Raw genomic sequence first — 288,358 nt, 5'->3', positions numbered from 1 at the left:
GGTAGAGCTTTAGGTTTGCTGGTTCCTAATTTGTGTGTTCTTTTTTGTCAGTTTCTATGATCCTTTTGAAGGACCCATCATCCGTCTTGTGCTTTCAAATCCATGTCTGTAAATTATTGTTTTTCATTAAAAGGGTAGTATTTAATTCATACTTGCTTATGGTGAAGCAAGGTTAACAGAAGCCTAACTCAACCTGTACCAATAAGAAAAAAACTTTCTGATAGATGAGACTTAAATTTGAAAACCACACAAGCAGATGGGTAAGTTCTATGAACAAGGCTTATAGAAACAAAGATTACAAGGCCTACTTTTTAACTCTGACTAGAACAAAGAAAAAACTCTATAACCTAAACTGACTCAAACAAGCATAAGATTTTCCCAAACCTATAACCAAGCACCTACTAAGTTGACACTAAACACCCCTAATATTACAATCACCATACTACTCCTAACTAGAGATTTCAGGTTTCTCCATGTTCAAGGAGATGAGAACTCAGCAGGTTCAACAATATGCCTTGTATTCCTCAATTATGTGGCACCTTGTGCGGAAGCATCAATCATTAGTGGCATGTGAGCATTCGGAATTTCTTGATTGCCATCCCCATCATTCATGCTGTTTGTCATGTGGGAAGCCAAATTCTTGCAGTGATAAGACATTCTTTTTTGTGATGAACTTTTACTAGAAGCATATCATCATGTATTAATTACTAATTCATTTCTAATCTTGCATGCTTGGGCTTGTTTTGACCGGGCTCGGATATGGATCTCATCAGGGAGTAAGTCAAACTTTATGTTTTTGCATTTAATATTAGTTTGTATACTCTTTTTCAGCTTTCCTATGTATAATTGATTTGATATTTCTCATTAGTTTGAATGCTGTATTTCCAGCCTTTTTTTCATGATGGAATAAAAGAGTGGAGTTGTTGCAAGAAAAGGAGTCATGATTTCAGCTTATTTCTAGCAATTCCAGGGTATGTTATGTTCATATTTTATTTTGAAACTACAATTATTCCTTTTAAGCCTGTTAAAAATCTCAGTAATAATATATATGTCTCAGCAGCCTATGTTTGTATAATCAGCTGCTCAATCTGTGAAGCCTATCAAGAATTTAGATGAGTCTGCTCATATTTTTCTGGGTGATGATTAAAAAGTGTTATATGATTTTGGTAAATAATGTCAATTTTAGCCTATGAAATGTTGATTTTTGTAAAATTAGATTTACTTCATGTATTTTGGTGATCATAGTGGCTTAGACACGACAATTTTGTTCATATGCCATGTACAAAATAGACTGTATGAAAGGTGTCAATGCCCCCTTGTCATTGAAATAAGTAGTTATAAGAGATGATGTGAGACCACATACACTCCCAAAATGTTAAGCTAACCCAGGTACAGGTTGCCCCACATATAACACCCAATCAACATTACTGGTCAGCTGATGTGGGACATTGGACTTCTGCCCATCCTATTTCAAACACCCCCACTCGATTGCCAATGCCCACATCAGTGAGTACAGGGTGGGCTAGGCCAAACCTCATTTTGATGCCAAATGATGTTGGACTATGTACACTTCCAAAAGCCTAAGCTAATGGGGGGTAGAGGTAACCCCACATATAAGGTCCAACCAATGTTAGTAATCAGCCAATGTGGGATATTGGATTTCCATCTGTCCTACTTCAAGAGAACTCCCTCTTTGAAGTCCACAAAATCTAGCTAAACTTTGCATCGATCAGACTTTGGTGTATTGTGCAAGAATGAGTTTAAACATTTCAAATGTCTATTTTCCACTTCATATGTGGTTTTATGATTTCTCTGTAGTACACTAATAAGGATTAGGATCAGTTAATTATGAAATTAGGGTATTTATGATGTGTTCTGTTACATGACCACTTAAGTTAGCTTGGGGCATCACTTTCAATTCAATGTGAAATGGATGCAATTAAAAGATACTTGTCTGACAAGGGTACATTGTGACACTTACCTAACTAAAATTCTTTGAGCGCTTCAACATTTAAGCTATAAAAGAAATAGCGGAAGAGCATGCAACCCTTCGCCCATTTTTCGGGCATGACAATACTTCATCCATATCCCTCTAAGGTTTTGGGATTTGATGAACATACATGAATATAAGTGAGCACCTAACATATCAACAGTTCCTCAGTTTGTGGCTGTATGGTTTCCACTAATTTACGACTTCTCTGCCCTTGCAGTACAAAAATTGTTTTTAGGTTCTATTGAAAATAAGCAACTACATAAAATGGTTAACGGTACTTGGTTTTCTGGTTGCCCAACATTTTTTCCATTGTTTTCTTCTGGTCAAAACAAAAACTTTTGAGTCTGCTGCATGGTATCTAGTGATTTGAAGGATGATTTGCCTTTTATTTTCTCTGGATCTGGGCACTCTAAAATATTAAAAAATATTTCTGTGGCATTTGATCAAACTGAGGCTTGATTTTTAATTACTTGAAATGACTTAATCTGAATTTTGCTAAATTTATTGACTTAGAACTTATTATGGATTTCTTTTTTTAACCATTAAAGACTCTTTGGTAAGATTAACTTAATTTTTTAAAACTATTAAATTGAATTATTTACCCTTATTAATATTAAGTAATGCATTTATGAGAGATAAACATGGCAAGTAAGGGTTGATCAGAAGAATAGAGTTTTAGGCAACAAAAGTACAATACTACTTTAGATTAAAAAGAAGGTGATATCTTTTGAGTTATAGTATTATTAAGTTATTTTATGAAAAATGTTTGGCATGCTTAGTGATTTAAATCAAGTTGTTAATTCGGTTGATCTAATGCTCTCTTAACCTAAGTAGCCATCTTCCTCTCCTCTATTATAGTCTCCCTGCATGTTAGGCTGAAATTAGGAGATGAGAAGTGCAGTTTTTACATCCCAACTGCAAAAGATTTTCCGAATCAGTTCAAATGGCTAATATCATGTACTGATAATTGAACTTTTTTTTTTCTTTTGCATGATTAAACGCTTTTGGGCCGTGAAAATCTCTTAAAAATCATATTTGTTTTAAGCTTCTGTCATGTTAGTTGCTCAAGGTTTTCTTTTATTAATGAAGATGTAAGACAGGTAAGCACACAACTGAGAAACCAGTACTAGCAAAGCCAGCTCCTCCAAAGAATCAAGTTCCTGCTCCAGCTTCTGCACCTGATGCATCATCAAAACAAACTTGCTCTAGGTGTCAGCAGGGATTTTTTTGCTCAGAACATGGTACTGTAGTTGTGTGCCTGCTCTTTATTCTCTTTATGGTTCACATGGGGGGTTTCTTAGGTGCCCCATTGAAATCAAATCAGTTCATTTGGTTCTCTGTAACATTTGAAGTAACCTACTGAGCCATTAAACCTTTACAAGAAAAAATTATTTGAACTTTATGAAATAAAATTTGAGTTGTTCCAATTAAATCGAAGTTGTTGACATGAGTTATTTTGAAAAGATGAAGATGTATTTGTTGCTTGAAATTCAAAAAATGAAAATAAAAATTCTTTTCATTAAAATTGCTATAATTTATTAAGAATATTAATTCATTCCAGGTGCTAAAGAAATATAGTAAAAACAATTGATTTTCACAATCTCAGTGCTTCAACCTGCCTTATGGTTGCAGGGAAAAGGGAGGATGGAAGAAGAAAACATTTTTAATCTGTGTCTTAAATTCTGGTTTGTGGAGAATGTGGTGCTCAATTCAGCTAATTCTAGTGATCATAGTGTCATAGTATGCCCAGTGTTTATCTATAACTTTTTCCATCCCAAAAGAAGTCTCTCTTCCATTTCTTTTACAACCCCTTACTACTGATTTTTCCCCTATTGAATATGTAGGAATTAATTGTGTTTTATGTGTTAAACCATGCTTTCCTTTTTAGGTTCACAAGCCAGAGAAAAGAGTTTGCAAACAGATTTGCCAGCCCAAAACAACACAGGTGTTCAGGAGGGCTTGGCTGCTCCTGCAAAGAAGATTGTTGATATAAACCAGCCACAAACCTGTGGAAACAAGGGATGTGGTATGACTTTCAAAGAAAAGGATAATCATGATACTGCTTGCAGTTATCATCCTGGGCCTGCAGTTTTCCATGACCGGCTAAGAGGGGTGGGATATGTGTTTTATGACATTGCATCTTAAATTCAGTTGCATTTATTGTTACTTTCTATTTTGATTGGTTCCTGACTTCTGAATACAATGCTATGATGTGTAACTTTTGTAGTGGAAATGCTGTGACATTCATGTGAAGGAGTTCGATGAATTCATGAGTATACCACCTTGCACCAAGGGATGGCACAATGCTGACCCAGCATCATAAGCAGCAGACACGGGCTTTCATACAAGGTGTTTCTTTTCTTACCCAGTTTTCCCAAATTATAATTTATGGATTAATGGTACTGACTATGTTCTCATTGAGATAGAATCTTCTATGGTTATAAACTTGATTCATGAGGGTGAGAACTAAACTATAAAGGCTGTCTTTTCTTCTTCTTGTGTGTTAAATATGCGCCAATAGACTGCTTATTATAACTGTATGATATATCATTTATTTAATGGAAGCGACTCTTTTTCTCTTTAGGGTTAAGCTTGGATTAGAAAACATAAACCCAACCATGGAGCACCTAGTTGTAGGCAGCTGTGTCATGTAACAGTTCAAACCGAGTGAAGTGCATAGCCTGACCCATTCAAGTCTACACCTGGGTTCAGAATGAGGCTGAATATACAGTAGTTTGGTTGTTGGGGTGGAGAGAGGGGGTGCTTAGAGGTTTTTTTTTTTTTTTTTTTTTTTGATAAATTAAAAGAGATAAGATTGTATTGAAAAGAGATGCCAAAACAGTGGCTCAAAATATGCAAAATAGCTACACCCCACCCCCACCCCCAGCTGGAACAAAAAACAGTTGTAAAGAACGGAGGTGCAAAAAAAAACCCCACCCTCAGTGAGATCCCACCCAATCAATGAAATCAACTAAAGTCGAAGGACTATCTTTTATGAACAATTTTATCTCTGACCAAAGAAAATAAACAAAAGAATTCTTAAGTCTTTGGATGAACAACATATCATCTTCAAACGCAATTCTGTTCCTTGCCCTCCAAACCATCCAAAAAATATATAAGGGGTCTGCTCTCCAAACTTCCCTTCTCTTTTTTCCCACAAAGGACTTGTCCCAACCCAAAAGCGTCACCTTAATTGAATCAAGCAGCACCCATTGCACCCCAGAGAGCGTGAAAAACAACGCCCATAGAGTCCTTGTCTTGGCGCAATGGAGGAGTATGTGATCAATCGATTCTCAATCATTGAAAGGTCTAGAGAAATGCGGGCTCCAACTCTTCCATCCCTTAGTGAAACTCCATACATCTTTCACCCAAGCGTCATTGGAAACAGTTAGAGCAAATAAAGTAGGAAAAAAATCACAAAAAGGTGAAGCCCCACACCATCTATCCTTCCAAAATTTCACCCTCTATCCATTACCCACCACAAAAGAGAGTCTACTACTTACAACATGCTACTTCCTCCTAATTGCTTTCCACAACCCCACACCATACCCATCCCTCACTTCCTTAGAACACCAACCCCTTTGCTCCTCCCCATACTTTTCTCTTATCATTTGATTCCAAAATACCCCTCTCATTTTCAAACCTCCAACTCCATTTGCACAAAAGCGCCTTATTAAGAGTAGAAGAGAGTGAGGCTTAGAAAAGGAGTACCTGGAAGCTTCCTCTAACAGGGATTCATCCATTACAGACACCCCTATCACCTTAGTAGTCGACACAACATCGAGGATCACTTCTTCAAGGCTCTGCTCCATAACAAAAACCTTAACTCTTGGAGCCCTAGGCTCTTTTAAACCTCCAATAACAACCACCTAGGTAAGTCCCCCTTGACGTAACACTGGAGAACTAAGTTGACCCTTTTTCCACCAGATTTTGGCCCACCTTAAGTCCCTTATGGGCCATGGGCCCCAAGCCTGTCTGAGTACCACAACTTAGGCTCTTAGGCTCCAAAAGCTAGTCCATGCCTCTCCTTGCCAAGCTCAGCCCAGTAAACTTTGGGCCCACTCCCGTCCCCACTTAACCTCTCTCCATTAACTGAAAAAGAACACCTTTCCTCAACAACTGCCTTCCCCCTCCCATCTTTTCTTGCAATTGCCTTTGCACCCCTGGCCATACCCAAAACGCGCTAGTCAAAGTCAACACCCACCTCCCTTGCTTTGACTTCACCACTAGAGCACACTGCTCCATCCCTTGGAGTTTGCGCTTTCGCCTGCGAAGGTCCCACACTCCTTCCTGCGCATGTATCCACCTCTCCTTTATCTGTAACCTTCGGCCACTCCTCATGCATCGGCACCACCACCAACACCCATGGTGGCACTTCTCACCACAATTGGATTGCAAAACAAGAAGATCCCACCACCAACTATAACATCCTAGGTAGGTCTTTTCCCCCCGACCTCACTAAAAGCCTGGCCCACTGAAGCTGCACGAAGTTAGTTATGTCGTCGTACACAGCAACAAACCCTCAACAGCTATCCCACAACTTCCTAAACACCTCTCGGTTCCAAAAGTGTAACGGCAAACCCATCGCCCTCACCCAACAATGATTAGATCGAACTTCAGCTCAAAAACATCCTACCTCAGGTCCCCACTTCTCCAAATGAAGCACCTTGTCCTCAAAGCACTGAACCCCCCTTCTCAACACCCTCTCTACTTTCTCTGCAGCCTCAAATTTTGCCAGAAAGAACCCACTGCCCAAATTCGAAAAGCTTACTCCCCCTTTCAGATTCCAATGACGCACCCCCCATCTCCTTAATAAAGCCAAATCCGGGACCGAAGCTATTGCTTCTCCCCACCATCCCACAAAACAGCACCCCAATTGCTCCTCCTGACTCCTCAAGTCTTTGCCCCCAAGTTGAAGCCAAACTACGTCTCCTGATCTTCCAACCTTCGCGTTTGCAACCTCAACAAAAGTCCTTCTCTCATCCTCTACCTCAACCTGGTCTTCACCCCTCTTGCCTGCTCTATCACCAAATAGGGCCCGAGTCCACCTTGGCTTCATCAGGGGTAACTACACTAAGAGAATGCAGCTTCTCAGCCAGCTTAACCCAACCCCCCAAGATCCCTCTTACCTCCGAAAATACTAAACAGAACCTTTTCGCTTCCAAATCATGAACAAAGTAGAGGATGAACCTTCTCCAGAAGTATCCACATGGCGCACACTGTTAACTAAAATGGCTCCCTTTATACCATTTTGAGCTTCTTTCCTCATTATCTTTTTGTTCCATTTTTGCCTTCCATCATCATCCTCTCATCCACCTATCCAGGCCTCATTGATTTCACCAACCTTCATGTATGTCAACTTCATCCACTTTTCATCTTTGGTGGTCTGACCAAGTGGGTTGGGTTGACAACTAATCCAAGCTTAACACATGAAACTCATTTGCTAAGTCCAGCCAAATTCTAGATTCAACCCAAGTTGATTAACCCAAATATATTTTTGGATTGATGGATTGATCAAGTATCATATGAACTAAATATGTTCATTTCCCTAAATTTTTTATTGATCAACCTATATTTATTAAATAAAAAACTATTAGTAACATTCTTTGGCCTTTACAAATTTATGTTAATATTTAAATTTTTAATGATTTCAAATTAATTCAAACCTATTTAAATTTTGAGGGAAAAAACAAATATCACCCAAGACTTTTTGCCTATTTCTTTCATCTTCCATCTATTTCACTTGTTCATCTTGGTTGTCAATTTTACTTTGCTTTTGAATTTAAGAATAGCAGATTTTTTTTGATAAGCAAACCCTATTGGGGTTGATGAGATTAACTACAAAAGGTTAATTTGATGGATCAATTGATTGGTTTCATGGCAAATGGGGAAAAGTGCAAAGTTTGGAAGCTCCAGTGATCCATTTATGGCTTGAAAATCATTTAGGCGAACAATATATTCTATTTCACAAATAATCAATGATGGTCAAAGAAGACCATTACATGTATGTTAAATGATCCACAAATAAATTCCTCTTCCTATCTTTGTTTGTTGATGACAACTCATTGGCTAAAAATGGCAAGGAGATGATTCTTGCTACTAAGGGGTGACTATCCTCCACTTTTGAGATGGACATAGGTAAAGCAAACTATATGCTTGGAGTTAAGATCTGAGGGATTGTTCAAGGAAACTTCTCAATTTATCTCAACAGAATTATATAAAGAAGATTCTTAAATGGTTCCAAAAGCAAAATTGCAAACCTATTGACATTTATGGTGAGAAAGGGAAGGCCTTAGGCCTAAAAATGTATCCTAAGATTCCAAATGAAAAGGACAAGTTGATCCATGTTCCTTATGTTCGCATCATCGGTAACTTGATGTACATCATGATGTGTACACGTCTTGATATCTGTTACATTATTGGGTTAGTTATCAAGTTCTAGTTAGATCCTGACCTTACTTATTTGAAAGCAATAAAACTGACACTTCGATATCTTAAAGGCACAATAAACTACATTCTTTGCTATTAGGGATCAAATTTGTATTTGATTGGTTACAATGACGCTAATAGAAGAAGCAACTTGGGTGAGGGCAGATTGACTGGGAATGTTTTTTTGCTCAGTGATGTTGTCATATCTTAGAGCAATAAAAAACAATTATATATAGCATTTTTATTATAGAGTTAAGATTACATTGCTTGTTCACCTATTGTTTATAAGGGTGTTTATAGTTGAGGAGGTTCTTTCATGATCTTAGTATCGTTGCATGCATGCGCTTCTTAGGTAGTTACTATCTATTGTGATAGCATGATAGCCCTAGCATACGCAAAGACCCTAAATATCATGGTTGAACCAAACACATTGATATCAAATGTCATTTTATTTGAAATATGGTTGCATGGGAGGAAGTGGTCTTGGAACACATTTCTACGAGTCGCATGGTAGTGGATCCTCTTACTAAGATGATACCTAGAGATGTTTATCAAGCTCAAGTTAGAAGTATGAGAATTGTTAATTAAGGCTTGCTTTGATATACTTTCTGTTTTGTGTTTTTAAAAATAAAAATTTTTATATAAAAAGTAAAAACTCTTATGCAAAAAATATAGAGTTGACTTAAATCCTTAAAAGTTACTTTAAAAAAATTTTAAATTTGAGGTAGTAACTAAATTATTTATAACTAATTATTATATCTCAAGGTAGAGTTTATTTGATTTCCTCATCCTTTTATCTTATTGGCTCTATAAAATGAAACCAAGCCTCTCTTCTCGGATCATCAATTTCATGGATGTAGTGGTTGAGTACTATTGTGATACTAGAAGAGACTGTAGTGAGACTCCCTCTCTTCCCAACATCTCTCAGTGTTTTGAGGGCCCTTAAGACTCTGGAAAAGAAGTGATAGCTCTTGTAGAATCACTGTATTTGCATCACAAGGAAGGAGTAATATCAGTGAAGATCCAACTACTTTTGCACCAGATCATGTATTCTTAAAATACTTAGTATATCACATAGTAAAATGCGAACAATCAATACCTAAATCTAATTTGGTAACTGTTTTCAAGTTTTTTGTTTTGTTAAGAAAAAAAAAACATATTTGACAATCAAAAAATAAAGAATAATTTTTTGTTCCTAGAAACAAAAAATAAGTTGTTTTCAAAGAATATATTTTCATTGTTTTTACTTATTTTTTAATTTAAAAAATAATTATAAAATAAAGCAGTATATGTAAAAAATATTTTTAAAACATATTTAAAAACATAAATATGTTAAAAACAATTTAGGTTTTAAATCAAATTTTTATCCTAAAAAGCACTGGAGAAAATATTTTTAAAAACTATTTTTTTGGAATTATTTTAAAAAACACTTTCCACTTGAAGTCCTAGTTTCTATTTCTGCAATTATCAGCATTGCATTTACAATTCAAAAAAAAAAAGAAAAAGGAAAAAAAAGGGTGGTAGTTATGCTTACAAGATGGGATTATATTGTTCCATCTGGATCTAGAAAACTCCTTTGGCCATTTTCCTCTTCCTTCCCAATTTCCTAACAATTACATTTGTAAGGATGATTATCTTCTTAGGGAAGGATGGAGCTTTACCTATCATTTCTGGCTTTATGTCCTGTCTCATTTGGAACTTAGGAAGTACTTCCAAAATTAGGCTTTTGTCAAATTTTTATATTTTTATAAAACCACTTAATGTGATTTTTAGTTTTACTTACTAATAAGGATTTCTTTTAAAAATGATTTTTTTTATATAATATATTATAAAAAGTAGCATTAAATATATTTGTTTGGTTAAAAGGGATGAGATAATTCTCAAATTATGAATTTAAAATATTTCCATGTTTTTATTTGAAAAATAATCTTTTTTTCTTTTTTTACATAAATTTCTTTTACCGTTAGGTTTTTAAAGAAGATGTTATTTTTATAAGAAAATAATAAGGGTATTTTTGTCAAAATGAGAAAAAACAGTGATAAAAGATTAAATTTCAAATTTTGGGTTTTCAAGTAATTTTTTAATCAAAATTACCCTAATGATTATGAATAAAAATGTTGCATATGCTGTTACATATATATATATATATATATATATAGATTTGTATTTTTTACATAATATATGATAAAAAAATATCATTAAAAATATTTATTTATCCATATTCAAACATTTGTTAATTCTTATTAAAAGCGTTTCATCATGGTCATTATTGATAAAAATGTTACAAATAACGTTATTAAAAGAATTAATTTGTTAAAAATGAAGAAATAATTTTCAAATAGATGAATCTAATTATTTTTATATTTTTATTTGAAAAATAACTTATTTTTAATAATTGATTTGAAAAGAAAAGAGCTATTTTTATAGGAAATATATTTTTGTCAAAATGAGAAGAAAAAAACAAAAGATGGGAGAGTAAATTTACAATGAACATTTTTTATGAAATAACCCTTACTACAAATACTCTAAACATACACCCTACAACATGTTGGGTGTAAATGCATCTGCAACAGGGGGAAAAGAATAATGATGATGCCCAAAAAGAATCATAAATATTTGGGAAAAAAGGGAAATTGTGGGGTTGAGAAATTATGAGGAGATTGATTGAAACCATCATGGGACTCGTGATGTATCATTAAACACTGCACAAGTAATCTTTTTCTACTCCTCCCATCATTTTTATAATATAAGCTCTAAAACTTTATACTTAGATCACACTCTCTGTCTTACGCGCTTCTTGCCTTGTTTGCTTTTTTGGAATAGGGTCAGTTTCAATATCCTAGAGAGAGGGGTTTTTTTTTTTTTTTTTTTTTGTATTTACGTATAAAAAGAAAGAAAAAATATTTATTAGAAATGATTATTTTCAAACTATTCCAAAAAAAAAAAAAAAGTTAATTTTTCAACCCTATCGATTTCCAACGTGGCAATCATGCATGGCAAAAAAGACAACTCTGAATCTGACTTAATCATTACAGATCAGCTTTAGTATTTTGGAAATAGAAAAAAACAAGAAAGAAAGCATGTTTTAAGAATCTGAAAATAACAGATTAATTTCGGCTAGGGTGTCCCAAATCACATCAAAAGAGACCCAATATTAAATGCCCAGTGTGGGTCCCACCTCTTAGGACACAAGCCTCACGCGTATGCTCTTATAGGGCTGCATTTGGGTGTACAGTGAGGTACAACTGACGGCGCACGTTACCGGCGGATGTACCGCCGCCTGTGGTGCTTTTAGGGCTGGCTGCCTCAACAACTGTTGTCAGATGGTCACGCCTCCTATTGTGGCTTAGCTGCTCTCTAGTTTTGCATCTCTCATGAAGCAATAAAGCAAAGGGCAGTCGTCCACTCCTCTTTCCTAATCCAAATACCCACACACAACTTCCATTATAAGATTAGTATCAATAATTGTAATTCCTGCCTATTGATCATCATTTGTTGCCTTCATACTTTTGATCTAGTTTATAGTGATGTATGAGATCTTGCTTCTATTACATTACTTAATATTAAGTGATAAATTTAGCACCATCATTCGAAACTCGATGTGGGATCTTGTTCCTCATAGCCGTACATCGAGTTTCGAATGAAGAAAATTAATTTGAAACTATTCTCCAATGAGGTTTGTTGATTGTTAGACCATTTAGTACTAACTGATTAGTGATTGGAAAATTCAAAACATGTTCAAAAATCACAAAAGCTAGTGGAAAGAGTGACTTGTACGGTTGTACCACCTTTCTACCCATAGAATGCGCTTAGCACTTTAGGTGGTAAGTACCACTTGATGGTGCCTTTGCTAGGATGAATACTAGGGTAAATGCATTATCACATAGTGCTTCAAGTACTTATCTTTCTTTGGAGTTTTGGCATGAAGAAATTTTTTTTTTTAAATCCCAATAGAGTGGGGTGAGAAAAGGTGGTCTCTTTTAATAATTCTTGGAAAATACTTAAATATTGAAACTATCTTTAATTAAAATTTTTAATATTGATACGATGTGTTAATACTAATAAAGTATAAATAAATATTTTTAGAATTATTATTTTTATAATGAAATATACGTATGACATAAATGTATTATACTTACAATATAAATACACTATCGTTATAATATATTACAATATAATTTAATTTATTTTTGTTTAATTCTTTCACGTGCTATATTATCCAATGAATACTTATGAGTTATTTCATTTACTAGGTATGTGTTAGTCAAATTGATGAGTATTTGTAAAAAATAATTATTCTTTTATTATGGTAATAAAGTTTTTAATTGTATGTTCCATATATAAAACGATATAATAATATTAGGATATGGTTTTTATTTATGGGATATTGAATTTTTTTTTTTTACAAGATTCTTTAAAAAATCTCAATTTTAAAAAGAAAAAATAGCAAATTTTAAACGGTCACTTGATTGTTTAAAAGTGAATAGCAATTTTTTCGGGCCTAGAAATGTATAATTGATTAGATGTACTTATCATCATATATGGCCTCACATTATTGATAATCTTAAATATATTTATAAATAATATAGAAAATATATTTAAGGGTAAAATTATTTTTTAACAATCCTTGAAATGAGTAAGTCTCTCTAATAATTATTCTTTCCTACCCATCCTCCTAGACAATTCTCCCAAAAAAAAATTATCAATATAATTTTGAATTAAAAAAAAAAAAAATCTATCTCATGTGCCTTGGCCACAAGGACAATCTCATGGGTTGAGGCTAATTGAGAGCTATGTGTATTCACTTTTTTGTCTTGTTTACCCTTCTCTCTTCCCTTCATTCTTTCCCTCTCTATTTTCAACTTTACCGATTTACAACCCTAGCCCCTAATCTCTCTCATCATCCACCAATGACATATTTACTAACAAGTGACAATGGTGAAGATGACAAGATGATGATGATGACCACAACAATGAGGCACCTATCTCTTCCTATGTAACAATAGGTTGTGCTGATTTACATTGATTTGATGTGTATTTATTTATGAGAACAATCCAATGAGACATTAATGAAATAATAGTTGTTTGATCCCAGAACTTGGGTTAAGGAAATAAGTAACGCATTGCTTATTCTTCTTCTTCCCATTTGTTTTGTTACAATGATGGAAATGTCATTACTCTAAATAGTATTGATCAACGATAATGTTATATTTGATTAGTGAAAAATGTTAAAAAAAGAAAAAGAAAAAAAAATGCTAAGAAAAATTATTTTTGCATATTTGGGTTTAATGTGAAAAATAGAAAATAAAAACAATTAAAAGTTAGTTAGAAATTTATATATTTTAAAATTATTTGACCTTAACAAAAAAAGAAAAATGAGTAAAATGAGTTTGAAGCAATATATAAAATAATATATTGATTTTAAATTTATTTTTTATTTTCTTTCATTTTTTCTTTTATTATATTTTTCTTCTTTATTTTCTTTTCCTCGCATTTTCCCTCGTATTATGTTAGGAATTAAATATAGCCCAAGAGTTTTATAAGATCTTTAATCCTCATATTTTGAACTAAAAACAAAAAGAGAAAATGATTTTAACCGACTATTGTGAATCACACAACTATGGTCCTGATCCCAATCAAGCCGAGTTTTGCATGCTCATTTCGTCTTTTATATATATATATTAATAATTTATTTTATTGTATTAGAATTTTAGTGTACTAAAACACAACTTTAAAACCGAACTTCCCACGCTATCAAAGTTTTTGTAAAATTTGTCAATTGTATGTGTGTAAAATCACACTTTTAGACTCAAAGTCTCGAAAAATTCACATCACCCTATATTATTATCTATTGTATCCATATATTTAATATCGAGATCAAACACCCAAAATTAGGAAGAAATTAGGAAGGAGAGATAAATGAGTAGTGCTGAAGCATAGTAAATATGCCAAATTCAATAGTTTCAAAAGAATCTTATATTAATTTATCCAACAAGCTTGTTTTAAGTCTCAAGTGATAGTTTTTGTGAACCACTTTCCTTCACTTGTATAGAGTATAAAGGGTGATATTACTACATAAGTAGTTTGTCTTTCAAGGAAATTTTTTTTGTAGACCAAGGGTTTCCTTTTCCTGTTAAGGCCACCATTGTATATGCATAAATGTTGGATTAATTTAGATGATCAAATAAAATTAAGACATATTTATATTTATTAAAAAAATCTTAAATATAATTAATACGCATGCTTTATATGCATTTCAAAATTAAAAAATAATAATTAATAAGTTCATTTCGTATTTTAAAATATTTTATATTTTAAGTTCAATATTATTTTAAGATGTGTCATACTCAAAATTGTACTTTTAATTTTGATTTTTTTAACCATATGATTAAGATACAATTTCATTCTATTAGAATTATTTTTCAATTGTGAAAATGTGACATTTTATTTTGGCAAGGCTATAATGGCACCTATGAATGTGCCTATTGGGACTAAATCTGAATAGTTGTTGAATATTATATACTCCATGGCTAGCATTAGTAGAAAACATTTCCAATTTGTCATTTATTGTTGGTATCTTATGAAAAGCGAAAATATATTTCAACTTTGTGCAAAATTATGATAAATTTAGGATGAATGAAATTGAATTATATGTTGCAAATGTATTGGTTGAGCCTCTAAGGAACCTATCATTTGGTAACTTCACATATTTGTTACTTCGAGGGATGTCAAGAAATCAAATTATGATTGTGCGCCTAATAGTGTCCCTACATCAATTTAGGGTATAAGGAAGATAATGTTGATGAAAAGATGAAGATAGAGAAGATGATTGTCCAAGTGGGGAAGGTGAGGATGTTCAATATGGTGGATGATTTTCTAATGATGAAGGCGATCATGCTAATGTTAGTTTGTCATTTGTGGCCATACACGAGATAGTAGATATTGAATAAAGGAGGTATGTGGTTGTGGACTAGGAAAGTTGTAATATATCAAACAACTTGTGAGGATAGAGTACTTAAAAGTATGATATGATATAACAGAATATAATTTCATTAATAAATTTATTTATTTATATTTTAATTTCTTTTGCTACCTTATTTGCATTAATTGTTATCTAAGCATTCACGTCTCTATCATTTACATTGTACATGACTTAGTTGTATTTAAGAGTTATACAGAAGATTCAAGTCATGAGTTTCTTATAGGATGATAAGTAATTCATAGTTAGTTCATAAAATTGGGCAATCAATCAAAGACTGTAATATACTACCACCTTAGTGCACTACCTCCACTATGATAAGTGTGCTAGTGTACATGGTTACATATTAAACAACATTTATGGTGAATCGTGCCATCAACCATAAAGTAGTCATGGTTCACCATGCTACTATGTTGCATGGACTCTCAACCTTGAGAGAATATTGAGTTAGTGTCAAGGTCACCAGTAGCTTTGACATATGAGTGAGACTTTAAAGTGGTTATATATTCCTTATGAATTAAGTCACTATTGATTAAGGCAAGTAACAATAGTATTCTTAATATAGGCATCATGATGTCTCATGACTTTGAGATAAAGTGTCCCCTTAGGTGATCCTAAAGGACATGTGATAAAAAAAAATGGTCATAGTAATTCCTTAATTGCAATTTGATATATGTCATTTTATGAGATAAAGTATGTTAGTTAATCACATAATAGGAAGATTTATAATTCAAGGACTGAAGAGGTGATCTTAAGAGGTTGATAGCATCTACTTTGTTAGATTGCAGACAATAGTTCATAAAGAGTCTGTATGTAGTGGATTATTGGTTATAGATCCAAATTATTTCTCGTTATAATATCATAGGGTACTATAGTGCAGTTAACTCTTTATAATAGGATGTTGAGTCAATTTCAGAATTTAATTATAAAGAAGTCAATATTTTCCTATAAGTTTTAATGATCCCCACTCAAGCTCCTAATTCATGGTGGCATAATTTTTGAGAGAATTTTTAGTTCTTAATTCATATGTGTGTATAAAGGCTTTTTGGTAAAAACGTTAGGATCTTATGAATGATCTTTTTAGACTAGAGTAATTAATTAACTAGAACCCATTAATTAAGACCTAAGTGGGTTAGATTAAGTGACCCAAGCCCAAGTTGAGCTTAAGTCACTTAAGTCAACAAGAAAGCTTATAAACCCCCTTAGGGGGTTAGGGCTTCATTCTACGCTCTTAATTTTCAAACTCTTGATAAAAACCCTAATCTCCCTCTCGAGAGAAAACCATGTTTCTTTATTGTCTAGATCTGTGAAAAAATAGTGATCATGTGGAAGACTATTCTGTTTATAAGATCTAAGACACCTATAGAGCCTCTTTATTAAATTGGAATTGATTTGGGAATATCCATATTTAAAGTAAACACCTCTAATCTCTATATCTATGTTTTTAAATGTCATGTTTTCCATTATGCATAAATCTTGTGGATCCTTTCACCAAGACATTAAAGGCAAGAGGTTTTTTTTTTTTTTTTTTTTTTTTTTTTTTTTTTTTTTATGGTTATAGGGATGACATAGGTGTCAAATGATTATCTAGTATGCTAGCATTATGCTTTGAAGACTAGTGAGAGATTATTAGAATAAATACCTTAAAAGCATGACATAATGTAACAAATTTGGAATTTATTATTTATTTAATGATATTTCAATTTCACTTCCATTAATCCTTATTCCATGTATTATACTTTATAAACATTCTCGTCTAAGATCTTTTGCATTGTATATGACTTAGGTGCATTGAGAGTTGCATGGAAGATTCAAATCATGGGTTCTTTCCAAGTAAAGAAATTACTCACAATTGGTTTATGGACTTAAGCAATCCATTTAAGGTTGTAGTACACTACTTTTTAATTGGAGGGATAACTGGTCTTAACTATCAGGATGGGTTTCCATAGTGAGTGCACTAATGTGTACAGTTACACGTTGGATAGGACTTACAGTGAGTTATGACATAAGATTATTGAGTAGTCATGACTTCACTAAACTATTATACTATATCATCTCTCAACCTTGAAAAAATATTGAGTTTGTGTTAAAGTTAGGAATGGCTTTAACAGTAAGATCCTAAAGTGATCATATATCCTTATGGATTTGATCACTACTGATGAAAGCCGGTAGTAATAAGTATTTTCAATAAAGGCACCATGATATCTCATCGACTTTGATACAATGTGCCCCCTTAAGTGATATTAAGGATGTGTGATCATGAAATCTGAGACATCGTGGTAATTTCTTTAGTAGAATTTTACATATGCTCTTCTTGAGTTAGAGTATGTCATTTGATCACACAATAAAAGAATTTGTAACTCAAGAATGGTAGAGGTAATCTTAAGATACTGATAGTTTTCACCTTGTTAGATTACAAATAACAATTCATGGGAAGACTTCATAAAATGGATAACAGGTCATAGATTCAAGCACTTAGTGTATCGTTGTAATATACATAAGGTATTGGAGTACAATTGACTCTCTATAATGGGATATTGAGTCAACTTCAAAGTTGGATTTTGAGGGAGTTAGTATTATCCTATGTGTCTCAATGGTCCCCACTCGAGCGCATAAACCTTGATAGTATGATTTGTGAGGGTTACATTAGCTATTGGTTCACTTATGTGCATAAGGGCATTCTAGTAAAAATACAAAGTTGCACAAAAGTTAGTGAATGGTATATCTAGATTGGGCTAATTGATTCATCGAAGTCTTAAGTAATCAATTAGCAACCATTTTGGGCTAGATTAACTGACTTAAGCCCAAAGTTGGCTCAAGTTACTTAAGCTTAATTTAAAGCTTATAAATACCCCTTAGGGGTTAGGACTTCAAACTTTTGATACTCTTTCCCTTTAATCTAGAGAGAGAACCCTTGCATCTACTTCAACGATTTCCACCATCTCAATGCCTATACTCAAGAAGTCATCAGGTGGACGATTGTTATGTTTATAGGATTCTTTATAAATTTGACACTTTCTACACCTACAATAATGGATTTGGGAACATCTGGATCACAAATATGTAACTATATCTCTAGATCTAGGTTTTATTATTGGTTTTAAATGTCACGTTTCTACTATGCTTAGATCTAAAGAGTCTTAAGAGTAGTTTGCATACACCCTAATAATTCAAAGCTTAGGAACAAAGTAATTCGAGGTTCCTTACAAAGATATTTAACACTAAGAGTTCTACATCGTGCTAAATTTATATTCTTGCTTTATGATGAAAGCTAAATAATTAATGCATGTTAATTTTATTTTTATTTTTACAACAATCATGTTGTATAATCCAATCACTCTAGTCCTCAAGTGTGAAATGGGAAGAGACTGATAAGGGATCACAAAGGGGCACACTTAGCCCTTGATGGGATGGGTTTGGGATAAAGATAAACAAGTTTGGGACGAGTTTGAGAAATTTTAAAAAAAAACCGAGATGGGTTCAATTATGACTTTGGCTCACCCCATCCCAATTATATATAATGTTAAATAAAAAATTATTTTAGTTAATTTTTTTCACTTTTCAACTTTTTAAACATATATAAAATATTCTTTTTCATAAAAATAAATTATAAACATTCATATATTTTTTTTATTTATAAATTATATTTTATTTTAATAAAATTTAAATTTTAAAAATAAAAAATTGAAAAATTTTGAAATAAAAAATAAAAAAATTAAACAGGGTAGGATGGGGTGGGTATGAGAATTTCTTATAACAGCCTATTGAAAAAATAAAGGGAGAGATCTAGACTATTAACCTACCAAAGTTAAAAGACTCGTCCACAAGAATAACAACCATTCAACAATAATAATCACCTCTCAAGAATAATAACAATTTAACAAGAATCAAGAATCAAGAATGGCTATCAAGAACATTCAACAACAAAAGAGGACACCAAATATAACGTGGAAAAACCCTCTAAATAGATGTAAAAAACCACAGAGAAAATTTATTCCACGTTAATAAATGGGAATACAATAATTAAGTCCTCACTTGAGGTGAGAATCCATCACCCTAGGAAACATGAACAAAAAGAAATCAAAGAGAAAACATACCACAAGAATTCTTTAAAAGCTTAATGAAATAAACATGTAACTTCACCCTTGAGCCCTAGAACAATGTCTAGAAAAACAACCCTGATCTTATTTCGTTTTCTCAATCAAATGCCTTTCTCTCTCATAATACCAAAGCCCTAATGTTATTTATATATCCATATTTGGGCTTAGGGAATACCCAAATATAAAATAGCCTAATATATGGGCTCATGGGTTGGACAAACATAACCCAACAATCTCCCCCTCCAAAACATGAGGAAGGAATGTCAATCTATAACTCCATCACATGGAGTTTAAACCTATTGTCCCAATACACAATCGAAGTTTCTATTTGGGAACAACCTTTGTCAACATGTTTGAGGCATTCTTGTTTATGTGAATCTTCTTCAACTTAGCTACATTTTCTTCAACCATATCTCTCAACCACTTGAACATCCATTTGTTTTTCAATGATTTTCCTCATTTAGGAAGTTGTACCAACTCATAGTTTTTCTTTTTCTACAAGGAATCCATCTTATCTTGCATAACTTCCTAAAAACTCTATGGCTCCCCTTCATCAATTACTAACACGTACTCTGAAGAGAAATATCTAGTAGAGTGACGATGCTCTTTAGTAGACCTCCTAGCTTAGGGTATCAAATCCTCTTACCCCCCTACTCCTCATGCTCAACTAGCTCTTGTGCAGGTATGTCACTTGCACTATCATCTCTTAGTAGCTCATCAATTTCCTCATCTTCATTTATGGACTGCTCTAATGATAGAGGAATAGGTGTCAACTCAATGAAGTCATCACTTGTACTTTTAAATTGATTAGCTCTATCAAAATCTCCTAAGGTTTGATCCTCTTAGAAGACCACATCTCTACTTCTCACCAATTTCATCTTAGTTGGATCCTTCAATCTGAATCCAAACTCTTTATCACCATACCCAACAAAGACATGTGGAATTGTCTTATCATCAAGTTTGGATCTCTATTCTTTGGGAATATGCACAAAAGTTTTACATCCAAAAACCCTCAAGTGAGAATAAGAAACGTATTTTCCTGTCCATGCCTTCTCTAGAACCTCAAAGTTTAATGGCCCTAATGGAGATCTATTTATCAAATAGCAAGTAGTTTGAGCAGTTTCACCCCAAAACACCTTAGGCAACTTAATTGTCTTTAGCATACACCTAACCTTTTCAATGATGGTGTGATTCATCATTTCAGCCACACCATTATGCTGTGGAGTGCTAGGAACTATTTTCTCATGTCTTATACCATTCTTAGTGTAGTAAGTTTCAAACTCCCTTGAGGTGTACTCACCTCCATTATCAGACCTGAAACATTTCAATTTCCTTCCAGTCTCTCTCTCAACCATGGCATGAAACTATAGAAAATATTGAAAGACTTGATCATTTGATCTGAGCAAATAAATCCATACCTTCCTGGTAGCATCATCAATGAAAGTGACAAAATACTTGTTTCCTCCAAGAGTTTCCACATCCATGGGGCCACAAACATTAGAGTATACCAACTCCAACTTCTCCAACTTCTTCTTATATATGCTACTAAAGGAAACCCTATGTTGTTTTCTAACCAAACAATGATCACAATAAGACAAGGATTCATTTTTGGCCAAAGGAATTAAAAACTTCCTAGCCAAAACTTGCAATCCTTTCTCACTCATATGCCCTAATCTTTTATGCCATAACTCCAAGAGAGTACCCTCTATAGCATGCAATTCATCATTACAAACTTTCCTTTGGGTCTTGTACAAAGTGTAACATGTTTTTCCTTTTGCAACAACCAATGATCCCTTAGTGAGCTTCCATTTGCCTTTGCCAAAGTGGTTTTCATAACCTTGCTTATCCAAGACAAAACCTGACATTAGATTAAGGTGTAAATCTGAAACATGCCTTACATATTTCAATGTCAACTTGCATCTCATATTGGTTTCAAAGCAAACATCACTCATTCCTACAATCTTAGAGTGACTAGAGTTTCCCATCTTGACTGTGCCAAAGTCTCCAACTCTATAATCAATAGAAGGAATTGTTTGATCTTGCTTGTAAGAGATATTTTATCCTTGAGGGAAAGAAAAAAAAAAAAGAAAAAGAAAATTAGTCATACCTATTATTCCAAAGGTTCTCTTAATCAAGCTTTGATGATTACAAAATAAAGTTAAGTTTACTAATGATTTAACTCAAGTGAAACTTTTAGGTTGAATTGTGAAAATCTAAAGAAAACTCAAACAATATGGAAGAGTTATAGAACTCTTGAAGACTTGAAGTAACCTTAGAACAATTTATAAGATGGTATTTGTTGGTGCATTTAGGTTTAATTATTTTTTTTAAGTATTTAAAAGTTTATTTTCGTCGTTTATTATGCTTAAAATAGTCTTTTTATTAAGAAAATAGATGATTTTTTATTTTAATTCAAAACATTGAGTTAAAACACTTTCTAACATTATCTAAAAAGTTATAAGAAGGTGTAGACAAGTTACTAGAAGTTTCATATCTCAAAATTTTAGTGCAATCAATTGAGAAAGTCAAGAACCAGTTGAATTGATTGGGAACATATTGAATCAATTGGGAATTGACACAACCGGTTGGACTTGACTAGTCAAGGGTTAGTCAATGGTGCTCTTAAATTTTTCTCTCTTCTAATAGTTAGGGTATAGTAGGTTAAGGCATAGTCTTGACTAGTCAAGCGCTAGTCAAGGATTGGTCGCACCTTTGGTTGAGTTTAGAAATCCCAATAGTCCCAATGACTGGTGAACTAATTGAATCAATGCTCAACCGATCGAGGGTCTCTTTATGGCTTTTTGGGTTCCCGAGTTAAAACTCTATAAATTGAAGAGTTTTAGAGTATTGATTGATAAATAAATAAATAAATAAAACTGCATTCAATTTAAAAAATATTATTTCTCTTATTTAGAGCTCTTATTCTAGGTACAATGATTTTCCACTTACAAATTCATTTAGTACTTGAAGAGATTGTAAGTGTCCATTGGAATTGATTAATCCAAGTGTAAAATTTAAATGCTTCTATTAGAAGTCTTGATAATGGAAACATCATCATTCCTCATATCTCTTATCTCAATCTCTTTAATTTATTACTATCTTACTTCTCATTTTTCTTATTGTTTTTGTCATTGGTTGATTATTTGGAAAAAGTTTTAAATATCCCATTCAAACCCCTCTCTTTTTCAATGATTTACTTAATTAAATTATTCGTTTTCACAATAGCATTTTGAATGAATTTTTTAGGGAGAATTGTATTTTAGACCTACTTGGGCTTCATAATTAATAAAGGTCCTTCAAACACCCATAATCAATTACAAGGATATAAAGTTGAAGTAGACAAAAATACCCCATTTGACTTACACCCATCATTTTTGTTTTTATACCACCACTCTTTATATGCCCCTTTCATCAAATTCTCCTTTATTTAATCAATTTTTTATTTTTCATTATTTTTTAAACTCTTTAAAAATAATTGAAAATTCAACATTATTTTACATTTTTAAATTATAAATAAACAAAAATTATATTAATGATTCAAAAATTATTTTGGAAAATATTGTCGAAAAAAATATTAATTTAAATGAATAATTTTATTTTTTTTTTACATTTTAGAAGTAAATAATTTAATGATTAAAATACTATTTAAAATAAATATATTTACTATTTTTTTTCTTTTATACTAAAAAGTATTTTAAAGTTTACTTTTTTTACTATTATAAAATAAAAAGTTTAAAGTTTTTTTTAATCTTTTTCCTTCCATATTTTAATATTTTTTTGAAACTTTTGGTAATAAGTTATATGAATGTTCCAAATTTGTTTATCAAGGAATTTTTTAAATGATTTGAATTAATTGAAAATTTATTGAAATAAGAAAAAAGAAAAAGAGAGAAAGAGGATAGATGAAGAGTTTTTATTTTAAATATCCAACTAAAATATTTTCATATTTAGAAATGTATTATATCAATACATAGTACAGTAGAGATTGAATTTTTCTCATATAAAATGGTTAAATGATATATTTACTCATTTTAAATGAAAACAAGTAGTTAAAAATTACATAGATTATGTTTGAGTTTGGTTTTAAAATATTTTTTTTTATAGTTTTTATTTTTTTATTTTTAAAAATAATTTTTATTATTTATATTGTCTCTTTTTGAAAATACATTTAATTAAAAAAAATGAAAACTATTTTTAAAAATGAATTTTTTTTTTGATAGATTATTTTTAAAAATGAAAATTGAAGACCTTGTTTAATACTAATTTTTTTATATGAAGATAATAAAAAAAAAATTAAATTTCATTTATTGATTATTCTTTTTTATTTTTAAAATATAGTATGTTCACAATTAAATAAAGGAATTGGTCAATTGTATATTTTTTTCACAAAAATGTAATATGTTTATAAAAAAATTGGATTTAAGTTTTCCGTCATTTTTTTAATCAAACTACTAGAATCATATTTAATACACATATAAGCATACATGCACTACGAGGATATGAAATTTGTGTCACTGTACAAGGGTATTTACTAACTGTACAAGGGAAATGTACCAAGTATACAAGCAATATATAAAATTACCATTTATAAAAGATTTCAATTTATTTTGAACCACTCCTTTATTTTCATTGTCACCCACAAATTGCATACTCATGTCATGCACTTTATTTAACTCACACATATAAATTCTAATACTTTCCTAGTAATGATGTTTGGGGAAAAAAAAATTAACCCTAATTCATCCACCATTTTCTCAGTTAAACCATTAAAAATATGGTTAACACACTTACGTGGACACATTACTTAGAAGAGATATATTGCACCATTGTACAATGGTACTACGCTAATTATACAAGGGAAATGTACTAAGTGTACAAGGGTGTATAAGGCTATCATTTGTGAAATATTTTAGTCAATTTTGAATCATTTCTTTATTTTCTTTGTCACCCACAAATTGTATATGAAATTTACAGTATTGTATAAGGATGTTACACTAACTATATAAGGGTGTTACATTCATTGTACAAGACAAATGTACTAACTGTATGAGACAAATGTACTAATTATACAAGGGTGTACAAGGCAACCCTTTATGCAAGATTTCAATCAATTCTGAACTCTTTTTTTTCTTGTCACCTAAGGATTGAACACTTTTCCCCCACATATTCCTTCACCTAAAAATTGTTTTAATTTTAAATTTTAAATTTCATCATCCAAATTTTGTAATTGCATATTTCGTTTAAGTAGTTTTAACAATATTTTTTCTTACTACATTTACATCCTATATAAAGGAAAATTAACCATAATATTTATGTATTACATTTTTTTGTGAAATCAAATTAATATAAATGGATAACATTAGTGTCATTGTTTCAAATGACTTAAAGACAATATAAACAACATATAATAACTATTGAGGAAAAATTATCAATATTTTTTACCAAACTATGGCATTTAGATCTTCCCTACCAAAATTAAAACATAGGAAATAAAATTAAAATTAATCACATTTAAAGTGTTTATTACAAGTAAATCGAATGAGATATATATTTTTACTATTTTACCTTTATAAACATAATATCAACAGAGATTAAAAAAATTGTATTTAAATAGAATTAAAAAGGATAAAAAAATGATCTTTGTAACATTTGTAATTTTTTTAAAAAAAATATTAATGTAAATTATCAAGTTAGTTTAATTTTTTTTTGTTGTAATTATAGTTTTGAAGATTCTTCGACTTTTATATTATTACTTTTAATTATTTATTTTTTCTTGCATTTACATGTTTTCTATTATATCCCTATTTAAGGTGATTTTCATCTAATTTGTGGTCCATTATATTCTCTTTTCGATTATAATGTGTTGTTATACCTCTTTATATAACAAAATATTTTGTTATTTTTCATTTACAAAACTTTATATAAAAGATATCATGTACGAGGAAAAAAATAAAAAATAAAAAGAGAAAATTATGATATAATTACATACACATCTCTTAATATGATACATTTACTTGACTTAATGGCATCGTGTTTTAATAATTTAAACCATATCAAGTCAACATCTATTTTAGATTTAAAAGGGTATTTGAATATTTTTCAAATTATTAAGTTATAATACATTATTCAATTAAAAATTAATTATCAGTATTAGTTAAAAGATGATCATGTTACAAAATAATATATTAAGACAATATCTATGTATTGTCCATAAAATAGAGAAAATATTCAAATAATTGTCTATAACCTTAAAGATATATATATATATATATATATATATATATATATATATATATATATATATATATATGTTGGATAAAAAAGAATAATAATATTTTTTAAGGTATTTAAAAAATATTTATTATATATTTTGTAAGTTTAAAAAAAAAAATGAGTTGTTTAAAAAATATTTACTTTAAAAATGTAGTAATAATAATTTTTAACCATTGATTTCTAATATTCAATTTATTAGACATGGTTTTTTGGAAGAAACATAATTGATGGAAATAGTAACACCTCCCTAGTAAGGAATTAATTTACTTGTCCTAGCAATTAATATGTGAGAGAAAGGTAAGGTGAATGACGAGAGAGAGAGGGAAAAAGAGAATGATAGAGAGTGGGAAGTTAGTTTTTTTTTTTCTTTTTGATAGCTAAGAGCATTTCAGGAAATTTGAAAAGTAACGTCCTTCAACTTAATTTTCACTCATCCACTAGGTTTTAGGCTTAAATACAAAGGATATGAGGGCGGGCCAATTTTCAAGCCTAAGTGGGTGTAAAACTCAATTCTCCCAATTTTTTTATTGACATAAAGGCCTTCAATTAGCAAACAAGTGACAACGTGGTATTTCATAATACATTTCTTATTTTTTGTTTTTAAAATTAAAAAATAGTAGTAACTTTTATATAAGATGCATGACTTCTCATATCCTTAGATTGGAAAAATAATTATTTTAATTTTTTTTTAAATTGAGGTATTAAAAAAAATTAAAAATTCCTAAAAATAATTTTTAAAGATATAAAATAAATTTATAAATTTTATACATGATGTTTAAAAAGTATGTTTGGATGTCATGGAAAAGTGAGAGGAAAAGGAAAAAAACAACTAAAACTATGTTTGGTTTTCAAAATGTTTGCAAAAAATAAATAGAGATAAAAATATAAGGAAAATAAGTAAGAAATAAATTATAAAACATTTATCTTGTTTAATTATCTATTAAAATTTTGAGGGAAAGACAATTAAATTATTTACTCTTTGTTTGGATATATTTCCCTTAAAATATAAATTTTTATATAAAAATAAAAATGTTTTTATAAAAAAAAGTATAAATTTACCTTATATACTTAAAAATTATTTTTAAAAAAATTTAAATTTAAGATGGAAATTTCAAAAATTTTATTAATTTTTCAAGATCTTCTCTTTGTTGATTTTTTTTTTAATATTTACTCTTTGTTGATTTTTTTTTTTAATTTTCAACCTTTTCAATTTTTTATTTTTAAAATTTATTAAAAATAAATATATTTTATAAATACAAATATGAAACATAATATTTTATTTATGTTTAAAAAATAAAAAAATCAACTAAAATAATTGTTTATTTAAAATTATATATAATCAGGTAATACAAATTATAGTCAAACTTGTGTCAAACCCATTTATTTTTATTCCAAACTTTCTTCTTCAAAGTTCCCATGATACCCAAAAAGAACTCATCCTATTTGAAACCATATAAGTTTTATAGTCCTAAAAAAGTATATAAAATGTCAAATTACATCACTTCACTAGAACCCAAATATCAATCCATTTTCAGTCCAAATGATTCTTGGAATATTTTCTTAATTCAAATACAATTTTTTTTAATAAATATATTATATTTATTTAAAATAAACACAAATAAATTATTTTATGGAGAACACTAATACGAGTCACTCATTTGATAAAAAATTAAACAAGCTAATAATTATGATAATTTATCATGATTAGGACTTGTTCAATTAGTCCAAAATTTTAATTTGCATAAATGATAATTTTTAAATAATTTATTAAAATATAATAAATAGAAGTCATAATTGCCGTAACATGGTACTGGGATTAAATGAAGATGCAATAAATTTGTCCTGTCAAAACAGGTTGCGGTTTGGACCCGGAGATTTCAAATAAAATACAATCTAATTAATGAGATAAAGGGGGCAATATATATCACTTATATTTTTCTTATTTTCTTTTTATTTTAAATTTAAAAATAAGTGTCTATTTATATTTTATATACATATTTTGTTTCATGTTTAATAATAATAAAAAAGTAATGGTAATTCTTATACAAAATAAGTTTACACTGAGTAAAAAATTGAAATATTTTTTACATACTTGTTTTAAGAATCATAATTTAGTTAACCTATCTGTAGACTTAAGAACGATATTTTATGACCCCATGATCGAACCCATGACCCTTGGTTCTAATACTAATTCACTAATTTTGAAATTCATGACCCCTGGCTTTGATACCAATTTTTTGATTGAGTTTTGATTATCCTATCTAAAAAACAATTGATATTTAGTGATGATAGACCAAACATTTATGACGATACGATGACCTCCCTTCGAAAACGGTAGTTTTGCACTCCAAGTATTATCAAATAGGTTTAATGAATCAGAATACCACCTACTTTTAATAAATGTAAATCCAACTCATAAGTTGGATTTGATTTCTGCAGGAATAATTTTTTATTTCATTTCCGCCTTCTTAATATTTATCCAAACATAGGAATAAGGAAGAAAAGGAATGAGATGTCTATTCCCACACCCTATTCCCGTGTACCAAACACCCCCTTAGTTCTAATACTAATTCTAGAACCATCATTTTTGACTCTTATGTCAATATTTGAATCAGGTTTTAATCGTGTTATTTAGAAAATAACTAATGTTTAATAATAATATAATAAATTTTTATGACATTTTATTCTTCGTGTAACTTATATTTTGAAAATTAAGAGGTAAAAAAAAAATGAAAAAAAAAATAATAATAATAAATAAATAAATAAATAGGGGAAAAAGAAAAGAAGAAAGGGGAAGACAAATCGAGGTAACCGAATGACAATTAGAGTTTGGTTGGGAACCAACGGAAGGATGATCCGACGGCTGGGGATACGCGTTGGGCATTGAACCAAAAGCATATAGGGTTAAAAATTGGGTCCCAATCCCAATATAATATTATATTATGATTATTAAGAATGAAATAATAATACAAATATTATTATTATTATTTTTAAATTATGAGCAGCTTTATACGTAGCCACCCTGCTGTGATCGCTGCATTTTCTCCTTTTCTTTGTTTTTTCTAAATACATCAACCTCTTCCTACGCGCTGTCCTCACGCGCCGCTAACCAAGTCAAACCATATTTTAATAATTAAAATACTATAATAATAATAATAATAATATTATTATTATTATAATGATTATTGTCCTTTTCTGACAATTCCGCCGGTATCTTTCTGAATTAATGTTTTATTTTAATTTTTTATTATTATTATTATATTTTAATGGTAAATGTTTAAATTTTCTGACGGAATAATAAAGAGCATTAAATAAATAATTAGTAGTGATTGGTCACTCGAATGCTTTTAATCCGAAGGAATGTTCTGGAGATATTTTTCTTTCTTCTTTTTTAGAATAAAAATTATGAAAATATTTTTTACTATAAATATAAGTTTTAATTATTTTTTACCTATTTTTTAAATTTGTTTTAAAAAATAAATATTTACATGTAAAAAATGATTAAAAGTAAAATATTATTGAAAAAAATTATTTTTTAAACACAAAAATAGATTGAAAAATATTTTATATTTTTAAACATTCTTTTATTATAGAAACATCATAGAACTGTTTATCAAAATTATTTTTAAAAAATTATTTCTGAAGGAAGTATTCCTATACAGATTGTTTGAAAATGTTTTCTAAAAACGTCACGCAATAGAACGGGGCGCGTGGGGGAAGAAGTAGAAAAGATGAAAGGACATGGGGAACGGGGGTGGTACGGGTGACGGCCGCTGTCACTTGACCCCTATCGCTACTGTTTAACGTCCCTTCACCGCCGTTTGCATTCTCTCTCTCTCTCTCTCTCTCTCTCTCTCTCTCTCTCGCTCTCTTTTCTCTCTCATTTGGTTTTGGTTTGTTTGTTCGTTCATTCATCATTTATCACTCATAAACCACTTCCTTACTCTTCACGCCAAACGCCTGCACTCTCTCTCCTTCACCCATTTGCTCTACTCCTCTCTACTCTACTCTCTCTCTCTCTCTCACCAACACTTCCAGCTAACCTTCTGCCTTTTTCACTCCAGTTTTCTCCCCCACCATTGTTGCTTCTTGTTTTCTTCCATCTTCTTCTTTTCCTACTTTCTCTCTCTTCTTCCTTCCTCTACCTTGTTTGTTTTGTTTTGTTTTGTTTTTTTTTTTTTTTTTTTAACTCCATGATGGGTGAGAAACTGTTGTTAGAGGTGAAGAAGAGGGTTGTTGTGTGTTTGTTCATCTGGGTTTTCCTCTTTCTCTCCTCTCTTGCTTTCCAGCTCAATGATGAAGGTAATTTTGTTCGTATTTTTTTTTCCCTTTACGATTAGTTTTTCTTTTGCCCTGTCTTGGTTGAGCTTGCTCTTTTGGTGACTGTGACTCTAAGCTTTTGCTATGTTTGGGGCTGTCTTGCTTTTGGTTTTTGGGAAAGTTCAAACTTGTTTTGTAGCTCAAACCACTGTATTGGATATGACCTACTGTTTGATTGCAGAGAAATTATGCGAAAACCAAAGAAAATGGAATTCTGTATTGCTTGTTTGTTTGTTTCCAATAGGAATGACAAAGAAACACCCATTTTGACCTAACTCAGTTAAAAGTAGTTCATTAGATTTAGTTTCTAGGGTTGAGCCCGAATGCTGAAGATGCCATGTTCAGAATGGCACCCCTTTTCTTTCTTTACATTTTCTCAGCAGCCAAACGGGTTAAATTAGTTGAGTGGTGTTTAATGAGAAGATGGTGGTGTAGGAAAAGCCTTGATGTCCATAAAGGCGTCGTTTAGCAACGTGGCTAACGCACTCCTCGACTGGGACGATGTCCATAATGCTGATTTCTGCTCGTGGAGAGGAGTTTTCTGTGACAATGTCAGCTTGTCAGTTGTTTCTCTGTAAGTTTCTGTCTCCTCCTTTTTCTTTCACCTTTACCCCATGCCAATGGATGCTTCATAGTTTCTTCACTTTTTGTATCTTGATGCATGATCTAAATGGGTCTCCTTTGATGCATTTTGCTTGTCTCTTGAAGGAACTTGTCAAATTTGAACTTGGGTGGGGAAATTTCATCAGCAGTTGGTGATTTGAAGAATCTGCAGTCCATGTATTTCTTTCACTTGATTGCTTTCAAGCTTTTTGCCAACCCATGTTCTCACGACACATGGTTAAGCCTGCTGTTTTTTGTTTGAATTTGGCAGAGACCTGCAGGGGAATAGATTAACTGGTCAACTCCCAGATGAGATTGGCAACTGTGTTTCTCTTTCAACTTTGTATGGTCCTCTCACCCTCATTTGTTTTTTGTCTCTTTTTTATTTTCATTTTTTAATTAATCTTTTTTCGGTTGTTTCTGTTTGCACTAGAGTTGCTTGTTTTGTGGTTTACGAAGGGTTTGCATGTGTAATGCAGGGATTTGTCTGATAATCTGCTGTATGGGGACATACCGTTTTCAATATCCAAGCTTAAGAAACTTGAGCTGTTGTAAGTAATGCTCATAAAGTGTGATTCATGATATATTTCATTTGAGAAAGATTTGGGGTTCTGTTGGACAGGCAATTGAGTAAATTGTTTTAATGTAGGAATTTGAAGAACAATCAATTGACTGGGCCTATTCCATCAACATTGACTCAGATTCCCAACCTAAAAACTATGTGAGCTCCTTTCAATGCATGTTCTGTAATATTTACATGCATTTCTGCCCATGTAAATATGACTTTTGTAAGAGTGTGGTCAAGCTTTTGAAACTGTGGCTACTGATTCTTTGTTTTTTAAATTTGATATTTTCCAGCCTGGGTTTCATGATGATGAAATGTTACTCAGTAAAAAAATTAGCATGTAGATGTTGTAAAAGTGAATTCCTAATCAATGCCCTTGGATTGTTTATTATTGTGTTCTTGACCACAAATAATTTGGTGACTGTCTTTATAGTGACCTGGCTCGAAACCAGCTTACGGGTGAGATACCAAGGCTAATCTACTGGAATGAAGTATTGCAATACCTGTAAGTAATAGCCAAATCCAAATATAGTCAGAATTAAGAACCTTGATTCTATAATTCCACCAGTAATGGAGTTTAGGTTATGGTAGGAGCCTTTGATATATTTCAGTGTTTCTCATATTGAATATACAACTGTGCTGCTTTATCCATTTGTTTTGTTGAACTTCACAGTGGGTTGCGGGGGAATTCATTGACTGGAACCTTGTCTCCTGACATGTGCCAATTAACAGGCCTGTGGTATTTGTGAGTGATATTACTTCCTTGTTATGCTATCTTTGCATTGGTTTTTCAAATGGATGTTTGTTTATTGTGAAACTGCATTTATTTGTTTACATTGTTTTCAGTGATGTAAGAGGCAATAATCTGACTGGAACAATCCCCGATAGCATCGGTAACTGTACAAGCTTTGAAATCCTGTATGTTTCCTTTGGATGACTGTCTTTTGAGTATTTATATTTCCATATCTAGTAAACTTTTGATTAAATGTTTATTGATTGGGAATTTCAGGGACATATCATATAACCAGATAACCGGGGAGATTCCATACAATATTGGGTTCCTACAAGTGGCTACACTGTAAGCTTTCTAGTTTTGATCATTCTTTTGGAAACTGGACAAATGAAAGTTATTTACTTGGGGAAGAGCATTGATCAATGTTGTGAAATGATTGGTGACATGATTTAAGATAGTACTATTGGTTCTTTAATCAGGTCACTCCAAGGAAATAAGCTAACAGGAAAGATTCCAGAGGTGATTGGTCTAATGCAAGCCCTTGCTGTTTTGTAAGTAGTCTTGCTGCTGACTGATTTTCTAGTGGAATGGGCTTAGCCATATTTTATGCACATAAATTACTGAACTTTTTTATCCCCTTTTTCCTATTCTTTACAGGGATTTAAGTGAGAATAACCTTATTGGGCCCATACCGCCAATACTTGGCAATTTAAGTTATACAGGAAAACTGTGAGTTTTGAAATTTTAGTGATACATGCTACTGTTTCTTTCTTATCTTGTGCCTTGATGCATTGGATTGTTAATTTAGGTACCTCCATGGCAACAAGCTTACTGGACCAATTCCACCAGAACTTGGCAATATGTCAAAGCTTAGCTATTTGTAAGAACTGTCAATCACTTTTGACTCTATTATTTTGTTTTTCTGTGCATGTATTTCATGGGAATGTAATTTTTTTTTTCAGGCAATTGAATGACAATCAATTGATTGGCAGTATTCCTGCTGAGCTTGGGAAGCTGGAGCAGTTGTTTGAACTGTATGCTTTTATTTCTACATGCAATCCTCTTGTGCAGTACTAGTACTATGGGTTACTTGATTATAAGGGATGGAATAATCCTAAATTTGCAAATCTAACCCTCCACATGTTTTCCCTAATAATAATAATCCATTTTTGACAAAAACACCCTTCATACTTCTTTGTGGTAACTTTCTCCTCCAAAACTTACATAAAAATAATCCAAATGTTGTAGGGCATTTATTCCAAGAAACGGAATACTTCTTCTCAAGTTCAAACATGAAAGAGATTATTTCTACAAATTTGGGATTATTTTATCTCTTTTAATCAATCAATTCTAGTATTAATCAGTTTGTCATGCTTGGTTTGCAGGAATCTTGCTAACAATGATCTAGAAGGACCAATTCCACATAACATCAGTTCTTGCACAGCATTGAATCAATTGTAGGCTATCAAATTTTTGAGTAGCAAACTCATCAATTTTTTATATTCTTCCCTCCACTTTTTAATGTTTTTAACTGTGCTTTTTTATTTATGTTTTTGTTTTTCTCAAAGCAATGTGCACGGTAATCATCTAAGTGGATCTATTCCTCCAGGCTTCCAGAATCTAGAGAGCTTGACCTATCTGTAAGTTTTGTGCTGTGAGTTTTTAAGTTCTTGTTACTTCATTTTAAACTTTCATGCCCAATGTCACAGATACAACTGCCCTATTTGTTCTGAAAGAACTTATTTTTGTTGGACTGCCAGAAATCTTTCATCAAACAATTTCAAAGGCAGGATACCCCTTGAGCTGGGACGAATTGTCAATCTTGATACCTTGTAAGTTCTGTCAGATTGTGTGTTACATGTGGTAGGTTCGATCTATAACAAGGAGCTCTTTGGATTGTCATGTTCAGGGATCTATCTAGCAATGGTTTCTTGGGAACTGTGCCTGCTTCTGTCGGTGATCTAGAGCATCTTCTCACACTGTAAGTGAAGCATTGTGAATACCCAATTATTATGTTGGTGGTGAGATGCCTGATTTGGGAAAAGCCTTTAAATGTAGGAATTTGAGTAGAAATAATCTTGATGGCCCAGTGCCAGCAGAATTTGGGAATCTCAGGAGCATACAGACAATGTGAGTTACAATCAAGATTCATGATTAGTTTAGCTTATGATATCCAAGTAAGCTGATTCTGATCTGCCAATATTTATTCTGGCCTTTGTAGTGATATGTCATTCAACAAGCTCTCTGGTGGTATCCCTAGGGAGTTAGGTCAGTTGCAGAATATTGTGTCATTGTAAGTATGTTTGACTATTTTAACGCTTTCCTTGACTTTGAGAAATTCTGTCACATGTGCTTTATAGAGTTGTGATGATCATTCTGGGTCTTATTGAAAATACTTTAATAGGATACTGAACAACAACAATTTGGATGGAGAAATCCCTGATCAGTTGACCAATTGTTTCAGCCTCACCATTTTGTAAGGCTTCTGCTTATCCATCTATCTGCCTGCGTTCTGAAGCCTTTTTATTTTCTTTCTTTCTGTTGCATATTTATTCTTGTATATTTCAGGAACGTTTCCTACAACAATTTCTCAGGGGTTGTACCTCCAATTCGGAACTTCTCACGATTTTCACCTGACAGGTACACCATCAAACCTTTCTGGCTTTACCAAATTTTTTTGTACTAATATATTTGTGTGTGCAGCTTCATTGGAAACCCATTATTATGTGGCAACTGGTTGGGATCAATCTGTGGCCCATATGTTCCCAAATCCAGAGGTACTCCACTAAAACTTCAGTTTTTTTTAGTTCTGATGGATATAATTTTTTCTTTTTTTTCTTTTTTGCGTGGTGATCAAGATTTTGGTGCTAATGTTTACCATCTCTTTATAATCTTTGCACCAGCAATTTTTTCGAGAACTGCAGTTGCATGTATAGCTTTGGGCTTCTTCACTTTATTATTGATGGTTGTTGTTGCAATTTACAAATCCAACCAACCAAAGCAACAGATAAATGGTTCTAACATTGTGCAAGGTATTTACATTCCTTGATGCTTCATTTACAATTTATTCTAATTCACTTTGAGTCCTCACTTTGTTTTCTTTCCAGGTCCTACCAAGCTTGTAATTCTGCACATGGATATGGCTATTCACACCTATGAGGATATCATGAGAATCACTGAAAATTTAAGCGAGAAGTACATTATAGGATATGGTGCTTCTAGCACAGTGTACAAGTGTGTATTGAAGAACTCCCGACCTATTGCAATTAAGCGAATCTATTCCCAATATGCACACAACTTACGAGAGTTTGAGACTGAACTTGAAACCATTGGCAGCATCAAACACAGAAACCTTGTTAGCTTGCATGGTTACTCACTATCTCCCAAAGGAAACCTGCTCTTCTATGATTACATGGATAATGGTTCTCTTTGGGATCTTCTTCACGGTTAGTTAATCATTTTCCTTGGAAATGCATATGATAAATTATCTGATCTAAAGTTGATCCAATTATTTTGAGTTGATACCTGTTCAAATATTTTGAAAGTTATGTTTATAAAGATGCGCTTATGTAGTATCTACTAAAGAATCTGGAGTATGTTAAACTATTTTTAAGGACTTGTCTAGGTATAGCATTTTGGGAGCAGGCATTATGTATTTTTTTTAAATAAATTCTAAGTTCGGATGAAAGTTTGGATTATATAATACAAACATGTTTTGATGTCTATCACGTCAGCTAAATATTATGCATTAATGGTAACTCCAGAACAATGTTTTTTGAACTTACATATTTATAATAATGAATGTGATAACACAAGTATTAGCCTCAACCTCCCGAAGGGATTTCAACATATACTTTTGACATTACTAATGCTTTTCAGTTTGGTATATGTGGCAGGACCATCAAAGAAGGTGAAACTTGATTGGGAAACCCGCCTGAAAATAGCAGTTGGAGCTGCTCAAGGACTTGCTTATCTTCATCATGATTGCAATCCTAGAATCATTCACAGGGATGTTAAGTCCTCAAATATCCTCCTGGATGAAAATTTTGATGCTCATCTCTCTGACTTTGGGATTGCAAAATGCATTCCTACTGCAAAAACTCATGCATCAACTTATGTTCTTGGTACAATTGGCTACATTGATCCTGAGTATGCCCGTACCTCGCGGCTCAATGAAAAATCTGATGTTTATAGTTTTGGCATTGTCCTTCTGGAGCTGCTGACAGGGAAGAAAGCTGTAGACAATGAATCAAATTTGCATCAACTGGTATGTTACTCTAACCCCAATGTTTGTGCTATATGTTTTGTTCAAAACCTTGATTTTTTTATGTCAGGCAAACTGGCTTTTATTTTGAAGGGCAAGTGCCATGCAAGAAAATCTAGTCTCTTCCATTGAGTCAGATGAATGGAGCAATTATGCTTTTATTTATTACTTGTTTGGCTTATGCTTTAATAACCTTTAAAGGCGGAATGGCAAGGTAGGATTTTTGCAGTTGATCCAAACTATAGTTGTGATTTGCTTTGTAGAAATTAGTTGTCATCAACTTCAAATGGTGGGGGTTTGATTGAGTGAAGTGGTTGCTTCTCTCTACATATTACTTTGGTGACATTCATATATGTACCAAGGTGCCATGGTTCAGTGCTAAGCCTCACTTGCAATAGATTGCTGTAAACTTTATTAAATAATTTAGATTTTCAAACATCCCTTGGGTTATGTTACTTAATAACCTTTAAAGGCGGAATGGCAAGGTAGGATTTTTGCAGTTGATCCAAACTATAGTTGTGATTTGCTTTGTAGAAATTAGTTGTCATCAGCTTCAAATGGTGGGGGTTTGATTGAGTCAAGTGGTTGCTTCTCTCTACATATTTTACTTTGGTGACATTCATATATGTACCAAGGTGCCATGGTTCAGTGCTAAGCCTCACTTGCAATAGATTGCTGTAAACTTTATTAAATAATTTAGATTTTCAAACATCCCTTGGGTTATGTTACGCAAATGGTTAAGTAATTGATTTTTTAACTTTGCTGCTCAGATATTGTCAAAGGCAGACGATAACACTGTAATGGAAGCAGTTGACCCAGAGGTTTCTGTTACATGCATGGACTTAGCTCACGTCAGGAAAACCTTCCAACTTGCTCTTCTGTGCACAAAGCGCCATCCATCTGAGAGGCCAACCATGCATGAAGTTGCCAGGGTGTTGGTCTCTTTGCTTCCAGCTCCTCCAGCTAAACCCTGCTCCTCTCCTCCAAAGCCTATTGATTATGCCCACTTTGTGATGGACAAAGGCCAGAAGCAGCAAAATGCCCAGCCACCGCCCCATGTCGAACCAGACAATAATACCTCCTCCAATGATGCCCAATGGTTTGTCAGGTTCCATGAGGTCATATCCAAGTACTCCCTATAACATTTTGGGGTTCCATCATCAGAAAGGAGAAAATCCCAAATTTTGGTTCAAATGGGTTGCTTCTCTTTTGGCTACATGGAGTTGTATAAACTCCCTTTTGGTTTTTGGTTTTTAGCTCTTAGATTTTATCAGATGTATGATTGTGAAAGACAATTGTGTTGGATGTAGAAAATGAAAAAAGAGAAAAAAGAAAGAAATGAAGGACTAATGAGCAGAGGCAGCTGGTTTTTGTCAACATATTTGTACAAGTAATTCTGTGAAGTTGGAAAGGGAGTGGTGTCAGTAAATATTTTGTTACAGAGTGAATGCAAGGGTATTCAGTTATTGCTTGCTTGAATGCTTGTCACTGAAGTCTTTGTCTGAAAGCCTGTTTCTCTGATTCTGAGTACTATAGATCATCCATCAGAGGGGTACAGAGGGCACAGTTGGCTGTTTGGGTTTAAGTTGCCTTGGGTACTATTCATAAGAAAGTGGAATAATAAAACCCACAAATTTTGTCTGCTGATGACCAGGTAACAACATTCTGGTTTGGTTGGGAATGCACGAGGGCTTGTGGGTTTCTAAAGGATTGTGAATAGTGCTAAAAGAAGGCTTGGCTAGAAGTTAAAAAATAGTACTATTATTTTCTTGATTTTTGCCTTTCTTGTAGGTGAGGAATATGATTTAGCAGTAGAATGTCATGATGAAAGTCACTACTCGTTATTACATGGGCATTATATTAAAGTCTTCGGGTTTGAATTGTAGGTGACCATGGTGCATAGCATTTGACATGTACTCTTGTTCATGGTTATTAATCCATTCAAAAGTAAAAATTAGTTCACTCTTGTAAAAGAATGCGGACAACCTCTTCTGATCAATTGGGAAACATGGTTGTTATGATATATAGTGGGTGCCTTGGCTCGGTCTGAGGAATGGTTGAACTCACAAATAACGTATTGGTTTGTTAATTAAACAATTTTACTAGCTATCCCTGAAAAGAAGGTGATCCAATCATACCTTTCAGTAATGTTACCTTGTTACAACTTTATGTTAGTCACTATCCTTGCTTTCGACATCCCTTTCCTTGCAATTAAAGTAACGACTTCGAGCATGACTAACTCCCATGCATCAAGCTATTCCCAAGGGTCAACTTGATCATCTTCCCCACGGATCTGAGATAAGAGAACCCTAGGAGAGTCATCAACTCCAACTACCGTCCATATACAATCCATATTCCTCTATGTTCTTTACAACTCATCTTTGTCTCCGTAGACTCTTTCAATGATAGTTCACTAATAGACCAAGGGATAAGTAATTCACATCCAAATATTTCGAATATCAATTTCCAATTTCTAATAAGTTTTGACTAATATGCTAAATGGTAAATGATCTTTAATCTGAAATAGCCAATGGATTCAGATTTTTACATTGTACAATTGGATGTATATAGTATTGGACTTGTGAGTCATTCAAGAGATCCATGCAAAAAAATTTACCCTTTGTTAACAATATGGGAAGAGAATGAAAGAATAAATGAATACAGAAACTATCCTTTTATCAAGAAAAAAATGTGGTGGATTAGTTGATATTTAGATCAGTTAATGAAAGAGTCCAATGAAGAAGTCTTTGAAACAGTCCAAATCATTTTGATATGTTGAATAATGTCCCTTATCTGCATGAATTTGAAGGAAATTTTCCATTATTGCTGCCTAATGAAACCGAGAAAAGGCTGAAGTTTTGAAAGCTTGAAAGCTGTACAACTTCGATCTTTCAAATTTTTTATAAAGGGATGCCCTATGATTTCGGGATTAACACTTACAAATAGCACAATCTTTAGTCCCAAGAACAGACTCAATCACAGGGGTGTAAAACTTACATCCACAAATGCAGGAACTGCCCACCATCCATAAACTGCAGTAGTTCACATGTGAGTTCCATAACTTTGACCTCATTTATTCTCAGTGGATGTCTAAGCTCCTGTAATAATTTTTTTTGGTCAGGTTAAATACATCAAAGACAAAAAGATAGAAAATGCTAAGGTACCGCAGTGGTACTTACTGAAGTCCAAATGAATAGGACTGAAGTGCAAAGACACAAACAAATAAGACTAAGGTAAGAATCATGAAACTTGAAAATATATACGTGGCACCACATAATTGGTGGTGCCTTTTCGGTACCTACCGAAAGAAAGTACCGTTCAATACTGTAGATGGACCCAAAAAGATATTATGTATGAAAATTGAAGGATGCTTCAAAGCATCATCACATGTAATTGCAAGACTCTTTAAGTGTGGACTCTTATCACATAAATTTTATATAATATATTAATTTGCAAGGTATTTTATCATATGCCAAGTGCATGCCAACACATTCCAAATAGATTTAGACACTGCAAAAGAGTGACAAAATTTTTTCCTTTCTATCAAGTAGTTTATCAGATTGTGAGAACTGGAAACAATGTAAGGGAACTCATTATCACTGTAGATACTAGAATACTTCCGGCATAGTGTGCCCTACCATTTCAGAGACTCTTCTTTTTGCATCTGAAAGTAATCAGCAGTATGTTTGCGGAGATCAGATTTCCTATCTAGATTTTAACATTTCCCAATAAATGCAAAGAAACCACAACAAATAAATTTCATGAGCAATGTTTAATGGCATAACTTTTAATATCCAAAGTCTAAATGATTTTGATATACATTATTAGCCCACTACGTAGCAGCTTAAACCTTTAGCTATGTTTGATCTTAGAAAAATACTAAGAAAAGATAAGAAAAAAAACACGTTTAAGGAAAATAATTTTCTCATGTTTGGGTTTACTACAGAAAATATGAAAGAAAATAAAATATAACTAAATTAGTTTATGTATTTTTAAATAATTTAATATTATACAGAAAAGTTAAAATAAGTTAAATGGGTTTGAAATGACACAAATTTATTTTTAATTTTTCTTCATTTTTTCCATTCTTTTTTACTTGTCCTCTCTATTTTCTTTTTTTTTTTCCGCATATTTCCTCAAATTTTCTAGGAAAGCATTAAGAAAAGAAAAAAATGTTAAAGAAAATAATTTTCTCATATTTGGTTTTAGTATAAAAATTATGAAAAAAAAAGTCAAATATAATTAGAAGTAGTTTAAAACTTATATATCTTCAAATTATGTAATATTTAAATGGAAGATGAAAATAAGGGAAATCAATTTAAAGAACCATGCAAAAATAATTGATTTATTTTATACCCATTTTTTATTTTCCTTCCATTTTTCTTTTTTATTTTCTTTCTCTCATGTTTTTCCTCAAATTGTCCAAAAACCAAATAGTCTTTAGAAAATAGTTATCTAATTGACATCAGAATTAGGTTTAGTGGTAATGATTTCGAACCTAGGTCAAATTTTGGATATCAGGATAATACTACACTGAAATTCACCTACTTAAAAGTTTTAACACAATAGAAAGGACATCATAGAGTTTTAGTCAGGAAATTGGAAACTTAATGCAGTCTGTATATGTTCAACATCTTTTTGTACTTCACTAGACATTAAATACAGATTTTGAATATATTCAAAACAAAAGGCTACTAAGAGTTTCAGGTAATGTCAGAAAGTAAAATAAAAGAGAAGAACCAATTTAGACCACAATGCATAAGGTTCTACCTGTTAACGTTTGTCCAGGTTTCAAATTTGGGAATCCTCATGCCAGTTCCACATTGATTCTGATTCCCCCATGACCTCTGTGGATTTTCTTTAACCACATTTATCATCTACAAGTTGGATTCTTGAGGTTATGAGCCATTACATAAAAAGGAGTAAGAATTGAACTGTCACTCGAAATATTAAAATGGTTCTAGTCTTAAAAACCTTACCATTGGTTTTAAATGCTTAGAAACTATTGAAACCAGAGGTAACATAAAAATTAAACTGGAACATAGTAAAAGTTCTCACAGTTACATACCCCATGTTCTTGATGGAAGGGACCTGGTGCATTCTCTTTTGAGCCCTTATTCAAACAATGAATGCATTCAGAGTTAATAAGAATATAAGTATAAACAAAACAAAGCTTCTGTGCTCCACAACTGATATTTTTCAATTTTCCTAAACAAAACCTTATTGGGATGGAGCATTTTTGGCTGGGAAGACTTCACTTCAGACTTCAGAGAGAGCTGACAACCATATTAAAAAAGAAGATACCAAATAAGAGTTGTGATAAATATCGTGAGATAAGGTTTACAAAAATGCAGAGAAATACTTCTAGTAAAAAGATTGTAGATCCACTCTTAGACTATGTTTGGTTGGCCGGATATAGCATGGGATATGATATAGTATATCCTATCCTATGTTTGGTTAGTGATGGAATAGGATAAGTTATCTTATCACTTATCATATCTTATGTTTAACCAAACATGGGATAGGAAAAGTGGTAGGATATATTATCCACCCTCTATTTTTCATCCATTTCATATGGGATATATTAATCTCATGGTAAGATATGGGATATACATATCCCATGCATAAAAAATTTATCTTTTTATCAATTTTTTATTTTAAATACATTTATTTTATAAAATAATAAAAAATTTATTATAAATTAAATTTACAATTAAAAAAGAAAAAATAAAAAAATATTTATAAAATAATATTAATGTATGATATATAAATTATTTTTATATATTAAATAACATAAAATAAAAAATATTTGTAAAGTTTAAATATTTTAATGATAAATATTGTTAAATATAAATGAAATTTCATTTTTTTTAAATATAAAATATTTGAAAGTAATATAATTTTTATTTTAAACGTGGAAAAATAATATATATTTCATATTATTTTTTATTCATCTCACAAATTAAATATAAATATAATATAATATAGCATATCCCATTAGATATGTTATTTTAAAATATTATATCCATAAAATATGTATATCTAAGGATATCATATCCCATTAGAAATCGTATCCTTGGATATGATATCCTAGGATATATAAATCCTATCCTATCTTATCCCACCAACCAAACATAACCTTAAGGAATAAATAGAACTTGCTCAGCTCAATTTGTATCCTACCTTACTAAATAGTTCTATTGGAGGATCATGTGGAAGCCCATCATCAGTTGGAAACTTGAATTCCTGTGAAGCAATGCAAGCAACATGTTAAGAAAACACAAGAAGAGGCCAAAAGAAAAAATATAAACTACCCCGAATAATGAAGTAATAGTATTAAAAAGCATAAAATTTGTTTTCAAGGAATTACCACAGGTACTATGGCTTCTTGTTTGATATTGCGGAAGACACCAAGGCCCAATTTGCTTGAAAATATCTATATCAAATACTACGGCTCCTGATCAGGGAACTGCTAACAATACAAACTAAACAGAAGGCCTAGAAATGTTGATGGTAAAATACCTTCTTCTTCAGAGGGTAAACTCTGACTTTGTGAACTATATCACAAATCTCCTGCTTTGAGGCATTAACGGTGTCTGGTCTGCACAAGGATGATATAATCATTGAAGAAAGCAACCATAACCAACTTGATAAACAAAGAAATTTTGAATATGAGAACAAATGATGTTGGTAAAGTTTAACATGCAAAGTCTATATATGACTGTTTACTTCATGAGATAAGAAGATTTTGGATCTTTGACAAAATATGAAAGCTCAAGAAGCTAAAACATTAAAATGAAGAATAGAACAGAATACATAAGGAAACTGTAGAAGAGGAATTTCAAGTTTGAATTGAAACTGACAAAAGTTAAAAGCCCAGATGCATTACCTTTTGGAGTCTATGGTTGGATTTTGTGAAATAGAACTAGAGTTAGGTGGGTTCACTCCCTGAAATAAAAATATTATTATCTTCCAACAATTGGAAACATTAAAAATCTCTTAAGGATATTACCACTATTAAGAGTGGCACTGCAAAAACATACAGAACAAATATCTTAGAAAATGGCATAACTTAGAAGAATCAAATTTCAAAAATGTTTTATCCAGTTCCAAATATGGATTTGGTAAAGAAGTGCTTAGTTAACCTACATGATCAGATGTATGTTTCGGAATCCCTTGTGATGACTTCAGTTGAAGCACCTAAGAACCAATAAAATAAAGGGAAATAATGAGTAGGAGGATTGAGAAACAGACTTATTTCCTTCAAGAAACCATATGATGAGGTGCTCCAAAGAAAAAGATCCACAAGCAAAATAACATGTTACATTAAACTCTGGCAACGGTGTTCTGCTTCTTCTTGTGAGGAGTAACGAAGGAGCCTCGAGAATCTGCAAAGCCCAGAAGACACGTCTTAGCATTTTAAGCTTAATCAACAAAAATTTTCAAAAGAACTCATTTTTATTCATAGCAAGTACCAACTTTTCTGTTCAAGGGGCGTGCTTTAAAGGAACGAGCATTTGATTTCACAGGTTCATTTGACAGTGCATCTTTCTTCAATCTGAAATTCAAAACAGTCAACATCTTCTCTAAAGCTTATTAGTAAAATATTTCTATTCCTTTCTCAAGTTATATGACTACAAAGATCAATAGATCTTAGAAGAACAGAGTATACCTATGTCTTTGTGCCCTGTGTGCAGTTTCTAGGTCAGGCTCTCTTGGAATAGTAACTGCCTGCAGAAGCGAACCAAGAAATGCTCAGTAAATACACAGATAAATAAAAATCTTAAATAGTTCAAGTTAAGAGTAACAGAAGTCAGGTAAACTACAACTGGACATTAGACATGGGCTATCAGCAATAGAACATCCAAAATAAAAAGGTAATATTCATTACAAGACTGGTGTGTACTTCTTGGTGCAGATATTCACCTTTTTAGGTATCTTATGTACCAAAAAAGCTTGGTGCTTCAAATGTGAAACCTGCTTTGCATGATCATAAAAAGTATTATTATGGTGCTGCATGAGGAAGTGAAAGAATCTATTGAATGTCATACGGACCAATATTCTGATACAAAAATGGCAATTCAACATTACCAAATCTTGCATGCATACACTTAACCTTCATGTGGACTGAGATATGTTGGTTCTAGCTACAAGACATAATGTCAAAAATCAAAGCATACTGAAGTTGCAGATAGCAATTCAAAAATTTATAATCTTAAATTCCTTCCAGTTCCAACCATTTCTTTGTTTGCAATACCGAGGACAATTTCCAAAAGCTAATCTAAATATATATATATAAAACTTTTAGAAATTTTCAGTTTTAGAATTCACTGCATTTGCTTCCTGAAAGCACATAACCTACTGAAGATTTCAAATGTATTATATATAACAACATTAATGACAATTGTTGTTTTAAGTACATCAAACTATAATGTTTATGTACTTGAAAGTTCAATGTGTGGACAACATCTTTATTCACACAATTTATACAAGACTTATGACCATAAAAATACATATATAGAGAAATCAGAGACACAAAGATATGGATTAAAGTGCACCTTATGCAAGAAACCTCCCTCAATCTTTTGCCTCTTTGTAGCTTGGTTTTCAATCATAGAACGATTATTTGAACCTTTCTCATCAATTCCGAGTAATGGCGTCCGCAACCTAGTAGTTGAGTAAGAACAAATGAATGAAGAAAAGAAAAACAGAGAAAGGAAATAAATAAAGTGGGAACAAAAGGAAGACAGAAGTAGCAGACATAAAACTCCTAACTAAAAGGGTAAACTAGAATCTCAAAAGGCATAAACATGTTTTATGAGATCAAATAAAAGAATTACAAATGATTTAACTAATCTTTGGAAGAAATTTCTAACCCTATCCATAACTTATGTTGTGGATAACAAATTTAAGGATTAAATTAAAGACTAGCCAATATTATTAATCAATATAGTTTTAAAGAAAAGAACTCATACCTTCTCATAAATTCACTGGAATGAAATTCCCATAGTTGATTTTGTTTGGCCAAATGACTTGCTGTGGGTTTCATGAAAGTTGAAGTTCTTGATAAGCATGACTTGGACTTGAACAGGGATTTTGCTTTAGCTTTTGGAATATCTTTAGCCACATGGTTGAATCATAGAAAAGTACAAACAAGTAGCCAGTTACATAAATAGAGAAACAGGTATAATAGAAGGACTACAAGAAACTTATAAAGATTCACTTGTAGAATTCTTGCTGAAGTTCATGTAATGTGGTTTTATACAGAGAAGAAATGTTTACCAGTTGCAGAAGGCACACACACACATATGAAACTTTTGAATGTGCAGAGATGAAACAATCAGAACAAACAAAATACCAAACTTAAAGGAAGGAAAGGGGTAGAGACTGGGGCACAGAGAGAGAGAGAGAGAGAGAGAGATGAAGCATGTTAATCGCCAAAAAATATATAGCACGTTTGGCTGCATAGAAACTTAAACTCTGAGGTCATGCAACATAGTTGTACAAGAACTTTAAAGTCATCCTCTATTTTAAAAATGCATGTCAACAGCATGAGCTTGGTTTCTTATTAGCTTGACCTAGAATATTGGTTAACATATACAAGCCAAGACGCAGACCAAATGCAACAGTAAGTTGCTTGAGGAAACCATTCTCAAGTTGAATAGCATCATGAACATGCAAATACCTGCCAATCTCATTTGTGTTATGTGGTAAAGATTGAAAAACTTCCCATACTATCTATTTGGAGGTTGGAGATTTCACCTTTGGCCTATCAATTTCAACCTAATTTCTGCAGGTTTTTACCAAATCATTATTGTGCCCAACTTTATCTTTTTCTAAAAAAAAATCTGTTGAGACTCTTTAAGTAAAAAATGAGCTGAATTTTGGCATAAATATATAAAACAAAATGTACAGATCAGGTTTAATCAAGGATCACATCATGGAGAAGTAAGCAATATCTTCCCATGAACATTGAATAAATTTCACCAAGGTTCAAAAGTAAATTATTGATACAATATAAGAATGAACTCTGTTTAAAAAGTTTTTTTTTCCTATCAAGAAAAAGGGGGGAAAGAAGAGCATAGGCGACATAAACCACCTAGTCCCTCCTTTCTTTTCTTATAAAATGAGGCTGTTAAAGCTAGATATATGGTATGGCTACATGTTCTATCCTTCACCAAAGGAGTTTTGACAAGATTCTGTAAACTTTGGGAGGTTTGACAAAAATTTAATGGTTTTGTGTTGTATTGAGACCAACTGCAATTGATTCCACAAACTTGAATACATCACAATATTGATTACAACTTAACCATGTTTCATATGAAAATATAGGCTTTTTTTTTATTGGAGCCAAGTTTGAAGATTGTAACCCTAAACCTATTTAATGTTAAAAATGCACAGAACATGGAGGAAAATACATAATTATGTATCAATCAGTCATTCTTTCTGCCATCAAAATGCACCATAAATATTTTTTGTCTGGGTATGCACTTTTATAGCATACTATCAAAAATAAAAATAAAAAACAGAAGTGGCATTGGAATGTTAAAATATTAACAACTATTTAGGGTGAACAGACCAGATTCTACCTCTGTTTTTTTCATCCAACGCAGAAGTTTCAGTGTCCATGCCAGTATCTGAGTTATTGTTGATTAGATTAACATTTTTGACATCTTTGCATTGTGGATAGGTCTTTTCCTTTTCCAAAGAACTGTCTTCTTTCCAACACAACTCTACTATAAAAGCTGTAAGATTGAAAATAAAAATAAAGAGTTCATGGTAAAGTTCCACAAGAAATCAATTGTTGTAACAGATGATCAATGAATTTAGCCAGACTGAAGACTATAGCACTTTCCACTTAATTATATTTATAATTACAGTACAAATCAAGAGAAAAGTAGCCAGTCCAGAAGGAAAAGATGAATGTTACAAACCCATGATATAGGAAACATAATCCAAATTTCCACAGCTTTGAAGTTCAGTATTAATAAATTGCGAGGCCAAAAAAAAAAAAAAAGGCATTTGCCAATTTAACTTCGTAGTCTTCGAGTGCATTTGGGAGTAATTCTAGAAAGTATTTATAGCGTTTCTAACACTTGAATGATAAAAATTTTCAAGTATTAAAAATATTAAAAACGTTTTCTAGAATCACTACCAAACGGGCTCTTCATTATCTTATTTATTTATTTTAATGGGAATGATGAAAACCAAATCAATGGAAGAAGGAAGCCTATTAACAAAAGGAAACAGAGTTATTAACAATTACACCAAGTAATATCCAATTCATTCATATCAAAACTAAAACTTAAGCCGTGAAAATATGAAGTCTGTTCTTTTTTATGTTGTGAACCAATTCAATTGCATACGTACAGATGTTACCAAGACCTAATGCCATTTGAAAATTTCTAAGTTGGTGGTAAAGATTCATCCAACTATGAAAAATTATTTGCTCGCACAAATCCCGTCCGCCACTTATCCTAACAATCTCCAATTCAACTTCTTTGTTCACTGAGCCTACAACCTTTCGTGAATTAAAACTGAAAATTCAAATGTAAAGTCTAAATATGCATTGAAAATCATCAACAGAAAATGACAAAATAATTGAAAGAAAAAAAAAAAATCAACTTTTAAACGTAAGAACTTGTTCTTGAAATGCTTACGCGAAGGCGAATAGCTTTCGGCAGATTCAAACCAGCACTCGGCTTCTTGAGCCTCTTCCGACGATTCCGGCCGGGTGAAATCAAAGAACTGAGGAGCATCGAACTCGTAGTCAAGATCAATTTCTTGAGCCTCAAATGGAACTTCAGGAACATCAGTCATTGCGTCATCCATCTCTTTAGAATTCCGGTTGACAGTTCTCCTCAGAAATGAAAAGAAAGACTCAGTTGTTTGCTTTCATATAAAAATATCACAAAACGCCATCAATTCCTCCGTTTCTCCCCTTCTCTTTCTCTCTCTAGCTTTTTCTCGGATAAAATGAGAAACAACGGTCTGGTTTATTCCTCCAAGCGAAAAAAACCAGTGGCCGCCACTTTCACATTCCCTCATAACACAAGAAAGAAAACAACTATTTCCTTGTATCAGACCGCCAAACCAAAAGCCATCATTGATTTCTCTGTTTCTTTTCTTTATCTTTTCTGAGGAAAATGAGAGAGAAATCTCTCCGGATATTTGTTCTCTGGCTCAAACGAAGAAAAGAGAGAGACGCCAACGCGACCTTGACCATCTCCTTCTCCCTCTCTAGTTTTTTCTCAAGAAAATGAGAGAAAAAACTCTCATATTTCAGGAGAAGAAACCAGAGGATGTGATATTTCTGCGATTGTGTGTAAGGTCGTTTTCTCGAGAAAATGAGAGGGGAAGATAAGAAAATTTCAGAGAGAGGTAAGAGACTTATAGCAGCGAAGAACGGCGTGAATTTCGCGAACAAGAGAAGAGCAGAGCCGAGAGAGAGAACAATGTCAGCTGACGGATCATCCGAATTTTGAAACTATGGGTCCCGCTTTCCCCGCTGTTCTTTTTCTATCCCCGTTTTGCCCCTCCCCTTTTTTTCACATTTTTCTTTTTTTTGAAATTCTGGATAAAACTGGCCTTTTTTGGTTGCGTTTGCAAACGCAACTGAATTTTGTTTTCCTTTTAAACAAAATGCAAAAAAAATAAAAATAAAAATTCTAATTTAATTTGTAATTTATTTTAACATTACAAACATCGATGACAAATATGTCTAGGTTTTTTGGATAATTCCTAATTCAATATTACAGCGTGACACTTTTAAAACAATTAAGATTAAAAATTGAATTAATATAAAAAACAATAATTTAATATTTAATCCTTTTAAAGCATTTATTTCTAACATTACCATTACTAAATTTACAATATTAATCATGCCAACTATTTTTTTTTAATCCTTCCATCAAGTAATTGATTTTTCCTAAATTAGGCTAAGCATCCTAATTCCAATGATATTATTGATTTTATTACCAAAATAATAATATTAATACTTTCATTAAAGGAAAATAAAAAATATGAGTGTTAGGTAAAACTTAATATTTATTATTTAATTATTTAAATTGATTTTAATTTTAATTTTATTATTTTAAAACTTATTATTTAATTTATATTTTAAGTATTAAAATTATTTAATAAAATTAATTATAAATCATTAAATTAATATATTTATCCTTATAAATTATAATTAGAGTAAAAATAGGTTGAATAATAGTAAAATTTATGGATGAGCAAGAAGTTAATTATTTTAATTTAATTATTTTTACTTATTAATTAAAGTTATTTTTTATCGTAATATTATTTTTATAAAAATAAAAAAAAAAACTATAATTTTGATTTTTATGAGGAAAAAACCACGGGGCTTGACCTAGGTCGGACGGCAAATGATTTGGCCTAGTAATTTAAAAATATTTGAAATTTAAACCGAATAAAAACAAGGCTGGCATATAGGGAATAAGTGTGATGCGTTTGTCCTTTTTTGGAAATTTGTTTTATCCGCGAACAGAGAGTTAGCTTTCCGGGGAGCGCAACTCTGACAAAGGCTCTGCAGTATCGGCGGTTTCCGTAGTTGGGAGCCAACGAGGAAATAAGAAATTACACGGTTAACCTTAACAGATGTTTCATATTTTTGTTGGAAATTAGACGAAGGAGTTTTGTCCGTTTGTAGAGAAGAACAGGGAGGAGACACGCTCCTGCAAAATTCAAATTGAGGCAGGGTTGACACTTGGCTCATCAAGGGCTGGCTTCCAAATACTTGAATTTATTGGATGACAATAGCTTCCCAACAAAAACAATAATTAAGATGTTTTTTGAAATATTTTAAAGACTGTTTTCTAATAACATTACTACTTTTCCCTTTAATTTTACAATAATTCATAAAAAAAAATAATAAGACATCTATGTTATGGATAAACCTCAAAATTTAACATAATTTTATTTTTATATTAATTTTAAATTTAATTTTATTTAAATTTTGATTATATATGATATTTTTTTATAAATTTACTATTTAATTTTTAATTTTTAGTATTCTATATATTATATTTTTTTATTAATATTATTATTATTATATTTTTTTCTTCATTTTCTTTTTGACTCTCTCCTCTCTTTTCTCTCTTCTCCACTTACCTCCCACCTACTCCCTCATTCTCTCTCCTCCCATACTTCCCCTATTCCCTCGTAACACTGGCCAGTCGTCACCATCGACCGACGACTCCTTTCTCCCTTTTGTCCTCCTGCGATTTCCCTCACCTTCTCTTCACCCTTAGTCTTCTTTGCATGATCTCAAAAAATAAAAATAAAAAAATAACTATTTGCTTCATTTTATCTCATTTTGTTTTTTCTTGCTTTCATTTTAATAGTAATAATTGTTAATGAGAATTGGATTATTAAATTAATATGAAATTTGAATTAATTTGTTTTTAGTGAATTAATATGAAATTTGAATAATAATTGTTTGTGAGATTTGGATTATTAAATTAATTTATTTTTAGTGAATTAATATGAAATTTGAATTATTTTTGTTTTTGCATGAGCCCATTCTATAATTTTATTGGTTGATTATAAATTTATGACACGTAGAGTATGAAATTTCATGAAATAAAGTGAGACTCAAAACGCTGTTAATGGAACATTGAACTTATTGTAAGTTTATTGAAGTATATATTTTATTTTTCACTACTATTTGGTTTTATTTTTATCAATTTCTGTAAATATTTGTATGTATATATATATATATACTCATTGTGTACAAAATTAAATATCAAACAAACCTTAAAATAAGATGAGAGTTATTTTTGTAAATTAAAGTTGTAGAAGTCATTTTCTTAATAAACTTTGATTGAATTTTAACATTTTTGTAAATAAAGCAATAAAGGTCTTTTTTAATTATTTTTTTTTTTACAGATAAAGTTATATTTTTTAAATAATTTGTATAAATCACTTTTCTTAAATGAAAAAAAACTAAAATACTTTTTTTAAATAAAATTGTAAAAAAAATATTATTTTCTAGTAAAAGCAAGTAAAAATCATTTTTATTACCCAATTGAAATTTTGTATTAAATTATTTTGATAAAATAAGTGTAAATAACTTTCTTGAAAATTTAATATAAATGAAGTTGAATCAAATCATTTATTGGAAATAAAGTAAAACCTTCTTGTTCATAAAAAAAATTGAAGTCATTAATTCAAAATTATTTTTAATAAAATCCTTTAAGATCTCTTGAAAACTATTTTTTTGAAATTGTTGTAAAACAATGACAAATACAATGCAAATCAAAATAGTAGAGATGAAATATATTTTACGTTGATATATAATAGGGAAGAAGAAATCAGAGAAGAGAGTTGAGAAAATTGAGAGAATGAAAAACAGAGAGAATGAGAGGAAGAAAATTTCTTTCTTTTTCTTGGGATGTATATTACAGGAGATGGGAAGCCCTTTTATAGGCTTTCCAAATGGCTTCCATTAATATTCTCATTAATGAATATTAATGAAACTCATAAATAACACTAATGGCTTCCATTAATGAGTATTAATGGAAGTTATAAATAATACTTAATTAACATTAATGTGGTGACATTCATTACTACAATTATAACAGAAATATCAATTTTTATAATTATTTCAATAAATCAATTTGCATAATCCTTTTGTCATTTATTTTGTACATTCTTGTAATTTGATTTCATTATTATTTTCATGTATATTTATTTGTATCATTTAATTAGTTATTGTGATTGTACATATACAGGCTTAGATGGGTGTCATTACTATACCTTCCCAATAGATAACACAGAGTTTTCTTTCTTATTTTGTTGTCTCTTTAAAAAATAAAACAAAAATAAATGACAACTCAAAGTTTTTTTTTTTTTAAATCAAATTTTCATAAATAAAAAGTGAGTCTCACCGTCAAATGGGAATGCAAGTGAAAAATGTGGATGCGCACTATGACATTGAATTTTGCATATCAATCATTGAAAGTGTATGATCAAATATAGGTCATTTGATGAGGGTATAAGCAACAGAATTAAGATACAAAATAATGAAATTTTTACGACATAGATTGAAAGTGTATGTTCAATCTTTAATATACTTAAATTGTTTTTGTAAACAAATCTTAAAGAGGCCATTCGTAGAGGGTTAAAATTTTTACGACATATATTTTTTGCCACACATCAATGATATGACTCTTATGACATCAAATTTTGTCACCTAAAATTCACATGTCAAATAGGATAAGGACATGCGTCAGTCATTCAAGCCCCATATCAAAGAAGAATAGTCTTTCAATCAAATAAGGTTATATGAATAAAAGTTTCATTAAAACCCAATTTTGAAAATCTAATATTTCATCATTTTTTTTAATTTTATTTTGATAAAAATATCTTCAATTTTTTTTTTATAGAAATAATCGATATATATATATATATATATATATTTGAAATAATTAAAGACATTTATGTTAAAAATAGATTATTTTTTAAATAAAAATAGGAAATATGTTAAATAACTTAAATTTAATAAATATGAGAATTGTTTTATTTTTTCAATTAATTGATTTAAAAAATAAATAAAATGAATTTAAAATTTTTAAAAATATAATAATTATAAGTAAATTTTAATAATGACTAAGATATTAAGGAGTTAGAAACTTAATCCTATAAAATTTTCAACAACTAAAAATAGCCTTAAAGATTTAAAATTTGTTATTAAAGAATTGAAAACTTTCATTAAAAATTGAAGAATCGGATATCTTATACAAAGATTTAGAGGTTTTTATTTTGAAAATTTTTATGGAAGATTTGGAGATTAAAGATCTTATTTTAAGATAGTACTGAAGATTTTATATTTTTCTAATAAAAAAATAAAGCATTAAAAATGCTTTTAGGTTATATGAGGACATCGGATTCCATATTTGACGGAGAGAGTCAACGACACCTTTTCTTTGTACGAAACTCATGCATGTGAAGGTCCTTATTTTCTCGATTCTCTACAACCTTTAAACTTTGTTTATTAACGTAGTTTTCGGTCACCCTATGAATTAAGAACGGGACAATTATGTTTTGGATTCTTGGCTCAAAAAATTAAGTTTTTGATGATATAAGTTCATCTAATTCCTAGAAAAAGTATGAAAATTAAGAAAGGGATATGAATTTTTTATCTTTTCGAAAATGACATTTGCTCACTATGAAAAAAAATATATAAAAATATTAATTTAAATTTTATTCATTTTATAAATCTCAATAAAATTTAATATAATTTAGTGATTTAGAAAAAATATACAATTTTTCAAAAAACTAAAAATAAATTATTTTTATTATTATTTAAAAATCAAACATCTTGGAAAATATATATATTTAAAATTGTGTATATAAAAAATAACTAAAAATATGTCAATTTTTTTTTTTTAAAAAAATGATATATTTTTAGAATAATTATTTTAAAAAATTAAGATAAAAAAATTTGTCAAACATTACAATAGAAAATAGTTTTGAAGGGTAATTGATCTCTTCATATTTTATATTATTCTCATCAATGATATAATTTATATGGACAAAAACTTAATTTCTGGGCTTAGATAGGTACAAAACACAATTGTCACTTACCAATGAGAATGAATATTTTATTTTTATTTATATTTTTAAAGAATTTTAATGATTATCATTCTTATATTTGGATTGGAATAATTATTTATTTTATTTAAATATTTATTAATAATGAGAATAAAAATAGAAAAAATGAATAAATTGATAATGATATCAGTACATATAATTTAATATATATATATATATATATTAAAAATAACGTTTTTCTAAAAAGATATTTTTATTTCTACATATAATTATTTTTATTTTAAAATAATTTAACAAACATATTTTGAAAAGATTATAAGTTAGGGCCTAAAAAGTTATATTTGCTAATTTATTGGGTTAGGTAGCAATAACAGCCAATGAAAGCAAATACATTGGATTGGGCTTAGAATTATAGAAAGCCCAATTCTTGAAATTGTTTAAGAAAATAGAAAGCCTGATATTTAGCCAAAACAATGTTGGGCTTAGGCTTAGGCCCAAAAATGATTACTACATGGTTTTAGTTTTGTTTGGCTAGGAAGGATAATTTGGGTAATATAAACACATAATCCGCCTAAGATCATGAGCTACATGTAATAATACATTGACTAATATATAAATAAAAAATTCATTTATACATTTGTTTTTTTTGGATAAAATTTTAATTTTTTTCGGATATCATTAGATCTTAAGGGTTGTTTATTTATGTTTTTAACTTTTTGCTTGCTTTCAAATTGCATATTGTTTTATTTTTTATTTATTTATTTTACTTGTTTTTAATTTATTACTTATTTCTTAAATTTTTTGACGGAATAAAATAAGTTTAAATATTTAACTTTTTCTCAATGCTAAAAGTAATTGTTTGTTTTTCTTGACTTCTCAATACTTAATATAAATAAAATTTTAAAAACATGAACAATTTGATATTTAATACTATTAAGTATTATTTAGTTTAAATTTTATTTAGAATTAACTAAAAAAACAAACACTACCTTAGCTTATTGTATAAAAGAGAATTTTTTCTGAAATACATACATTTGAGAAATTGTAAGCTATTTGAAAGATATAAAGTAAAAGAGAAAAACTATAGAAGGTTATACACAATTTTTTGTAATCTATTATTTATATGTATTATCTTCATAAGTTAAAAAAGTTGTAAAGTTGTAAAGTTATAAAAACATATCTTCTTGTGAAACCAAGGTTTGGTTTTTAATCTCGATTTTGATGATATTAAAATAAGATTTGAAACTAATGATTATATTTAAGTGTGACTAGATGAGATGATTTTTAAAGTGACAATCGCAAAGACAAAATCAAGTTAAAAGGAAATCAATAAGAATAAGGAGACCTTAAAGAATGTGTTTTTTAAGACCTAAGTTTCATTAAATCTCTTTGTAAGGTTGTTTGTACACTAGGTTTTTCATGTATTACATTTTTTTTTTACTTATACACCAAAATCATCTAAAAGTTTTTTTTAAAATTTTTTTAAATTGGATGATTTCATATTTTCAACTAAAACCTTGTGTCAAATGTTTTGCAAACTTGTTTAAAAGGTTTTAAGTTGAAAAAAATGGTTGTTGAGCTAAAAACGGCTCAATTAGTTGAACTGGCTTAGAAACTGATTGACTTATTTAGCTTAATTGATTGAAGACTGCAAAAACCTTCTCTCTTTTCTAGAATGCTTATTTGATCGATTGAGGTTGAACCTTATCAGGATGAGTATTAGTCAAGAGGTGGTTGAGGTTTAACGGTCACCTGTCATGTATTAAATACTAACAGTAAGTGAATCGATTGAACAAGAGTTCGACTAGACGAACCCCCAACGACTAGTTTGACCTCTTTCCTTTATAAAAAAACTATAATTTTCATTGTTTTAAGAGCTTAATCTTCCTAAACATTTCTTAAATATATTTGAATTTTAAGAGAGTGTTTTTGAATGTACTTTGTTTTAAAACTTGTATATCATTAATGCACCATCCAATCTTAATTTATCTTGTATTATTTGAGTCTAAATTTTGTACTAGAATTTTGTGAGAATATTTCATATTTTTATTTGTAAATCTGAGAGAAAAAATCTAAGTGTGAGATAATACTTGAGGATTCTCAAGTTTGAGGTATCAATTGAGGAGTTGTTCAAAAATGAGGTATCTTTTGAAGATTATAAAGGGTGTTTCAAACCAAAAATCCAAGAGGGTTGATTGGAATCATAATCAAATTATATTACTTGAAGGCTTGGTTTGAAAGTTTTGAATTAGTAGAACTTTAAGTTTGAAATTGAAGTTAGAGGAGAGTGGACGTAGGCCAGGTTGCACTGAATCACTATAAAAATCTTGTGTTTGCATTATCTCTTCCTTACTCTTTTATTTTAGATACAATTGTATTTATATTGATTTTATTATATATTTACATATAATTGTATCTTACATTCACATAATTTAAATTTGTAAAAAGAGATCATCATCTTATTCACCCCTATTTAAGATGATTACCTTAGATTGGATTAATCATCTTTTCTAACACTTTTAATAACTCACTATTAAAATGTGCCCTTAAAATTTAACTAAATGAAAAATGGACTTGGATCCATTAGAATTTCTAACCTTTTGTACTTCTTTTGTCCCTCTTTCACAAATTTTAAGCTTCTTTAGTAATCTCATGCATGTGCATGCAACGATTAATGAGTGAATCCATTCCATTCAAGTTTGTTTTATTTTATTTTAATTTATTTACAACAATGATATTAGAGTCTTCATACGTGAAATATTAATTTAGAGTCTTATCAAAATAACTTCCTATTTTAGCTCTAGCTAGAAGTAGGAAAGAACTTCTTGTAGAGGGCAAAATAAAACTTCCATATGAAGTAACATTTTTTTTTTCTAACTTCTATATTAAATTCTTGTAAATAGAAATACAACACAAATAAAAGCTTTTTCTATCTTTTTTTTTTTTTAAAAAAAAAAAAACTTTTGACTCTCGGAAGTCAATCTATATAGAATTAGCCAAAATCCCAACATTTAGAAGTTCAAGTGAAGTTTCAAATTACAAAATAAATTATTTATTTATCCTTAACTATCCTTTAAAAGAGGATGAATTTCAAAATTTTAACATGTTCAAATTAATTAAATATGGCAAAAATTATACAAAGTTACCAAATGTATTTAAAAAATTATAAGCTTGAACATCAAAATGTTTCAAATAGCTAAATCAACATGATTTCATTGCATAGAAATTTAAGAACATTGTTGTTAATAGTCAATATTACAAAGATTGTCAATTAATGGACAACCAAAATAATTGATTTAATAACTAAATCACATAACATAAAACAAGTGATGAGAGTGAGACAAGTACTAATATGACAAATTAACACATACATAAACGATGCCAACCTATATAGATATATAGACACATGAAACATATATAAGAGGACAAAAACATCCACAAAAGATTGAAAAAGTTTGAGTTAATTCAAACTTGTTTGTAATCAATGATTACTCTTTTTGAATTAAAATCATGACAAAAATAACGGAGTGACTACATCATAATGTTAAGGCAAGATTTCTATACTTCTTAATATAAGACAACGTAAGATGGATTTCTACTATCCAATATGTAGGATAGAGCTTTGATACTTGTTTGACAACTTTTTCGAGAATAGTTTTTTGTTTTTTAAAACAAAAAAAAGTTGGAAAACACATTTGGTAACCAGAAAATCATTTTTTGTTTTCTGTTTTCAAGAAAAAAAGGAATATTTTTAGATAACATATTTTATTTATTTTAATTTGCTTTTTTAGAACTATTTTAAAAAATAATTATACAAATATGTATAATGATTAAAAATAAAGTTTTAAACATAAAAATTATTTTTAAAATATATTACAAACAAGTTAAAAATATTTTAGGTTTCCAAACAAACTTTTGTTTTATAAAATATCACATAATAGTTTTCAAAAATTGTTTTGAAAAATTATTTTTTATAACTATTTTTAAAAACAGTTACTAAACAAACTTTAATGTTTTAGGATTTAAGGAGGGGAATACTAATAAAATTATAATAATGAGAAAAAATAAAATAAAATAAAATATAGAATCAAAAAAGGTTAGAAGATGAAAGAGAGCAAACCTAAGGTTTCATTAAGACGTTCTAGAGTGTCACCCAAAGAAAAGTAATGGATCATCATTCAAAAATTAAAAGATATGCTAACAAACACATAATATGTTTAATATTGATTTGAAAAAACGTTTCTAATTTTTCTAATATTTGAAATATAAAAAATTTCAAGTGTTAGAAATATTAAAAATATTTTTAAAAATTATTATCAAACAAATTTTTATCATCATTATTCATCGATCCTATTTTATATATTTTATATCTATTAATCATAATTAGAGGCTTTAGAATACTCTAATAAATAAATAAAAATATCAAAAATAAATTTATTATAACTTATTATGACTTTTATTAATTTTCTATTGAGGGAAACAAATAATAATTTTGGGTTTATAAGATTAATATATCATTTTGTGTGACCCACCAGTGAAAAATGGATAGACAAGAACTGACCAAACACCATCAGCATATACATTATTATGGCCCCCAATCCTAGGAAGATGCCCACATGCAAATCTTGGAAACTTATCCAAGTACATGGTTTGAGGATTCCATGTCTTTTGGAAAAAAGGAAAATGACATGGACTCAAGCATTCCATACTTCCAATATTCAAAATATTGTCCGAAAATTTCAAAGAAAAAAACAAAAGTACCATAATGGGCAATTAGTTTTCCTTTTGCTGCCAGAGCAGAGGGCCAAAGTGATTGAGAGGACGAAGCAAATGCACAAGGATATGTTGGGTTATTGAAAATTTTGCCAAAAAATTGGTGAAAAAGAAAATAAAGAGATTTTTAAAAAAAAAGAAATTTAATTAATTATTTGTATATATCTTTTTTATTTAATTTAATATTTTAATTTTTAATACATAATTTAAATAATTTAAAATTATATAAATTTCTAATTCTATATCTATATGTACATATTATGGCTTGGATGTTAATGAACTATAATTATTAATATATGAGTAAGATAAACAACATAATATTTCCTTCCCTAAAAATATGTTTGTACATAACAATCTTAAACTTACTCATTATTAACCAAATGTTCTCCTAATAATAAACAAGTGCAACCCAAAGCCAACAAAATTAAGAATACCATTTCAGCAGCTTTATAAAGCACATTTAGCATCAAAAGTATTTTGAAAGAAAAATGAGGTATTTGATAAAATTTAGAAAGTATTTTTATAAAATTGAGAAATCACTTGTAATGCTTCTTAGATTGCATTTGACAGTAATTTTAAAAAATATTTTTAATCTTTTTAATACTTGAAAAATTTTCTCTTTCAAAAGATTAGAAATACTTCCTAAAATTACTATAAAATACACTTTTAGAGTATGTTTGATAGTGATTTTAAGAAGTGTTTTTAAACATTTAACAATGATTTTAGGAAGTGCTTCTACATTTTTTAATACTTGTAAAATTTCTATCTTTCAAGTATTGTAAAGATTAAAAATACTTTTTGGAATCACTGCTAAATGTACTTTCGTTTAGTAGTGATTTTAGGAAGTACTTTTAACCTAAAAAGTGTTTTTGAAAAAAAAAAGTGTTTGGTAAAATTTAGGAAACATTTTAAAAAATCTGGAAAAAAAAAAAATCACTTGTAATGTTTGGAAAATAACTTGTGTTGTTTGGAGAAATACTTGAAGTCTGTTTAACAATAATTCAAAAAAAACACTTCGAGTAGAAATACTATTAAACACACTTTTGATAGGTAATTATCCTAAAAACACTTTTAGGGAAAAAAATTTCACTAAAAACACTATAAGTAGAAACACTATCAAATGTACTCTTAGAAGTATGTGATAAGTAACTATCTCTAAAAAAAAATTTCAGAGAGGAAATATTTCCACTAGAAGTAATTCCAATAAAAATATTAACAATCACATTATAAGTATAAAGCTTAATCCTTGGAAGGGTTGTACTTAATCCATTCACTCACTTTCATACTAGGACTATGATCATTACCAACTCTCAAAGCTTACTCAAAATGATTAAGAGTTCGTTTGACAGTTGTTGGTGTAGTGTCAACCGGATTTGGGTCTGAATAGCATCACTGTGGTCAAACGAACTTCTTCCCTACACAGAAGGATGTCCAAATAGGTAGTTTGGGTATACCCCTCCGAAGCTTAAGTCAGAAATCGATGAGGATGAATCCAACTATTTTGGAATGGCTTTGTACACGTGTATTTTTTCATGCTTCTCGAGGGGTTTTTATAAAGCGGATGACACCATCATCATAGCTCTAATTATGCATTCATGCCTTTCTTGCATGATGATTGCTATCAGGGCGGAAATCAAACCTTAGCAAGATAGTCAATGCCATCATCTCTGCACGGATTGGGCAGTCATACCAAACAAGAGCCGCTAATTGGTGTCATTTACTGATTGTCGAGCAAAAGTCTCGGACCATGTAGTTGACTATGCATTTACATTTGTCAATGTCGTTGATTGCGCGTAGCAATTAGTAGACATTGATTTTTAGGCATAAATGTCGTCTAGGCCGTCGCTCAGGCACTGGGTGTGATTAACCATTTGTTTAATGCCTAGAATCTCCGGCTGTGTTGGTTGGTCCGTCTGGAAGTCCCAGTTAGCTTGGTCTGTCCATTCCGTCTGGCATTGAAAAAGAAGAAAATCTCTCTCCTCTTGTGTCAGACGGAGTTTGTTTTGGTCCAAACATATTGATCTCAGACGAATCATCTGCTTACCTTGGACGGACCAAGGGGTTTTGAATTTGGGGGAGGACACGTAGAGGGAAACCCCCACAATAGTGATTCTAGGAAGTGCTTCTACCATTTTTGATACTTGAAAAAAGTTTTATTTTTCAAGTATTAGAAATATTAGAAACATTTACTAGAATCAATGTCAAATGCACTCTAATACTACCTCCACTAATTTCAATAAAATAATAACTAGTATTACCAATAATTAAAAATAGATTAGGCGGAGTAATTCCTTTTGAATGTCATCTAATTATCATAATTTCATATAATCCATGATATAATAACCATATAAGTTTTGTGGATAATTTTTATTGAATATAATAATTATTATAAGTAGATTGAGAAGTTGTCAGCTAAAAAAATAAATTAGGAATAGGGTAATCATACTTAATCCTACTTTACATATTTTTAGGTAGTATTAGCATTCATGTCTAAGAAGCCAAAACCCCTATTTTTTTAAAAGTTCAATAGGGTCGGGTCAATTTTATTCAAAGAGTCTATGACTAAAAAAAGAACTTAATATAAATAAGGAAAATATCGTTTAAACTTTATTTTTTAAATCTAATATTAGTTTGATTTGTGCAAAATAAAGTCTTGCATATTTAATAAAACCTTTATAATATTAATATCATCTTTTAAAAATTATGATATTGCTTTCATTTTAGACTAAAACTAAAAAGAAGAAAGAAAAAAAAATCCCAAACAAGTATTTAGTAAATTAGTGAAATAAAAAAGCTTAAAAATATGTTAGAATTCAACAAATATTAGTTGTATGATTATTACAAATCACCGATCACAAAAAAATTTAATCCTAGATAACAACTTCATCTCCTCCAAACTATCATCGTACTTAACTTAGGTGGTGTTTGTTTTCGATTGAATAGAAAAAGTGAAAATATTTGATTTTTTATATTTAGCTAAAAGTAAACTCTTAATATTAATTAATACAATTAAAATGAATTTGATATCATTAGGTTTAGTTTAGTTAAGTTGATTGATATCAATAAGTTATTTTTATTTGAATAGGAAAAACCAAATATTTTTTCTTTTTCTATTTAGTAAAAAAAAAAAAAAAAAAAAAAAAAAGAAGAAGAAGAAGAAGAAAAGAAAAACACCACCTTAATGTTAGCCTTTGCTAAACAAGTTTGTTGATTTTTTATTTTTATTTCATAAAAATATATAATAGAAATTTCCTTAATTTTACAAACATTTACCAAATCATTTGATTAATGCATTAAAAAAAAACATCTAAATCATGTTTTCTATGTATTGAAAAGCTTGAGGGAAAGAAAACACTGAGAAAAAATTGGAAGAAAAGAATTGAAAAAATTTTCTTATATACTTATCAAAATTCATTTATTATATTTTCCTTTATTTAGAAAATATTTTTTTTAAATATATAAATCTTTAAACAAGTCTATTAATATTCTGCAAATATTTTTTACAATCTTTAACCAAGTTGCACGTGTACATTTCATGAAGTTCTACAATGTAAGTAAACCAATAGAAAAATATTCGAAACAAATTTTTTATTAAAATTAATAGTTATGGAGATACAATTTTTGTGATAATATTCTTTTACAAAAGAATATTTCTTTTTGATTTTTTCATTTTGATAACAATTTGAAAAACGATGATAAAGATGTTTATTTATTTATTTTGAAGATCAATTCAGGGCTTGCTCTCGAATGAACTTGTTAGAAGATAAATATCGTATAACACTTTTGTCATTTCTCAAACTTGCAAGAAGACTTTGTAAAACCTTTTGAAACCTCTTTTCCTATGTACAATTTTTTTGTCGATCCAAAGAAGCCCCTTCATTGAAAAAGGTCACATTTGTTTATAAGATTAGAGAATTAAAATTTGAAATTCCTCAAGATTAGTTGCTTAATTTAATTAATTTGATTCTTAATTTTAGTAACTTTATTTTCTTCATTAAATAAATTTGCCAACAAAAATATTTAATTTTAATTATCTTTTGACTTTAATGAGAAAGTTTGGTTTTGTTTGTAATACCAAATTTTGTAACCTTCCAAATTTTGCCATGTGTCACCTTTTAAAAATATGTCACATATCAAATATATATGACTTATCATTTGTCGAGTTCAAATTTAATGAGTTGGGAAATCACAATTTTGAAGATAAATTTAGTAATAATTTAATGTACTAAATTTTTTTTATGTCAACACAAGTTTAAGAACTCAGAGACTAGGGGAAATATTTGAAAAAACAAAAACACGTAGGTTTAGGCTTGCATGGTTGGGAAACTACTTGCCATGCATGCCCTAATGTGCTCCCATGCTAGCATTTATAAGATTGGGGATAATTTTTTATATGTGCTTTTATTAGAAGCGGAAACTTGATCATAAGTCATAATTTTTTATTTTAAGAGATGATATGTAAAATTGTATTTAAAAAAAAAATTCAGTGTTAGAAAAGTCATTTTTCCTTTTTATAAAAACATTTATTAAATATCTTATAGCATAATGATCATTTTATTCTCATAAAAATATTTTATTAATTTAAATTTCGATTTATATTTTACGATTTAACTATAATAAATAATAAATAACAATAATAATAAATAGATTAAAATATTATATATTATATTGGTTTCTGAACAAAAATTAATAGCAATTAAATATCATAAATAAATTAAGCTTTTATAAAAAGTACAAATATAAAAAAAAAAAAAAAAGAATTTTGTTGCTTGTTTGTTGTCAAATCCCAAGACTTAATCGATAGAGGTGGCATACACTATCAAGTTAGAGTATGCTAGGGGTTTGGAAAATTTTCGATGGAGTGCTGAAATGCCTATAAATTGGAAAGAACATCAATGACAAAAACACTTTATATTAGGCTGCCAGTAATATTAAGAGATGAAAGATAGAGAGCGAATGAAATTACAATTACATTAACGAATGAAATGAGATTGAATAATTTGAGATTTGTTAGGATTATAAAATAAGTTGTTAGTTTGTTATGCTGTTAGATTGCTATAACAGGTTGTTAGTGCTATACACGTCTAAACAAGTTTGTTAGTGGGAAGAAACTATTGTAGTATAAATATTGAGGTTTGCCCTATAAAAAAAAACAGAGGATTTCTTCCTGATTTCACCTAGGTTATTTCTTTCCATTTTTTCTCGTTTCTTTCTCTCTTTATTCTCTTAAATCTAACATGGTATCAGAGCGCTCAACTTCAACAATGGAGAAATCTCAATAAACCCTAGAATCTTCTTTCTCTAGTCATTTTGTCCCCATTTTGTTCAATCATTCTACCTCAGTTAAGCTTGAAAATCACAATTTTCTGATCTAGAGAAAACAAATTTTCTCAACAATTTGTGGTCACAATCTTTAGCATTTTGTCACTGGAGTTCATGATCCACAGTTAAAATTTCGAAGTTCAGAAGATCGATCTCAAGGAATAATGAATCAAGATTTTCTTGATTGGGAACAACAAGATAAACTCTTGGTTTCTTGGCTTCTTTCATCAATGTCTGAAGGAGTTCTTTCGAGGTGTGTAAATTGTGAATCTGTTTTTCAAATTTGGAAGACATTGGAGGAATATTTTGCTTCTCAAACACGTGCTAAACTCTCACAGTATAAAACCTTGCTTTAGAACATCAAAAAAGAATCTCTGAGTATGAATGAATATTTGCTTAAAATTTGTGGTTTTGTTGATCTACTTGCTCTTGTTGGTGTGAATCTCTCTATAAAATATCACATTGATGTTATCACAGATGGATTGCCTAGTGAATATGACACATTCTTTCTCACAATTAATTCTCGAACTGAGGATTATTTAATAGAGAAAATTGAGTCTCTTTTATTAGCACAAGAGGCTAGGATTGAGAAACACAACAAGAGTTTAGACTCTGAAACTGCTTTTGTTAATATTACATAAGGTCAGGGTAACTTTGGTAGGGACAATTTTTCTCAAGGCAGAGGTTTTACTAGTAACAATCAGTTTAGCCCTAATTTTGGCAGAGGTAATTTTTCTCTTAGAGGAAGGGGTGGTTTTCAAGGTAGAGGTGGTTTAACAATGGTGGTTGGAGATCCTGGAATACTTAGAATAATAATGCTACCGCTAATGCTAAAAAACTGGTATGCCAAGTGTGCATGAAGATTGGTCATTCTACAGATAGGTGTTACTCCAAATATGATCCTAGTTTTCAAGGTCTTCGTACTCCTGGTTTCACTCCTAGTTTTCAAAGGTCACCTCAAACACAAGTTCAGGGTGGCAACAAGCCTAACATGCAAGTCTTGATGGCTACACTAGAAAACATTTGTGATACTAATTGGTATCTAGACTTGGGTGCCTCAAACCATGTGACTGCAAATGCCAATAATCTAGTTGAACACACACCATATTATGGCAATGAGCAAGTTCGTGGCAATGGTATGAAACTCTCTATTAAACATATTGGTCTTTCACAGTTTTCCTCTCTTTTCACTTCTCAGCTTTTGTCTTTAAATCATCTTCTTTATGTTCCTGAAATCATAAAGAACTTGTTGAGTGTATCTAAATTTGCTAGAGACAACAATGTATTCTTTGAATTCCATCATAATTTTTGTCTTATCAAAGATCGGGTTTCCAAAATTGTGGTTATAGAGGGCAAACTTAAAGGTGGCATGTATGCATTTGATTCATCACAAATTCAGCTTCAAAAATCTGTTCCATCTCAAGTTTCTCTTTCACAAAGTGTCACTTCCCATCAATTCGATCCTAGAGCAAACTGTCAAGTGTCTGTACATGTTTCAGACCTCCAATCTCATAATGGTAGCTCTACAATTGGTCTTTGGCATGACAGACTTAGTCATCCATCTTTCAAGATTGTACAAACTGTTATGAGTCTTTGTAAACTTTCCAAATTCAATAAAATTCTACCTGATTCTATGTGTAAAGCTTGCTATCTTGGAAAAATACATATGCTCCCCTTTCCTACTTCTATATCTGAATATCAAGAACCTCTACAACTAGTGTACTCAGACTTATGGGGACCATCACCTGTTCAATCATCCAATGGCTATAAGTACTATATCTGTTTTGTGGATGCTTTTTCTAGGTATACTTGGATCTATCTCTTAAGAAACAAATCTGATTCATTTCAAACCTTTCAGAATTTCAAGGCTCAAGTTGAATTACAATTAGGGTTCAAAATTAAATGCCTACAATATAATTAGGGAGGGTGAATTCCATGCTTTTACTAATTACCTTACTATAAATGACATTATTCATAGGATTTATTGTCCTCACACTCACCAAAAAAACGGTGTAGCTGAAAGGAAGCATAGACATATGGTTGAGAATGGTCTTACCTTACTTGTTAGAGCCTCAATGCCTTTCAAATATTGGGATGAATCATTCAGAACAATTGTGTTCTTGCATAACAGGCCACCTTCTCTAGTTTCACATGGTAAGTCTCCCTTACAGCTTCTTTTTAATCATGTTCCTGATTACAAGGCTCTTAGAATATTTGGGTGTGTTTGCAATCCCAACACTAGACCATATAACAACCATAAACTTGCCTTTCGGTCTGTACAATGTACATTTCTAGGTTATAGCTTTACTCATAAAGGCTACAAGTGTTTAGACCCCTCCGGTAAAATTTTGATATCTAGAGATGTTATTTTTTATGAACATCTATTTCCATTTTTAGAATCTCTTTCCTCTCAACCTCAATATTATTCCATTTCTCAACCTCTCTCCTTTAGTCAATCACCACCAATTCTTTCTTCTAAACAACTTGTCTCTTCTATTTCCACAACCTCATCACCCTTTCCCATTGCTCTCATTCCTCCTATCAACACAACCACTCACTTGGAAAACTGTCAAGACTCTAATGCTCCCATTGTATCATCATCTATCCCAAGTACTACTGAAAATACACACTCTATGATCACCAGATCTAAGAAGGGCATCTTTAAACCAAAAGTATACAGTGTTACCAAAGAGCCTCAGTCTATTGATGAAGCCTTGCAAAATGAGAACTGGAAAATAGCCACGATAGATGAATATTCTGTTCTCTTGAGAAACAATACATGGTCTTTGGTTGACCTTCCAGCTGGTAGAAAAGTAATAGGATGCAAGTGGATTTTCAGAGTTAAAGAAAATCCAGATGGTTCTATTAACAAATATAAAGCTAGACTTGTTGCAAAGGGGTTTCACCAAACATCTAGATTTGATTATAAAGAAACATTTAGCCATGTTGTGAAGCCTACTACAATTAGGGTGGTTCTCACTATAGCATTATCAAGGAATTGGAAAATTCAACAACTTAATATCAACAATGCCTTTTTGAATGGAGATCTATAAGAAGAAGTTTATATGGAACAACCTAAAGGCTTTATTGAAAAATCCACTTCTCATTTGGTATGCAAGCTCCACAAATCTCTGTATGGTCTCAAACAGGTACCATGTGCTTGGTTTGAGAAACTCTACGAAGCACTTGTAGGTCTTGGTTTTACATCTACTAAATCTGATCGGTCTTTATTCATAAGGTTCACTATGGATCACACTACCTTTCTCTTAGTATATGTTGATGATATACTGGTTACTAGCAGCAATCCTTGTGTAATTCAACAATTAATCTCACAATTAAACAAGAGTTTTTCTCTTAAAGATCTTGGTGAGATGGACTATTTCTTGGGCATACAAGTGAAGCATACTACTGAAGGTCTACACTTGTCTTAGACTAAGTATGTGCATGATCTCTTATGCAAAGCCAAAATGAATAATGCAAATGGCATTAATACTCCCATGATCAGTGGTCAACAACTTACAGCATTTGGAAGTGGTATTGTGAAAGACATTCAACTCTATAGGAGTGTTGTAGGTGCACTTCAATATGTCACTATCACCAGGCCAGAAATTTCCTTTTGTGTCAATTGAGTTTGTTAATATTTGAAGGATCCACAAGAAGAACACTGGCAAGCAGTGAAAATGATACTTAGATACTTGAAAAACACTATTCAGTATGAACTTCATTTGACATGTTCAAGTACTTTAAATCTGGTGGGATTTTGTGATGCTGATTAGACATCAAGTCCAGATGATAGAAGATCTACATTTGACTATTGTGTCTATTTTGGAAACAATCTAGTTTCTTGGTGCTCAAAGAAACAACATATTGTCTTTAGATCATCTACAGGCAGAATACAGAAGCTTAGCTAGACTAACTATTGAGATCACATGGTTAACTGCCCTACTAAGTGAATTGAGGATCACATTACCTAGAACTCCAACAGTATCGTGTGATAATCTAAGCATAGTATTGTTATATGCAAATCTAGTTTTACATGGTAAAACCAAACATATTGAGCTTGATTTGTATTTTGTGTGTGAGAAAGTTATTCAAAAGCTTATTGATGTAAGACATGTTCCTTCAAGTGACCAAACAACAAATCTTTTTACCAAAGCTATACCTAATTCCAAATTTCCTTTACTTAGAAGCAAACTCAAAGTTCTTGATTTAAGTACTCTGAGTTTGAGGGGGGATGTTAGGATTATAAAATAAGTTGTTAGTTTGTTATGTTGTTAGAGGCTGTTAGATTGCTATAACAGGTTGTTAGTGTTGTACACGTGTAAGCAAGTTTATTAGTGGGAAGAAACTATTGTAGTATAAATATTGAGGTTTGCTCTGTAAATAAAACAGAGGATTTCTTTCAGATTTCACTTGGGTCCTTTCTTTCCCTCTTTCTCGCTTATTTATCTCTTTATTCTCTTAGTTCTAACAAGATTAAAAGATGATTTATTTAAAATTATAAATTTTCTTTTAAAAATAGATTGATAAAATTAATATTATAAAAGTTTTGCTAAAATTTAGATTTTGTAGCATAAGAATTAATTAAAAAATCATAGAATTTTAAATCACTTAATTTTAAATTAGAAAAAAATAAACTGACTTTTAAGGATCACATAAAAAAAATAATAAATTAATTCTAAATATATTTTTAATTTCTCTTTCCTTTTATTTTAGTTTTCCATTTTTTCTCTAATTTTCTTAATTTTCTTTCCTCCAACTCCGAGGAATGGTGTCAAATATTCAAACCAAGTCTGTACACATGTCACGCCCCAAAACCCACTTCAAGGGCATGACGATCATTTCACACTTCAAGCCTAAAGGCTCAAAGTGGAAACAACACAAACATTCATATTGTAACATGAAATTTACCAATTACCAAATTCCTATTAAGAGTAGTAGAACAAAAATTCTAAAATCTCTAGATAACAATTTTTGAAACACATCAAACCAAGTGTTATTGTCCAAATAACTCCAAACTCAAATAATTCTAATGGAAAATAAATTTTAACATCTAAACAATGATCAAAATAAAGAGAGTTTTGACAAATGTCTTGACAAGCCAATTTCCCCTCCTAACCGTCACTTCTCGCCCGAACTGAGAGTACCTGGAAAATTATCAACAAATGAGGATGAACTTCAAACCCAATAAGGAATATTAACACAATTTCATGGATAAAATATTTTCAATTATACTTACAAACAAGAGATATAACATATACTCTATTTATAAAACTTTTAAGTTAGACATGCTAATACATTTATACTGTTCAACCAAACATTTTCATATATATATATATATATATATATATATATAATAAATCATTTCATATCCATTTCAAATCAAATACATTTCAATTCTTTTCTCTATAATTTATCAAATAACAAATAGTACCCATTTAAGTGGGACTTTACAAATAGGTGGTTAGCCTTAAATGTTTCTTTTAAGGTGGACGAAACTAAACACTACTAGCACTAGTAATCTCTAACCAAACCCCTAGAGGCTGGGGTCCAAATCAATTATATTTCCCACCACAAAAATGTAAAGGTCAACTATTATATCCCGTTGATAATGGCAAAAAAGTCAACTATTATATCCCGTTGACAAGAGCTAAACAAACTAGAGTCAAATTCTTTATTTTATTTATTCCAATTTACTGAAGCAGAAAATCTCCAAGTGTTTCGATATAAACAAATTTTTTCATATAAAAATATATTTGATCCATGCTTAAAAGCAAAAATAACAATTACACATTTCAAACAACATATATAAAAAAAATTATTTTCTTTTGCAAAATCTGTATTAATTTCCCTTACCTCAAAAGAAGTCCTCAAAAACTTTGGAGAAAAATAATTTTGGAAAATCTACTCTTCACCTAACAAAGTATAAGAGAAATAACCATTACTATTTATCTAAAATTATTGGTTTGACAATCCTAAAATTTTAGGTATTTAAATTAATATTTTTAATTATGAAATATAATTTAATCTATTCCTGTTTTAGAAAAATTAATAAATTTCTAATTCATATAAAACTTAAATTTTATTTTCAATTTATTTATTGGGACACAACATAATTTAATTAGATTAAAATTTATTTCACTAATTAAATTCTATGTTATTGATTAACTTACACCCAAGCCTTGCATATTTCTTTTTTTATTTATTTAAAAAAAGCCTTCCTCTAATTTTTTTTTTTTTCCTCTAGTGCACATGCATCCTTTTTTTTTCTACTCTAATGGAACTGTGCACACATTGAGATAACACAAACCTTTTTTTTTTTTTTATAAATATTTTCCAATCCCTTAAGTCATGTGTAATAATATATTTATTTACTCATTTAATTTTTTAAATTTCATTCCTTAGATCTATTCATCTAATAAAATTTTGAATTTTCATATTTCCATTAATGGGACAACTTATATTCATAATTTCAATATTTTGACCTAAAATTTAAAATAGATTAACCCTATCCTAAATCGAAATCTTCTAAAGATTTTTTTTTTTTTTTCATTTAAAAACTTAAGATTTCCCCAATTTCCAATAATAAATCAACTCATAATATTAAATTTCCAATATTTTGATATTAAAAAGAATTAAATAAACTAACCTTAATATAATTTTTTTGAAAGAATATCTAACATATTCAGAACTAATTAACGAATATAATATATTAATTTAGGGTTAGAATCTTACTTGAAAAAATCTGAACTTCATAGTCTGAAACTCTAAACTTGAGTCATACGATCTCCAATACTGTAATTTTGGTTGATGAAGATTTTGAATAAAGAAGGGAAAAAGAAAATCTAGAAAATCTAATTTTTACCTAAAAATATTAATTGTTAAAGGATTCTTCCACCTTTAATAAGTTTAATTAATTATTTTGTAATTTACCATTTTGCCTCAAGAATTAATTTTGGGCAGTTACAGATGGGTTGATTATAATGCGTCGAGCCCCTGCCAGTTTTTGAGCCAGGGCGTCGCCCACCCCTCTGCCCCACATAATTCCACCCACCATCATATATTATTTAAAAAAAAAATAAATAAATAAAAAATAGCAAATAAAAAAATCATATTTAAAAAATAATTGGTTGCAGATTCCGAGGCTGTCTCGTAAAATTCAAGCCCAATCGGCCCATTATTATTATAAGTATTCCTCAACGGTGCGGAGTAACCGAGGGCCACTTCATTTTTCATCCGTATTCACACGCAATCCTCTAATTATTCTGAAAAAACTTATTAAATTAATTAATAATTACTTTAAAATATTTAATTGCATTTTGAAGATATTAAATTCATATTTTCAGTGTCAACAAATTAAAGTTTTATTTATTAATTTATTTTTTAAAATTAGATATTGTACAAATATTTCTGGTTTTCTTACAATTTACATTTTGTACACGTCCAAACAAAATTTGGACCGAAGATGAAATTTCAAATATGCCATAAGTTGGCGGCATTAAAACCACACCCTGAAAATATATCTTTGAGGGCAATTCGGTCAATCGACCACCACTCCGTCAATCTTCCCTCCCAATCAAAGCAACGGCCCAAAACGCACCCCTGCACAGCACACTCTCTCTCTCTCTCTCTAACTCCTACCTCACCTCCGTAGCCTCTCGCGGGCCACAGTCACCATTTCCTCCGACCACGGCGGGCTTTTCCCGCCAACCCAAATGAACCATAGCCGGTCCCGACGAAATCCGACCCGCGAACCGGATTTCCCCACCGCCAAACCTCCCTCTCCAGGCGGCAGTTCCGGCGGCGGAGCCGGCGCAGCCATGAGGCTCATAGTCCCCTTACAAGGGGTGGTCCAAGGCCGTGGTGGCCTTATTCTTGGCTCTGTCATTCCCGGTGCCCTATACTACTTCTTCCAACTCTATCTAAAACGGTGTCGTTCCGCTAAACCTAATTCGAATCCACCGTCGCCGTCGTCTCCCTCGGCGCAGCTCGCAGACCTCTCCCGGTCGTCGTCGCGGTCCAATTTGTCTAGCCGTGGATCGGTGGGCCCGGTTCGGGTCTCGGCTAGGGCCAATTCGATTGCCAAGCCAAATGCTTCGCCGTATTACATTGGGTTGGAGAGGGCTTCCGAGGATCCATACGATCGTTTCGATAATCCGGATGGTATTATGCAGCTTGGATTGTCGGAGAATAGGGTGAGTTTTAAGTGTTTTTGTTGATTTCGTTTTTTTTTTTTTGGTCTGTGTTATTGATTGACTTGTGGTGGCTTCAGTTGTCGTTGGATTTGATTGAGACATGGATTTTGGAGAATTTGGAGCGCTCAATGATTGGAGGGGCTGACGGAAATTTGAATATTAGTGGAATCGCGACGTATCAGCCGTTTGATGGAATGATGGAGATGAAAATTGTAATTTGACTATCATTTCTTCTGTTTGGTTGCTGAGAAAGTGGAGGGACAAAAAAAATAAAATAAACGAAAAAGGATAGCTGAGACTGATTGAATCTGGTATCTTAATATTTTGGTTTGCAAGCAACTGAAAACATTATCTCGAAGAAGCCTAGTACAGTTACAAGGCTTGCATACTACCAGTCTGAATTTTCTTAAGAATCTAAAAGCATAAATAAGAGGCTTGAAAGCATTTCTTTTCAGTTTTGTAATTGTTCTGTGAAACCAAATGGACAAGGAATCATCTTGATTCAGTGTGCTATGAAGCTCTGCTTGTGTGAGTTTTGTGTATGTTTCGATCCAAACTCCATTATTAATTTTCAGTTTAAATTTGCTTGATGAGTGCATGTTTGCATCTTAATCATTTTCTGCTAAGTCTGATATTGTTTATGAGTGTGCTATGATAATGCATCAAGTGATAATTTTGTAGAAGAAGCTCTGCTTGTGCTAGTTCACAGACCAACTGGTTTTAGTTTCATTATTAATAGTCAGTTGAGCATTTGTTGTCGTTGTTGACATTACAGCATGATCTAGGTAAATATTTGTTCAAATAACGAGCATATTATCGATATAATGTTCAAATAATGGAACATTAGGTAAAGCATTTTCTAAGAATGTTGGAGTGGGTCTAGCCATTGAGGCAGAGATTTTATCTAACCTTCTAGTGGAAGGGGATTCTGCAGTAGTGATGTATTGGGTAAATAAGAAGGAGAGAAGCTCATGGAGGATTGATGGATGGCTACACCAAATTTTTGACATTGTTCTAGAGTTCGGGTGTTTATTTTGCTGGATTCCTTGGGCAGCTAACTAGGTGGTCAATATGTTAGCAAAACAGGGATCTAAGTAATTGATTCCTTTTGTAGGGGATTTTCTACCACCCTAAGTTCTTGAGTTCATATTTGTAACCATTTTTAGATGTGCATCTCTAATAATATCTTGAGTGGATAGTTTTTCCCCACTTTTGAGCAACACTATGTAGTCATTGTGCTTGGGGAAAAGTTCATACTTGTCACTGTAATCCTCATGGAAACTCCCACTTTATTGTTGTTAAGTTGGAGTTATTAAGATGAGTTTTTGATGCCAAATCTTCTACATTATAGTCTCATTTTCTGCACCATGTGAAGATGCTAGGTTGAGGTATTTGTTGTTAATTAGTCTATTGGAATTCTTTGCGTTATTACAAGAGGAGAAGGGGTGGTTTAGATCTTCAAATTAGCAGTGTTAGGCTCAAAAGATTACTTGCAAAGGCATCAAAAGCAGAATTTTGAATGGAAAAGAAGGAAAATTCCATGTGGTTTGGCTCAAAACTACAAAGCACTCTAAATGTTGAGTCTGTTTAAAGTGATAATTTTTGCTAAGTCGCAAGGCTAAAATGAATGCTCTGTTGGTGCAGCATGAAAAATCTATGACCTGTCTGCCACAGGAGATTCATAGTTGCATAAGCCCCCTGCCTTTAAGAACACTTGCTACGAGCCTTTTTTTACATTATGCTAGGTTTTTTTTTATCCCTCCATCCCAAGAGTCCATCTTTGGGATTGAGAAGTACTTTGGTTTTGAAATAGTGGATAGAAGGCATGTGTCTCAATGAATCAGCAATGCAAGTATTGTTATAGCTTGTTTTGGTGATACAATTGTGTTAGTTACCTGCATTTTGGCGTTTATCATTATGTTCCTTTCAATCTGAAGGATTCCAGATTTCCTTTTTAGCTTATTTTCAACTTTATTTTCAAACCTGAAACTATAGATCTATATTGGTTTGCCTGAATAAGCTGCTTTTGCGTCATGGAATCACATCAATTCTGTGTCCTTATTTTGCATTATTCTATTTTTTCGCTCTACAGGCTGTGGCAGGTTTCATGTCTCAGGTCATGGGAACGACTGTCTCATTTGATCCATCACGACTTGTATTAACATCTGGTGCAACTCCTGCCATTGAGACACTTTGTTTCTGCTTGGCTGACCAAGGGAATGCATTTCTTGTTCCCACTCCATATTACCCAGGGTAATTTATGTTCTCTTCATTTTAAGTCATTTCAACTCATAAACCAAAATATCTAATCACATGTTAAGCCAAATTTTGATTCTGACTTTTTATACAAAGAATTCTGTTGTGGAGCTTGATTAGAAAACTTTTATGCAGTTTTGACAGGGACATGAAATGGCGAACTGGTGTGGAGCTAATACCTGTTCACTGTCGCAGTTCTGACAACTTTGCCTTAAGTGTTACTGCTCTTGATCAAGCATTTAATCAGGCAAGAAAGCGTGGACAAAGAGTCCGTGGAATTCTCATCTCGAACCCCTCAAATCCTATTGGCAATATGCTAAACAAGGAAACCCTGTACAGTCTTCTAGACTTTGCCAGAGAGAAGAACATCCATATAATCTCTGATGAAATATTTGCCGGATCCACTTATGGAAGTGAGGAGTTTGTTAGTATGGCAGAGATTCTAGAGTCAGAAGATTTTGACAAGGACAGGGTTCATATAATATATGGGCTGTCCAAAGACCTTTCTCTTCCGGGTTTTAGAGTCGGGGTTATCTATTCCTTCAACACCAGTGTTTTGGCTGCTGCTAAAAAGTTAGCGAGATTTTCTAGTGTTTCAGCTCCAACACAGCGGATACTAATTTCAATGCTTTCAGATACAAGATTCATCCAAAGATATATTGAGACCACTAGAGAGAGGATACAGAAAATGTATGTTGCTTTTGCAGCTGGTTTGAAACAATTGGGAATTGAGTGCACCAAGAGCAGTGCTGGTTTATACTGTTGGGCTGATATGAGTGGATTAATTCGCCCTTACAATGAGAAAGGAGAGCTTGAGTTATGGGATAAGCTGTTGAAGATTGGTAAGATCAACGTAACTCCTGGGTCAGCCTGCCATTGCATAGAACCAGGATGGTTCAGGTGTTGTTTTACTATGTTAGCTGAGGAAGATATTCCTGTGGTTATCAAACGGATTCAGAGAGTTGTTGAAACTTGAAACTTGAACTCAAACTAAGCTCCCTCATCTAGTGATTCGTCTGTAAGAGATCAAAATTTCAATGGTTTTGGAATTGCAGATTGATATGCACAGCTTCTGACTTGTGGTTCAAAAGTGAAAAAAAATCCAAGCATAGTTGTCTTGAAGTTGCATATTTTGAAATGAAGTTGCATTGACAGACTTGTAAATTCTTTACATCCTCATGTCCCAGAGGTCATACATTGAAATGAGTGAAAAGAGTGGCTTGATGGTAGAAGGGGTGTTTTGTCTACACCAGTTTGAGTCTCGGTTGTCTCTTTTTGCCAAGCAATCCTCCAATCCTGCTGCCACCAGTTCCAAAGATCCAGCATCCAAAAGCTCTCTTCTTTGTGAATCCCTGCCATCATTGCAATCAGGCAAGAGTAAAAGTTGTTTCTAAGTTTCTGGTGCAAAATAGCAAATACTTAGGTGTGTGATTATTATTATTATTATTTTTTTAATCTTAGAGCCATAGGAGTTGAATAGAAATGTTTAATTTATGCTTTCTTGATTTGGAGATGTTTTAGCTGTTGATTGAATGTACTTCCCAGTTCCTTTTGTAGAATAAAGAGACATAATGTAGTTGGAGGTAATAAATGTCATTAAAAGAATTGAGAGCTGGCAAATTACCACTGAGAGATTGTGCTTTCTCATTTGAACTGCTTTCCGTCGATAACTTCTTCTCCGGCTCATCATTATCAGTTCTCCAAGCGTGGGTGCCCTTTTTACTATGACACTGGAATTGGTTTCATGGTCCAATCCCTTACTCTGTATTTCAGGTGGAGGGGGAGAGCCCTCAGGGCACCCAACCTTTGCAAGAAAACCGGAATTTGGTGGAAACAATGGAAAGAGACAATCTAAGAAGGATGAACCAACAAGGCTTGTTGTTCCAGTTGCATAGCTGCTTGTACTGCTGTTCGTTTCAGAAGCTGGCGAGGAAGGGCTTTCTGGCTGGTCATTGCTATCTTCATTCAAGGAAGTTTTCTGCACTGGAACTGCAGTAGAAATAGCCACTGTTGACATGAGCCGATTTGCTAAGAGGGAGGGAGCTGAACTAAAGGAGTCATCAGTTTCAAAACCAAATGCCTCGAAATCCGATTCAAATATCCCATCATGTTCATCATCACCATCATCTTCATAGTCCTTTGACTCAGCATCAGATAATGAAGAGCAGCACACAAGCTTTTTGGGAGGGAACAGAAGCAATGAATCATCATGTGGTGCCCCTGAGAAAAAGGGAAGTGGTTTTCCAGGCTTCTCCTCCCAAGTGAAAGGAATGGAGGCAATGAGCTTGATTGGTGGCGGTGGCGGTGGCGGTGGCGGTGGCGGTGGCGGTGGTGGTGGTGGTGGTGGTGGTGGTGGTGGTGGAGGTGGAGGTGGAGGAGGGTTAACTGCAGTCACCTCAGGTTTCCAATCTTTCTTAGGTATTCCTGGTTTTTCTTCCCATAGAAATGGAACTGAAGGTGGCTGTCTGATTTGCTTTCTGTTAGAAGAGACTTGCTGCTCTGTCATGCTGGATTTAGCCTAGCCATTCTTCAGGTGCAGTATGCCACTATTATACTCTGAGCACACTAGTGGTTTAGAAATGTTTGCTGCTAACTCCACCATTACTGGGCTTCAAGAGATTAGGCTCACCTGCTCTCTGTCTTTTGGGTTTGGTTCTTCTCCAGTGCTCTGCCTAACGATTATATATACTTGAGGGGCTCCCATTCTTAGGCATGTGGCATGGTTGGGTATAGCAGATTAATTCATATGCAATTAGAGCAGGAAATGGCAACTTCCCTTATAGCGCCGACTGAGATCATTCCCTGTCTTGGAATTTCGAAGACTTTAGAGGGTTTGGTGTTAAAGACATGCCTTTTATTAAAAGTATGAATGGCGGGTAAGGTTGAAAATATTGGAAAGAATATGGGTGGTTAAATTTGATATATATCATAAAATTTATAAGTCGGGTAATATACTATAATTTAAAACATATTTAATATTTAAATGATCATCGATTTAGAGTATGTTTGATAGTGATTTTAGAAAGCATTTTTAGTCTTTTTAATACTTAAAATTTTTTGAATTTCTAACAAAAACAAAAAATTTCAATAAAAATTAAGAAGAAATGTGAAAATCTTTCTCTAATCTCATATTTGATCACCTACAAAATCTAAGAAAAATTGGATTATCCATTATGTAGTACACCGAGTCTCGGTGTTTCTCTTTCGAGGAGTGAATGATAAAGTATTTCTTATGGGCTAAAGATGTCTTATGCCAAGATTTGGTATTGAATTTAAAATCAAGTTTGGTTTGTAATATTTTGGTTTCCTATCCTTCTATCAACAGGTGGAATCATATTGGCAAGGGAGAATCAGCAGGTGGAGTTAAGTTGTGCTCCGGGCTTGTGTTATTTAAGGATGGTAAATTTTAATATGATAACAAAAAAAAAAAAAAAAAAAAAAAAAAAAAAAAAAAAAAAAAAAAAATTACATGTTTTTTAGAAAAATGAATAAAAGTGTGGTATAATTATAATTTGATATTTTGTTTAAAAAAATCCAAAAAGAAAATAAATAAAATGAGTAATATAAATTATAAAATTTTAAAATGAGATTTGGGTTTAGGTTGGTTTATTCATACCATAGTTTTAAAAGGTACAAGGAGCACCTAAGGCAGAAGCTTAAGCGCAAGGTGCAACACAAAGCGTGCGTTTGAGTGAAGTGAAATTTGACTTAGTATGCATATCAATTTTATAAAATATGATCTAAAATATAATCCAATTAATAAAAAAAATTTAAAATTCAAACATTTAAAAGAAAATTCAATTAAAAAATAATAATAAAATTACATAAATTTTAATATACAATTATAAATTTCAAGAATAAAAGTGTTTAAAAATGAAAAGTAAAATAGCAAGATGTGTCACTTCAACAAGGCGCATGTCTTGGCAAGCAAGACACTATAGTTAGGGAGTGGTTGCGCTTTGAATCTAGACACGCTTTAAGCACGCCTTTTAGAACTATGGTTGAAACCTTGGTTCAAGTTTAATTTAAATTGAGTTTAAGTTGAAAAAATTTAATCTACTATCAATCCAAATATTAAAAATGATTGCCAAAATTCGCATAAAGTTGGGTTAGTTTTTTATTGAGTTGAGCCAACTCATCCAAATCGCACCTTACAATTTAGTGAACTTGCATATAACATTATATTATTTATTTATACATATTTTTCTTTAAATATTGTTAAATATAAACCAAAACAATGAAATCTAAAAGTAAAGCCCAATCCTACGAGCATTTGAGATTCTAGAAAATAGAAACCTATTAACAAAAGATTTCCAAATCCACAATTAACTCTAATACACGTGTGCTGGTGCAGGTGTATTGAGAAGTTTCTCGTTGGTGGGAAGAAAATCTTTTGCCAAATATTGAAATCTATTTTCGAGATTCTAGAAAATAGAAACCTATCACCAAAAGGTTTCCAAATCCTAGAAGACAACTAACACAATCTCTACCACCCTCCCTCTTTATATATGAGAACACAGAGCCATCTTTTTATTTGAAAATTCTCGATCATCATTCATCTCAATCATCACCAAGAAGACCAAGAACTCAACTGCAAACAGGAGCGAAAGAAGAAGAAAGAGATGGATCCACCACTATGCGTTAATGGTTGTGGCTTCTTCGGGACACCCGCCACTCAAAACCGATGTTCTAAGTGCTACAAGGATTTTCTCAAGGAAGAAGAAGAGGCCGCGAAAGCAAAAACAAAGTCCATGGAGAAAGCTATGGGTTCAACAGTAGCGTCAACCTCATCCGTTGATGATGTTGTTACGTCCATGACTCAATTATTTTTATCTTCAGAAAATACGAAGAAGACTATCAGTGATGATTCATCCACAAAGAAGAAGGTGGAGCGGTGCGAGACATGTAAGAAGAAAGTGGGAATAATAGGATTCAAGTGCCGATGTGGAAGTATGTTTTGTGCTGAGCATCGTTTACCTGAAAAACATGAGTGTAGCTTCGACTATAAGACCATGGGACGTGAGATTTTGAAGAAGCAGATTCCATTAATTAAGCCAGATAAGTTGGAAGGAAGGGTCTAAACGATAGTAGAAAGAAAGAATACTGTGTTAATTTTTATTTTTATTTTTATTTTTGGGATAACCGTGGATGTCCGGACCAACTTACACGTACTTCGATTAATCCCTCGAGATCCTGAAGTTAATGATCGGATAAACCTCCGATTATATTCTTCTACTTTTGTTATTAGCATTGTTACTAGTGAATAATGTATGTCTAATTTTTCTAATTCTAGTATTTTCAGCATTCCTCATGATATACATAGATTTTGAGCTAATTAAACTACGAGTTCTTATATATCAATCAAAATTCTTTTGAATTTTTAACAAAAATACAAAATTTCAGTAAAAATTAAGAAGAAATATGAAAATCTATTTCTAATATTTAATTAATCATATTAATAAAACAAAAATATTTAGGCTAAAAGGTCTGAATATTTATTGCTTTGTAAAGATAACTTTTACATTTTTAAATCATTAATGTAATCTTATATTTTAAAAAATACCTTACTTTACAAAAAGTATTTTGATGTCAAAAATGGATATAAACAATTTTGATAAAAAGTATTTATATATATATAAAAGGGGTTAATCTTCATATTACAAAAAAATAGGGATAGTTTTTTTAAAATAAGAATTATTATGTCCTTTTAAGAAATATCTCTAAAAAAAGAATTTCAATAAAATTCTTTATATTTAAACGAGTTTTAGAGATTACGAATTCTTTTCTATAAAAATATTATATAGAATTTTTCCTATTAATAAGTCATTGTAATAGTAGATATCCTTATAAAAATTATTAAGAATATTTCTATAAATATTTAGTTTATAAGTTTTGTATTCTTTCAAGTAAGTTTTGTTTGTAATATTTTTCTTTCTCCTCCTTCCATCGACCACGTTAATGAACGGGGTGAAGTTAAGTTGAGCTCCAACCATGCTTGTGTTGTTATGCTCTCGTTGAAGGATGGTAACGATGTAGGTCCTTTGTCCCCTTTTCCTACCTTGTTCACTAAGGTACTCAATTCAAGCCTAATCCATTATAATTTTTTTCTAAACTTAAATTGATCTCATATTGATTGGATTAAATTCAAAATCTAATCACAATATTTTCTAAATTTTCTTTTTATATATTTACATGGTAAATAAGATAATGTTTCAAGATAATAACAAAAAATAAAATAAAATAAAACATACATTTCTTTCAATTAAAATCACAAAGTATATAACAAAATTATAATTTACTTTTTTTTAAAAATAAATAAAATAAATATTATTATATAAGATATAAATTTCAATATTATAAAAATATTAAATTAGATTTTAATTATGCTTGAATTATGTAAATCTTTATTCGAGCCTAACCCAAATTAAATCTATGCCCAAACTCATCTATGCATAATTAGGTCTTAAAAAGTTTGAATAAAAAATAATTAAAAATTAGTATTCACTTCATAATTTTTTAATAATTTGATAAAACTTACTTATCTTTAATTAAAAGCACTAATGGGTATAAGACTAGAATGAGAATTGTATTAATAAATATACTCTCCATATATATATATATATATTTTCAAATCAAGAATATTATGCCATTCCAATTTTTCGATTTAGTAATATATACTCGCATCATTACGTTCATGCAAAACGATATAATTTAGAAAGTTGATGAAACAAAGTCATCATTTATGTTATGTTTGGCTTCCAAGAAAATAAGAAAGAAATAAAATAGAGAAGAAAAGTGAAATAAAAGAAAAAATGAAAAAAAAAATTAAAGTTAAAATGAATAAATTATTTTAAACTCATTTAATTTATTTTTCCTATTTATTATCAAGATTAAATAATTTTAAAATATATAAAATTTTAATTAATTTTAATTATATTTTATTTTCTTTCATATTTTTATATTGAAATTAAACATGAAAAATATTAGTATTTTTTTTCTTAATGCTTTCTAGTAAAAACATAGGTTTGTTTGTTAAGATGGTGTTTTAAAAGGTACAAGGGCACCTAAGGTGCAAAAGTATCCTATGGCTTAAGCGCAAGGTGCAATACAAGGGTGGGCTTGAGTGAAGTGAAACTTGACTTAATATGTATAGCAATTTTATAAAATATGATCTAAAATAAGTAAAGTAGCAAAGTATGTCACTTTAACAAGACGTCTGTCTTGACAAGTAAGACATTATAGTTAGAGAGTGATTGCGCTTAAGTAAGACATTATAGTTAGAGAGATTGCACTTTGAGCCTAGGTACGCTTTAAGCACGTCTTTTAAAATTATGGTTGAAACCTTGTTTCAAGTCCAATTTAAATTGAGTTTAAGTTGAAAAAAATTTAATTTACGGTCAATCCAAATATTAAAAATGATTGACAAAATTATCATAAAGTTGGGTTAGTTTTTGGTTGAGTTAAGCCAACTCACCTAAATTGCACCCTTACAATTTAGTGAATTTGCATATAAAGTTATATTATTTATACATATTTTTCTCTAAATATTGTTAAAATCAAAGCAAAACAATGAAATCTAAAAGTAAAGCCCAATCCTACGAGCATTTGAGATTCTAGAAAATAGAAACCTATTAACAAAAGATTTCCAAATCCTAAAAGACAATTAACTCTAATACACGTGTGCTGGTGCACGTGTGGAGGAGGTGTATTGAGAAGTTTCTCGTCGGTGGGAAGAAAATCTTTTGCCAAATATTGAAATCTATTTTCGAGATTCTAGAAAATAGAAACCTATCACCAAAAGGTTTCCAAATCCTAGAAGACAACTAACACAATCTCTACCACCCTCCCTCTATATATATGAGAACACAGAGCCATCTTTTTATTTGAAAATTCTCGATCATCATTCATCTCAATCATCACCAAGAAGATCAAGAACTCAACTGCAAACAGGAGCAAAAGAAGAAGAAAGAGATGGATCCACCACTATGCGTTAATGGTTGTGGCTTCTTCGGGACACCCGCCACTCAAAACCTATGTTCTAAGTGCTACAAGGATTTTCTCAAGGAAGAAGAAGAGGCCGCGAAAGCAAAAACAAAGTCCATGGAGAAAGCTATGGGTCCAGCAGTAGCGTCAACCTCATCCGTTGATGATGTTGTTACCTCCATGACTCAATTATTTTTATCTTCAGAAAATACGAAGAAGACTACCAATGATGATTCTTCCACAAAGAAGAAGGTGGAGCGGTGCGAGACATGCAAGAAGAAAGTGGGAATAATAGGATTTAAGTGCCGATGTGGAAGTATGTTTTGTGCTGAGCATCGTTTACCTGAAAAACATGAGTGTAGCTTTGACTACAAGACCATGGGACGTGAGATTTTGAAGAAGCAGATTCCATTAATTAAGCCAGATAAGTTGGAAGGAAGGGTCTAAACTATAATAGAAAGAAAGAATACTGTGTTAATTTTTTTTTATTTTTTTATTTTTGGATAACCGTGGATCCGACCAACTTACACACACCTCGACTAATCCCTCAAGATCCTGAAGTTAATGATCGGATAAACCTCCGGTTATATTCTTCTACTTTTGTCATTAGCATTGGTTACTAGTGAATTATGTATGTCTAATTTTTCTAATTCTAGTATTTTCAGCATTCCCCATGATATACATAGCTTTTGAGCTAATTAAACTACGAGTTCTTATATATCAAACAAAATAAAAAATTTCCGTTAAAATTAAGAAGAAATATGAAAATCTATTTCTAATATTTAATTAATCATATTAATAAAACAAAAATATTTAGGCTAAAAGGTCCAAATATTTATTGCTTTGTAAAGATAACTTTTACATTTTAAAATTATTAATATAATCTTATATTTTAAAAAAATACCTTACTTTACAAAAAGTATTTTGATGTAAAAAATGGATATAAACTTTGATAAAGGGTATTTATATATATATAAAAGGGGTTAATCTTTATATTACAAAAAAATAGGGATAGTTTTTTTAAAATAAGAATTATTATGTCCTTTTAAGAAATATCTCTAAAAAAAGAATTTCAATAAAATTCTTTATATTTGAACGAGTTTTAGAGATTATGAATTCTTTTCTATAAAAATATTATATAAAATTTTTCCTATTAATTAGTCATTGTAATAGTAGATATCCTTATAAAAATTATTAGGAATATTTCTATAAATATTTATTTTATAAGTTTTGTATTCTTTTAAGTAAGTTTTGTTTGTAATATTTATCTTTGGGGTGGAGTTAAGTTGAGCTCCAACCGTGCTTGTGTTGTTATGCTCTCGTTGAAGGATGGTAAGTCCTTTGTCCCGACTCACTTCAATTATTTAAACCTATTCCTACCTTATTCACTAAGGTACTCAATTCAAGCCTAATCCATTATAATTTTTTCTAAACTTAAATTGATAAATTCAAAATCTAATCACAATATTTTCTAAATTTTCTTTTTATATATTTACAGTAAAATTTACATGGTAAATAAGATAATGTTTCAAGATAATAACAAAAAATAAAATAAAATATACATTTCTTTCTATTAAAATCACAAAGTATATAACAACATTATAATTTTTTTTTAAATAAAATAAATATTATTATATAAGATATAAATTTCAATATTATAAAAATATTAAATCAGATTTTAATTAGGCTTGAATTATGTAAATCTTTACTCGAGCCTAACCCAAATTAAGTCTATGCCCAAACTCATCTACATATACCAAGGTCTTAAATAGTTTGAATAAAAAATAATTAAAAATTAGTATTCACTTCATAATTTTTTAATAATTTGATAAAACTTACTTATCTTTAATTAAAAGCACTAATAGGTATAAAACTAGAATGAGAATTGTATTAATAAATATTCTCTCCATATATATATATATATATTCAAATCAAGAATATTATGTCATTCCACTTTTTCGATTTAGTAATATATACTCGCATCATTATGTTCATGCAAAACGACATAATTTAAAAAGTTGATGAAACAAAGTCATCATTTATACTATGTTTGGTTTCCAAGAAAATAAGAAAAATAAAATAAAGAAGAAAAGTGAAATGAAAGAAAAAATAAAGAAAAATACAAATTAAATTTAAAATCAATAAATTATTTTATATATTATTTTAAATTCATTTAATTTATTTATTTTTATTTATTATAAAAATTAAATAATTAAAAAATATATAAATTTTTAATTAATTTTAATTATATTATATTTTTTTCATATTTTTTATATTGAAATCAAACATGAAAAATATTAGTATTTTTTTTTTCTTAGTGCTCTCCAGTAACCAAACATAGCCCAACTACACTTCCGACTAACAACACACGAAGTTAATATTAATAAAAAGACTATACAAAAAGGGTACATTTATGAAAACTATAGGTCCCTCCCGACCAAATGTCCATTAAAATCCCAAAATTTAATGTCATTTCAAAAGCGCTCGGCCGCAAGGTGTAGTTTACACCAACAACAATGGTAATCATGACTTCTGGTTTCCCAAATACTCATATTTAGGAACTCTTTCACAATAATTTTCCATTCTCCAAAAAAACCAAAAGTCTATTTGACCATGATTTAAAAATAATTTTTTGCTTTTAAAAATAGAAAACTATTTAAAAAAATTTCTAACACGATTTCATTTATTGTTTTCTGAAACAATTTTTAAAAACAAAATAAAATAGAGAATAATTTTTAAAAAACAAGTAGAAGTTGTTTTCACATTTTTTTTAAATAAAAGAAAAACATGGGTTTGTTTGATTATATTTTCTGAAACTTATTTTTAAAAACTGTTTTTAAGTTAAAAAATAAAAAATAAAAATTATTTTAAAAAGAAGTTTAAGAAAACATGACTGAACAAGCCCCTAGTTTGACAACTAGAAAATTGTTTTTTATTTTTTGTTTTTAAATAAAAAACATGATATTTTTAAATAACGTCTTTTAATTAATTTAACATATTTTCACTTGTTTTTTAAGGATTGTATTAAAAAAAAAATTATACAAACATAAAAAATGATTAAAAATAAAATATTAGCTATAAAAAATATTTTTAAAACATATTTTAAAATATTTAAAATATGTTAAAAACATGTGAGACTCCCAAACAGACTTTTTTTATATAAAACATTATAAAACAAGTTTTAAAAATTGTTGTCAAAAATTATTTTTTAAATTTATTTTTGAAAACAGTTACCAAACAAAGCTTTTAGGGCATGTTTGATAACACTTTTTTAGAACAATTTTCTCTTCTCCAGAACAAAAAAAATATAGAAAACATGTTTCATAACAAAAAATTGTTTTTTGTTTGAATAGAAAACATGGTATTTTTAGAAAACATCTTTTAGTTATTTTCTATTATTTTCACTTATTTTTTGAGGACTATTTTAAGAAATGACTATACAAATATGTAAAATAACTAAAAATAAAACGCTATATATAAAAATTGTTTTTAAAACAAATTTAAAAATATTAAAAACATGTTGAAAACATTTTAGGTTTCCAAACGAACTTTTGTTCTATAAAAATCAAAAAACGATTTTAAAAAATTGTTCTTAAAAACTATTTTTCAGAATTGCTTTAAAAAATAGTTACCAAACAGACCTTTAGTCTTTCTTTAGGATAGTTTTCTGTTTTTTTATTTAACTTAAAACTAAAATTGAAACCAAAATCATAAATTTAAAATTATAATATTAGTATTAAAAATTGTTATTAAACATGTTAAAAGGAAGTGCATGATGAAATCTCAAATTTAAATTAGCTTAATCAAACAACCTTAACACTTAAAGTAAAAAAATAAGTAATAAGTAATAAGTTTTAAGTTAACAACTTAAAAGGATAATTTAACGGAGAATCAATTTAAGTCATTAAGTAATAAGTATTATTAAACGCTCACTAAATTTTCTTAAAATAAAAAATAAGCAATTTCTAATAACTTAACCTTGAGAGTAAAACATGCCCAAAATCTCTAAGCAAAGATTCTCAAATTGATACAGGGAACGTTGAAAAGATGTGTAGAAGAAAAGTTGAAAACAAAATGATTTAAGATTGACATAGGTAGTCTCAAAATGGAAAAACTTTTCTTAGTTTATTTTCTATAAGTGCACCCTATACTTATTTATAATATAAAAGGAGAATTACCCTTAAGGGTAGGCTGAGAAAAAAAATTACCAAGAAGGGTGGGTAGATTTGATAATTCTTCTGAAGGCCTAACATTTTTATTAGACCAATTTACCTTGGATTAAATTCTAAAATTATAATTTTTAAAGAATAAAAGAATTGAAAAAAAAAGGGAGAAGACTGTCATTCCAATGTCTTCCCTTTGAAACCTTCCCCTTTCGCATCATTCTTGTCAAGGCTTCCCTTTCGCATCATCTGGGTGTTTTCACGGTGGTATCATATTGTGTGAGATACTGAATCTCGTGTAGGCGTGTACAATTCCATTGTTCCAATGATGACTCCGTTGAAGATTTCCTTTCTGCATCATTGTTGGCGTGTCTCCATTTTGAATATTGTGGCTTCAACGATGTCTTCAACCGCATCTTTTTTTCATCGTATCTGAAAGAAGTGATTTTTTTTTTTTTGTCATTTAAATATGAGAAATCTTAGATTTTAGTTTCTAAGGTTCATTTAAATTTTTTCATCATATAATTTTAGTTTCTAGGGTTCATTCGTTTAAATTTTTTCATCGTACGATTTTAGTTTCTAGGGTTTATATGAGGTACCTATTCACTGAACAACTGGATAATTGCGATGTTATGTTCTTCGATTTGCAAGAGAAATGGAAAGATAGAGTATGAATGAAGTTTGATTGTGTTATTTAAATTGGTTATTTGGGGAAAACCAATCTGGCCTCTTATTGAAGTTGTTGTAGTTATTTTCATTATTTGTTGTAGGTGGTCATTGAAAAATGAAGGCGAAGAATGGAAAAAATAACCTAGAATCTTATTTTCTTTTCTAGTTTTTAGTATTAGTTTCTCAAATATGTTATATTTGAGATGTTTTATGTAATTTGTATTATTCTTTAGGATTGTGTTTCCAATATTGTCTTAAGGAATATTGGACATCATTTTTTAATGCAAACAAAGTATCATCTCTTTTTCTACATTTCAATTCTTTCGGATTTAATATATATTCTTGGGAGCTGTCAGACATCATATTGGATGGCCAGGGGACATGGCATATGAAAAAAATGAACATAAATAAATTAAATTATATTGTAATATATTGTAACATTAGTGTATTTGTATTGTAAGTATAATGCATATATATTGTACCTAGTTTTTATAAATTATATACGGTTTAAAAGGTTACCCATGATGAGCATTAACAATATGTACATATTGGATTACCATCAAACAACTTAAATTTGTTATCCACTAATACAATGGCTCAGTGTGTTTACAGTAGCATGTATGTAACTATATTTGGGATCACTAATAGTAGTTACACTAAAATAAATAAGGGTACAATACAAATGCCCTACATTTACAATACAATTACACTAGAAGTACAACATATTACAACATTACTTGATTCATTATACATTTAATTATGACAATTGATTATTTGATATAAATTCTATAGTGCAGTGTGGAGTATAATACATGGATAAAAGACAAAAAACAATACAATATAACCAGGTTTGAACATTCTTTTAATTAATATTATTTTATTTTGACTATATTAATGTTTGACATTGTTGTTTAATTTTATTGTATTAATTTTTATTTTATAATATCGTTTATTTACTTCCACAGGAGGTCAAAATAAATAGTCGATGCTCCACTAAAAAACTTAGACATCTACTTGATGATCTAAGTGATGAAAAGAAGAGTATTATTCAACATATTGGCTTCGGTGGATTGCTTCAGCTTTCTTCCATAGAGATAAGGCATAACTTATGTAGATGGATAATAAATGATTTCAATATAGCCCATTGTAGGTTAGACATAGGACAAGAAAGACAATTTCCAATTACTTGTTCTGATGTAGGGGAAATTCTGGGTATTCCATATATTGGTAGGAGGCTCCTACTTTCACCTACCAATAGGAATAATAGGATGGAAAACCTACAAGATCTTAGAGATATGCTTATTTCAATGGAAGACATGGACGAGTTCAAAAAATCGTTTATCTTCTTCTCATGTGCTACATTACTTGCTTCAACATCAAAGTTGGATGGTAGTCTTGAGTTGTGGTGTACTTTGCTTGTTGGAGACTTTGACGTCAATGTTAATTGGGGCCAATTTGTACTTGACACATTGGTTGTTGGAATTAGACATTTTCGATTGGGTAAAGGCTCATGGTTTATAGGTTGCCTTATTTTTTTGCAGGTAGATACATTTTTTTATTAAATGCTGAAGGTTTCCATATCATTTTCTATGTTTTAACAAGTCTTTTCTAAATACGTATTGATGTGTGGAATATTTGTGTATCAACTTTTTTATGTAAATAAATTCTACATTCCAACCATGTTGGTGTCATGTACCATCCCAATATGTGCAGCGTGGAGTGATGACTTGATGAAGAAAATAGTGCATGTAGAGTTGTAGGATTATGGTGACTTTGGACTAGCTGATGTAAGGGAAAATTTTTTTTTTCAATATTTTCTTTTATTTTCATATTTGAAAAATAATTTTTTAAAAATTATATATTCTTTTTATTATTGTAGGTTCAAGAAGATGAAAGGGGGGAAGATGCACATGAAGACCCTGTTAATCCAGTAAATGAAGTTGATAAAGAGACTAGTGATGTGAGAACCTTCTACATCTATTATTTTATTTAAAGAGTAAACCAAACATGTTATGCATAATAATATACATCTTTTACACTTTGTACCATTTTGTAGGAAATTATAGCATAATATAATGCAACGGAGAGACAAATTCACCAATTGCTTCGAACAATGAGAAGAGCAATTGATAAACTAGCAAAGCGGCATAATACAAATAAAACCCCATTATCTTCTCATCAAAGCGGAAGTCATAATCAACTTGATATCAATGATTCTTTCCCATCACTACCACATGGTAGTACGGTTTTTATAGCACTAGTCATTATAATTTTGTATTACTTTTAATTTAATTGCAAATGTTCTATAATTTTTTTTTTGGAAAAATTAATTTTGGTTGTTATGCATTCTGAAATTAGCTTATGGATCACCACTGAATGATCGTTCTGCTCATGGTGAAGATAATGTAGGCCTATCGACCTCACAACCAGCAACGCAACATAGCAGTATACTTTCTGCATCTTTATGTTTTAATATCAAAATAATAATGAGTATATAATTATGGCTAGTCTTTCTTATGCGTCTTATTTTCGTTAATGAATTTTATTTTCTCTTATTTTCTATACATATAGTTGAGGATGAAGTTCAGACGAATGCTATTATTCCTTACCAAACTGGACATCCTCCAGTACGTTTATATTGGCTACGTCGACATGCTATTGCCCTACAATCACCATACGTGGTACAACCGTCAATCAAATTTTCAGCGTCTTCATCTGTAACAAAGCAAGTTTTGGCATATGCATTGGACTATATACATGATGAAATGTAAGATTGAACTTAATTTAGTATAAACAAATACAATTAAGATAGCCATTTGAAATAATTAGTTTTAATTTCTAACATCATAATTATTTCTGTGTAGCCAAATATTATATTCCATGTACAATTTCTTCTTGACAAGATTCGACTTCAAATGCTTGGAACCCGACAAATTGGTTGACAATAAGGTATTCATATTTAGTTATGTGAAATTAGGATAAAATTACTCTAAAACTATATATCTAATTTTCATTAATTTACATGAAGGTTGTAACCATGCATTGTCGAATTTTGAATGGTATGGATAAAGAAAATAGGAAACAGTTCTTATCTCCAAACTTTGCGGTAAGATATGTTGTGAGAATTATAGATTGGTTTTCTTGTTTTACGTAGATTGTTTTAATCTAATGTATGTTTTGTATTATTTTTTTTTTTATTACAGTCTGACCTTATCTCCAAAATACAAATGTGACAATTTATGGAAATATTTCAAAAATACTCGGTTGTGCACATATGAACAGGTTTTATTTAGTTTAATGAAAGTACTTTGTAGTTGGATATTTTTAAGTATTGTGCAGAAAATACATGAACACAACTAATTTGATAAAATCATTGTTTTTTTTTTTTTTTTGTTCCTTTTAGTTGTTCATACCAATATGTAGGAAAAATCACTGGTATTTAAACATTTTGAATATTCATGCGAAAAGAATCGAGTTGTTGGATTCATTAATTGACAGAAGGAAAAAGCGGATGGATGCCTTAACAGAGAAATTGATAAATATAGTTATAGTCCAATTGCTTATGTGAATTATTGTCATTATTTTTTAAAGATGTCCATATTTATAATTTTATATTGTGTTAAGGTGAACGTTTTGTCAACTATCATTGGGATTCAAGAAAGAAGACCATCAGTGGACATGACAAAATTTGAATTCGTTGTTCCAAAAGTTGTCCAACAATTGAATCCGTAAGTTGCAAGATTTGTATTCCTCTTTAACTATGGAAAGAAAATCCGATTATAAATTTACTAATTTGATGCACAATTTACTTATAATTTCCTTAATTACTATTTGCAGGACGGATTGTGGCATATTTGTAATCAAGTTTATGCAATTATGGAGTAACAGTGGACTTTCTCATGCAATTGCAAATGTATTATATTGTGTTGAATAAAATATGTTTTATTTTTTATGATCATGAATTTTTGTTAATATTCTATTATATACTCTTTTGTACAGGACAAGGTCATAAAGTACATGGAAAAACTCTTAACACAACTGATAATGTCTCTAGAAAATGAAGTCAGGGAAAATGTCTACCAGGTTATGGATCCATGATGTTGTTTCATTAGACAATTGGGCTATGTTGTTTCTGAAAGATGATTTATTTAAGATTATATAAGTTGAGAAAAGTCATTCTATGAATTTGTTTGGTCTATAACATTGTAAGCATGATGGAGTCACATTATGAAATTATGGTTGGCAGGTGTATAACAGTTTATACAAGCAATAGTTTGGAAATGGAAGTTCTATTCTGATTTTCTTATTTTTTGTTATTTTGTTGGTTTATAGTAGTTGATTTTTTTTTTTTTTTTTTTACAGTCTGATGGAGTTCCATTTCCAAATTTACTAGTTTGATGAATGATATAGATATTGAAATGACCACTACCTATTTTATGATTTTCTTGCAAGTGGAAAATGATGATTGCCTATTTTACCATCATTATATACCTTCCTAAGAAACCGAAACAGGTGAGCTCTGCCTATTTTACCATCTAATGTATCTTTTATATGCCTATTTTACATTCTATTTTTGCATGCATTTAATCATGCTTTCCTTCTAATCTCATACGAATTTTTTTTTCTTCAGTTCCTTTTCCTTTATGCATTCCCTTTTCTCAGTTTTATGACAATTAACCCCATTGTAAAAATACATACAATCAAATATAGAACAGAAAACTAATCAGTCACAGTTCTCAAATGTATTTGAATTTGGTGAGTTGGGGGTTTATTAAATGGAAGTCATTAGCCTCTTTGCATAGAGGTAAAAACTAGGGTGGGAGCATGATGAAGGGGCATCTTGTAGGTTTAGAGGTAATTGATTATTAAATATGGGGATAGTCAAAGGGAGAAAAGCATTGTTAGTTTGATTCTCTTGCTTACAGAGATTATAACATGGGAGGAGCCCCCAACCATGTGGTCACATGAGAGTAATTTCTTAGCATGTGATAACCCATTTTCAAACTCAATCAAAGATACATTAGATGTCTCCCAATCACCGAACTACCCTTTGAATGACTTTGATTTTTACTAGTATATTATGTGATTTTCTCCATCTAGGTAAGGGTCATCCTGTCATTGAAACAAGTTTACAAGTGGTAGATATCATGTTCATTTCTTGAAAAGCTTCCATAAAGATTTTGGCAACTCTAATCTAATCTAGACAGCTAATCAACATAGTTTAAATCTTTTTCATATTATATATGGGTTGTGCCTTCACATAGTAAAAGCTACCATTTTGAGTTCATTTGAACGAAAAAAATTAGAAAAAAAATAGAAAAAATAAGAAATAGATTTTAATTTAATAAATTTAAAAATTCATTTGACATATTTGTATAATTTATTTCTACACAAAAATAAGTTTATAAATAACTCTATTCTATAATGTTTTCAGATCGTTGCAATTTAAAAAAAAAAATTACAAAAGCTCATTATCAAAGCTAAGAAGACATTTCTAATTTGAGGTTACAAAAAAAAAATTATTTTAAGACATACTTGGTGAGAAGGATATGATTATCCTTCAGTATTATGTCTTGGTATTTGCCTTTAAAAGACATTATACCAATCATTGTGAAAAATTGCAAACATAAATCTTTCAAAACACGGGTCAATATGACGACCAAACTTTTCAATCAACTTTTCTCTGTTGCTTTTAAGTAGCTTCACATTTGTTGAACCATTATATATAAGAAATTGGTAATCAACCCAACAAATTGGACTTTATTTAGTCAAAATATCGCATTGATAGTTTATGTTGTAATTTATCATAAGGTTTGTGTTTTTTTTTTATCATAATGTTAGTGAATTTATGTTGTAAATGTAATAAAAAAATGTAGGGAAAACTATGGACTATTATAATTAAAAATTTAATACAAATCCACATAATGGAGATAAATAACCTATTATAAATAACTCCAAATACAAATACATCAAAGTACAATGCAATTAAGCATTACATATATATTCCAAAACATAATAGACATGAAGTAAGTATATGATTAAGCAATTTTCAAACATAGAACAAAAAATAAAAGTAATCCTACTAAAATTACTTTTTGTATGAACTCAATTCTTGTTAAAATATGTTTAAAATCTTCATCCACGCCATACATTCTTCTTTGAACAACCTCTTATGGTTCTTGGTAGGTGTTATCACCAAATCCTTCGGGAAATGCCCATTTAAAGAAATGATAGTCATCTCTAATATTTGCATATTGACAACAATAATATAACCTATTTGGGTTATCCTTTGATTCAGAAATTCTAACAATTGTCCTCTGTCTTGATGAACATTTACACATACAATTATGATAAAGTAGATATTCACCGTTTCTAGTATTACCTCTTATATTTCTAAATGAAGCACTTGAAAATGTCATGATGTAACATGTATTTCAATGGAAAATAAGTTAAACAAATGTAATGAACATGTACAAAGTTAATAATGATCTTCAAAATATCATTAAAAACATGGTTACAAACCACCTTAAATAATGATAAGATCATAAGTCTAAAATAGTGGCATATGTAATACAAATATCTTTGTCATGACAATCAAGCAAATAAGTAAGTTCCAAAACAAATTCTTACAGATTCTAATTTCATAAACCACACATATCATCACAATCAAAATAAGATAAAAAATAGCATGCCACTATACAAGCATAACACTAAAATCATGGAACGGGTAATGGATTTTTGCATGAAGCTCGATTATGGCATGCAACTTGACATCGCAAATAGAAGGTAAGTCTTTTTGAACTAAATTGAGACTCTATTCGATGGTGTCGAGGCCTTCTAGGTGGTCGTTTTGAGCATGGAGGTTTAAGTGAAGGATATAAGCAACCTTGAGCATCACGAACACATCCATCAACATCAATTATAGCCTTATTGTGATTTGGAATTGAATTGAAGTGTCTAGAATATATCAACTCTTGCATTGGAAGCTTGAAATAAGAGTCAACATATTCATAAACATCTTGTTTCATCTCGCGTGTTGCTGCACATGCATGCTCACAAGGTATTCCAACCATTTTCCAAGCCTTACAAGTACATGTACGCTCTTTCAAGTTCACGTCTACATATACCTTCATATTAAATACCTTAAACACACCACCAACATAGGGATATACAGGAAATGACCCACTCTTTATAATGTTTTCCAACAACTTTTCCTTTGTCTTTGGGCCAATTGGAGCTTTCCAATTTTTTATAGTAGCCATATGATCACATGCTAGATGAGCAAACTTATCCATGTGTGTCATTACTAAGTTGAAAATTGTGTAATGACATTCCTCCTTCAGCCAAGCATTGAATGATTTAGCAAGATTAGTTGTCATCTTATCCCATTGTTTTGGGCAAACTTTGACATTGCTCAATGTTGTGGACTGTTCTCTTCAACCCACTTTGCTAGGTCACTGTTATATGTCTTTAATTTTTCCATGGCTACAACATAATCATCATCCAACCTAGCATATGCAACACTATCAAGTAGCAACAATGCATCCATTTTACATTTTTTTCCCTTCATACTATGTTTCGTCACATAGCTACTAAAATTCTCTTTCACATGACGATAGCAATATGCATGATTTTCTCCTCCAAAAAGTTGAGAAACACTACGAAGGATTGCTTGATGCCTATCTAATATTATGACTACCTCTTTATCTTGAAGTATGTCTTTCAATTTCTGCAAAAACCATAGCCAATCCTCATAGTTTTCTGAACTTACAACACCAAATGCAATTGGGAACATGCCATCATCAGCATCATAAGTTGTTGCAGAAAATAAGGAGCCCATATACGGTCCACTGAAATGGCTTGAGTCAATTGTAATAACAGGTTGACAACCCATTAAAAACCCTTGAATTGAAAAAGAATTTGCAATGAACAATTGCCAAAAATGCCAATTTTGTCTGGTACATTCAGCAATCGTCCCTGGATTAATGTCTACCAATCTCTGACATAACCATGACAACAACATATATGAGTTTTCTGGAAGACCATATATTCTCTCATTTTCCATTTCTTTATATGTCCAAGCTTGCTTATAACTCAATGAAACACCATACCGACTCTTGAAATCTTTGCAAATTTGACGGGGCAAATACTAAGGGGTTGCCCTTATTACTTGCTCTATGACATGAACACCTCTCCTTCCCCGCATTGAAGGTTGGCTTGAACACTCAACATCTGCGCAATGATTGTGTACATCATTGAAGATGTTAACCTTCAAAATTTTAGTTGTGCCTACTGAATTAGCAGTTATTCTCCAAGGGCACCCATCCACTAAGCAACACACAAATATTCACTTTAGAGAGTTCTTTTTGAATTTATATTGAAATCTACCAACTAATGACATCGTACATAATGCATTTCTAAATTCATCTGCATTAGGAAAACTATGCCCACTCCCAATAATAGGTTGAGGACAAAGACTTAAATCATGTGGCCTAACTTCAGTTTCTGCACATTTGGGCATGAAGCCTTGAGAAAGTCCTAAATTAGACTCATTGTTTGCTTGACATGATGCAACCAAATTGTGTGTTTCCTCCATAATATTATGAGTGCATTTTATAGCACACTCAGTTAATTAATATTATAAGCACCTTGCATCATGGAATTAATGACAACTAATACAAGATATATCACTTACCAATAATCATTTTGCACATTGACTATACCTCCTTCAACTTCTACTCTTTGAGTCTGTTTTAATATATAAATACGAGCATAATCATAACTATGGGATAACATCATATGCATGTCCTCATCATCATCCAATTATTGAAGTGCAAATGGATCAAACTCAAGGGTGTAATGAAATGTATATCCATTTGAATTAATATCCAACCGTTCACATGCCTTCGAAACAAAAGCATATGACATCCCTTGTCTAATGTACATGACTTTTTGTTGCCCACCCTTGTATTGTATTTGTTTATCCTCCTTAGGTACAATCTCCCCTCCTTCATGAAGGTAGCCATAAATGGAATTTCCCAAGTCCATTTACCAATTCAAAAGTACGTCTTCTTTCACCGACAATCAAATCAATCTATTTCACAATATTACAACCAAGGAAATTTTTACAACAAATACAAAATAAAAAAATGAAAATTATAATCAATTGAGACATATTTTATATAATAAAGAACAATATTTGTTGTATATTAGACATGTTAGGGATATGCCAAAGAACCCACAATTGCCCAGTTTCATAAGAAATTTGAAATTTTCAAAATTTTACCTTTCGCAATCAATGAGGAATGTTGGGATATATCGCCGATATATCGTGTATCAGGAGACGTCGACACGATATTTTGTGGAAAAAAATCGAAAAGGAGAAAAATTGCTGAAAATCAGCAAAAATCGCCAATGTATCGGTATTAGGCGATAAATCACCGATATAATTGAAAAAAAACGGCCAAAAAGGAAGAAAATCCCTGAAATATAGACGATTTTTTGGCCAGTCAACGCGCCACAGTACTCTGCTACAGTAAGCTACAATGCACTCTCAAAAATGCATATTTTTTATGTCGTTGAAGGGATTCGAACCCCAAACAAAAGGTTTGGGGTTCAGCTCATCAGACCACTAGGGCAAGCTTGCCCTTTGTTAAATGTATTGCACTTAAATATATATTCAAAGTCATCATGTATAGAAAATTTTAAAAGAATATTTTAGAGAGCAAATTAATTATAATTATTTTATAATTAAATACAAAAATTTCTTTTTATTGATTACCAAAAATATAAAAATTATCATAATAATTTTCTTCATAGTGTTTTTAATATCATTAATAAATTAATTAAATATTAAAAAATTGTACATATATCATAATGTATTTTATATCATTTAATACAATTGAATTAAGTGGATCATAATTTTAATATTAATACATATTTTTAATTTAGACATATTATAATCAAATATCATAATATTATTATGAAATAATATTTGATGTAATTTAATAATAAATGTACACTTATAAAATTCATATTTTTATCGATGCATACGATATTATTATCAAATATGATAAATCATATTATACATATATCAAATTAAAAAAAAAAACAACTTTAAAATATATATTCTACTTCTAATTATATTTTTTATGAAGTTTTTCTTGTATTTTTATAAATTTTGATCAATTTTACGCTTATCGATATTTTTTTTTCAAAATATCCATCAATATATCTCCGATATATCCGTAAAATCAAAGTATCGATATATCCATGATTATCGATATTTTCATCCTTGATCGTAATGTTATTGTATTTGTATTGTAATTGTAGTGTATTTTATTGTATCTCTATATTTTTACATATAAAAAAATAATTTTATAGATTTTTTTTTATCCATCATTGGATTATCATCAACAACTTCATGTATTGAAATTATAGTGTATTTTTGTTGTCTTTTTATAATTTTGGCTTGCAATGATGCTTTATGATAGGAATACAACATGATAGCCTAGAAATGTCAATTCAATAAAAAACAATTCAATATTTTGTCATTTTGGTATATTGTAATGTATGGTAATGTTAATGTTTTTTTCATTGTAATTATATTGCATTTGTATTGTACTTGTAATTTATAACTAAAGTAATGATTCTTTTACACAACCTTCAAACTACTAGGCATTCAACTCATCATATCAAAATAATACTTATACAAAAAGGTAACAAATTCATAACAAAAATATAGTGATCTTAACTCTTTAACAAATCTATAATAAAAGACAAAGTGGTCTCATGGGGATTTCAGTTTTCAATTAAAATCCAAATATGTTCATAAATACACAAACAAAGTGGTCCCAAACAAGCATGAAACAATTGAGAAATTTTTTTCTTTTGCCATGTCAAAAAAGTCTTAATAACAAAACTAAAGTGCAAACATTTTCAATGGAAATCAATCATAATCATATCAAACAACCCACCCGGAAAATAAATTAAAAATAAAAACACATCTTCAATATGACCAAAATAATATATAAAAAATTCAAAATAATAAATTTAAATAACATTTTGCACAAAAAAATGTAAGTTCTTTCTTAAAACCTCCTTCAATATTTCAGATCTAATATTTTAGATCTACATTGTTAAAATTATTAACTTTTCGTTCCTTCAATTAGATTTTAAATTTATTTATTTATTTTTTTGCATAAACTGACGTATTTTTGTTTTTTTTGGCATTTAAAAAAAACTTACCTTTAATGGATTTCTTGCTAGATTTACACAAAAAAACAAGCTTTGTGTAAACAGTTTCAGATCATGACCTGAAGTGCTAAACCTTTTTCCTCTTTCCCTTTTTTCTTTTACAACACCGACAAACTACAGGTAGGTTAAAGAATACTCTTTTTTCTTTGTTGTTGCTTTTCACTTATTAAGGGTAGTCTTAGCATTTAAGCAAAATAAGGATTTTGGAAGAATTAGCATAATTTCACCATACCCTTTAGAAGAATTATCAAATTTACCTACCATTTTCAGTCAAATTTTTCCTCAGCCTACCCTTAAGGGTAATTCTCTATAATATAAAAAAAATATAAAATACTTTTAGTATTATTGTTTTAAAAATCAAATTTATTTTTTAAAAATAACTTATTTTTCAAAATCTCTTCAAATATATTTTAAAAAACCAAAAAATTACATATAAAGCTAATTAAATTGCTTCTGCTCTGACAAAAAATTGTGGATTGTAAGAAATGCGAATCATCTAAATCAGGATTTACAAACAAAAAGATTGTGTTGATCATAAGGTATGTGAATCGGTTGAATAACAATATATAAACAAAAACCAATCCCATTGAAAAGGCAAAATATCAAATTGGTAAGTAATACCCAAATCACTTTTTTTTTTTTTTTTTTTATAATTATTTTGAAGTATAACGTGTTAACATGTTTAAATATTATTTAAATATTAACATCTTTATTATATATATATATATATATATAAAAGTTCTCTTTGTCAAAGAGAAGACAAAGAATAGTTTTTAATTTTATAAGAAAAAAAAAAGACGTTTAACAATAAAAAAAAACTATTTTCAATTTTTTATTCTTAAAAATAAAAAATATGTTTAAAGAGAACACCTTTTAATTATTTTCACTTGTTTTTTAAGAATTATTTTAAAAAAAAATTATACAAATATCTAAAATAATTAAAAATAAACACTAAATATAAAAATTATATTTAAAACATATTAAAAATATTTTAAGTTTTTAAATAGAATTTTATTCTACAAAATATCATAAAATATTTTTTAAATTTTAAAAACTATTTTTAATAACATTTTTTCAAAACGGTTACCAAAGATGCAATTAATTTTCCCTCGGTAAAGTATTGGCTAAGGCATAAATAATTGTGATAATGTATAAACATGGTGCCCAGCCATTAAAAATGAGAGAGGCTAAATAAAGATAAAAAGTAATAAATATGAAATCATGCTTAGAATATTTGAACTTTGGAAACAAAATACACAATGAAAATCCAAGCATGCTGCAGATATCATTGTCGGAGAATCAATGTTTCAACTTCCATCACCTCAATCATTCAATTGTACTTAGAAAAAAAGGTTAACTTGATATTGATACCAGCACTCAAATGCTCAATTCTAGAAATTATCAAAATTATTCCTCTACTCATTTGCCTAATTGCAAAATTTTTCTAAATGCTTATTTTGTCTAAAAGGTTACAAAAAAAATCCCAACTTTTTTTTTTTTATTTAACAAAATCTTAAATTGTTTTTTTTTAATTATATAAAAAATCTCATTTTTCGTAGTTTTTTCAATCTTCTTATTTAAAAAACAATTTTTTTTTCTATTTCTTAACAAATCTCAACCATTTTTATATGATGTATATATATATATATGAAAAATTATGCTTTAGGGGCCATTGTTATTGATAACGGGCCAAATGTGCGGTTGAAAATTTCGGGATATATATATAACATCGTATAATCTATTCCAACTTCATTTCATCTACAACCCATATTAAAACCATAATAATTATAATTACCATTTTGATTTTTGAAATTTTAATAAGTTTTGTCTCTAACTTCTAATAGGGATGGTAATTAGATGGGTTTGAGATGGGTTATCCTAATTCCAATCTTACTTTGTGTGGACCCCACACTTCGCTCGTTCTTATTCGAAAGTGAAACTCGCTTTTTATTTTATTTGATGAAAATTTGATTTTTAGAAAAAAATTTGGAGTCGTCACTTATTTTTGTTTTATTTTTTAAAAGGAAAAACCAAATAAGAAAGAAAACCTTAAGTGTGACTCCTGAAGGAAAAAAACGGGTCTGTAAAAAACCAAGTCTAGGTCCGGGGGTCAGGTTACTTATTAGGAAGGTACGGTGGTGAGCCGTAGCACCCCTCTAAGCCTGCATACGTACGGCCTCTACTAAACGAATTGAGGAAATTATGGCAATTAATTAATTAATTATGGATACCAAAAAAAATAATCAATATACAAGTCATTGTGAGAATTAATATGCACAAAAATAATGATGAAATCTAATTACAAAAATACATAAAATAAATAATAAAAGAATTATGCAAAATGATTTATTGAATTAAATAAATAAAAGATATTAAAAAAAGTTTTAAAGAAATTTCAAAGGATTTTATTAAAAATGATTTTGAATTAATGATTTCCACTTATTTACTTATAAAAAGAAACAATTTATTTTCTGTATTCAATTTAAAAAAAAAAACTATTTACACTTATTGTATCAAAAGAATTCATTACAAAATTTCAATTTGGGTACAAAAATTATTTTTTACTTGCTATTACTAGAAAATAATGAATTTTTACAATTTTATTTACAAAAGTATTTAGATTCATTTTCATTTAAAAGAGTGATTTTTATAAATTATTTAAAATGACATAACTTTATTTACAAAAGAATTTTTAATTAAAAAAAATAATAAATAAATAAATAAATAATCTATTTCTAAAAATGACTTTTAATCCAATTTTAATTAAGTAAAAATAATTTATTTTAAAAAAACATTTTTTTGGACGATTTTATTAAAAAATAATTTTTGGGACAACTTTATTTACAAAACAATATTTGGAAAATTTTTGTTAAACAAAGAAATTTTTTGACAAATATTATTAAAAACAATTTTTCGAATTCTATTAAAAACATTTTTTTTTTGGATTTTTCTAAATACATTTTTCTGAATTTTTATAAATAATAAAAAAACTTTATTTTATTAAAAATAATATTTTAAAATTAGTATTTTATTAGAACATATTTACTGAATTCTTCCTATCATTTAAACAAAATTTCTAATTTGTTCGAACATAACAAGTAAATATACACAATAAATATTTACAAAAATAAAACCAAATAAGAATATGAAATAAAATATGTACCCAAATAAACTTACAACAAACTCTATGTCATCAATTCATACTCAGTCAACAAGATTGTAGAATGAGCTCATGCAAAAACAAAAATAATACAAATGGAAATATCCAGAGATGTATAAAATTCTAAACAAATATTTAAACCCAAATTCCAATTTCAAATTAGTCCCATAAATTTCACCAATTAAAAAAAGGTTTAAATTAACAAATATAACTCAACAAAAATATCTCCATGCCAATAATCATATTGCCAAATTTTCAATTAGGCCTAAATTTAATATCTCATAATTCAAATCTAATTTCACAACTAAAATTAAGCTCAATCTATGCTAACCCAATTCACAATCAAAACCAAACTCAATTTAATAAACAAATAACTAAATAAATTAAACCTAAAATCACAAACGGTACAAATCAATAATAATAATAATAATAATAAGTAAAAAAACATCAATGGCAAATCATTAGTGCTAAGTTGAAAAGCTATTACAAATTGTCATCACAATGTAAAACAAAATACAAGGAAAAGTCGTTTTTTTTTCCTGCATCCTGTGGCAAAATTCGAAAGGGAAAGCGTCTAAAACATGGCCGCTTGTGCTCCATGGTTCCAAAACAAATTATCTACAGAATTTTTCTGAAGCAAAAGTGAAAATTAAAAAATAAAGTGACATTTTCTCCTAAAGCAAACAGGAAAAGACACCACAAAAATTCCCCTAGCACCATGATGCTCAGTATAATAAAAAATGAAGCCCTAATTTATGAATCTTATTCTCTGTTTTTTTTTTTTTTTCAGAAAATATATCCACAAAGTATTTTCTGTTGAAACAAACATTCTCATAGAAGAAGAAGAAAAAAAATTCTGAAAGAAACCCACCTAACACACAATCTAAAAAAGAGAAGGCATGATTCTTTAAATACGGAAGTGTAAATGTTGAGCCAAATCAATAAAAGAAAATCATGGAAAGCATGCATAGAAGGAAACAAATAGGACAATAATCTGAAAGAAGCCAACATATCAAGATCCATGAAGCAGGGGATTAAAAGGGTAAAAAGGATTTGCAACCTTTAGGCCATTGTGTAAGTATCTTTTCTTTGAGAGATCCCACAGAGGTAGTTGGATTATACTTGTTTGGATCGATGTCGGTGCCATCAGCAAGTCTAAACTTAAGCTCAATCAGCTCTTCTCCCGCCATTGATGAGCCCAAAGAAGAAATAGTCGGGAACCTCGTGAGAGTTGGGGGGAGTTGCCTTTTTCCCCAAAAAAAGAAAAAAAGAAAAATGGAGAAAGGGCCCAGCAAATGCAGTCCGGCCTGGGAAAAAAATAAAAAAATAATATCAATCAAGAGCCAGAGGTATGGGTCTTGAACGTGGGAGGGTATGGGCAAGGGTATGGGGGTAGGTATAGGAGAGAGGAGAGAGAAGAGAGCAAGTGGAAAGTGGGAAGAGAACGAGGGAAAATAGGGAAAGAGAAATAAAATAAAATAAAATAAAAAGAAAGAAAAAATAAGATAAAATAAAATAAAATAAAATAAAACAAAATAATAAGAACTAAGACTTAAAATGTATAAATGAGCCAATAAAATAAAATGTAATCGGGTTTTAAAATCTAAGGACAAAATTGAGATCAAAATCAATATAAATTAAAAATGAAACAAATTTTGGGGTCTACACTTTGTTTATTTGAAATAATTCTTACTTCATTTAATGACCCATCCCAACCTCGTCATATTTATTTAAAATAATTTTCATCTCTATCTCAATTAAAAAAAAAATGAAATCAAAATAAAATAATGATGAGAGTGAAATTAAAAGCAAATGGAAATGAATCACACCACTTATGAGTGAGTGAGATTTCAATTCTTTTCAATTAGGATGTATTTTGATTTCCTAGTACAAGTTATTTTTAAAAATTTAAAACTAAAGACTTTTTTAGATAAATTGTTTTTAAAAATAATTTTTTATTTTGATTTTGTAAAAAACGCACATTGTAAATTCAATTTATATAATGTAAACTAAATTTAATCAACATTTATTAAAAATAAAAATAACTTTTTAATTAAAAATAAATTTAAAAATAAACAGATTTTAATAAAATATGAATATGAATATTAAGAATATAATGAAATCATAAATTATGTATATATATATATATATATATATAATAGATATTAATTTATTTTGTTAAAAATAAATAATAATAATTCAAGATTAATAATTTCTAATACTTTTTATATAATTTTATAAATATTATAAAATATGGATATTAACATCTTATAAAAGCATAATTAATTTATTTTATTAAAAATAAAGAATAATTATTCAAATTAATAATTGTTCATATTATTTTATTTTAAATGAATATAAAACAAATAAAATTAAAATTTTTAAGGTACAAATGAACCAATTTTTTTTTTATTATATGCATACATTTATTACTCAAACATGACATTTTGAATTATTTTATTTAATTATAATTAAATAATCAAAATTTTGAATTTCAAATTATTTTTAAACATTACAAATTTTATTAAAGAATTTAAAGCATTAATTATGTCTATTATTTTTTATAGTTATATATATATATATATATATATATATATATATATATATATATATATATATATATTTGAGTTTTAATTTTTTTTTAAAGTTATTATACTTATTAATAAATTTAATACAAAGTGTTACTTGATTTGAAATTCACTTTTTTTAGTGAAAAAAAAAAAAGAAGAACAGTTATCTATTTTATTTTATTTTAAAGAACAATAACTAAATAGTAGTATAAATTTTTTAAAATAATGTTGTTTTTAAATCACACGCCAAAATATATTTTTATAATTTAGCCAAAAAAAAACTCTTCAGGATTTTTTTAAATGAAAATAAAAAATTATTCCAAACTATGTGCAATGTGAGATTTTTTTTAAATAGATATAAAAATAAAAAATCATTTTAAACTAAATGTACGAGATATTATTTCATTTTCATTTCCTTTTTTTTTTTTTACCAAATTATCATTTCAACATTATATTTTTATATGCATTCAAATATAATAATTAATAGAATTACCAAATTCATTTATATTAATAAGTATGAAAACAAAATATTCATTCCCATTCTTTATTATCGCTTACCAAACATACCTTAAGGTAAATGAATGTTCTATGTAAATAAATATTAGTTGATATATGAAAAGAATATGGATAGTATGCGAAGGAATAATAACTATGGATTTTGGAAAAATAAAATAAAATAAAATAACCCATTAAAAAAATTCACAAATTAAACTTGATTTCAAAATAATACCCAATTTAGTGTCTTCACCCCGTAGACATCCATGTCATTAAATCATAGTTGGTGACTATGTTTTTTTTTTTTTTTTTAAGTGGTCACAACCATAGTGACCAAATACAACTTTAACTTTAAAACCATAATTGGAAATTACAACTTTGATTATTTAAAAAAAAAATTAAAATTGTAGTTAGTGAGAAAACAAAGGCTATGTTTAGTTAAGAAAAACACCCAAAATGGGGGGTGAATTGGGTTTTTAAAATCTTTTCAATCACAACAAAATTAAACAAAATATAAGCAAAGTAAAGAGATAGAGTTGAGAGAATTCAAACTCGGGTTTATAGTGGTTCGGCACTTCCTTGCCTACGTCCACTCTCCTCAACCTCCTAACCGAGTGAGGGTTCCACTAACTTGAAGCTTCAACCAAGCTTTCAATCTTCTTACACTTGGATTTCGGCTCCAATGGGCTCTTACACAACCTTTTCAAGATTCAAACCTCTTGAAGACTTTAACACTCGGATTGTTACAAGATATAATCACTCAACCTACCTTAAAGATGACTCAAAACAAGACAAGGCTAGGATGACAAACAAGAGTGCACTAAAGGATATGCAAGTAGTGATTTTAATGCACAATGAAAGAGATGAGAGCTTTTTGATAAAAAACAAGTAGGTAGGCTTTGAATGCAATTGTTCTCTTATCAATAAATGAAGTAGAGCTCTCAATTTATAGGTTTCTAAGCTCGGGAGTCAAAATCAGTAAAAGGCAACCTCGTCCGATCGAGCTAGGGGTTGACCGGTTCACTAGCCGTTGGAGCATTTAATGCATGACAGGTTACCATTGCCTCAACTGGTAAAGGAATCACCTCGACCGGGAAGAGAAGGCTACTGGGAGAGAGAGAAGGTTTTTAACCTTCCTCGATCGGTCCTCGACCGGACGACCTCAATCGGTCGACCGGTTACTCAATCGGTTGACCGGTTGGCCATAGCCTCAACCGGTTGAGCCTTTTTGGTCCTGAAAAACCTATTTTTGATTCCTTTCTTTTCTAACACTTAGGCAAGATCTTTAGGTAAATTATTAAGCCAATTTGAAACATTGCCTAAGGTAAATTAGTTAAAAACTCAGGTTTTAATGAAGTCGACGTTTTAAAGAATAAACCGAGTTTTCTAAGATGCATGAAAACGTATGAAAATCCTAAGTGCACTCATGCATTCATCTTACATTAGTTTCCTATGATCTCAAGTCTTCCAAGCGTCTCGATGTTATATCCATTTGGTCCTTTGATAAATTTTCGAGTTTATACCTGAGATTCTTAAACATTAAATCAATTAGTTATTTAACCATGGTTTGTTATCATCAAAACCCGATTAGGAGAACCCTTGGACTAACAGTTAGTAACCATAATTTTAACCTTAAAATTAAAATCATGGTTGATGATATGGTTTTAAACATGATTTTAAAAACCATAGTGACCAAAGCCTTAGTCATTAATTGTTTTAATAAATTAAACAAAACTATTTTTATATCAAATTAAAAATACCAATTATTTATTTCATATATTATTTTATTTTTTAAATGATCATATAAGTTTATTAACCACTTATATATTTTTAATAAATATAAAATAAAAATAATATAATAGATTTTAAAAAATAAATGTAAATATATCAAATGAAACGTATAATTTATATATATATATATATATATATATATATATATATATATATATATATATATATATATATATATATATATATATATATATATATATATATAATTTAAGTCAAAATCAATTTATTTTTTTAAAAATAAAGTTAAATATTTTAAATAAAATAACATAATTTTATATATAAAAAAAATTAAGTCAAAATCATTGTCACCCATCATGACTTAAAATCATAATTAGTGGTCATGGTATTTGATTTTTTTTAAAATAATAAAAATCGTAGTCATTAATTACTATTTTAAACTTAAAAGTTAAAATTATAGTCACTTCAAAAGAAATTCAACACCGTAATGATCGACAATAATTTATGACGTGTGTCGACTATTGTACATGCATGCATTTAATGTTCTCTACTCCTACATGTGCTATCTAGTGCTCATGTACGTATGTATTAATTCAAGGTACCATTGTGTTTTGAGCCGGTTGGGCCAAATATTTGCTCCATTGATAAAAAAGATATAATATATCAAAGTATAAGTTTTTTTTAGTCTTTATTGCACGTTATTCATGGAATCATAATAATTTTATTTTAACTATTTAGATTTATTTATTTATTTTAAACTTCTTTTTTATAAATAATTAAAAAGTAGTATTATTTTCTATTTTAAATTAAAAAAAATTACATTAAAAAACTATTTTAAAAATACTTTCTAAAAAACTAGTAATATTAAGTCAAAATCATTGTCACCCATCATGACTTAAAATCATAATTAGTGGTCATGGTATTTGATTTTTTTTAAAATAATAAAAATCGTAGTCATTAATTACTATTTTAAACTTAAAAGTTAAAATTATAGTCACTTCAAAAGAAATTCAACACCGTAATGATCGACAATAATTTATGACGTGTGTCGACTATTGTACATGCATGCATTTAATGTTCTCTACTCCTACATGTGCTATCTAGTACTCATGTACGTATGTATTAATTCAAGGTACCATTGTGTTTTGAGCCGGTTGGGCCAAATATTTGCTCCATTGATAAAAAAGATATAATATATCAAAGTATAAGTTTTTTTAGTCTTTATTGCACGTTATTCATGGAATCATAATAATTTTATTTTAACTATTTAGATTTATTTATTTATTTTAAACTTCTTTTTTATAAATAATTAAAAAGTAGTATTATTTTCTATTTTAAATTAAAAAAAATTACATTAAAAAACTATTTTAAAAATACTTTCTAAAAAACTAGTAATATTAAGTCAAAATCATTGTCACCCATCATGACTTAAAATCATAATTAGTGGTCATGGTATTTGATTTTTTTTAAAATAATAAAAATCGTAGTCATTAATTACTATTTTAAACTTAAAAGTTAAAATTATAGTCACTTCAAAAGAAATTCAACACCGTAATGATCGACAATAATTTATGACGTGTGTCGACTATTGTACATGCATGCATTTAATGTTCTCTACTTCTACATGTGCTATCTAGTACTCATGTACGTATGTATTAATTCAAGGTACCATTGTGTTTTGAGCCGGTTGGGCCAAATATTTGCTCCATTGATAAAAAAGATATAATATATCAAAGTATAAGTTTTTTTTAGTCTTTATTGCACGTTATTCATGGAATCATAATAATTTTATTTTAACTATTTAGATTTATTTATTTATTTTAAACTTCTTTTTTATAAATAATTAAAAAGTAGTATTATTTTCTATTTTAAATTAAAAAAAATTACATTAAAAAACTATTTTAAAAATACTTTCTAAAAACTAGTAATATGATTTATATTTTTTATATTTTCTTTTTGAAAAAACATTTAATTAAAAAATGAAAACTATTTTTAAAAAAAAAAATTGAAAACCTTGTTTAATACTAATTTTTATATGAAAATAATAAAAATAATTAAATTTCATTAATTGATTATCTATTAAATTTTATATGAAAATTTTTTATCCTTACTTATAATAAGAGTAAAAAGATTCAATATCTTTAAAAAAGAGAGAGAAAAAAAGAAGAAGTTAGAAATGAGTAATACTTAATTGGGAATAGAAAAGGAAAAAAAACACAAAAAAAAAAAAATTGAAATTTACCTCACTATGGGCTTATGTAGGGGTTAAGAGTATTTTAGGGATTAATGAAGAATAATATCCTTTAACTTAATTTTTAGACTTTATTTGGATCTTGAACTTAAATATGCATGATATATGGATCTTTGATCAATTTTTGGGTTCAGCCGACGGAAAACATAATTCTCCCTTAATTCAAGCATTGGACACTCATTTTGAACTATTTCAATAAATTTATTAATTTATTTAAATTTTCTCCTTACTTAAACAACTTTCAAATCAAGCAACATCTGATTTTTTCAATTCAATTTTTAAAATAATTTGAAATTTAAAAAATTAGTCTTAAATGATTATGTCGATTTTTCTTGTACATGTAAATATAATTTTAAATTTTTTTTATTAAATAAACAAAATTAAAAAATTCAAAATTAAGTAAAAATTAATACTTTAATTTTTTAATGAGTGAAATACTTTTTAAAAATAAATTAAAATTTAAAAATTAAGTAAATTAATGTCAAAATTTCATAAATCAAACTAGTATTAAGTTTAGTAATTTTAGATTAGTATTGGCCCAGGAAATCCTGGTATTTAATTAATTTAAATTTTTAGTATTTTAAAAGTATTAGACCCAGAAAATTTTGTCTTTTAAAATTTAAAGTAACCTTTGAGGTTGTTGATTCTATTTAATAGATGTATTTATTTATTTATATTTATTTGTCCATCATTTTCACTGCGTTGTGGTCAGGCACTGTCGGGCGCAAAAGCGACGTACAGAACGCTGAATCTCTCGCCTTTGAAATCTCTATAATAGTTCGTATCCCACAGAGTTCACTGCTCATTCTTTCTTCATAGTTGCAGCCGTCCAGGTATACAAGCATGGAGAGCTCAAAGCCTCACGCAGTACTCCTAGCCAGCCCTGGTTTGGGTCACCTCATCCCCGTCCTGGAGCTCGCCAAACGCCTGGTAACCCATCATGGCTTCCACGTTACTGTCTTCGCAATCGCTGCCTCTGCGTCACCTGCAGAATCCCAGTCTCTCGGTTCTGCTGCCAGTTCCAAGCTCCTACACGTAGTTGAACTTCCCCCAGCCGACATATCCAGCCTAGTTGATGCCGATGCAGCGGTCTTTACTCGGATTGTTGTCATGATGCGCGAGACCATACCGAGCTTCCGGGCAGCCATCTCCGCGATGAAGTTTCCTCCTTCGCTTATGATTGTAGACTTTTTTGGATTTGAAGCGCTTGAAATACCAGAATTTGATATGCCCAAGTACACTTTTGTGCCTTCAAATGCGTGTCTTCTGGCCCTGACGTTGTATGTGCCAACTCTAGATGTGGAGGTGAAAGGAGAGTATGTAGATAGAGCAGAACCGCTTCAGTTACCCGGTTGCAAACCTGTTCGGCCAGAAGATATGGTTGATCCGATGCTGGAGAGGAGGAATCAGCAGTACCTCGAGTACATGCGCATGGGAGTTGGGATCACTAAGGCTGACGGAATTCTGTTGAACACATGGGAGGATCTGGAACCCACTACGCTTAAAGCCCTAAGAGATCACAAGGCAATGGCCCAGTTCGCTAAGGTACCTATCTACCCCATTGGTCCACTCACAAGGCCGATCGGAAAAGAAGAAGCGAGGAGCGAGTTGTTGGATTGGCTAGACCTTCAACCCGCTGATTCGGTTATTTATGTATCTTTTGGGAGCGGTGGAACACACTCATCGGAGCAACTCGCGGAGTTGGCGTGGGGATTGGAGCTGAGCCAGCAAAGGTTCATTTGGGTGGTCCGCCCGCCCATCGAAAACGATCCATCAGGGTCATTTTTCACAACAGGAAAGGGAGGGGGTGAGCACCCATCAGATTACTTGCCAGAAGGGTTCCTGACCCGGACCAAAAATGTGGGAGTGGTGGTGCCGCTGTGGGCACCACAAGTGGAGATCCTCAGCCATCCATCGGTGGGAGGATTTTTATCTCATTGCGGGTGGGGTTCCACATTGGAGAGCATACTCAGTGGGGTGCCGATGGTCGCATGGCCGCTCTACGCAGAGCAACGATTGAATGCTACCATGCTGACGGAGGAGCTGGGAATTGCAGTCCGGCCGGAGGTGTTGCCGACAAAGAGGGTGGTGAGGAAGGAGGAGATAGAGAAGATGGTGAGAAAGGTTATGGAAGAGAATCATTCGAGGGAGAGGGTAAAAGAAGTGATGAACAGTGGAGAGAGAGCTTTAAGAAAGGATGGGTCCTCCTATAACTCACTCTCACAAGTAGCTTCCGCTGCAATTTCCTTTCATAAGAGTACAGGAGCCCCGTGAAGCATTGCCGTTAGAATTTACCTTATCAGTTTGATGGTGTTTTAGCGTGTGGCTCATAATGGGGAAATAAAAAGGACCAAATGTTGGAGTCGAACGACGGTTTAAGGGTATTTTTTGAATTTTATTATATATTTAAGAATTAGTATAAATACCTTTTTATGTAATCCTAATTTTATATATAGTAAAAGTCTTCTTTTCCGTTCCTATGGACGTAGACAATCCGTTGAATCACGTTAAATTTGTATGTTGTTTTTTTATTTTTCTCTAATTTCTTTACTAGAAATCGTTACACTAAGATCAATAAATGGTTTCTTTGGTGTTGGTGATGAAATTGTTGTGGTTTTCATTTTTGAAGGTTTGTTGTTTAGTGAATGGAAAAAAAAAATAGTTACGATTCCTTTCAACCTAACATAAGCCTAACATATATTGGTTTATTGGGTTAAGGGATAAGATATAGAAAATAAGATAAAATACAAATGCACATGTCATATTACTGCTAGATTGATTGGAACGTTTGATGCGTACCTCTTTAATAGTGTAATCGAACCTGAATGAATAATTTCGATCATCTCTTGGGTGGTCATCAATAATTAATCATGGATTAGGATAAGATATAGAAAATAAGATAAAATACAAATGCACATGTCATATTACTGCTAGATTGATTGGAACGTTTGATACGTACCTCTTTAATAGTGTAATTGAACCTGAATGAATAATTTCGATCATCTCTTAAGTGGTCATCAATAATTAATCATGGGATTAGTACAAGATATAGAAAATAAGATAAAATACAAATGCACATGTCATATTACTACTAGATTGTTTGTAACGTTTGATGCGTACCTCTTTAATAGCGTAATCAAACCTTAATAAATAATTTCGATTATCTCTTAGATGGTCATCAATAATTTAATCATGTATTAGGATTTACTAAATAGTCATTATCAATTGAAGTTTGATTTTAAAAACAATTTTGGAATGTTTTAGAACTAAAAAACTCAATAATTTTAAAAGAGTTTTACATGTATAATAAAGATATTTTATTGAAAATGAATGAACTTTCATGAGTTCTAATCAAAAGTTTTGGCTCTCATCTTCTAAACCTTTTAAGATTTGTCCTCAAAGTACATTTAGTTAAAGAAAAGTTTAGAGATCTTATAGGCTATGTTTGGTTCCCGAAAAATGCGAGAGATAGAAAATCAGGAGGAAAAATGGAAGGAAAGAAAAAACTAAGAAAAGGAATATAAATTTTTTCACTTGTTTGGTTATCTATGAAAAATTCAGGGAAAAAAAAAAAAGAATTCATTTTCTTTTGTTTGGTTAACCATGAAAAAAAGTTAAGGAAAAATAGAAGGAAAATAAAATCAATAATTTGTCTTAAATGATTATCAATTTATTAAATAATAAAATAAATTTTATGCTCTTATTTTCTAAAAAATAATTATAGAAGAACGCGTTTTATGGGAGCCCATTGTTCAATAACTATTGAAAACTTACCTTTTTTAATGGTACCTAGCATTCTTTTTTTCTTCTTCATGTATATACAGTTCAACCCTCTCACCCTCACCATACCAATATTTTAAAAATAAAATAAAACTCATGTGATCCCAGAGGCAGCCTAGAGCCGTTGATTAAACTCATCTTGCATCTCATCAAGCACAACTTCTGATCGTGATCCATCCAATGGTCCAGACAGCTTCGGTGGAAAATGTGTTTACAATTGGTCAACCACCTGATCTCTTCTCCTACCTCGAAGTCGTACAGACATACGGCGCGTCGCCATTGATAATCGCCTCCCCGAACTTCATCACCAGCAGGATTTCACGAATCAGAACTGCCGATACAGGCGGGTATTCTGACACTTGCGTATGCGTTTCGGACCACGAAACGTCAGTTTCCAGGAAATCGAAGAGACCCAAAAAGTGAAAGAGCGAGAAAATGAGTTTCCTGATGAAACCCAGAGCAATACAGCCACTGCTCCTTCGCCGTCTCCAACAGTTAAACAATGATGGAGTTGTCGAAAATGCGCTGCAAAGTGGTCCCGACGACCGCCGACGGCGACTCATCTGAGAAGTTTGATCAACTTCTCCTTTCCTCCGCCATCTACAACAATGAAGATCTCGGTCCCCTCATTCGCAAAGCCTTCACTTCTGGCAAGCCGATACCACCCCGATAAAATTTTCCCCAACTTTTCCCCTATCTTTTCTCTTATTTTCCTCCTTATTTTTTAAGGAAACTAATAAGGAAAATATTATGATATTTTCTTTAATATTTTCCTTTCTATTTTTTTTCCATCGTAATTTCCATGTCACCCAAACTAAAGAAAATCATTTTCCACATGATTTTTTTTTCCTTCCCTTAGCATTTTCCGGGAACCAAACATAGCCATAAGGAAACAAGGCAAAGAGTAAAAGAGCTGATGATGGACGGAGGAAGAGCGGTAAGGGTGGGTCCTCCTATAACTGATTAGTCTCTCAAATAACCTCCACTGCAACATCTTGACTTGGAAGTGAAGCCCCTTGAAGCATTGCCCTTAGTATAAATTATAAAATAGAAATTTATTTGATTGCTTTTGGTAATTTTAGTGTGAAGAAAATAATTATATTTGATTATTAGAATTATTGAAAAATTATGAAATTGTGGTATAATTTATAATTTATTGATATGTGGATTTTTTTTTTATAATTATTGGAATATTTTTGATAATTTTATCATGGAAAAATAATTATATTTGATTATTGAAAATTATTGGAGTTGTTGGAAAATTATGGAATTTTGGTATATATTATGTTTAATTGAGATTTGAATTATTAGAAATTTATTTGGTTATTTTTGGTAATTTTAGGGTGAAGAAAATAATTATATTTGATTATTGAAATTATTGGAATTGTTGAAAAATTATGGAATTGTGGTATGATTGTAATTTCAATGATATTTGGACTAGTTGGAAAATTTATGTGATATTGATAATACTTGTGAATGAGGATAATTAACCTCATGACATTCCATTTGCATTATGGTTGTGTGAAGGATAAAAACTACGAAAAGTGCATGAAATGGAAAAAGAAAAAAAAATAGTAATGAAAAGTAAAGGCCCGTGTGAGGCGAATTAAGAAGAAAGTGAGATCTCTAGGGTGAAAAATCCAAAAGTTTACCTCCGGAAGACTCCGAATGGGAAGCGTATTTGGGTGCGGAAGCGTGTCCTTCGGTGAAAGCCCGAGAACGACAGTGTATTGTGTGATTACGTGTAAGCATTTGCATCATGGTTGCATTTGGAAGAATGATTTGTATTATTTATTAAGTGTATGTTTGAATATATTATTCAAGACTAAAATGACTTGTTTATTTTGTAAATTTAGAATGGTTGATATGCTAGACATATGATTGAATAATGAAAATGACAATTTTGATTGATTTAAATTTGTATGGTTGGAGTTTCCTTTAGCGTATAATGTAAAAGTAATATTATGTTTTGGCATATGAGTGTGTTATTGACTTAGAATTTCTAACCTATTTGGGTTTAACACACCCTACTGAGCAACGTGGAAATACTCACCCCTTTATTTTCTAAAATTTTTAGATGCAAGTATAGTTTCAGAGAGACCACAAGAAGTTCAGGAAGTGTTCCAGAAAGCAAGAGAATCATAATAATAGTTGTTTTTAAATTTATATTACCCTTTTTATATGTACCAATTTGAGTAATATGGGCTTTTGTAAGTTAAATTATATTTTGTTAGTTTGTAAAATATTTTTGGAAATATTCTTTTTGACTTAAAGATTATTGTAAATATTTGAGCTCTTGGGTAGAAAGATGACTAGTGGATTTATTATACTTGTGAACAGGAGATAGTGTGATGGTTGGTTTTGGAAAAGTAAAATAATATGTTACAATAAATCTTAACTTAATAAATTTATTTAGGATTAAATGCTTTATTGAAAAAGAAAAAAAAATTCAAGGTGTTTTGATTATTGCCAACGTGGATAGGAGTACCCTTAGGGTCAAACCCTTGACTTGGGATCACGAGTGGAGTTCTGGGTTGCGCAGAATTTGGGGCGTGATACAACTTGTTCAAGTGTGTTCATTCTCTCTTAATGGAGTTAGCCATACCTGGAGAACAGAATCCTTCAAAGTTTATTTCAAATTGAGATTGAAATCAATAAGCTCCCACTTCTATCACACAATAGATGACAAGTTTTCTGGTATTATTTCTGCCCAACAGGTCCTCACAGAGCCGAAAAATGCTCAATACAAGAAAATGTTGAGCATGAACAATGTAAGAACTTGTCAATTGCACCTTATTGGAAGAAACATACCACTCTCTCTTAAATTTCTAAAAATCCGAAGTTTGTCAAATCTAAATTTGAAGTGGGAAGAAAATAAGAAAACAATTTCTAGGAACGGTTACCAAATAGTCACATATTTTAGTTTGATTTTCCTAAGACATTTATTAGAAAATTTTGGGTTTGATTCCTCGTCATTTGTATTTCACCAACCAAAGTCACATATTTTAGTTTGCCTTTTTCTCTCCATCAAGAGGCACCATGCCAAACTCAAAACAGATGTCTCCCCCTTCATTATTCCTCTCAGGGCATTCCAACCAAATAATGCAGGACCCAAGCGACCCAAATAAGGTGAAGAAATGGATGAAGAGATGGCTTATAGACCGTTCACTTGAAATGCACGCCCAACCAACAGTTAACAGAGCTCCATCCTTGACTATTTATCAGAAGTTAAAATCCCCCCTCCCCCCAACTCTCAAGCAACAAAAAGTTTTTTTTTTTTTTTTTTGTCAATTAAAAAAATGACGTAGTATTATATATTACAAAAAAAAAAAAGTCACTTCTGGAGGATCCAAGCAGATTTTATACAAAAACACCTCTCGGAATCTCTCCACCTCAACCCAAGAAGACTGAACACCCTTCATAAAAGATGTTTTACCAATCTTTTTCACTTCGTAAACATCCCTTCCACAATCCTTCCACTAAAGTTTCTAATGGGTGGGCCATAGATTTCCAAATGCTCCTAAGGATTCCTAAATTTTCATTATTTCATTATATTATAATCGGTTTGCCCATTCATCCACAATTTTTCACCATTCCCTGTTACCATTTTTTTCCCTGCTTCTCATCTTATCTCAAACTTCAAATGTTCTAATTTGTCCAATCTGATTCATTCTAAGATGCAAATTAACCACAAACAGCAGGACAATTGTTCTGGTAAATTTAAATCCCTGAGAGAGAACAAGTTCCTACATGCATTGTCATCAACAAGGTAGAAAACAGAAGGTAGAACTCACTTTATATTATAATTGTAAATAAGTCCCCTTTTGGTACCCTTCGTATAAGTCCTATATACCTTACAAGACCAGCAAATGAAACTAACTTTTCAGAAATTGGAACAATACCTGGATGAATAAAGAATATGAAGGCGGCATCTGAAGTTTTACGTTACCCTTAACGAAAGTAGATCAAACCTGCGAAAGGCAGCATCAGAAACATTAGAAGCATAAAGGAGACCGATCTTTTTTTTTTTTTATGGTAGGCATAGTTCATCACTTGATTAAAAGAAAGAGAAGAGAACAGAAGAAAAGAAATAAATAAAAGGCGTCATGATATGATATTCATACATGCTAGCATCAGAAACATACAGGAGTTCACACTGAGAAATCACAACCATCCAAATCTGGACAGGAATTGAGGATACTTCAATGGTTATTTAGGATAGCAATAATTTCTACAGAATGCAGAGGGTAAGAAAAATGGTCTCACACAAGACAAGAAAGTTTCTTATCAAAAAGTGGAAAACAAAGGGGGGAATAAAGAAAAAGAAAAAAAGAAATATGGTCTCCAGGAAGATAATTAGATAAGATATTACATAGGCAACTGAATCTTATTTACCACTATCTTCAACAAAAAAACAACTACTTTCAACACTTTCAAAAATTATTCAAGAAGAGTTTTTGGTTCACTATCCCACTTTAACTTGGTGAACAAGCGTTTGGACCGCTCATACCCCTTATATAATAGAAATATTTGGTTAAAAGGGATGAAATAATCCCCAAATCGAAATCTAACACTTCTCATGTTTTTTTTAGAAAAGTAACAAATTTTTAACATAAATTTCCTTTTCTATTTTAAGTATTTACATGTAGGTTTTAGAAGAAAATGTTATTTTTACAAGAAAATAATGAGGGTATTTTTGTCTAATTGATAGCAAAACATGGTGGGATGTTATATTTAAAAAATCGGGTTTTGAGAGGCCATTTTAATCAAATAACCCTATATAATATAAGGAATGAAATTTTCATATAGAAAAGCTCATCAAAATGTCATCAACATGGACAGACCTTGTAACAACATGGACAGAAGTGATAATTAAATATTAAAAATCATACATGCATCATCATTTGTTTTACATTATTGACAACATTTGAATTAAATAAATTATAAGTTCAATATTAAATGTATCATCATTTATCTTATTAATCCTATTTTAAAAAGTTATTATCACTTCACTTTTAAAATTTTTATATTTATCTTTTTAATTTTGAATGTCTTTATTTAAAAATATTAAAAATGTAAATTTATTCAAAAAATACTAAAATATAAAAATAATAATAATGAAGTTCTAATATTTTATAAATTAAAATTAATTTGATAAGATAAATAATAAATTATATATTAAGACAGATATATCCTTACTTACCAATATTTTTCTCCTTAACCATACTTATGTCAATTACACTTATAAAATAACTTTAACATGTCTATTTTTACTTATTTTATTATTTTTTGGAGTTTTCCAAATATTTTCATGAATTTTGAATAATTTTTGTCTTACCAACGTTTTTCCGATATTTCTGATATATCCGTAAAATTCAAGTACCGATATATCCTTGTTTACTGATATTTCAATCATGAGCCTCACATACATCAATAGTCTAGTTTGCCAAATCAATAATGGGTTCAGTGTGGAGTCAGTCAATCACATTCCCATCTATTTCTGGTGGCTTGTAAACTCTTGATCTTGGTTTTTTTTTGGATAGTCCTTGTTCATCCTAGGTTGGCTAAGCGAACTGTAGCTATCAGCATGCGAAGCCAGTTAAATAGAATAAGACTGGCTCTAGGGGAACCATTAGAGAAGTGAGGGGATGATGCAGGGTGTGAGTTAGGAAACAGAGTAGGATCAGGCTTCTGATTGGGTCCTCTGCGTGATCAGGGATTCGAGTATTTTTGGAAGTGTTTGTAACGAGGAGTCATGAACCTGTTTGAAAACATTGAAAAGTAAAAGCAGAGCTAGCAGAAGCTCCAAGAGGAGAAGACTGGGCACAAGCTCAAGGAAGCATTGTAGTTAAGGAAGCAGGCATCTTCCATTAACTCTTATGAAAGGGGCAGCAGGAGTTCTGACATAGGGATAGAGAAGCCAGAGAGAGAAATTATTGTGGTGCCACAATGCTTCTATTTTAACTTGGAATTTGAAGGGTTTGAATGGTTTTCTTCTAATGTGGGATAATAAGATGTTAAAGCTCAGTCCATTGTTCAACTGCCACTAGAGAGAATGAATGTCAAGGAAGTCACAGACTGCTTTAGGGCAACCTTTGAGATTGGCATGGCTTCTGGAAAGATGCAAGGAGATATCATCCTCCCTGAAGGCTTTTGACTTGCTGAAGTGGGCTGCCAAAGTAATCAAGCTAAGAGACTTGAAATCCCCCAAGGACAACTGGAAACAAGGTCAGGGGCAGTTCAGTGTTGGTGCCAGCAGGCATGCTGGAAGGCCTGATCTATCCAGACATTGGTCAAAGAGTTACAACGATGTGGTGAAAGAGAACAACAGGCCAGAGCCAGCAACCATGGTGAGGTTGAACAGCATTAGGACAGAGATTTCTTGCAATATTTTCAAACAGCATAGAGGATGAGATCTTTGAATAGGTGTTTAATTGAGAGGCACGAGGATTATGACAATTCTATCTCTGACCATGAATGCCTTAGTAGCCATTTATGCAATCCAGCCTCCCTCTTCTAAACTATTACTTGGAGTGAAATTCATGTAAAATAACATTAGTTAGAACTTGCAGAGTCTCTAATCTGAATCATGACATGCAGTAGTCATATATGAAGTCCAAGATGAATCAAACAAACAATTAGTAGATCCAATACTAGAAAAATATAAGTGGGTTTGAACCTGAATAAATGTAAATTTTATATTAAAAATCGCAGCTCGAAAAAATTTGAAATAAATAACTGAAAATCAGACTAACAAAGATTGATCAAAAAATAGAAAACAGGTAAGGACAAAATTTATCATATAAAAGACTAGGATTTTAGACAGCACATGCTTGATGTCTTTCTTTCCATTTGAGAAAAAAGCTGCTTCCTGGGAGTTTAAAAGAGGAAGCCAAATATAACAGTCGAGGGAGACAAGTCAAGGAATTAGGTTGGACAACCTGAGGCAAAATTCTGTTGGTAGAGCCCAATATTTGCTCCATCCACAATAGCTTCATAATCAGCATGCTTGTCCAGCCAATCCTGTTGTAAAATTAAACAAAAAATGAGTAAATTAAGGAAAAAGGTACCTCCAACTAAGTTAGAAAAAAAAAAGTAAAATAATGTTTGCAAAATTGCTTTACACTAGAAAGAATGAAGATGAAATCTACATGAGATCTAACAGACAATATACACAGAATTATTCAGGCTTTACTGCTATATAGAATGCATATCTTGCATTGTTCAATTTCTTCCACCTAAACTATTAGTGAGTTTAACTACCACATCAGGTACAATCATCTCCAAAGCAGAAAAACTTTGAGTTCTATGAAGAATTTGTTGGAATGAAATTCCCAGCTCAAAAGAATATTAAAACCCCAATAAGCATATTTTGGAACTTGGGAATCTCAAATCCCACTGTCCAAAACTTTTTTCAAAAATAAAACAAGGATTTACAAAGATTTTGGGATTCAAAATCTGTATGTCACTTAACCCAGCCAACTTGGAAGGAAAAACTAATCTAAATTTTCTTAAATCATTAGTTGTCCCCAGCTTGTTGAGAAGGAAATTCTTAAATAAAAATGCAAACTCTGAATGACAAGATAAAACAAAATTAAAGGTTTATTTGCATGTCCCTTAAGTTAAAATCAGATTTCACAGAATTCAGTCATTTGAAATAATATAAATCTAAGCAGCACAAAGTGAACATACTAAGACACTAAAAGTGTTTAAAGGGACAAATGAGTGACAAGCATTGGAATCAGCCAAGTTGCCAGTATCAAGTTGCAGGAAAATCAATAAGCACTACCTTCTTAGTTATGGAAGGTCACAACCATGTTTTCAGGCACTAAATGTATTTTGTTTTTTAATAGGTATTATGAGACACTAAACACCAACACAAAGAAAGTAGATCAGTAAATGAAACAAATTCAACATTTCAGCAGCAAAGAATAGTCTGATTTTAAATTCCAATTCTATGAAATCTGGAAATCTTGATTAGTGTTCACTGATACATGGAACAAATCTAATGCAACTAAACACACCCAAAATCAATTAATAGAGGACATGATCAGCTCCAGCTTCACCACCCAATTATTCCAAGTCTTGATGTTTACAAAATTAGATTGGAATGCAGAGAAAAAATGAAATACAGTCAACCAAAAGAACCAAGGTGTCCAGTCCATTTTACACAGTTTAAAAAACTCAACTTGGTTTTATTCTCACTGTGGGTCTTGGAAAGAGTGGAAGATTTTGCTTAAGATGAAGTACTTTATAAAGCAAATGTCAGCATTTAAAGTAGAGGGTCTTTTCCACAAGTTTCTAAGCATCCAAGCATAGCTGAAGTATAACCTTCTAAAGAACACAACAAAAAAATAAATGAATCCACAAAACTTTCACTCACCTGAAACTCCCGAAAATTGGACCGGACTTCCCTTTCCATTGCCATGGCCGCAACTGACTCTGAAAACGTCTCCGTCTCAGGCCTATCAATGTCAACAGTAGCCAACTGCTCCCTGCAAGAACCACATTGGCCACTCGAATCAACTTTGGTTCTACAAACCACCCACTTCCCTTTACCGATCCACCCTTGCCCGTGCCAACCACCTCCGTTCTTCAATGCCACCTCTTCAACCGCACCCAAACAACAATCCACACCGCCCACCTCCGAAGCCGCTTCACCGCAGAACCAACCCTCAATAATCTCCGCAGTCGACTCACTGACACTCCTCACAGCGGTTCTCAGCTTATGCAAATATGCATACACCTTATCTCTTCTCCCCATCTCCGCGCTCACCTTAACAGCGCGACCAGCTCCGGCTCCTCCGGATGCACCCCCATCGAAACCATATGCTCCTCCACAACCCACGCCTTTTCGCCTTCCAAGTTCGCGCAAAACCAGAACAACGCGGGCCCATACGTCCGCAGCCGCGGCGAGAGCTCATAATTCACCATTGTTCGGACCACCTCGAACGCGAGATCCCCGTCAGACTTCGCGGTGGCCAGGCTAGCGACGGCGGTGATGGTGGCCTCGTTGGGGGTGACGCCGCTGTTAACCGCGTGATCGAATATGCGAAAACCATAGTCTAGGGCTAGAGCTTTGGAGGAAGGTTCATCGACTGATATAGTGCAGAGATAGAGAAGAGCATTGTAGTGGTAGTGAATGAGACGGAAATTTTGGGGACTGCGGATTCGAAGAGTGCGACGGCGCCAAAGAGATCCTACGCTTGGAGCAGGTGTCGAGGTCGAATCGGAACATGCCTTCTACGGTTGTTTTATTGATCTTAAATTTGGTTTAAACCAATTATGAAAATATCAAAATTATCAAAATATTTATGGTTGGATTTTACAAAAAAATTTAAGAATATTGGATGAAAATTTGAGAAAATATATTAGTAAGATGAAAATGGATTAAAACCCGTAAAATATTTATAAAAAAACCCAAAAAATAATAAGTAATAAGTAATAATATGCATTTGGAAACTCGTAAAATATTTTAAAAAAACCAAAAAAAATGATAAAAATAATTGAAAGTAAAATATTTTTAAATTTGAAATATTAAATAAATTATATTTGGGTCAATAGATTTAATGGATAATAAGCATGTTAACAAGCTTTTTACATGTTAAAATATCATTAATGGGTTATCTATATTAATTCATTTATAATTCGATCTCACTCATTTATTAAATAAGAGCAGTTTGACAATGTGTGGACCCCGTATTTTGGCTCATGCGCTTCCACTCGATGGCGAGATCGATTTTTATTTGAAAATAATGATTTTATTTATTAGAAAATGACTTGGAGTCGCCACTTATTTTTGTTTTATTTTAAAAGGGTAAACAAAATAAGAAAGAAAACCTTAAGTATTACTCCTCACTTGGAAAATGTGGTCTATGAAAAACCTGATTGGGCTCGAGGGTCAGGTTACTTATCGGGAAGGTACGGTAAAGACCGTAGCACCCCTCTAAGTCCCTAAAGTCGGATCTCTACTAATAAAATGAAATTGACAGAGCAATCAATAAGAAAATGAATGAATACTCAGATTGATCATGCACATATGAGTATCAGAATATGCATAGAGAATTACCAGAGTGGAAGTGGATGTGTACCTGAACTACGAACAAGCAATGCGTCATCATAAAAATGAGGTCAGTGTACCATAAAGAATATAGAACATGTCGTATGCATCACTAAACAGGACAAGGAATCATCAGATATCACAATTCGCTCAAATTTATTTTTAGAGAAACATCCAGTAATGTTGGGCCCCCACCAAAGCCCATTTATTTTAGCATGGAATCAATTTCATAAATTCCATCGCTTGAAATTATGAAATTGAATTCACGTTTATTTTAAAACATTTAAAAGAATATGGGAGTTACGAAAATTACATGCCAAAAAGAAGAATGGCATCAACATTTTATTAACAAAAATGGATTTTTGGAACCTAAAAAAAAATGCTAAGGATGAAAAAGAGGAGAATTTGAAATTATTTTTAAACAAACCAAAATCTGGAAAATTATTTAAGAAATGGGGATGTGGAAATTATTTCTTAAAATAGAAAGGAAAAAAAATGTAAGGAAACCACGTGGTCAAAAGTGGCTATGCGGCTGGACATGTGCATGTATGGGACCAAGATGGGATGATGGGATTGGCTATGAGATAGCCAATGAAATTAATGTAGCCAAGGAGCGACATGTTGTAAACTTCTTAATGGGATCCACTTCTGTAAAATTCAGCAACCTTGAGACAGAGATTGTAATCCTTTACCTCGCTGTTATTACCCAAGGATGCCATGTGGACTAGCACCATTCCATCATCAGTATCACCATTATCATTCCTATATGAATCTTCCACATCTGTATCATCCACAATCCAAGCAGCCTGGTAACAGATGCAGATACAAAGCTTAATGCACATTCTTCAAACTTCAACTTGGAGCAGCCATCTGTTTAGTGATACACTGTAAGTTTCCCATCACCCCAACAATATTATAATTCATGCAAAGCCCAACGGATGGGAAAGAATAGATTGCAACCAGCCCAATTGAGTAGCTATTCCTGAACTAGAATCTTGTTGTCACCCTAGAAGATAGTCCAACAATTCTAGTTGGAAAACTTTTTACCTTTTTTGCTTATGATGCCTTCAGTGCTTGGAATACAAGGCAAAGGGGGGGACTTGGCTTGAAGCATTCATATGCCCATGGCATGTATTTTTCTGCGATATTTCTGGCACATATTTATAGTTAAAGCAGATTCTCTCTTTTTGTCAGCAACATTAAAATTGAAATTTAACAAATCCAAGACTTGCACAAAATTTTCAATAAATGAAAAATATCACAAATATGAGCCACTTTCTAAAAAAAGAATTAGCAGCCACTTAAATCAGGAACATAGCCAGCACCTTTCAGAATGCAAGTCACTTCTTTGATCACCTCGTATATCTGCTCAGTCTGTTTGTGGGATTTATCCCCCATAAGGAAGAAGTGCACCTCCCTTTGGACCTCAATCCGACTATATCCAGGCTCATTTCTCATCCTTGATTCCCTCATCGCTCCTCTAACCTCCGCAACATTGTCCCACAATCCAAAAGTGGCATAAGCATTAGACAAGACAAATTACTTTCCAGCGTTTTCTGGTTCCAAATCAAAATATTTCTTTACTGCAAACCTCAACATGTCTATGTTTCCATGCACCCTACATGCCCCAAGCAGAGCACCCCATATCATTGAGTGTTCCCTGTAAGGTGAGTTCTGAACAAACTCAAAAGCCTCGTGTAACCTCCCAGTGCGTCCTTCAATTTTTCTAACTTCTCCTCAAATGATGAACGTGGAATCCCCATTACTACGTCTCCAAACATGTCTAGAAAGCGTCTGTATGAGTCATAAACAAAGCGCCTTCCATTTTTTGCAGCCAAACTAGCAACTACTTCATCGTTTAGTCCAAGGTTGAGAATGGTGTCCATCATTTCAGGCATGGAAATCGCAGCACCAGAGCGAACAGAGAGGATGAGGGGCTTGGAAGGGACTTGGGCAGCCATGCAGGTGTTAGGTTCCATGGATGTCGAGAGGTAGAGTTAGGGATATGATGATGGAACAAATTACAGAACCAGTCACTTGGCGCATCTTGGGTATAGTCACGGGTAGTGTAAGAAGAAAAAAAAAAAGGTTCGATGTGGTTCATGGATGGCATGAAGGATGGAGGTATGGAGTTAGAAATAAGCTAATGAGGCGGTGGAGATATAAGTATGAAGGGCACATGGTATTAAGAAGGGTGATATGCATGGGGGCATGGAGAATGGGTATAGGTGTGAGATAGGAAGAAGAAGAGAGTGAGAAAGAGAGAGAGGAATTTTATTATTTTGATAATACAACACCTCTGCTATATATATAGCAGAGATTAGAAAAACAGAGGATAACAGAGTTTTAACAAAGAAAACGAAAATAACTAATGCTGTTGCAACAAACTAAACTACTAGTTGTTAATTGCTACTTTGCCTAATTTGCTCCCTCAAACGAAGCCTCTAGGAACCACTGAACCTGCTACTACTTTGCCTAATTTGCTCCCTCAAATGAAGCCTCTGAGAGCAAGCCTCTGGGAGCCACTGAACCTGCCACCATAAAATTCAATCATTCAAGCTTTTTACCACTCAGTAGAAGCAATCAGACTTTCAAAAGGAGATTCTGAGAACATCCCAGCAACACCAAGCCTAATCTCCATTCTTCAGATCAAGAGAAGTAACAGTAAGCTTTTCACGCAGCTTGTCAAAGAACCTGAAAGATAAAGGCTTTGTGAACACATCTGCAACTTGATCCTCAGTTGGTACATGATTGACCACCAACTTTCTCTCCATTACTTTCTCTCTTACAAAATAAAGGTCTAACTCCATATGCTTAGTCCTCGAATGCAAAACTGGATTAGCTAAAAGGGAAACAGTACTTATATTGTCACACCAAATTACAGGAACCATAGTCATCTTAGTTTGGAGCTCAGACAAGAGGGACTGCAACCATAACATTTCTGAGGTCAAGCTAGCCAAGCTTCTATATTCTGCTTCAGTACTAGATCTGGAAATAGTGTGCTGCTTTTTTGAACTCCATGAAACCAAGCTTTTCCCAAGAAAAACACAATGCCCAGATGTAGACCTTCGATCATCAACATCACTCCCCCAGTCAGCATCACAAAACCCCACTAAATTCATAGTTTCTGATGGCTTCAACACAATACCAAGATCTGTAGTGCCATTGAGATACCTTAAAATTCGTTTGACAGCCTTCCAATGAGTATCTAAAGGCTTCTGCATAAATTGGCAAACTTTGTTGACACTAAAAGCAATCTCGGGTCTAGTGATGGTTATGTATTGCAAAGCTCCAACAACACTTCTGTACTCAAAAACATTATCAATTGGATCACCCGTTCCAGTTGAAAGTTTTAGACCAGAAAGCATAGGAGTGGGAAGTGACTTAGTTCCATCCATTTTAGTCTTCTTGAGCAAATCCTGAATGTATTTTTTTTTAGAAAGATGAAGTCCACCATCTGTAGTTTTCTTTACCTCAATTCCCAAAAAATAGCTAAGCTCACCAAGATCTTTAAGGGAAAACAAACCACTTAACCTTGAGATAAGCTCGTGAATCTCTTGACTACTACTCCCTGTTACCACAATGTCATCAACATAAATAAGAACAAAGAGAGAAGAACAGTTGGTAAACCTTACAAATAGGGACTGATCTGACTTAGTGGAAGAAAAACCAAACTGTTGAAGAGAAATCTTGAGTTTGTCAAACCAAGCCCGAGGTGCCTGCTTTAAGCCATACAAGGCCTTATGTAGTTTGCAAACTAGCTTTTGTTCTTGATTGGTTCTGCCATCAAAACCTGGAGGTTGGTCCATGTAAACTTCCTCTTGCAATTCACCATTTAAAAAGGCATTATTGACATCCAACTGCCTTATAGACCAGCTTTGAGAAACAGCAATAGCAAGAACAACTCTAATTGTAGTAGGCTTCACAACTGGGCTGAAGGTTTCATAAAAATCAAAACCAGGAACTTGAGAGTAGCCCTTTGCTACTAGATGAGCTTTGTACCTAGAGACAGAACCATCAGGATTCCTTTGAGTTTAAAAACCCATCTACACCCAACAGAAGTTCTGTTAGTTGGAAGAGAAACCAAAGACCAAGTCTTGTTCTTCATCAAAGCTCTAAATTCTTCATCCATTGCTTCTTTCCATTTGGGATGAGAGATTGCTTCCTGGAAAGTATTAGGTTCTTCAACATTAAGATCAACATATAGACCTTTGGTTTAAAAATACCATTCTTTGACCTCATAACCATATGATGTGGCCGTTGTGGTAAAGTGACTAGTGTTGTATTGATAGATTCATTTGGTTCATCTGAATTTGTTGATAAAGGAATTGTACCAGGAAGAGCATATAGATTAGAAGAAGAAGATATGGAAGCTGACTCATTTAGAATTGGCACAGTTGAAGAAGAATCAGTGTTTGATAAATCCTGTTGAACAGACCTAATGTATGAACCAAGATTCTCATCAAGTTGATGACTTGACTGAGCTGAAGATGTGGGAAGTGACAGTGAAGGATTGACACTTAGTGGCTCTAGGTTTTTAACTAAAGGAATGCAAGGAAGACCAATTGTTGAATGTGAAACAATTTGAACAGGTTTTTAAAGTCTATCTGCAAAAGGAAACTTAGTTTCATCAAAGATAACACTTCTAGAAATAAACATTCTTCCTTGCTGATTTAAGCATTTATACCCTTTGTGTTTAGAACTGTAACCAAGGAAAGTACAAGGTGAGGACCTAAAATCTAGTTTATGTTTATTGTAAGGTCTTAGGTGAGGAAAACAAAGGCAGCCAAACACCTTAAGCTGAGAATAATTGGGTTTAGAATTAAACAAAAACTCATAAGGACACTTTTGCTTTAAGACCTCAGTAGGCAACCTGTTGATAAGAAAAACAGTTGTGGAAAAAGCATCAGGCCAATATTTAAGTGGAAGAGAAGCTTAAGCAAGAAGAGTCAAACCTAACTCCACTATATGTCTATGCTTTCTTTCAATAATGCCATTGTGTTTTGAAGTATGAGGACATGAAAGCCTATGTATTATACCATTTTGTTCAAAATAGGTTTTCAAACTTCTAAATTCACCACCCCAATCTGTTTGAAAGGTTTTGAGTTTACAACCAAATTGGAGTTCAGCTTGAGCTTTAAACATTAAAAAGACTTCTCTAGTTTGTGACTTAGTTTTCAAGAAATAAACCCAGGTGTATCTAGAGTATGCATCAGCAAAAGAAACATAATATGTGAACCCATAAGAAGAATTAATTGGAGCTGGCCCCCATAAATCTGATACAACTAACTGAAGAGGCTTAGTATACACAGTTTGAGAAATTGGAAAGGCAAATTATGACTTTTCCCGAGCTGACAAGCTGAACAAATTGAAGAACCAGATTTGGTAGAAAATGGAATTTTATTATCATTGAGAACCTGTGTTACAATTTTTGAGGCCGAATGACCAAGCTTTTTATGCCACAGATCAAAAACACGAAAACTAGAATTGGTCATTTCAGGAAAATCAGAATTGTCATTATGCACAAGAGAAGCATTACAACATGTAAGTTCATTTTTACCATTTGATAAAGAAAGACCAGATGCTTTTCCAAAGAGTTTCTTTGACAGGTTGAATTGATAGAGTCCTTTATGCAGATTGCCCTGCAAGAGTAAAGAGTGATTAGATTTGTCTTTAACAAAACAAACCTTTGGATGAAACTCAAAATAAACATTATTATCTCTAGCAAATTGAGAAACACTTAACAGATTTTTCTTAATTACAGGAACTCTAAGAATATTTTTAAGGAAAAGAACTTTATTTGGACTAGAAGAAGAAGGAAAAACAGATAAGCCAATGTGTGAAATTTTAAGTCCAGTCCCATTTCCCATGTGGATTTTTGAGTTACCATTATACTCAGCACCAGAATTGAGGTTGCCAAGATCATGAGTAACATGGTTTGTGGCTCCTGAATCTGGGAACCAACAACAATTTTGAAGATCTTCAGGAGTGGCAACCATTGCTTCCATTTCTGAGTAATCTTGATCTTCTTGAGCATCATACTCGGTGAGATTGACATTTCCAACACTAGAAATTGAATCAGATGCTCCATTCCTTGCACCACTTCCTAAAACACCAGGAGTAGGTCCATTAGCAGGTATATTCCCATGGAAATTTGGATCATACCTATAGAAGCAACGATGAACAGTATGACCAAATTTATTGCATAGTTGACACTGAGGTTTGATTCTTCCTTGAGCTCTGCCACGACCTCTTCCTCTGTTATGAACAAAAGACCCTCTAGTCACCTGATTTCCTCCAAATTGATTCCTATTTTGAAAACCACTAGAAGGGTAGCCATTAGAATTCCAAGAGAAAGAAGAACCTCTATTAGAATACTGAGAGGTGTAATTCACAGAAAGATCATTAGAGGAGATTTTGTGTGCAATTCTTCCTTCATGTGCAATCAAAGTCCAGGTGACATATTGAAGAGAAGGAGAAGACTTTTTCGAGGAGATAACAGCAATGACAAACTCGTATTCATCTCCAAGACCTTGCATTATAGCAAGTATATGATTTGTGTCTGAAATTTTGTGACCAGTAGTAGTAAGAAGATCACAATAATTCTTCATTTTGGTAAGATAATCTCTCATAGTCAGACCATCCTTTTTTAACATCTGCATTTGACTCTTGTAGAACATAACCTTTGCAGAAGATTGAGAATTGAATTTTCTGGGAAATTGTATTCCATACCTCAAAAGCTGAAGAACACCTAACAACCTGAGGCAAGAACGCACTTCCGATTGAAGATAGAAGCCAAGAAATCAACAGATGATCTTGGTGTTGGTAATCTCTGAACTTGGGATTTGGAACCAAAATCCCTGTTTCATCAATGACCATCTTTGGTGGAACTTGCTCTGTTCCAAACAAGAAACCTTCAAGACCATAACCCCGTACAACATTTTCAATTTGATACTTCCACATCAAGAAATTATCATCCTCCAGATGCATCGTAATAAGCTGACTCAAAGGGCTTATTACCATTCTCAAGGATTCGTCCGTGGTCGTCGGATTGCCTCTTCTAGCTTCAGCTGAAGGATCCGAATGTAACACCTCTCCAGTAGTCTGATTCACAACGGCCATTGATGCATGAGCATTGTAGCTCTGATACCAAGATAGGAAGAAGAAGAGAGTGAGAAAGAGAGAGGGATTTTATTATTTTGACAATACAACACTTTGCTATATATATAGCAGAGATTAGAAAAACAGAGGATAACAGAGTTTTAACAAAGAAAACGAAAATAACTAATGTTGTTGCAACAAACTAAACTACTAGTTGTTAATTGCTACTTTGCCTAATTGTGTGCAGGGTTATGAAAGATGAGATGGGTATTGAGGACGTGGGTGATGAAGGGAGGTTTAGGTTAATGGAGGTGAGTAATGGCATGGGTATGGATGAATGACTGTACATGCATGGTTCCATTTGTAACATCTCCAACATAAGTCAAATCCCATGAACAACACGGTACAACTTCTATCTCTTAAGGAACAGGCTGCTGAAGATATCCTGATGAAAAGTAAGGAGGTTGACTAATGCATTGCCCATAAACACCCGGATTCTCTCATGCCCAAATACCCAAAACATCCACCAAACTTCGATTATCACTATTCATTCCAACCATGGCTGCCACTGGAGCAGCTTGATCTCCAATGTTAGTACCAACAGCAGGATTAGTAATTAAGGAAGCAATAGATCCTGCAGCACAGCCAGCTAAACATGTCACTCCAAGCTATTGAACACTTGAACAATCCTCCTTTCTTCTATGGATAACATTACGGTACAAAAAATCCACAGAATGTTCAAAAGTTGAGAACATAATCATAGAGAATGAAAGGTTTCGACCCCAAAGTGGAACAAAACCCCTGTAAAAACCATAGGGGCCTTATGATGCATACAGCTTTGGAAAGCCATCAAGCAAACTCTTTGCAAAAATGAGACTGCTCTTGAACCTGGACTTTAACAGCTTCAAAGGATAGAGAGCCACATTGGCAAGTACCTCTGCAGATGCACTATGTGCAAAGAAAATGAAACTTCGATTGCGATCTACCGGCATATCAGTATACCCAACAGATACATGTATGAAGTCACCCAGTCGTGACAAACATGTTATGACACTTCATACCCACAGACTGAGGGTACATACTCTGTAGTTCCTTACTCCCTCAAGCAGAGATGAGAAAATGGATGCGCACCATGGATGGATATCAAGAGCAAAGGAAGATAACAAAACAGAGCACAAAGAGTAGATACAAGAAAATGAGCTCATACAAGCCATGCTTCATATCGTAATCAACAGGCTTGGATGAGGGTGGGTGAAATTAAATGAGTATCAAATAAAAGGTAAAACATGGTTACAAAATATCTCATAGGGAAATCAAAACCGGAGCAAATTAATCTACAACAAAACCATTAGCAAAATATGAACGTGCTCACTCCCAATCAACAAACATTATCCAAGAATCAGTTGAGAAAAAAAAAAAAAAAAAACAGAAAAGCATACCAGTAGAAGCTAATGGGGAAACCACAAAAAGATACCTGGAAATGCTTCTCTTGTTCTTCTTTTTCTCTGCAACCCTCCAAAGATCTTTCTCAAACTCGCCACCCAAAAACCCTCACCTATCTCTTCCTAAAACCTCTTGTTCTTCCCCCTTAGACTCCAGTTTGTCCTCCCAAGAAAACCCCCTCCTCTGTTCTTGTCTTCACCAGTAAGCCACCACCTGCTTCATTGTGCCTCCTTCAGAAGGCATGTCATTCTCTCCAACCACCACCATGGCCAGCCATGGTCCCTACTGAGTCCATGCAGCTGGTCCTTCTCCAGTAACGGTCCCCCCCTACTTAAAAAATGAAAAAGTTCAACTCTCCCGGTGGTCATGAAATGCCTTTTGTTTCAACTTACAAAAATAGTAATAATAGAACGATAACAACAAGCTTGAAAAGAGGGTCTACACAATGATTTTAAGAAGTATTTTTAGTTTTTTTAATATTTTAAAATTTTTATTTTTCAAGTAATATAAAAAACACTTCTTAAATATCAAAGACACTAAATCATATCATCCATGTGATAAATGGGTTCACATTCAACATTAATAAATTTTTATTATTTTTTACCTCAATGCCACGTTATCCATGTCACCCTTAATATTTAAAATTTTTTTATAGCATTATTCATTTCTTGTTCTAAGTGAATACTCTAGGAAATTTTTTTTTTATATAGCATTATTCATTTCTTGTTCTAAGTGAAAACTCTAGGAAATGTTTGGGTAAGGGCAAAATCATTGAAGATATTTTAAAGGGAGGAAAATATAGTCGAAATTAGGCGATATATCATCGAAATATCGGTGTATCGGGATATATAGCATGGATAAATTAGTGGTCAACGGCTGGTCAACATGGTTAAAGCTCCACTAGGGCAAACTTGTCATTTGATATATAATGTGCAGTAAATAAATATATATCAAAAGTTAAGATATAAATAAAATATTAAAAAAAACACTTTAAATAACAAATTAATTATAACTATTTTATAATTGAATGAAAAATTTTCATTTAATTGATTAGTAAAAATATATCATAATTTTATTTATAGTGTTTTTAATATTATTAATATATTAAGAATTTACACATTTATCATCATTTATTTTATAATATATCATAATTTTAATATTAAATAGATTTTAAAATTAAACTTATTATAATAACATATCACAATATTATCATCAAATAATATTTTATATAATTTAATAATCAATATACACTTATCAAATTTATATTTTTTATTACCATGTACAATATTATATATATATATATATATATATATATATATATATATATATATATATATATATATATATATATATCAATTTATTAAAAAAAAAACTTTAAAATGTCTATTATGCTTTTAATTTCATTTGTAAGAGTTTTATTTTATATTTTTATAAGTTTTGATCAATTTTAGGTCTACTGAAATATATTATAATTAAATATCACAATATAATCATCCAATAATATTTGATATAATTTAATAATCAATATACACTTATGAAATTTATATTTTTTATTGACACATACGATATTATATATATATATATATATATATATATATATATATACATTAATTTATTCAACAAAATAACTTTAAAATGTCTATTATACTTTTAATTTCATTTTTAAAAGTTTTATTTTATATTTTTATAAGTTTTGGTCAATTTTAGATCTATCAATATTTTATGTCAAAATATCCATCGATATATCTCGGATATATTCGATATATTGTAAAATCGAAATACCGATATCTTTTATTACTGATATTTTCATCTTTTCTAATGCAAGAAAGGTGAGGAGAACAACAAATTTATGTCGAACATGATATTTATAGTGAGATATTCATTTATCTCGCTAGAATCCACTGGAGAAAGGTGCTTGCGGTTGTTTACGTAAGAAAGACCTCCAGTTTCTTGATGGAGAAAGAATAATAAATAAATCATCAATAAATGCAAACATTTTTTTGGCCTTTATCCATAGAAAATGAGAAGGAATTTTAATTTTTTTTTTATTTTTTAAATTTGATTAAGAGAATACTATAAATAATAATTTTGCATATCTTTATTATTTCACTTTTTTAAAAAAAAAACAAAAGGGAAAGTTGTGTTTTCATGGACTAATTTGTTAAATATATGGTTTTTGGAACCCAGGTTTATGAAATATGAAAAATATTTTTCAATGTAGAAACTTATATGAGTGTCATGCACTCTGAGCCGGTTGTCTTTTTTCTACCAAGATTGCCCCTCTTAGTATCCAGGTCAGCAACAACTGAAGGCACGTCAGCACGGGCTAAAACTGAACCGGTTGAAAACTCCAAAATCAAATGTTGAGCTTCCCACAAAAACACCTTAGCCGACGGTTCTTTCTTCCCTCTTTCTCATTGTTGTCTTCACTCTGTCACCAAGGCGATTTGAGCTTCCCAGAAAAATGGTGTAGCCGACGCTTCAAGACCCTTGCCGACGGTTCTTTCTTCCTTCTCTCTCATTCCATACCCATTCCTGTCATCTGTCTTCACTTCGTCACCGAGGCGATTTGAGCTTCCCAGAAAAATGGTGTAGTCGACGGTTCTTTCTTCCCTATCTCTCATTCCTTACCTGTTCCTCTCATCTGTTTTCACTTTGTCACCGAGGCGAAGCAGAGAACCGTGTAGAGTGTTAAAAAAGTTCTGTCATTTCAGTTGAGAAGGGTTTAATCCCATTTGTTTCATATAAGATTTTCTGTCTCGAGGTAACCCATTCCTTCCTTGTTTTGCATTCGCATTTACATTCACGTAAATATGTTGTTTGTGTGGGTTTTTTATGAACTAGGTGTGGCTCAAATGTTGGCATTTAGGAGTTGGTACTAAATTTTTAAATCTGTTCGTAATAAATCATCATCATTTTTTTTTCAATTCCATGCGTTTTCTGAGTTTTTACTGTTTTATTTGGATTGACAAATTCTCGAAAATCTGTTGTTTTGATATAAAATGAAGGCAAGAATATGGGTTGGAAATTGTTTTGCTAAAAAACCCATTTGTTTTTGTTGTGGTTTAGAATTGGGAAAAACATATTTTGAATTTGTTTGCCAAAAAAGGAATTTTTTTTCCCAAACTGTTTTTGGGTATTGGGAAACAATGCATTTTTAGTGAAACCCATTTATTGGATTGTGTTTTTGGATTGAGCTATGCAGTGGATGACCAAAAGGGAACATTTTTTCGGGATGATGTATTTCTTCTGAGAGCGAAATAAGTGCTTCTGAAATGGTGATTTATAGATTTGAAATTACTCAGGTTTTTGGGTTTTTGTGATATTCATGGTTGGTGGGTGCTAACGTTTTCATTGTTTTTTTTTTTTTTTGTATTTGTTTTATATGTATAGTTTAAATTCACGGCCCATTTCTTCAAATATTTTTGGTTAGTATATGTTACTCTTCTTGTTGATTAGTAATTGATATTGATTTAGAGATCTCTTTTAGAAGATGGAAATAGGAAATGCTATACAGGAACTATTTGAACTCATACGTGTCTCATTTTTACTCCTTTGTACAACTTTCATATCCATAGGCTTCAATGTTCATAAGGTCATTGATTACTTTGTAGGTTTCGAAACTCACCAATTCAGTATCGCCATCCAAACATACTGATTATACACATGGCAACAGAAAAGAGAAAAATGAAGGAGCATGTTCCACCAACATGCACATTGGTCGGCAAAACAGATTTCATTGAACAATGGCTCCAATCTTCAAATTCAGTTTAATTGGAAATTTGCATATATTGGATTTTTTTGTCACTAACCCATATTTCATTTTAACTGTAGGTTAAGCTTCCTAAGTCCCGATGTTCTGGGAAGAAATTCATAAATGCCATTGCACGCCTAGCCCCTGAAAAACAGCAAGCCATTAGAGAGATGGGCTTTGGGGGCCTACTGACTTTTGCTTGTCGCGAACTAAGATATGAGCTATGCGCGTGGCTCATATCTCAATATGACTTTACCTACCATAGACGTAATATGGAAACCGGCAATGCTATCATTGTCAATGAAGAACATGTCAACAGAGTGATGGGCATCCCTAACTCCGGGCTAGACGTGGTTATACTTAAGAGAACAGCCCCGTCCAATCGCACATACACTCTCAGGGTACTGGAGTAAAACCTTGAGAATTTGCCCGTGTGTGATGATTTTTTAAAATCATTTTTAATTTTTTCATGTGCCACTCTACTGGCACCTAACTCAAAGCTTGAAGGAAGCCATGACCTTTGGGACACCATATGGGATGGTGATGTTGGTGTCCAAAGGAATTGGGCAAAGTTTTTGCTGAAACACTTAGAAGATGGAATCAAGGAATATCGACAAAAGCAGCCTACTTACATCCGAGGCTGCCTCATGTTCTTTCAGGTATAGTTTAGGCTCCAACCCCTTTTGCAATTAGTATGAACTTAGTTTACATTTTAATTTGAATGTCATGCTCACTGCAATTTGCTCTTTTAATGCTCCTTGTTTCATATACTACCCTTGGACAACTGTTCTACATGGCATACTTCTACATGCCATCAGTCAATGTTGAAGTGACCAACCCGCTAGCTGTCGCATGGACTGACGATGTAATGAAACGCCGATTAGCAGCTGAAATATCAACATTCGGTGGTTATGGATATGTGCATGTATGCTCTAACTCAACAAAGCTTTCCCTACTAGTTAAATTACCATTTAGCCTCGCACCAGTAATAACCAATTTGTTGATTCTCTCATTGAAATAATGATGCAAGACACAGGCATAGGAGCGAGCACAAAGCACAGCCAATATGAATGTACCATCAGTAGCCTCAACCTCTACAGCTGATGACGATGCTACAGAGGTAGTTCTTCTTCACTAACCACTCATACAAGTTCTTCTATACAATGCATACAATACTATTCTAAAACTATTATGTTTTCCACTATGTAATAGGTTATTGAAGCCCGTGTCATTGACACATCGGAGAGTATGCTACGATTAGCTTCCTCTCTGGCGCGGGATGTTGCTGCACTACGTTCCCGCCGAAGTGGATCAGAGGGGATATCTTCAATCCCTTGCCCAAAAGTAGAGCACCACGTTGAATATCAACCAATGCGCTAAACACCGGGCAAGCAGACGTTAGTTGACGAAATGGAACCATAAGATAGCCTCGCACCAACCCCCCATTCTCCAATTGGAATGGAACCGTCACCAGAAGCCACTCATTCCGAGCCAATGGCCCCACAATCTCATGCAGAGGCATCGCTTCCACCACAAGTGACAATAGAAGAAACGCGAGAATGTGATAGGGTAGGTGGGAGTGGTAATCAAGCCATTAAACCTTCATCTATCAAGAGATTTAAGCGGACTGGTAAGAGGATTGTGAAGCGTCCTCCCACTTGCAAAAGTCCATTTGTCACCCAATGTGTTAAACAATTCCCTAAAATCCTCCATGCTCATCGGGTAGTAGCGGATTACGCTTTGGCAGAAATTGGTGATCCTAGGTACATTTCATTTTTCTAAAAATAATTCTTGCAATCATTTAATATGTGAATAACTTTACATCATTATGACATAATTCATTTTCAATCATTGTAGCAAGATTTTATGCGAGATGTATGGGATGTACATTACCCGAGAAGAAATTTCTTGTCTAAATGCAGGGCGGTGGGTTAATTCAGTAGTAAGTTACTTATCTTTATGTTGAATTAAATTCAAAATTAATAGGTCATATAATGTATAAAGTGTTGATGGGGTTGTAAAATATGTTCATTTCCACAACTTTGCCAGATTGTGGCGATTGTGTCTCGCATGATGAATGGACAGCAAGCACCACCAGCGCGCACACACTATTTTGATCCTTCATTCTCGGTGAACCCTCTAATATCCTAAATTGACATAGTCTCAAAATAGAATAGCATTTGTTGATGTTTGTATTGATTAACCCCACCCGTGAACAGGTGATTCTGACCAACTTGAAAACAAATGCAACCAGCCAAGTGATCATGGATAGATGTCGCATGTATCTGGATGCTGGTATATTGGGCCATGATTTGGGAACATGTGACATGGTAAATAATGGTTGTTAAATTTCATTTCCATAGTAATACATGCAATGGCATTGGACATGACTATTATCTTATAACATAAAAGGTAATAACTCTTTTATGATAATGCAGATGTTCATCCCGGTTTGTGAGAACAATCACTGGCACGTTCATTTTGTTAATTTTGCAGCTGGAAGAGTTGAAATTCTTTCATCTTTGCCCTTGAGGCGAGGAAACAGTATTAGTGCTGCAACAAGGCGATTATCTATGGCAATCAATAAAGCACTGCATGCATATAGAATTCATATGGATGTGGATGTCTCGACTTTTGTGCATGTCCAACCACACCTTGTGCAACAACTGAATGGGTAAAATAATCATATATTCTAACCAAAACGGACATTTGAGGTGAATTTTTTTTTCTTAGATTTCTATCATCTACATGACAAGCCTAAATGTGATGTGTTATAGGTTCGACTGTGGTATCCTTGCACTAAAGTTCATGGAATTTTGGAATGGGGTGACCTTAACTACTTCAGTGGCAGAGGTTAGAGCTGGTTTACATCCTAATTGGTTTTGTTTTTTTTTTTTTTTTAAAAAAAAAAAACAGTATGAAATAAGTTTTTCCCATTTCTGTAGGACAAGTTGAACATGTACAGACTCCAGCTAGTTGTGGAACTAGCACTCAATGAACGCAACACTGTTAGAGATAAAATTATGGCCTCCTGTCATTTGTGACTTCATGGTTGATGATAAGTTTTTTCCTATCTGATGCTACTTACCATATAAAGCAATACTTGATTGTAGTTTGTCCACAAATGACTGAATTCATATCCTGTTATGTGATGATGTGATTTTGTTCCCATTCTAAAACCATTATTTATGTTCTATATTTATTGTATCTTATTAAGTATACAACATCCCATTGTAACAGTGACAGTATGGTGATGTTGAATGTCAGAACTTTATGTACAACAATGGGCAATGCGTAAGGAAAAGAAAGACTGCATGGTGATGCTGTTGCTATAACTTATGAGAGGGAGTAATATCAGAATGAGTCATATGTTATCCTCTTTCTTCGGATTGTATGAAGCAAACTTGGTTTACCATATGATCAAAATTAGGGTTGTTCATTAATGTGAAATATTGTATAGGAAAGGGAGTAGGAAAGGAGTTGTTCATTATTCTGGGGCATCTTCTATCAATGTTATAGGTAGGTTGGAGGTTTCTTTGGTTTGTTGACTATATTAGAAATATTTTGCTGATGTACAAATTCCAAGGACTATGTTTGTGTTTTGTTTTATACAGGAAATCCTAATAGAGATAAGGCATTTGTTACATATCCTTTCAATTTTTTCCCTGTTCCATCCCAGTGTCCTCTCCAAATATAGTTCAAAAATAATGATCCTTTGTTGAAGTAGAATGTTACAAACCATGGTGACAAATTTAGGTGTCATGGGTGATGGTGAAGACATTGGATGGTATTCATAATGAATCATTGAAGACTATTGGCACTGGTGATTTTTTTAGATTGTCATGTGTTGAGATAATTCTTTGTTACATATCATGAGTTTTTTTTCTTTTAGTTAATAAAAATCTGATAAAATCGTCTCATGAAAAATAAAGACAAATCTTAAGGTTTGATATCAAAGAGTGGGTGCAACATGGGTCGTGTGGTGACATATTTATGTGGCATACATCCACATGATCATTTAACTAATACGAAAAGCTATGTTCATTTATAGCATACATCCACATGCCCATATCCACCGAAAGTTGATATTTCAGCCGCTAAGCGGCGCTTTATGACATCGTCACTCCATGCGGCAGCAAGCGGCCGAGTCACCTCAACAATAACTGATGGCATATACAAGAATGCCATATAAAAGAGTTGTACAAGGGTAGTATACGAAACAATAAGCATTAAATTATGGAATTGCAGTAACGATGAGTTTTAAAATAAAATGTAAACAAAGTTGAACCTAATTGCAGAATACTGTGGACCCTTGACTGTACCTGGAGGAACATGAGGCAGCCTCAGATGTAAGTAGGCTGCTTTTGCCAATATTCCCTAATGTCGTCCTCTAAGTGTTGCAGCAGAAACTTAGCCCAATTCCTTTGGACACCAAGATCAGAATCCCATATGGTGTCCCATAGGTCATGGCTTCCTTCAAGTTTGGAATTAGGTGCCAGTAGAGTGGCACAATAAAAAATTAAAAATGATTTTAAAAAATCATCACCAATGGGCAGATTGTCAAGGTTTTGCTCCAAAACCCTAAGAGTGTATGTGCGGTTGGAGGGGCTTGTTCTCTTAACAATAACCAAGTCTTCCCCGGTGTTAGGAATGCCCATGACTTGGCTGACATGTTGTTCATTAACATTGACAGCACTACCAGTTGCCATTTTAAGCCTGTGGTAGGTAAAGTCATATTGAGATATGAGCCACCCGCACAGCTCATATCTCAGCTCTCGACAGGCAAATGTTAGCAGGCCCCCAAATCCCATATCTGTGATGGCTTGGTGTTTTTCTGGTGGTAAGCGCGCAATCACAGTGATGAATTTCCTTCCAGAACATCGGGACTTTGGGAGCTTTTCCTACAATTAAAATTAAATATTGGTCAGTGATAAGAAAATATAATATATGGAAATATGCATTAAATGTGAAATTGAAGATTGAATGCATTGTTGAATGAAATCCATGTTGCCGACATGTGCACATGTTGCAGGGACATGTTCCTTCCTTTTCCTCCTTTCTGTTGTCATGCCTAGAATAAGATGACCTTCTCGTTCAGATGGATATAATGGATGCGCAATTAATTAAACCTGCAAAGTAAGAACTATTAGCGTACAATTGTGGCTGGTATTGCACAAACCATGAAGAAGTGTGGTGAAAAATAAATTTTGTTAGAGTGCATGGGAACATAAATGATGCCACTCATTCAAAGTATTTATTTTCGGATAATTAAATGATGCCACCAAATGATACATGGGAACACAAACTGCAATATGGTTAAAATGGCTTAAGCAATGTAATCTTAGCAAATACATGGGATTTGAGTAAATACCATTAAAACAAGATGTGGTGCAAACATAGTTCGGACTTTGTGAAAGAACTGAATCAGCAGAGAAATATAATGTAACTCAATGAACATTGCAGGTGAATGGAAAGGCACAAAACATTCAAATAGTAACGATGATTGGGTGACAACCAGTTAGTTGAAATAGAGTAATACAAGATCGGCATAATGCAATAAGTAGACAGATATGCATTTAGGGCAAAGGATTTTTGCAGGTTTTTCTGTTGTGGCCGGACATATGACAACGAGAGCAATAAACAGTCCGTTTATCTTGAAATTGAGACTCAATACGCTTCTTCCTTGGCCTTCCGGGAGCGCGCTTTGTATGTGGAGGCTTTAGAGAGAAGAACACCTCCCCGGTGATAGATCGAACCAAACCATCATCGTCCACAGTAGGCATGTCATGGGTCTCTATGCCGGAGAAAGAGCCCCCATATATCAAGTCTTGCATTGGGTATTTGTAGTAATCATCGACGAAATAAGTAACATTTTGACCAATGGAAATAATGACGGTTGTGGCATGCTCACAAGGGATTCCCAACATTTGCCAACCCCTACAAGTGCATGTACGGTTCAGAATGTCTACATTCAACAAGGCTCTCCCGATACATACCCCAAATACTCCATTCTTGAACGGTGTGACTGGATACACCACACCCTTTGCAATATTTTCCTGCACCTTAGCTTCAATTTTTTGCCCTATACACCCTTTCCAATTCTTAGACTCTTCTTCATGCTTCACAAGCATAGAAGCTAACTTGGACATGTGCTCCAATAAAAAGTTACAAATAGAGTGATGTCTTTCAATCCGTAACCAAGCAATAAATGACTCAGCAAGGTTCGTAGTCATTTTATCCCATCTTTGTTTTGGGAATTTTGACATGGCCCAATGGTGCGGCGCATTTTCTTCAACCCATGTGGCTAAAGCCTCGTTGTATTTTTTTAGTTCAAACATGGAAACGTTATAATCATGTTCTAACCTTTCATACGCAATGCTATCTAGGAATTGCAATGCATTTTCTTTATCCTTGTTCCCTCGTGTGTTATGCTTGGACAAGAAACTACTAAAATTCTCCTTCAGGTGACGGTAGCAATAAGCATGGTTTTCAATGCTAAACACCTCAGGGACACTACGAAGCAAAGCAGAATGTCTATCTGAGATAATAATAACTTCCTTCTTTCCCACAACTATCTTCAGTTTTTCCAAGAACCATAACCAATCTTCATAATTTTCCGAGCTCATCACTCCAAAGGCTAAGGGGAACATGAAGTCATTAGCATCGTAGGCGGTGGCTGAAAATAGAGCACCGCCATAAGGCCCACTCATATGGGCCGAATCAATTGCAATGATTGTTCGACACCCCCTTACAAACCCTTCGATAGATATTGAATGAGCAACAAAAAGCTTCTCAAAATGGTCGTCATCGGAATAACTCAACTCAACACTCGATCCCAGATTTGTTGCAAGCATTCTTTCACACATCCATGACAACAATTTGTAATAATTCTTGGGTTGTCCATAAATGCACTCCTTAGCCTTCTCCTTCATTTGCCATGCTTGTAGGTAAGTTAACTGGATGCCATGTTGCCTTACAAAGTCCTTACAAATTTGGCGTGGTTGGTATTCAGGAGTAAATCAAATGACATCATCAATGACCAACGATGCACGCGTGGATCTCACTAAAGGCTGAGACAAGACAACATCTTCCAAGCAATGGTTATGCACATTTCGGAATGTGTGTACTTGAACAATGTTTGAATCCCCTATTGCACGCGCAGTGATTTTCCAAGGACAATCTTCAATTGTGCATACTACGGTCATGTGTTTTGGACTATTCCTTTTGTAGGAATATCGAAATTTTCCAGCCAAAGACATCAAATATATTGCATCTCGAAACTCCGACGCATTTGGGAAGGTATGTCCACTACCTACAATTGAATGTTCGAACCGGCTTGGTTGAAGTTGAACGGTATTTGTCATAGCACATCTTTGGGAAAACCTAAATGACTGAATTGTGGGCGACTCATTAGAGATGTGTAATGGGGGCTCGCCAATAGAGAAAACATGAGCTGAGTTTGAAGCAATAATGGGGGTTGGGCCACTGCAAAAAACATAAGGAAAGAATTTGATCCTCCATCAATCTAAGTGTGAAAAGCGATTATACAAAAGGGAACATTATTGTGGAAGGACATTAGGTACCTAGTAGGGCAAATGAGGTCATCACCACATTCAGTACACTGGGAGATGTAGACATGACAAAACATGTCGTTGAATTTGAACATATTGACTATGTTGCCATCATTATGCAGTGGTAATAGACATGATGGGTCAAACTTGACTGTGAATTCCAATTTAATGGAATTGGAATCCAAGTTCAGTTCACCACATACTTTTGAAACGAATTCAGATTGTGAGATATTCTTGCTAACAACACTACAATTGGTCCGACCTCCCTTATATTCGACGGACCCAACAGCAGTCTTAACAAGCTCACCACCTTCATGAATGTAACAAAACATCTCCTCTTCCATTTCCTTATTGACATAAAGATTTGTTAAAAACAATACAATAACGAAAGATTGAAGAATTATGCATGTTGATTCCATAGACTTTAAGGTTCAAACATGCTAATTGGCTGATGCACACAATTAAGGTTCAAACATGCTAATTGGCCGATGCACTACACTGCATAGCTCTAAAAAACAATACACAATTAAGAGTAATTTGGAACAACTTTCCCATCTAAAAATCACCATTTCTTAAGAACTTTTTTCGCTCTCAAAATGAAAACTTCATCCCGAAAAAATGTTCCCTTTTGGTCATCCACTGCATAGCTCAATCCAAAAACACAATCCAATAAATGGGTTTCACTAAAAATGCATTGTTTCCCAATACCCAAAAACAGTTTGGGAAAAAAAAAATTCTTTTTTTGGCAAACAAATTCAAAATATGTATTTCCCAATTCTAAACCACAACAAAAACAAATGGGTTTTTTAGCAAAACAATTCCTAACCCATATTCTTGCCTTCATTTTATATTAAAACAACAGATTTTCGAGAATTTGTCAATCCAAATAAAACAATAAAAACTCAGAAAACGCATGGAATTGAAAAAAAATGATGATGATTTATTACGAACAGATTTAAAAATTTAGTACCAACTCCTAAATGCCAACATTTGAGCCACACCTAGTTCATAAAAAACCCACACAAACAACATATTTATGTGAATGTAAATGCGAATGCAAAACAAGGAAGGAATGGGTTACCTCGAGACAGAAAATCTGATATGAAACAAATGGGATTAAGCCCTTCTCAACTGAAATGACAGAACTTTTTTAACACTCTACACAGTTCTCTGCTTCGCCTCGATGACAAAGTGAAAGCAGATGAGAGGAACAGGTAAGGAATGAGAGATAGGGAAGAAAGAACTGTCGACTACACCGTTTTTCTGGGAAGCTCAAATCGCCTCGGTGACGAAGTGAAGACAGATGAGAGGAATGGGTATGGAATGAGAGAGAAGGAAGAAAGAACCGTCGGCAAGGGTTTTGAAGCGTCGGCTACACCGTTTTTCTAGGAAGCTCAAATTGCCTTGGTGACGGAGTGAAGACAACAATGAGAAAGAGGGAAGAAAGAACCGTCGGCGGCTAGGGTGTTTTTGTGGGAAGCTCAACATTTGATTTTGGAGTTTTCAACCGGTTCAGTTTCAGCCCGTGCTGACGTGCCCTTCAGTTGTTGCTGACCTGGATACTAAGAGGGGCAATCTTGGTAGAAAAAAGACAACCGGGTCAGAATGCATGACACTCATATAAGTTTCCACATTGAAAAATATTTTTCATATTTCATAAACCTGGGTTCCAAAAACCATATATTTAACAAATTGGTCCATGAAAACACAACTTTCCCAAAACAAAAAGTAGTAATGTGTTATAAATCACAATTTTCAAAACCATCTTAAAAATTTTCTCCAACACAAAAAATAACTTTCCCTTAATGGAAAAAAACAAACAATTATTTGTAGATTATATTTACTCAAGTTAAAATTCAAACAATAAAAATACACCCAACACATTACTTATTATTGCAACTTAAAAACAAATAAAATAAAATAACAGTTGGGTAAATAAATCAATTAATTTCCTTTATTTTGATAAAACCCATTTTGAATTAAAAAAAAAATCCTTACACCATTAATAATGATGATAATAATAATAATAACAATATTAATATTTATAAAAGTATTAATAACGTGAAATTATCTAATTATAAAAAAATTTAGTATTTGGATAATTATTTTTTTACTTAAGTAAAAATGAAATACAATATTAACATAATACATCAACAACCTTAGAAAGAAGTCTAATAAATTAGGTTTTGATTGATTTTCTTTTTTGAAAGTTTTTTTTTTTCTTTAACTTGATTTATTTTTGTAATTTGTCACTTCGAAAATATATTTGTTTAAATATACTTAACATAAAATATATTAGTTTCAATTTCATTTCTTTAAAACTAATTTCATTTTTTTATCATTAAAATTGATCAAATTTTGGTTTCACAGTAATTAATCTCACATAAAGAAATTTTTTTGAAAAACTATTTTTAAAAAATTTAAAATATATGGATTATAATTTTCCATGGAATTCCATACCCATTAGAACACATGATAAAGGGGTTTGGGAAAATACTTGGCAAACAAGCCAAGTGAAAACCGGAGGCAAACGTTAGCCCACAAAATCCACAGGCTTTAGATTAGCCCAAATCATGGTTGAAAATCGCCGAAATTTCCCCGAAATTTCATGTTTTGGGCGTCCCGAAACGAAAGAGGGGGCGAAATGTTGATGGAAAAAATATCAAAAAATTTCGCCAAAAATCGGAGAAATATCGACTGGAGAAGAAATATGGAGATTTTTTAGAGGTTTTATCTGGTCTTTTTGTGAAAACATAAAAAATGGCCAAAAATTGTTTATGGGGATTAAGGCATGCTTGGTTGCTATTTTCAATTATTGTTTTCTATTTTTAAAAACAAAAAACATAAAAACCTTGTTTAAGGAAGGAATATATTTTTGTTTTTTATGTTTTTTGTGTTCTCAAAAATCATTTTTTTAAGAACAATAAAAAGATGTTTTCATTATTAAGGTCCATAAAAGTATTTTCAAATTTTTTAGAATGTGTGGGAAAGTTTTTCGAATGCAATTTTCAAAAATTAGTTTTTAACAATAATTCTTAAAAATGGGCCCAAATAAAATTCTATTAAAAAAATTTAAATATAAAAAGTAATTTTCCTTTAAATAGTTTTTCAAATATTCTCTATATTTTCATTTCAAAACACCTTAAATTTATTCTAAAAAATAATATATATATTAAATTGTTTATTGTAAGAAAGATTGTTAAATGTGTTTTCTGAATCATAAAACATTTTTTTTCCCTTTTAAATAACAAAAAATTGTTTTCAATAAGAAGTCAATTTTCTTTGGGTACCATATGAAAATGAAACTATTTTTGTTGTACCCCTCCAGTAAGTATTGTATGGTACAAATTTTTCCAGAATTTTAAGTATTTGATAACGCATAAATCAGACCAGTTGAGACCAAATTTTTGTTAAAGATCCCTTATTCTGTTATGAAAATTAAAGTAAATTATAATAATAGTTTTTATGAATTTATATTTCTTTAATTTAAAATATTTTTAAATACTTAATTTTTAGTTTTATTTCAATAATCTTATACTTTTAAACCTAAAATTTGTTTATTGATAGATCAAAATTGGAGTGGAAAAGACCTAATTACCTCTTTTTTTTTTTTTTTTTTTAATTGTTTTCAAATGGAATAAGTCGATTAAAACCAGTAGAACTTCCTCAAAAGCCCAGGCTCAAATGCTCGTTCCTAGTCTCAAACACCCATTGACGGCCGCAATCGGAGAACAAATCCATTGTAAACCCTCTCAACCAAATTCGTTGTCGAATGGTTTCTCATTCTCATTTCATCCATTGAGGTACGTTATCCTCACTGTGACTTAGTTCTCTGGAGGTGGGTTTTTGAGTGTTATCTCTTTCAAATTTTGATTGAATTTTTGCCTTTTGGGTTTGGTTTCCTCTTCGCAGTTGTTTCTGATAATTTCTTTCTAACTCGTTCAAGCTGAACTAGGTTTTGAGGGCATGTCAATAATCCTCTGAGGCTCCTTCAAGTCCAGGTAACTTGTCAAGATTCTCTTCATAGGTATGTGGGTGTGTCTCAATTTGCCCTTTCCGTTTATAATAAATTGAATATCACAAGTGGGTGGTGTTTTTCAGGTGGGAGTGTTACTGGGTAATGTATCGCTCATGGGCTCGAGCGCTTTCAGCCCCAGCAAGGTGTTGTGGTTGCAGGGCCACTCCTCTAAGCAATCATGTTCCCAAATTTTACACAAGGAGAACCCCCTTTGCTGATGCAAAGGTCGCATTTGGTAATGTTTTACATATGCCATAAGGGGTGTTATTACCTTTTTAATATCCTACAAGAAGGTGAATTTCAATTTTTTAATTGATGGTGTGTTGCTACTCAGGGTCGTTATTTGATGTGTTGGGCATAAATGGAATTGGAACTGCACCTCTGAGACCCAACTACTATGGTTTAATCACATACTTGAATTTTCCTTATACGATTAACTGTGGATTTTGCACACTATCTAGATCAGCAGAAGAGATATTGTTGAATCCAACTCAATCTAATGATGTAATTGGCAACTTAGAAGATTCAAATGTTGGTTTTGATGATGTTGCCCCTACTGATGGGCCACAAATCAAAGATGGGAACAAAAATTTGGTGGAGTTCACTAAAGTTGATGTCAACCTGCTGCCTACTGTAATTCTTGTAGGGCGCCCAAATGTAGGCAAGTCAGCGCTGTTTAACCGGTATGGTTTTAGCTTTGGTGCTCCATCTGTTCTCTTGAGGAATACTAGTGTTGATACTAAACTGAAGCAATTGAAAGGTGTTTTGGATGTAAATGTTATATTATTGCCTACTATTTACTTAATTGTTTTTGGGCAATTGTAGTTTGATTAGGAGAAGGGAGGCTCTTGTGTACAACACTCCTGATGATCACGTAACTCGAGACTTCCGGGAAGGGATTGCCAAATTGGGTGATTTGCGATTTAGGGTATTGGATTCGGCTGGCTTAGAAATGGCGTCAACTTCAGGTTCTATTCTTGGCAGAACTGCAGACATGACTGCAAATGTGCTAGCAAGGTCTCAATTTGCAATCTTCCTGATAGACGTGAGGTTGGTTTCATGGATGCCTAACAAAAGAAAAAAAAATCATATTAGTTTCATGGTTGAGTTTTAGATTGAATTTTTGATTGTGCAATTTGGCTGAATTTTTTATTACACATAATTATGAATTCAGGATTCAGGAATCATCCGGTGCCTGTGGTATTTTTAAACTCTGAAATGTAAACTGGAAATTTTGGTGAATAAGTTGAAAATTCCAAGAATGAAAATTGAGAGGGATTGAATCAGGGCATGCTGGAAAAAGAAGAATCGTATGTGGTTGTTATGTATGTATTGGGATGATTCATGAATTATTCAAATGACTTGGGAATTAACTGCTATATGTTGGATGCTGGTGGATTCTTTGAGTGCATTTGTTATATGTTATGTAAACAGGTTGCATATGGTTAGTTAGGAATTCAGTCAACTTTACGGGTTTCCTTTTTCCCCATGGAATTTTGTAGTGTATTGTCATAACACACAAGAATGCTGGTTGCTAAACCATCAATTCTTACCCTTTGTTCCTTTTGAGTGCAAATTCCATTTACTTCATTGATCTTAAATTATTGCTAGAGCTGGACTTCATCCCATGGATTTGGAGGTTGGAAAGTGGTTGCGTAGACATGCACCTGGAATCTGTACTATCTTAGTGATGAATAAATCTGAATCACTTGATGATGGTGCCGGCTTGCTTGCTTCAGCTGCTGGTGAAGCTTATGAATTGGGGTTTGGGGATCCTATTGCTATATCTGCAGAGACTGGCCTTGGTATGGCAGAACTTTATGAATCTCTTAGGCCTTTGCTTGAGGACTATATGCTCCAGGTCTTAGATGGTAAGCCTTATTCCTTAAGGATTTGATTCTACAAGCTGAAATTTGCATTCTTGTGCTTTCATGATAAATTCTTCCAACTGTTGCTTAAGTTTTTTGATATATGTATATTTTTTGGGAGCATCCACCCTCTTCCAGGGCTTTAGTACGGGGGAAAAAGAAAATAAAGCCTGCTTTCACCGCTTTCTTGTACAAGTCACTTCTATGGCTTTTGTTTGACTTAATTGGGAAATTCTCAAAGAGCATCGTGGTTTAAAAAAGGTGGCATATGCTGTCTATTTGATGCCAAAACTTCTTCATGGAACCTAATGGTAGCCGTGAAATCCTTCAAAACCTATTGAAAGGGTACAAATCCTTATTTCATGTATAAATTTTTTACAGTTTCAGGTGGGGCACTTCCCCCTCCTGGGCATAAGGCGTCTCTGCCACAGGATATTGTAATGCTTTGGGGTGCAGTTAGGTCTGTGGTTTGTATTTTTGATATCCTTTCAAATGTATAAGGAAAATCTTGATTTCCTATAGAGACAGAGTGTGGATTTTGGAAGGCAACGGGATTGTGTATCCTACTTCTGAATCACACTGGTAGCGGTGTTGCTTGCATGACTTACATTTGGGATATAAGAAATGAGAGTGGAGCTGGTTGCTAGCGAGCATGATTTTCATTGTGGCTTAAATACTTCAAGCTTAAGCTTTTAAGAAAATTGGTACTTTAAAAAGGTATGCATTTGGTGGGAGGTCATGTTTTCAAACTTCATTGTATGTTTAGATTTCCAATTTATTGAGCCCATGTATAAGCCCAAAGGAGGCTGTTTGTGGTTTGTTTGTTTATGGGCCTATCACATATGTGGGCTTATGCATCTCTCCATGCATGGGTATGGGGTTGTATGTGAGGGAGGGTGTTAGAGAGCATGGTGTTCATTGTGGGTCCAAATCCTATAAGTTTAAGCTTTTAGGAAAATTAGTAATTCAACAGTTCTAAAAGTGGTTTTATAACCAATTCATTTCTTTTTAAAATATTTTCCAAATGGTGTTAATTTGACAAGGTCAATTGGGTGATACTCCATTTTTACTCTAGAATGATGACATATATTATCCTACAAATATGAGAATCTATGAAGGTGTGTAAGGGAATGGTTGAAGGCCAATTGCTAATTTCAAGTTTTCAACAATCTTATTAGCACTACAAGGAGCTGCAGTGAAAAAGAAACTATGAGAGTAATGGAGAATATCAAAATAGGAATATATGAGGAAACCTAAGGTGCCTTGTAAAGCTAATGGTCTTAAAATGGCACTCATGACCTTAAATAGTCATCCAGTAGGTGGTTTAACAAATCTAGAGTTATGTTTGATGCATGTCTGTAAGAGGACATTTTTAGATCTTTTTTTTTTTCTTTTTTTCTTTTTTCTTTTTTTTTTTTTTTAATTTTAGAAACAAGGATTTCATTATATTGAAATATCAATATAAAGACATTCCTCTGATTTGGGATTCATTGCTTCACACCTAAAATGCAGAAGAAGTAGGTGGATTGGTTTTCCTAGCATGAAGCATGAAAGTAAGTGATATATGGAAATTAAACATGTTTGTGATTCCTCAAGCAATTTGGAAAGAGAGAAACTGCTAATTTTGAGGATGAGGAAGGGAATGGGAGGATGTGACTATTGGTATTATTAGTTCAGTGGTTTTCTGGTGTTCCTTTTCTAATCCAATTGAGAGAGAGGGATAGGGGGTTGGCTGGGTTGGTGGTGGTGATATGTTTGTCATTGGGTGGATTTCATTTTGTGTACTTTAATTGGGTCTGGTATTCATTGTGCATCTTGTGTTGGTTGGATGAGGCTCAAGTCTCTTCCATCTGTGCAGCTGCATCTGGGGCACTTGCATGTGCTCATGTGTGATTGTAGATGTGAGTTAAGCTTTTATGTCTTCTTCATGGTGACTAATAAAATTACATATGCTCCTGTCTAGGAATATAAGATTGGCGATTCTGTTGTTGATTTCGTCCTTTCAACTTAAACTTCTAATACATCAGTGCTACTGTTTATATGAAAGCAATATTGTGTAATGGTTTTCTGTCACTATGTCATTCTTAGTTTTGTTATCATATGAGAAATCTAATCTAAACCATTATATTTCTAATCACTCAGAATTTTCACCTTCTGTTCTTCTGCCGTAGGGTGGAATGATGGCCTATCTATTTTTTGGGGGATCATCATCTTTTTAACTTCTGTTTTTTGATGGACTGAGCATTTATGTTGTCATCCTCTCATTTTTATACCTGCTTTGCCTTTGTACTAATCCTAGATAAAGGTAGTCAGGAAAATAGCTCCTGTGATGTTGAGGAGTCTAAGTTGCCGTTACAGTTAGCGATTGTAGGGCGGCCCAATGTTGGGAAGTCAACCTTACTGAACACATTATTGCAAGAAAATCGTGTTCTGGTGGGGCCAGAAGCTGGTTTGACAAGAGATTCAGTAAGAGCTCAGTTTCAATTTCAAGGGCGAACTGTTTATCTGGTAAATATAAAATTTTCATGCTTTGCACATTCTTTTTTCATTTTAAGTCATCATCAAACCACTTCTGAGTCAAACATCACATATTTGGAGTATATGAAACCCAAGGCATGGTTCAGATCTTGAAAATTTCTTGGTTGATATCTTAAATGTAACTTTCTAAAGGAACTGAAAAAATGTTAACAGAAATCAGAACTTACAAAACTCAAATTTGTTTTTGTACCTCTCTGAGTTTTATTTTATTTTGTATTTCCCTTCCTGAATTTGCAAGGTCCATTTTTGTAATTCACTTGCGTTCTGTTACCAATTCCTCATGTCAACCTATGCACAGACCAATGTCTCATAAAACTTTTAACTACAGTTATGCATTTTTCCCCTGGCTCTGGCAAGCTGTCTTGTCTCCATCCATGCCCTGTTGTAGTAACAAATACCCCTTTTAATTTCCTTTTTTTTTTTTTTTTCTCTCTTCACTAGCTTGCTTTACTACTTGTTTCTTTTATCCTTAGCATATTAGGTGTTTTTTCTTTTCTTTTTTGTTATGAAATGCAGTGGGACCCTAGTATGGTCCTGACTGTGAATTCTTTCCATTCAATTCTTCTTGGACTATACCCTATGATATCTGTCTATAAGATATTCAGTGGGGTCTGGCTATAGCGTGTTAAAATTTTTTTTTTTTTTTCATTTATTGCTGCTTGTGACTTTAAATGTGGACCGATCTCTAAATAACAAATGTACTGAATGATGTTATTGGGTTTGCTATTTAGGTTGACACTGCAGGTTGGTTGCAAAGGACAAAGCAGGAGAAAGGACCGGCATCCTTGAGCGTTATGCAATCGAGAAAAAGTATTATGAGGGCTCATGTAGTTGCTTTGGTCCTTGATGCAGAAGAGGTGTGTCATGAATTTTGTTCTTTCTATGTGTTCATGACATCATGATGAACCTGTGATATTCATAGATTTCTGCACAGGTGCTGAAGATTGAAGTCTTATGCCTTCTCTGACCAACTAGACTGTTCTTCTGCTGTTTTTCGTAATTACTAGATGTACATGATATATGCAATTTCCCTTTTATGTTCTGGACCAATGGCCAATTGTGTCTGGTGATCAATGCAGAAAATTGTATATCTGCTAGTGGTTGTTTATGTGCATATTTAGTGGGAGTGACACCTGTTATTGTTGCATGCCTGGCTGCTGGGAACCAATTGAGAAATGATGCCGGTCAGGCTATTGAGTATTTTTTATCCTAATAAATAGAAACATGAATACATAGACAAAGATACTAACTATTTACAGAAATGCAGCTGTGTTATTTTTGCCCCTACTATCCTGGTCACCTGACCTATTCCCTCAGCCTTTAACAGCTGGCATGGACATGATGTTCAGGCCTTTCTTTAAGATTATTAACAAGATAAAGATCTTATCTTTTTGTATGACAACATGAAATAAACATACCTTTCCTAAGGAAAACAAAAGAACTTTGTCAATTTAAAATTGAGAGTTCCACTTCCACCTTGAAGTCCATCCTCTCAATTTCCATAATTCTTTGCAACTGATTTTTTAGCTTCCTTTTGACAGTATCTTCCCCTAGGCTAAACTATCTGAGGTTTGCATGTGCAGCATACTTGCTTTATGTGTTATTCCTTGATTTCTAAATTTGGTACTGGTGCCTGACATTTGAATCAAATCTTGTGACTGGGAATTGAGGGAAGACTTTTTACCACTAGAAGAACTTGATGTCGTTATCTGACTTTGTCCTGCTCTCTATTTAACTTATTAGGAAGTTTGTGCTACTTCTCTGCCTAGAAATTGGGTTTTCTGTGGCTATATTGTGTTGTTGAAGATTTGGGCTGTATCATACATGAAACTAATTTTGGATATTTTTTTTTTTTATCCGAAAACTAATTTTGGATAATTAGCTAAGTTGTCTTAAGAAAGACACTTCATTTGTTGGCTATGCCTTACTTTTCTTAAAACATGGTTATTCATTCTTTCTTAGTCCCATCGCATAGGAAGTAGTAAATCACAGAGTGATGTTACTCTCTCTGAACCAACTTCCTGAACTACTTCTCCCATAATCTTACAAAAAATTGTGGGGCATGTCATTCTGTTTGTTGGAGATAATGATACAACTATAAAATGCTGTGCAGTTCTAACTTGGGATTGGTATTCCTGACTCAACTGCATTAGCTGGTCCTTATCTTGTGAACTGGTGTCCATGCCTTTTTATCTTTTGGAAGCAATTGCCTTTGCACAAGAGTATCCTTCTCCATGCCACTTTTTTTCTTTTTTCCTCCTGTATGTACTTTTAGAAGTTGTTACCTGGAGGGGATTTCTTCTTGATAACAAATTTTTTCCTCTTTCTCTGTGATGATAGATTGCAAATGCTAGAAGTAGTATGAAGCATGCTGAAGTAGTCATAGCTAGACGAGCAGTGGAAGAAGGGCGTGGTTTAGTTGTAATTGTGAACAAAATGGACCTTCTAAGAGGGAGAAAGAATTCTAAGTTATATGAGAAGGTCATGGAAGCGGTTCCTGAAGAAATTCAGATGGTTATACCCCAGGTTTGTCAATTTATCTAATTTTAGTGTCAGTATGTTGCTTTAGATGTCTAAGGTTATTTTTGTTATCATCAATAACTTTTGTTCTTGCATCTACCCAGAGAACGCTTTTTTTTTTTTTTTTCCCTTATCGCAATTTATTTCAGTTGCATTTCTCTGAGTAGACAACTTGTTACATGTTATTTTTTAGCTTCTGGATGTTGGTATAAGGATTGAAGAAGTTTTTGTTTTCTTAGTGGCGTTTACATGTTCAAGATGAGACAAATTTATTGAAGAGAGAATAATACAATAGAAGGATGAGGAACCATTGAGCCTAAAAGATTAAAGCTGTACAACTAAACAAACAAAAAAAGAAAAGAAATCGAAGACCCCAAAACTGCTAGAACTCTTGAGGGATTAAAGTAAACCATAAAAGTTTGTGTAACAGTGACCCCCTCTTGGCTGGATTATCACCCACCTGGTTGTCTCGGAAATGCACCTGAATTTCATGAGGGCTAAAAGGGATCTATAATCTCCAATATCAGGTGTTAAGTTTTGGTTTGAGAGAGGTGAAGAGAGAATTTTATCATGTTGATTGTTAGTCTTGACTTGCTAGTCCTCAACTAATCTCCTCAATGTTATAGAAAAAGAAAGCGATATTATGTTTTGTTTTATATTTCTAAAAGAACATTACAGATCTTCCATTGCCTTTCTGTTATGTATCACATAACCTTCAGAAATATAAATTAATTGGTTTCGGATTCATATCGTTTGTCTGCAGGTTACAGGAATACCAGTTGTATTCATTTCAGCATTAGAGGGAAGGGGAAGAATATCTGTGATGTGCCAGGTCATTGATACATATGAAAAATGGTGTTTAAGATTGTCAACTGCTCGTCTTAACCGTTGGTTGCGCAAGGTCAGTATGACAATAATCTCTTAGTCCTGCCCATCCTTCAAATATGTAAGTTGGGTTTTAATCTCTCTTTCGCTTTGCTTCTCTCTAGGTTATGAGCAGGCATTCTTGGAAAGATCAGGCTGCACAACCCAAGATCAAGTACTTCACCCAGGTGAAGGCTCGGCCCCCAACTTTTGTTGCCTTTATGGGTGGGAAGACACAGCTCTCAAGTACAGACCTCAGGTTCTTGACAAAGTCTTTGAAGGAAGACTTTGATTTGGGGGGTATTCCCATCCGAATCATGCAGCGGTCCATTCCAAAGAAACTAGGGGGTACTGGCAATACCAAAAGCACGTCATCTGCTGGAAGAACCGCTGAAAGGGTCTCCTCTGACAAGAGAAGTGTCTTCACTTCTGAAAACGCCAATGTAATTACATAGAAGGCATTTTTGCGAATATGTTTTCGGCCAGTCCATTAAGATGCTGAGTTTGAACTCATTACTCATAATCCTATGGTCACAGTTAGGGACTGTTCTTAAGGTCTTTGTACTGTCCAATACCCCGGTGTCCTATGTAAGAACCATGGGAATGAATGTAATGATAGCCATGCCCTGTTATTTATATATGCCATCTTCATTGGATGCTTCATGGAGGAAAATGTTTATACATGAAAACCAGTAATGTTTTGATACATGGGCCCACTCTACTGGTTGGACCTGTCAGACTGGTCCTTCACTAGGACTTGGTGATCAGCATTTTACATAATTGTTATGGACAGGTCTGAAGGGCAATAAATGATGCTAGGAGAACTGGCCATGCTGCTGAAACCTTTTGGACTAATTTGTGGAGATTTGGATGTAGAAATTATTGAAGTACGTAGAAATTATTGCTATCCTAAATAACCATTGAACTATCCTCAATTCCTGTCCAGATTTGGATGGTTGTGATTTCTCAGTGTGAACTCCTCTATGTTTCTGGTGCTAGCATGTATGAATATCATATCATGATGCCTTTTATTTATTTCTTTTCTTCTGTTCTCTTCTCTTTCTTTTAATCAAGTGATGAATTATGCCTACCAAAAAGAAAAGATTGGTCTCCTTTATGCTTCTAATGTTTCTGATGCTGCCTTTCGCAGGTTTGATATACTTTCGTTAAGGGTAACGTGAAACCTCAGATGCCGCCTTGATATTCTTTATTCATCCAGGTATTGTTCCTTTCTGAAAAGTTAGTTTCATTTGCTGGTCTGTCTTGTTTACAATTATCTTATTTTATTGTTAGATAAGGTGTAAATTTTAAAAATAACCAAGGTATATAGGACTTATACGATGGGTGCCAAAAGGGGACTTATTTAAAATTATAATATAAAGTGAGTTCTACCTTCTGTTTTCTCCTTTTATGGAGTTCTTCCTTTCTACCTTGTTGATGACAATGCATGTAGGAACTTGTTCTCTCTCAGGGATTTAGGAATCCTTGGGAGCATTTGGAAATCTATAGCCCACCCATTAGAAACTTTAGTGGAAGGATTGTGGAAGGGATGTTTATAAAGTGAAAAAGATTGGTAAAACATCTTTTATGAAGGGTGTTCAGTCTTCTTGGGTTGAGGTGGAGAGATTCCGAGAGCTGTTTTTGTATAAAATCTGCTTGGAGGTTCTATTTTGAGGAGGAAATGACCCCAGCTGATGCTCAGGATCTGTGATGATTTGTTGAAATTTTTGTCAATATTTCTATAAAATTCAACCATAGATGATGATTTGTTGAGAAAGGGATTTTCTTTCAAATAAATAAGTCATGAGGACAAAAAATTAAATAAGTAAATTAATATCAAAATTTTGTTAGAAAGCAAAAATTTTAAAAGTAATGAGAGATGTCCTCTATATAATTGAAACTTTGATATAACAAGAGAACTTGATAATAGATGGGTTTTTATTTTTATTGTATTCCTATTTTATGGTGCCAATTTTCACAAATAATTGATTAAAAGGAATGAAAATATCTCATATTTGTAAATCTAACCTCCCAATTTTTCATCTTGAAAAATAATCTGTTTTAGACATAGCTACCCCTCAACATATTGATTATTTAAATATGTATTTTAAAAGAAAAAATTATTTTTATAAAAAAATGTGAGGGTATTTTTGTCCAAAATAAATATTTTTTAGGGTTAAAATAAGAAGAGGGTTAGATTTATAAAACAGAGATGATTTCACCCTTTTTCAATCAAATAACCCTAATAATTATTGGTAGCTTTTACATTTTTCATCCTCCTCTTTAGAATAACTTTTGGCTTCTCTTTGCCAACAATTGAGATATAACACTAGCGAACACTAACAATGATGAGGTTTTTGACTAGCAAAAAATTGAACATCATGTGAAACAAGAATAAAATGAGGTTTATGTTTCTTAGAGTGTATGTGATGATGCTTTTTTATTAAGCATTTTTAGTAAAAGTGTTTTCTTTGTAAGTGTTTTTAAAAGAATTATGTGTCAAATATTTTTTTAGAAAACACTATAAGTAATATTTCAACTTATTAAATATAAAAGTGATTTTTAGAAACACTCTGAAACGAGTTCTTAGAATTTGTTTAATAGTAATTTTAAAAAACGCTTTTAATGTTTCTAATACTTCAAATTTTTATCATTTAAGTATTAAAAATATTAAAAACACTTTGTAAAACACTCTCAAACGCAATCTTACTCCGATATGCTACCACATTATTTCTTTCAGAAATCAGTCATGAGCTGACTATCACCACAATTCAGTGTCCCCTTCAACCAGGGCTAAATCCCCTCAATCTACATAGGCTTTGCTACCAACAGAAAACAAAACTCTAGGGCCTTTTAATATGCTTCCCAATTTGATCTTTTTTTGGCTCACAATATTATTATTGTTCCAGGTTTCCTTAGCTGAGCCCCAACATGGATCTAGCTAGCTAGCCAGCCAATTGGACATCATGGCCCCATATAAGCAAGTGCTCCTTGGGCTAAGTGAGGGTAATAACTCCACTGGGCATCAACCATCAACCCAAGGCTTGAATGGATGAAACCAAGCCTGGCCCAAAACTTCTACACAAAAATCATGCATATGTACTCTTTCTGTTTAGGGTAATTACCACTGTGAAATTGCTAAAAAAAAGTTTGTCAAATTTGTGGAGAAGAGTGCAAACCTGAAACTGGTACATAGAAATGATTTAAGGAACCTTAGAAGTGTCCAGAATGAAGTAGAAAAGTTGATGGAAATGAGAATTGGAGTAAGTGAGAATAACAGATGATAACATGGCCTGCCTCCCCCATCTTTTCTGGTATCTTCCTACTGGGACAAAAGTGAGGAAAGTGGGGCATTTTCTGAAGCTTGAGCAGTAAGGCAAGTGGGCATATGTTTAAGCATGCTCAAAGGCAAAAGTGGATTTTGTCCAATTCTTGTATCACTTCTAATAATTTTCAGAACTACATACACATTGAAAACCCAGAAATGGGTTGCCCAAATTGGAGGTTGGATTTCATATATCATGGTAGCCCAAATGATGGTCTCCTTTCGGATTTGCAGCATTCTAAGAAGGCTTAATTATTGAAGATGCTTCACATTTATGGACATGATCCAATGTATAGATGTTTTTAATAGACAATAAAGTATTTTGTTTTCAAAATTTAAAGAAAAACCCAAAGTCCCAAGCTAATAATTAAGAGAAAGTGATAAAATGGCAAGATGAGAAGCATGTTTCCTTGGAAAATAAATATGACAAAAAAAACAAAACCCTTCAATTGTCTTGAAAAATAGCTCAAAACAATGAAACATATCATTTACAGAGACATCTATATTAGCATATACAGATCAGGGTCCGAAACAAAACATACCCTCTGGTACACCAACCACAACAAAATGATGGAAAAATAGAAAAATTAGAACTAAGAAAAAGATGAAAAGCCCCCATGCCCATCTCCCTCAGCTGGAATTCTGCAAATTCGACAATGACCCATTGATGTTGGAGCATTCAAACAAGGCCTTAGCGTTCATCTCTCTCTCAAACCTCCAAATGTAGTTGAGCCCCACTAGCAGCTCAGTTATGGCAGCTTCGGTCTTCTCTTTATTTGCAAAGTACAGTGTCTGCAGTAGAAGGACATTGGTCTTCTGCACCAAATTCTGCTGCTCAAAGCTCCTTTCACTTTGCCATTTTATCATGTTATGTGCTAATGGCGACAACCACGCCAAAATCCTCCCCAAAGCATCCTTCCACTCTCCGGCCAGCACCGGATCACTCGCTGAAAACCCTACTCCTTTCAATCTAGCCCTCAAGGATGATCTTATACTATCCGGCAGCATGCCATACACATCGTCCCGGGCATCCACCCCCACCAATTGAGGAGATTTTATCATCTTTTCTATCACTATGATCAAGTTGGCATAGTGTAAGGCTAGAGCAGTGGCGCCTAAGGTGGTTGGAGGTGGCTTTAGGAGCTTGGAATTCAGGTCGAAGAAAGTATGAGCATGGTGGTCTTTCTTTTCTTCTAGTCTGGGGCTTTTCAATGGCCCGGAGACGAAGTTGCAGGAACTAGGGTTTTCAGAGGGGTGGACAGTGGCAGAAGCTGAGAGACTTCGAGGGAGAGAAGCTGGATATCCATGGCCGATTCCGAAAACAAGCTTGATTCTTGCTAGAACTGTGAAGATTGATCGAGCGAGCATTGAAGTAACTGTGTCGAAGCTTCTGTTCCAGAGAGATCTGTCTTTTAGGTACTTTACCTCCTGTCTCTGCCAGAAAATCTTCTGCTCTAGATCAATCACCTTTTGCTCTTTGATCGAAGCGTCATGGTCGGTACACTGTAAGAGCTTCCTCAACCCATTCTCCATTATCGAGAGCTCGTCCATCTCCCTATAAAGGGTGGCCGTGGTGGTCACGTACCGATCCATTTTCTTGTTCTTCCCTTCCACCTCCTTCCAGCCCAACACCCACCCATGAGGATCGTAACCCGAGTTTGCAAACTCGTCAAACAAACGCTCGAAGGATCGGAGATTCAAATCCTCGCACCGCTTGCTAATTCTGGAGACGGACTTGGCAACATGCCTGAGATTTTCCACCATTTCCGCGCATGCAAGGCCGAGAAGGAAGGCCTCGTCATTGGACACGATTTTACGAACTCCTTCAAGAGATATAGAGTCGTTGCGGACCCGAATTATGCTTTTATCAGAGAGAGATTGCCAGAGATGGAGGAGCTTGGACATGAGGCCAGCAATCTCGAAGGCTAGGACTCCAACACTGGACTTTTTCACCACCAGTTTGGTGGTGGGTGTTGTAGTTCGGACTGCATCAAAACTGTGGGATATGGCGGTCTTGACTTTGATGAGCCATGTTTCTAGAGCCATGTTAAGAGGAAGAAGAAGAAAAATTAATTAATGAGATCAAAGTTTGGGAGATGGGGTTGGGATTGATCAGAGAGACAAGAAAACAGAGACAGGAAGAGGAGAGGAAGAGGGAAATAATTGAAGAGTGGAGTTGCAGAGATAAGGCTAAAAGAAGAGCATGAAGATGCAGGCGTAAGGCTCGTGGGATGTTCAAACCATTTCAAATACTCTAATAAGAAAGAACCAGAGAGAGAACCCGAGAGAGAGAGAGAGATTGCTTTGTTTAATATAAATCCCATAACCACACTCATAGAGAGAGCGTGTCGGCTGTTCAAATAAAAGGGTCCCTTTTGTCCTATATGTTTAGGGAAGCACTCTCTCTAGAAGAGCGTAAAGCCCTTCACTCCTAGGGTACCTCTCTCCCTCTCCCTCTCTAATATCAGCTTAGTGGGCAAAAGATACTTTTATGGCATGTTTGGTTGCCAAAAAAAAAAACACTTTTTCTTTGACACTGTTTTCTTCAACAATCAAGCTGTGCCATCCATCATTATTGGCCTTTTTTCCCTGGTTAGTTTGTTTTTGGGCGTATTAATGCCCATTGGAGCTCCCTTTTGGGCCCTTATGCTTGGAGTATCATCAAACCACAAGAAAGAAAATAATAATTCACTTTAATTGATGTATAATTAAAATCTCCTGCACTAAAGTATTTCAAGTTGTTCATAAATATTCTAACAATGATCATTTGAGATCAATATATCCTTTAATAATTATTTTATTTGTACTTAAAGGTCCTTTCTTATACTATACATTATAAAGATTAAAGAGTCATGACAGTTGGTTATCATAGATTTATCTTTCTAAATTCTTTCTGGGTGTACTATGAATTAATAATGTTTTAAACATAGAATAAATAATTTATCATGATAGGACAACTTTTAGCAGGTAGAGGCATGGCTTTAGTGGCTCATCACCCTACCATTACATGCATACTTGTCAACCATTTTGGATTACGATATATTGACAACCCTCATTGGGTCATGGCACATAGGACCAATCATATAGGACATATTAGAAAAAGTTGATGTAATTTTGAAATCAAATCATTAAATCATAGATGGGTTTTTCTTAATTTCTAATAAGAAACAAAAAATACATTATTATGAATATGTTTTTCTCCTAATACCTACTTGAAGAAATGAATGGAATTGCCATCTTAAGTTATTAGGTTGGGAATGACATAATATTCTTTTAAGATTGAGAGAAGAAAGGGAATGATGGATAATGTACATACAATGTATTGGGGATGGGAGAATACATAAATATAGGGAAACCCCACTTATTCATTCATTCACATCACATGGATAGTGGGAAAGGTGCAATTGGGATTTTTGGAGGGTTATAAAATTGGTGCCAAGAGGGAGAGTAAGAGGAAGGTGTGGAGGGGTTTTTTTTTCTTTTTACTACTACCATTGCTCTCTCTCTCTCTCTCTCTCTCTCTCTCTCTCTCTCTCTCTCTCCTCTTTGGGTTTTTACATTTGGCTTTTGCCTACCAATGGAAGGGCAATGAAGGATACCCTTGTTTACTTGTCGGAAAATAGTAGGGCAGCCATCCTACATTTCCATATCTTGATAGAAGCGCTTCAAAAACAATGTCTTCTTTCTCTCTCTCTCCTCCCTAATTCAACTTGGGGGGGCTCCTTTTACTTTTGTGATTTGTTTTTAAGGGAAGGAAAATTATTAAACCAACTTGAGAGAAAAGAATAGTAAAATAACCAAGGGGGGAACTTGGGTTTATTTTTTTTTATATTTAAAAAAATGATAATAACAACTATATATATACGTTCAAGAATTCTCTTAATGTATGTTTTATTTATTATTATTTTCATAAGTATAGATTAATCTATCCCTTTTTATTGTTAAACATGCTTTAAACTTTCATGAGATGCTAGAAGAAAATATAGTTTATAAACTAATTAACAACTTGGGTGGTGTAAGATTTGAGAGGGAGAGGTGTTTAATTAATTAACATTTAGTTTTTGCTAATTGCGGAGGCAACGGGATTTGTAGTGAATTGAATGACAAGATCGACAATGCTCCTTTCAATGAACAAGTCTTCAAGAATTATTGAAAAAAAAAAGTCTCCCATTGCTTGATAGATATATAAATGTTATTGTTGAAGTCTACAAATGTAGACATCATGTGGATTGGACGATAATATGCATCCAAATCAGATATTATTGTTATTAATATCTTTAAGTCAAAACCATATATAATATTTGAAAAGAGAGGCATGCTAGATTGAGGTTTAAATTAAATAAAAAATAATTTTAAAAAAAAAGTTAAAAAAGAAGAAAATCTTATCTTTTGGATGAATGCATTGTACCCATACTCAGATTTGATTACTCCATCAAGAGATTTGAGAATTTTAATCTCTAGCAACTAGGTCAAAAGAAGATTGCTACATTTGAATATTCATGCATGTTCTACCCATATAAATAAAATGGTTTGTTGACTTTTTTTTTGATAATCTAAAAAATTTTCAGCCTCCATGCAAGTGACCTAAGCTTGGAAAAGGGAAATGCTTCAAAGATCTTTTTTAATTTATTTATTTTTCAATATTTTCAAAAGCCTTATCCATTTTATGCAAATACAATTAATTAGTAATGAAACTCTTCTTCAAAAATATTAATATAAACCAAATTTTCATATTTAATGTATATAAAAAATGTTTTTAGCTTTTAAAACCTCTTTTAAAAGGGTTTCCACCAAAACTAAGTAGATGTTTGGTAAACTAACTTAATGACTTAAAGTGACTTAATAAGTTAATTTCAGTTATTAAGTAAATTAAGTATGTTTGATGAAATAATTTAATTATATGACTTAAAATTAAAAGCAACTTTAAGTAATAAGTAAAAACAATTAACTTATTTTTAAGTTTACATCTTTATTTTATCTTTTTATTCTTATTTATCTTAATTACCTTTACAATCTCTTTTGCTACTCTACGACCTTCATTGTTATTCAATTTCTTTTGTCTTAGTTATAATTCATGAGAATAAATATGTCATTTGATGCTTTAAAATAAATTTTAAGTTAATTTTATTAAATAAGAATTAAGTAATAAGTTTTAGGTTAACAACTTCAATATAATTTAATTTAAAATTAATTTAAGTCATTAAATAATAAGTATTAAGTTTTACCAAACACCCCCTAACTTACAAACCTGTTAATATTAAAACACTTTAGTATGTAATCAAATGTATCATAAAACTTTTTAAAATCTCAAAATAACTCACATAATCGAAATGTTACATCGACAAAACCTTAATAATTAAGCAAACATATAGTATTAATTTATGTAGTGACATTTTCAATCAAGAAAAGCCTTTTCTTGATGATGGCATATTCTCAATTGACAAAGATATAGGTTGATTAACCCTTTGAATGATACATTTAATCATAAAATTAAGTAAACATAGAAGATATTCAAGAAGAGATGCAATATCCCTTGGCTCAAATGCTTCCTTGTTACAAAAGTTTTCAAGACTTCAAAATCATTTTAGGTATTAAGTAGATAACAATCTTTTCTATTGAAGGAAAGATAAGTTGATAGATGGGGCTCCCACGCGAAAAACCAATAGGTACCCGAGAGACATGACTGAGAAGGAAGGAAGGGAGTTTTCAAGACTTAAAAATCATTTTAGGTATTAAGTAAATAACAATCTTTTCTATTGGAGGAAAGATAAGTTGATAGATGGGGCTCCCACGCGAACAAACCAATAGGTACACGAGAGACATGATTGAGAAGGAAGGAAGGGATTAATGGTGAGGACATGAGGCTTGCCGATATTTATATAATGGGGTGATGGCATCATCCATATATATATATATATATAAGACTAGTGATGATAGTTGAATTGTACAGTACGCAGCAAATGAAGTCATCCACATGTTTGATTTCAAGGGGACTGAGGAGCAAAAATGGGAATGATGGAGGCACTGCTAGTAGTGTTATGATCAAAAGATAAGTGATAATGGAAGGTGAGGGAGTTGCACCCACTTTTAGGTCAAAGCATAAACCTAGCTCTTTCATCAATGCCTCGCAGCCTACATATTTCAACTCAATCCATTCAGCTCTTGATCATTCATTGCTTCAGTCAATTGCATACTCAAAAGTCTCTTGCTATTAATTAATGGGTCTTCTTCTTTCAAATTTTAGGGTGTTCTTTGTTTTGCCATTTGGGAAATTTGTGTTGAATCACAGTAATGATGCATGCTTTGGCATGACCTCCTGGTGGGTGTCAAAGGGTGGAAAAGTCTTGAATATTAATCATGAATTCAAAAAAGACTAATATGTTTGCTATACACAACCAATGGACTTTTCCTAATGCTATATAATTGAAATTAATGAAGTACTGAAACTATTTTTCTGAAAGTGAAGTCACTAGGGTGTAGTATACTTTTGGGGGGAAGTGATCCGTTTTTGTGGGATTGAGTCACACACTAGAGGCGCGGGTGCCCTGATTGAACTTTTGGGGAATGAATGTATGGCGCTATAGTCAATGAGTTGGTAAGGAGATAGAGAGAGTGTTTTGGAATCAAATTATGTCCACTGCTTTCACAATGAAAGAAAAGAGAGCACACCCACTACTTTCCCTTGTGAAAAATGTGGACACTTCTATCTCCTGTAGTTTTCATCCTTGATGGAAATCATGTACTTGTACTACTACTATGTTTCTTGAAAACCCCATCTCATTTTCATACCCTTGGATCAAGAAGTTAGGAAACCTTTTCCCTTCCCCCCTCCCCCCTCCCCCTCCTCCTCCCCAGGAGAGAGAAAATTTTGAAGATCATTGTGGGGTTAGTTGGATGGAAATGTAGGAATGTATATGTAGAAAATATATTGAAACATGAAAGTGAAAATGGGCTCACTTTTAAAAAGCACATGGAGGAAAATGCATGTGGCCAGCCTGCATTCAGTAGATAGGGACATTGATCATGCCCCTCCCTCCTTCCGTCTCAAAAAAGAGGAAAAAGGAAAGAAAAAAGAATACCCAAATCTTGCTTGGACTTTGTTTTAGTGGGACTAAACCTAACACTTTGCTTAGACGCAGACACCTTCAAAGATGGATATAAGGGTATTATGGTCATTTCACATGAATTATTCGGAAACAACAAATAGTTTAGAAATAAAGGGAATAAAAAAAAAATTGTTGCTTGGACTTTGTTTTAGTGGGATTAAACCTAACACTTGGCTTAGATGCAGACACCTTCAAAGATGGATATAAGGGTACTATGGTCATTTCACACGATGAATTATTCGGAAACAATAAATAGTATAGAAATAAAGGGAAAAAAAAAATGTGTCCATGGATGAGATGGGTGTGATGGAGTTGAATAGTAGGGCACTATGATCTAACCCACCAGCAGAAGAAGGATCCCATGTGGAGGGTTTGAAGGGAACTTGAAGAAATGAAAGGCCATCTTTTCATGTCAAAGCACACTCATTAGAATTTGTGTGCCATGCCCTTCATACACTCATTTTGCTTCTCTCTTATCTTTTCTCATTGTTTGATGGGGACTTTTAAGTGACCATTACTGGGATCCCACTATATGTGCCTTTTGGAATTAAGGCAGGATGCTCTTGTTAGTCACACAAAAGATAGAAATAAAAATACTAAAAATAAAAATAAAAGGGCGATTTTGCGCGTGGGAGCACAAAATCTATGGCCTTACATCCATGGGAATGGAAGGAGGCTTATGTTCCACTTTTAGTGGACATTCCATAAAGGAATGGTCCCAAACCTTAACACTAAGAAACATCCCCTAAACATCTCTCTCTCTGCCCCTATTCATAATACTAACGCCCACGTGTGTCATCATCACCCCACCGTACACATGTGGAAGAAACCAATCATTCCATGCCTCACACGTGCCATGTGTGGATTTCATAATTGGGCCCAGAGGCCCATTTTGGCTTTTGGGGTTTGGGACTGAGTTGGGTTATTTTTATTTTGAGTCTGTATGACCCAAAATCTTCTATCAAAATCCTGATTTGTGCTAATGAAGGCCCCATTTAATCATCACATTATGCAAAAGTTAGACAAATCATAACATATACTTAGTTGGTCTCAGCAATTTTTGGGGGGATAAGTTTAGCTACAAACCCATATTCAATAAGTTTAGAACAATCCCATTAGGGTTTCGCCAGGTGTCACCGACTCCAATAGATAATTCTCTGAACTTCATTGGATGCCATGAAGGCCCGCATGGCACTTGGTGATCGGCCATCTTTTGTTCTGGTCTGATATGTATGAAGGTGCAATAAATGCAAAAGAGGAATCTGAGTCATGGTTGCCTTTACCTTTAATCATTCCTTAAACCTCACTTAAACCCACATTAAAAGTGCAGTTTAAGGCATCATCAACTTTATTTTGTTGCTTTGACTAAATAAGGTGACATGATCCCACTCAAAACCGCTTTAGGGTGTGTTTGGATCCAGAAAGGGATTTTTAAACATAGTATCTCGCTAAGAAAGAGGTTGGTGGGTAGTCTCTTTTAGAGTTTAGCACAAATTCAATACCAAACAGGGTCTTGGAAAGTCAAAAGAGAATGATGTGATATGGAGCTTGTATTGTGGTTGAATGAAGAGCTGCAAATGGCAGAGAGAGAGAGAGAGAGAGAGAGAGAGAGAGAGAGAGATGGTTGTTTAGGTGGGGGATCAATTCATATCTAACAACCTCTTAAAGCAAAGGGCTTATGAAATAGAATGGAATGAGTGATTAATATATCATTCTCAAGATGGCAACCGGAGGAGGATACAGGCAACAGGTAAGTTTTGATATATCCACTTACTCACTATTATATTATGTCAAGCTAAGAGAGTTCTGCACAAAGGTAAGAAGAACAGAGAAAGAGCAGAGGCTGAAATTTCCAGAGATTAGTAAAAGCATTATACACTCTTGGTATCATCATTAGCAAGGAGATGAAACTAATCTCTAAATGACCCCATCTAAGAATACAATCAAAATACAAATACACAAGGAACTAAGCATAATGGTTTATTTCCTTATAAATCTATGTTACATTTACAGAATGTTTCAGGTGTTTTCTGCAAGCCAAAGTTGGTTTTACTTCATGTTAGCTTCCAACTGTGCATTCCATATTCCGGCTCTGGGTGTTATTGTTGCTAATGGTTTGAATTTGCTTGCAGGAGCTGGTACAGTTGAAAGCAGACTAATGTTACAGATGCCAGAGACATTCATCGTGATTATCAGACAGCTTTTGAATTCTAACACTGTAGGGAAGTGAACTGTTCTTGGTTACACAGATTCAGTCTTCCATCTTGAGCTACATAACAAAATGAGTACAGGGAATATTGATGAATACAATGATTGAGAAACAAAATAATTGTCAACAACTGAACAGTAGCTGATTTAGCTGCCATAAGGTCTTCTAACTGCTAAAAATAAATAAATAAATTCTGCAATGGACAATATTGATAAAATAGTAAATGCAAATGGCATACTTTCGGCTCACCAAAATTTAGCAGCTCATAGATCAGGCTATTTCTAATTTCTGTTAGCTGCATTAAGACCAGCAGCACTCACAAGAAACTAGTGCCCAGTGAGAGGTCATTCAGATTTGATAGGATTTGCATGCGAGTTGTTCCAATCTGTTGAGCAATCTCAAGCTGTTCCTCAAATGGGAGCATCTCATAACTGCAAAGCATGAAACAGAGTAGATTATGTGGAAGTATTCAAGACATCTTTTTGCAGTGGACATCTATCTAATACAATTCACTGGTGTTGCATTCCAATTTGATTCCTTGGATTCATTGAAATCCAGGTAAAGGGTGACTGATCACAACAAATCAAACACTATCAGGATAGTATTTGTTCTAGCAAGATTTAATTTTTTTTTAAAATAGAGAAGGTTTAGCTGCCTCCTGGAAATTGGACTCATCTGTATTTCACATAATATCTAACTTTTTATACATGTCAAAGAAATGAAACTAATCAACAATACTCATGGCACAGATTGAAATTCCATCACTTCGTCGCTGAGGTTTGTAAACATAATTACAGAGACCCAAACTTTGAATAGATTGTTCTGAAGAAGTGTTGCTGTTTATTTTTTCTTAGGCAAAAAAGAGAAAAGACACAAATGTAACTGACGAGAACATCATCATGGATAATGGAGTTGTTCCCTTTAGAAATCAGAGGTATTTTAACAAAAAAAACAACTTACTGGCAGAGCAGCTCACAGTCAACTATGTTGTCAGGGCCAGGTCGATGAGCCTTGCCATTTGAGCGGAACTGGTGGAAAGATCTTGGGTTGAGTCCAGCAACATGGGGAACAGCATCAACAAGCTTTTTCTGTAGTGATTGAAGCCTACGAAAAGTGAGTTCATCAAGAGGTGCAATACAACCAATGCTACCATCCAGTGTACCAAACAATAAAGCAAACCGATTGGTTTTATCAGATCCTTGAGTAGCACTTGTTCTATCAGATGAGGCAGGAAGCATCTGTAAACGCAAGAACTTAGTCACATGGGCACCAACATGAAACTCAGCTCTTGAAAGAAGCTTCTGTCCTTTCCAACTTTCTGACATCTTTGGTGCATAATAGAATATCTGTAGATGGGTACATGTAAAATATTAAAACAAAATTCAAAGAACCAAATCCTCATGCCGCCTACTCACATAAAATCTTTCAATTTATTAGAATGAAAGAGAAAAACTTCCGAGGAGTCATGAAGTCCCTCCACTTCCCCATCCCTCCCCAACTGCTGAGCAACAAGAAGTTTACATGACAATACATTCCACTTACAACTGAAAAAAACAAAAGGTATGAAGAAGAAGAAGAAAAGAGGCAAACAAATAAAAAGGGAGGAGAGAAAAGGAAAGAAGAAAGGATCATCATTATTTGTACACCCTACAAATCTCCAATTCCCCCATCAAGAAGAGAAAAAGGAAAAACATCTAGTACTATTTAGTAGCAGTGCCTTAGGGCTTGTTCGGGAAATGTTCTAGAAAACAATTTTCTGTTATTTCGAATAGAAAACAGTTTTCTAGCTTAAAAACTGTTTGATAAATTTGTTACTAAAAACAGTTTTTTCATAAATTGTTTTGAAAACACATTATTTTTTAGAACAAATTTGAAGTATTTTTAAGTGTTTTTTGTAGAGTATTCTGAGAAACAATTGCAAATTTGAAGAATGCTTTTACAAAATTTTACATTGCAGATAAGTGCAAAACATTTTCAGAGTAAATGTTGAGAACATTGTTTTTCATATTTGAGTTCCTAAACAGAATAATATTCCTGAAAACTATTTTTAAGAACTTTTCTCGAAAACTATTTTTAAGAATTTTTCTCAAAAACTATTTTTAAAAAACTGTCTTGAAAAACATTGCCAAATAGAACCTTATTCTCCATTCTTCATTTCCTTTTCTTTTTTCATTTTTCCTTACCTAATTGTAGTAGTGACAAGTAATACATGGGAGGCTTTCTCACCTATAAGGTGCATACTTTACCACTCCACATGCTGCTATTAAGGAACAGCAGTGTAACCATGCCCAATTCAAACATGGTTTGGTGACTTGAAATCCAGGAATGCTTTTCAAACTAGACAACTAGTTCTGCTTTCTTTTGCTGGCTGAATCCCAAATATTCTTCTTCCAAGACTAGTTTATACCAATGATAGCCAACAATGACACCATACAGTTGCTTTACCTCAATCTGTTAGCTCTCACGTTTTTCTCCTTAGTGGGATCATCTTACCATCATGGTGCTGTTTGGCTTCAACCTTATGGCTATTGCTCAAACTACTAAGAGTGCGTTTGGCAGTGATTTTAGAAAGTGTTTCTAGCCTTTTTAACACTTCAAATTTGTTATCTTTCAAGTATAAAAAAGACTAGAAACACTTCCTAAAATCACTACCAAACGCACTCTAAAGCTGATCTGTAGATGGTGAAGTGATAGATTATGAGAGAGTACAAGGGTGTAATCTACGGGAATGTGCAATGGAAGGTTAGATAAGGTCATAAGGATGAAAGAAAGGGATAAAAAATGGAGTTTAAAGTAGTGGCATTGGCAGTCAGATCAACTGTTGTCAACAATAACAGGTGGTGATAGAAATTGTAGTGCCAGAAGATTTACCGGTGATGGCAAGGATAATGATGAGGATAAAGGTGAGACTGGTATTTGGATTGATCTAAACAGAGAATGCTGGTAAAAATGTATGTGCTGGCTATGGCAGTCGTGAGTAAGAAACAAAACGTCTTAACATTATTTCAATTAAAAGCCCAATATCTATTATTATAATGAATATACATATGAGGAAAACTTCAAGGTAGGTCACTATAGCAAACAAAGTCATCCCATAAGAAACTTAAGCATAGACCTTGGAAATCCATGCCTCAGAAAATCAGCCAATGGTACCCTCTAAATTCAATCAAAAAAGAAAACTGAACTGCTACCATGTCAAAACTCTATACCCTTGCATTGTTTGGATTTGTGCCCCCAGAAAAGGTTCCTTTTTATTTGGTCTATCAAGATGAACCAAAAGATTGAAAAGAGACAAATCTTTCATTTAGCAAACAATTGTACTGTTTGCAAAATCATGCTGGAGGTAGACATCAACCAAATAAATCCAACATGGTGAGGAATCTAGCCAACGTGATGAAACAAAGGGCAAAGAATAGCATCCATTGAGGATACAATCCAGATCCCCAAGCCTCCCATTTGGTTTAAATCACAAACAATCAACTTAGTTCACCAAGTGATATTTAAATTGATCAACCTTTAAATCATTTACCTAAAGGCAACTCTGTTAGATGTTTCTCCAACTGAGGCAGGCACATTAAATCAGTTATCACAACTTGCTAACACGCTAGCAATCTGCAATAAAGATTGCACATTTGGACAAGTGATAAGCTTTATTCCAGATCACTAAATTTGACAACCATTAATAATTATTCTTATTCCTTCCATTAACTTCCCTTTTTTTGAGGCAATATTTAAAATAATGAATCCAGATCTCATGGGATATAGAGAACTAGTGAATTTTGTTTCTCATTCAGTGAATGAAAAGATAACTCTTACTCCATAAAATCTAACTTAACAGAATTTAACTTCTATCAAGCAATCTATACAAAACTCAGGGAACATTAACTAATAGGCAAAGAAAAAATGTTTGTAAGTTGGCAGTAACATATCTCAAATGCTAGAGTTGGTTTATTGACAAATCTATAGTTGGTTTGTTTATACTTACCCATCTTTACCTATTTAAAAAAAAATAAAAATCTAAGTTAGTTTGTTGCTATGATATTGAGCTTAGCATCAATTGGTTGTCATCATGGTTCAACAATTGGTTTTGCAGGTGAGTTGTTCCTTGAAAAATAAGAAATATCAAGAAACAGGGGAATTATGAGACTCACCGAAACTCATTAAAATTGATTAAAACTGGTCATACTATCATTTATAAGATTATTTAGTTTTTTTTTTTTCCTAATTTGAAATAAGAAATAAAATGTTCAAGCATCAGTTCTGTTTCAATATGGATGACGACTAATTTTCTATGTTTAGAAAAAGGGCCAGTAGGTAACATCAGCTAACTAAGCTGCCATCTCAAGCATCAAAGATAAAAATGAAAACCAATGCTCCCAAACAGCACAAGGCTGCACACATGCTTTAAATAACTTGGGAAAATGGAGACGCTACCAATGGGAATGAGAAGTCAAAAGGAAGAAAGAGAATAGAAGCTGAATTTTATAGAGAAAGATACACAACAAACCATTCAAACAAGCTCCATTCACCAAACCAGTTATTCTACTAGGATGGTAAAAAAGAATCCAACGATATGGTATCATCCCTATAGAGTTTGATCTACTTTCTGCCATCTAGTTCACAAAAATAAAATGATGATGAAATAACTTATTGAACATTATGGATTGTAGAAAACTAATCCATGAAAATAGCAGTAAACTCCCAAAAATCTAAGTTATACAGAAAGAAAAACCACTCTCCCAATTTCAAAGAGGTGGCCTATGGCCAAAATTTTTTCCACAATGTCAATAACAATCCCAATTTCTTAAATACAGGCTTGTTAAGACTAGAGGGTCTTGAAATGGTGGATTAAAAATCTTAAGATTCTTGAAAAGGGAAAAATTACTAAAATGATGATAACGGAATATGTTAAAAATATTAAATTTAGGGAAACAAGTCAAAAGAGATCCAACACAGATGCTAAAAACATAGAAGAAAGTTCAAATAAACATCCTTCCACCCGAGCCCTTAACGCCCAACTCAGGAAACCAAGGGTTGTGTTGAGAATGAGATAGAAAAGAATTAGGGAAGTAGAAGACAAGGGCCTGTCAAGTGGTATCCAAGTTCATTAGGGCTTATAATGGCCCATTATTTCAAACACACAAACACAAAGAAAGAAAGAAAGAAAGAAAGAATGGGGAGGGGAGGAATGGTTAAAGGAATAGAGTTTTTTTTTTTTTTTTTTGATCAGAAACGAAGAAAAATATATTAAAAGAAGAAAAGATACAAGAGAAGGAAGAGATACAAGAAAAAGAGAAGAAACAAGATAAGGATGAGAGTTCCTTCCCACAAAAAAAAAAAAAAAAACTGAACAAAAGAGAAAACACCCAACTTTAGAAAACTAAATACAAAGAAAAACCCCAACACTCTCAAACTTTTGAAATGCAAACCGCGGTCCAGTTGAGTTGTAAAACACGAAGAGGAACTCCGCTAAAAGCTGCAGTACAAGAGGCCCAAAGAGAGGAATAGAAAAGAAGCAAGTCTCATAACATCTCTTCCGTTCTCCCTTTATCCTCAAAAATCCTATTGTTTCTCTCTTGCCACACCAGCCATAACAAAGTGAGCCAAGCGATTTGCCAAAGTGTCTTGCCTCTTAATGAATTCCCCAAACCTTTAAAAGCAATAACCATCATGTCCACAATACTCCTTGGAGGGACCCAAGCCAACCCTGCTAGATTGAACAACTTGTGCCAGAGTCCAATGGTAATAGGACAATGAAGAAAAAGGTGGTCGATTGATTCTCCATTTCCTTTACAAAGAATGCACCATTGAGGACAGACGGATTTGTAGGGTCTTCTCAATTGCAACTTGTCATTGGTATTTACCTTCCCATGTACTACTAACCAAGCGGGAGCCTTAACCTTTGAGGAGGCTTTTGAACTCCACAAAAATTTGGCCGGAAGGAACAAGATAGGATTTGAGAATTTTGACAAGGCCAAGAAAAAAAATTTCACTAAAAACAAGCTTGATGATGACAAAGACCAAACTCTTGAATTTGCCAAAGAAGGAGAATAAAGCATTGAACTAAGGGAGGACATGATTCTTTGAAGGAGATCAATTTCTATATCAGTAAGATTACGACAAAAATTAAAATTCCAAGACAGTGGAAAGGAATTGCCAAGGACATTAAGTGAGGTTTTTCACAGAAATAACTCTACAAAGACTAGCAAATTGAGAGCACAAAGTTTGGTTACCCCACCAAAGATCTTCCCAAAAACGGATTCTCTCCCCATTCCCCACCACTAGGCAAACAAAAGGGGAGAAATCCTGGAAAACTTGAGTAATAGCCTTCCAAGGACATCTGTGTGACCATCTAACCACCATGTTGGCGTCTCATCCATTAGGATGTGTCCCATAAATACTCGCAATAACCTTATGCCAAAAACCATTCCTTTCTCTAGGGAACCTCCAAAGCCATTTCCCTAAGAGAGCAATATTTCTCAAAGAAGTCTTCCTGAAACCCAAACCTCCCAACTCTTTTGGCCTACAAACAATATCCCATCTGATAAGATGATCTTTCTTCCCTTCCCCCGGCCCAGACAAAAAAAAAAACCCCTTTGCAGCTTCTCAATCTTTGAGGCTATTGATACTGGGATTTTGAAGAGGGAGAAGAAGTAGCTAGGGATGTGAGACAGACTTGACTAAATTAAAGTAATCTTCCCTCCCAAAGATAAAAAGGCCTTTTTCCAAACATCCAGCCTCCTCGATATTCTCTCAACCATCGGATCCCAAAAGCCTATTGTCTTTGGGTTCCCTCCCAATGGAAGACCTAAATAAGACAAAGGCCACTCTGACACTCTGCAATCAAAAATCAAGGTCAAACTAGATAATAACTCCTGCCTTGTATTAATACTTGAAATGGTGCTTTTTTCTAAGTTGATTTTTAATCCTGATACTTGCCCAAAAACCAAAAAGATAATCTTAAGGTTTTGATGATGTTCCAAAAAGGCTTTAGAGAAAAAGATGGTGTCATCTACAAACTGTAGCAAAGACACTCTAGTCCTGTCCCTTCCCACAAAGAAGCCCTTAGTTAGCTCAGTTTCCTCCGCTCTAATCATCAACCTACTTAGAACATCTGCTACTAAAGTAAAAAGGAAAGGAGAAAGGGGGTCTCCTTGTCTCAAACCTTTAGAGGCCTTAACCCAACCCTTTGCATTCCCATTAACTAGGATTGCAAAACTTGATGAAGACAAACAACCCCTCATCCAAGATCTCCATTTTGGGCTGAACCCCTTCCTTTCTAGCACATGATCTAAAAAGCTCTAATCCACATGATCATAGGCCTTCTCAAAATCGATTTTGAAGACCACCCCTTCCTCCCCTAACCTTCTTTTTACATCCACCACTTCATTAGCTATCAACACAGCATCCAGAATATGTCTCCCTTCAACAAAGGCTCCTTGAGAGCCAAAGATTGTTTCATGGAGGACTTTGCGTAAACGCCCTAATAAGACCTTAACAATTATCTTATATAAACTTGTAACCAAGCTAATAGGTCTAAAATCTGAAATTTTAAAGGTTTAGCTTTTCTTAGGCATCGGAGCAATGAAGGTCGCATTTGTACTTCGATTTATTATCCCATTGGTGTGGAACTCTAGAAACACCCTCATGAGGTCCTCTTTGATCACATCCCAACACTTTTGATATACTGCAATAGTAAAACCATCAGGACCAAGGGTCTTTTCCTTATTCAATTGGAAAACTGTCAATCGTACCTCCTTTTCAGAAAAAGGCCTGTCCAGCCAAACCATACTCTCTCCAAAAATAGGAACCTAATCTAACCCTTCAACGCTCTAAGAAGCACCTTCGGGTTTGGAGTAGAGTTTACCAAAGAAATTTACAATATCCTTTGAGATGATCTCAATGTTGCTTAAAGTTACCCCCCTCTCAGAGATCAAAGACTTAATGAACTTCTTGCTTTGCCTTCCATTGGCCATTTTATGAAAGAACTTAGAATTGCAATCCTCTTCTTTTATCCACTTGACCCTAGATTTTTGTCTCCAATGAACCTCTTCCTTTAATAACAAATCCTCTAACTCCCTTCTTCTTAAGGTCCTTTCTGATAACAAATCAAGATTCAAGTTCCCTTCTTGTTCAATTAGATCAATTCTACCTAAGTCCCGAAAGAATGAAATTTTTCCTCTCTTAAATCTCCAAAGGCCACTTTATTCCAGTCTTTCAACTTTGATTTAACAAACTTTAATTTCCTCATGAACTTGTGACCTTCCCAACCTTCAACCGTACACTCTTGCCACCAATCACTCAAATTCTCCTTAAACTCAGGATGGAGCAACCACATATTCTCAAACTTGAAAGGAGTTGGACCCCATTTTAAAGGATTAGTTTCCAAACAAATTGGGTTATGATTTGAGGTCCATCTAGGAAGCGCCTCTTGATGACTTTGAGAGAAAAAAGAATCCCACTCAGAAGAAAACAAAAATCTATCCAACCTCTTGCAAATAGGAGCAACTTGCATGTTTGACCAAATAAAAGCCGCATTTCTTAGAGGGGGATCCAACAAACCACTCTCCCTTATAAACTTGTCAAAACACCTCATGTTGAATGTTAACCTAGAAGCACCCAGTTTCTTAGAGATCCTCCTAATTACATTAAAGTCCCCTCCTACACACCACATTGGGAAAGTCAAACCATACACGTCTTGAAGCTCCAACCAAAAATCCCTCCTCCACAAAGGCTTATTCGGGCCATACACTGAAGTTAACCAAAAAGACCCTTCCTCACCAGAATTCAGCTTTACAATTACAGAGAAAGACCCTAACACCATCTTTATACACTTTAACTTATTTGAATCCCACATAATCACAATCCCCTTTGAGGCCCCACAAGCAGGAAGAGCAGCCCACTCTATCCTTCTTCCTTCCAAACACTACTCACAAACCTCATATCCCAAATTTCTCTCTTTGTTTCCTGAGGTATCACAACAACTAGATTTTGAGAACTTAAAAAACTTCTGACAATCCTCCTTTTCTTCTTGGAACCTAACCCTCTTGTATTCCAACTTAAGATCTTCATGTAAACAAAAAAAAACCCAGCACAAACTACATCTGGACCTAAGCCTCTCCCTGGATTCCACAAACAATCTTTCTCTTCCTTTTGAAATAGACCTTGTCCGCAGAAAGAGTACTCCTACTCTCTACTACCGCACCTTTTCCATTATCTTTGACAATTTTAATCCTCAAACTTTCCAAAACCGATTGAACCTTGACCATCTTCCTGGGCGTGAGGCCCTCAATCTGAAAACCTTCCAACGGGAGGGTAGGAGGTTCTGGCTTTGGGGACGAAACCCTACCTGAGACGCAAAGCTCCTCTAGGCTACTAAGTGGTTCCCTAAGGAAAGAACAGTCTTTAAGATTTTGGTTAGAGACTTCTAAGGAGGATGCCACACCTTCCGAAATAGGCACGCCAACAAGACGGCTAAACTCATCACCAAGAAAATTCGAAAAGGGAACAAATTGAGAAACAAAGTTTGACTCCAACGGAATCGAAGAAATGGGCTAGCACTGAAAAGAGTGAAAAGCAGAAACAGATGAGACGGGAAGAGATTTTGGAACAAAAGCCCCAACCAAAGGATGACCCTTCTCAAAGGAAGCTGAGAAAGGAAGACACACCTTGTTTGCCAAACAGCAACGCGAAAGCCCTTCGTCTTCCTTTGTCTCCATGGTGAAATCTTGGGAAATTTTTGGAATAGGAGAAATAACACCCTGATTGAAGACTGAACTGCCCCGAAAAATGGCTAGATTTGCTTCCGCTAAAACACCCCCATCTAGTTTACGTTTCGGTGCAAAAGGCGACGCCTTAAGGCACGGGGGCCAGCTTCTTGCTTTGCGCCTTGTGACGATTGAGGGGCCTTTTATCTTTGACAACTCTTGAGAGTGTACAATCGACAGGACCTCCTTTGCAGAAGATTCTGAGCACTGGAGCTTTGAGGACAAAAACGCTATAGGGGCGCCCTTAGAAGACCTTGCTTCTGTCTCGTGGGCTTGATTAAAAATTGGACCAGCAGGAGGCCCAAAACTTTTCGCCCCAAACTGGGCCCTAACAGACTGGGCTTTTAACAAGCCATCTGGCTTAGTGGGCCCGATATTGCTTCCCACCATTGGGCCCAAGAGATTCCCTCCCCAGCCTTTCTCCCTTTTGGAAGCCAAATTTGAACTTGAAAAACGAGAACGAGATTGAGGAAGAGGCCTCTAGCTGTAGCACTCATTATCCCTAGTGATACCACGTAGCCTCGCAGTATTTTTTGGCCTCTGAGAGACGCAACCTCCCGCTGACATCAACTCGTCCTTGCTACGGGTTGACTCAGACTTGAAAAGGTCGTCTTCTTTATCTTCTCTGATGACTAAAACTGCAACCGTGAATGACTAGGCCCCATCTTCCACCTCTAGCAACGTAGGTAGCACGACGTTTGGAAGCATCTTCACCCACAACTTTACCTTTGACAAGTCTACAAGCTTCAAAGAGTCTCGTGCCACCTTCATTACCTTCCCCCACTTCTTCAGAATGTATCTCAACTGATCCTCATCCCACAAATGAAAAGGAAGACCTCTTAGTTCTAACCAACCCCTTCTGAATTTTCCAAATACAACCGTATTTTCTCTTGGCGACCATCTCCTCAGAAAAATAAACCCTCCTCTCACTATTAAACTCCCCTGATCTTGGAACCAATCAGCTCTCCTTGCAGAATCCACAAAGAAACACCCCTTATAAGTGGAAATAGGGGTTACAAACACCATTCCTTTCGCACTCATCATCCTCGTAATAGCTTTTCCTACATAAACCCAATCTTGAACTTTTCCTTTACTTTCACAAATTACAACTCTGACCCATTTTCCAATTGGCAACAGAGCTCCGTTCCTAGGTCCTTCCTCTGCAACCACATCTACATAGGACCGACATCCTCTGTAAATGCCCTTACTCGCTTGAGAATCTTCAATCGTCTCCTTTGAGGCTCTTACAGCTTAATCAGAAAAATCTTGCACTAAAGAAATCGCCTTCCTAAGGGCTTCCCACCCATTGCCTTTAACACCCTCGGGAACAACTAGAATTAAGGGTTTCTTCTTTGTAACAAATTTTGTAATTTTCATGAATCTCCCTCTACAATTGAAACAAATCTCCATCAAATGAGTCCTAGTCTTGCCCCTAGTCTTTCGAATAAAACCCCTGGAAGCCTCCAACTCCACAGCTTTCTTCAAATGCTCCGACAACCATTCCAACTCCTCCTTTCCAAAACCTACTGAGACAACAAACCCTCAACTCCTCTCTGTTATTGAGATCCAAGTTCCCCCATTGGAACCTTCAAACTTTACTTGGAAAGCCTTTTTCTCCACTTCAAAAAACTTCGCCATAAAAGACAGTCCTAAAACCCAAATGCACATACACTTGTGAAATGAAAACTCCAAAAAGAAAGAGCAAACAAGGAAACCTTAAAAAAAGGAATAGAGTTATTCAACCCGTTGCACTACAAATCAACATGCAGACCTATCTACAATCCTTACATTGGGATTATTATTTCAAAAAAATTGCTTGAAAAGGTAATAAGTAAAAGTGAATCCATTAGTTATCTATACATCATAATCAGGTAACCATCATGGCGTAAATAGTCCATGCACCACAAGTGCAAAGAAATCACAAATAATCTCGGCACAATCAGAAATTCAGAAACTATGATCACTCTGATGATCAGGAAGCAGTAATGCAAATGTTAGCAGTTCTACCAGCATCAGCACAGGTTAATAGCATAAGTTGTGAACATTGAAATAACAAAAGATGAATAGTGCCACAACAAAACATGGAATTAAGGTCACCAGGTTAAGCATCAGAGATCAATTAATGACAAAGAGGTGACAAGAGGCAAGTAGGTAAGGGAGATGCTACATTCTAAATACCTACCTAATAAAGTTTAAGAAAGAACATAAATGACCTTCGATGGACAGGTGGTTATAGTGGTGACAGTCCATTTGTAAAGCTCATTAAACCATAATCCAAATAGCTTTCAATCAATAAAAATGTAAAATAGAAGTCATAATTTTTAGTCTATCTCACAGGAGATGCTACATTCTAAATACCTATCTAATAAAGTTTAAGAAAGAACATAAATGACCTTTGATGGACTGGTGGTTGTAGTGATGACATTCCATTTGTAAACCTCATTAAACCATAATCCAAATGGCTTTCGATCAATCAAAAGGTAAAATAGAACTCATAATTTTTAGTCTAATTCACAGAAATATTTCACCAGGTTAGACTTCCCAAAATTTTAAGTGTACAACCAAACACTGTATCAGAAAATGAAACACATAAAGGTGCTAACCTGAATGTTTTTTTGATCATCTGAAACAATGAGACTGAGTGTACTTCCATCAATCAAAAACTCAGTTGCAAAACAATCAAGCGAGCCAAAATCTTTCGCTAATAAGTTAAGTTGAGCTCCCTGTTCCTTCCAACTAAGAAAGTAAATGCTTCTGTGAATGTCACCTAGGAGGATAAAATTCTTAACCTGCAACGATGTTTAAGAAATTAATAGGATCATACAGGAAAAAATGGCACTAACATGGAGCAGATGTTGCAACAACATGCATGAACCACAATGCACTGGTATACTGCATGACCTAAGCAAAAACTAACAGGAAAAATGTGTACAGCAACAAATATGATATAAACTGTGAAGCTACACTTTGACACTCCCTTTCGGATGTATGGTTTCAAATCACATAACTACAAAGAAAATTAAATTAATATTAGAAAAAACTAAAGTCCATATCTAAAAAGTGTAAACGACAAAAATGAAATGTCAAGCATGATCAATTCAAACAGGAAGGCAAAAAATTGTTACTTCGAAGCAGATACAGGTCAGGAAACAGACAAGATTCAGCAGTTAGAATTGCCAGCTCTAAAATATTTTAAAGCACATTCACATGACTGCATGTGGGCTACATGTCAAGGCTTTTGATGGTTTTATCTCTCGTTTCTTTGATAGAAAATTCAGATTTTTTTTTTTTTAATCAAAATGCCGGTAAGAATCCCCATTTTCATGTCAAGCTCCTGCAGATGAGAGATAAAAAATACAAGATAATATGTCTGCAGTTTTTATCTAAACTTATCAACTATCAGACAAGATATTGATGTAAAGGAAGTGGTGCGTACAATGTTGAGGCTCACAACATATAAAGGTGGAGCATCGAAAAATGCAACACCATTCAACTCTGTACCAGTCCACTTGTGTAAGATAATTTTAGGTCCAGAAGCTATCAACAAATGACCTTGAAGTGAGGCTAAGGCAGATATGGCACCTTTCAGCTCCTTAGAGTAGATCTCAGAAACCTGAAAAGAATAAAAGCAAATATAACAGAACATCAACAGGAAGTTTAAAAGGACTACAAGAAAAGATACATGCTTGCTCCAAAACTGGCCAAGTTTTATTGTGGAAAATTGGAAATATAAAAACAAAACAGAACTAGACTAAGCAAGCTCCAGATGATACTAAATACCAGATTTTGACTGTTATCAGTATTTTTTCCAACAGAAAACAAAAGCACCCGTCCCCTTGCAGCAACATCCTCCCCTTGTACGTAAGCAGTCCCAATGGCCAAAAGTGTTTCATTTTCTTTTGTGGTAGTATTCTGCAAGTAAGACACATGGTAATTATGATTTTCTAGAACAGGCAGAAATAAGAATTAAACAAACACCAACCCAGCTTCACCAAGAACATATCTAATCCCCCCCAACACTCACCACACACCTCTCCCATGATGAGAATTCAAGAAAGAAGCCAAAACCAAAACACAAAGAAACAGTTGGAATGGCAAAGAATTAACTCACAAACAATGTAACGACTCGCACAGTTAGTGCATTTTCAGAACTTTGCATTGGGATTGTAGCCCTAGTTTGCCAAGGAGCACCAGACTTTTCTGGTTCTAGAACTCGGACCTCAAATTCATCTACAGAATAACTCCGGTGCAGTTCATCAGAGCTCAAATTATCATTCTCAAGCTGATGGCCAGCTTCTTGATCAACAAGAGATGAAAGAACATGATTCAGTGGCTTAAGGACCTGCAGAAAACAAAGAGGCCTTGAAACACTAAGAAAGCTATATATTAGTCACAATCTCCTTATAAGGAAAAAATATCTAAGAACACTACTACAAGAAAAGGTTAGAATAAAAAATAAAAAAAAAAGGAAAATCTGTTTCAGGATGTATGCAAAAGAATTATTAATATGCATTCAAACTTAAAAGTAAGAAATTCAAAAACTGCTAAAATCTTATCAAATGAATATAGCAACAATTTGATATAAATTTTAACTACAGAAAGCATATATAAATTAAAGAAAATCCAATGGAAACACTCTGTATTTCAACTCCAAAAAAATGACTGATCATCAGCAACCAATAACTAAGGGTAGCAATCAGGAGCTGTAGCACTTCTTCAGAAAATACATCACCAGAATAAATTACATAATGTTCTACAACAGGGCATGCACATGGACAAAGCAGTCAAATTCCCAATCCATATACGCACAGTTGGAAAAACTACATACTGATGGTGGTAAAAGAAATGCTTCTAGAAAGGAACAAGCATATAATAAAAGATTTAATTACTTTAAATGGGTTGACAGGCTTAGAAAACAGAAAGTTCATAGCAATTAGTTGTCGTAAGGCACTACAAATAAGGGTGCTTCATCAGCTCAACAGAACACCCTAACTCTTGCTATGTGAAACAAGAAAAAAGGACAAAGAGTAATAGATGGAAAACCACTCACAGGAACTGAAACTATAAGAGGATATAAATTCTTCTCCGCAAAGTAAGTGACCTGATGTGGAGTGCCCTTCAATGGAATCTAACCAAAAGATGAAATCTTTAGTAGGTACAACAATCCCAAACAATCTATCCTATATAAAGATGACCACATGTGATCACAGCTCATAAAAGAAAAGACAAAACCCACCTTTTGCACTGGCCAGTAGTTGTCATAGCTTGATACAGCGGGTAGTTGGCATATTTTCAAGAAACCCTAGAAAAGGACAAAGAAAAAGTTAAAATAAAGATGTATAAGCCTAGATTTGCAAAAATAAATAAATAAATAAACAATATATCAAAGAATGGATATTCTTTTCTAACCTGTGAGGTGACATAAATAAGCCCATGATTGCAATTGATGTTGTGAAGAACAGTGAAGGCAACAATAGATCCATCACATAGCTGCAAAAGTAAGGAAGGATTTAATTAGGGAAGTAGAAGACATGCTTCCATGACAACAATAATTTCAAATAGCATATATAAGCTCTTTAAAGACTGAAATAAAACTAATCAAGGAAGTTTGCAGTGACATAAAATTGATTGGTTTACATGGTTTAGGAAACTGCTTAACAGACAACATTGACATATTTTAGGTACTACAAGATTAGTTGCATACCACACTCACTAGGCTTGACCGGTTTTTAACACTTTCAATCTGTAATTGCTTATGAAATAAATAAATAAAATAAAAAAAACAACAACAATAAGAAGAAGAAGAAATGAACTTTGGCTGAGCACAGTATTGAATGAGAGGAACAAGATTAAAGCATCAAATGATGTCATGAGGAAATTGAGAAGATAAGCAGGGAAAATCATACAAATTGCAACAGGTCTCTTCAATTTTGCCTCCAGAATTCATCTTATTTGGCAAAGAAAGAGCTGGGTGACAAGAGTCTCCTCAATGAAATCAGGATTATCTCAGCTAGAGTTGAATGAATCAGCAACCTTGATATGAGAGGAAAGAAAAAGCAAGTGGAAATTTTGATGGGATAGTCTGTACTCAGGCTGGTTAGATCAAGTTGAGCACAGGCAGTTCTGCGAAGTGAAACCATGAGATTAGAAGGAGGTCTTCTATGAGGTAATGAGGGATGACGGTTAAGCAGCTTTGTTAACAGATGTTGAATGGGCAATCAACACAAGCATTGAACTGTGAGATGGCCATGAAAGTTTGTAACTAAATGGAACGATTTGTGGAAGGTGATTCTTCAGCTTGATTTGAAGCATAGAAAGTTGATTCAAAGTCAAAGTTTCAATGCTTGCATTATTATTATTATTATTATTATTATTACTACTACTACTACTTTTCATCATCCCATTAAGATTCAAACCTGAAATGCCCCACATCCCCACTCTAAACCCTTGCCACTTGTGTCAAGCCCAAGGGCTACTTCTTGCATGATGGGCATTAGTAATAACAATGATAACATTTTAAGGATAAGAACACTATTTAATATATTATATTGCAATGTCAAAGTATTGAAAAAACGAGAAATATGATCAACTCTTTACCAATCCACCCTTATTTCACTCATATAATTCCTATTAAATAGTGGCTGAAAATTTCCCATGCATGGATTATTTTGATTATGTTTTGACTGCAACTAATGCAATATTCTTTGCGCTAGCAATTCATCAAACTTCATTCAAATTCTAAAATTTTGGTAATAATCTCCAACATATTTCATAAGATAATTTTGTGAGTGAACGTAAAGAAGAGAGAATAAAATTATTTCTCAATTAATTAGACAAGAAAAGTTTTACAATGTATAAATATACAATTTGTACAGCCACTAGAGGGAAAAAAAGAGTCTAATATACAGCTATTTAATCCCTAGGATTATTCCATGATCTACTTCCTACCAAACATACACTAAACATTTACGAAACCAGATTCTATGAATTTGGACAAATTTTATGTTGCTCGTGCTAGCACTTTTCCCTCAGATTGGTGCATAGATGTCATGCATTTCAAGCTTGCCGACCATAAATCCAATCATGATTATTGAGATTCCTTTTCGGGAAGCTTAGTTGCTACAAAAGATGTGGAAATCTATTCAGTCTCAATTTTTTCTTTCATTAAGTGTTTGCCCAGCTCAACATGTTTGGTACAATCACTTTGTACTTGATTATGTGCAATACTAATCACAACTTTATTATCATAATAAATCTTCATTGGTCCTTTAGGCTCCAATTTAAACTCTGAGTAGTCCTTTAATCTATAAGACTTCACATAATCCTTGAGCTATAACCCAAAATTCAGCTTCAGCACTATATCTTGTCACAACCATCAATATCTTAGTTCTCAAAGTAACAAGATTGCTTCCTACAAAGGTGCAATATCCCATCATTGATCTTCTATCCATAAGAGAGTCAGCCCAATCAGCATTTGTATAGACTTCTATTTGGAGGTGACAATGTTTGGAGAAAAAAACAAAAATGTTCCTTTCCAAGATGCCTTTAAATAATTTTAAGATTTTTTTTTAACTGCTTCCATGTTACAATCCAATGGTGAATGCATAAACTGGCTAACTAACTGCATAATTATATCTAGCCTTGTATAGGTTAAGTAAAGCAGTTCTCCCACAACCTCTAGGATTTTCCTTTGTCAACATAATTTCCTCTATAATGAACATCAATTTGTGGTTGGGATCAATGAGTATCTCTGTTGGTTTAAAACCAATCATTCCAGTTTCTTCTTGTAAGCCCAGGATGTACCTTCATTGACATGCAACTATACCACTCATGGATCATTCCACTTCAATTTTAAAAAAGTATCTTAGGTTCCCCAAGTCCTTTATCTCAAACTCATTTGCTAGCTGACTCTTCAAACCTTTAATTTCTTCCATGTCAACCTATAACAATGATATCATCTACATAGCCAATAAGCACAATGATTTTCATAAGTAGTGAGTGTTTAAAGAATAGAGTATGATCCCCTTGACTTTGAGAGTAGTCATCAGTATGCAAAAATTAAGCAAATCTTTCAAGCAACTCTCTTGGGAATTGTTTAAGCTCATACAGAGATTTCTTTAATTTGCATACTTTTCTACAATTTGAACAATCCTTGAAACCAAGTAGAAAGACACATGTGAACCTCCTCTAACTTTATAAGTAGAAAAGCATTTTTTTAACTTCAAATTGGTGTAATGGCCAATATAAATTAACTGCCAAAGATAATAGGACCCTAAAAGAATTCATTTTCACAAGAAGGCCAAATGTTACCTAATAGTCAAGGCCATTAGTTTGAGAATTACAGTCCATTGTTTTCCTTCCCTTTGGTAATTCAACTATTTCCCATGTTTCATGTTTATGTTAAGCTCTCATCTTCTCAAATATTGCTTCCTTCCACTTTAAATTTTTTGGAATAGACTCAAACGATAGCCTAGTACTAAAAGATTTCAAATTAGGATTAAGGCAATGGTACAACACAAAATTGGAAAGAGAATGTTTTGTATAGCTTCTAACACCCCATCCTTATAGCAATAGGAACATCAAGATTAGTACCAAAGATGGGTTTCAACAGAAAAGGAGTAATTAGTTTCAACAGAAAAAGAGTATCAGAGTTACATGCCTACAGGTTTGAAGATTAGTCATGAGAGTCAAAGATAGGATCCATTACCTTGTCCTGTTTTCTTGACTAAACCTAAGGACCTAAAGGATTTGATACATTTTTAACCCACTCCATTTCTAAACTGTCCTTCATAGTTTCAACATTTACTGGTTCATGTTGCAGTTCAGTTCCCTTCATGTTCCCTTGTTGTTTGGTTTCAATTTGGATGTTGTTGGGCTAGTCAAAGACAAGTATAGGATCCATCAGAGAAGTGTTTGGAACCGAGTAGAACAGCTTAGGCTGATTTGAAGGATATAAAGGACAGGAGAGGGGATATGTTAGATCTTTTATACTGTTTTTCTCCCCCTAAAGATCTATCCTGAAAAAGTTCGACAGATGTTTAAAGATTTTTACATACATAATGACAAAATTTTTCTTGGTAGGACGGTGAAAACAAGTGTACCCCTTTGTGTAGGTGAGCCTAGAAATATAAACTTGATGGCTCTAGGATCTAATTTAGATTGTATCCTACTCGGAAGATGAGCAAAGGATGCACACCCAAAAACCTTAAGAGGAAGTGATTCAAAGAGATTAACACTGAGAAAGAGTTTTTAGAACCCAAACAGGAGTTTTGGAGTTTAGAGCCTTGGAAGGCATGTGATTTATTAAACAAGCAGTGATTAAGAGAGTATCACTTCAGTAAATTTTAGGGACATGGTGGGTAAACTGTAAGGCTCTAGCAACTTCTAGAAAATGTATGTTTTATTTCTCCATTGCTCCATTTTGTTAGGTGTATCGAAACATGAGGAATAGGAAACAATCCATTTTGAAGAAAATATGATCCCAAAATATTGTTAAACAATTCTTTCCCATTATTTGTCAGAAAAACTTTCATTTTTGTATGAAACTGATTTTGAATCATTGCATAGAATGATTTGAAAATTGCGACAGCTTCAAATTTCATTTTGAGAAGGTACAACCAAGTTATGTGGGTGCAATCATCAATGAAGCTTACAAACCATCTAAAACTATAAGAAGTAACATGAGATGGTCTCAACACATCACTATTAATGATAGAAAACAAGATTTCAAATTTTTTATTTTGCACAGGAAATGAAACACAATACTCTTGTACAACTCACAAATTTCACATTGGAATTTGGAAGGGCTAGTAACATGAGATGGTCCCCACATATCACTATGAATGATAGAAAACAAGATTTCAGATTTTTTATTTCAAATGGAACACAATGACTCTCAGATAACTCACAAATTTCACACTGGAATTTGGAAGGGTTTAGAACAGAAAAAACTTCGAGATATAAAAGTTTAAGGGAAACAAAGTTTGAATGTCCTAGCCAATACTGTAGCAGCAAAAAACTCCTCTTTAGTCTTACATGCCTTAGTGACATGAAATTAGCACTTTTGTGACTTCAGGACGTAGGTAATATAACCCTTCTCTCTCTTCAACATTGTCAATCCTCTCCCCCATAGCTAGGTCCTGAAAAACACATTGAGTGGGAAAGAAAGTTACAGAACAATTTTGTCCTTTTGTAACTTTCCTAACGAATAACAAATTACAAGCAACATTTGAGACATGAAGTGCAGATGGTAGCTTTAAAGAAGATGACAGAGAAATTCAACTCTTCTCATGAATCAGAATAAAAGTGTCACTGGCAACCTTGACTTTATCTTTTTTCTGAACATGGAATATAGGTTAAAAAGGCATGTGAATCACTAGTCATGTCATCGGTTCCCCTTGAATCAATGACCCAAGAACTAGATGAGACATTATCAAAGGCACTCAAAGTTGAATGGGTACTACCTGATTAAGCAAAATTATTAGAGTTTAAGTTTCCAACCTATCCCAAAATTTTGAACAAGGCCTCCAGTTGACTTTTAGTGAAAGGGGCATTATCCGAGTTTTAAGCTATCACACCAGGGATGCCATTTTTAGGTTCAGAATTCTCAGTGGTCACACTTTGATTCGCCTTCTTAAAGGGTTGTCTGCCTCCTTTGTCACCAAGAGAAAAAGGTTTTTCAAGTAGTTTCCAGCACATTTCCCTTGTATGTCTTTGTTTGTTGCAGTAGTCACACCACCTAATATGTTTTTCCCCAGGTTCTTTTGTCCTTTGTTTGTTCTAACAGTAGCAACAGAGTTAGCACTCTCTTAAACTATTTTAAGTGCTAAGCTTTCATGTCAAATGAGTTTCATCATCACAGCCATGATATGTGGTGTATACCTTTTAGAGTGCGGTGCAGTTGCTAGTTTTTGTGGATTGGTTAGGTTCTTATTAGAGTGCGGTGTGGTTGCTAGTTTTTTTGTATTCACATCTCTTTGGTTGCTTTGTATACGTCGTGTATACCTTTTCTTTTAATGCAATTTCCTTTACCTATCAACAAAAAAAAAAAAAACTATTAAGAGGAAAAAAAGTATAATATACAGCTCTTCAATCCCTAGAATTACTCTATGACCTACTTCCTACCAAATATACACAAAATACTGTCTAAACCAGATTCTATGAATCTGTACAGCTTCTACAAACCTAGACAGATTTTATATTTGCTCCTGCTTGCAAATTTTCATCCTTTCTTTCAACATGTTTCAAATACCAATGCTTTATCAATATTATCCAACCTGTAGATACTTCTCTTGATCATATTTTAATTTTTAGAAAAACTTTGAACAATTTCTTGTGATCCTCATAAAGTCCAGACTTAAGCCAAAACTTCGTTTTATTACACACAAAATTAAAAAGCGAATCAAATTCATTCTATTAGGCAAACCAGCTTTATATAGTTCTATAAAGTGAAATAAAAAGCATAAGATGGATTCCTTTTTAATCATTTCCTATTATTACGAAGAGACAAATTCTCTGACCTGTGGATGAACACGGATTCGTTCCCTGAAAACCATGAACCAAAGAGGTCTTGAACCAGAGAGGAATAACCCTTGACAACCACCAATGTTCTTGAAAACGGTCATTCTTGGGCTTGTGGTTCCAGATAATGTCTCCTCCCTTGTGTATGTGTCCAAGGGGACACGGACAAATCTCAAATTTCTTAGTCGAGAGGCACTTACATTGCTTATGCTGAGGGAATTTTGTGCAGAAACGGCTTCCTCCGTTTTAGGAGTGTTTTCTGGACCTTCATATAGGTAAGCATGGTAGCAAAGAATTGTCCCATCGGTCAATATTCCAAAAAGAAAAGGGCGACTATGCTGTCCTGACCATCTTTGCATGGCCAATTCAACGACCTTTATGTTATGGGCATTTTCTTTCCTGCCTTGGCCAGCCTCTTCTTCAGAATTTTTGCTCATAACTTTCTGAGTATCTTCAGATGGTTCCAGGATAAGAGTATCAACAAGGTGGGCATTCCCAGACATAAATTTATCCACAGAGAAAACACAATTGAAATTAGGCACATCAAATATTTCAAGGTCACCACTTTCATAACTAACAACACAGTATATATCGCCCTGATCATGTGCTGCACCATCAGCCCCATCAATGGCCTCACCAATGCCAGTAGAAAGCCATGCATCAGTACTTGTCTTCCGTAGCCATGGTTCAGGTCCCTTATCATGATACAATGTACAGGCAGATATTGATTTCTTTGAGCTTTCAAATACAGCTGGGATATTTATAGATACAGTGCAGGTAGAAGGATCTGCAGATCAAAGTTAAAAACGAGTAGAGCTAAACAACACCATAAAAACCAGGTAAAACTGAGAGGAAGGACAAGAGCCAGAAAACTGCAAATGTTTATAACCATGATGCCCTTTATGCAACAGCACATAAATTAGATAGAAAATATTTAAAATGTTTCAAATATATAAATAAAAGTAGAGGGTCCTTGACTGCTACAACACCAGCTAGTGAAGCATATATTTTAGCTATTTGAGGTTGATTCCCCCCTTTGTTTTAAGGTACGGGATCAAGATGTTAATCCAATTAGGAATTCCAAACTTCCTCCTAATTCAAATTAAAATAAGCTTTGTACTAAAAGTGAATACGTGGATAGCCCCTAAGGCCTGGCTCAGGGAGTGAGGGGTAGAAGTGGGGAGGTTCCAGGTCCAAGTAGGGAGCAGGATGGCTTGCGACTCCAGGTGTAATTTTCAAGGATTTTGCTTTCCATTTCTCTTCCTTAACATCTTTCATCTCATTCTACAAATAAAAAAATCTTCTATAATGTGGGAAATTTAATTATCCTGCATCAAGTACTAGTAACACTAGCAAATATAAATAACTTTATATAAAATTTACTTAGTCTAGTCCTCCATCAATTGAGAAGGAATAAGTTAGATAACTATGCATTGAGATTAAACAATCACAACTGTGACTGACAAAATGGATCTAAGGTGTTTTTATCTCTTGAAATCAACCTATCTATGCATTCATGAATACAAGAATGTTGATAAAAGTGCTAAAGTCCAGAACAAAGTTCTTAATGTTTAAGTGGCAATTAGAGATAGTGTTACATGCTACGTAAACAAAAAAAAAAAAAAAAAAAAGGAAAAGAAAGGATGATTTGAACACATTGTACCTCCAACAAGAAGTTGAATATTTCCATCAGACATTCTCAGCAATACATATGGATCAGCTATAGAGACCGATAATACTGTAGAACTCTCGGAAATTGGAAGATCTTGGGTCATGAAAGCACCATCTAGAATTCGAGCACCCCGAGCATAGACCTGGACAACTCGACGTCTGAAAAGGCAGAAGATAAGCCTGAACATCTTCGAACCATACATAAGCTCGATATGATTGAGAACCACTAAAATTTAATCCTATAACCTCTGGGAATTACCTGAATAGGCTGAGCTTAGAAGAAAAATGAAATTAAAATTATGCAACTAACTAGTATTTTCTCATTGAGGAAGCAACAGATCCCTATTTTAAAATTTTCAAGGTAAAGACACCCATACACATCATTCAGGAAGCATAAAACAACCAAATCACATAATATAGCCAGGCAACCATGCATAAAGTAAACCCCTTGGGGAGGGAAGGATGGATTTTATAGAAAAAAAACTGCAAAAAACTAGAAATTATGGTAATCCAAGACTTCAAACATAGACTAATGATATCAAGGCCTGAAAACCAATGCAACAATTTTTCAAGCCTTCACCACCTTGGAGCTGTATGGTAAGTACCATACTGCAAGTAGGACCAGGAATCCTTGTTCAGCTATGAGAAAGGTCTTCTGGATTTGGCTGCCACATGATGAAGTTGTATGGATAAAACGCAAATGAGCTTGACATACATTGTTGGCCTACTATCTAATAACTTAATCTCTCAGGTCAATTGATAGTTTAACATGGTATATGTTCTATGGAAGGCGGTGATTTCAAACATCATCGCTTGTTCGTTTCCCCCAATCTATCAAGCCCATTTACAAGCTCAAAAAAGACTGCCCATAAGGCAGGTTGTTAGGCTAAAGCCTAAATTAGCTTGATATGCATTATTGGACACTACCTAACAACTTTAGCTTCTACCTTAATTGGTAGCTTTGCAAAAGTAATATCTATACTTGACTGAGGAATCCCCAACATTCAACATTGAGCATATGTGAGACTCATACTGCTTTAGGAAATTGAATACAGTGAATTAGTGAAGGAATTTTCTCAGTATTATCAACTTAAAGACGTTTCGAGTCTCCATGGGTGCTACACATCCATTGGCAAGTGCCAAGAATGCTATATGAATGCCGAATCAAGTAGCTATTAGGGGCCAAGGGTTTCACTCAAGCAGGAAATGCTTCCTTGGTGGACCATATAAGCACCATTAGTAAGGATGTGGACATGTAGATTCTCTGCCTATTTTTGGAAGCCATTTTGGGTTAGACAATCCCTACATGATCACATAGAACTTCCAAGGGGCTAAAGCTGCTCCCAAGGCCATATAGCATGAGGCCCTCAGTGGCAGGCAAGTTGCTTGAACATGCGAGTGAAAGAAAGGAAGAGATAATAAAAATGATTTCTCACTTAATTAGACTAGAAAAGCTTTACATGCTACAAATACATGATCTGTACAGCTATTAAGGAAAAAAAGTCTAATATAAATATACAACTAATCAATCCCCAGAATTACTCCATCGTCTACACCCAACCAAACATACACAAAACATTGACTAAACCAGATTCAATGAATCTGGACAGATTCTTTGTTACTCCTGCTAGCAAGATGAAGCCTAGTACAAACTTTAGAGCCACAGGGTTACCTGATCCTGGTCCTTAGGAAGTCTGCATTTATCTACAAAGTGAGGCTATTAGGTTTACAAGTTACCCAAAAAAAAACATTTTTGTAAAAGTCTAGAAGAATGAAATTAACATATATCTTTCTTTTTTTGGATAAGAAACGAGATTAGTATTTTAGAATGTGCTTGCAACACATATATGAGAGCATATACATAGAGAGATAGATTTGAAGATAGATAGATAAAGATAGATAGATAGATAGAGAGAGAGAGAGAGAGAGAGAGCAAAGAAGACAAGAAACGCACAAATAACAACAATGCCGTAACAACAAGGGGTAGATGGTCTCCAACAAAGAAAATGCAGGATGTAACTCCTCTCTTAGCTGGCCTATTCACTTCCTAGTTTGCCTGTCTAAAGTCCAAGAAAAAGAATTGAAATCTTTGGAAATGTCCATTATCATCTGCAACCAATAATTGTATCTTCATAGCCTTATCCTATCTGGAGCCATGCCTAAAGAACTAAAGTTGAATCTCCTTCTATCATAACCATATATCTTTAAAAAAACCAAAATAGAAACTATTAGCATTGTCAATTTAACAATTTTCCTAAAAACTTGAGTTGTTAGGTAGTGTCCCAACATTTTATATCAAGATATCATTTGGGCTTTTAATTCCAATAGCCCACCTCATGAGTAATTTCCTTTGTGCTTGCATGTTGACTCAATAAATTGAGGGGAATAAACATTAGGTGAAGTTTGAACTCGTGATTCCCCTATTGCTCAAAAGGTCCCACTCCTTTTTTATGATTTTCTAAAGGCCAACCCCCACACTTGTCTCCCACCTCAAAGGATTGCCACCCCCTAACATCCTCACCATACTTCTGACTAATGACTTGCTTCCAAAGTGTCCCTCTTTCATTGGCAAAGTGTCAACTCCACTTGCAAAGAAGAGCTTTGTTCATCACTAAAAGACACCTCACACCCAAGCCACCCCCTCCCCCTTTTAATTCTCTCTGAATAGACCTTCTTCCATCTTACTAAATGGGGTTTCTGCACTAGAGCCCCACAACCCTAAAGAAAATCCCTCTAAATCTTCTCCACCCTCAGTCTAACCTATCTTGGCATGCAAAAAAGAGATATGAAATAGATAGGCATGCTAGAGAGTATTTCGAATCATAGTGAGTCTCTCTTCTTTCAAGATGTACTATCTTTTCCACATAGCTAACCTTTTGAGAAACCTCTTTTCCACCCCATCCCAAACTGCCACATATTTAATAAGGCCCCTAAAAGAAGACCCAAGTAAGAGGAGGGACCCTGCAACCCAACTCCAAAGCCAAGTCCTCAGTGTCGTCCACCCTCCCCATAGGAATTAGCTCACTTTTATCCAATTTAACTCTCAACCCAAATATCGCCTCGAACCACATAAATAACCAACTCAGGTAAGTCATCTAATCTTGTGATGCCTCACAAAACAAGAAAGTACCATCAACAGACAATAAGTGGGAGATTTGAATCTCATCTCCTCCCCTACCTCTCACCAACCACCCAAAAAGATAGCCACCACTCTCTGCCCTCTTCAGAAGATCGAAACACCTCCATAGCAATCACAAATAAACAGGGAGAAAGGGGGTCCCCTTATCTCAAACCCCTAATGCTTTGAAAAAGACCAATTGGGGTTCCGTTGAGAAGGACAAAATTTTGCTATAGAGATGCACCAACTTATCCATTCAATCCACTTCTCTCCAAAGCCCATCTTCCTCAACACCGATAACAAGAAATTCTAATTTACATGATCATACGTTTCCTTAAAGTAAGGCTTACAAAGAACACTACATTCACTACCTTTCAACCTTGAATCTACAACCTCATTAGCAATCAAGGTTGCATCCAAAATCTGTCTACCCTCAACAAAAGCATTTTGAAATTCAGCGATCACTTTACCCATTACCCTTTTAAGTTTATTGGCTAAAACCTTAGCCAACAGCTTATAGAGGCTGCCCACTAGGCTAATTGGCCGAAAATCTCTCAAGTCTTTGACACCACTTTTCTTCGAAATTAGAACTAGAAAAGTAGCATTTAAGGACTTGATAAATTTGGCCCCCTCATGGAAATTGTTGAAAAAACTCATCAGCTCTTCCTTCAAAAACCCCTAACTAAAAAGCCAAAACACAATAGTATACCCATCCAAACCTAGCACTTTCTCCTTGCCTAGGTCCAAGAGAGCAACGAAAACCTCCTTTTTCCGAGAACAGGAGTTCCAACCTTGCAACCTCATAGCCTCCTAGTCTCTCAAAAGTTAAGCCACCAATGTTGGATCTCCAGTCCCCTTCCTCTGTCAAAAGGCTCTAAAAAGCCCCAACCACACCATCTCTTATTTCATTCTCCCATTGAAGAGGTTATCCCAATCTTTAGACACCAAAATACAATCAAGTCTAGATTGGGACTAATTATTCAACCCGCCACTCCAGGTGAAGGGACCCCCCTCTGAACTGATATCTCTTAGCTCCAAATCCTCTATAACCTTTGAAAATCTCCTCATAGCTAAGGAACAACCGCATCCCCTACTACGTTGCCCAAGAAACCTTATCATGTTGAAGGCGCCTCTGATACACTAGGGATCCCTCCATAACCCCCTAATTGCCTTAAGCTCATCCCAGAAACATTCTCTGTACCTCCTACACACTAGACCATACACCCTAATAAAAATCCACACACCACCATCCTCGCAATTTTTAAACTAACACGAAATCGAGTAACTCCCCACTTCCGCTCCAACTAACTCGAGCACCCTATTATCCCAAAACACCAAAATACCACCTATTGCACCCTTAGAATTGACAGCACTCCACTCTAAACATCTACCCACCCCAAGGCTACATACAAGCCCACCAAACATCTCTTGAATTTTAGTTTCCAGCAAACAAACCACATTCACCATGTGCAACTTGATCAAGGACTTTATAATCTTCTTGTTACCTATTGGTAGATTTTTAGGAGTTAAAGACTTGAATTAGTTTATAAGTCAAACTTTGTATTTTTAGGCGATATAAATTAGTTTCTTGATTTCTTGGGATTCTATAGGTTTCCTTTTTCTTCTACCCTTCTCAACCAAATGTACACTTATATATATACACTTTTTATAAGCAATATAGATACTTTTTTCTATGCAATTCTTTCCATGGTATCAGAGCCTCCCAACTAGGGCTCCTATTTTCATTTTAGAGATGTTTGTACCTATTTTTTTAGGAGAAGTATCAAGATTTTAGTATTTGACTAAGATTTTTTTTTTCTCTCTCTCTTTGGTTTCATCTTCTTTGTCCTCGTGTTCTCTCTTCTCTAAAAAATGTTGGGACAATCTAAGATGACATCTTTTGAGGTTTTTTCAAACCCAAACAAATTGAATGGAAACCTTGACAAACCTACACTTCATATCACTATAGAGAAATTGAATGGAAAAATTTTTCTGGAGTGGTTTCATTCCGCGAAGCTGTTTCTGAGAAGCAAGATGAAGATGGGCTACATTCTAGGAACGATGAAGGTTCCTAAGACTACTAATCCTCTCTTTGAATCATGGGACTTTGAGAACTCCATGATCATGTCCAGGCTTCTTAATTATATGCAACCTGAGATAGGGAAGCCATTCTTATTTCAATCTACAGCCAAGGACATTTGGGATGTTGTGGTGAAGACTCATTCGAAGAAGGGGAATGCCACTCGGATTTTTGAACTAAAGCATGCAATTCATGAGACCAAACAACGGGATCTAGATGTTCTCTCCTACTTCAATAAATAGAAAAATCCGAGGTAAGAATTGGATGTTCACCAACATTGGGAGATTGCATCGCCAAGATATGTTGCAAAGCTTGCAAAGATTCTTGAACAAGAAAGAATCTTTGACTTTTTGGCTGGATTAAGACCTGAGTATGATGAGGTAGGTAGCAGGTTGCTGGACAAGGATGTAGTTCCAGATCTGCATGAGGTTTTCTCCATAATACAAGATGAAGAAAGCAGACAAACCGTGATGTTAGGATCCAATAATGAACCAGATCAATCAGCACTCAAAGTTTCTTGTGAAAATACTGCAGGAAGCAAGAAGAATGATCAGTGGTGTGACTTCTGCAATAGGAATAATCATACCAGGGAAACACGCTAGAGAATAAATGGATTACCACCTCACATGGATAAGAAGAACCAAAAGGGAAAAAACCAGTCCAAGATGGGGAAAGGCTTCCATACTGACTCAACCAACGCTCAATCTTCCAAAACTACTACAGCTGCGACCGATAACTCAAACTGAGGTTACCCCAGCAACCTCTTGTGCCTTTGCACAATCAAGTATAACCAAACCTATTATGTTCATGATATCAGTACTAAAGAATGTTCCTTGGATTGTTGACTCTGGAGTAAGTGATCATGACTTAAGAGTCAAAACTCTTTAACTCATATATCCCTTGCTCTAGAAAACAAAAGGTTCTTGTGGCAAACTGCTCGAATATACCAGTGCATGGAAAAGGGAGTACATGTTCCTAAGATGTCAGCAAATTTGTTGTCCATTAGCAAGCTTACAAAGTCTCAAAACTATTCAGTAACGTTTTTCTCAAATTGGTGTGTTTTTCAAGATCTTACAAGGAAGACGATTGGCAATGCTGAGAAAAGAGAGGGCCTATACTACCTAATTCCACAAGACTGGGAGAACAGAGCATACCAAGTGAAAGGAAGTCCAACCAGAGAATGTGAGATTAGGTTGCAACATGAAAGATTAGGACATTTAATTTTTGCTTCTTTAAGAATAATATACCCTAATTTGTTTAAGGGTTTTGATTTGTCTTTTGTTAAGTGTGAAATTTGTTAACTTACAAAGAGTCATCGTGTTCCATACCCGTTGAGAAATAATAGATGTGATTTTCCGTTTTCACTTATTCACACAGATATATGGGGTCCTTCTAGGATCATGGGTATGTCCGGGACAAGGTGGTTTATTAGTTTCATTGATGATTGAACTAGAGTGACCTGCATTTATTTGATGAGAGAAAAATCTGATGCTATAGGGATTTTCCAAAAATTTTACAAGATGAAAACTATCCAATTTGATGCTAAAGTTAAGGTTATTAGATCTCATAATGGAGGAGAATACTTTAGTGGATCTCTTGACATGTTTTTAATGGATAAAGGAATTATTCATGAGTCTTCATGCACAGCTACACCTGAGCAAAATAGAGTTGTCGAGCGTAAGAATAGACATCTTCTGGAGGTTGCTTGGTCGTTTCTCTTTGCTAGGAATGTCACAAAGATTCATTGGGCTGATGTTGTTTTAGTAGCAACTTATTTAATGAATTGGATGCCTTCCAAAATACTTGCTAACAGGGCACCTCTTGAATCACTTAAAGGGTTCTTTTCTACAGAATATTTTCCAAACTCCACACCGCCGAAAGTCTTTGGGTTGGTTGCTTTTGTTCACATTCAAGCCAAGAGTGGTTCAAAACTAGAAACGAGAGCCCTAAAGTGTTTATTTGTGGGATATTCACCTCATCAAAAGGGCTATATTTGCTACCATACTCCAACTCAAAAAAAGCATGTTTCCCTAAATGTTACCTTACATGGAGTTAAAAAAAATAAAATAAAAATGTGGTTTCTCACTCCAGTATTGAAGCAGAATTTAGGGCTATGGCTCTTGGGATTTGTGAGCTAATGTGGTTCAACACTCTTCTGAAAGAACTACATGTAAAAGTGGATGAACCTATGAGATTATACTATGACAAGAAGGCAGCAATAAGTATTGCATATAATCCAGTACAACATGATAGGACAAAACATGTTGAGATAGATTGACACTTCATCAAGGAGAAGATCGACGAAGGGGTGATCTGCACACAGTTTGTAGCCTCCAAGTCACAACTAGCAGATGTGTTCACTAAGGCTTCACCTTCTAACATCTATTCTCCCTTAATTGATAAGCTAGACATGTTAGACATCTTTGAACCAGGTTAAGGGAGAGTATTGGTAGATTTTTAGGAGTTAAAGATTTGAATTAGTTTAAAAGTCAAACTTTGTATTTTTAGGAGATGTAAATTAGTTTCTTAATTTCTTGGGATCCTATAGGTTTTTTTTTTTTTTTTCTTTCTGCCCTTGTTTACCAAATGTACACTTATATATTTACACTTTTTCTAAGCAACATAGATATTTTTTTCTCTGCAATTCTTTTCATTATCACTATCATTAGCCCCTCTCACATTCCAGGATAGGATTCTTATCTTCATCTACACCCTGAAACAAAGGCCCCACCAGATTTTCCCAACCCACTACTAGTGCCTAAACCCTTATAATTCACTATCCATTCAAGCTTCTTGAGTTCCCTTTCGAACCTAAAAGACAAGGAATTCGCCCTCCTATTAGGCCCTGCATGACCCTTTTGATCAATTCTCTCTTTCATCCTCCTAAGTAGGTGCAGAATCTCCCTTTCAAAACCCTCCATCAGCATGCCTAAGCACCAGCTAAACTTAGCCAAGCAGCTGGAGGACCACCCTTCAAACGACTCCCCCTCCTCCTCTCGAGAACCAACATTTACCTTCAACACCTTAATAGAATCCACCCTCGGAGGGATAAGGACAAGCTCCTTTGAAAATAAGCAATCCGTCGGCCCAAGGGTCTACTCCTCCAAGAATTCATTACTTGAGGCACTCTCACCAACCAAGATTACTCTCAAGGGATCACAGTCAACGTCCCCTAGCAAAACCTCCAACCCACAAACAACGTTGGACCACCCCTCGCAAAATACACCCAAGGTCCGATTGGACATCAAGAAAGGAGCAGAAGTAGAGAGACCCCATAGCCCCAAAGAAATGAGAGGAAGATAGTGAGGAGCGAGGTACCTGGAAGCCTCAACCAAAAGAGCCTCGTCAATGATCTCTGACCGGCTTGCTGCCATCCCATCAACGCAAGAGGTTCCATCAGACGACACTTTCTTAGCCCTCCATTCTCCATCAATGAAAGCCTCTGCCAAAACCCTAGCCTCTTTTGAAAGAGGGGGCAGGCTACTAGCAGATATAAAGGAACCGGCCACTAAAGCCTCAGGCCCAAACCTATTATTTAATGATTAAGCAACCAATTTTCCTAAAAGCTTAAATTGTTAGGTAGTAGACCACCAACCATGTTTATCAAGCTCTTATTTGGGCTTTTGCGCAAACAAGTATTATATTAGAATTCAAAACATTGCCTCAAAATGAGTCACTTTTAGGAATATTAAAATATTGTTCTTCACATTATAAGAGAATCCAAGCCAAGGAGCACTTTCACTGTTATCATTCAAACTAAAACACTTTTGGAAATAAAAAAAGAAAAAGAAAATTAGATCCCCTTCTTTATTTTTGCTACCAAACAAGCCAGAAATATCTAAATAGGGCAAAGCGGATTGGACCAACAAGCCAGAAACATACAAGCAAGGCAGAAAGCAGATAAACAATCACCTTCCAAACAAATTGCCTGCTGAAATGGTACATCCTTGCACATAATAGTCAACACTTTCAGTAACTTCACCAAGAAGATCAGCTGTTTCTAGTACCTAGACATCATAAGGGAAAAAACATTTATCCTCCTAATATCAAAATGACAAGCTTTAGAATAATCAGATACTTAGAGAGAATATTAATCATTTCAACCAAAGACAAAGAAGTACATGCTTCCACCTGCTTTTCTTTTATAGAATAAATACAGAACAGGCATAAACAGTCAGATATACTATACATATATATATATTGGTTGTCAACTGCAAGCTCTCACATAATAACCTGATTTTATAGAGATAGGCATGAAGGCTACAAAAAACTTATATCTTCAATAACCAGCTTGGCTAGTTGTCAACTGTAGGTCCACACAACAGCCAGACTCATTTGGCCACCCCCAAAAAACATTAAACTAAATGAGAAGCTCAGCACCCAGTGAAGATAAAGAAGGAAAGCAAAGTTCAGTTTTCAAATAGAAAATGGACAAATAAATTATTTGAGAGGGGGAAAAAAGCCACAAGTTGCCCACAATATTATTAAACAAACATTGTTGGAAAGTCAACAAAATTCAAAGTTAGGAATGAGCTGTATATTTTGTATTTAATTTAGGCTAATTTCTGATCCTGTGATTTTTTTTTTTTCCTTCACTGTAAATCTAACTAATCTGATCCCTAAATTTTAGGAATTGTACAACTAGGTAATTAGTTCCTTTTTAGCGCAGAGGAGTCCTATACATATATCATGTATTGTTTCATTCAGAGATAAGATGAATTATTCTTCTTCGTCATTATGGTATCAGAGTTGTAGGAAAACTTTAAGCCTTCATTGCCGCTGAAATGACACAAAGAAAGATGATTAATCCCTAGAAATCTTCTACCCTATAAATCAGGAAAAATAAAATATAAAATACAACTATACAATTTCGGAAATCAGGGAATCATGCAACTATATAATCCCAAAAACCAGGGAATTAATATGATATTTCAATCAAATCTAGGAAATTAGGGAGTAAAATCATTAGTTTTTCAATCATATTAGTCAACAGAAAGGATGAAAGTGAGAAAAAGAAAGAAAAGATAAAGAGACAGAGAGAAAGCAAGAGAGAAAAACCATAGTTGCACTATGGCCCTTGAGAATCTCACCTAAAAGAGTAATGAAAACACATTATTAAAAAGGTATATAGTAACTTATTATAACATTTAATGCTTTCTTAAAATTCTTAAAGCTTTCAACTAGTGGAATTAGACACGTAATTGAAACTTAATAAAATTAGAAAGCTTAAAATGTACAGAAACTTCATGTAACAAAAATTTCCATAGAAGAACATTGCAAATTCTAAAAAGAGATTCAAATAGAAATATTTTTTTCTAATAAGCAAACAGCATAATTATCAAAAGAGCACTAATGAAAGGATGCACACCCTAAGCATACAAGAAGTATACACAAAAAACAAAACAAAGAATACCAACAGATAACTACAAACTTTCAGTAACATCCAATAAAATTTAGACATATAAAATTAGAACTTCTTTTAATGACACCCAACCAAAAAAAAAATTCTGAATCCTAAATGAGACTCAAATAACCAACGTGTACTAACCATGACTCCAAAAGTCTCAAAAAATTTACACAAGTACCCTTGATAAGATCAACTTATGCTTTTTTTTTCCTTTTTTGTTCCCTTTTATTCCTTTCTTGGGTAAGCCTTGAGGACCCATCCCCATTAAGTCCCCAACTTGAATAAGATTAATATATCCATTAAGAAAAACCATATCTCATGCTATTGCACTTCCTTTCTTGGGTAAACCTTGAGGACGCATCCCTGTTAATTCCTGAACTTGAATAAGATTTATATGTACATTAAGAAAAATCGCATGTAATGTCATTGCATTTGTTGGAAAATAAATTATTTTTAGAAGAAACCTATGCTTACACATGGTGACTTTTTTTTTTCATGGGGGGGGAGGAAGGGTTGTGCTATCTTGCCAGTACTTATTAACATGGCTTTGCATTTTTTCTACTCCTAATGGCCCTTCTTCTTTTTTTTTTTTTGATATGTAAACGCAAATATATTAGCAAAGGCAAACGCCGCAAGGTACATAGGGAGTAGAAAAACAAATCAATGAATAAAAGATAAAGAACCTTAAAGCAGTAATATTGCTTCCAAATCATTTCTACACTTAAGGGAACTTCTCTAAAACTTCTATCATAGGAAAAAAACACAAGAAGGACAGGATTGATAATTCTAGTTGAATTACACAACTAGTCTGCCAGTTACCCCTAGCTCATCTGGCAATAATTGCAACAACGGTTTTTTGGGATCTTGCAACTACGAAGGAAGGAATATGAAGCTTCCTAGTTAAGTGTCAAGAATGCATGCTCACCACTAACTTTTGAAACTTATCACGTAATTTTCCATGTCTCCCACGAAGGTGATAGATATAGTACACATCTTGGTAAATATATCAAATTTTGACTAAACCATTGCTCGGAACTTTCTTCAATTTATCATAGTTTATTTTTTCCATATAATTCTAAACAACCCCTTGTCACCAATCCTTTTACCCTCTCCAACCAAAAAATACAGCAATAATTAAAAGTAAAAATAAAATAAAATATACATGGCTAAAAAGTTGATGCTAGACCTTATCTAAAGCAAATAAGGCAATTTTGAAGGTCCTACTCCTGAACAGGAAACGAAAGGGGGGGGCGATATGAGTTCCTAATCAGAAGAATTTGATTAGCATGGACCAGTCAATTTGTAAAAAGATGGCCAAAAAACACCGTGTTAACCATTCAACAATGGTAAGATCAAAATAATGCAGTATTAAAAGCAGATAGTTCTGGTAACCAAGCAAAATGCATAAATTTGGCAGATAACCTTAGTTTTTTATATTAAGATGATAAGTGAATGAGGTTACCATCGTTCGAGATTCCAGACTTATAATCAAGTATGCATGATACTCATCGTCCTTAGTAGCCATCTTGGTAGAATCAGCATTATGACCACGTGTGTTCTTGTGATAAACTGTCCAAATTCCTTTGCAACCAGGTAGTTCAACCTTTTTTCCCATTAAAAACAAAGAGAGACCATTTCAAAATGGAAGTTCAACATTGAATAAAGATGAAGTTACACTTGAGATTCTGGGCTAGATGCAACAGATGACAGCAATGTATATGCATATGCTTAGTGCATATTAGGAATTTATCCCTTTCAAGAACATTATAGAAGAATTATATCTATAAATTGAACTATGTGCAAATGGAGCCAAGTCTTTCATATAAAGCAGTTATAAATTGAGATGATACTAAACAATTCAGACAGGGCAGGATAATTGAACTGTGCCCATAAACTGTAATGCCATCAAAGTAACCTATGCCATCAAAGTAACCTTAATGACATCTACTACATCAAAAATAAAATTAGTCGAGATGATACTCTAATAAATATGGACAAACACAATGATGATGAAAGGTTTTATCTCAAGAGAAATTTGGGGTTGACCTAAAGAAATAAACATAATCAAAGCAGCATAAAGTTTTGGAAACACGGTAACACAGATACTTAACAGAACATCTTAACATGAAATGTAGCAATAATGAATTGAACAAAATGGAGATTGATTGACCAGTCAAAATGTTTCTAAGACAAAAAATACCTCATGTACCACTGAAAAGCGTTGCTGCACATCAAAGAGAACTTATTCCAGAAAAGGAAATTTCTGAGTTTGAGAAATTAGTGCCATTGCTTAGATATAATTCAGAGCTTTGCTTGCTCCATTTTTATCACTTTGGGGGGGGGTTTAGCATTTCAAATCCTATGTGGCATGGGTCTAGGTTGAGCCATTCTAGAGAAGATTTGCTTCCTAGAAAAAGCAATGACTGCTAAAATGGGGAAAATTGACGCTGATCAAAAGCACTTCCCAAAGTTAAAATGATACTCATCCCCAGTTAGTTTAATTATTTCCAGAACTTGCTTTTAGGTAACCCTTACAAGGGAAAACATTGATCCATGACATAAAGTAATTTTTTTTTTTTGATAAACAACAGCAGAAAATATATTAGAGAAGGCCGAGAGGCCGCACCGCATACAGGAAGTATACAAAGCAGCCACAAGGCCAAAGAGCCAAAAACAAAAACACCTCACCAGCCCTTATGGGGTCGCAACCCACTCCAAGAAGCCTATAAGCGAAGAGGACTCCTCTCCCCTATACAACTTAGCCCAACTCCACAAACTACTTACAAAAGACTTCTTGAGAGTCTGAATAGCCAAGAGACCCCCTCTAAAGGCTAGCCTATTTCTTTCTTTCCATACCATCCAAAATATACATAACGGAATGGTCTTCCAAATCTTCTTCCTCTTTTTGCCCACAAAAGGACCCCGCCAACAGAACAACGCCTCTTTAACCTTCTCTGGAAACACCCACTGAACCCCAAATAAGGCAAAGACGATATCCCAAAGGGTCATAGCCACTGTACAGTGTAAAAGAATGTGATTTACATTTTCCTCTTCACAACCACACAAAAAACAACAATTTGAAAGCTGCCAACCACGCCTTTGCAGCCTATCCAACGTAAGAATTTTTTCCCAAGTAGCCTCCTATGCGAAGAAAGCCACTTTGGTTGGGACCTTATCCACCCAAACATTTTTTCCCGAAAAAACACAAGAATTAGGGGCTGCCAGCAGATTGTAAGCTTCCCGAATCCTAAAACTGGTAGAAACCCCGCCTTTCCATAGCACACAGTCCTCCTCTGGACTTACTCTGATGTCCCTTAGCAAAAGGAGCAAGTCTTCTATTAGCACCAGCTCTCAGTCGTTAGAATATCTAATCAACCTGATATTCCACCCTCCTTGGCCCAGCCTTGGGTCCCACACATCATGCACCAGATCATTACTACACACTGCCAGTTCAAAAATCAGGGGGAATGCATTGGACAGCGCTCCGGTGCCGCACCAATGATCAGTCCAGAACCTGATCTTGTTCCCCCTCCCCACCTTGAACTTCATGTTATTCCAGCACCAGCTCTTCTCCTTTAAGATCTCCTTCCAAACTCCCACTCCAAAGGGCCCTCGGGCTTCCTTAGATATCCAGCCACACCCCTCCATCCCATGCTTCACCCCGATTACCTTCTTCCACAAAACATCCTTCTCAACGGCAAATCTCCAAACCCACTTGCCCAATAAGGCCCTGTTCAATAACCCCAACCTTCTAATACCAAGGCCCCCTTCTCCTTTTGAGTACACACCACCTTCCAATTAATTAAATGAATCTTCCTACCCGAATTTCCCCCTCCCCACAAAAAATCTCTTTGTATTTTCTCAAGCCTTTTAGCCACTGACTTAGGCATTCTAAAGATGGACATTTGATAAATAGGAATGCTTGCAAGGGTACTCTTAATCAGGGTGATTCTCCCGCCCTTAGACAAGTATTGTCTCTTCCACCGGGCAAGTCTTCTTCTCATTCTTTCCTCCACCCCATCCCACGTGGACAAGGCTTTGTGCCGGGCCCCAAGGGGCAGCCCCAAGTATTTGACCGGGAAGCTGCCAACTTTGCAGCCTAGCTCCACCGCCATTTCCTCCATATTTTCAATCTCCCCTACTGGTATCAGCTCACTCTTGGCCAGATTGATCCTAAGCCCAGAGGCCGCTTCGAACCACGCCAAAATCCATCCAAGATGCGTTAATTGGTCCTTGTTGGCCTCACAGAAGAGAATAGTGTCGTCTGCAAAGAGCAGATGTGACACCATAATCTCCGCTTCCCCGCTACCTCTCAGCCTACACCCAGAGATAAAGTTCCCCTGCACTACCCGCCTTATAAGTGCACTCAGCACTTCCATGCCCAAAATAAAGAGGTAGGGAGAAATTGGGTCTCCTTGACGCAGACCCTTAGAACTGGCGAAGAAGCCTTCTGGGACCCCGTTGATAAGGACAGAAAATTTTGCCGTTGAAAAGCACCACCACATCCACTCCATCCAGCGCGACCCGAAGCCCATCTTTTTCAAGACCTTCATAAGGAAGCTCCAGCTGATGCTGTCGTAGGCTTTCTCAATATCCAACTTACACACAATCCCCTTAACTTTCCTCTTCTGCCAATAGTCAACCACCTCATTGGCTATGAGAGAGGCGTCAAGAATTTGTCTTCCCCTCACAAACGCGTTTTGATCAGCCGAGACCACCTTATCTAACACCAATTTCAGCCTATTGGCCAAAACCTTGGCCATAAGCTTGTACAGCCCCCCAAGCAAACTGATAGGCCGGAACTCCCCAAGGTCCTCAACACCACCTTTTTTTGGAATGATGACCAGAAACGTGGCGTTCAAACTTTTGGCAAAGGACTTCTGATCGTAGAATTCCTTGAACAGCTCTACTATCTCCTCCTTAACGAACTCCCAACAAGCTTGCCAAAAGGCCACAGTGAACCCATCCGGGCCTGGGGCCTTATCACCATTCATATCCATCAGGGCAGAGAAGATTTCTTCTTTAGTAAAGGGGACCTCCAAAGCTTCAGCTTCACTGTGGTCAAGACTATTAAGAGGTAGCCCCTCTATGTCGGCTCTCCACCCTGGTTCTTCTCTTAGCTGGTGCTGAAAGGCCTTGACAATCCCCTCCCTCACCTCTTGCTCCTCCACCAATTCCACCCCATTTATTTTAATTCTGTCCAAAAAATTATTTCTCCAATGGGCACTAGCCATCTTGTGGAAAAACCCAGTATTCTTATCCCCTTCTCTAAGCCATAGCTCCCTAGACACTTGCCTCCAATGGGTTTCCTCCAATAGGACCCACTTCTTAAAATTCTCTTTAGCTTCATTTTTCAGTTCCATTTCCCTATCTGAGAGGTTCCTGCCGCTTTCCACCCTGTCCCAAAACTCAATTTGCTGAAGGGCAGAGCTTTTATTCACTTCCACTCTGCCAAAAACTTCCCTGTTCCACACTTTAATTTTCTCCTTCATCTCCTTCATTTTAGCAGCCAATCTAAGACTAGTCCTTCCTACTCTTTCCCCTCCTTGCCACCATTCGCGAAGAAGCTCCTTAAACCCTTCCACCTTGAGCCACATATTTTCAAACCTGAACGGGGAAGGACCCCGGCTCATCCTGCCCCCCTTCAACAGAATAGGGAAGTGGTCAGAGGTAGGCCTAGGGAGCCTACACTGAACAGCCCTCCTGAAGGTATCTAGCCACCCCTGAGACACTAGGAAACGATCCAGCCTTGCCCAAGTCTGATTACCCCTACCCCCACTCCAAGAATACACACCCCCCTGCAAAGGGAGGTCAATGAGGGCAAGGTCATCCACCACCTGAGCAAACTTACGCATTGCTCCATTAAGGCTCCCCTGCCTGCTCCTATCTCTTTGGGATAAAGTGACATTAAAGTCCCCTCCTAAGCACCATGGGTCTTCCCAAATTCCCCTTATCGCTCCTAACTCCTCCCACATCTCCTCCCTCTCTTTCCTATTACACGGCCCATAGACTCCCGTAAAAATCCAAACCCCTCCATCTTCAACATTCTTCAACCTACATGATATAGAAAAATTGCCCACCTCCATCTCCAGCAGCTCCAAGGATCTCTTGTCCTAGCAAACCAAAATACCACCCGCTGAGCCTTGAGCTCCCATAGCCCCCCAATCGAGGAACCTCCCAGAACCCAGACTCCTCACCACCCCCTCAGTCATAGTCTGAATTTTCGTCTCCTGAATGCAAACTAAGTCCGCCCTTTGACTCATAATCAAAGCCTTGATCACTTTCCTTTTAGAGCTATCATTAGCTCCCCGAACATTCCAACTTACCAGCTTTATCTTCATGATACAACTGGAGACTGACCCCCTCTTCCTTGAACAATGGCTTTCTGCTTCCTTCCCCCATCGTAATTGATGGAACATTCAAGCCTCTTCAATTCCCTCTCAAATTTCGAGTTTTCTAAGAGAGACTTGCTGTGCACTTTTTCCCTTCTTCTTCTTATTTTGACCGTAAAATCCATGATGTCCTTCTCTAAACCCACTGTAGAAAACCCCAGGAACTGATTGAATCTTGCCAGCTCACTCTCCTCCCAGTTGTCCACCCTCCAATCCCTAATTTCTGGAGCCATCACACCAACCGGGCAGAGATCCTTCCCACTAGATTCCATCTCGCCATTATTATTTTCCAAAATTTCCCAACACTCCACATTCTTCAGTGCTACAGGCGTTCTTCCAACCATCCTCCGGTCCGTAGGTTCCCACTGGGAAACGTCCATAGCCACCCCAGAACGGTCGTAATACTCCCCCATTGGAGTCCGACCAGAAAAAGAAGAAGGGGGAGAAGGAGAAACACACACCAACGACCCAAAAAAATTAGGGACATTCCCGTACCTCGAAGCCTCTTCCAGAAGAGCATCAGCTGTCTTCGAATTCCCCTCCGCTCTATACTCCTCAGCCACAGGCCTCCACAATCCCTCCATCACTAATGACCATGACTGGTCAAGGCCCCCCACAGGGCTTGGACCAGCCCCAATAAAAGGACGGACCCCCCTCAACTGGGCTTCATCCGCCTTAAAAGCCAGAGGCGAATCTGGGCTTCGAATACCCAGCCCAGCCCTTCTGATAAAATTCGGAGCCCGCCCAGCATCAGGAGACGGCCCAAGAATGGGCGGCCCAGGCGCGCTAGGGAAGGAGGGCCCAGAGTCTTTAAAAGGCCCAAGGACCCTCTGCGTCGCCAGCCCACCCGCTTCATGGAGCCCATCCGCCATCAAGCCCGAATCCAGAACCGCCTCCGAACCCGACCCCGAGGACTGCCCCCTCATCCCATCATCAGTCTGCAGCCTGACCTCGAGACTTGGGTCACCTACCAACCCCCTCACGCGCCCCCCCGCGCGTGCAGGGACTTCACCCCCATCCTCGCCTTCTGCAACAAGGATACCTTTGCCCTTTCTTTCCCTTGCCGTCCTCACAGTGGGTCTGAATTCCCACCAAAGTGTAAGCTCATAGCAAACCTCCTCGGTCCGCACTTCCACGACGTTGGGGGGCCTCTCCTTGTTGAGCTTCACCAAGATCCTTGCCCACTGCAGGTCTTCCAGCGTCTCCGTCTGTGGGTCGATATCTAGGAATCCCCCACATGCATCCCCTATTCTCTTCAGAGTATCTCGTTCCCATAGCGAGACTGGCAACCCCAGGATACGCACCCAAGCCTCGCGCCTCTGTTCCCCTTCCGACGTACACCCACTCTCAGGCCTCCAAATTTCCAGGCTGAGAGAGGACCCTTCGCATGAGAAACCCCCAATTCTTAAGGCTTTCTCTGCTTCATCCAGATCCTCAAACTCTAAGAGGACTTTGCCCCTTTCCAATTTCGCAATTCCTAAGTTGCCCTTCAGTCTCCAAAACTTCGCCAATTTCATCCCCCAACCTCTCATATCTACCTCTTTCCTTGAACTAGGGTCCCAACTCCCTACCAGGCAGTGGACCAATTTCCCCATGATCCGACTCATTCCCCTCTTACAAAGATCCGCCCTTGCCGCTACAGTCTTCATCTCCTTTGATTGCATCACAGCTTCCACATAGGATTTCTCCATTGGTGACCTTAGGAGCGCGGCGCCCTTTTTCTGAGAGCTCTCGTCTCCGACGTTACACCCCAGACGGCGAAGCATCTCTACCATTAGTACCCAGCCATCCTTATCTCCGTTACCCTTCGGGATATAGATGTTGTACCTTTTGTTTTCCACCTCTGTAACCCCTAACCGAATGAACAGCCCTCCCTTATTTAGGTCGCGCACCATAAGGAAGGACCTTCCACTGTCCTTCCACCTTCTTTCCCAAAATCCGGTTCCTACTTTCTCAATACAAGCCTCCAGACCATCGATAAAGCACCCAATGCTGTTCGATCCCATCCTGATCCACGAGGAGACTCCCCCTTTCCTTTCTACAATCAGGGCTTGCACCTTGCCTTTCTTTTCCCTTACCTCTACATCGAACCGTTTCGACTCCACTCCAAAGCTTCCCTTCTTGGCCCTACTCCTAACCCCCACGAAGTCATCACCTTCTGCATCAGCCCTTGAGTCTCCCTCTAATCCTTCTGCAACGCGCCGCTCGCCTCGCTCCCTCCCATCGCTTTCACCCTCTCTCACACCGACCCGCTCTCTCATTTCTGCAACTCATTGTAACAAACTATTGTTAAATAGTTTAATTGAAAATTCCTCTTTATTGATGGATATTTTCTACATGGTGCAACTTTGGGCTTGATGCATCACATAATTGTAAATTGTAATCGATGTGACTTGAAGTTTTTTTAATCTAGAATTTTCATTATGCTCTCTTAAGCATCCCAAAAGATAATGTCATAATTTTATATTTTGGCTACTTATTGTCACACCTCCAATCAATATTAATATTTTGATTGGATGTTGCACCACAACTTTTAAGGGTATTCCCCTTAATATGATCCAACTTGATTAGATGTTAGTGCATAGATCCAGGGGCGTGGGCTAGCAAGGATAGATTTTTTTTTTATATTCCCACATGGGACATGGTTTGTGGAAACTAATAGTTGTATAGATTTACTTGTGTTCGGAGGTTCCTACTTTCATTTTGTGTAGTTTTTTGGAGGATTTCTCATCCTTCTATTGTACTTACTCACCTTAATATATTATACCGTTGTTTCTCATCAAAAAAAATATTAATATTTTGATATTGTTTCCAATATCACTGTCTCTTCAGAAGCTCAATATGATATCAGTATTAGAATTTTCTTCAATCTTGGGCCTACAACCTCTCCTCTATGTTCCTCCTTTCAAAAAATCTATCAAGCCAAAGAGGTCCAAAGAAGACCAAACAACCACCCTTTCCTTCATTATTTGGGCCTATAGGGATTGCTTGTGACTCTCCTAGCAAGGTTGTGCATATTTTTTTTTTTTATAGGTAAATAAGTAGAATATATTAAAAGTGCTTGCAAAAAGGTGCAACAAAGTACACACGGAGTATACAGATATGGCCCATAGTCAAGCAAGAAAAGAAGAGAGAAGATTAAAACCCACCAACACCCAGCTCCCACAAGGGTTGGAAACCCCCTAGCAAAAAACCAAAAAAATAGAAAAAACAAAAAAAACCCTACCCAGAATGAACAAAGAACCCCTAGCAGAATCTCCAGTGGCCAGCAGATACCCCTGCCACTAACTCCGCACCCCCCTCCCCTTTCCTTTTATTGTGGACGAAACACTATTATTATTGACTGGCACTCAAGCCTTCAGATTTCCTTCTCAAGACGCAAAGAGGACAAGGAATGTCGTCTTCCCCCTAACACCTTAACCCCACAACCTTTCTTCGCTTCCAGTTTTCTTAGAAGAGAGTTGATTTCCTTTTCGAAGCCCAAAACTAGTATTCCCAAACAATTGGAGAACTCGACAAAACCTCTGGGTAGACTCACAAATTCCTCCCCCTCCACTACACCTCCCAAATCCGCATCCCTAGGAGGATCCACCTCCTCAGTTCTGACCTCCGAAACTGATGCTCCCTTTGCAATCTTCCTTGAAAGCTCCAAGGACCCATCTTGCACCCACAACTCGGGAGTTGAAGGACCTAAAAAAGAGGGCACAGACGAAGATTGTTGATTAGCCTCCGCCAAGAGTGCTTTTTCAGTAATTGCTACCCGTGAGACCACCAAAGACGTTGAGAGAGAGTTAGAACATTTGGTCAAATCTTCCTTGCTACTTTCCTCTCTCCTTTCTACAATTACGAGCACATGATTCACAGCCGCAACCCCCAAAGGCCTCACAACTACCCCACCATCCCCCTTCTCCCTCCCCTCAGCCGACGCGACTTCGCCACTCCCTTGAACCAACTCGCGATCCTCATCAATAGAGAAAAGCCCCACCGAACCCCCAAACTTCCATTAGAAACCCTATAAAGGCTTCCCTCTCTTAACATCTCTCTTATGACGGCTGAAAAGAACATGGGCCCAGCCCAAACTTAAAAAAGACCCCCACCCCCCTCTTCTTCAAACTCCGCTTGGGCCAAGTGAAGCCCTACTAAGCCTTAGTCCTCCTCCCCCGCCCCCTCATAGCCCAAAGGTTGTGGTCCAAGAACCAACTCACTAACACCCCTTTTAGCCTTCGGCATAGTCAAACCTCTCCCATCTGCAACAGTTGTATCCCTCACTTCTCCCTCCCAAACATCCTCTCCTTCTGCAGCTTTCTCAACTGCTGCGTCCTCACCTGTCAGCTTCTTCTCGTATGAACACAGCAAGTCCCCATCTCTAGTTGATCGAGGTTGCAGAGCCTTCCCCACCCCAGAGCTGGCGCCACCCCTTATAATCATTACTTTTAAGGGCTTCAGAGGAAAGATTCTTTGGCAAGTGGCCTCACTTTCTATTCTTTGCATAAGTTGCCTAGAGATGAATGCCACAATTTCTAGACTTAGATGGAAGTGGAATCCTTACAGCTGTGTAGTTTACATCTTTCCCTCACTGGATAGGATTTCCGGGTGCTCCAATGTGTGCAGTTATGCTATATTGAAAATCTATCTGTATTCTATCAAGAGTACAGTTTACATCTTTCTCAAATTGGATAGCATTTTGGGTGCTCCAATTTGTGTAGTTACATCATATTGGAAATCTATTTGTCATCCTATCAAGAGGATAGGGACGATGAGATCAAACTGGAACCCCTTTCAATGGTTACCATGAGCTTAATTTGATGGTGGCTCACTGGAAAACCTAGGGCAATCAGGGACCAGTGGCACATTCAAGGATCACAAGGGTGCAGTCATGAGAGTTTGCTCAAAGCCTGTTGAGATAGTGTAGTGGGAAAGACATGCAAGGATTTTTTTTTTTAGGACAAGTGAAGGACTTTAGAGACAATGAAGAACCTAATATATTTACATTCCTCTTTATGGGACTCTTCTATTACAACTTTTGAGGGCATTCCTCTTTGTGTTATTCAACTCCATTGGAATTTGGTATGTAGATCAAAAGGGTTACAATAGAAAAGAGAGGAACAACACTTAAGAGACCTTTCTGTAGGAGTTGCACTAACCTCTAACGAATGTTGAGTCACTTTTCCTTGTATAGTCTCATGTGGTACTCTTCTGATGTATTCTCCTCCTTAGTATATTGGAGAAGGTTCTCCACCTCTGTTTTTGTTCAGATTTTGTAAATTGGGAAAGGATTCCTCCTTCTTTACTTGTACTTTTAAATCCATGGTAATGAATACATTTTTTATGAAAAAAAAAAAAAAGGTTTGCTTTAGTTAATGTCTTCAGTTATATCATGGGTCTCACAAGAAAGATAGGATGGTAGAAACTGGATGTGCGAATGAAAGAAATTGTGGATTCTTCAAGAAAGTTGGATTGCTCCTTCAATTGGATTCACCCTTCTACCACATTGATTGCCTAAGGGAGGCTATTTGCTAGAAGCATTAATAAGGCATCTCATTCCTCCTTGAGTTTGTTTTAATGGGAATCGTTGGTAGCCACATTGTGGCTCTTTGTGTTTTTACTCATACTCTGTTACCTCAAAAGGACAATTCATCCTTCTTGTACATTTTGTTTCATTTTTAGTGAAATAAATGAAATCGGTTGTTTTCCACTCAACAAACAAATAAAAAAAAAAAAAAACTATCACAAGGAAATACACGGCAGAGCCAGTCATACTACAAATTTGTCTGGCAAGTAAAACTGAACAGAATTTAGAGCATTTACCTCAGTGATCATTTCTGGACGAATTGATTGCTGCAGAATGCAGAGAGCACCATTCTTTCCATGACCAGAACAACACACCTGAAAAGCACCCCAAAAAAAATAATAATAACAACAAACATATTTTCAAACTATGAGACAGGATACTCTTAAGGTTCTTAGATTTGGAAAAGGTAGATGCATGGAAAACTACTGAACGATTCAGAAATTGTAATAGTCTAGGTTGAAAACTAACTAAATAATAACTTGTAGGGCACAGAAAAAGGTTCAAGCAGAAGCCTTACACATTATTATTCATCAAAGCCAAACAAACAGAAAGCCAACTTGCAAAACTAACCAGTTCATAATTACTTTGTTTAGCAATGCCAGTTGCTTTTGGGTCAGCATTAATTCGAAGACCATAGGCAAAGTCTTTCAGCGGACCAACATTGATGAATGAATCCCTCACTGAAAATGAAAATGTCTTCTGCTTGCATCCAGAAAAAATATAAAATTATTAGAAAGAGAAGGTAGATGAGAAACACTAAGAAGTAAGACAATTTACCATAGATAAATACTATTCCCAAAATATCCTTAACAAGATAAATTGATTTCACCTTCACAATTACAATCTTTTTATTGATAAAGAACCAAATTAGTCTTCAGGTCAACACCCAACACACAAAGAAGTTCTCCTATATCAATTAAGACTCACAAAATCTACATCAAAAATAGAGTAAATAGTCATGTGATAAACAACAAAAATGTAAAAGAAAGCAAAGAAATGAATTAGTGATGCATTGCATGGTAAATCTTAGGCTGGTTTGTATGAGCGTGCACAGTCCCCATGTTGGTATTATCAATCACCCATCTGACAAACTCAACTCAGGATGATTGATATTTTTTGGTTGAATTTTTGTAATGTGTAGTCCCAGTAAATAAATTGGAAGCACACACAAAAGCCATACTTGATCCTAAAAAACTAAAAGCCACAACCATTAAAAGTAGACAAGATTACAGAAACACCCACCTGAGCTCTTAATGAATTTGCATGTTACAGAAGTTCAACACAATCATTTTATTGGAGTTCGATAGGTGGTGGGTCCCCAACCAAATTTCAGTTTTCACTGGTCAGCCTTGTTGAGTAAGATTTAAAGAGTGGATGAAGAGCCATGATTTAGAAACTCAATCTGTCAGGTTCTTTTTTGTATGAAACAAATAGTGGGTAGCCTTTTTATTCATAACCATATTGCTTCAAATTTCCACTCCATCACCTTTTCTGTTTGACATCAACTGGGCCTTGTCCTTTCTGTCCTCAGAAGATTGAAAACAATGGTGGATAGAAACACATTCCACCCAAAAGGAAAATTCTATGAAACTATCCAGATTTTAGCAAACAAGGTTTGACAGTTATCAACCGGTGCCCCACCCATCCAAACAGAAGCATTCTACTCCCTCTTTTATTTTCGTAAAAGTTGTTTCTAGGAAAATACAATATGGAAGTAGAGAAGCCAGATAATAGATAGGATGTTAACAGAATGTCACTCGACCTGTGATGTTTCTGTGCTATTTGGAGCCGAACCATACAACGATAGCTCCTCACCATTGACCATATCTTGCAAAGCATCAGAAGAGGACTTGCGCAATCGCTTTGCTGAAGGCACATCACCTTCAATATCTCCAACCTGTAAAAGTGAAAGAAGCTGAAAATTTGTTTGGATGACCATTTCAATGTAATTTAAAAAAATAATAATAATAAATTTAAATAACATAATGTATAATATCATGGATAATGGAATGACATTGGCATTTTTTCATGTTCACCAGCATAAGAATTTTCAAGAAAGATTAATTGGATATAAGATGCTAAGATATATCACAAAGTTAAAGTAACATGGTCCAAGAAGTCAAAACAGTCAAATATAGGAATTAGAGTTCAAGTAAGATTCCAGCTCCAAATGAGAGCAGGAGGTTGAATTTTATTCAACTATAACCAAAAATGATGCAAACTAGGGATATATTACAAACTTAAAGTAACATGGTTCAAGAAATCCAAACTCTAAATGCGAACAGGAGGTTGAATTTTATTCAATTATATCCATAAATGATGCAAACTAGCACGGAATACACACCTCTTCCTTCACACTAGAAGACAGTATGGAAGTAAATTGCACAAGCAAACTATCTCCCAACCGACTGCCTAGAAAAAATAATGAGTTTCCAATAGCAGCAATTCCCTATGAAAAATGGCATTGTAGATCAATGTAATTTTAGTTTTGATATAAAAGTAAAACAGATAAACCATTAAGACTTGAGCAAAACAAGATGAAGATATCAACAAATGTAACCAACCGAAGTAAGCACTGATGCCCTAGACTTTGAAAGATCAAGTCTGTGAACAACCCTGCAGAACAAAAAGCAAACAAGTAAGAATCTGTTAAACAAGATTTACATAACTAGAGGGTCATTAAGAATATAAAAAATAATATGGATAACAACTTGAAATTTGGAATGATATGCGTACAATGAATTTCCATATAAAGGGAAAGAATGTAATTGCATGCCCTCCTTCTCATTTTCATATCCTATAACTACTTCAATTTAAGCAGAAAAAGAATCTCAAAATCTGACCAAGCCCACTCAAAAGCCACATCTATGTTTATACCCTCATGAGTTGTTGGCTGAAAAATAAAACTAAGGGCCAATTGAAGATAATACTCTTGTTTTTTAGGTAATTTTTTTTCTTTCTTTCTTTTTTTGTCTTTCCCTTTTGGTAACCAATTCAAGAGAATGCTCCAAAGTCCAATCTATTCATTGTCCTCAAAAGTAGGTCCAAGTATGAACATCATTCATTTGGGAAGATAAACTAATGTTGAAATTCTCTAAGAAAATGGAATAATAGTAGAATGGATGACAAACGTAGAAACACAGATTATTCATACAGGTTTAATATGAAAAAACAGATATTCAACTCGCCAGATCCATCCAAAAGATAAATCCATTCCTAGTTGGGGATCCCATAAATTCAAGGTTCTTAAGAACCAAAGAATTCCTAGAAAGGAGAGGAAAGATCACAAAAGTTGAGAAATCTTTTAGTGACCTCAAAGTTCTGTAGGCACCTGTACAATATTTTTTTTTATCAGTAAATGAAAATAGTATTGAAAAGCGCCACAAAGGGGCACATCAAAGTACGCACAATGTAATACAATGGCTGCCAAAAAGCGCCAAAAAAAGACAGTCAATCACATAATGTTGGATGGGTATCAGAATCAACAACAGTAACAACTTATCACCATAGAAAGATTCACTAACTTCTATGTCCTCCAAATAATTAGAATAAAAACAAAGATGAGTTAATAAAGATCCTAGGCAACAGGTGATGTGACCTTGCTATTAAAGCAATTTCAAATAGTAATCCCCTTCTCTCGCCATCCCTTTATTCTCCCTCCCAAACAGAGAAGAAAAAGAACATGGTAAACATTTCTGCATCCACAAATGTGAGCTTAAGTCTATTTTGCTTCAGCAGAGGCAGTGAGCATATCCCACTATACATTTGCAACAAAAGAGAAAAAAGAAGAAGATGATGATGAGAGATTAACTCATGAAGATGAAAATGGAAGAATTTTTGTTAAGAAAAGATGAAAATGGAGGTTTTTAATAAGAACTCCCAGCAAGGCATTTATCTCAACTATCAGTGAAGCAAACCTCAAATGATATGGGCTTATCCCTCTACCTTAAACTACTTAAATACTAATAAAACTTGAACTTGGGATTCTGATTCATCGGAGGACACTACCACTGAGCAACCACCAGGGAAGCAAAAATGAAAATGGATGTTAACTATAGATATTTTAACAATATGTAGATTTTCCTTTGCTGTCCCATGAAAGGATGAAGGTGGTTCACATTTTTTTCTCATTGTCCATTTTTCCCATCCTTTTTGCCAGGGTGAATAGGAGTCTCACAGTGGCAGCTTCATAAGATGCCAAATCCCTCCCAATAGTTGGAAGGTGTAGATGATGATGCAATAAGGATTCTCAGTTGAATGCCAACAGAATATAGGAAGCACATGTCAGTTAAATAGGCACATCTAGGGAGAATAACAATCAAGAAACTCTTACTCTCGGCTTAATGAATAAATTTTTATTTAAAAAAAAGACATAAAAGACCACCACATACCGTCCATCATAAACCAGTGTCAGCAAAAGTAGCTCCCCTGTTTTTGTTGACAGCATAGCCACATCATTTGATAACCAAGTTGCATTGGCAGCATCAAGCTCCACACTAAAACTTGACCTGGGCATCTCCTGGCTGAAATGAAATGGAAAATTTGCTTCTAGGTTAGAAATTAATATAAATAAGGCTTAAAATCACATCCATTAAATCATCTTGATATAGGACAACCCCAGGATGATTGTCTACAATCAAATAAGGTGGGATAAGGGCCTTAAGGCTTCAATCTCATAGGATTTAAATAGGGCAACAACAATTAAATTATAGCAGCAAGAAAAAAAAAATAAAGTAAAAGATACAAAAGAAAAGATAAAGAAGAAAGCTAGAAAACATTAGGGCCTGTTTGTTTAGTGTTTTCAAGAACTGTTTTCTGTTCTTGAAAACAAAAAACACCAAAAACTCGTTTGGTTGAGAGAGTCGTTTTTGTTTTTGTTGTTCCCCGTGTTCTCAAAATGGCACTATTTAGAGAACAACAAAAGTTGTTTTCCCTGTTTTTCTACTGTTTACATAACAAAATTAAACAACAAAAAACTCATTTGTTCTCTGTGTTTTTTTTTTTCTTCCCGTTCTCATCTCTTCTCCTCTCCAGCACAGTCGCGTGGCCTCTTCTTGATTTTTCCCATTTCTCAGTTTTGATTCAGGTTCGTGAAATTTAAATCCAATGGCACAATAGCAAAGAGACCCCTAAAACGGATCCAGAAAACACAGGGAGCAAAAGAAAATCAATTTTTTTGGTTTTCTTTGGGGGTTTTGCATGGATTTTCTCGGAAATCAAACGAGGATGAATTTTCCCGGAAATTGAATGGGGCATGGATTTTCTTGGGAATCAAACGGAGGTTGAAAAAAAATAATAATAACACGATTAGATTAGTACCTGCGAGGATTGAGAGTGGCAGAGTGAGAGAAGGCTTTTTTTTAGGGATTTTTCCGGCTGGAGGGCAACTTCAGAAAAGGGCTTCTTGATGGCGGAGTGAGAGGGCTTTTTTAGGGATTTTCCCGGCTGGAGGGCAACTTCAGAAAAGGGCTTCTTGATGGCAGAGTGAGAGGGCTTTTTTAGGGAGAGGGCAACTTCAGAAAAGGGCTTCTTGATGCTCGAGTGAGAGAAGAGGGTGGCATTTTGAATTTTAGATTTAGTAGAGATAAAAAAAAAATTAACAAACCACGAGAATAATTTTATCTCCAATATGCTATAATTTTTAATAAAGTTAAAGATTAAATAAAAAAAATATTAATAAAAGTGATTTTATTATGTTTGATTTATTTTAAAAAAATATAAAAAATATTTTTATTTTAAAATTAATAAAATAAATAATTTTTTAATTTAAATGAACTATATATCTAAAAATTATTTATAAATTTATAATATAAATTACTTGAAGAAAATATTTTATTAATTAGAAAAGAAAAAAAAAACATCTTTCAAATGTGTTTTTTGTTTTATTTGTTCTAATTCTTTTTTTATTAACTCAACCAAACATGTTTTTTTGTTTTTGAGAACAAAAACTGTTTTTCAAAATTCAGTTCTCAAACACAATTTTTTTTTAAAAAACACCAAAAACTGTTCTTAAAAACTATTCTCAAAAACTGTTTTTCAGAACAGTTTTCAAAAACAGTAACCAAACAGGCCCTTAAAGTCTCACTAAGGCTTTGTTGGAGTCATACTCCCATGTAGAACAAAAACAATGTAGTCTCATACTTGACTCAATCACTCATTAAACCCACTTTACATCAATTAGTCTTATTTATAGACTTTAAAGAATCCTAAAAATTGAATAAAACTATGACAAATTAAACATATAACTTATTAGGACTCTTATTCCTTCATAAAGCGTCTTTCTAACTGAGTAAGAAAGCACGCATTGCACTCCAAAGCGGGAGAACAAAAGATGTCACGACACCATTGTATTGACACAATGGATAAGTAAGAGACACATTTAAAAATAAGTTTCTATTCATTAAAGAAAAAAAAAAACTATTTTCTACAAAGCTTTTAACTTCAAAATGTTCATAACTTTTAGAACACTTTCATCTTTCAAAAGTTCTTATATTATGTTTTAATTTCATTTGTTGGAGGCCTTGGAAGTTTTAAAAAATAAATAAAATCCCAATAAATTAATATGTAACTTGGGATTCTTTTTAAATGATTTGAGTTTTTAGAGAAAGTTGCTTTTTTGTGTAGTTCCTATCAGTTTTTTGGGGTTTTCTAAATCCTATAAACAAGATTAATGATTTAGAACAAAAACACAATGAATAATAGTAATTTTTGTCTTGACTAGAGTGGGAGAGCCAGAAGTTGAAAAGAGGATTCTTCACTTCTCTCTCATTTAAAAGTGTGCATGAGATTTTTAGCTCACATGAGTCGTAGGTGGTAAAAGAAAGAAGATAAGTTCTTTTTTCGCTTTTGATTACATCAAGTTGGTTGCTTTTATTAAGTTCTGTAATATTTCCAGAAGAATTACAAACTTCGTTATGGAATGAAAGAAATAGGAGAGAGCATTGAAAGATGAAATATAGTTAGATGAAGCAATCAAATCTAACTATATTTGCATGGGCATTAAAACCATGAGAATGAAGTGCAAAGCTGAAAGGATTATCGTGGAGAAAAAATCTTTTCAGGTAGAGTTTGAAGGTTCGAATGGTGGAACTTGGGTATCGGTAACAGAGAGGAGCCGAGGTTTCGTAGTTTCAATAGGATTTGACATGGAGGAGTTGGATTGGCTGATGGAGCATTTGAAGAAAGCTGTGGAGGTGGAGGCTTCCAGGGGTTTTGTACGAAAGATCAGGGGCAAGACTAAGACCCTCTTGATGGAGATATGCTTCAATAACAGAGGGCGGTTCATGAGAATTACAGAATTTGTTACAAAAAGGAAACCTCTCTTTCTTGTCGTCCCCGAGGGCGTCAAAGGGAAAGGATGGGAAGATCTCAGGAAGGCAATTCTATCAGTGCAAGAGTATTCTGAACGAGACGTAGGAGCTTCGAAGGAGAAGAATGGTGATATTCAGATGAATGGGGACACTTTCAGAGGAGGACGGTCATATGCAGAAGTGGTGGCAGAGGCTGGTTTGAGGACTGGAGGTACGTGGTCAGCTGGAAAATGGGCCAGAGCTGTAATATGTGAAAGCCAAGAAAAAGTCCAAGACTGGACTCACGAAGGAAGAGCCATTGCGAGGATGATGGGGATGAAAGGAATGGTGTCCATTAACCCCATTTCCGCTTTTAAAGGATGTTTCTTTGTGAGTTCAACAAGGAGAGCGGAAAGGGTTCACGATCAGGGAAGTCTTTTAGTGAAAGGAAGAATGATTCTGCTAAGGAAATGGTCGCCTAAGGAAAATATGGTGGTTCAAGGAAAGTTCAGGAGGGGCTGGCTAGTTCTGAAAGGTCTCCCTTTCCATTTGTGGGATGAAATCCAGTTGAAGTTCATTTTGAAGCAATGGGGGAGAGTAACGAAGGTGGCAAAGGAAACTTTGAAGTTGGTGGACTTGACGAGGGTGAAGCTGTGGGTGGAGATGCTTCCAAACGTCGTGTTACCAGCGATGCTTGAGGTGGAAGATGGAGAATGGTCCTATACAGTAGCAGTTTCAGTCATCGGAGAAGACGACGATGCCGACGCTGTCACGTCTGAAATCAACTGTAGCAGGAACGAGTGGGTGAGAGTGGGTGGTTGCGTCTCTCAGTTGCCAAAAGTTGCAGAAAGGCTACGAGGCAATGTTAGGGACATCGAGTGCTACAGAAAGAGGAGTCTTCCCCGGGCACGTCATCGGCAATCAAGGATGCGTTTGGCAGAGAAAGGGGAGATAGGAGGAGGATGGAGCAGATCGGGTCCAGCTGATTTTATTGGGCCTGAGAATGAGTCCTCCTCTAAAGCCCACAAGGTTAGGGCCCAAAGTGGGATGAGGCTTAGTGGGCTTCAAGGTGGCCCAAAACCTCAAGCCCACCAGTCTGCATCGACGTCGTCCCTTTCTCCCCAGCGAGATGCTTCTCCTACAAAGGCGATCGCGAAGTTCAGTCTAGATGATGCAAGGGCCGGCGCCGAGGCTTTCTTTGGAGAAGAAGGTCGGGCCGTTGAGCTAAAGGCCCAGTCTCTTCCCAACCCTAGGCCATCGTCAGACAACACCGTGGGCTGTAAGTGTAAAGGCCTGTCGGGTTTGGGCCAAATCTTAGGAGGAATGAAGTCTTCTGAGATGGAAGTCTCGTCGCGAAGGGAAGAGATCGAAGCGAGGAAGGGGAAAGCCCCCACGGTTCACACGAGAGATGCTACGCAGGAGAAAGAGTCGGCAATCTCAAAGAAGACATGGTCTAACCTCTTCCCTCCAAGCGCCGATCGACGACAGGGAGCTCAGTGTCGCAGTGAGCCTATTATCATTCGGGGATCGTCGTCGTCAAGTAAAGACCGCATCTTGGAAGAGGAGTTTGGGATGGGTTTTCAGATGGAGCGAGAAATCATAGTGAATCCTCTCTCCAGATGTCCTCTGACTGGCAATATTTCGAAGGAGGACACCTCGGCGAGCTGCGTGGAAGTCAACCGAGGGCTATTGGGACGAGTGGGGTCTGATCCTCGTGGCTATTCAGACATGGTTTCACCGTCTAAGTCAATAACCAGAGGTAAAGGACCAAACTTTGAGGGGACTTGTGAAATTCCGGGAGCCAAAATCTTGAAGGTATGTCAGCCCTTTTCTTCTCAGCCACCCGAGTCTCCTTCTCTTCCTTTCTGTAGTCCGGATTCTCCCTTGATGAATTCCTCTGGTCCTCTTCTTCCCAATTCAGTCCCTCTTCCTCTGTCTCCTACGGAAAATCAAGGCATCTCAAATTTTTTTTATGAAAAAGGTGGTGTTGACTGTTTAAAATCTGGTGATATCCCTGACCGTGTTGAGGTGGAGAACCAGTGTGCTTTATCTAACCAGATGACCGAGTGCTGTACCCCTAAGGAATCTATTGTCAGGTCGCATAAGGAGGATTCGGATTTCCTTATTGATGGCCTGTCCCCCGGGAAAATGGCCAAAGTGCGAGAGGTATTATGCTCTCTTGACATTAAGGTGTATTCTAGGAGGAAGAATAGAGGCCCCACAGGTTATTGAGACTTGTTGGTTTTGGCTCGAAAGGATAGGGTCTTCGTGTTTTCCCATGAAAATCATAAGCTGGAACGTGAGGGGTTTGGGTTCTAGGAATAAGCGTAGGATGGTTAAAGATTTTCTTAGGTCAGAGAATCCGGATGTTGTGATGATTCAGGAAACAAAGAAGGAGAAGTGTGATAGAAAGTTTGTGGGAAGTGTCTGGACGATCAGAAATAAGGATTGGGTCGCTCTTCCGGCGTCCGGGGCATCAGGTGGGATTTTGATCATCTGGGATTCAAAAAAGCTGAGTAGAGAGGAGGTGGTAATAGGATCTTTCTCAGTCTCAGTCAAGTTCTCTTTGGACGAATGTGGACCCCTTTGGATTTCTGCTGTTTATGGTCCAAATAGTCCCTCACTTAGGAAGGATTTTTGGGTGGAACTTTTTGACATATATGGATTAACTTACCCGCTATGGTGTGTGGGCGGTGATTTTAATGTCATTAGGAGAAGCTCAGAAAAAATGGGGGGTTCTAGCCTAACTCCAAGCATGAGGGACTTTGATAGTTTTATTAGAGAATGTGAGTTGATTGACCCGCCTATTCGGAATGCTTCATTCACTTGGTCGAATATGCAAGAGTCTCCCGTGTGTAAGAGATTGGACCGTTTTCTCTACTCAAATGAGTGGGGGATGCTCTTCCCCCAAGGCCTTCAAGAAGCCTTAATCAGAAGGACATCGGATCATTGGCCAATTGTTTTGGATACCAACCCGTTTATGTGGGGGCCAACACCTTTTAGGTTTGAGAATATGTGGTTACAACACTCTAAATTCAAGGAGAATTTTAAAGATTGGTGGAGTGGGTTTCAAGGAAATGGATGGGAAGGTCATAAGTTCATGAGGAGACTTCAATATGTTAAAGCTAAATTGAAGGAGTGGAATAAGTTTTCTTTTGGAGAGCTTAAAGAAAAGAAAAAAAGTATTCTCAATGATTTAGCTAACTTTGATGCCATTGAGCAGGAAGGGGGTCTCAATCCTGATTTGTTAAGCCAAAGAGCCTCAAGAAAAGGGGAGCTAGAGGAATTAATATTGAGGGAGGAAATTCATTGGAGACAAAAAGCCAAAGTGAAATGGGTCAAGGAAGGGGATTGCAATTCTAAGTTTTATCATAAAGTGGCTAATGGCAGGCGGAATAGGAAATACATCAAGGAGTTGGAGGATGAGAGGGGCTTAGTGCTGAAGAACGCCGAGAGTATCACAGAGGAGATCTTACAGTACTTTGAAAAGCTTTACACAAATCCTACAGGAGAGTCTTGGGGTGTTGAAGGATTAGATTGGTCCCCTATCTCGAATGAGAGTGCGCTAAGGTTAGACTCCCCTTTCACTGAAGAAGAGATTTATAAGGCCATTTTTCAGTTGGATAGGGACAAGGCTCCGGGGCCAGATGGCTTTACTATTGCCGTATTCCAAGAGTGTTGGGATGTGATTAAGGAGGATTTGGTGAGAGTGTTCGCGGAATTTCATAGGAGTGGAATTATCAATCAAAGCACTAATGCCTCTTTCATTGTTCTAATACCCAAAAAGAGTCTGTCAAAGAGAATATCAGACTTTAGACCCATTAGTTTGATTACTAGTCTCTACAAGATAATAGCCAAAGTGCTTTCAGGGCGTCTAAGAGGGGTTTTACATGAGACCATACACTATACTCAAGGCGCTTTTGTTCAAGGGAGACAAATATTGGACGCGGTTCTTATAGCGAATGAGATAGTGGATGAGAGAAGAAGGTCAAGGGAGGAAGGTGTCGTATTCAAAATAGACTTCGAAAAGGCATACGATCACGTGAAGTGGGATTTTTTGGATCACGTGTTAGAAAAGAAGGGGTTCAGTCCTAGATGGAGGAAATGGATGAATGGATGCTTATCTTCGGTATCTTATGCAATCTTGGTGAATGGTAGTGCTAAAGGGTGGGTTAAGGCATCAAGAGGATTGAGACAAGGCGACCCTTTATCCCCTTTTTTGTTTACCTTAGTCGCAGATGTACTGAGTAGGATGCTTATGAGAGCTGAGGAAAGAAATTTGATGGAGGGTTTCAGGGTGGGTAGGAATAGAACTAGGGTGTCCCATTTGCAATTTGCTGATGACACCATATTCTTTTCTAACTCAAGGGAGGAAGAGCTGCAGACTCTGAAGAGTCTTTTGTTAGTGTTTGGGCACATTTCTGGGCTCAAGGTCAATCTTAACAAGAGTAGTATTTATGGCATCAATCTTGATCAGGTTCATCTTTCAAGATTGGCTGAGATGCTCGATTGTAAGGCGTCTGGATGGCCTATTCTTTATCTGGGTCTCCCCTTGGGCGGGAACCCTAAGGCGCATGGCTTTTGGGATCCAGTGATTGAGAGAATCTCAAGTAGATTAGATGGGTGGCAAAAGGCCTACTTATCCTTCGGGGGGAGGATAACTCTTATCCAATCTTGTCTTACCCAGTTGCCAAGTTACTTCCTTTCCTTATTCAAAATTCCCGCTTCAGTGGCTGCAAAAATCGAGAGGTTGCAAAGGGATTTTTTATGGTCAGGGGTTGGGGAAGGCAAAAGGGATCATTTAGTGAGGTGGGATGTGGTGTGCAAACCGAAGGCAATAGGGGGTTTGGGTTTGGGGAATATTTCTTGGAGGAATCTCGCTCTTCTAGGGAAATGGTTATGGAGGTACCCTAGAGAGGGTTCAGCTCTTTGGCATCAGGTCATTTTAAGCATTTATGGTGCTCACTCTAATGGTTGGGATGCTAACACTCTAGTCAGATGGTCACACCGCTGTCCTTGGAAGGCTATTGCTCAAGTCTTTCAGGGGTTTTCTTTGATTACTCGGTTCGTGGTAGGAAACGGGGAAAGAATTCGGTTCTGGGAAGATTTGTGGCGGGGGGACCAACCTTTGGGAACCCAATATCCAAGACTATTTAGAGTAGTTGTGGATAAAAACATTTCTATTTCTTCAGTTCTCGGTCCATCTCGGCCTTTCTTGTGGAATTTGAATTTCCGCCGTAACCTGTCAGACTCTGAGATTGAGGACTTAGAAGGCCTCATGCGCTCTCTTGATGATTTGTATCTCTCTCCTTCGGTCCCAGATGCTAGATTATGGCCATTATCCTCTTCAGGGCTTTTTTCAGTCAAATCCTTTTTTCTAGCATTATCTCAATCTTCTGGATCTCCTCAGAACTTTCCTTCAAAGTTCGTGTGGAAGTCTCAAGTTCCTTTCAAAGTGAAGTCCTTTGTCTGGTTAGTGGCACACAAGAAGGTGAATACTAATGACATGTTGCAAGTGAGAAGACCCTACAAGGCCCTTAGTCCTGATATTTGTATCCTGTGCATGAAGCACGGGGAATCAGCAGATCACCTTTTTCTGCATTGTTCCTTGACGATTGGGTTGTGGCACAGGTTATTTCAGTTAGCTAAGATGGATTGGGTTTCTCCAAGGAGCATATATGACATGATGTCCATCAAATTTCAAGGCTTCGGTAATTCTAAGAGAGGGGTAGTCTTGTGGCAAGCTGCGAGCATAGCTCTAATTCGGGTTGTGTGGTGGGAAAGAAACGCAAGGATTTTCGAGGATAAAGCAAGGAATTCAGAGTCCCTTTGGGACTCTATAGCTTTCCTTGCTTCCCTTTGGGCTTTCTGTTCCAAGGCATTTAAGGGGACTCCCCTTAATGTGATTCAGTTGGATTGGATAGCGGTGTGTTCTCCTTAGGGATTGGTCCTTAGTGGGAGTTCTTTTGTTTTTGTGTTTTTTCCTGTATTTTAGTTGTCTTTGGTGGGAGGATTTCTCATCCTTCTTCTTGTACTTCTTTTTATATTAATATATCTTTGTGGCGTTTCCAATCAAAAAAAAAAAAATAGTAATTTTTGTCTTGTTTATTGGAAATTGATAGAATTCCCTAAGTTGAAGGATTTGGTTGGATTTGGTTGTATTTGGTTAGTTGTATTATAATTGGCTGATTTTATTTCAGTTGGTAAGTGATAGCTAGTATAGTTAATCAACTATTGTATATGACAGGACAAATGTACAAGTGCTAATTAGTTTTACCCAGCATGATATCAAAGCCATATTAGTTTTCGAGCCCGTTTTCTTTCATTTCTTTAGTATCTTGACCCCATCCTTTCTTTAATGTTTTCGTCTGCTGCGTTGTGTTAATCAACTACCCTAGTTCAATATGATTGAACAATCTTCCAACCAAAAATTCCCCAAAACTAGCAAAGGTTTTCAACCAGCAGCATTACCAGCTGCACTGCCACTACAGACAATACAGGATATTCTCTGGGAGTTGAAAACAAGCCTTTACGAAGTTACAGCTTGATCTTTTGTATAAGATCATGGGAAATCAGAGGTTTCCCCATCTTCCACTTCTTATGCATTTGCACAATCAAACACTTGATAAAGCCCTTAATACCTCCACCGTCTCTAATCCTAGCTCCCGGATCATTGATTTAGGAGCCAATGATTATATGGCCGAAGAACTCGATCTTTTCTCATCTTATACACCATGTTCTGGAAAACAAAAGGTGCAGGTTGCAAATGGATCTCTCACCCCTACAAGTGATAGAGGAAATGTATTTATTTCACACAAAATTACTCTCTTGCCTATTGTACATGTTCCTAACATGTCTTGCAATTTATTGTCCATCAATAAACTGAAAAAAGTCTTCAATTGCTTTATAATCTTTCTCCCAAATCACACTGTATTTTTCAGGACCTCACTTTAAGAAAGATGATAGGCAGTGCTAAGGAGAAAAATTGCCTTTACAACTTAGATACCGAGGCAGGAACAGAAATCCAAGCTTAAAAATTAAAGATAATGAAGTAAAGGGAGCAAGAGAAGAATATTGGTTAATGCATGAGAGATTAGGACACCCAAGTTTCTTTTACTTACAATGGTTATGACCTAAGTTGTGCATCAATTTAGATCATTCTAAACTTAAGTGTGAAGGATGTGAGTTGGGAAAAAGCCATCATCTTCCCTATCATTTGGGTAACAAAAAAGTGAAAGTCGTTTCTCTATTATCCATACTAATGTTTGGAGAGCCTAACTAGTAACTTTTTTTCTTTAGGACTGGGTGGTTTATTAGTTTATTGTTGACTGCAGCAGGACTGCATTGGGTATACCTCTTAAAGGCAAAATCTAAAACTATTCCCACTTTCAAATATTTTTACACAATGATCCAAAATCATTTTTTGTGCACAGGTGAAGCTGACTAAATTTGATAATGGAGTGAGTATTTCAATGAGAATCTTAGGTTCATTTTCACAGAAGGGTATTATTCACCAATCTACTTGTGTTGATACTCCCCAACAAGATGGGGTGTCAGAAAGGAAGAAAAGACATTTGTTAGAGGTAGCTTGGATGCTTATGTTTGCTTGGAATCTTACTAAACAGTTTTGGGGAGAAGTTATCCTTGTAGCAGCCTACTTAATAAATGGAATACTTTCAAAAGCCCTTGACACGAAAACTCCTATTGGAATCTTGAAACAATATATTTCTCATATGCCATGCCTTGGATCACTTCCTCCAAAAGTTTTTAGCCCAACTACTCTTGTTCATATCCCAATCAAAGATTGATCTAAACTTGTAAAGCCATTAACTGTATTTCTTAGACTACTCTCCCAATAAAAAAGGTAACAACTGTTGTCACCCACCTTCTCGAGAAAAAATTCATTACAATGGAAGTTAGTTTCTTTGAAAAACAACCTTATTATGAGAAAACTGATCTTCAATGAGAGAAATGGCAATTGGAAGATTAGTCTCAAGCTTGGTTAATACCTTTGCCAATGCCTACTTTGGAAAATAAGAAAACAGTGGGAGAATATGAAGAAAAGAGGGAAGGTCAACAGAATCTCAGAGATGCTGAAACTGCTGAAAGAGAGATGTCAAACAGAAATTCGAAGTAACTTGTCTACTGAAGAAGACCTCAGGAAACTAAGAACAAGGCCCTATCTCTTTTGTACACAGTTAGTCATCAACTGCTGAAGGAGGTATTTATCCCTCATAATTCTACTCTTAAATCCTAACAATACTACTTTAGTGTTCGATACTGCCCTGGACATTCCTATAACCATTTGAAAAGGTGTTAGGAATAGTACCAAGCATCTGCTCTCCAATTATTTGTCCTATCACAGGTGAACAGCAAGCGCAAGACCTTCACCACTCATTAAACCTTGGGTTCAGTTCCCAAAAATACGCAAAAGCACTTGCTGATCCTAAGTGGAAGGAAGCTATAAATGAAAAAATGAAAGCTCTGTGCACGAATGATACTGGGACATAGTTGATCTGCCTAAACGGAAGCACCCGGCTTAATGTAAGTGGGTGTTTACCATCAAATACAAGACTGATGCTTTTATGGAAAGATAGAGAGCAAGATTAGTCCTAAAGGATTTACACAAACCTACGGAATTGACTACCAGGGAACCTTTGCACATCTTGCAAAGATGAACTCTATTAGAATCCTACCATCTGTTGGTGCAAATTAGGACTAACAACTTCAACAATCCAATGTAAATGACAAGACTCAAGAACCCTTTCTTGCATGGAAATATTGAAGAAAAGGTCTTCATGGATCTACTTCTAGGTTTAAAGGGACAATTCAGGAGTGGATAAGCATGCAAGCTGAAAAAAAAAAATCATTATATAGGTTAAAACAATCTCCAAGGGATGGTTTCAAAGATTTGCTCAATCACTCGTCAAATTTGGGTACCAGCAAAGTCAAGGAGATCATACTTTGTTCATCAGATGATCATCTAGAAAAAGGATGACTATTCTTATTGTTTTATATTGATGATATAAAACAATATAAAACAATATAAAAAATGAAATTGGCCAAGGACTTTGAGATGACTTAGAGGGGATACAGAAACCAAACATGAAATTGGCCAAGGACTTTGAGATCAAATATTTGAGAAATTTCAAATATTTTCTCGACATTAAAGTAGCAAGATCAAGAAGGGAATCTCTGTATCTCAAAGGAAGTAAACTGTTCATTTATTAAATGAAACTAGAACATTAGGGTGTAAACGTACAAATACCCTTATAAATCATAATCATAAGTTGGAAGCAATAATGGAAGGAGTACCAATTGATAAGGGAAGATATCAAAAACTGGTTGGCAAGTTAATTAATTTCTCTCTCACAAGGCCACACATTGCATATGTAGCAAGCATGTATGTCAATTTATGAATGCTCCTTGGGAAGGCCACATGGAAGTCATGATGAGGATCTTAGGATATCTAAAGGCTACTTCAGACAAGGGTTGTTACTCTCCAAAAATAATCACATTATGCAGAGTCTTATATCGATGTAGACTGACGAGGATCAATGATTGACAGAAGGTCAACTCCTAAATATTATACCTTTGTGGGAGGTAATCTGGTGACTTGGAGGAGTAAAAAGCAACCTATAGTAGCTAGATCAAATGTTGAGGCAAATTTTGAGCTATGGCCTTAGGTATTTGTGAACTCGTGTGGATAGAGACTTTGCTAAAGGAATCGCAAGTAGAGATTAAAAGCCTTATTAGGTTGTATTATCACAACAAAACAGCAATAAGAATAGCTCATAATCATGTTCAACATGATAGAACCAAATATATATTAAAATAGACAGGCCTTTCATCAATGAGAAGATTGATAGTGAACTGATTTGTACTCTTGTTGTCTCATCTAAGCTGCAGTTAGCTGACAGTTTCAAAAAAAGAGTTCTCAGTCCAAGTTTCAGTTCAATGACAAAAAAAAAAAAAAATTCACTTTATAATGACCGATTTGTTATATTCCTTTTTGTATCACCCCTTATTCATTTTATACATATTCCTTGTGCTCTGGGAAGAGAACAAAAGAAAATTCTTTAGGAGATTTACTACCAGAAGAAATCTAAAACTAATTGAATTGCTCTGCCATCTAAATATGCATGAAGAAAAGGACATCATGTAGATAGTAGATGTTCTTTTTATGGATGTCGGTTTTCCATGTATGCAGGGGCGGATCCAATCCATGCCTAGGATGGGCATATGCCCCCCCTGAAATTTTTAAAAAGAATATTAGCATAGAGGGATTTGAACCCTTCCTCATGAATAGGTAAAGAATCACTTGTTACCACTAGACTAACTACACATACTTTTTGTTCATTTTTTGCTCTCCCTGAAATTAATAGCTAGATTTGCCCCCCCTCAAGCCATTTGCTCGCTCCGCCACTGCATGTATGCTTGGGTCCTCTAGCAGGTTTCTATAATATACTTATTTTACTCATTAAGGAAAAACAATTCTACTTATCTTTTTATCAGAAAAAACAATTTTCTTTTGTCCATTACAGTTTACATAGATGCTAAAAACTTAAAGATTGCTAACTAGAGAAACCCTTGAGTTTCTATAGTGGCAAACAACAAATTCTCCTCTCCCCCCACCCCTTATCCTCCCAAATGCACAAACTTAAGAGTGCATTTAATATGCAGGAATGGAAATGGGAATGGAGATGAATTATAAGACCATGTAGAAAAAAGGAATTAAAATCATAACAAGAATGGATTTTGGTTTCCATGAGAATAAATTTTGATTCTTACTCTCATTTCTAATAAGTAACCCAAACACATTTATAAATAGGAAATGGAATGAATTTTTCTCATTCACTATTCCAACATTCCAGACATGCCCTCAATGCCTATAGGACAGGAGGTGCAATCCTGATGCATAGGCTTGGAAGCATGCAAGGAACACTTAGAAAACAAAGGAAAAGAAAATCAAGAAGACTAACGCATTCTGAACAAATGCCTCATGCTATCCCAAGTCCATCAATTAAATCTAAAAAGACAGTTTCTCTTCCTCCATAGTTTCCTTTGACTAAAAAACAATAAAGACTTGAGGAATAATGGTTTTCAGTGTCAACTCAGAGATATCTAGATCTTCACAATATGGTTGGACACAAAGTCCTTCATAGAATGGCTTGATTACAATCACAAGCAAAAAAAAAATTGATAAGTAAACAAACCAAATCTATTAAAAATGTTACATGAAGGCACACCAAAGTACACAGGTCATACACAAAAGAAGCCAAGAAAGAAAAACAGAAAAGAAGGGCAACAAAAACCAACCATCCCTTCTAGGAGATTCTAACCAATCTATTAAATCTAATATGGTTAGGGAGCCACCATCTATGTATATCCTAATCCACTACAAAAGATAACAAAGAAAAAAGAACTTTAGCGCATGATCAGACATTTCTTTGCTTTCAAAAGATCTTGGATTCCTCTCCTTCCATAATGTTCAAAATACACACAAGGGAATAACCCTCCAAACTTTCTTCCACTTTTTACCCGTGAAGGAACCTTGCCACCCTAATAGAGTCTCTTTTACCAAACATGGTAACACCCATTCAACTGTAAACAACGAGAAAATCAAAATCCATAATCCTTAAGCTCGGGCACAATGGAGGAGAATATAGTTTACCAACTCTTACTCTTCCATATAAAGAAAGCAACGGTTCACCAAAGACCATCCTCTTCTTTGTAACTTGTCCAACATCAAAACCTTTTCCTAAGAAGCCTCCTAAGCAAACAAACCTACTTTGGTCAGGACCATGGAGTTCCAAATAACTTTTGTATGGAAAGCAACCACTCTTTCCTACCCTAAAAAAGAGTATAAGGATATAACAATAAATTTACCCTTCTTAGCATCCATCTATTCCAGCCTATCGTCTTAATTCCCTCTTACGACCTTTCCTTAGAGCCTCAAGAGAAACTCCTCAACCCTTTCCAACTCCCAATCATTCAAATTCCTTGAATAGCAGGGATTCCAAAGTCTTCCTTAACCCTGTTGGTCCCAAACATTCACCACTCAAGCATCCTTTGTCAAGAATGTGAAATATCATGGTTTTAAAAACCGGTCCGACCATCGGCCAGTCACAATTCCAATCTGGTCTAGTGAATTGCTGGCGGATGGTTGAACAGGAATCGAACCGGATGAACCAACGGTCAAACCAGCGAATCGGACAGTTCAACCATTTTAATTTTTTCTTTTTTTACCCCATCAAAATGACGTCGTTTTGCTGAGTATAAAAGGTTTATTTTCAACCCCCCCATGGCCGCCCCTCCTCTAGCTCCAGCTGCCCACTGTCACCGCCGGCCCACCATCACTGTCGGCACGCCTCAACCATGCTCCTCCCCCACCTTCCTACTGCGGCACTGCTCCTCTTCTCCTTCCTTTTCCAACTGCGTGCGTCTCCACCCTAACCAACCCCCCCCCCCCCCCCCCCCCCCCCCCCCCCCCGCTACTACACACTACCCCTCTTTCCCCAACGGCACCGCCCTCTTCCCCCTTCCCACCTCCAGGGCAACACATCCCAATTTTCCCATTTAATTTCCAGATTTTTTTTATTTACCGTATTACTTATTAGTTTATATCAATTATTATTTATTTTATTTCATATTTATTATTTTTTAACTTTATGATTTTAAAACTTGTGACATTAATTTAAATTAATGAAAACATTATAATTTTAAATAAATTTCTGATTTTAAAATAAGTTTTTGATTTAAAATTAAATTTTAAATTTTCTAATTCTAAATTAAAATTCCGGTTTTAATTTAAATTTCTAATTTGAAACTAATTTTTTTATTTTCAAATAAAATTTTAATTTTTAAATCATATATAAATTATCATTTTATTTTAATAATATATAAATTATATATTTATGATGTCACCGGTCCGACCGTCGGTCCGATCGGTGAACCGGTAACTTTTCTGATTCAATGACCGATCCGGTTCTAAAAACATTGTAAAATATGAGGGAAAAGATTCTCTTCACCACACCATATATCTTCCCAAAACCTCATCTTTCTACATTGTCCATACTAAAAAAGGTTCTTTCATTGATGATGCCTAACTCTCTCGACGATCTCCCACAATCTAACCTCAAAACAAACCATCACTACTTTTCCTAAAACACCAAGTTGGCTCCTCTTCCCCATACTTCTTAATAGTAACCCTCTTCCAAAGAGGTTCATTCTTTGAGGCAAACCTCTACAACCACTTTTCTAAACAAATTTTAGTTTAGAATTGAAAGGTTTCTAACCCCAAGGCCTCCATTACATTTCTCCTTACAAGCAATATTCTATCTCACTAGATGCAACTTTTCACTAAAGAACTGTCACCCCACAAGAAGTCCCTCTGGATCTTCTCAAGCCTTAAGCATACCCTCTTAGGCAAAACAAAAAGAGCCATTTGGTAAATGGGAAGGCTTGCCAAGGTACTTTTGATTAGAGTAAGCCTCCCACCTTCAAATAGATATTGTCTTTTCCATATAGTCAGCCTCTTGTGAACTAAGCTTCCCCTTCCTACAACCCAACCCAACCACTGATTCCTCAACGATAGGAATATTGCCCATTGGAATTAGCTTGCTTTAAAATAAGATATACTATTTGATCTTGGTTTGCTTCACAAAAGATAAGAAGGTCATTTGCAAATAAAAGGTGTGACACTTCCTCACCTTCACCTCCCCTACCACTTAACATGAACCCCAAAATGTAACCTCCCTCCTTTGCCCTGTTCAACGAACAACTGGGCCCCTTCATGGCTTAAACAAAGATAAGGGGAAAGAGGATCCCCTCGCCTTAAGCCCCAAGAACTTTAAAAAAAAACTAGTGGGAGTTTTGTTCACCACCATTGAAAATCAGGCAATAGAAATACATCATTTGATCCAACCAATCCATTCTTTACCAAACACCATTTTGTTGAAATTTCTAGAAAACAGGCCAAGTTTACATAGTTATAGGCCTTTTTTATATTCAACTTGCATATTATGTCATTCAAACCATTCTTTAGCCTTGCGTCTATTGCTTCAATGACTATTAGAATTGCATCCAATATTTATCTTCCTTCAACAAAATCATTTTAAGAGATTGAAAAAATCGAAACCACCACTTTCTTCAACCTTTTTGCCAACACCTTACAAAGCCACCTGCCAAAACCTCCCACAAAGCTAATACTAATAGGCCTAAAGTCTTTCAAGACCTTCCCACCAAAAACGTGGCATTTAAACTTCTTTCAAAAGATCCAAAATCATAGAACTCCCTGAAGAAACTCATCACTTCATTCTTTACAAAATCCCAACATTATTGCAAAAACGCTATAAAGAAACCATGAAGCTCTACCGCCTTATCCCCCCACACATCTAATGGAGAGCATAAAGAACATTCTCCTTGGAAAACGGGACCTTCATAGCCTCAACAACATCTCTACTCAAAATCCCCAATGACAATCCAATGATTCTTGGCCTCCATTCACCAAAATCACATAAAAGGCTACTAAAAGACTAAGTTACCCCTTCCTTTATCTCACAAGCAAAAAAATAACAAAGAAAGGACAATCAATATAATGCTCAAGATAGAAACAAGGAGTCCAACCTAACCAACCTATGAGGTTGTCATGGGGAACAGTTGAATAATTCAACTAAAAAAAAACAATTCTAGCATGAAAAACAATATCATCTATAATTTGGTATCATAAATGCAAACTTAAGCTTCATTCAGTAGTAGGGTCTAATGATTTCGTAAAACAATGACAAGAATGCATAGACAGTTAGTAGAGATCGAGAGAGAGAGAGAGAGAGAGAAACCACAGATATAACCTGTTATCTGCAGAGACAGCATAGTTGTTCAAAGCCAATGCACATGATGCTGACTGTTAAAGCAAACACCAATGAATGATCAGATATACGTATATGAACTTTTAGACTTAGATGACAAAGACTAGTAGCAATCAAAACCCAAAAAAGGGAAGAGGGAAGAAGAATTGAAGCAGGAAATTAGCACATTAACAGTAAAAATGAAAGGAGAAAAGAATTATGAAGCTGAGAGATTACACTGCCATAAAATGGAAGAAGTCTACCTGGCTATGGTAATGAATAGAATTTGCACTAATTACAACAACTCCACCAATTGGAGAAGGCACTGGAAGAAGCTTGTAAGCATCATGTGGGAGATTCTGATAACAAGGACAAACAAAATGCAAGTAAATCTAAGAAATCTTTCGCTCTTATAGAACTTTTACAGCCAAGACCAATATAGACCCTCTCCTCTCTTAACATGAACAACAGCATACAAAAGCAAATACAGAATGTTTATCATTTCAAATTTTGATCCAAATTTCACTGATGATCAAAATTTTAAACTTCAACTCAAAGAACCCAAGGTTCGCATGAAAATTTTGGAATTGAAAAGGACGACCCAAAAATGTCCTGGTTTTATTGCATCAAACAGCATCTTTTATGCCGATAATTATTTTTAGGCAATAAGATGTAGTATTATGCTAGATATAGTTTCATTAACAAACAAAATGAGAGTTTCATGATTTAGAGATTTTTCAGATCTTGCCCATGGCCAAAATTGGAAGTCTCGGTATCATAACAAGGATTTTCTTAAATAATGGATAAGAAATGACAGCTATAGAACAAATTTGGTGATCTTGGATTTGTCATATCAACTCCCCTGGGCATTGAAATGACAGCTATTATTGTTGTGATTGAGCACCAAGATTCTACCACCATTGCAAGTTCTGATAAAGGACAATGCAAATACCATTGGTGAAGGAAATCCATAATAATCCCATTCTATTAGTCAACTGCAACATATACTAAAAGAAATATAAAAAGATCTTTTTTATTGTTAGCTCTACTAATTTTATATTTATTTAACATAAATAATTGGCCAATATGACAATAAGGTGACCAAGCCACAACCCATCCTTCAGTAAGAGAGACACATGAACAACATGCAATCACACCCAAGCAAATAGTTCAGGGGACAAGTTTTGGCTCCTGGACATTGCATCACCAGTCTATCCAGAACATTAGGTCTTGAGTTATTTGTTTGTAAGAATTTATAACAAAGTTTGAGCCGCAAAGGAAAAAATATTATTTTTTTAAATTCCCTCTCTGTCACAAGCAATTTGCTAATATGGATTCATTTAAACCAACATCAAATGAACAGTTCAGAAATTCAAGAACCAAATGGTAATGAATCATGCAAATGGTAGCCAACTATGCTAGATGAAGAAGAAACCCTGCTTTGATATCTATTACTCCATTCTCCCTTTATAAGGGTCTCAGTTAAACCAGCAATATTCCTTGAGTGTTTTATCAATTGTTAAACATGTTTATGAAGTTCAAAACTTACAACAGCAGACCATATGAGAGGATGCTGCTTCAAAGTTGTACTAATACTAAGCGCAGAAATCATGCAAGTATGATGCTTCCATGAGACACGCCCAGCCCAAGTAAGCTCCCTCTCATGAAGAATTACCATCACAGGCTCAATATAACCTACAAAACAGATTATCAAATTCAGGCATTGATCATCATCATATGGAGTGGTTCAAAGGCAGCAACAAATTTGCATTAATTTGTACTCACCATGTACAAATGTGAAGTCTTTTACATGTTTCATGTCCAAATCTCTTAGACTGATTACGTACGATGATTCAACACGAGCAGAAACTGCACTTCCAGAACTCAAAGCCTCCTCATCCCCAACCAAACCATAACCAGCCTAACAATTAAAATCCAAAATTGAAATTGGAATAGAAAGAAATGCTTGAAAGGTTGAACTTAATTCTTTCACAAATGTATGAAAGGAAAGGCTCCTATTTTTCAAGAAAGAATCATTCGTAACATAATGCAAACCAACAGACATCTGTTGAAGTCAACCAGGACAGGCCAGAACCGTGTAAATAAGATGGATGGGATTAGTTTGGAAAGTTGTAAATATTTGATTTAATTAGTTAACTGTATCCCTAATTCAAAGGGATTGTTTAATTAGTCTTATCCCTGATTTATAGGGATTGTTTTATATCTTTTCTAGGGATCAGTATCTCAGTTTTGTGGGGATTTATTGACTGTTGTCAGCTTATATATTTTCCCTTGTATGTTGCTAAATTACTTAATAACATTCTCATCTTTTCACATGGTATCAAAGCCAAATTTGGCTCCTTGGGATATTTTCTTTTCAACCTTCATTGCTTAATATTTTTTTCCAAGTGCTTGCTGTCTTGTTCATTAAAATTGCTGCAGTGCCCAATCTTCCTCTTTTTTATCCAAAACAGAGTACCTTGAAGCCATATTTTACCTATTTATTTCAGCCTTCATTGCCAATTGCAAAGGTTTTTTTTAGCCCAAAAACTCTCTTGTTCGCCTTATTTTCTTTGGCCTTCATTACCCAGAATTTTTTCTCTCTCTTTTCCCTCACAACATCATCAGGTCTGATGCAACTGAGGTATCCAACACGCCTAAGATTCAAGTGACAGAGACACCTAGCACAGTTTTAGCCAGAGATTTGCAGAATATTCAACCAAGTTATTGGTTGAATGGAAAAAACTACTTGAAGTGGTCTCAATTTGTTTCAATCTTTCTGAAGAGAAGGACAAATTAAGTCATCTCCTTGGAAAGGGTCCAAAACGAGGGGATCAGAAATTCGACGCCTCGGATGAAGCTAATTCTATGGCAATATCATGGCTATGGAATTCGATGATGCTTGAAGTGATACCTGCATGTTCCTGGAGACAGCAAAGGATACTTGGGACATGTGTAGACAAACATATTCAAAGGTTCGTGATACTGCCCAAATCTATGATATCAAGATCACAATCTCGACTACTAAATAGGGTAATCGCTCTATTAGTAAATACTTCAATATCTTGCAAAACTTGTGGCAAGAATTGGATCATTTTCAATGCATAGAGATGAAATGTAATGAAGATGCTGCCATTCCTAACAGATTTATGGGGACAGAATTTATACTTTTCTTGTTGGATTAAATGCTGAATTTGCTGCTATTAGAGTCCAAGTTCTTGGACCCTAAGGAAAAAAAAATAAAACATGGGAATTGGTTAAGCTACCTAGGGAGAAAAAAAAGGGGGGGGGGGGGGGGGGGGGGGGGGGAGGATGGGATGTAGATGGGTCTTTGCTGTGAAATATAAGGGAGATGAGTCAATTGAACGGTTTAAGGCTAGGCTGGTGGCTAAAGGGTATACTCAAACCTATGGAATAGATTATCTTGGGGGGGGGATGGGATGTAGATGGGTCTTTACTGTGAAATATAAGGGAGATGAGTCAATTGAACGGTTTAAGGCTAGGCTTGTGGCTAAAGGGTATACTCAAACCTATGGAATAGATTATCTTGAACACAGTGAGGATTTTGTTGTCTCTAGATGCCAACCAATGAAGAATTTTTTTTTTTTTTTTTATAGGTAAGAAGAGATCTTTTTTTTTTTTGATAGGCAAACACACAACAAAAATATATTAGAAAAGGGCACCTTGAGGCTGACCCAAGGAAGAGATCTATTAAGAAGAGGAGCCAAAAGAGCGACTCAAGATATACAATACCTATACACCCATTACCAAACCGCCCAAAAAAGTACAAATAAACAAGCACCCAGCTGGGTCAAAAAACAACCTTAGCTAGAACCCAACCAATCAATAAAACTGACTATAGTTAGAGGGCAATCATCTATAAACAACTTGGCCTCTGACCAAAGGGAAAAAAAAAAAAAAGTATTTGAATCTCTGGATTGACAGCACATCATCATTGAAAGTCAATCTATTTCTCATCTTCCAAACCGTCCAAAAAATGTAAAGAGGAGTTGCTCTCCACACCTTCTTGCACTTTTTGCCCACAAATGAACCATGTCAACTAAGGAGAGTCTACTGAGAAAGGCAACATTCATGACACCCCAAACAAAGTAAACAGCAAATCCCATAAGCCCCTTGTTTTTGTACAATGAAGGAGAAGATGGTCTATAGTCTCTTCCTTCTCATGACACAAAAAGCATCTATTTGCCAAGGCCCACCCTCTTTTTTGAATTAAATCCAAGGTTAAAGTTTTGCCACATGTAGCCTCCCAAGCAAAGAAGCTAATCTTGGGTTGCACCCACACGTTCCAAATGCAACTTGAAGGAAAAGGAGAAGACTTGCCCGACTCAAGAGCAAACCTTCTTACATGGCAATCTTGATGAAGAAATCTACATGAAAGGTCCTCTAGGTTTTGAGTTAGAAAGTAACAAGGTGCTAAATTGAAAGAGGCGCTTTAAATGTTCAAGCAATCCCTTAGAACTCGGTTTGGTAGATTTGCCAAATTGATAAAAGTTATGAGATATAAGCAAAGTCAAGGTGATCACACACCGTTTATTAAATATTTGGCTTTAGGGGGAGTTACTACCTTATTGGTTTATGTAAATGGTATAGTTGTAACAGGAGAAGGCTCAAAAAGTAGAGAAGCTTCAAGAAAATGTCTAGTTCAAGAATTCGAAATAACAACTTAGCAAGTTGAAATACTTTCTTGGCATTGAAGTTGCTCACTCTCGGCATGGGATTTTCATATCTCAACAAAGTATGTGTTGGATTTGTTAAGTGAGACAATAAAACTTAGGTATAAACCAATGGAAACTCCAATCAAACAAAATCATAAGCTTTGTGAAGCTAACGAAGACACGGTGGTGGATAGAGAGTCCTATCAAGGGCTAGTTGGTCAATTGATTTATCTTTCACGTACAAAACCAAAGATAGCCTATGCAATAGGAGTGATGAGTCAATTTATGCATAATCCCAAAAAAGTCCATCTCCAAGTAGCACTTCGGATTTTATGAATCTCAAGGGAACTTTGGGACAAGGAATATTATTCAAGAAATGAGAAAAACTAACTCTAAAAGACTGCACAGTTGTAGACTATAAAGAATCTATTGATGATAGAAGATCAACATCAGGCTATTGTATTTTTCTTGGTGGAAACATTGCAATTTGAAGGAGAAAAAACAAAATGTAGTTGTTATGTCAATTGCAAAGATTGAATTCAGGGCAATGGCATTAGGAGATTCTAAACTTTTGTGGATAAAATCATCTTAGAAGATCTATAGGTTGCATTTGGCCTATAGTTGGGGGGGAAGTGATGCAGGTGTTTAAGGAGCCCCATTTGCAAAACGCTGTTTTTTTGAAGCCTTAATGCAACCTTCTTAGTGCTTATCCCGAAGAAAGAGGGGGCTAGTGACGTTCAGGATTTTAGGCCTATCAGTCTTGTGGGGAGTCTTCATAAAATTATTGCCAAAGTCCTAGCAAATAGGCTTAAAAGAGTGATGGGAAAAGTGGTCTCAAACAGTTAGAATGCGTTTGTGGGAGGGAGGTAGATTTTGGATGCAGTTTTAATAGCTAATGAGGCGATTGACTCAAGGAAACGAAGCGTCGGTGCAGGTTAAGTGTGTAAATTGGACATTGAAAAGGCTTATGATCACGTAAACTGGAGGTTCCTTCTTTCAGTTTTGGAGAAAATGGGTTTTGGACACAAGTGACGAAACTGGATTTTATTTTGCATTTCAACTGTGAGAATGGCAGTTTTAGTGAATGGCACTCCCACAGAATTCTTCTCAACGTTTAGAGGCCTAAGGCAGGGAGACCCACTATCACCTTATCTATTTGTGCTAATTATGGAAGTTTTTAGCAGTTTAATATCAAGAGCTGAGGAGAAAGGCTTCATTAGGGGCTTTAAGGTAATGGGGAGACGTGGAGAAAGGGTTTCAGTTTCCCATCTGTTGTTTGCAAATGACACTCTTCTTTTTTGCGAGGATAACAAGGACCAATTGGATTTTTGGAAGTGGGTTGTTATTTGTTTTGAAGTGGTATTAGGCCTAAAAATAAACATGCAGAAAAGTGAAATTATTCCAGTTGGGGGCATGGAGGATGTGGACAGAGCAACTGCGGTTTTTGGGTGTAAAGTAGGGAATCTCCCTACTACTTATCTAGGTTTACCTCTTGGAGCCCCTCATAATTCGTGTAGAGTTTGGGATGTTGTAGAGGAAAGATTCAAGAGAAAATTGGCTACGTGGAAAAAACAATATCTTTCTAAGGGAGGTCGTCTTACCCTCATTAAAAGCACTCTCTCAAATCTCCCCATCTATTTTTTGTCGCTTTTTGTAATCCCAAGGAAAGTGAGACTTAGATTGGAGAAAATTCAAAGGGAGTTTTTGTGAGGAGATTTAGAGGAGAAAAGGAAGATCCATTTGGTAAGATGGGCAGTTATTTGCAAAGATAAGAGGCATGGAGGGTTGGGGTTAAGGCATTTGAAGGTTTTCAATCATGCTTTGCTTGGAAAATGGCTTTGGAGATTTCCTCTAGAGAGGGAGAGTTTTTAGAGGAAAGTCATTGTTGGTAAATTTGGAGAGAAGGAAGGGGGTTGGACCACTAGAGAGGTGAGGGAGTCTTATGGGACGGGCCTTTGGAAAGACATTAGAAAGGGTTGGGAGGAGTTCTTTCTTAGAACTAGTAATCGTATTGGTACTGGTAGACGCACAAGATTTTGGTGGGACATTTGGGTTGGAGATTCTAAGCTAAAGCATCTTTTCCCTTTGCTGTTCAGAATTGCAAGCCATAATTCTGCTATAGTGGCTGATCTTTGTGGGAGACAAAGAGGTGGTGGTGGGGGTTGGGAGATGCACTTTAGAAGATCCTTCCAAGATTGGGAATTGAAGGAGGTGACTCGGTTTTTGGAACATATTTCTGCAGTAAAGGTTCCAAAAGGGTAAGATTCTTTAGTTTGGAAGATTGAGAGGAAGGGAAAGTTTAATGTTAAATCTTATTATAGGTGTTTAAAAGATGAAAATAGCCCCTTATTTCAAGCCAAAGAGGTTTGGGGTTCGTATGCCCCTTTTAGAACTCGTTTTTTTGCTTGGGAAGCAGTTTGGGGTAAAATTTCTACTGTAGATATGTTAATGAGGAGGGGTTGGTCTATGGTTAATAGGTGCAATCTTTGTAAAGAGAATGAGGAATCAACGGACCACATCCTAATTCATTGTGGTAAGACAAGGGAGTTTTGGACTTTGTTGCTTTCTTCTTTTGGGGTGATGTGGGTGTTCCCGGCTTCAGTCAGAAATCTGCTTCTAGAATGGAAAATTAAGGGCCTAGGGAAGAAAAGGAGAGCAGTTTGGAGATTGGTGCCTATTTGTCTTTTTTGGTGCATTTGGGGAGAATGAAACCGAAGAACGTTCCAAGAGGAAGAGATGTCAGATACTTGCTTGAGGAACCTCTTTTTTCGGTCTCTTCTTAAGTGGTCTCAACAGTTTCTAGACTTGGACTATCTCTCTTTTCTGAATTTTTTGGGTGATTAGCTTGTTGGTTAGCTTTTTCCTCTCTAGGTTCTTTCTTTCTTTTGTTGCTTTGTTTTTGGCTTTCTTTGTATACTGCCTGTGTACAAAGGGCGCGCTCCCTGTTTTGGCGTGTTTTAATTTTTTCTCTCTTTGTCTATCAAAAAAAAAAAAAAAAAAGGTTGCGTGGGAAGGACCTATGAAACGTTATTGTGATAACAAGTCAACAATCAACATTGCACACAAACTTGTGCAACATGACTGGACCAAACACATCAAAGTTGACAAAGTTGCAATTTTAAGGGGTACAAACTTGCAATTTTGCTTTTAATTTTTTAAAAATTCTTAATTAATTAGATGACATTTTTCAGTTAGAGAGGGATAAAGCGTCGGGGCCTGATGGTTTTACCATTGCAATGTTTCAAGATTGTTGGGATGTGATCAAGGAGGATTTAGTGAGGGTGTTTGCAGAGTTTCACAAAAGCGGGATTATTAATCAAAGCACTGATGCCTCCTTCATTGTTCTTTTGCCCAAAAAAAGCCTTACAAAGAAAATCTCAGACTTTAGACCTATTAGTTTGATCACTAGTCTCTATAAGATAATAGTCAAAGTTCTATCAGGGCGTTTAAGAGGGGTTCTACATGAAACTATCCATTCTACTCAAGGTGCTTTTGTTCAAGGGAGACAAATTTTGGATGCAATTCTTATAGCCAATGAGATAGTGGATGAGAAAAGACGATCAGAGGAGGAAGGAGTTGTCTTCAAAATTGACTTTGAAAAGGCTTACGACCATGTGAGTTGGGATTTTTTGGATCATGTGTTGGAGAAAAAGGGGTTTAGTCCTAGATGGAGGAAATGGATGAGAGGTTATTTGTCCACGGTCTCTTTTGCAGTTTTAATGAATGGAAACGCTAAAGGGTGGGTCAAGGTATCTAGAGGATTAAGACAAGGTGACCCTTTATCCCCTTTGTTATTTACTTTAGTCGCAAATGTACTGAGCAAGATGTTGTTGAGAGCAAAGGAAAGAAATTCGTTGGAGGGTTTTAGGGTTGGTAGGAACAGAACAAGGGTGTCCCATCTGCAATTTGCAGATGATACCATTTTCTTTTCTAACACTCGTGAGGAAGAACTACAGACTCTCAAGAGTTTATTACTAGTGTTTGGGCATATTTTTGGGCTTAAGGTTAACCTTGAAAAGAGTAATCTTTTTGGCATCAATCTTTATCAGAATCATCTTTCTAGATTGGCCGAGTTGCTTGATTGCAAGGCTTCTGATTGGCCTATACTCTACCTAGGTCTTCCTTTGGGAGGGAATCCAAACGCTTGTGGCTTTTGGGATATAGTGATTGAGAGAATCTCGCGGAGATTAGATGGGTGGCAAAAGGCTTACTTATCTTTTGGAGGTAGGATAACTCTTATTCATTTTTGCCTTACCCACATTCCTAGCTACTTTCTCTCCTTGTTTAAGATTCTTGCTTCAATGACTTATCTTTTGAGAGATTGCAAAGGGATTTCTTATGGTCAAGGGTTGGGGAAGGTAAAAGAGATCATCTTGTTAGTTGGGATGTAGTGTGTAATCCGAAGGTAAAAGGGGGATTTGGATTTGGGAAGATTTCTCTAAGGAATCTCGTTCTATTAGGGAAATGGTCGTGGAGGTACCCTAGGGAGGGTTCAGCTCTATGGCATCAGGTCATTTTATCCTTTTTGGATGTACCTAGCCTTTTCATCTTGAAGGATTGCTTATCCTTCTTAGATTCTTTATATCATTGAATCAATAAAAAATTGATTCTTATAAAATTAAAAAATTTCAAATTTTAAATTTTAAAAATAAATAAATAAATAAAAATCATGAGAAACCCAAAATAAAAGACAATCCACCTATTAACCAGATGTTAGAGATCATAAGAACCATGTCTATCGGAAAAAAATTCATAGGATCATAGGTCTCCACATGAAAACCTCTATCAGACCAGCACTCTCCATCCTCTAGGAGCACTTACTTGTACATAAAAGGGTAAGAGAGAGGATGTCCAGTCATTACCTATTACTCCTCACACAATTTTTGATACATCGTCACTGATCATAAGCAGAAAGGGCATGAAATACACTAATTGACCACTTTCTCAATCATACAGCTTATCCTACCTAACAAATACGATAAAATCATACCAACTAATATGATCATCAGCCTTCTTTATGTCCATCTCATGGACTAAACTCTTAAATGCGCCTTCCTGCGACCAACCATTCATAAGAGGTCTCTAACCAAAATATAATTCATGCAAACTCATGGCCAACACCCATGCTAAAAGAGGATACCACCTTCAATAAACCATGGCAAACTTGTTTTTCATCTTTTATGTTAATCACTTGAAGTTTATTCAGAGCACTTTTGCTTGCATTTAGTTGAAAATGAACAAGCTAATGGGTGGTATTGGGCTGAAAATCCTCTTCTTTCACTCATAAGCATAATGAGCTAAAAATCTTAGTTAAAAGCATGTTTTCTCTCAAATCAGAAAGAGAAAGGAGCCATCCATGATTGCCCTTCCTAGTATAGTTGCACCTTAATAAAATACATTTATTTACCATTGTGACCCCCAACTTCAGTATTCACATTATCTATCCTTCCAAGGGCAGCAATTTGGAGGAAAATTTTATCGCCCCTATGAGGCATACAACCATGTAAGCTAGTCAGCTTGAGAATTATGCTTCAACTTATTGTCCCTTTTTCTCTATCTCAGCTTAGTTTCAACAGCCTATTCTATCCTATCCTCAGAACCTCCCTAACAAACTTTTGACAGCTATACCAATAATAACACCATTTGAGAGGAAGAACATTTTATTGCCCATTTACAGCATGGAATCAGACAACCGAGCCTTTTTCTTAACAATGGTAATTCTAGACTTTTGTTGACTCAGACTAGAAGGATTCCTGCTCCTTCAACCCTTCTTTTACTTATTTCTATTATTATGAATCATTTGTTTCTGATAAGATGAACAACTAATACATGGGAAGTGTACGAAAGCCATAACACAACTATTCACAATAGTGGCTTCCCAGTGGAATTGAAAACACCAACTAAATATCAAGAAAAAGACAGAATTGCAATGGCACTAAAAGTAAATAACTGACACTCTTGAGAAGTATTCCACTCCATTAAAAGCTTCTGCAATCTTTCCTTTCTAACAAATGCAACAAAACAATAAAAACAAAATTTTCCCAAAGGATAGCCCAACTCTTCAAGCCTTAGCATCCATCTCCCAACCAAAATGAGAGCATCATTGAGAACCATCCACTCCATCCTAAATCCACACAGTAGGACTAATGGAATCACCCTTTGCTAACCTCCACTGTGGACATGGAAAAGACACCAGCATGTCCTTTCTTATTCAAAAGCATGCATCCTCTGTATAAATCAACCACAAAGGCGCCAAGAAATCCATACCTCAATCATGCAAGTTTGTATAAAAGGTTGGGAACCAAATTTCAGTAAGACTGAATCAGAACATCATTAGTTTGTCCTTATTGGATGCTACATGGAGAAGTTCAGGATACTTCTAACAATGGAACAACCAGGCAATTCATCACAAAAATGGTATTCTCCAAGTTTCATCCTAGACCCTTCACCTGCCACACAGTAAATTTTTTCTTGGAGAGGCCAATTTTCAAATTACTATACAAAGGTTGTGATGGGAACCTGATCATTCTGTTGGGTTGACACCCCTGAAACATCAGAAGGAACATGCTATATTTGGTTATGATGTTGCTGACTTGGGAGCCGGAAAGACATGCAGTTCTATGAATAAGCATTGATGCTCTAATGATAGAACCAGAAGGTTGTTCTTTCACTTAATAACTCAACTTCCACTCTCCATATGGAAGCTCAATTATGTAGGAGTCTTACAGTTAGATGAACTCCCAGGTATTGAGCATTAAGAGGTCTGATCTGGTCCAAAACCATACACAATATTGGTACACTATGTGACAAGTGTGTTCAAGGAGAACTATTTTCTATAAGAAATCCAAAAAATTATAGTAAGGTGGAAAGTGTTTCAGCCAGATTGCCTGAGTATAGGTGGAAAGTGTTCCAGCCAGATTGCTTGAATATAGAAAGAACCATAAAGAATTTGAGAAATGACTATGTTTCCTCAACACTATATAATAAAATTAAGTTAAAAGAACGAAGATCACTAAGTAGTATCGATGCAAAAAGCAACCTGAGAAGCCTTAAGTATTATCATTTGCAAACCATAAACAAGAACGCCTGAACACCTGCCCTGAGGATCAACTTTTACCAATGGACCTCTTGCAAAAGATTCATGACCTCTTTTCAAATGAAACCACTCCGGACCCTCAAAACAGTGCATAGAGCTGAAAAAAGGGTAAACATAAATCAGAAAGCACTGCACTAAAAAAATAAATGATAAAAATAAAAAAAATAAAAAAGTAGATGGACTAATGTAAGAGTCAGATGAATCTAAAAATGGGAATTTCATCTTGCATCATGAGCCCCAGAACGAGCATGATGAAATAACTCTATATTGATCCAAACCATCCTATATGCTCCAACTTTTTACAAAATATTATTTCCCATTCCATATGCATAATACTGTCTTTTCCAAGATGATTATTAATAGGAATACCTTCCTGCATACCTCAGGAAAGAATCAAAAATGTTTAGATGGTGAAAAAGGTTCTTAGATACAGCCAGTATAATAATTTTAGGCAACAACAATGCAAAGCAACATGCCAAAAGGATGATTGCTAAAACATCAAATCATAGTATGAGAGCATAACTACTTCAATTATAAACTTTTCAAGTAGTGTGCATTCCTTGTGGTGCAAGTCGTCTCATTAAAGCCGGCCTCACATCCAGCTAGAATTTTCACAAGAAAATATAGAAGATGAAGAAGATAATTTTTTATTATTTTTTTATTGGAAGATGAAGAAGATAATGACCCACCATGCAAAAGAAAATTCGTAGGCAAGCAAAGAAATATATTAAAAGCACCTAGCTTAAGGACACACCAAAGTACACAAGACATCTAAAGGCGAAGAACAAGAAGAGAGAAACAAAAAATTAACCCCCCCCCCCTGCCCCTTCTCAATTACTTGCAATGTAACCAATTAATAAAGTCTACCATAGACATTGACACCTCATCTATACTCCCTCTAATCATTTCCAAAAAATTACAAACAAAAATGGTTTTAAAATCTTGATTTAAGTACTCTAAATTGTCAAAACACCTTTGATTTCTCTCTTTCCCAAATAGTTCAGTTCAAAACAAATACAAAGGAACAATTTTCCCTGCTTTCTTCTGATTCTTCCCAACAAAGGATCTATGCCAACTTAGAAAGGTCATTACTATTGAAAAACTTAGCGCCTATACTATTCTAAATAAGGAAAAGACCAGCTGCCATAGGCTTCTTGCTCTAGCATAATGAAGGAGAATGTGCTCAACAGATTCATCCTTAACATTGCACATAAAACATCTATTCACTAAAGTTCATAATTCTTTTCTAAACTACTTCCCAAGTAAAAAAAAAAAAAAAAAAACATTTTGTTGGAACCAATGGATTCCAAATAACATCTACCAAAAAAGGCTCTAATCTCCCATGCACTATCCAAGAGTATAGAATTTAAAAGTTACCAATCTTTGAAACCATCCATGGCACCCTATCTTCTTCACCCCTATTTACCCATTTTCCTTGCAATCTCAATCAACACCATCCAACACATCCCACCTTGAAATCAAGATAAAACCCCACTCCTAGTTCTCTTTAAAAGAGAAGTAAGAGCCTCCATCGCCAAAACAAATAGAGAGAAAAATAAAGTCCCCTTGCCTTAACCCTCTTAAATTTAGAAAAAAGCCAATGGGGGTACCTTTAACAAGAAGCAAAAACCTAGCCATAGAGATACACAACCCAATCCACCCAACCCACTTCTATCCAAAACTCATTTTCTACATAACTACAAGCAAGAAACCCCAATTTACATGATCACAGGTACACAACTCAATCCACCCAACCCACTTCTATCCAAAAACTCATTTTCACAATAACTATAAGCAAGAAACCCCAATTTACATGATCATAGGTCTTCTTACTGTCAAGCTTCCAGAAAACACCATTAAAGAAGCTCTTTAACCATAAACTGACGACCTCATTTGCAATAAGCACACATCCAAAATTTGACTACCCTCTACAAAGGTGTTTTCATTATAACAACTAAGTTATTATTTTTAACAACTTTTAAGTTTTATTCTGAGTAATCTCACGTATTCTAGACCATATGTGTGTCTTAGGACTGGCAGAGTGTTGTTTATTGATATCTAGGCCACAAGAGGAGGATCTATGACAAAAAAATTAGACTTATACATCATTGCAATATAAGTTTAAAGTTTCTTATTCTATATATATATATTTAATAGGTAAACAAGAAATGCATTAAAAGGGCCAAAAAAAATACCAAAAAAGAGTGCACCATAGTATACATGACGTATACAACGACCACCAAGAGATGGCCAAAAAAGGGGAAGGGAAAACAAAAAAAATACTTCCACCCTTAATAAGGACCCAACAAATCAATAAAATCACATAAAGACATTGGGCCTACAGCAATGTACAACTTGGTCCAAGAAAAAAAAGTTACAAAGGAACAAGTTTTTTAGTCTTAGGACAAGGAGCTCATCGTTTTCAAACGATCTTCTATTTCTCTCCTTTAAAATTGTCCAAAAGAGACAAAGGAGCTCCCCCCCCCACACTTTTTTCTGTTTCCTCCTAACACATGACCCACGCCAACTCAACAAGGTCTCTCTTACTAAGAAAAAAAAACACCTAAGAAATGCCAAAGAAAGAGAACAAAAGCTGTGGCAAAGCCCTTACTACACCACAATGAAGTAAAATGTGGTCAATCGACTCTTCTTTGGAGACAATCTAAAGTCAAAACTTTACCCCACGAAGTCTCCCAATAAAGAGACTCGCCCTAGGTGAAACCCAATAGTTCCAAACTACAACTTTTGGGAAGGGGGTAGAGCTCGCAGGCTATAGGAAAGAAGAGTAAAGGGACTTCACAAAGAAAAAATCATTCTTTATCTCCAACCAAAACATCTTATCTTTTATTCCCCTATTCACCGTCTTATCCCAAAGTTTGAACACAAAAAATGCTCCACAATATCAATCTCCCAATCATTTAGATTCCTAGAGAAATTAAGAGTCCAAAAACCACTACCATTCACAAATCCACCACCCACGCCTCCTTTGAGCTAGCTAAGGAAAATAAGGGAATGAATCACATAACGGCTCATTCCCACACCATCTATCTTTACAAAGAAGGATCAAAAAGATAGATGAGTGGTTGATTAGTTTCCTAATTAACACCTAGTTTTTTTAAGTTAGAAACAACAAATAATTCATTGATCCATAAACCAAACGTATAATAAGGATAGGTGATGCTCTACCATGTACAACTAGTCCCATGCATCAACCTTGATTATCCCCTAGTAATGAATATATTTCTAACCAATCATCTTGACGAAACTTTTGCATGATATTGATTGCAGGGAAGGTACCCATAAGACCTAAACTCATCTTTAAGACACCTAAAATGTTGTTAACATACAAATCAACATATTTAAAATAAGGAACAAAACATCTATTCTAGGACATTCCTTGGTGCAAAGGGAAAGCCATATAGAAAAATAATTATGATAATAACAATAATAAGAATAATGATATCATTAATAATAATAACAATAACAATAACCATAATATTATTAATAATAATAATAATAACAATAACCATAATAATAATACTAATAATAAAAATCAAATTGACACGGGACAACTAGTCCCAAGAAAATAGTCAAGTTAACTTGTTTAAAATAATATTTAAATTACCTAGGAAACTTGAGACTTGTAGTACTTGGTTACTTATGGTAGATATTTATGAGTTTTCATTTCTTAAGTGTTGGAAGTTGTGAAGACATTGAAGGGTTATTGGGACAAATAGGAGGGAAAAGTGATGAAAAGAATTTTGCCTTTTATTTATTTTTTTTTTTTTTGATAAGCAACAGCAGAAAATATATTAGAGAAGGCCGAAAGGCCGCACCGCATACAGGAAGTATACAAAGCAGCCACAAGGCCAAAGAGCCAAAAACAAAAACGCCTCACCAGCCCTTATGGGGTCGCAACCCACTCCAAGAAGCCTATAAGCGAAGAGGACTCCTCTCCCCTATACAACTTAGCCCAACTCCACAGACTACTTACAAAAGACTTCTTGAGAGTCTGAATAGCCAAGAGACCCCCTCTAAAGGCTAGCCTATTTCTTTCTTTCCACACCGTCCAAAATAATTTTGCCTTTTATTTTGAATTTTCAATCAATGGAAATCTCTTCTTAAGAGTTTCTCTGGTAGATTCTAGACTTTCTTGGGTTAGACATGTTCTATCCTCTTTTATTTCTTGCTTTTTGTTGTCTCACAAATATTCTGTATTGAATTCTCATCCTAACTATACATGTATCACAAACTGAAATCTCCTCAAAAAATTCATAAAACCCTCAAGTAACCTCAAGACTTATGATTGCCAACTCATATGGATTCAAGCAACCTTAAACACTATCGAGGAGGACATATAATGCTAAGGGCCAATAGGAAGCACTTGAAGAAACGATAGTGCAATAACACCAAAAAGATTTACTTTAGAGGCTAACTCTCAACTTCTAAGATTGCTACAATAGATAGCTAAGAGGGATACTAACATTACAATATTTTAATAATATCTCTAAAACATACTAATACAATATACTATTTCAAGGAAATTATCCAACTTGCCCATCTATTTTTTTAAATAAGTAAAATAAGCAATTCAATTAAAAGCGCTTGAAAAAGGCACATCAAAGTCAAGGCACACAAAGAGTGTACAATTGGCACCAAAAGACAAGCAAAAGGAAAATAACAACAACAACCACCACCTGATACAAAAACAAAGCCCTAATAACCTAGTAAAATAGGAAGCCCCCAACTAACCCTCTTCCCTTCTCTACTCCTAAACCCAAGAAACTTTACATTCCTTGGCTCCTCACCATCGGACCAATAGCAGAAGCACCTTTGATCCTTAAAACAAACTAGGTACAAACTAAATATGCTTTTTGAGCTCTAAGCATTGACTTTATGATTTTTTTCTCATCCCTATCTTTAGCTCCTCTTAAAGACAACCTTCTACTCCCTTGTACTTCACAAAGCATTGAGCTTCTTCAATTCCCTTTCGAATTTAGAAGAAGCAGAGTTCTTTCTCCTCTTCCCACCAACTCAGCCCTTCACCTCCTTTCTAGCCTTCATCTGTTAAAGAAGTGTCAATGTCTCTATTTCATACCCTTCCATCAACATTCCAAACCAATTAGTGAAAGCAACGAAGTTGTTGAGACACCGGTCCTCCAACAAGACATCCCCCCTAAGAGCTAAATAGTGAACCTCTCCATCTTCCCCAACCTCTCACCCACTAAAACATCAAGTGGCCCTACCTCCTTCCTAGTAAACTCCGCCACAATTCCTTCCACCAAAACCATCCTCAACGAGCCACTACCACCTTGTGCAAAACTATATTACAAACTCCCTCATGACCCTTAAGAACCAAGCCACCCTCAAAGAAAGAAGAAGAAAGAGAGGCCTCCATCCCCAAAGAAGATACAAGGAGAAGAAAAGAACCTGGAAACCTTGTCGCCTCACCTAAGAGGGTCACATCAGAGCTCGAATGACTATTCTCCACTGGTAAAACCATTGTATCCTCCTCCATGGTAGCTCCATAACTTTTGTTCTCCATACCTCTAACAAGTAAGGTCTCGACGAAAAAAGAAGCCTCAAGCCCCTGAAAGTTTAAAAGGGCAGTTCCCTCAATCTGAAGCCAAGCCCATTAAAACTAACAAGATGACAAATATCAACCCCCCCCCCCCCCCCCCCCGCGAAAAACAAAACTCTTTCTTTTTTAAGCTCCAAACCTTAACCCACCTCTTTGGTGAATGTGAATCAAGAACGGAATCAGAAAACTCCTCCCATCCCCCCACCAAACAACTCTTCAGCATCACCTCCCTTTGTTGCACCTCTAACAAGTCTAACTGAAGCCACAACCATAACACCATTTTCCCTTTCCACCACTTTAGAAAAAAGACCTTTTTCAAGCACTACTTGCCCTCTACTTCCCTCCTCTAATCTCTGGTGCATCTTCTCTACCCCTTTGAAAGTAAGAGAAAGAGGCCACACCAAGATCCTTCAACTTCTTGGCTAGAATGGACCACCCTCCCACCACTCCCCTACCTTCAGGGAATATCAATGTGAACCTCTTGGCCTCCACAGATTTAACCGAACATTGAATAAACCTTCTAGCTCCATTTGAACGGTTTTCCATCTTGAAAGCCCTCCCTCCTTCCTTCCAAACCTTACAAAACTCCTTCCCATCTATTTTATTGCTACAAGCTTCCAACCCCTCTAGCAATTGAGACAAGCTCACATTTCTGAATCTAATCCAACTAAAGGAACCTCTACTCCTCACCAAAATGATTCCTCTCAAGCCCCCATTGACCTCCTCAATAATGATTTCAAAGGGCTTCAACTTAACCGAAATTGCCCATCTATTTTATGTCATTGTTTTATGCTTCTAGAAAAGTCATAATGAAGCTTGAGAAGATGCAAAGGGAGTTCCTCAGGGGTGGTAGAGAGAAAATTTCATAGGGCAATGTGATCAACCATCTGCATGGAGAAAAGAAAGAGAGTTTATGCATTAGAATTTTTTCTTTGCTTAAAAAGGCTCTTTTTGTAAGTGAAGTTGGTGATACACATCTAAAGGGAAGCTATCTAGAGATAGGTTATAATATAGGGAGGACGAAGGAATTCGGCCTTCTTGTGATGTAAAAGATGGGTATGATGTTAGGTTATGGAAAGCTATCAGGAAGAAAGGTTACACCTTTAATAGTAGAATTTCCTTTTTGTGGGAAATGGGAGGAGGGTAAAATTTTGCAAGTATAGGTGGCATAAGGATGAGCCCTTGTATGTTTCTTTCCATCTCTATATGCTTTAGCTTTATCAAAAAAAGTTTGGGTGGCAGATTTGTGGGACTAAACTGGTAAAAGGGGTCATTGGAACCCTTATTTTTCTAGATATCTAAATGATTAGGAGTTGGATAATGTGGAGAAATTTTTCTCTAGACTACAAGGTAAGGTGGTGAATAGAGAGGAAAAGCATAGAGTAGCGCTGATGAATGAAAGGAATGATACCTTCTCCGCAAAATCTCTTCATGCTGACTTAAAGTAAGGGAGTTCAACTCCTTTTCCAGTGAACGTCATTTAGAATCCCTTGGTTCAATCTAAAGCAAGTTTCTTTGTGAGGGAAGCTTGTCTAGGAAAAGTATTAACTCTTGATCAACTTCAGAGAAGATGGTGGGTGTTGGTTAATAGATGCATCCAATGTAAGTCAAAAAAAATAAAAATAAAAAATAACATAAAATCAATTGGCCACATTCTTCTTTATTGCACCAAGACAAATTCTTTGGTAGTTAGTCTTACTCTTTGTTTGGTGTTCCTTGGGTTTTATTCCCCATAGTTAAAGAAACTCTTTTAGGGTGGAATGGATCCTTCATAAGAAAAAGACGTACGAAGGTTTGGCAAATTACTCCTTTATGCAACTTTTTGAACAATTCGGAAAAAAGAGGAATCAAAGATTGTTTGAGAACAAGGAGCGATCTATCCATATTCTAAAGAGCCTATTCCTTAATAATCTCTTATTGTGGGTCAAATTGTATATAGGTGAAGGTTTAATGTCTCTAATTGATTTTGTTGATTGGTTGGATTCCTGCTCAAGAGAAAATTGATTTTTGCTCTCTTTTTGAGTGCTCCTTAGCAGGGTTGGTTTTTTTTTTTTTTTTTTTTTGTTGACTCCTTTGACACATGTTGTAGACTTCTTATGTACCTTAATGTGTTGTTTTTTGGGGACACCTAGAGCTTATGTACCTTAGTCTGTTGTTTTTTGGGGACATCGTTTTTTTCTACATTGTTGTATACATCCTATATACCTTGGTGCACTGTTTTTTTTCTTTTATTTTTGATAGACATGGAAAACCCAAAAATTTGCACAAAATTACTCTCCACTTAATCCATTGACGCCATTCTCAATGTCTTAAAGTGGAACATTTGAATTAGTTCCTAATACCACTACAATGCGTCAACCATCTCCAACTTCAATTGGCTCCTAAGTGACTTTGTTCTTCGGAAGTCTCGACCACTTAATCAAGAACTCTATTGTAGTAGAAACTCTCTATCATGAATCATCAAATCACATGTCGAGTCAATAACTACATGACCTTGGGCTTATACAATGTCTCTTTCCTTCTAAGTGCTTTTCTAGAGTTCCTTCACTTTTTCCTCTTCAAATCTTGATAGTGTTGGACACCTTAAGGCCCTTCCCATATCTCTCATTGTCATGACTAGTGCCTTGGCTTCAGTTCTAACTCATTCCACCAACCAAACCTTAGGTCAAGGCTTAATTTAGAAGCAGCTAGTTTTCTAATCCTCAAGTACAACTAGATAGGTCATCCCTTAGTTTCATGCTATATAAGACTACAATATCCAACTTTTTTCCTATAACCACTAGAGCCATGCATAGAAAATCCTTCTCTAAGGTGGCCACAATGTATAGCAAGGGCATAAGCACCATTTTGGTCTTCCCTAAGAAGTCTAAGCCAAATAGTACATTGTGGTCATTCATAAGAGCAATGGTCATGTCAACATTCCTGCTCCACAATTTCAAGCATAGTTTTATCCCTCAACCTATACCATTTCGCCTCTAAAGTTAACAGCCTTAAACCATCTCAGCTCCTTGATTGTTTGTACCTCTAATCACTTCGCATCTTTCTTTGAGACAAACTTATTAATGGTATAGTGCCAATCAGGGCATACATATGCTTCTTCTTTGAGACATCTTAGGCATTGCTTTGGCCTTGAGGGAGTTCAGTAGTTAAAATGGTAAGGGTAGATATTAACTCCAAAAGGATACTTTTATTAAGATTACTCTTAATCTTTTTTCTCCTATCTTTAATCTTCCACAATAAGGATATCTCCTCATTGTATGTCTCATTTTTCCCTCAACTAGTTGTGTAGGAAAAAATATGGCACGTAAAAGAGTGAAAAGTAAATAAACTAGATGCCAATATTCCATGTTTTAAGAAATAAAACTTTTTCTATATTCATAAAACTATATAGTTTAAGAAACATATGCCTTGTTTAGATGTAGGACCCTTATCTTTAATTAACTTTGTTGATTGGTTGGGTTCTTGTTGAGGGTTGGTGAGTGTTTGCCTTTTTTGTCCTTGCCTTTTGGGGACTCTTGTATACTCCCTATATGCTTCGGGTTGCCTCTTAAGCGCCCTTTTTCTAATACATATTCTGTGTGTTTATCTATCAAAAAAAAAAAAAAAGAAGAAGAAGAAGCATATGCCAACCCATGATGCTAACAAGAAGTTTAAAGCATACACATGTTTTAAGAAATAAAACATTTTCTATATCCATAAAACAATAAAAAAGGTTTAAGAAATATATGCCAAACCATAATGCTATCAAGACAATTTAAAGAATGTGTAAGGATACGTTCTAGCTCAATTAAGATAGCAGCTCGGGATCCCTAATTATCCAATTAATAGTCCTAGCCATATAAATGCAAGAGATCTTATGAACTTTGCAATTGAAAAATATATGATTTCATGAAATTTACATATTTTTATTTGCATTTACATTCAAAAATCAAGATAGGCCACAAAAATAAAAACAAGCCAACAATGCATCCTATAATTAGGCCATAAATTGGATGGTCTAAATCAATGTGCATATTCACTTATAATCAACAAAAGTCATCTATCAAAAAGTTTGTTTGTTCATGCATGACCCTTGCAAAAATTTATCAACTAAAACAAAAGCCCATTCAACAAAAAAGGACCCACTAGTAAGAAAGAAACTTCACCAATTTTGGCCATGGAGGGTTCCTTAGTTATCAAAAAAAGAAGTTTTGCCAACTCTTTTGAATACTTCCATCTCACCTTGTACGAAGCCCATGGATTGAATCATCAAACTCTAGAACTGAAATTTTAGCATCTTGAAAAGCTAAAATAATTGAATCTCTTCTCCTGCTATTATCACCACCTCCTGAAGGCAATACCGTCATTGTTTCAACATTACCATGCAACCTGCAATGCAAGGAAAAGAAGAAAAGTTGAATAATAAGTGCATATAATCATAATAGAAAGGGGAAAAAAAAAGTAAAAATAAAAACTATAAAGAGAGAAAGTCAGTAATCATATGCTAAATTTGTGGGTAGGTAAATAAGATAGTAAAAATCAATAATACATTTGTTATATTCATGCAATCTATATACTAATAGAAAAAGATGCATTAAAAAAAGGTTGTCAGACGATGAAGAAGTGAATTGATTCTTCTCTAGCAGTGTTAAGTTTGATTTGTTTGCTTTTTATTTTGAATAAGCAAATGAAAAAGATATGTTTTCTTTATGCCCAAGCAGACAAAGGGAATAAAGAAAACACACCTAGCGGAAAATAAAGATAGAAGGAAAAATAAATAAATAAAGTGAAGGAAGAAGCATTCTAGCATTTAAACTCGAGAAGGTCCACCAACCACATATAATTGATTCCAAGATAACATCCTTCAGCTCAACTCCAAGATAACCCCTCCTCTCCTAGTTCTTCAACTACACCATGCCACAGAAGGAGGAGCAACTTTCTACACCTCCTTCCTCATCTCAGTATAAGTTAACCATGGCAACCTCGAATGAGCATGGTCACATCCATGCAACTCCAAAGCAAGCAAAATCAAAGGTCAAAACCTCCCTAGTCACTGAACAGAGAATGAGGAGATGATTAGCAAACTCTTCATCACACTCACATATAGCTAATCTGGTTCACGCCAGATAACCATCCCCAATCAATATTTATTGTATTTCCTTTCATGTTCCAGCACCTAGTTTTTCGACACACTTTTAATCTTCTCTTTTTTGCCTATATCCCAATAAATGTCTATAACCCCACAAACCTACATTTCCTGTTCATATTTTATTCCTCTATAAATTTATATCCTCTAATTGTTACCAACTTCACCTTCCTAATATATCCTCTAAATGTTACCAATGTTGCTTTCCAAGAAATTTAAAAAAAAAATGCAAAATTCCACCCAAGAGTACCAAAACCACCATAAGAATCAAACACCCAACTCTCCTATACTTTTCTTTTCTTTTTTTTTAACTTTAACTGCAAGTTAAAATAATATTATAATGTGCCTGACAAAAACATGGAGTGCACCATGTACGTAGAGAGAACAAAGAGAACACCGAAGGCAACAAGGTACCATAACAACTTATTCTACCCAAACAGCTGAAGAAATAAACGGTATGACCAAAATTACAATCCCAAACCAACATTAGACAAAGAGAAAAGGCTATTTGCAAAGGGATTCTTCATGGACACTTCCAAGCTCTCCACTCCCTCAAAATGTCTTTTATCTCACCTTTTTGAATGACCAAAGAAGATAAAGAGGAACAATTCTCAGAAACCTCTATTGACTCTTCTCCACAAAACTGTCATGCCAACCTAATAATATGTCAACTAAAAGAGGGAGTACCCATGAAACTCCAAATAAACAAAATACTGAGGACCATAATCTATAATCCACCTTACAATGAATAAGAATATGATTACATGACTCCTTACACTACTTGGAAAAGAAACACTAACTTGCTAACTCATGAGCTGATACAATGGAAGTCATTAGCAACCAAGTCTCCAACAGTTTTCTCAACACTAACCAAATTGCTCAATCCAATTAAATTGCAATTCCTAACAAGTCTTAAGCATGCAATGATAGGTGCACACCCCTCATTTTCTACTTGAAGCAACAACCAACTTAACAATACTTTATGCTCTCTCCTCGATCTTTATGGGTCTCTCTCCGTAGTTATAACCAAGGATGAAAATATTGGAAATTTTTTATAGGTAAGATCAAAAGGTACATATATAAAGAGGAGATGCCAAAATAGCACCCCTAAGTATACAGGAAGTATACAACAGAACCCTAAGGGGGCGTTTGGTACACGGGAATAGGGAGTGGGAATAGATATCTCATTCCTTTTCTCCCTTATTCCTATGTTTGGATAAATGTTAAGAAGGCGGAAATGAAATAAAAAATTATTCCGGCAAAAATCAAATCCAACTTATGAGTCGGATTTGCATTCATTAAAAGTAGGTGGTATTCTGATTCATTAAACCTATTTGATAATATAAAATAACCTAAATTACTATTTTACCCTCTTATCTTGTTCTTCAAACCCGATGTTTATCTTCTTTGTAAAGGTAGAGATCCATTCATCATCCACTTCTTATCTTCTTTGTAAAGCTAGAGACCCACTCATCATCCAATTCTCTGCAACAAGTGATTCTTCCAAATTGAATCAATTAAACCTTCCACGATATTTAAAAAAAAAAAAATCAATTTATAATTTATAGGGTTTTGGATGTTCATTTTGATTGTTGGATCTAGGATTCGTCATTGTTTGTTGCAACTAGGTTCTGAAAACTCCCTTCTACATCTTCGATCAGGTTTATCTTATTTTCTCTTTCTTCTTCTACTTCTTTATATGTGTTTCTTCTTCTCTATAAATCGATTAATTTTTTTTTTATTAATTTATGTTTGGAATCTTTGATGTTTCTTTATCTTGTATTAATGGAAACTGGAGAGAAAAATTGAAATGGTTGGAAAAAGATTTTTCGATTTCACGTTTTTACAATATTGAAAATTTTTAATGGTTAGGAAAAAAATAAAAAGAAAAAAACAAACAAAAACAAAACTTTTGGTTTTTTTTCCCCTTTGTTTATTATTATCGGCGTCTTCCTTTCCTAGTTAAAGCTATGGATTCTGCCGTCTCGCAGAAAATCTGCTGCGTTTCCGGCTCATTTTGGAACTTTAGCATGGGCCACAGTGAAGATCTCTTCATATCATTGCTATTTAACAGTAAACAAACCATTAAGCACCGAGAAACCAACATTGATTAATTTTAAGGTTATGGATTTTATCGGATATGATACTTGTTGAAAATTAGAATAAATTTGAATTCTTTTATTTCCTCTTTTGAAAATAGGAAAAACATTTGATAGCTTTGAGAATTTAAATATTATAATAAATATTTTTTTTTTGAAAATATAATTTTATAACTACTTAAGCATGACAAATTATTCAAATTTTTAATAAAAATAATAATTGAATATTTGTGCATTAGGGTTATACGATTTTTTATGGTTAATTTTTTATTTATTAAATATATATATATTTTTTAGTCTTATTATTTAATAACAAAAACCTCTCAAATTTTATTTTTTAAAAATAAAAGTAAAAATAAAAAAATATTTTAAATTATATGTAAGGATATTATTGTAAATTTATTTCTTTTTCATTTCCATTCCTATTATTATCAAACATTGGAATGGAAACAAATAATCATTCCAATCTTGCATTCCTAAGTTCATCCAAATGCTAGAAATGGAATCATCAAATTCATTCAATTCCACTAAGAAATAGGAAAGGAAACAAAATATTATTTCTATTCCCTATTCCGACGTACCAAACACCCCCTAAAGGTTCACCTAAGAGGGAAAAGGAAAGAAACAAAAAAAATCATCTACCCTTGCTTAGAGCCTAACCAATCAATGAAACTAACAAGAGAATTATGGCTCACATCTACAAACACAGTAGACCAAGACCACAAATTACATACAAAAGAAATTTTCAACCTTTGGACCGATAACTCTTCATTTTCAAACACTAACAAGTCCTTTCCTTCCACGCTAATACATAAAGGGGTCACCTGTCAAGCCTTTTATGGACTTTACCCATGAAGGACCCATGCCACCCAAGGAGAGTCTCCTTAACCGAGTAGGAGAGAACCCAAGATACCCTAAGAGAGAAAAAAAACAAATGTCAAAGAACCCGCGACTTTGCACGGCAAAGAAAAATACGATTGATAGTTTCTTCTTCAAAGTAGCAAAGAAAACATTTATTTGCCAAAAAAAAAAAACCCTCCTTTGGACCTGGTTTAGAGTTAAGACTTTCCCCTAAGTCGTCTCCCAAGCGAAGAAAGCCACCCTAGGTGGCACACAAGGTCTCCAAATGATGCTACTAAGGAACAACAGAGGGTCAACGGGCTCCAAAACCAAATAGAGAGATTTGACCAAAAAGTTCCCACTCCTCAAGACTATCCAAATCACCCTATCAGCCACATCCTCATGCACCCTCGTTGCTTGGAGCCTCAACAAAAAGTATTCCACACTTCCCATTTCCCAATCATTAAAAGGCCTAGAGAATTGAGGGGTCCAACCATGCCCTTCACCTTCGAGGTTCCAAACCTTTGCCACCCAAGCTTTCTTAGACAATGAGAAGGCAAATAAGGAAGGGAAGGAATCACAAAGTGGCTCATTGTCACACCACTTGTCCCTCTAGAATCTCACTCTTTGACCATTTCCCACTTGGAAGGATAATCTACTACTCAAGAGATCCAACTCCTTTCTTATGGCTTTCCACAGCCCAACACCATACCTCTCTCTCACCTCACGGGATCATCACCCCCCAACATATTCTCCATACTTTTGACTAATGACTTGCTTCTAAAGAGTTTCACTTTTGTTGGCCAAAAAAACCAACTCCGCTTGCACAGGAGGGCTTTGTTCATCACAGAGAGGCACCTCACACCCAAGTCCCTCTTCTTTTTCTCCAAACAGACCATCTTCCACCTTACTAGATGTGGTTTCTACACGAGAGTCCCACCACCCTAAAGAAAATCCCTTTGAATCTTCTCAAACCTCAACCTCACCTGCCTTGGCATGCAAAAGAGAGACATGAAATAAATGGGCATACTAGAAAGAGTACTACGAATTAAAGTGAGTTTCTCTCTTTTCAAGATATATTGTCTTTTCCACATGGCTAACCTTTTGCGAAATTTCTCTTCAACCTCATCCCAAACTACCACAGATTTGAAAGGAACCCCCCAAAGGAAGACCTAAGTAATAGGAAGGGAGACCACCCACCTTACACCCTAACTCCAAAGCCAAGTCATCAATATTGTCCACCCTCCCCATAGGAATTAGCTCACCTTTTTCCAAGTTGATTCTCAAACCAAAACAAGCCTCAAACCACATAAGAAGCCAACTCAGAAGAGTCATCTAGTTTTGCAATGCCTCATAGAACACGAGAATATCATCAGCAAATAATAAATGAGAGATCTAAATTCCAACACCACCTCTACCTCTCACCCTCCACCCAAACAAATAGTTGCCACTCTCCGCCCTCTTACAAAGACAACTAAAAACCTCCAGGGCAATCACAAATAAATAAGGAGAGAGAGGATCTTCCTGACTCAATCCCCTTGAACTTTGAAAAAAATTGATTGGGGATCCATTTACTAGAACGAAAAAACTTCGTTGTTGAGGTACACCATTCTACCCATTTAATTCATCTCTCCCAAAGTTCATCTTCCTTAGCACTGAAAGCAAGAAATACCAATTTACATGATCGTATGCCTTCTCAATGTCAAGCTTGGAAAGAACACTTGCCTTCATTGCTTTCCAACCTTGAGTCTATAGCCTCATTAGCGATCATAATTGCATCTATAATCTGTCTACCCCCCACAAAAGCATTTTGGGACTCCATGATCACTTTGCCCATTATCTTCTTAAGTCTATTAGCCAACACCTTAACCAACAACTTATAGAAGTTGCCCACTAGGTTGAAATCTCTCAAGTCTTCAGCACCACCTTTCTTTGGAACAAGAACCAAAAAAGTAGCATTCAGTGACTTAATAAATTTGCCCCCCTCATGGAGCTCCCTAAAAACCACTCATCACTTCTTCCTCCACAAACTCCCAACTAAAAAACCAAACGTCATAGTGTACTCATCCGGAAAGTCATGGAATATCAATGGTTGGGTTTTATAGAAATATTAGTAACACCATACACATTCTAAAGAAAGAAATCAATGGGACCGAAATTGATTAAAATTCATAGAAATATCAAAAAAAATTCTAAATAAATGATAAAACAAACCATAACACATATTGAAGTTGTTCTTTTTAAGAAAATAATATACGTATGATAAAATTTGTGACATTGTGCTTTTTTTTTTTTTTTTTTTTTTTGATGGGTAAAACATGAGTGTATATATAACAAAAGAAGTGCCAACAAAGCGTCCCAAGGTACACAAAAAGAACATGACGATCGCCTAAAGGCTTAACCAAAGAAAAAGAGGGGCTACAAAAAACAACACCAACCCTTAATAAGAACCCAACCAAACAATAAAGCTCATCAAAGACAAAGGATCATCATCTACGAACATCTTCTTCCAGGATTATAGATTACAAACAAAAAAGTGTTTCAGCCTTTAGTTGGAAAACTCCTCTTTATCAAATGCTCTTTTGTTTTTTCCTTCCAAACTGTCCTAAAGAAGCATAAGGGAGTCGCACTCCACATATTTTTACTCACGAAATGGTCATGTCAATGTAAAAGGGTCTCTCTAATCGAAGAGAAAAGCACCCAAGACACATCAAAGAGGGCAAACAACAATTGCCTTAGAGCTCTTGCATTTTATAGCGAACAAGGATGTGGGCAATAGATTCTTCCTTATTTTGACAAAGAAACATTTGTTTGTTAAAATATCACCCTCTCCTCCATACATGACCCAAAGTGAAAACCTTTCCCCATGTGGCTTCCCAATCAAAGAAGCTCACCTTTGGCAGCACCTAGGAGTTCCAATAATGCCCATTAGGAAAGAGTCTTAGATAGAAGAGTAAACAATAGAATTTCACCATTAAAGTTAGGGTTTTTGGCGAAGCTGTGGTCTCTGAGGAAGTAGAAGAAGAAGAACAACAGCTTCCGAAAATCTCTCTCCTTTCTCTTCAAACAGCCAAGCAGCTAGCATTTCCATTGTCATTGAGATGGAGAAATGAAGGGAGGAGGCAGATGTTGGTTTGCAGTGGATTCAAAATCGTTTGAAATCTCTGTAGAGGTGATTGGGGAGAGATGTAGGGGAATCATTGTGGAAAGGAGTAGAGGTTTTACTTCGTGGGTCAGGTTTGGAAGTCTCAGCTTGTGCTGCTTGCTGGAAGGGGTGGAGGCTTGCTGTAGGGGTCTTGTTGTGCAGGGTCTGGTCAAAAGGTGGGAAGATGGAGGAAGGAGGTTTAAGTTGGAAAGTCGAGCAAATGAGGCAGGTAGGTTTTTATTGTGTTCCGTGGTTGACCTGGAATCAAAGAGATATTGTTTAGTGTTTCCAGAAGGAAAAGGAATTTTGGGAGGATGGGTTCTGCTGGCTGAAAAGCTTCGCTCTCTGGGGGTTATTTCTCGGGTTGAGTTTAGGGGAAATGTTACTTCTTATGGGACAGGGAATACAGTAGGGGAATCTGAAGGAAAAGCCCCAAAATCCTATGTCGATGTGGTGAATTCAAGAGTGAAAAAGGCAGGGGAAACACTATGGTTACAGTTGGGAGAGAAAGACATCTCAAGTGAGAGGAAGTTAATGGACCGATGTCTGGTTGGCAGATGGGGACATAACCCTCTGTTGGATTCAGAAATGCATGCTCTTGAAAGTTGGGGGAGAACCTGTTGGAATATTAAAGGAGGACTGAAGTTCGCAAGGCAGGGGGCCCTCTCTTGCTGATCGAGTTTGAGAATAAAGACGAGGCAGACAAGGTGCTTTTAAGAGGAAACAGATGGTTCAAGGAGTCGACTATGCATTTGGACAGGTGGGACCCAAAAGTGGGGTGTTCTCAAAATGGCGAAAGAGCCGAGAGTGTTTGGGTAAGAGTCATGGGATTGCCGTTGCACCTTTGGAGTCAGGAAGCCTTCAGAAAGATAGGAGACTGTTGCGGGGGATTCGCTGAAGTGGATGCAAATACTGCAAATCTCAAGGAACTAAGGTGGGCCAGAATTTCAGTGAGATATGCAGGTGTAGAATGGCCGAGTACCATGCAAGTAGTAGTGGGATCTTTTTGTTATGCTCTCCAGCTATGGTGGGAGGTGAAACCAGGCTTGTCGGAAGTGGTTCCGGCCATTAGAAAAGATAAGGGCAAGGAGCGGGAGGTCAGGGATGACGGAGAAGGAGTTACACGCGCTGGATTCATAAGGGTGGGAGAAAAGATGTATGGGGAACCTGCAAAAGTGGCTGAGAAGTACAACGCAGAAGAAGGCAGCTGCAGCACGAAAGTTCAGCCCTCTGGTACTGTGCAGGGAGCAGCATCAGAGACTGACGGGTCAAAAGGAGACCGATCTTCAGCTGGGGGGAAGAGTTTGCACTCTGGGCCTGGAGATTTTATGCCACTGGGCCGGCAAGATGATTCGGGCTGGGAAAGAGAGCCCGCTGAGGAGGGCCAAGGGATTAAAAAACCAGAGGTAATGGGCCGGCCCAATTTAAAGCTTTTTAAAGGCCAGACGGGGGAGAGAATACCCATTTTGGAGAATGCAAAAGGGGTTAGGGCTCCCGATGGGCGACGCAGTGGTGGCGGAGAGCAGGAGGGGGATTTGTTTGGGTTCAAGCTAGGATCGCCTCGTCCGGTCGTCAATTCCTCAGAAATCACTGACGAGGCGTTATTGGAGGAGGCCTCCAGGTATTCCGATCAAACCTCTTCTCCTTTCTCATCTCTGGGGAAACGGGATATCTCTCTCTTTTCTACTCCTTCTGGGTGGGACGGGAAAGGTGTCGTCATGGCAAGGACTTCCGACCGGGGAACAGCTTCAGATGACGAAGGGGGTGCAGTCATGGACCCGCTACGGATGATTTTGGCGGACGGAAGGGAGGCTGAGGTTTCGGACATGGTGGGTAGAGAGGCTGGGAATACCAAGGAATTATCAGTGGGGGTTTTGGGAAGAGATAAGGAGGAGAGGGGCAAAGAGGGGGATTTGTGTTGGCAGTCTAGTAGCCTGGCTAAATTTAGCCGTTATCTAGGAATGCCGACGGAGGGATTTAAAGGGGAAATATTGTTCTTGCTCAAGAGGATGAAAGAGAGGAAGATTCAAAAAGGCAATTTGGATGGCACAAAGAGGAGAAAATTAGAGACGTCAAAATTCGAAAGAGAATTGAGAAAATTGGAATGGACTGTGAACTATATTGGAGGTGGAGGAGGAGGTGAAGGAGGGGGAAGCACGAGTAGGTCTAAATGAAGCTCCGAATGCTCACCTGGAATGTAAGAGGGGCTAATAATTGCGACAAAAGGAAGGTGATCAAAGCTTTGATTAGGAAAAATAGGGTGGACTTGGTTTGCCTACAGGAAACCAAGATTAGGAAATGACCACGGGCATTGTTCGGAGCTTAGGAGTGGGTAGGTTCATTGAATGGGGAGCTATAGACTCAAGGGGTGCAGCCGGAGGAATAGTGGTGATATGGGACAACAGGATGCTGGAGTTGGTTGACATGCAAAAAGGATTGTTCTCTATTTCGTGCACTTTTAAGAGCTGCGAGGATGGTTTTATATGGACGTTTACTGGGGTTTATGGGCCAATTTTAAGGAGGGAGAGGGAGAGTTTTTGGGAAGAGCTGGGGGCCATTAAGGGGCTTTGGAATGGGCCGTGGTGCGTTGCAGGGGACTTTAATGTCATCCTGAGTCCAGAAGAGTGTAACAGAGGAGGGAGATTGAACTCAATTATGAGAAGGTTCGCAGAAGTGAAAGAAGATCTGGAGTTAAAGGACCTGCCCATGGTGGGGGGCCCTTTTACATGGACTGGAGGAGCGAGTAATCAGTCTTCTTCAAGGTTGGATCGTTTTCTGGTTAATGAGGAGTGGGATAGCCATTTTGGAGATGCGAGGCAGTTTCTCCTTCCAAGACCCGTGTCCGATCACTTCCCGATTCTTATGGATGGTGGGGGTATGAGAAGAGGCCCTATCCCGTTTAGATTCGAGAATATGTGGTTGAAAGCTGAAGGTGTCAAGGATCTACTGAAGCAATGGTGGGAGGAAGGCAGATTCAGTGGATCTGCAAGTTTTATCTTGGCTGAAAAATTAAAATTTATGAAGGCTAAGCTGAAGGAATGGAACAGAAACAGTTTTGGAAGGGTTGAATATAGAAAGAATACGGCACTGGAGCAGATGGAGTATTGGGATGCAAAGGAGAAAACCAGCAGGCTGTCATTGGAAGAGCTGGAAGCCAGAAACGAAGCGAAAGAAGAGTATAAAAAATGGGTCTTACTTGAAGAAATCACGTGGAGGCAAAAATCCAGGGAAGTGTGGCTGAAAGAGGGAGATAGAAATACCGGTTTTTTCCACAAAATGGCCAACGCACATAGGAGGAGGAATAATGTGGACAGAATTAAGATTAACGGAGCGTGGCTCACGGAGGAAAATGATATCAGGGAAGGGATCGCCAATGCTTTTAAGACGTTGTTGTCTAATCCGGGGGAATGGAGACCTTCTGTTTCTGGGCTGCAGTTTGAGATGTTAGAGCCTTTGGACGTCAGTGCATTGGAGTCTCCTTTTATGGAAGAGGAGGTGCTTGACGCCCTAGAAGGCTGTAATGGGGATAAAGCCCCGGGGCCAGATGGATTCTCTATGGCCTTTTGGATTTTTGCTTGGGATTTCGTGAAGGCTAATGTAATGAGCTTCTTTAAGGAGTTTCACGAAAATGGCAAATTTGTTAAAAGCCTAAATGCAACATTTATGGTCTTAATTCCAAAAAAAGCAGGGGCTGAAGCTTTAGGGGATTATAGGCCTATAAGCTTGGTGGGAAGCTTGTACAAGTGGCTAGCCAAGGTATTAGCCAATAGGCTAAAAAAAGTGGTTGGAAAGGTGGTCTCAAAAGCTCAAGGGGCGTTTGTGGAAGGTAGACAAATCCTAGATGCAGTGTTGATAGCCAATGAAGCCATTGATTCGACCCTTAAGAATAATGAGAGCGGCATTTTGTGCAAATTGGACATAGAGAAGGCGTATGATAAAGTGGACTGGAACTTTATTCTCACAATCATGAAGAAAATGGGCTTTGGGGAGAAATGGATTAGGTGGATTCGGTGGTGTATATCCACTGCAAGCTTCTCAGTGATGATCAATGGAACCCCTACGGGCTATTTTCAAAGCTCCAGGGGTTTGAGGCAGGGTGATCCCCTTTCCCCCTACCTCTTTGTCATTGCTATGGAGGTCTTTAGTGTTTTCATTAAAAGGGCAGTAGAGGGAGATTTTTTATCTGGTTGTAGGGTAAAAGGTCGGAGCGAAGAAGGGGTCCTAATTTCCCACTTGCTGTTTGCTGATGATACACTGGTGTTTTGTAAACCTTCTCAAGATCAGTTGACGTACCTCAGTTGGCTTCTCATGTGGTTTGAGGCTGTTTCTGGATTGAGGATAAATTTGGAAAAAAGTGAATTAATTCCAGTAGGGAGGGTGGAGAGTATGGATGATCTTGCTGAGGAGTTTGGATGTAGTATGGGTAGTCTTCCAACTACCTATTTGGGGATGCCCCTGGGTGCTCCTTTTAAGTCAGTCACAGTTTGGGATGGAGTGGAAGAGCGCTTCAGAAGAAGGTTAACTATGTGGAAGAGACAATATTTGTCCAAGGGAGGAAGGGCGACTCTCATTCGTAGTACTTTATCGAATTTACCCATCTATTTAATGTCATTGTTGTGTTTACCAAGCTCAGTTAGACGAAGATTAGAGAAAATTCAAAGGGATTTCCTATGGGGTGGGGGCAACCTGGAGCATAAGCCCCATTTAGTAAGATGGGAGTTGGTGTGTTTAAGCAAGGTGAAAGGAGGCTTGGGGGTCAAAAGCCTATCCCTCCTTAACAAGACTCTTCTTGCTAAGTGGAATTGGCGTTTCGCAAATGAGAGAGAGGCTTTGTGGAATCAAGTGATTAGAGGGAAGTATGGAGAAGCTAGAGGGGGATGGTGCTCGCGGGAAGTGAGAGAGGCTCATGGTTTGGGTTTGTGGAAAGGAATTAGGGCGGATTGGAAGTTGGTGAGTGATAGGATGGCTTTCATAGTTGGTAATGGAAGAAGGGTGAGCTTCTGGAGGGATAGATGGTGTGGGGAGTCTCCTCTGTGTATGACCTTCCCCTCTCTTTTTGCTGTGACGGTTGAGAAGGAAGCGAGGGTGGCAGATATATGGGATCCTTTGGTTGAGGGGGGTTGGGGGGTTGGAACCCCTGTTTTTTAAGAGCGTTTAATGACTGGGAGGTTGAGGAGGCAGAAAGATTTATGGAGAGGATTCAGAGTAAAAGAGTTATTGAGGATGTGGAGGATATGGTATCGTGGACTGAAACCAAGAGCGGTAAATTCTCGGTCAAGTCTCTTTATATAGCTCTTGAAGCGGGTGGTTCATCTTTGTTTCCTTCAAGCTTTATTTGGAATGCGAATGTGCAGCCCAAGATTTGTTTCTTTGCATGGGAGGCCACGTGGGGCAAAGCTTTAACATTGGATCTAGTCCAGAAAAGAGGATGGGCCTTGGCGAACAGATGTTTTATGTGTCTTGAGAAAGAGGAGACCATAAACCACCTCCTTCTTCATTGTTCCAGGACGAGGGCTTTATGGGATCTTCTCTTTGCCTTATTTGGGGTGTCTTGGGTTTTGCCCTTTTCAGTTAGAGAGACCCTTCTGAGTTGGAATGGCTTCTTCATGGGTAAAGACCGCAAGAAGGTGTGGAGAGCTGCTCCTCTTCACATTTTTTGGACGGTTTGGAAGGAGAGGAATCGTGTGGCATTCAAGGATGAGTCGGTGTCAATTCAGAGATTGAAACAATCTTTTATTCTTACTTTATGGGCTGAGGCTAAGTTGTTCATAGACGATTGCCCTCTAACTATAGCTAATTTTATTGATTGGTTGGGCTCTAAGTAGGCTTGTGGCTATAGGTTTTTTGTCTTTTGGCCTTTGATGGCGGGTGTATAGGTTTTGTATACTTAGAGTCGCTATTTTAGCGTCTCTTTCCCCCTTTTTTTAATGAAATTCATTTACTTATCAAAAAAAAATAATGCCCATTAGGAAGGAGACTAAGCTTACCAACTCCAAAATAGAATAAAGGGCTTTAATTGAAAACTTTCCGCTCTTCAACTCTATCCAAATCACCCTATCTTCCTCATCCCTATACACCTCTCCCCTTGCAGTCTCAAAAGGAACCACTCCCCACTTTCCACTCTAAATCGGTGAACCGCCTAGATAAGCAGTGAGTCCAACAACCCCCTTCAATTGACAGATTCCAAACGTAAACCACCTATGCCTTTTTTTCTTCTTCTTCTTTTTATAGGTATCACCTAAGCCTCTTTTGAGTGAAGGGAAAGTAACATACAATGTTGTGGTACAATAATATAATATGTGCTAATAAGAAATATGAATTTTGAAATCGTATACTCAATACTAATATGGAGGTAAAAAAAGTTTTAAACTACCTTTTTAACAAAATAATGCATGTATGAAAAAATTAATGAAATTGGTCCAAAATATTATGTTCACTAATGCCACATGAGTTTAAAAGGTGAATAATGAATACAAATATGGAGATACAAGTTTTATTTCCTTGAATTCCTATTGTTGGAAAACATTTTTTTATTAGCTTCATTATTTGAAAACATATTACATTTCGATATTTAAAATACATTACACTTATAAAATAAAATAATTTAAATTTCTGCCAAATTTATCTTATATTAATTTATTTCAAAAAAAATTAAAACCCAATGACAAAATTATTAATTTTAGTGTAAATTTTTTATTAGATTTTGAAAATAAATAAATAAATCATTCAAAATTTTAAAATTAAAATTTTTTAATTACATTCTGAAAAATAAATAAATAAATCATTCAAAATTTTAAAATAAAATTTCACATCAAATATTTTTTATTTGAAAATTGTTTTTAAGAGTCTTTAAAAAATTTTGTTTGAAAATATTAAAAAGATCATTTTTTTATTAAATTTTTTTATATTTTAGCTGTTTGCAATTTTGTAAATATTATTAAAAAGGTGATAAATATGATTAAAAAATACAAATAAAAAGTGATAATTATAAAGATTTTTGCAAAAAAATCCTGATTTAATCGGTGATATATCACCAATTTAAAAAAAAAAAAAAAAACAAGATTGAATGCCAGCCATTTGATTTTTTAGGATGCCAATTATTTTCCCCATAAGGTCAAAATTATATTTTTTAATTTGAAGACATCTTACTGCACCATATATGTATAAACATAGAGTTTGCTCCGACCTTTAATTTAAAGGTTCCCAACTTCTTTTCTAACCAAAGGTTTTTCCAAACTAACTCAACTTTATTGATAACTAAACTCAATCACCACTAAATCATCATCCACAAACCAGGTTTTACCGAAATCCAATACAAACTGAACAGTTCCACTAAAAGCACGATTGGAATGCTGGAATAGGGGATATAAATAGAAATTTCCCATAAATTAATCTGTTTGGATGACTTATTAGAAATGGGAATCCAACACCAATCATGTCAGAATTGGCTTCCTCTCTCGCATATGGTATTGTGCCTCACCTCCACTCTCATTCTTATACCAATTCCTATTCCCCATACTAAATGCACCCTAAAATTAAGAATGTGAGAAAACAAATTATCAAACACACTCAGTTACCTGTACTGACAGACGAGTTCAAGGGCAGCGCCAGAAATTCCGGCCATAACACCGCCACGCTTGGTTTCAGCGGAGGCTCTGGATTCTCTGCTGTCTTCTTCTTGAACCCTAACCATGTACACCTCAAGAATGTTGGCTGCGGTGACAATGAGGTTGGGAAGGGGTCCGATTTGGCGCTTGGCGGGCCACTCCGACTCGAGATCATCGGTTTGAATTGGTGCGATTTGGGGCGCGAAATCGGCGCGGCTGTGGGTGACGAAGCCGGAGGCGCAGTTCTCGATTCCGGTGGGCCAGTGCATCATCTTGTAGGCGGCGTAACTCATGGTCGGATGTCTAAGGTTTTGCAGAGAGAAGGATAGGGAGACTACGTCGTAGAGGAAACTAGGGCTTTTGGGAGGGTTGCAATGGGGGCTTAAACCCTCACTTTGGAGTGGTATTTGGCGGGATAGGGCTTTGTCACTGTTATGACAGAAGAGGAAGCGGTCCAAACCGGTTCGGTCCAATGTCGCAGACTCGCAGCTTATTTATTTTAAAGGGCTGTTTGATTAAAACGTCCGTTGAGCGTTGACAACCCAATTTTTTAAATTTAGCCATTCATTTTTTTTATCTCTCATTTGGACAAAAATGTCCTTATTATTTTCCCTACTAAAAGCAATCTCTCCTTTAAAACCTATATAAATATTTGAAATGGGAAATGACATTTATATCAAAAATAAATTATTTTTTAAATAAAAACATGAAAAGAATTAGATTCACAAATTTGATATCATTTCATCCTTTAATCAATTATTTCTAATTTAAATTACTCACACAAAAGATTTAATAATTTTTAAAACTTATTAAAAATAAAAGTGTTAAAAAAAATTATATTTCTAATAACAAAGAAATATAAAAATATATTTGATAATAAAAAAATATAAAACAGTTTCTACTCTTAAAAATAAAAAATTGTGTTTTTTGAAAACATAGTTGTTTTAAATTATTTTTAATTTTTATGAAAATAAAACATTACAATAAAAATATACTTGATAATAAGAAAATATAAAACCGTTTATACTCTTAAAAATAAAAAATGGTGTTTTTTGAAAACATGTTTTAGCTGTTTTTAATTATTTTTATTTTTTATGAAAATAAAACATTATAATAAAAGTTATTTTTAAAAACATAGAAACACGTGTTAATGACATTTCAAGCTTCCAAATGGACTTTTATTTTACAAAATATCAAAATTGAAAAGCGATTATGAAAACTTATTTTTCAGAATTTCCCAAATAAAACTTGTAAGGTTGGTATAGCATTTTCATTCTAGTCGCGTCAACTAGTTTTCCTCCATGTATTATAAATTGTTCGAGTCTCACTAAATTAATTTATTAATAAATTATTTTTTATCAAACTTAGTACTTATTATTTAATTATTTAATGACTTATGGAATCTAAAAGGTTCGAGCTTTGCCGTTTTACTTTAACTTCATCTGTGTGGTTGATGGTTGCTTTCTCGGAGGGGAGAAAAGTTTCAAAAGGTGGTAAGAGTTGGTTTGCAATGGAATCTAAGACGTTCAAAATATCCATTGAAGAGGTTTGAGGTAAATAGAGAGGGATTATTTTGGAAATGAGCAAAGGCTTTTCCTCTTGTATAAAATTTGGAGAAAAGAGCTTAAGTTATCTGTTGGAAGGTGTGGAAGACTGGTGTAGAGGATAGTCAAGCTCGAGGTGTCTAAAAGTTTGGGAAGAATAAAGAAGAAAGTTTAAGCTAGAGTGTCGTTTCAAATGAAGCTGGTAGGTTTTTACTTTGCTCGGTGAGAGATTTGGAAGCTAAGAGGTTTTGTCTTGTTTTTCCAGAAGGAAAAGGCTTAGTATGAGGGTGGTTTCTATTAGCTTAGAAGTTGAGGCCCCTTGAAGTTTCCACTCCAGCTTTGAGCAAAGGTGATCTGGGTACTTTCAACTCTAAAAAGGATGGATATAGTGTCAAACAAAAAGAGAAAAGGAATGGAGTGTATGCAGAAGTCGCGAGAGTGAAGACAGAGGAATTAGGGGATTCTTTATGGGTGCATGTAGGGGATTGTGACCTACTCAGTAAGGAAGAGTAGCTTAGTCGTTGTTTGGTAGGATGCTTTGGAGATAGTTTTGAGAATGTTCCTCCTTTGTCCTTCTTGAAGGAGTGGGCATATGAAAGGTGGTCTCTCAGGGAAGGTTTAAAAATTTCCAGGTTAGGTGGGGCCCTTGTGTTGTTCAAATTCGAAAAATAAAGTTGAACCGAATTTGGTGCTCTTAAGGGGTAGCCGAGTTTTTAAGGAGAAAGAGTTTCTTTTGCATAAATGGGGACCTAAAGTGGGGTGCTTTAGGAATGGAAGTCATGACAAGGAAGTTTGGGTGAAAGTTGTTGGTCTTCCACTTCACCTTTGGAGTAAAGAGGTGTTCAAGAGTATTGGAGAGAGATGTGGAAGTTTCATTGTTGTGGATGTGGAAACAATTTTTTTCTCATAGTTACAGTGGGCTCGTATCTCAGTGAGAGTCTCTGGGAAAAATAGACCAAGTTCTTTGTAGGTGGTAGTTAGGAATTTTTGTTGGACGATTAGTCTATGGTGGGAAACTCCCCTTTGGTTTTCCCAGGTGGTGACAAGGTCCGCCTAGTATAAAGATTAGGGGCGGGATGACAGGGATGAGGGTGGGGGTGATGCACGGGTAGGTGTTAGCGTGTGAGATTTTCAAATTCATATGCAGTCTCGGGGGACAGATGAGCAGGTTGTGTGTGGAAAAAGGCATAGGGATGCAGTGGTTGTAGAGGGTAAGCTGCCTAGTGCAGCCTGTGGGCCTGGGCCTAGAAAAGTAAGTTAGGAGGCTTTAAAAGATAAATGATGTTTAGGCTTAAGTGGTGGAGTGGATTGGGCCAAAGGCCCAAGGTCCGTCAGTTCAGAAGAGGTGGGCCTGGGTGACAGTTCATCAGGGCCTCCTAGGCCCACTTTTAATAAGGTTGTCACGTGTTTGTTGGGGAACCCTTCCTCAGCTAGGGCTCTGTCTATTCCCATGGGGGTGCTGGGGGATGGATTTGGAGTTTTTGGCTTTTGAAGTTGCAGTCGCTGGGAGTTGTTGTCGGGTCGTCTAATGGTCACCGATGAGGCTTTGATAGAAGAGGGATCCAAGTATTCCGCTGATCCCAAAACTTCTTTTTCTTTGGGGCTTCAAGGATCCTCTTCTTCTTCTCTTCTCTCGGGGGACGTCGAAGCTGTAGGGGTGTCAGAGGGGATTTCTAGTGGACCGGAAAGGGAGTTAGGCCAAATTTAGTCGTGTGTAGTACGGAATGAAGTTGTTTAGGCTCTCGGTGGCTGGAGTGAGCCTTCTTGGAGTTCGGTTGACGTTGTGAAAGTGAATGAACTAACATTTGTCCCGGTTGGGTCGGAGTTTATGAGTCCTATTGAGAAAATGATTGACTATCACTTACAAGAAGGAGGGCAAGATAAAGGGTGGAGTTCAAGTTGTCTTGCGATGTTTAGTTGTTGCCTGGGTATGCCGACATAAGGGTTTTAAGAGGAAATTTTGTACCTCTTAAGGAGGATGAAGGGGAGAATTGATCAAAAGGGTAAGGAAGGGGTGTCTAGGAAGACGAGTTTAAAATTTTCAAAATCCAGTATGGAACTCAAGAAGCTGGAGTGGACTGTAAGCTATAAAAAAACTAAAATGGGTTATAACAGTGGTATTTTTGGATGGACTGCTAGATCAGGGTGTAAATGAAGATAAGAATTTTATCGTGGAATGTTAGAGGGGCTAATGATAGGGATAAAAAGAAGATCATTAAGTCCGTCATCAAATCCCAAAAAGTGGGCGTGGTTTGTTTACAGGAAACTAAAATTAAAGAAATAACAATGGGGTTTGTCCGTAATCTAGGGGTGGGAAGACATCTAGATTGGAGAGCAGTCAATTTTAGGGGTGCAGCTGGTGGTATTATGGTGTTTTGGGATAATAGATTGGTGGAGTTAGTTGATTTGGAATAAGGAGTTTTCTCAATTTCGTGCCAATTCAAAAATTGTGTGGATGGTATAGTGTAGGTGTTCACTAGAGTGTATGGGTCAGTCTGCAGTAGAGATAGAGAGGATTTATGGGAGGAACGTGGGTCAATAGAAGTTTCATGGAGTGATCCATGGTGCGTGGGAGGGGATTTCAATTTGGTAAGGTTTCCAGAGGAGTGTAGTAAGGGAAAAAGGCTTATTGCTTCAATGAGGAGATTCTCAAAAGTGGTAGAGGATTTGGAGTTGAGGGATTTTCCCTTGATGGAGGGCCCGTTTACATGGAGAGGCGGCTTGAATAACCCAACCCAATCTAGGCTTGACTGGTTTTTAGTGACAGACAATTGGGATGGCCTTTTCAATGGGGCTGTGTAGGGAATTCTCCCCAGACCAGCCTCTGATCACTTCCCCGTCCTCCTAAAAGGAGGAAGTCTAAAGAGGGGACCTTCCCCTTTCAGATTTGAGAATATGTGGTTGGAGGAGGAGGTTTTAAGGACAAGATGAAGGCGTGGTGGAGAAGCTTAAAATTTACAGGGACATCCAACTTTATCCTAGATGCAAAATTGAGGGCCCTAAAAAATAGTTTGAAGAATTGGAATAAAGAAGAGTTTGGTCTCATTGAGACTAAAAATGGTGAAGCTATGAGGCAGGTTATGTATTGGGATGAAAAGGAGAAATGTTCAGCTTTAAATCTAGAAGAGTGTGAAGTAAGAAAAGAGGGGAGGAAGTCTTATAAGTCTTGAGTGTTGAGGGAAGAGATCTCTTGGAGACAAAAGTCTAGGGAGTTGTGGCTGAAGGAGGGGGACAATAATACCAGATTTTTTCATAGGATGACGAATGCTCATAGTAGAAGAAACTGGTTGTCCAAGTTGAAAGTGAATGGTTGTTGGCACTCAGATGAGAATAATTTAAAAAATAGTGTGGTGGGGGCGTTTCAAAAGCTGTACTAAAAAAAAGAGGGGTGACGTTCTTGTATCAACGGGTTGTCCTTAATGGGGTTAGTTAGTAGTGAGGCTGAGGGGTTGGAGATTATTTTTTCGGAAGAAGAGGTGTTTGCAACTCTTTCAGATCTAGGCAAGGACAAAGCCCTCGGGCCGAATGGATTTACCATAGTTTTTTGGTTTTTTTGTTGGGATATGGTAAATGTTGAGATTATGGGCTTTTTTAAAGAATTTCATGAAAGGGGTAGATTTGTAAAGTCTTTAAATGCCACATTCCTGGTTTTAGTCCCAAAGAAGGGAGGTGCAGAAGATTTGAAAGATTTAAGGCCGATTAGCCTTTTGGGAAGCCTTTACAAATTGTTGGCCAAGGTGTTGACAATTAGAATCAAGAAGGTTATGGGAAAAGTGATTATGTAACCCCAAAATGCCTTTGTGGAGGGTAGACAAATCCTAGATGCAATTTTGATTGCAAATAAGGTTGTAGATTCTAGGTTGAAAAGCAATCAAGGGGGTGTGCTTTGCAAGTTGGATATAGAGAAGGCCTATGATCACGTTAGCTGGAAGTTCTTGTTGGCAATGCTTAAAAAAATGGGCTTTGGGGAGAGATGGATTAAGTGGATAGAGTTGTGCATCTCTACTGTAAGATTTTATGTTCTTATAAATGGCTCTTCCTCCGATTTTTTCCAGAGTTCAAGGGGTTTGAGACAAAGAGACCCTCTATTCCCTTATCTGTTTATGATAGCCATAGAGGTGTTTAGTTACTTATTGAGAAGGGTCATTAGTGGGGTCTTTTTTATCAGGGTGGAGGATAAGAGGTCGGGGAGGTAAGGGGATACTGATCTCTCACTTGCTTTTTGCGAATGACACTTTGGTATTTTGTGGGGAATCTCATGATCAGTTAACGCATCTAAGTTGGCTTCTCATATGGTTTAAGGCTTGCTTAGGGTTGAGAGTTAATTTGGAGAAGAGCGAGCTTATCTCGGTGGGGAAGGTACATGAGAGGATTTGGCATTGGAGTTGGGCTGTAAAGTGGGTGGTCTGGCTTCCTGTTATTTGGGTCTGCCTTTGAGGGCACCCTTCAAATCAAAGGTGGTTTGGGATGGAGTTGAAGAGAGGTTTCGAAAAAGGCTTGCCATGTGGAAGAGACAGTATATATCAAAAGGAGGAAGACTCACCCTAATCCGGAGCACTCTCCCTAGCATGCCTGTTTACTTCATGTCTCTCTTTTATTTGCCTAGAAAAGTAAGATTGAGGTTGGAGAAGATTCAGAGGGATTTTTTAAGGGGTGGAGCAGGGAGGAAAAAATCGGTAAAAATCGGCGAAATATCACCGATATATCACGTGTCGCCGCCCGCCGACACGACACAGCGAGGAGATAAGTCGGCGGGGCGAAAAATCGCCCAAAATCGCCCAAAATCGGCGATATATCGCCGATATATCGGCGACACACGATAAATCGCCGATTTATCGCGCGGTCAACGCGGGTCAACTCCGCTAGTAGCTCTCCATTTTGTGCTGCCGAGGGGATTTGAACCCCAAACCAAAAGGTTTGGGGTTCAGCCACTTACCACCTGGGCTAAGCCCTCTCTTGATATATAATATGCAACAACTATATATATACTTAAATTCATTATATAAAGAAAATATAAGAATATTTTAAAGAGCAAATTAATTATAATTATTTTATAATTAAATGCAAAGTCTTTTAATTAATTACCAAAAATATAAAAATTATATAATTTTCTTCATAATGTTTTTAATATCATTAATAATTAATTAAATATTAAAAAATTATATATATATCATTATTCATTTTATATTGTTTAATACAATTGAATTAAATGGATCATATTTTAATACTAATATATATTTTAAAATTAGACATATTATAATCAAATATCATAATATTAGGTGTAATTTAATAATAAATGTACACTTATAAAATTCATATTTTTATCGATGTATACGATATTATTATCAAATATAATAAATCATGTTATACATATATCAAAATTTTCAATAAAATAACTTTAAAATGTCTATTATACTTCTAATTATATTATTATGAGGTTTTTCTTGCATTTCCATGAGTTTTTAACAATTTTAAGCCTACCAATAATATCCACCGATATATCTCCGATATATCCAAAAATATCTCCGATATATCCGATATATCCGTAAAATCAAATTACCGATATATCCGTAATTACCGATATTTTCATCCTTGGGGTGGAGGAGCTCTTGTGCAGATGCCACATCTTGTTAGGTGGAACTTGGTTTGTTTGGAAAGAAAGAAAGATGGTTTAGGTGTGAGAAATTTAGCCTTGATGAATAAAACTCTCTTGAGTAAGTGGAATTGGCGTTTTTCCATTGAAAGTGAGGCTTTGTGGAAGCAAGCTATCAGTCACAAATATGGTGTAGAGGAGGGAGGATGGTGTACTTGAGTCGTAAGCAGGAGGCATGGTGTTGGGATTTGGAAAGCAATTAGAAAGGAATGGTTAGGTATGAATAGCAGTTTAGCCTACCGCATGGGTTGTGGTAGAAAAGTGAGATTTTGGAATGACAAGTGGTGTGGAGATGAGCCTCTTTGCGAGTCTTTCCCTTCTTTATTTGCCATTTCCTTGGCTAAAGACGTCTGGGTATCGGATGTTTGGAACCCAGATGGTGTAGGGGATGGCTGGACCCCTTTTTTCTCAAGGGTGTTTAATGATTGGGAGATTGAGATGGTGGAGCGTTTTATGCTTAAAATCCAAGTCTTTAGGGTGCAAAGAGAAGACGATGATAAAGTGGTGTGTACAACATCTAAGAGTGTCAAGTTGCTTTATTCTATTTATGGAGCCCAGAGGTTTTTCTTTGTTCCCTTGTGGTAGTATTTGGAAGGTGAATGTGCCTCCTAAGATAGCATTCTTTGCTTGGGAGGCTTCCTGGGGCAAAATCTTAACTTTGGAGCAACTCCAGAGGAGGGGGTACTCATTGGAAAATAGGTGTTTTCTATGTCATTCTGAAGTAGTAACAATGGATTACCTTTTACTTCATTGTGTAAAGACGCGGGCATTGTGGAATCTTCTTTTCTCCCTTTTTGGTGTGGCTTGGGTTCTCTCTGGTTCAATTAAGGAAACTCTCCTCGGGTGGCATGGAGCATTTGTGGGAAAAACCTGTAAAAAGGCTTGGCAAATGGTCCATTTATGTATATTTTGGTCAGTCTTGAAGGAAAGAAATTTGTTAGCTTTTGGGAATGATGAACTTTCACTTCAAAGGCTGAAATATTCTTTTGTAAGCAATCTTTGGTCGTGGGTTAAGGTGCTTATAGTTTTGAGCCCTTCTTCTCTTATTAGCTTTTTTGAGTGACTAGGCTCTAAGTAAGGGTAGGGGTTGTTGTTTATTTCCTCCTCCCCTGGTTTCAAGCCTTTGGGCTACTTTTGTATACTCCCTGTATACTTAGAGGGCACTAGTTTGGTGTTTCCTCTTCCCATTTAATATTATTCTCTTTATCTGTCAAAAAATAAATAAATTATTTAATGACTTAAATTAAAGTTAATTATTTTTAAGCTATTGATTTGAAACCGTTTACTTAATTTTTATTTTAAGTGCTAATGTTATTTGATAAAATTAATTTAAAATTTATTATAAATCATTAAGTTGACATATTTATTGTCATTAAGTTATTAATATCATTATAAAAGATGAATTGTGAATGTGGAATATACTTTCATTAAACATGGGTAAATGAAAGAAAAAATATTTGAAATTAAAAATAAATTAAAATTATAACTTAATATTTAAAATTAATTTTAACCTTAGGTTATAATTTCAATTATTTTACCAAACATACTTAATATACTCGATTACTTAAATAAAGTTATTATGTTATATTAAGTAATTAAGTTGATTGACCAAACATCTCTAAGTTATTTGAATTTCATTTTTAAGATGATGTATTTTTCAAATTTATTGATTTTTTCTAAAACAATACTAAAAAATATATGGAAATAATTAAAAATAACTAGAAAAATGTTATTTGAAATGATCGTATTTTTTGTTATTTAATTGTTAAACGTGTTTTTTTTTTTTTTTTTGGTTCTAAAGAATGTAAGTGTAGACCCCCTGAACTGGGGCACGAGGGGGGTTTTATTCTGATTGTTTTTTCTTTTCTCGCTTCTTGTCTGCTTTCTTGATCCACCCGAGGACGGCTGGAAGTGAAAGGAAGGAGAAGGACTGACCCGAGGACGGCTGAAAGGAAAGGAAGGGAAAGGGTGACAGGAAAAGCTGGCTACAACAGAGAAAATGGAGAAAGGGGGGAGAAAAAGGGGGCTCCACGAGACGATGGTGAAGGATTTTTGAGAGAGTTTCTAGCTTGGGCAAGAGGCTAAGGAGAGTGAGGTTTCCATTGCCGATTGTAAGGAGGTTTTTCAAGTATGGTCTATGTTCAAATATCTTTTTCATCTTGCTTCTGGATATCCATGAGTTTCCAGTTTGATGTTTGAATGTGTTTGTTGGGTTTTTCAGTTTGTTTTTCTTGTATTTAGGATTGCTTGCTTCTGCCTCATGTTTGATTTCTAACCGGTTTCATATACCCCGTTTTGAGATCTCTCATGAGATTCCCACCGTTGCCTTTGTTCTAAAACTCATTTTGAAATTTTCTTGGACTGATCTTGCACCCGAGCTCATTGTTGGATACATCATATGAGGCCTGAATGAACTCATTTCATTCTCTACTGTTTGTGCCTTGTTTTGTTGCCATTCCCCTGTTCTGGGAATTACATCCATGACACGTATCAACCTTCTCACCTCTGCCTGAGAGAGCAAGAAACCGCCAGGCCGCCACCACCTATTCCGTCTACGCGCGCGCGCCCGCACTAGTCACCACGGCGCCAGCACCCTCTGGACGTCGCCAGATCGCCGCAGCGGCTTCTCTCTTCGTCGCGCCGCCGCGGCCTCTCTCTCTTCCCCGCGCCGCCGCTGCTCCACTCTTCCCCGTGCTGCCATTGTCCGCGGCAGCGCCACCGCTACCATAGCTCGCAGCAGCGCCTCAATCTTCGTCTGGAAGGGTGAGATCCGGAGTTGTCCTCGCGCCACCAAGGCTCAGGAGCCATCCACCCCGCCTGGAGAATCCACGCCTCGGTGCTCGTAGCTGCTGCCGCCGCGGGGAGGTGGTGAAGATGTAGCAGCCAGACGCGGGGGGAGCTAGGAAGAAGATGGCCCAAGGCCCATTTCCAACCCTTTAGCCCATTTCCAAAGTCCAAGGCCCATTTCCCTTTTGTTTATTCCCTTCCAGGCCCATTCTTGAAATCCATATTATTATTATTACAAGCCATTTTTGAAGTCTAAGGCCCACTATTATTATTATTAATATTAATTCAACTTTTAAAACCTTATTATTAATATCATTATTTCAAAATCTTATCATTATTATTGTTATTATTATGATTATTAATGTTATTAACTTAACTTTCAAAATCACACTATTATTATTATTATTAACTCAACTTTTAAAAATCTTACTATTATTATTGTTATCAATTTAACTTTTAAAATATTACGATTATTATTATTATTATTTATTCGATTAAAATATTCTTATTATTATTCTTATTATTATTATTAACCCGAACTCTCAAAATCTTATTACTGTTAAAATATTATTATTATTATTATTAATCCAACTTTTAAAGTATTATCATTATTATTATTAACGGATTATTATCATTATTATAATTAACGAATATTATTATTATTATTGTTAGCGGATATTATTATTATCATCATTATCATTATTAACGGATCATTATTATTATTATTATTAACGGATATTATTATTATTATTACTATTATCATTATTAACGGATATTATTATTATTAATGGATATTATTATTATTAACGGACATTATTATTGTTATTATTAGCGAATATTATTATTATTTTAATTCCTATTATTATTATTATCATTATTATTACCATTATTATTATTATTAACTGATATTATTATTATTATTGTTAGCGGATATTATTACTATTATTATTAACGGATATCATCATTATTAATTATTATTATTGCTATTGCTATTGCTATTATTATTATCAATTATTATTATTATTGCCATTATTATTATCATTATCATTGTCATTATTATTATTAATTCAATTTTTCGAATCTTATTATTATTATTATCATTATTATTATTTCTATTATTATTATTATTATCATTATTACTATTGTCATTATTGTTATTATTGTCATTATTGTTATTATTATTATCGTGATTGTCATTATTATCATTATTATTATTATTATTATCATTTTTATTCATTCAAACTTTCAAAACCTTATCATCATTATTGTTATTAATCCAAACTTTCAAAAATTCTATTATTATTATTATTATTATTGTTATTATTATTATTAATTCAAACTCTCAATATCCTATAATTATTATTATTAATTCAAACTCTCAATATCTCAATATTTTATTATCATCATCATTATCATTAATTCACACTTTCAAAATCTTATTCTTATTTTTATTATTAATCCAACCTTTTAAAATCTTATCATTAATATATTATTATTTTTGTTATTATTAATTCCATTTTCGAAATCTTATTCTTATTTTCATTAATCCAACCTTTTAAAATCTTATCACTAATATATTATTATTATTATTATTATTATTATTATTAATTCCACCTTCAAAATCTTATTCTTATTTTCATTAATCCAACCTTTTAAAATCTCATCATTATCACTAATTCACACTTTCAAAATCTTATTCTTATTTTTATTATTAATCCAACCTTTTAAAATCTTATCATTAATGTATTATTATTATTGTTATTATTAATTCCACTTTCAAAATCTTATTCTTATTTTCATTAATCCAACCTTTTAAAATCTTATCATTAATATATTATTATTATTATTGTTATTAATTCCACCTTCAAAATCTTAGTCTTATTTTTATTATTAATCCAACATTTTAAAATCTTACCATTAATATTATTATTATTATTATTATTAATTCCACTTTCAAAATCTTATTCTTATTTTTATTATTAATCCAACCTTTTAAAATCTTATCATTAATATCTTATTATTATTATTATTATTATTAATTCCATTTTCAAAATCTTATTATTATTATTATTATTATCGTTATTATTAATTCAAACCCGCAAAACCTTATTGTTATTATTATTAATTTAACTTTTAAAATCTCATTATTATTATTGCTATCCTTAATTCGACTTTCAAAATCTTGTTATCATTATCATTATTATTATTATTTCAAAACCTTATTGTTATTGTAATTATCCTTATTATTATTATCGTTATTGTTATCACCTTAGGCCCTTATAATTCCAAAGCCCTTTTTAATCCCTTTTCGTTTATCCATATTATTATTATCATTTATTGTTATTGTTATTATTATTATTATTATTATTAAAAATCTATACTCTAACCGTTTAATTTCTTAAAGTTCATTTCTTCTTATTATTATTAAAAATCTATATTCTCGCAGTTCAATTTCCTAAAGTTTATTCCTTATTATTATCATTATTGCAAATTCAACTATCAAAATCTACATCTTTCCAGTTTAATTCCCTAAAGTTCATTACTCATTTTCTTTGGCAAATTTCACTTTAATTACCGAGGCTCTAATATTTTAAATTTAATTCCAAATACTCTAATCTTCCAATAAGCTCCAAAAATCCAATTTTCACTCGAATAGTTTTAATTCCATTTCGATTTCTAAATAATCTCCTATTCCTCTTGATTTTACATAGGCAATAGTGAATTCTTCTTAATCCCAAAACACGGAATTTGTGAGACTAGTTCATGAGTAATAAATTGGGCTTTGGTGAGGGCCCTATGTTCGATCTCTTTCGATTTGTCAACTGTTGTGCTTAGTGTATTTTGCTTGAGCTTCGTTTTGCACCCCGATATGCATGAGCTATATTTTGTATTCATTAATTGTGCACTAATCCTATTTCTTGATAACGCATTATGGCTCGCGGCCGAGGTACGCATCCACTCCCATTCTAGTCAATCTCTATTGCGTGTTTTGATTCTCATATTGTGCATGATTTAGGTAGGGTACCCATTGTCTTTCTCATTGATTGCTACGTCAGTTTCATTGTATTAGTAGAGACCCGACTTTAGGGACTTAGAGGGGTGCTATGGTCTTTTACCGTACCTTCCCGATAAGTAACCCGACCCTCGAACCCGATCCGGTTTTTCACAGACCACCTTTTCCGAAACAAGGAGTTACACTTAGGGTTTTTCTTTCTTATTTTGTTTACCCTTTTAAAAATAAAACAAAAATAAGTGGCGACTCCAAGTCATTTTCTTAATCAATAAAAATCATTTTTCAAATTAAAATCAAACTCGCCATCGAGTGGGAAACGCATGAGCCGAAATGCGGGGTCCACAGTAAGACTATTATAAAAAAATTGTGATAAAAAAATTACCAAACAATATACTATTCAATGCCATTTAGACTTGAGTTAAATTAAGAACTATTTAGTTTTAAGATTAAAAAAAATTATAACACTTTTGAAAAAAATCGATCATTATTTGATTTTTATTGAAGTTCTCGTATCTTTGAGTATGTAAGCTTTCTTGTATTACAAAAAAAAAAATACATAACCATTTTCAAGCCTCATTCAATAAGAAATGAACTTATAATCATGAAAATAAATTAAATATAAAATAAAATTTGAGTATTTTAACATTATTTCTTTTCAAACTGTTTTTAGTATAAATATTATCGAAAGAATCATTTATCATAAAGTATTATAAACGATTTTTCACTTAAGTTAAATTAAGACCTATTTAATTTTAAGATTAAAAAAAATTATAAAACTTTTGAAAAAAATCGATCATTATTTTATATTTAATGAAGTTATTGTATCTTTGAGGATATAAGCTCTCTTGTATTACAAAAAAAAAAAATACATAACCATATTCAAGCCTCATTTAATAAGAAATGAACTTATAATCATGAAAAATAAATTCAATATAAAATAAATTTCGAGTATTTTAACATTGTTTCTTTTCAAACTGCTTTTAGTATAAATGTTTTTGAAAGAATCAGTTATCATAAAGTATTATAAATAATTTTTCAACTTTTTAAAAGTACTTCTATATTTTATCAAACAAGACTCTTATAATCATAGAATGAAGTTGATAATCAAAATCATTGATTATTTTATCGACAATATCTTTTGTTTCGTCTTAGTAGGATTCAAAGTAGGGAGAATTGGGCTTTAGACCCATTTGACTTTGATAATTAATAAAGAGTCCTTCAAACACCCATAATTGATTTCAAGGATATGAGATAGGAATAGACAAAAATACCCACTTGACTCATTTTTGTCTTTATTCTACCACCCTTCACATGCCACTATTATTTCTTATTTAACCATTTTTGGATTTTTCATTATTTTTTTAAACTCTTTTATAAATAATTGAAAAATCAAAATTATTTTTTTATTTTTAAATTATAAATAAAAAAATTATATTAATGATTCAAATACTATTTTGGAAAATACTTTCTAAAAAAAATATTAATTTAAATAAATAAAAATTACATTTTACATTTATTTTTATCTTTTATATTTTAGAAGTAAATAATTTAATGATTAAAATACTATTAAAATAAATATATTCACTATTTTATTTTTTTTATATTAAAAATTATTTTAAATTTTTTATTATTATTATAAAATAAAATGTTTATTTATTTTTAATCTTCTTTCTTCCTTATTTTAATAACTTTTTGAACATGACTTTTAGTAATAAGTTATATGAAATGTTACAAATTTGTTTATTAAGGATTTATTTTAATGATTTGAATTAATTGAAAATTTATTAAAATAAGAAAAAGAAAAAGAAAAAAGAGGATGGATGGAAAGTTTTTATTTTAAGTACTCAATTAAAATGTTTTCATATGACCGAACTTTAGAAGTGGATTATATCAATACATAATAGATATTGAATTTTTCTTATATAAAAGGGTTGAAAGGTATATTTACTTATTTTAGATGAAAACAAGTAATTAAAAATTATATAAATTATATTTGAGTTTGGTTTTAAAATATTTTTCTAGTTTTTATTTTTTATTTTTAAAAATAATTTTTATTTTCTATATTGTCTCTTTTTAAAAATATTTTTAATTAAAAAATGAAAACTATTTTTTAAAATGAAATTGAAAACCTTGTTTAGTACTTTTTTTTTTATATGAAAATAAAAAATAATAAATTTTATTTATTTATTTATTGCGTCACTGTACAATTGTATTACACTAATTATATAAGGGAAATGTACTAAGTGTACAAAGGTGTACAAGGCTACCCTTTGTGAAATATTATAATCGATTATGAGTCATTCCTTTATTTTTTTTATCACTCATGAATTGTACATATATGTCATGCACTTTATTTAATTCCCACATGGAAATTCCAATATTTTTCCTAATAATAATATTTGGAGAAAATTTTTTTTGACCTTAAATCATCTACCATCTTCTCAACTAAATCATTGAAAATATGGTTAAACACTCCTACGTGGACACATAACTTAGGAGAGATATAAAATTCGTATCATTGTATAAAGGTATTACATTAACTGTACAAGAGAAATGTACTAATGGTACAAAGGTGTACAAGATTACCCTTTGTGAATGATTCTAAACTACTTTTTTATTTTCTTTGTCACCCAATGATTGTACACCTATGTCATGCACTTTATTTAACTCTTACATGAAAATTCTAATATTTTTCCCAATAATGATATTTGGGGGAAAAAATTGACCCTAAGTCATCCATCATTTTCTTAGTCAAACCATTGAAAATATGATTAATACACCTATATGGATATATAAATTAGGAGATATATGAAATTTGTGTCATTGTACAAGGGTATTACACTAACTGTACAAGGGAAATGTGCTAAGTGTACAAGGGTGTACAAGGCTTCTATATAGGTTTTATACGATTTTTAAATAACTTGAATTTGATATTAAGACGATTATTGATAGTTTTGTTTTTCTTTTTTTACCAAACTATGTCATTAAGACATTCTCTGCAAAAATTAACACATAGGAAATAAAATTAAAATCAATCATGTTTGAATTGTTCATTATAAGTAAACTAAATGAAATATATATTTTTACTATTTTGCCTTTGTAAATATAATTTCATTGTTATCAATAGAGATTAAAAAAATCATATTTAAATGACATTAAAAATAAACAAAAATTATTTTTATAACATTTTTATTTTTTAAATTCATTAATTTAAATTATGAAATTAGTTTTAAAGTTAAAAATATTTGTTGTAATTATAGTTTTGAAGATTTCATGATTTTTATCTTATTACTTTGAAAAAATTGCTTTAATAAGAAAGTATTTATTTTAATGGTTTTAAATATTTAAATCTTTATTAAAAAATATTTAGGATTAGTGTGGAGAGTAATTAGGTAATTTTGGAATGGAGAAATTTTGAATATTTTTGAAGACTTTAATTCGGCCAATTACCCTATTTACATTTTCAAAATTATTGGAAGGTTGGTAAATTAGTCTTGTAAATATTGTCTTCTTGATTAATATTATATATATATGCATGTGAGTATTTACATTATATTAAAAAAATAATAATAAACACCATGTGCCTAATTTGCAAGTTAGAAAAAAAAAATTAATAATATTTTATGAGGTATTTAAAAAGTATTTATTATATGTTTTATAAATTTGAAAAAATATAATATTTGATGATATCTAATTTACGAGTTAGAGTAAACAAATAATACTAATATTTTAGGAGGTGTTTAAAAATTATTTAATATATATGAGAAATAATATATGTTTGAAATAAAGAATGATAATTATTATATATTATGTAAGTTTGAAAAAAAGAATAATATTTAATGAAAAAAATGATTCAAGTTGGTTCCACTATTAAATAGGTGAGAGAAGGGCAAAAGAGTCAAAGAGAGAATGAGAAAGGTGAGGTGATTGGTTAGTTTTTTCATTTAATAGTCAAAGGTATTTTAAGGATTTTTTAAAGACAATATCCTTACTCTCAATTTCCACTCTTTCATTGGGTGTTGGGCTTAAATATGAAACTTATATGGACCATTCATTAATTTTTGGGCCGAATTGGGCCCAAAACACAATTTTCCCTTCAAAGTATCTGTCTTATTGGGAAGAATGTCTTGGACTTGAGGTTATCAACCTACCCTTAATGTCGAAATGGTTCTTTACAAGAAAAAATTACTTCTACCAAGGAAGGGTACATAACATCTATTGAAGCAGTTTATATGACTGACCCTTTCCCAGCCACAACAGAGGTTCATAACCAGGTCCTTTTCCCATTTAAGTCCCTTTTCTAGCCTAATGACTGAAAGGCTTAAAGATGACCAATGAGTTATTTTTACTTAATATTCTTCTTATCATTCCTGCCCGGTAGAGAGGATTGGGGATATCTAAAGCCCAGTCCGACAACCGTTTTTTTAGAGCAATTTTTATTTTTTATTTTTGTTTTAAAAAACAAACACAGGTTGATAATAAATAAATCGAAAACAGTTTTATATTTTAAAAAACAGGAGACAAAGCATTTTCAAATAATATATTTTAATTGTTTGAAATTGTTTTTGGAGGGTTGATTTAAAAAATAATGATATAAATATGATAAATTATTAAAAATAAAATATTACATATATAATTTATCTTCAAAACATATTTAAAACAAGTTTAAAAAATTTGAGGTTTCTAAATGAA

General features: G+C 34.3%; 14 protein-coding genes and 1 pseudogene across 25 annotated transcripts in view; 8 read left to right on the top strand and 7 right to left on the bottom strand.

The window, feature by feature from the left end:
- Positions 1–4,574, top strand: part of LOC117934278 (cysteine and histidine-rich domain-containing protein RAR1) — a 7,234-nt gene extending 2,660 nt beyond the window's left edge. The window contains exons 1-5 of one of the 2 annotated variants that reach the window (XM_034855950.1): positions 466–776; positions 889–971; positions 3,083–3,234; positions 3,882–4,105; positions 4,221–4,574. In XM_034855950.1, coding sequence (XP_034711841.1) covers positions 729–776; positions 889–971; positions 3,083–3,234; positions 3,882–4,105; positions 4,221–4,316 — 603 coding nt within the window. In that variant the 5' untranslated portion in view covers positions 466–728 and the 3' untranslated portion in view covers positions 4,317–4,574. Of the gene's footprint in view, positions 1–465; positions 777–888; positions 972–3,082; positions 3,235–3,881; positions 4,106–4,220 lie in introns of those variants that run through there. The other variant, XM_034855949.1, reaches the window with a different exon arrangement.
- Positions 4,575–29,704: 25,130 nt separating this feature from the next.
- Positions 29,705–37,747, top strand: LOC117934198 (LRR receptor-like serine/threonine-protein kinase ERL2). 2 transcript variants are annotated; one of them, XM_034855840.1, is made up of 27 exons: positions 29,705–30,076; positions 30,530–30,668; positions 30,803–30,874; positions 30,969–31,040; positions 31,177–31,248; positions 31,347–31,418; positions 31,696–31,767; positions 31,936–32,007; positions 32,109–32,180; positions 32,272–32,340; positions 32,475–32,546; positions 32,653–32,724; positions 32,804–32,875; positions 32,958–33,029; positions 33,381–33,452; positions 33,564–33,635; positions 33,756–33,827; positions 33,905–33,976; positions 34,054–34,125; positions 34,217–34,288; positions 34,400–34,471; positions 34,564–34,635; positions 34,699–34,772; positions 34,896–35,027; positions 35,103–35,441; positions 35,892–36,262; positions 37,030–37,747. In XM_034855840.1, the coding sequence occupies exons 1-27, from the start codon at positions 29,968–29,970 to the stop codon at positions 37,399–37,401; spliced, it is 2,973 nt and encodes a 990-aa protein (XP_034711731.1). In that variant the 5' UTR covers positions 29,705–29,967; the 3' UTR covers positions 37,402–37,747. The 2 variants fall into 2 exon arrangements, with proteins under 2 accessions (XP_034711731.1, XP_034711732.1); XM_034855841.1 differs by having other exon boundaries at positions 29,706–30,076; positions 34,899–35,027.
- A 1,277-nt stretch (positions 37,748–39,024) lies between these two features.
- LOC117933450 (protein TPX2) lies at positions 39,025–48,707 on the bottom strand. 2 transcript variants are annotated; one of them, XM_034854806.1, is made up of 17 exons: positions 47,920–48,707; positions 46,849–47,004; positions 45,235–45,376; positions 44,818–44,926; positions 44,186–44,236; positions 43,932–43,990; positions 43,739–43,817; positions 43,585–43,647; positions 43,409–43,459; positions 43,149–43,207; positions 42,782–42,860; positions 42,630–42,695; positions 42,443–42,505; positions 41,479–41,535; positions 41,328–41,372; positions 41,030–41,136; positions 39,025–39,357 (listed from the first exon to the last, which is right to left on the bottom strand). In XM_034854806.1, the coding sequence occupies exons 1-17, from the start codon at positions 48,089–48,091 to the stop codon at positions 39,339–39,341; spliced, it is 1,377 nt and encodes a 458-aa protein (XP_034710697.1). In that variant the 5' UTR covers positions 48,092–48,707; the 3' UTR covers positions 39,025–39,338. The 2 variants fall into 2 exon arrangements, with proteins under 2 accessions (XP_034710697.1, XP_034710698.1); XM_034854807.1 differs by lacking the exon at positions 44,186–44,236.
- A 22,815-nt stretch (positions 48,708–71,522) lies between these two features.
- LOC117933863 (probable aminotransferase ACS12) lies at positions 71,523–76,012 on the top strand. Of its 2 annotated transcripts, XM_034855427.1 has the most exons (4): positions 71,525–72,126; positions 72,204–72,338; positions 74,219–74,379; positions 74,518–76,012. In XM_034855427.1, exons 1-4 carry the CDS (start codon positions 71,647–71,649, stop codon positions 75,356–75,358), a joined length of 1,617 nt encoding a protein of 538 aa, XP_034711318.1. In that variant the 5' UTR covers positions 71,525–71,646; the 3' UTR covers positions 75,359–76,012. The 2 variants fall into 2 exon arrangements, with proteins under 2 accessions (XP_034711319.1, XP_034711318.1); XM_034855428.1 differs by lacking the exon at positions 72,204–72,338 and having other exon boundaries at positions 71,523–72,126.
- LOC117933864 (protein enabled homolog) lies at positions 75,820–76,958 on the bottom strand. The gene has a single exon (XM_034855429.1). The coding sequence runs from the start codon at positions 76,886–76,888 to the stop codon at positions 75,869–75,871; it is 1,020 nt and encodes a 339-aa protein (XP_034711320.1). The 5' UTR covers positions 76,889–76,958; the 3' UTR covers positions 75,820–75,868.
- Positions 76,959–79,004: 2,046 nt separating this feature from the next.
- LOC117933303 (zinc finger A20 and AN1 domain-containing stress-associated protein 1-like) lies at positions 79,005–79,463 on the top strand. Its single transcript, XM_034854673.1, has one exon. It carries the CDS (start codon positions 79,005–79,007, stop codon positions 79,461–79,463), a length of 459 nt encoding a protein of 152 aa, XP_034710564.1.
- Positions 79,464–82,353: 2,890 nt separating this feature from the next.
- LOC117933302 (zinc finger A20 and AN1 domain-containing stress-associated protein 1-like) lies at positions 82,354–82,812 on the top strand. The gene has a single exon (XM_034854672.1). It carries the CDS (start codon positions 82,354–82,356, stop codon positions 82,810–82,812), a length of 459 nt encoding a protein of 152 aa, XP_034710563.1.
- Positions 82,813–109,468: 26,656 nt separating this feature from the next.
- On the top strand, positions 109,469–111,183 carry LOC117933133 (anthocyanidin 3-O-glucosyltransferase 5-like). The gene has a single exon (XM_034854527.1). It carries the CDS (start codon positions 109,522–109,524, stop codon positions 110,950–110,952), a length of 1,431 nt encoding a protein of 476 aa, XP_034710418.1. The 5' UTR covers positions 109,469–109,521; the 3' UTR covers positions 110,953–111,183.
- A 1,390-nt stretch (positions 111,184–112,573) lies between these two features.
- Positions 112,574–113,021, bottom strand: LOC117933301. The gene is made up of 2 exons (XM_034854671.1): positions 112,722–113,021; positions 112,574–112,651 (listed from the first exon to the last, which is right to left on the bottom strand). The coding sequence occupies exons 1-2, from the start codon at positions 113,019–113,021 to the stop codon at positions 112,574–112,576; spliced, it is 378 nt and encodes a 125-aa protein (XP_034710562.1).
- A 6,364-nt stretch (positions 113,022–119,385) lies between these two features.
- On the bottom strand, positions 119,386–123,991 carry LOC117933300 (annotated as a pseudogene).
- A 12,319-nt stretch (positions 123,992–136,310) lies between these two features.
- On the top strand, positions 136,311–137,860 carry LOC117933299 (ubiquitin-like-specific protease 1A). Its single transcript, XM_034854669.1, has 7 exons — positions 136,311–136,579; positions 136,674–136,758; positions 136,866–136,946; positions 137,036–137,146; positions 137,255–137,490; positions 137,594–137,669; positions 137,762–137,860. The coding sequence occupies exons 1-7, from the start codon at positions 136,311–136,313 to the stop codon at positions 137,858–137,860; spliced, it is 957 nt and encodes a 318-aa protein (XP_034710560.1).
- Positions 137,861–138,857: 997 nt separating this feature from the next.
- Positions 138,858–141,748, bottom strand: LOC117933297. The gene is made up of 3 exons (XM_034854668.1): positions 140,459–141,748; positions 139,363–139,717; positions 138,858–138,979 (listed from the first exon to the last, which is right to left on the bottom strand). The coding sequence occupies exons 1-3, from the start codon at positions 141,746–141,748 to the stop codon at positions 138,858–138,860; spliced, it is 1,767 nt and encodes a 588-aa protein (XP_034710559.1).
- Positions 141,749–146,049: 4,301 nt separating this feature from the next.
- LOC117933632 (GTPase Der) lies at positions 146,050–155,600 on the top strand. Of its 7 annotated transcripts, XM_034855093.1 has the most exons (12): positions 146,050–146,190; positions 146,343–146,414; positions 146,489–146,640; positions 146,740–147,088; positions 147,231–147,455; positions 148,017–148,276; positions 150,573–150,781; positions 151,543–151,668; positions 153,152–153,337; positions 154,095–154,232; positions 154,321–154,638; positions 155,346–155,600. In XM_034855093.1, the coding sequence occupies exons 3-12, from the start codon at positions 146,508–146,510 to the stop codon at positions 155,349–155,351; spliced, it is 1,950 nt and encodes a 649-aa protein (XP_034710984.1). In that variant the 5' UTR covers positions 146,050–146,190; positions 146,343–146,414; positions 146,489–146,507; the 3' UTR covers positions 155,352–155,600. The 7 variants fall into 7 exon arrangements, with proteins under 7 accessions (XP_034710984.1, XP_034710980.1, XP_034710985.1 ...); XM_034855089.1 differs by lacking the exon at positions 155,346–155,600 and having other exon boundaries at positions 146,343–146,388; positions 154,321–154,856; XM_034855094.1 differs by lacking the exon at positions 155,346–155,600 and having other exon boundaries at positions 150,579–150,781; positions 154,321–154,856.
- Positions 155,601–157,901: 2,301 nt separating this feature from the next.
- LOC117933633 (protein PSK SIMULATOR 1) lies at positions 157,902–159,843 on the bottom strand. Its single transcript, XM_034855095.1, has one exon. It carries the CDS (start codon positions 159,564–159,566, stop codon positions 158,151–158,153), a length of 1,416 nt encoding a protein of 471 aa, XP_034710986.1. The 5' UTR covers positions 159,567–159,843; the 3' UTR covers positions 157,902–158,150.
- A 6,600-nt stretch (positions 159,844–166,443) lies between these two features.
- LOC117933576 (cleavage and polyadenylation specificity factor subunit 1) lies at positions 166,444–271,121 on the bottom strand. Of its 2 annotated transcripts, none has more exons than XM_034855003.1 (27): positions 270,640–271,121; positions 256,075–256,221; positions 246,216–246,369; positions 236,286–236,421; positions 236,050–236,195; positions 234,764–234,859; positions 234,504–234,556; positions 216,754–216,885; positions 214,927–214,978; positions 214,707–214,811; positions 214,125–214,259; positions 212,933–213,061; positions 212,599–212,676; positions 201,861–202,001; positions 198,904–198,998; positions 189,786–189,952; positions 188,122–188,909; positions 182,012–182,092; positions 181,839–181,904; positions 181,653–181,730; positions 180,714–180,944; positions 180,383–180,514; positions 180,039–180,215; positions 179,206–179,391; positions 167,796–168,181; positions 167,074–167,266; positions 166,444–166,895 (listed from the first exon to the last, which is right to left on the bottom strand). In XM_034855003.1, the coding sequence occupies exons 1-26, from the start codon at positions 270,960–270,962 to the stop codon at positions 167,152–167,154; spliced, it is 4,329 nt and encodes a 1,442-aa protein (XP_034710894.1). In that variant the 5' UTR covers positions 270,963–271,121; the 3' UTR covers positions 166,444–166,895; positions 167,074–167,151. The 2 variants fall into 2 exon arrangements, with proteins under 2 accessions (XP_034710894.1, XP_034710893.1); XM_034855002.1 differs by having other exon boundaries at positions 167,085–167,266.
- Between the last annotated feature and the right edge of the window lie 17,237 nt (positions 271,122–288,358).

Source organism: Vitis riparia, chromosome 16, assembly GCF_004353265.1.
Source record: "Vitis riparia cultivar Riparia Gloire de Montpellier isolate 1030 chromosome 16, EGFV_Vit.rip_1.0, whole genome shotgun sequence".
In the NCBI taxonomy this organism is placed as follows: domain Eukaryota; kingdom Viridiplantae; phylum Streptophyta; class Magnoliopsida; order Vitales; family Vitaceae; genus Vitis; species Vitis riparia.
This window is presented reverse-complemented; position numbering and strand designations above follow the sequence as displayed.

Bases quoted from the DNA above. Each gene is read 5' to 3' on its own strand.
- LOC117934198 (XM_034855840.1), top strand. From the start codon at position 29,968: ATGATGGGTGAGAAACTGTTGTTAGAGGTGAAGAAGAGGGTTGTTGTG. The intron at 32,181-32,271 runs GTATGTTTCCTT...TGGGAATTTCAG, and splicing joins TGTACAAGCTTTGAAATCCT to GGACATATCATATAACCAGA. The intron at 35,442-35,891 runs GTTAGTTAATCA...TATATGTGGCAG, and splicing joins TCTTTGGGATCTTCTTCACG to GACCATCAAAGAAGGTGAAA.
- LOC117933450 (XM_034854806.1), bottom strand. From the start codon at position 48,091: ATGGATGACGCAATGACTGATGTTCCTGAAGTTCCATTTGAGGCTCAA. The intron at 45,377-46,848 runs GTAGAATCTGGT...ATGTGGCTAAAG, and splicing joins GTTGGATGAAAAAAACAGAG to ATATTCCAAAAGCTAAAGCA. The intron at 42,696-42,781 runs GTATTTTACCAT...TATTTGATATAG, and splicing joins TTTACCCTCTGAAGAAGAAG to ATATTTTCAAGCAAATTGGG.
- LOC117933863 (XM_034855427.1), top strand. From the start codon at position 71,647: ATGAACCATAGCCGGTCCCGACGAAATCCGACCCGCGAACCGGATTTC. The intron at 72,339-74,218 runs GTAATTTGACTA...TTCGCTCTACAG, and splicing joins GAATGATGGAGATGAAAATT to GCTGTGGCAGGTTTCATGTC. The intron at 74,380-74,517 runs GTAATTTATGTT...ACTTTTATGCAG, and splicing joins CCCACTCCATATTACCCAGG to TTTTGACAGGGACATGAAAT.
- LOC117933864 (XM_034855429.1), bottom strand. From the start codon at position 76,888: ATGACAGAGCAGCAAGTCTCTTCTAACAGAAAGCAAATCAGACAGCCA.
- LOC117933303 (XM_034854673.1), top strand. From the start codon at position 79,005: ATGGATCCACCACTATGCGTTAATGGTTGTGGCTTCTTCGGGACACCC.
- LOC117933302 (XM_034854672.1), top strand. From the start codon at position 82,354: ATGGATCCACCACTATGCGTTAATGGTTGTGGCTTCTTCGGGACACCC.
- LOC117933133 (XM_034854527.1), top strand. From the start codon at position 109,522: ATGGAGAGCTCAAAGCCTCACGCAGTACTCCTAGCCAGCCCTGGTTTG.
- LOC117933301 (XM_034854671.1), bottom strand. From the start codon at position 113,021: ATGAGTCGCCGTCGGCGGTCGTCGGGACCACTTTGCAGCGCATTTTCG. The intron at 112,652-112,721 runs GTCTGTACGACT...TTTCCACCGAAG, and splicing joins TCAATGGCGACGCGCCGTAT to CTGTCTGGACCATTGGATGG.
- LOC117933299 (XM_034854669.1), top strand. From the start codon at position 136,311: ATGGCCCCACAATCTCATGCAGAGGCATCGCTTCCACCACAAGTGACA. The intron at 136,947-137,035 runs GTGAACCCTCTA...ACCCGTGAACAG, and splicing joins ATTTTGATCCTTCATTCTCG to GTGATTCTGACCAACTTGAA. The intron at 137,670-137,761 runs GTTAGAGCTGGT...CCATTTCTGTAG, and splicing joins TAACTACTTCAGTGGCAGAG to GACAAGTTGAACATGTACAG.
- LOC117933297 (XM_034854668.1), bottom strand. From the start codon at position 141,748: ATGAAGGAGAAGGCTAAGGAGTGCATTTATGGACAACCCAAGAATTAT. The intron at 139,718-140,458 runs GTTTATTGCTCT...TTTTAATTGTAG, and splicing joins AATTTCAAGATAAACGGACT to GAAAAGCTCCCAAAGTCCCG. The intron at 138,980-139,362 runs GTGATGATTTTT...ATATGCCATCAG, and splicing joins CCTTGACAATCTGCCCATTG to TTATTGTTGAGGTGACTCGG.
- LOC117933632 (XM_034855089.1), top strand. From the start codon at position 146,508: ATGTATCGCTCATGGGCTCGAGCGCTTTCAGCCCCAGCAAGGTGTTGT. The intron at 150,782-151,542 runs GTAAATATAAAA...TTTGCTATTTAG, and splicing joins AAGGGCGAACTGTTTATCTG to GTTGACACTGCAGGTTGGTT. The intron at 153,338-154,094 runs GTTTGTCAATTT...GTTTGTCTGCAG, and splicing joins TTCAGATGGTTATACCCCAG to GTTACAGGAATACCAGTTGT.
- LOC117933633 (XM_034855095.1), bottom strand. From the start codon at position 159,566: ATGGCTCTAGAAACATGGCTCATCAAAGTCAAGACCGCCATATCCCAC.
- LOC117933576 (XM_034855003.1), bottom strand. From the start codon at position 270,962: ATGAGTTACGCCGCCTACAAGATGATGCACTGGCCCACCGGAATCGAG. The intron at 213,062-214,124 runs GTCGAGTGACAT...GGATGCAAGCAG, and splicing joins ATAGCACAGAAACATCACAG to AAGACATTTTCATTTTCAGT. The intron at 182,093-188,121 runs GTCAGAGAATTT...TTACTTTTGCAG, and splicing joins GAATCCGTGTTCATCCACAG to CTATGTGATGGATCTATTGT.